Source organism: Chroicocephalus ridibundus, chromosome 5, assembly GCF_963924245.1.
Source record: "Chroicocephalus ridibundus chromosome 5, bChrRid1.1, whole genome shotgun sequence".
NCBI lineage: Eukaryota > Metazoa > Chordata > Aves > Charadriiformes > Laridae > Chroicocephalus > Chroicocephalus ridibundus.
In genome coordinates this window covers 45,197,289-45,478,680 of record NC_086288.1, presented here as the reverse complement: position 1 = coordinate 45,478,680, position 281,392 = coordinate 45,197,289, and the positions used below count along the sequence as shown (strand labels likewise).

General features: G+C 49.0%; 10 protein-coding genes across 31 annotated transcripts in view; 4 read left to right on the top strand and 6 right to left on the bottom strand.

The window, feature by feature from the left end:
- Window positions 1-53,676: 53,676 nt before the first annotated feature.
- Window positions 53,677-85,974, top strand: RNF24 (ring finger protein 24). Of its 5 annotated transcripts, none has more exons than XM_063336424.1 (7): window positions 53,711-53,784; window positions 61,352-61,434; window positions 71,934-72,083; window positions 78,658-78,700; window positions 79,695-79,736; window positions 82,725-82,804; window positions 84,206-85,974. In XM_063336424.1, the coding sequence occupies exons 3-7, from the start codon at window positions 71,941-71,943 to the stop codon at window positions 84,342-84,344; spliced, it is 447 nt and encodes a 148-aa protein (XP_063192494.1). In that variant the 5' UTR covers window positions 53,711-53,784; window positions 61,352-61,434; window positions 71,934-71,940; the 3' UTR covers window positions 84,345-85,974. The 5 variants fall into 5 exon arrangements, with proteins under 5 accessions (XP_063192493.1, XP_063192494.1, XP_063192490.1 ...); XM_063336419.1 differs by lacking the exon at window positions 53,711-53,784 and adding an exon at window positions 56,146-58,940; XM_063336423.1 differs by lacking the exon at window positions 61,352-61,434 and having other exon boundaries at window positions 53,677-53,784.
- Window positions 85,975-87,539: 1,565 nt separating this feature from the next.
- PANK2 (pantothenate kinase 2) lies at window positions 87,540-106,816 on the bottom strand. Of its 2 annotated transcripts, XM_063335348.1 has the most exons (7): window positions 106,504-106,816; window positions 96,481-96,833; window positions 95,137-95,390; window positions 93,934-94,110; window positions 93,560-93,683; window positions 91,571-91,696; window positions 87,540-91,111 (listed from the first exon to the last, which is right to left on the bottom strand). In XM_063335348.1, exons 1-7 carry the CDS (start codon window positions 106,739-106,741, stop codon window positions 91,061-91,063), a joined length of 1,323 nt encoding a protein of 440 aa, XP_063191418.1. In that variant the 5' UTR covers window positions 106,742-106,816; the 3' UTR covers window positions 87,540-91,060. The 2 variants fall into 2 exon arrangements, with proteins under 2 accessions (XP_063191418.1, XP_063191419.1); XM_063335349.1 differs by lacking the exon at window positions 106,504-106,816 and having other exon boundaries at window positions 96,624-96,759.
- Window positions 106,817-111,524: 4,708 nt separating this feature from the next.
- On the bottom strand, window positions 111,525-117,987 carry MAVS (mitochondrial antiviral signaling protein). Of its 7 annotated transcripts, none has more exons than XM_063336535.1 (7): window positions 117,846-117,987; window positions 117,107-117,236; window positions 116,810-116,984; window positions 116,185-116,417; window positions 115,177-115,765; window positions 114,263-114,417; window positions 111,525-113,752 (listed from the first exon to the last, which is right to left on the bottom strand). In XM_063336535.1, the coding sequence occupies exons 2-7, from the start codon at window positions 117,221-117,223 to the stop codon at window positions 113,066-113,068; spliced, it is 1,956 nt and encodes a 651-aa protein (XP_063192605.1). In that variant the 5' UTR covers window positions 117,224-117,236; window positions 117,846-117,987; the 3' UTR covers window positions 111,525-113,065. The 7 variants fall into 7 exon arrangements, with proteins under 7 accessions (XP_063192605.1, XP_063192608.1, XP_063192612.1 ...); XM_063336538.1 differs by having other exon boundaries at window positions 117,856-117,902; XM_063336542.1 differs by lacking the exon at window positions 117,846-117,987 and adding an exon at window positions 117,808-117,831.
- Window positions 117,988-118,190: 203 nt separating this feature from the next.
- PTPRA (protein tyrosine phosphatase receptor type A) lies at window positions 118,191-243,897 on the top strand. 2 transcript variants are annotated; one of them, XM_063336019.1, is made up of 25 exons: window positions 118,191-118,525; window positions 146,268-146,404; window positions 176,797-176,868; window positions 205,083-205,275; window positions 214,781-214,859; window positions 215,292-215,654; window positions 218,430-218,447; window positions 224,786-224,870; window positions 226,204-226,277; window positions 229,135-229,271; window positions 231,206-231,296; window positions 231,787-231,863; window positions 233,021-233,057; window positions 234,344-234,441; window positions 234,587-234,706; window positions 235,634-235,800; window positions 236,802-236,937; window positions 237,706-237,855; window positions 237,979-238,072; window positions 239,477-239,553; window positions 241,128-241,262; window positions 241,649-241,774; window positions 242,269-242,420; window positions 242,741-242,876; window positions 243,573-243,897. In XM_063336019.1, exons 4-25 carry the CDS (start codon window positions 205,273-205,275, stop codon window positions 243,645-243,647), a joined length of 2,430 nt encoding a protein of 809 aa, XP_063192089.1. In that variant the 5' UTR covers window positions 118,191-118,525; window positions 146,268-146,404; window positions 176,797-176,868; window positions 205,083-205,272; the 3' UTR covers window positions 243,648-243,897. The 2 variants fall into 2 exon arrangements, with proteins under 2 accessions (XP_063192089.1, XP_063192088.1); XM_063336018.1 differs by lacking the exon at window positions 205,083-205,275.
- Window positions 243,898-247,395: 3,498 nt separating this feature from the next.
- On the top strand, window positions 247,396-248,805 carry LOC134516584 (progonadoliberin-2). Its single transcript, XM_063336923.1, has 3 exons — window positions 247,396-247,533; window positions 248,434-248,517; window positions 248,634-248,805. The coding sequence occupies exons 1-3, from the start codon at window positions 247,396-247,398 to the stop codon at window positions 248,655-248,657; spliced, it is 246 nt and encodes an 81-aa protein (XP_063192993.1). The 3' UTR covers window positions 248,658-248,805.
- An 802-nt stretch (window positions 248,806-249,607) lies between these two features.
- Window positions 249,608-252,354, top strand: MRPS26 (mitochondrial ribosomal protein S26). Its single transcript, XM_063336921.1, has 4 exons — window positions 249,608-249,934; window positions 250,699-250,836; window positions 251,583-251,706; window positions 252,112-252,354. The coding sequence occupies exons 1-4, from the start codon at window positions 249,642-249,644 to the stop codon at window positions 252,241-252,243; spliced, it is 687 nt and encodes a 228-aa protein (XP_063192991.1). The 5' UTR covers window positions 249,608-249,641; the 3' UTR covers window positions 252,244-252,354.
- Window positions 252,355-252,704: 350 nt separating this feature from the next.
- LOC134516583 (neurophysin 1-like) lies at window positions 252,705-254,468 on the bottom strand. Its single transcript, XM_063336922.1, has 3 exons — window positions 254,336-254,468; window positions 253,943-254,150; window positions 252,705-253,431 (listed from the first exon to the last, which is right to left on the bottom strand). The coding sequence occupies exons 1-3, from the start codon at window positions 254,453-254,455 to the stop codon at window positions 253,382-253,384; spliced, it is 378 nt and encodes a 125-aa protein (XP_063192992.1). The 5' UTR covers window positions 254,456-254,468; the 3' UTR covers window positions 252,705-253,381.
- Window positions 254,469-256,492: 2,024 nt separating this feature from the next.
- On the bottom strand, window positions 256,493-258,836 carry LOC134516340 (vasotocin-neurophysin VT). Its single transcript, XM_063336427.1, has 3 exons — window positions 258,612-258,836; window positions 257,863-258,064; window positions 256,493-257,200 (listed from the first exon to the last, which is right to left on the bottom strand). The coding sequence occupies exons 1-3, from the start codon at window positions 258,798-258,800 to the stop codon at window positions 257,028-257,030; spliced, it is 564 nt and encodes a 187-aa protein (XP_063192497.1). The 5' UTR covers window positions 258,801-258,836; the 3' UTR covers window positions 256,493-257,027.
- A 5,825-nt stretch (window positions 258,837-264,661) lies between these two features.
- Window positions 264,662-281,392, bottom strand: part of UBOX5 (U-box domain containing 5) — a 19,493-nt gene continuing 2,762 nt past the window's right edge. Inside the window, exons 2-5 of the mRNA XM_063335625.1 lie at window positions 272,402-272,498; window positions 270,157-271,339; window positions 267,047-267,208; window positions 264,662-265,574 (exon numbers count right to left, since the gene is read on the bottom strand). Coding sequence (XP_063191695.1) covers window positions 265,363-265,574; window positions 267,047-267,208; window positions 270,157-271,339; window positions 272,402-272,455 — 1,611 coding nt within the window. The 5' untranslated portion in view covers window positions 272,456-272,498 and the 3' untranslated portion in view covers window positions 264,662-265,362. The remainder of the gene's footprint in view (window positions 265,575-267,046; window positions 267,209-270,156; window positions 271,340-272,401; window positions 272,499-281,392) is intronic.
- FASTKD5 (FAST kinase domains 5) overlaps window positions 271,299-281,392 on the bottom strand; it is a 12,924-nt gene continuing 2,830 nt past the window's right edge. Inside the window, exons 2-5 of one of the 10 annotated variants that reach the window (XR_010071187.1) lie at window positions 280,142-280,227; window positions 277,263-279,651; window positions 272,402-272,498; window positions 271,299-271,339 (exon numbers count right to left, since the gene is read on the bottom strand). Coding sequence is in view for 8 of the 10 variants with exons in the window: in XM_063335619.1 (XP_063191689.1) it covers window positions 277,139-279,613 (2,475 nt within the window). In the remaining 2 variants the exon portion in view is untranslated. Of the gene's footprint in view, window positions 271,340-272,401; window positions 272,499-272,772; window positions 272,877-276,227; window positions 276,366-276,417; window positions 276,692-276,751; window positions 279,652-280,101; window positions 280,228-281,392 lie in introns of those variants that run through there. The other 9 variants (XR_010071186.1, XM_063335623.1, XM_063335624.1 and 6 more) reach the window with 9 other exon arrangements.

Below are 281,392 nucleotides of genomic sequence, written 5' to 3'. Positions count from 1 at the left end.
GGCATGAACACCCAGGGGAGAGTCTGCCGGGGTGGAAGGCACAATGCAGCTACTAAAGGACAAGAGCTCGTGTCCTTCACTTCCTCAAATAATAACCAGATGAAACATCACAGTGCTGAGAACAACATTTCTGCCCCAAGGGTCTGTGAGGGCATCTTGAGCAGCCCATGAAACCATACTCGTAGTTGGTGTGCCCACTTAAAAGCTTCCCCCCATGATGCGTGTTGTTCCCCAGGGCACTGTGAAGGTTGCCTAGCAGGGTGCAATTTGAGAACTGCTGGGTTGGGACCAAAACAAGCTGTACCAAATCAACCAGGAAAAGAAGTGTAAAATGTTTTTAAACAAAATATCCTGCGGTGATGCTAAAAAACAAACATGTGCTGCTTCTGTGCAAGCAGGCAAAAGAGAACTGGAACCAAACCGGGAGGCAAAAAGGAAGTCAGCAACCCAACAGCTGACAAGTAACTCAGATTTCTTGCCTCACACAGGATCCAGTCCTGTTGCAAAACCCAGTTTAATCCTTCCCTCACCAGCAGTCTCATCGGCTGTGAGTCATTTCAGAGGGTAAGAAGAGACTCTGGACTCACTGAGCCCCACTCCAAGCTCATACTGGGGGACATAAGTGAGGAGGAGTGACTTATGGCAGTGCATGCACTGACAACTGAGTCCTCTCCAGCCGTCCTCAAGAGCAGCATTAAAGCTACGTTGGCCACTGGGAAGTGCACTTCAACACCAGGTGGATGTTGTAGGGGATGCCCGTCGACCATCTCACTTACTCTAATAGCTAACAAGTAATTGAAACACAACCACACACAAACACAAAGTAATTGAAACACAACCATCTCTGGGATTTCCTGAGATTGAAACCATTTGTCCTGCCAGCTTCATTTGTTGACCCCTAGTTCTTGAGCTGTATGAGACGGGGACTAGCTAGTCCTTGCTTGCACTCTCTGCACCACTCATGAGTTTCTACCGCTCTTGTGTCCTTCCACAGTCATCTCTTCAAAGCTGAGAAGTACATACCTGGCTGTTCCTCATGGGAATATCACTCCATGTCTCTGCTCACTGCCCTTCTCTGGACCTCTCCCAGCTCCAGATCCTCTGGGACAGTGGACGCTGTATCCACGGCACAGCACAGAGCTATTGTGATGTTTCCCCTGTGTTCTTAATTCCTACGTGAGAGTTCCTGGCACCTACCCATGCTGGACATGGTTTCACTCAAAGAGTTAACATATCTGAGCAGGAAAGGCATGGAGAAAGGGACTCAGCGGCAGGGAACATGTTTCTGATGAGGATGGGGATGGAGAGGCTTGAACTGTCCTCCCTCCTGCCCCTATATCCTGCATGGGAAGGAGTAAATGAGCATGCTTACATCTCCGTTGCAATGAAACAGGCATAAAGCAAGATCTCAAGAACATAAGTCAGGAGCTTGGAGTGCAGGGGAGGGCAGGGGGCTCTCACAGAGGTGCTCAGGGACACGTACGTGACCTGCCAGTGCTCCCCGTGTTGTGGTGAGCATCCAGTGTGAGCTTACAGCAGTGGGGACAAGTGGCTTGCTTATGCCAGAGGTACAGAAAAGCAAAAGAAGTTAATTGCTGTGTTATTCTTCCTCAAGAAAACCTCTGGACATCAGCTAGCTCTGCCCTTTCAGTGTTGTGCCTCTGGCTTTTGCAGACTGTCTCTCTGTCTCTCTCCCCAAGCCAGCGCCACATTCGTGGCGGCTCATGGGCCAGAGATGATAACACCACTGCTTCAGCCAGCAAGGAGGACAGGGGCGAGCACTGCCCACGGCAGGGGATCGCTCGGGACCGGCCAGTGTGGAGGGCAGCCCTGCACTTCTCTGTGATGCTATATTTGGGACAAGCACAACCACAGCCAGTCTGTGGCTCCGCCCTCGTTTGCCCAATGGGGGCATGGGCATGGGCTTGTCCCCAGGGTGACCGGAGCAGTTTCCATCCTCCATCGCCTTACCAGGTGTTTTCTGCTGATATTCCCTGCACAGATCCCTTTTGCATTTTCCTCCCCACAGGGCTGGGCTGATGAAGCTGACTGGGGATCACGTGTTGCTTAGCAACATTTACTATCCCTGACAACAGCCAAGTTTACTCTGGCTGCCAAAGGGAACCAGAATGAAACGAGCCTCCCCCACCTCCGGTACGGGGGGCTTTTAACTAAATTTGCATTTGCTGCTACCCTCTCTGCATGCAAACATTACAAGGGCACCCAGTGGTGCTTATATTTCCTCTCTGTCCCTGTCCAAAACCCTTTTGTGGGAGTGTGACTCTACCAGGGCAGGTCCCAAATCTCAATTCTGGTTCATCAAACCTAACAGAGATGTAACCAACACCAAGCTCACCCAGTGGGTGAAAACAGGCCTTGGGCCAGAGAGCAGCATCTCTTTTCTGGGGTGTTTCCATCTTACACATGGTTTTGGGATGTTTACAGGCACTGATTCCAGCAAGACGTCATAGATGAACCCATCCCATAGGGAGGACATTACCTGACATACCTTCTGTTGCCAGTTGCTGCACCATAGAGAGCCAAAATTACATTCAGGTATTGGCATCTCCTGGGATGACACAGGTTACCAAGGGGTTGCAGCTTGTGAATGAGCTGGAAGATCCTCTGCAAGGCAATGACAGTATGGATGTGTCACCTACACCGTGATAGGGAGGAAAGAGCCTCTTGCTGATATGTGAAGCTCTGTGAAATGCTTCCTCTCTTTAAGGGCTTGGAGTGGTCAACGTCCTTTTGAGTCAGCAAGAATGGGGTTCAGTTCACAGATGAAAAGCCCACTAGCATTAGGTGTCTACCTGGCATCTAGGGGCTGGACTTAACTACCTAAATGCAAGCATCCATTTCCACTGGGGACATCCTTGGGTATCCCACCCACCTCTGTGGAAACGCATGGGTCTCCTCCTGTGCATCCTGTGCCATACCTACCAACCCTTGCAGATGTCCTGGGCATGGTACAGCTTATCTCAAAAGGCCTGAAGCATGTACATTGAGGCAACTGAGTTTAGCCAGAAGTGTCCAAGGGCTTGTTACAGTTCACAGAGGTTTAATGCAGGGACCCTAGAGGCTATCCACCTCTACAGAAAGTACCTGTGTGTGGTCAGATGAATTACCCTCCAGACATTATTCCATGTACTGGCAAGAAATTTGATGTGGTTGCCAAAACACAGATGTGTAGTGTTATCTGGGACCTGCTGTGGTGTCTGGGACATCCTCTTGGGGATGTGGCACCGGCTTTACAATAATGGAAATGTGGCCACTGAACCAGAAGATGGAGGGATGTGCCAGGCAGGAGACCCTTGGTATCTAAAACAGCACTGGAAACCTGTATTTAGGCAATGGAATCATTGTCCAAGTGTATCTTCCCATTCCTGAGGTGCATCCATCCCGTAGCAAAAAAACCAACTGGACGATGAGAAGCCTGGGCTGTGCTAGCTCTGGGCCAAGAAGCGTGGGCAACCAGGATGCCAACTCAGCAGTTTTCTGAAAATGCCAGCTTTCCTTCCAAAATAACAAGCTTCACCCACGAAGGAAAGGAACGATGATAGCTCTGTTCTCCAGCAGCTGCAACAAACAAAAGCTGTGTCAGAGCCCATTTCAGCAAGGAGGCACAGAGTAGCAAATTGCCCAAGAAAATGCGAGGAATTTCCTGGCATAGCATGATCCATGCTCACAAGCTAGAAATTCGAATCCCTGCGTTGTTAGCTAAGATGGGATTTAAAAATCATATATAAGCAGGACTGGCACCAATTAGCCATCACAAGAAGCAGTGGTGCAAGGTGGTGGCAGCGCCTGGAAGAGGCAGCAGATCAAAAAGAAATGCATTCAGAAGGCAAGAGGGGCTTTCTGAGGGAATTTCCTTGGCATGAGCAGGGGCAATGGAGAAGGGAAAATACTGAAGTGGTGACTGTGGGCTATGAGGAGCTTGCTTTGTAGTAGATAACAGAGCAAAAGCCACAGTGCCAGGAGAAACACTGCTTTGGATGATGGCATTTCTACCTGTAGGCACACCTCTGAGTACATCACAGGCTTTCAGGAAGATAAAATGAGTGTTGTAAACTCCATTTTGTAACAGAAGGGAAAGCACGGAGACTTCAGGCACAAGCGAGAGGAGAGGCACGGATTGCAACCCAATGCTTTCTCTTTGACTTGGCCATGAGGACAAGCTGTTTCTCTTGCTGATGTTCTTTGGGCTAAAAATCAAAGTATTCAAGGAGAATTTCTGGAGGTGCATCCAGGACTTCCTGAAGGTGGCCACAAAACATAGAGAAGGGCCAAAATCTTCTCCTTCTAAGCAGAAAAGAAAATGCAGGCAATGCTTAAAATCCCTTTCCTTTGTCTCGTGTGGCTCCAGATGTCCCAGCGTACATCACCACTTGGCTTCATCCCTGCGGTGGACCCAGAGACAGCACAACCTCCACAGAGCAAGGAGGTGAGCTGAAAACCTCAAGGGGAAAACCCTTGGGGTTGCTGTGCCCTGCATCCAAGTGACGCTAGCTAACATCTACCTCCTAGCCCTAATGGTTTGCTGACCTGATTTTACTGCTGGTTGCAGCCTGGCACAGATAAGCAGCCTGGGATGGGTTTGCTGGATGCATTTAAGGAAGGGCTGATTGCACAGGGTCTCCTGGGTGCACTGAGCTCCCTGGCACTGAGCACCTCTCTGGACCAGTGTTTGGATCAGGGCATCAGCTGCATCACTGAGAGGGAAAGAACCTAATTTTAGGACTTCCTCCACTGGGTTAGTTTATGAAATATGCAGCACCCCAGTGAGGTGGCAATAAGGTTGAAAGGAAACAGAAGCACAGCTAAGCTGTGCACCCCAAAGAGAGGAACCCAGTTCCATGCCTCCCTCCAAAGCAGCCGTGCTCCCTGGCAGATGAAGACAGCACGTATAGCAGTGGGTAGTTTCCAAACCAACGGCTGGGCTCTGGATCCATTTGGCCAAGCCCTCAGCCCATGTCCGATGGCTCAGATGAAAGGTTCTGTGCTGGCCCTGCTCTTGCTGGAACTAAGCGAGGATGAACAGCTTGGCTTCAACTTGCAAACTGAGCCAAAGCCCTAATAGAAAGTACAGGAGGAAGCTGAGCAGACTCCAGGATGTCTTCTCATCCTCTTTCGCCATTTGCCGCAGCAAGAAAAGGGATGAGAGTGTTGGGACGTGCCCTGATTACCCTGCTCTGGAAAACACTTTGCTCTGCTGCTGTCGTTTCCTGCCCACCTACAACCATCGGCCTTAGTGTTTGTGCTGTTGGCACAGTCCGATGAACCCGGGAGCTAAGAAAACATTCAGAGGGATCGAATGAGTAGCAGCCCTGTGTTTGGGCTGAATAGCAAAAGGAGCTTGTGTGGGTTTCCCTTTCAGAGCCGGCTGAGAAAAGGTTTTGTTGCGACTCTGTGTCAGGCCAGAAGCACCGGGGAGTCTTGAATTCTGATCTCTGTGCTTGTTTGTGCCTATTTAATTTCATTATTTACTCTTTAGCTGCTATAAGGGCTGAAGCAGATCAGAGCTCTTGCAGAGAGGGCTCCTGCTGGTCCCAGCCAGGCAAGGTTGGGGTCTGTCATTTGGCTCAGACAGCCACGGAGCCCCCTCCAAGACCCAAACACCTTCCCACACAGGACATCATTGCTATGGGAATGGCCCTGTGATGTAGCTTCTGTCCTGACCCAGACCTCCGCTTGGCAGGGTGCTAAGAGGGTCCTCTTGCAGTCAAGGTTTTTTCCATCCCAAACACAGGGAGAGGAAGAGAGGCAGAGACAAGAGTGTGGATGGAGCTGCAGCCGCTGGAGATCTTCCCCTTGTCCAAGACCTCTGCCCTCAGAGCACCACGTCATACCACAGCTTTTGTGTCCTCTTCAATTCCCCCAAGCATCCCAGCAGCCGTGATGGGAAAGATATGCTCCCTCCCAGCTATCCCTGACCTTAATCTGGCACCTCATCATCTCATCCTTGGACCTGGCTTCAGTTTCCCACAGATCAGAGATCTCCAGGCTTGATGGTTGTAACTCACTCTGCCTTAGAAGGAAGACACAACACATTGCCTGTAAACACTCTGATGCCATCAAAATTCATCTCCTCGGGAGACCAGCACCATGGGAAGCCATGGCTGGAGTGGCTTGGTGCTGACTCTGGCAGACATCCCTTGGTGCCTTCTGAGTGCAGGTCAGTACCTCTACGGCCACCACTCAATGGCATGAGGCGCAGATGAAAGAGGGATTACCCTCAGCGATGTATGGTCTTTACAACCTTAAGGTATCAACCATAAGCTGAACAGCAAGGTAGCCATCCTGGCTTTGAGACTGTAGTAGTTACGGTTCCCATGGAGAGTGTGTGATTTTGGCTGAGCCACCTCTGTGCACATTCTTGGTATGCATGTTCCAGACAACGAATTCCTTCTCCCAGCCAGAAACCAACTGTGAGAGCACCTTGATTTCTGCTATTAAAGTATATCAGGTGCTTTGAAATATAGGTATTGACTTATTCCAGGTAAGCCGCAAAGCATGGAGTTCCAGGAAGGTTTTGGGTGATGCTGATGAGATGGCCTCGTCTTTACTTACTGAAGGAGGAGCAGCATAAATGAAGAAGAGGAGTGGAATGGAAGAGGATAAGGATAAATATTATTTAATGAGTATTAATATTTAATAGCCAGAACTTGTCCTTGTTAGTCTGTTAATTTAGATATGAAGCTCCTGGAAGGGCTTGGAGGGGTTTTAGTACCTCATATTCTCATAGGTGTCAATTAATTAGACAAGCCAGCCTGAGATGCAAGACACTCAAGATGAAGAAGGATAACCAAAACCAGTCGATATGAAAAAAAAATTATTTATTAATAATTCAGAACGAACACAGAAGTCCCAATTAAGGCCAAACCTCACAGAGAGAAATGTGGATGTGTTGGGTTTTTTTTACTGAATTTGGAGTTTAAGTTCAACTTTGGAGTTGCAGTCATGTGAATTATAACTGCTGGGTTATAATTCCTCGCTGCCTTATGCCTATATTCCACATGCTGCATCTAAGTGCTGTGTTTTATAGGCACAGAAGCGTTGATTCAGCCATGTAGGAACGAAGCCATCCGTCCGTCGGCTGCCGTCACTTTACACGCAGTGCATCAGATGTCTCTGGGGACATTATTCTTCCTGTCCTGGCCCTCACTCCACGGTCACCCGGGTTGACATCAGGATAACCCCATTAGTGTTTGGGGAGTGCCTCCTGCTCTGCACGTGTGTAACCGGGAGGGAGATGACCCCACCATGCTCCTGGCCCTGGACGTCCCCTCAGAGAGGGCTTGGTGTCTCGCAGCGCTGCGCTGACAATGTGCTCCCTGCAATGCCTCACGTCGGCTCGTCTTGCTGAGCCATGCACCCCCTAGAAAGACGTGACAGGAGATGTTCCTGCCTTGGCAGCAAGCAGCGGCCTTTTCTGCACGTAGACCTGTTAACACTTTGCATTTCATTGCCTACCAAGCCCCATTCAACGCAGCACTTCAGCCCACACCTTTAAGCCTGGGTGTCCCACCGGGTCATTTCTTTGCAGCATGAAAAGCCCCTTCCCTCGCTATCTCTTGCAGACCACTCAGGATATCTGCAGCTGGAGGCACTGGAATATTTCCCATTCATCAGGAGAGCTCTTCCCCCACTCTCAAGTTAAGATCTGGCATTATCCAAAGGGATGTCTCTGACTGGGCTTAGGCTCTCCCAGCTCTCTCTGGAGCTCGCATACCCCCTGGTGAAGCATAGAGGCTAAAGACAACATGAATGAAAGGATGGGGTCCACCAGGCTCATTGCGAGGAGCCCCGTTTCCCAGCCCCCTCCTCCCCTTGCAGTGCAGTGCACCTCTTCTTGGGATGCTGAGCATGCTTCTTTCCAGGGAAAGGGGAACTTGGCACCACCAGGGAATTCTTAGTGACCTGCTGGATGAACCCCAGAGTGGGGAGGCTTTCCCAGTGCCTCAGAGAGGGCCCTTTGCCATCTGCCCTATAGCCGCAGTTTGCAATGATTACCATTGTCAAATCCCGTTTGAACGCTGAGTGCTTCAAAAAGAGCCATTGCTACAGCAAAGGGAGGATGCTCCTGCCTCCCTCTCCCCTCCACGCAGCCCCCCAAAATCTCTGGCTCCCTATTCGCTGTTTTAAGAAACAAGGAAAAGGGGGAAGAGAAGCAAATCTCAACCCCAGGCTCATGCATTTTCACCCATAAGAAAGCAATTTTAAATGATTACAGAGCTTTCTATTCTGGTCTGCAATTGCGAGTTTATTAGTTAAGAGCACACCAGTAACTTTGAATTGTGACTGCATTAGGAGAAGCACTCAAGCCTCATCATCTTCTGAATAAGACACTTAAGGAAACATCCACAGCAGTTATAACCTTTGATGGATCTCTGCCTGTGGCATGACTTAATGTGCTCATGGTGGGAATAAGGAGAGGAGAGGGGGAAGGGGACGATAAAGCTTCCAGCACAGAAAGCCGCACCATCTTTACGGAGGAGGTTCATGAGATATCAATCTGCTTTCATTGCTTAAAGCCCAAAAAGGGAATCAGGTTTAAGCACACGAAAAGCCCTCTCTGAAAGTGCAGAAATTGTGAAGGAAGATGTGCAGGAAATACAGCATGGGCAGGAGCTGGCCAGAGATTTCCATAAGCCTTCACAGCAAAGCAAAATCCACCCCGGGAACCTCTTTGCCAAACCACACGTCTCCTCTCGTGGGAGATGGGGCAGCTGGGGTACGTCATGGGACAGGGCGTAACAGCCGCATCGGGGAATGTGACCAAGGGGATGCCCTTCACACAAGGCCTTGCTGCCTAAGTGGGAGCTAGAGCTACAGCAAACCATGAACATCTCCAGCAGGCACAGAGAAATCCTCCCAAGACCCCACTGGGATCCAGAGTAGTTATCCTCATTTCACAGCAACAGGGAATTATTACAAGAAAAGGCAAGGCAAGGACAGATTCAGACCCAAATCCTAAAGTACCTAAAGTCCCTTGACCGAATGGCTGTTCATTCAAAGGACATAACCTTAATAGACTATCAATGGTTGATGTATTAAAAATCTACTGAAATCACTCAGATTTACAGCAGAATCAGGGGACTGAATTTTTGGTTTTCCCTGAGCCACAAGCATCTTCCTAAATTGTGGAACAATCCTTCCACTCTGTAATTTAAAATAAATGATTAAAAAAAAAAAGAATAAAGATAAAATCAAAGCAAATTTCAATGACTTGAAATTAGGATTACTGCCAACATCTGCTTTCTGAATACGAGAGAGAGAATCTTGAAAAGATTTTGCTTGCAAAGGAGAGAGGCATCTTTAGCTTAAATGCTTTTTCAAATGAAGGGGGGAAAATAGCCAAATCTAGAGGAGCTTAGGCAACCCTTTTCTTCGGCAGAGACAAAACGCCACTTTCTGGGAAACTCAGCAAGTTTGGACCTGTGTTCCCAGAGGATGCCCTCACTGCAGGATCACACCCTTCCCAGGGGGATCCAAAATGTTACTTCACCCGTACCTGAGAAGCTAAATCCAGCAGAAATAAAATCACCTCCCGTGTCAGACATTCCTTTCCCTCTAACGGGCCCTGGTGAGATTTGGCTCTAATGCTGGTGGCATTAGGCTGCTCCAAGGTTGCCCTTCAGTGGGACCAATGCAGGATGGGGAGTACAGGCTGCGCTGACCGACCTCTTGTACGCATGGAGTACAGCCCATTTGCCCTTCAGGCAGCTCCAGGGTCGGACTCTGCAATCCTGCCGCCGCTTCCCGGATTTATTTGCAAGGACAGAAGGTAATTTTCCCAGTCACCACACAGAACCCGGCTCAGCGACAGCAGCAGTGTGCAATATTTCCAGTACAACTGCTGCTCAGCCCCTGAAGTGCTGCTCAGTGAAACAGGAACACCTTTTAAGCAATAATTTTCAACCATCCACTGGCCGACCAGCTCCCTCTGCTGCTGCTTCTTCCAACTTGACCTAAACTACATTTTCAGAGATGAGAAGCCACCAGAAGCAGCTGATGAATTTAGCACAGCAGTTGGCTGGCAGAGCACAGTCTTTGGGATTGAGGGGTCAGTTGCCTTCCTGCAAGATGCCTGGTGGATACCTTGAACATCTGCACATGTCCCAAGTCCTGTAGGAGACCCACAACAGCTGGAGGCCAGCAGGTGCTCAGGTACCTCCAGCATCCTATGGCTGCTGAACTGGACTGAGCCCCACTATCCTTGGGAACAGACTTCACCCTGACTTCAAGGTTCTTGGTTTATTTTCCATCCTTTGTTATGTTTTGGTTTGGGTTTTATTTTAGAAAAACAACCGGGCTTGTACCAAGACCACACAAATGCCTTCACTGCACATGGGGTGCAGGAAGATCACTTGGCATCTCCCTCACTGATGCTCCCTTGCTGTCTCTGTGTTCACATCCCTCAGTGGGACCATACCAAGGTCTGATGAGCAGAAATTCAGCGCAGGGGTTATCACAGCAACCTTTTCCTGGTTTATTTTGAAGATGTTACTCTAACCACTGCATACTGTGCCTTCATTCTCAACTGGAGTGTAAATCTCAATGGCTTCTCTTGAACCAAGGCATTTCATCAGCCTGGCATTTGCATCACTGGCCCTTGGAGATGTAGAGATGCCAGACACCTTCTGAGCTGGCAAAGATGGGGATCGGCCACAGAAAGGTGAGAAAAATTATCTGCTGGCTTGCTGAACAAAATCACCTGTGCCTGTTGCAATCATCTGCCATAGTGATGATAATCTGACAGTCACCACTTATCCCCAGGAGACCCGAGCCCCCCGACATACTCATCAGTGTGCATGACGTAGCAGGAGACAGTCCATCTTGGGCTGAAGAGCATAGAGGTGAAATAGCCTCAACCTCCAATTCATGCCTGGGGAAACCGAGGCACGCAGCAGCTGGGATAGGCCTGTGGTTTCATAGAAAGTTAGTGGCACACTGGAAATGTGTCCTCTATGTTCATCCATGAGGATGAAACTGCCACAGAGGAGTGGGAGGGTGACTGGGTTCAATATATGTTTAGAAGTGAGTGAAGTGATGCCAGGAGTTTCCAGCTGTGGCACATTCAGCCTGGAGGGAAGGCAGGGGTGTCATGCAAGCTGCTACTGTCAGCCCTTAATTCTTCTGCAGGGACTGACGGCAATGACACCGACCTTCTGGTAGTCCTGCCAATGGGGTAGACATGCAAGGAAGGTGTCCGTCCAGCGGGCACATGGAGGGACCACGAATTCGCTTCATCCCCAACCACCCAACAGGTGCCAGATGTGACCACATTCAGTTTCTCTACCAACCTTGGCCAGGTTGGACCAGATGATAACCTCGGGCTGTTTGAAGCGGTGACCCAGGGGTGAATCGCAGCAAGGTTTATCTCAGAAGGTTTATTTTGACAAAGGTGTCTGTCCTGAAAAGAAAATAGCCAGCATCCTGTTTTAGAGCTCTACCGTGCTGCTGCAGCTGAGCAGCTCCTGGTGGGAGCAAGACAGCAAAGCCCTGGCTAATGGGTGGTGGAGAAGGGTTGTACTCAACACGCCCTTGAATATATCACCCCAGGCCTCTGCATGGGCCCCAACGACTTGCTTCAGCATCTTCTCCTGCCTGCAATCTGTGACTGCTAAGGAATTGGAGTGGGTAGGACTTACCCCCCAGAAAAGGAGGCATGGTTGATCTGGAAGCACAGGAGCTACAAAGATTAGACACGCCGGCTCAGAGCATGTCCACAGTTCATTTGATGCAGGATCACCAGGATATGGCGCAAACCCTGGATCAGGCTACTTTCAGAGGGAGCAGGATGAAGCCAGGAGGCTGGGCCATGGGAGGAGGGTGCAGTGACAGAGGAATATAAACCCTCCTTAGGTCTGGGCTGCAGGGGTGGGAGAAGTATGTGTGCCCACAGCTGCAGAAATGGCTTTGGTCCACAAAGTGTCCTATCACTGCAGGATTCCAATGGAGCACCTCAGGAGGTGGCACCACCCACGGCCATCTCCAGGACCTGTTCACTCTGTCTCCTCCAGACCAAGTATTCCCAGCCTAGAGGCACAGGGTACATTTGGGGCTGTATTTGAAGACACTTCTGTTTGGGTGAGAGAAGAGTGGGAGGAGATGGGTAAAGAGACAATGCAGCAGAAGCCGTGCAACTGCCCTGAAGGAGTGAAACACCACGGGAGAGCAGCCCAGGGAAGAAGGAGGATGCACCCCCTTTGCAGAGCAACGTCGTCCTGCTTGCTTTTCCTCTTGGCAAGCCCAGAAAACAGCCTGTGATGACAGGGGGCCATATTCCTCTGCTGGCACCCCAGACGGAGGAACATTTGCTGTGCAGCTCACAGAGCAATGAGAGCCTCAGACCCCGGCTGTCCAGGCCTGCCAGACCTGGCCCCCATCCATTTAAAGACCAGAAGGAGGATTCACGTGACAAATGCAGGTGACTCCACTGGCTGCATGCTGCAGGCACTGCAAACATTTCATCCTGTATGGATAAGCTTCCAGCTCAACCGTGACCTGTTCCCACCAGGACACCAGAAGGGAGGCAATCTGCAGAAGGGCGAGGAGAAGGAGAGCCAGAAGAGTGGGGAACAAAGTGCAATGACCAGATGGATATTTCCAAGAGTTTGTCCTGCCAGGGACCATTTGCAGCCCCCGTCTCTTCCTCCTCTCTCCCTCTAGCTGCAGAAACACTCACATCCGTGACAGTGGTACAGAGACTTGCTTCAAACTCCAGGAGGAAACATTTTGCAGAGGACACCAAACGGGAAAGAAAGAATGCTTGGAGCGAGGGCAAAAACACTAGAGACCTGCCTACAAGATAGTTCATGGTGCTGGATGGGGCAGAAGACCCAGACGAGCGGAGAGTTTCAGGGTGATGAAAGAAAAGCAATGCCAGTTCTTCATTCATCCACAGCTGCAGCCAGGAAAATTCGTGCCAGGACTCAGATCACAGCATTTCCTTGCAAAGGGTGTGGTGCCTAATGTGAATTAAGATGAACTGTGCAAAAATTTAACCTAGCACAGGTCTATCAACCATCCCGACAAGTTGTGTTTGAGGGGACGCTGAAATAACACTGCCAGAAGCTGTGAGCACGAACCTTCCCAGGGTACACGGAGAGCTGCTAACGAGAATCCATCTCTGCCTTGGGTAACGAGAGCTGCTCTGCACAGCAACAACAGAGGCCACTTTTCAGGGGTGCAAGGAGGAGCCAATTTTAGGATGCTCCACTTTTTGCTCATAGCCAGAGGGCTGGACGCATCTAATCTTATTGGCAGTGTGTAACTACTGGCTTCTTGTCTTTACCTTTGCTTCCGCTGGAAAACACTGATGGAGCTTCATGATTGTGAAGCTCAAGTTCACACTCCAACACCAGAGCTTGGACTGTCACCACAAGAAGGGGAAGGCATGGGTGAGAAAACTCAAGCTCTGCATTTCACACCATTGACATTTCAGCAATCCTGCCTGGAACAGTAGCAACTAGTCAGGATTGCTTATCTGCTGGCTCTGCCTGCTCTTAAGTGGAGCAATTTGATGATGTCAGTCCAATAACCCTGGCAATAGCTTACGAGGAGTCATAAATCATTGAGAATAAGTTAATCACTTGAACTAATAGCTAAGACAAGGAATACATTGTTCTGAAATGAAGCAAAATTTGCCAGTGACAAAAAAATCCCACATATTCCTTCTCATTGCTTTCTGCTGTTGCTATTGACAGGAGAGCGATCCTAAAAGAGATTTGCTATGAAGTCACTGGTCCCTTCCTGATCAGGCAGGGGGAAGACTAAAGCAATTCCAAATTTAAGATTTTATGTCACCAGGTCATTCAGGAGGAAGACTTCGTAACAGAAGAAAACCAAAAATATTCATCCCCTTTACCACATCACTTGGCAGCCTTGTGTCAACTTTCACCTGAGGATGTGAAAATGTTGTAAATGCAGAAGGATGGTGAACCTCCCACTGCCCCTCTCCTGGAGGAGCATGGAGTTACTCCTTTTCTGAAGAAAAACAATAGGATGCTTCTTTTCCAAGTACATACTCATACAAAAAAAAAAAAATCATTGAATTAGATATGCCTGCCTTCTGCTTTGAATCTTGACTGGGCTGACAAAGAGCTTACTGCCTGGAAATGTTTTTCAGGGTATTTTTGGCAATCACCATTTTTCGCGATGGAAAGCTGAAGCAGGGGATTACTTTGCTATTGCACCAGCACATGTAAAATGCATGGCCAGCACCCCTGGTGTAAGTGTCCAAGAATCCCCTCCAAACTTTGGCCAGAATTTCCTCTGAGAAATTGTTTCTCAATGAACGAGTCATTCCTTCCCACCTCTCCATGTCACACTGGATTTGATGGACCTGCTCTGTTTCCCCTCTTCCTTCCCAAGCTAAGAATTCCTGGCCTGCCTAACCACTCCTCTTGCAGAAGTCCTGCCAGACTTTTGCCATTTTCATGGGGCCACAGGGATCTGAGATGCCTGCAAGAGACCTGTGTCCTTCTGCACCAGCAACCAGAGGACAGACAGGATATCTCAAGCCACAACAAACAGCACTTGGCACTTACACTTTGGCAGCTGAAATGAGCTGCGTGGCACAGGGATCATCAAGAGAAACCAGAGGGCAAAGAGAGGATGGGCAGGTGGTAAGAGCATTGGTGGGGCACCCAGTTGTCTTGTAGGTGGTGTGATTTTCACAGAGCACTGGATTATTTCCTTATGAATATGTTCTGAAATCTAGATTAATTCCTCACCCTCACCATTGTTCTCATCCTCTCCTGGAAATAATCATTCTTTCAAAGCAAAATAAAATCAAGGACCACCTAACTCAGCATGTCAGGGCAACTGTACCTCTCTAAAGCCAACAAGCTTGTGAATAGGCTAGCAGAAGTAAGGCAGACTGAGAGGGCCTTGTCACCCCCACCTGACTCCATACCTGTTTGGACAATGACCAAAAACCAGGTTGCAGAAAGCCAAAAAAAACCCCATCACCAGGAGGGGTGGGAGGACATTTCTCCTCACCCTGAGCTGTTTGTGAGGGTATTTTCCTTGTTTTTATTTTCACTGTGGAGCCCTAATTAACGATAGATGCATGGACCTCCCGGCCTAAACAAGCCTGAAGTCAGTACAGGAGAGGAACCAGCATTCCCCATTCCCAGCCCTCGACCGGAACCTCAACGGTCAAGGGGGCTACTCTAAAATAATAGGTTTCATCGTGTGAACCTTCCAGAGGAAGCAAGTTTTCTCCGGGAAAGAACAGAAAGTGTGCGTGGCAGGAGCAAGCGGCTCCTTGGGGGCTGCCTGAGCAGGAAGGAAGATGTTTTGATTTATTCTAGGTGTGAAACTTGGCCAGGGAAGCTTGCCAGGTGTTTGCATTGGCTCCCTTTTGTCACCAGGCTGTGCTTCCAGCAGGAACTTTGCTTCTCAAAGCTGACCTCTTAATATATATAATCAGGAGAAGAAGAGGGGATAGCCAGCAACAAGGTCTGGCTTTCCCAGGGGCAGGGTTGGTGGAACGGCTCAGGTCAGACTGAACTCAGCCTCCACCAGCATCTGGCAGGGATCACCAATGCACATGAGCTTCCCCCAGGGTCAGCCTTGCCACCATCTCTATCCCTTCCACCTTCTTGGTGCTGCAGAGAAAACCAAGAACCTAGCTTAACATCAGCACTTTGGGGAAATTTTCCCAGCGAAGTGGATCAAAGCAAGTACCTACAACCAGGGCGTGAGAAGCCAGATCTGTGGCAGCTCGAGGCATCGGGGCGGCCGGCCTTGGGTCAGCCACAATGCAACAACTTCCTGCAGACGGGGCCAATTCAGATCAAGCCTTTGTGCTTCTGGACAGCATGACATTGGGCCAGGGGACAGCCGACAGCCTTCCCAGTCTGCAGGAACTGGAAGGTCCCGAGATAGCCTGGCAGCAGCCTATAGCAAACAAAAGGAAGCGGTATTTCACACCACTCACAGAGATGATTCAACTCCTTGCCAACAAATCTACCCACGTTACAGCCACTGAAGGCAATGGGAAATCAAGCAGATAGATTGTGTTCTGGCCCCCATCTGGCTCAATACTCACTCTTCCCTGAATGCAAGGGGTTTCCTTCCCCTCCCAGGGTTTGAAGGCATAACTTTTGCTCTTTTAACTCTTCCCTTTCCCTTCCCCATATCTTTTTGCATGGGTATCACAGAGGTCGGTGACCCACTAGCATCACCTCCTCCCTCCACTTCTGTTGCTTTCTCCCCATGTCTTCTCATATCTGGGATAAAGGAAAGGGTGGAGAGAGTTGTTCCTCCTCTGCTTTCCTCTAGCCCCTCTAATCTTCTTGGCACCCCATTTCTTTCCTTTTGCCTCTTTCTCCCCTCCAGTTTTTTCCCCTTCCTAGTGGTCATATCTATTCTGCTGAAGGCAACCACGCTGGAGAGTGAGAATTGACCCCAGGTCTCAGCGGTGCAGAGCGGTTCACACCTTCATGGTTAGACAACACTTGTGCTCATCCCCACTGCATCTCCTGGGGCCGGTCCTCCTCGGCACCTCCTGTGGCTTTCCTGGGGCCACAGTCATTTCTTATGTTTCTGTCCCATTGGCAGTGCCTGGAGTAACATCCCCGTGGTGTCACAGCCCAGAAAGGTGTTTGCAGCACAGTAGCATGTTGCAAAGGGGCGTGCGTCAGTCTGTCTTTGTGGGGAATCTAAGCATGCGACCTGGGATTTGGAGGGTGAGAGGACCACAAAGGTTGCAAAGGGCCAAGTTTAGACCAATTTCATCCATATGACCCGAAATGGGTGAGAGGAGGGTGGTTTCTAGTGCAAACTATGCCCAGAATCATGCGCAGGTTCCTCTCAGACGGGACATTAACTTCAAAAGCAATGCAGACTTCTGTATGTCTCCCACTGCTTGTTCTCCTGTCACTCTAGCATCTCCTTCAACAGGGATTCCCTCCATGTTAAGGGCGAGGACCAAGGAGAACCCCCCCCTTTAGACCCAACCATATGTAATGGAGGTGTTCAAGCTTGCCTCCCTGCCTCCCTTGTCATATTAGGCACGGTCACCCCCTGCGTATCACTTCAACCTTCACGTCTCTTCGCAGATACAGGAGGCGACCCAGGTAGAGAGAACAAAGAGCTCTTGACTTTGCTCCAGATCAAGCACACCCCTTTCCTCGGGGTGAGACTGAGTGTGCTGAGTGTACACAAAACATCCTGTATTTCCCTGACACCTGTGCCTAGTGAGGCCCTCGGGAGGCAATTTAAGGACAGTCTTCAGCTATGAATGTTCTTGGTTTCGTCGCTCAAAGTCAGACCTTTATTGTCATGAAAAGGATATTGTCGTGAGCACTGTCACTTCCACTCATTGCTGGAAAATGGACCTTGCCATGAACTAGCTCTCACATTCCCTGAAGTATTAACCCATGTATTGCTTTTAGAACATTTATGAACAGTCCTGCCGCTACATCAGTACGTAATGGAGTGCTAGGAAGAGACACCTTCCTTAACAGAGACCCAGGCCACCAAATCCACCTGCTTGCAGCCTGACACCCCCTTCCACAGCATAAAAGAAATTGCATGAGCAACATAAGCTTGATGGCCAAGATCCACATGCAGATGAGCCAATGTAGCTGCAGAGGGGAAGAGCCTCAGCTATTCCTCCCTCTCTGCTTCTCCCCAGCTGTGTGGTCCTACCCCTTCCCAGCACCCGTTCAGGCTCTGACACAGCACCAAGCTCAAAGACAAGCCAGTTCTCATCCGTGTTGTTACGGTTCCCATCTCTCAGGGATGTGGGAGGATGTTGCAGAAGGACACGTGATGTTACAGCATGTTGCAGAAAGTGCTTCCCTTCACAGGAGCTCATGTGCTGAAGGATTCGGCCTCATTGTCACAGACCCCAGCACGACTCCCTCGTGTGCTAATGCAATGCCTGTTGAACACCAGGACTGACACTTCTTCCAGGAGGACACGACCCCAGGTTTCATCCTGTTGAACACACCTCTTGTGCAAGCAGGCTGCTTTGCATTTCTGAAGAGCTTTTCTTGTTTTTCTAATGCTAGAAAAAAAATATTTCTAATTTCTAACCTAATTCCCGGACCCCTCTGGATACATAGTGGCTCCGCATGCTTGAATGGGACCCACAGCCTGAGTCCAGTCACTGCTTGCTGCCTTATGTCAGGGGACTCTCAGCAGTGTGAGGCAAACCATACAGAAGAGCTACTGAAGAGCCCATCCCAAAGGGCTCGTTATCGGGACAGGCAGCAACGAAGCCTCAGCTCCACAGGAAAGCACCTGGCAGCCCTCTCCCTGGAGAGCGGGGAGATGAAAGCACCCAGGTGCACGAGCAGGCAGCTGCAAGGGGCCCCGGAGCCCATCCTTGTGCAGCGTGCTGTGTTCCCAGAGTGGGGCCAGGGTGGCGTGACCCTCTCTGAAAGCACCCAGGTAACTGCATACCTGCTTGGCTCATCAGTTGCATCATCTCTTGGATGTCCACTGGGCTCCTGTGAATCCTCACCACTCTGACCTGTAGAAGTGTGTATCTACACCAAGAAAGGGAAAGAGGCAGGAGGAGCTGTTTTTGGAAAGCCCTCAGCTGGCACCTCCCTTCAAATTGAGGAGCTTTCATTGCTATGATTTTGTGATATGACGTTCCCTTGCAGACCTCCTCATAGGGGTCCTGTTGGCAAAGGTTGCATCTGCCCCCATGTCACCTGCTGGAGCCAGAGCTGCTCCCTCACCACCAGGTACATCTCCAGGTCAAGAGCTGCCTGTCCACCCGGCTCCACATCCCACCTCATCCCCCAAGCCCCAGCTCCTGACCGAGTACTTGAGCACTGCTTCCGACGGGACCTGTCTGAGCACGCGTTGTACGTGGCTTGGGGTGACGTCTGGTGTTGTGTAGGAATTAACCTCAAACGCAGGCAAAAAGTTTGAAAGAAAAGAAAAAGAAAGATTAAATATCAAAGCTAAACCCACTAAAAACAGAACCCTGAAGGGACAAAATCCCCAGCCTCAAAGCAGTTTGCACATCTCAAGTTTCTGGTGGTTTTTTTGACCAGCCTTAGCTCAATCCTGCCCAGCTTCCCTCCCAGACACATTGCTTCCTCACTGTGAAAGCCTTGCTCCCACCCTGCTAATCCTTTACTTTCCTGCTTCACCTCCCAGATCTACTAAGTATCCTTTTCCCCTAGGACCACCTTCCCCAACAGCCCCCTCTAACTACATAGACCCATGGTGCATCTCCACCATCTTCCCTACTGTTGGTTCCAAATGGTCTGAACCCACCAAGGTCTCCCCTGTCTTAAAGACCTACTCCAGGTACAGTGGGGTCCTCCTTCAGCTGCCCAAAGCCCTAGGACAATCACTAGCTCATCCAAGCATCTCCAGGAATGCCAGCCCCAAAGGGCTTTCCAAAAATCATCACTCTTTATCCAGCACATGCACAAATCTAGATGAAAATGAGACGCCTTTGTGCATTTCTCCAGCTCACCACACATTGAGCGTCTTGTGGCTTTAGGGTAGAGCTTCGTCTAAGGTATCCAGGACCCTCCTTCCCTACACAGAGCTCCTCCACCCTAATGTGGGCTGGGTGAGCCTTTCTCTCCCCTCAGCCCCCGGCCTCTCCGTTTGCCTTCCTGCAACCTCCTTATCAGAGGTGGGAGTCATCTGGCAGATTAAGACATCTAAATGTGTGCATCTTGATACTGGACACTGGTAGGAGACAACAGAGGAGTCTCAAATGCCATCAAGTGACCATTTTCAGGCTACTGAAGCAAGCCTGGGTGCCAGCTTTTGGAGAAGTCTTTCCAGTCACACCCAGCATGTTCTCCACCTGATCTGCTGCTCCAGCCCAAGTCTTGCGCCAGCACTGGGTACGAGCCACATTTTCTGTTTGCCCAAACTGTCTGGATAACCACTTATCCAAGATCAACACTCGCTGTAAACAGCCTCTGCACCAGGTGCAGGAACATCTCCCCATCACACCCAGGTGACTTCCCTGTGTTGGCTTTGCAAAGGAAGCAAATGCCCCAGGTTTAAAATGGAGTTTGCAGACTGGTGGGGGTAGACAGTGAATCCCTAATACTGGGCAGATCTCAGGTGCTGTACGCAGATCGCTCAGATCATGCCAGGGCTCAGACAGTCGATGCAGAGACGTCCATGCAGAAACCATTCCCACCTCTGCTCCCTGTAGGCTTTACTATGGCATGATCCACGTTTCCCCTGCAAAGAGCAGTTCCCATCCCAAGCACGCCTGTTGAGGCAGATAGGGGCTGTTTATCCTATCAGATGGTTTTTTTAACTCATGGGCGCTACCTTACACAAACAGCCCGTGTCAGTCCCTTGCTACAATGCTGTCATGGGTACCTGTGAAAATGGCCACATCCCTTGGAAAAGGGAACAAAAAAATCATTTCAATAGGGAAAATAAGGGTTAGGGAAAGTGCACAGAAGAGCACCTGGGATCTCTCTCACTCAGGACACACAGGGGCAGATCCAGATGCAACACTCAGCACCAAAAACTACTGTGGCCTATAATGATTTTATAGTTCTTCTCCATCACGGCTAAGAAAAAACCCACAGCCAGGAGAGAAAAATTAAAAGTACCAAATGCCTTCACTTACCTAAAAAAGGAGCGGTTAGATAAAGATAGAAGATAAAAGATGTTGGTGTAGCATGCCTTGGCTTTCTACCCAACTTCTAGTGCAGGTGAGAAGCCCATCCAGGAGGGCAGCAGTTAAATCCAAGTCTGTATCTCTGAGAAAGGCGGTTTTTACAGTGCCTGCTCAGGCCAGAAGGATGTTCTGGAATTAAAGCCCCACATGCAGATGTGGGCACCATTCAGTGCGGTTTTGCTCCATACCCAATACATGAAACATGATCAAGGACGCACGGGAAAAGCCACCGCCAGCAAGAAGAGCCCTGCAGACTCCTCCAGCCTAGCAAGGAAATATGAAGTTCATACAAAGAGAATCAAAAAGGAAAAAAAAAAATCAATTGTATTTTAGGACCCCTAAAGTAAAAACCCCAGCAGAAGAATTTGTAAGTCACATTCCAAAATCCAACATTGCTTTTCATGGCCTGCAGGAGCAAAGAGCCAGTTTCTCTCCCAGGGGGAATGAGCAGGGCTCGCTGGAGGCAGCAGAGCTGCCGTGAGAAATACAGTGGCCCCTGACTTCCACCTGGTGACTATCTTTTTACAGTACAGGGAATTTCCAGAGATGAAAAGATCTCTACGCTTTGTTTGATAATTATCTTCTGCTAGCAACTTCCCTTCAGCTCCGTTTTTATTTTGACACGTTTATTGTGCTCTTTTGATCTCCACCTTCACAATGACACCGTGGATAATAATTTCCAGTAAAGGATTAAATATTTTGACGTCTCCACAAGTAGCATCTGCTGTCATTCCAGCTCAGAGGCAGCTGCAGCACCTCACAGCCCTTATGCTTCAGGGCAGAGAAAGCTGATCACCAGCTGAGATTAGGAAGACATTTCCTCCTGCAGCAAACAGCACAGGCAGCTATTGCAAGGAGAATTTGCATCCCGTCCTTTGCAGCTCCTGGACCTTGCAAATCCTCACTGCAGCGCTCTCCCTGCTCCTCACAGGCTGCACACGTCTGTGGCGGGTTTTGCCCTCTGAGGTCCAGCCTGCAAGACCAGCATGGATCTCCTTCACCCCAGGAGACTCGTTGTTTTAGAGCCAAAGTGTAAATGTTCAAGCTGAACCCACCCCCTCTGTCTGTTGGATGCTGGAGGGTGATGCAGGATGCTGCCCAGCATGCACTCGAGGGAAGGAGCCATATTATTTTCTGCTGCAAGGGTCGGAGAGGGTTGCAGCTGTCTTGGGAGGTGCAGGTTTGGCAAGGGAGGAGGAAGGAGAAGTTGGTGGATGGCCACAGCTTCCCATCACTCTGCAGGACTGAGAGCCAGGAGGGCTGCCCCAACCAGCCTCAGAGCTGAGGCTCCCAACCCATCAGGACTCACCCCTGGCGCAAGGCAGCCTGGCTCCCAACCACAGGGCCTTTGCAGAGGCACTGCAGGTGCCCAGTTTGCCGACATGCTTTAGCACAGCCACCTCCGCCTGTATTTGCAAGGAGCATCCTCGGTGTCCTCATCTTTGGAGACCATCAGCACAGCTGCTGCCTGCAAATCCACGGGACAGGGACAGAGGGACCCCAGCCATCCCCTGGCACAGTGCACTGGGGTGGACATCCATGTTGCCCCAAATCACACACCCCCCACCATCATCCAGACTCCACCATGCGTGTATCAGAGCTTTCTCAACCACAGAGACCAGCTCCCTGAACAACATCTCAGGCACTGCTTGACCATGACCTTGTGTTTGGGCAGGGTTGTTCCCATCCCTCCCCAAGCAATACTGCTGAGCTCCTTAGTGGAGGCCATGACATTCAGCGTGGTGACAAGAGACAGTCACATCCATGAGGCCATATCCAAGTCTCTCCTCATCGACCTGGGGCCGTAAGGGGTGAAAAACCAGTAGCTTCTGGAGCAGGGAGCTCAGCCCTGCCTCTCAACTGCCTTTGGCCATTTCTGGCAATATTGCTCATTATTTAATTTCTTCCCATCAATTCCTTCCCCAAACCTCTCCCCATCCCCCCCATCCCAAGGGTCTAATTCTCCAAGAAGTGGGAGCATCTCTTACTCTCCCCACCCAATTGTGCTGTATTCATGCTCACCCAACCCCAGTGAAATCCTTAAAGAAAAGCAAGGGCAAACTTAGGTAAGCAGTGAGAAAACCCACCCAAGGAGACCTGGACGACGTTTCCTGCATCACTTCTCCAACAGCTCCCCAAATCTCTGCATTAGGGAGTACACCGCGTCTCCCGCAGAACTCCCCGGTGTCAGGGACACTTTGCAAGCTGAGTGCCAGCAAGGATCATGATGGCATTTTTAAGAGGCAATGAAAAGCTGTCCTGAGGCAAAAGCATCCATGGAAAATACAAACCCAACTGAATGTGTGACCTTTCCCCAGGACTGCAGTCTTTGCTGTTTTCTCAGCAGTTCATGGCACTTTTTAATTGAAAAGTGTTCTGGATTAAATTGAGAAAAATCTTATTCAAGATATTGATGAGTGCTAGCTGTATATTTCTTAGAGAAGTTAAAAAATACTACTTTAAAACAACTTCCTGTGTACTTTCCCAGCAAAATACAAGACTCCAAAACAAAAACATCCCATGGTTTGAGAGGATCCAGCTTCTCCAGACCAGTAAAGACCAGTAAGTAGAGGAAGACAGAAATATCAGATACCTCTCCAGATTTTTCCTGGTAGGCAAATAGGAATGCAAATTGAAAAAAAAAATGGTTTACTTACAACCTGGCATTAATCTGTGGAACTTGCTGCTGAAGGTATTTCTGCAGCTTTTAAGGTACTAAATGGGATTATTTTAACTGATTTCCATGTGAAATACGTCCCTCAGAAATTAACTTCAGTCTTGTATGATCCAAAACATTTCTCGTGCTGGGTTAGAAACCTCCTTCAGGTTTATCTTTCAGCTTCATCACATTATTCACACCCAGAAAAATCTATATTTCTCCAAGCAATCTATTGCTTGGATGAAGCAGCTCTGGGACTGAGTCTGAACCATGTAATAGGAAATCAGAGTCTGTGGGTCTCCGAGGGGTTTGAGGAACAGCACCCTGAAACAAACCCTGAACTGAAACCATCATCCTGGGAAACCCCAGGAGGCCTGCCAGCTGTGCCAAGGCCAGCTGGAGACAGGAGCACGGCCCCGGTTCAGCTTTGGGTGGCAACTTGACAAGTCTCAGTGCTTCTGATGCCACCTGGCAGAATAAGGAGCCAGTCTTCTGGTCAGCCTCCTTTGGCTCCTCTCCCATTTTGGGACCTTGTGGGCCACACACCTGTTGGCTGGTCGTAGAGCAGACTAAGCAGCTGGATTTTACCACATGGGATGCTTGAGCAGAAGAGAGCCCTTAGTAGAATCTTGAGAAGATGCAAGATCTTAAGCATGACCAGATCAGAAGGGCTGGTAGACTCTCATCCATGAGGAGCAAGACACGATAGATCCATCTTTTCCACTGTATCCTCACCGTGCAACACAGCCAGCTCACACCAGTATCAGCCAGAGTTCTGCAGTCAGGAGCGGGGTCCACAAGGAAGGGGAGGAAAGGACAATGTGCCACCAAGCAAAGCCCCAGAGGGCTGCTGGCAGCATCACCCCTGCAGATACAGTGAACAAGATAATGGCAACACAGTGAAGGCCAGCAGCTGTGAGGTGAGAGGGGAAGAGAAAAGATGCTGAGGATGTGCTAATCTGGAGGACAGTCCTTCCCATTCCACTGGGACCAGCTTGAAGTTTCAACTGGAAGCAGTCTTGGCTGGCTGGAACAACATCATTCAGTTGCCTAGACATCTAGTGCCCTTTGGAGATGCTTTAGGCCTGCCTCCACACTCCACTGCTCAAGAAGGGAGGTCGGCTTTGTCCCAGACAACAACCTGTGGAAGTCTGGGATGCTCTCAGGCATCTCAAGCAGTAAGACACCTACCTTGGGCCACCCAAACCCAGCCTGTTGATACATCTACCCATAGGCATCTCAGTCCATGAGCCGAATCCCATACTTGGTTTCTGGTTCCTGCATATGCTCAGAGGTGCTAGCACAGAGCTGGTTGTGGCAGGTAGACAAGGACCAGGAGATGATGCAGGGTCTTACACTTCAGTCAAGGCTTGCTTGCATGCATGCATTCAAGAAACCTAAAAACCAAATCTCAACAAGAGATTTGCCTATAAACTAACAAGAAGCTGATAGACAAGCTATAGATCAGTACACACCTCAAAGAGTAACTGAAGGCCCTGGGTTGAGCTTAAATTGAGTTCCAGGGCCCATGGGTGGGGATGGAGGCCACAGGTGAGGCTGGTCATGGCCATTAAGGCATATTATCACCTTCAGAGCTCTGACATCAAGGATGTCTTTGATGGTAGAAGACTCTGTGCATAGGCAGCTGAATGGAGCCTTACTTCTGGGGGATTATAGCTATTCATGCAGCTGCATGTCACCTCAGAAATGCTCAAATATCTTGTTTTCGCATATTGTAAACACTCTCCTTCATTTCTCATGCCATCCTCATTTATATTAGGGGTGGTTCACTTCAGCATCGCTGCCTTCTAACTCCAGGGCTTGCATAGTGTCTGTTCAGTGAAGCATTCAAGACCCTCAAGCAAGTAGTGCCACGTTAGTCTGGAAGACAACTGCAGACCACAAGCCTGCGTCATCTCTCTATCACCCTTTGAAGTGTGGAAATCATCTAATAAGTGGGTAATGCAACTGGAAGTTAAGGACCTGAGAAATCCTGATATTTTAGGTTCAAAAGTGCCTGTTTTTACTGCTGCCCAGCAGGGAAACTATTCTACTCTGACGCCAACCGATGGCTTTGGGGATATTATCTCTTCTCAACATTAATACCTATGAGCAAACAAAGGCATGTGGCCGAAGGGGAAAGAGTCCCACCCAAGGAAGGAAGGCAGTCTTCTTTTTATGCATTTACACTACAAACTGATTCTAAATTCAGCTCTAGGAAAGGTCAGTTCTCATGCAAACATCAACGCGAAGCATCTGTGTCCACAGGAAGGTTCGTGGGTTGTGACATTACCACCAAGGGGCTGGTCAGTCCTTCAGAAGATCTTGGCTGTGTGAGACAGCAATGAAGACCTTACAGTGAGCAAAAATATCTTAATGATTCACAAAGCAAATGCCGTGGCAGTGTGAGCTGTCCCAGAACCCTTTGTGGCATTGAGATGAGTTGTGACTTCACGCTGCAAGGACACAAGCACTGGGAAGGGGCAGAACTAAGCCCCAGCTCCCCATCATCTAGCCCAAACCCTCTTTTGACCCATACGGTGGTAAACAAACATCTTAGGGAACCCATGAGGCTTTGAAACCCAGTGAAAGACTTTGCAAGGTAAAAAACAGCGTGTGACCTCTGGTTCTAGCTCACCTCTGGCCAGGCTGACTTCTGCCACCCTTCCTTGCTCTTCACTGATAAGATAAGGTAATTCCAGAATCAACATGACACAAGCACTAGGCTACTTCCTTACATGGAGCAATACTTTATTCCTCGTTCTTGCAAACCCACATCAAGTCATCCCCAGATGTGCAGACCTGGCCTGCAACCTACTGAGGCACATGGTGCCTCTGGTTTCCATGGACAATGGATGTGATATAGAGGGAAGAAAGAACCAGATCCTTTTTGGAGACGTTGGTGGAGAAGATAGTACTACAGGTCTTGTCTGCCAGCATGTGGGAAGGGTGGGAGCGATGCCCACGGACAGAAACAGCCCATCTGAGCCAGCCTGTAGGCATCTCCTGCCATCCTGCAGGCTGCACCCGTCTGACTGGCAGCAACACAAACGAACCCCCGCTTCCCCTCGGCTGTAGCTAACAGTAATCCAAACGGGGAATCCCTCTCCTTTCAGATCCCCTGCCTGCCGTTACAAGCCCTGGGCGAAGCTGGCTCATTACCGGTTGTGGAGCATCTGCCAGCAGCCAAAGCAAACAGAAACACCAGCACTGAGGACCCCAGCCATCAGGGTTACCTGGGGCAAGTGCAGGCTCTGCAGATCAGGCTGTAACTGTAAGCACTGGCTCACGCGGGACCTGCTGAAGAAGAGGGGGCAGGTGGAGCTGCAGGGCTCATACTTGAAGGGCTTTATTTGTGGTGTGTTCTTGGGGCTGACCTGGCGGTTCATCACCCTCCAGAACCCCAAATCTCTGCTTTGCCCCAGCCAGAGATCAGTAACACCGAAAAGGTAATGAGAAACTGTCTGCCCTAGAATCCTCCTCTTTTCTCCATGAGGATCCCCAGACCTTCTTTACACAGGCTCATTTTCCCTTTGACCTGGGATGCCCAGGCATCAGACACTGCAGGTGGGACATGAAAGTAGGTTGGTCGATGTGGTAGACATTGCCAGACCTCACAGACACTGGCCAAGGGGATGCATGTCCGCTCTTAGCCCACTCCAGACAGCCCTCACAACATGATATGTTAAACCACCTTCATCATCAACTTACAGGATGTCACTAGCCTTTTCTCTGAAGTGGCCAGGAAGCAGGAACATGTCTTCTTCATATCCCTCAGGTAAGAGGCAGCTATGGAGAGACATTGACTGCTGGGAGGGGGGTTCATCTTAAATGACCCTGTCAAAACTCAGCAGCACAGACATGGAGGTACCCTTGGGATGGGGATGCTGTGGAGATGATGCATGCAGGGCTCTTCAAGGTAGCTCCTGTAACCCATCAGCACCCATACAGCTTGCAGTGCCCTATAATGTGATCCACACCAGCCTGTGTGTGGAAAGCTCTTTGCCTTCTCCATATTGTGTCTCTGATTTCCCACCCTGAGAGAGGGCTATAGCCATTGGAAAGGAAGGCTCCATCCATCTGCCTTCCAGCTCACTGAACCCTGCCTCCCATGGGGTCCTGCTGGCACTGAGACAGCCTAAAAGCGGCAAATACTTGTTTTTCGCAAAGGCAAAAGGAGTGGATTCAAGTGCTGGTGATGTCTGGGCTCAGCCCTGCCCACATGCTGGGGAAAAACGAACTTAGCTCTTGGGTGCTCTAGGACCTAGCTGAAAGGAAGGGACTTTATTTGAAAGGAAACAAGCAAAAACAAAGTAAATGAGGGCCCTCCTGGACGCGTTCCTGTGTAACCTGCTCTAGGTGACCCTGCTCTGGCAGGGGGGTTGGACTAGATGATCTCCAGAGGTCCCTTCCAACCCTATGATTCTATGATTCTGTGATTCTATGAATGTTGAGTACCTTGCAGTATGAACTGCTCCTAGTCTGGCTAACGGCTGCATCTTGGCCAGCAGCAATGTCCTGGCTTTTCAGTAAGGGTCTCCATAACAGACAAACTCTGGACTCGATCTCCTGCTGACAGGAGACTCCATAGACTCCCCTGCTCTTCTTGCTCGAGTTGCAAGTCCAGGGTGAAAGCCACTATCTCAGATTAGGGTTACCACCCCACTGAGATCTACTTATTCGGCCCAGACTTCTGCACTTTATTCCGGTCATAAGCTTCCTTACACCTCCCTCCCCTTTTTCAGAGGTATCATTTGAGCTGAGATGGTTCACCCTCCTCTCCAGCTGCAGTCACCGGTGGTGTGGACCTTAGCATATCTTACCTGCATGTGGGAATGCTGCAAGATGATTGGCCAGCAAATGCATAAGGCCATCAGGAGAAAACTATCCAAAGTGGACTGCACACAGTAACAACTCTTTTCAGAAGGACACACTGATGATGGTGAGACAACAGATTTTACCTGAAGGAGCTCAGGTTGTGGTTGTAGCTGGTATTTCCACAGGAGATTTTCACCTCTGAGAGGGATGGAAGACCCACCAGGATACAAACTTCTGTTGGCAATGCAGGAGCAGGAAGATCAGGTTTGCCAACAGCTACGTGCAGCTGTGTCACTCACTGCAGTGCTTCGAAACCTGTCTGCACACCCTCCTTCAGAGACCTCCTGGTCAACCCAGCCTGAACGTCCAAAAATTTGGCTGCTTCTTCTTCCCCCCAGCTCCTGAGCCCAGCTCGAGTTTCTTGGCTGGCTGGCTGGGAGCCGACTGGTGACTGCTGGGTCCTGGATGCTTTTTTAGTGACAGTGGCTCCAGCTGGTCTGCCTGTGCTGGGGAGAACTGGTAGGGGAGGGAGTAGGAAAATAGCGTAGGAAAAAGATGTGACTGTGGCTCCGTTTTGTAATCCAAGGGCTCTCTGGTTTTGATCTAGCTTGGGAAAACCCTGAGGGATGTCTCTGCAAGGAAAATAAAGAGAGAGAGCACTGAGTTGTCAAGGTCAACTGGCTCCTTATGTTTCGAGAAAGGGCAGGACTTGTGGCAGGGCTGAGCCACAGACAAGGCTCTGCCCAAGCTGCAAGACAAAAGCAAGCCCGAGGCGGCCTCCCACGGACAGAAAGCACAACCCATGCTATTTCCATCGTGCTGTGGGTGAACTGAGGCAAGGACAGCCCCAGTGGACAGGCTGCATCAGTCACTCACCCTGCCTTCAACTCTGCCCTACAGCCTGGATGAGCAAGACCTTGGACACCATTAATGCACCAAGGTCTGGAGGATGCGGAGCTTGGCTGAAGTTTGGCCCAACAGCACATTTGCATGCCAGCAATGGGGAAGATCGCAGAGCATGGGCTTGAGCAAGACCCCTTTCCCTACCAGTGCAGGCGGGCTGCGAGTTTCATCAATTTAGTGCTGTGGTTCCCCTCGTGAAGATGTCACTGCCCAGGAAGAAATGTGCTTATGCCAGTGCAGCACATCCCTGCCCAGGCAAGACACATCATCATGCTTACAGCAATGTGGCACTCCCACAAGGAGAAGTCATGAAAGGAGAAGGTCTGAAGGCAGTAAATCTTTTGAAACCCAATCTCTGTACAGAAACTGGGGGACCTCAGAGCCCAGAAACTGGGGGACCTCAGAGACCAGAAACTGGGGGACCTCAGAGCCCAGCCAAGGTCCCAGCCTCCTCACTCCACATCCAGTTGAGATCCTGGCTCGCATGAGCCCCTTCCCCACCATACCATGCCTGCCATGCAAGTAAAGCCCTCCAGGGCTTAAACCCAACCAGCCTCCACTCAGTCTCATGTCAAGGGTTGTGACACTTCTTCCTGGCCCAAAAGGAGTTTTTAGGCCACCCAGGCATTTTCATTCCACTTGGTTTTGTGTCTTCCCCACCCTAATCTAGTCACAAGCCAAGGACATAACTGGGAAGCTGTGCGCACGTACCCACGCCTCTGCAACCCTTCCCAGCATGGGGCTCTGCCCACTGCCTCCAGGCTTCAGCCAGTCAGGAATATTTGGACTGTCTTCCTTCCCCAGAAAAATTACAGAATGTATAGATATGTATCTCGGCAGGACACATTGCCTTTACCAGCTCAGGGGAGTAGGGGAAGGTTTGATGTTCTGCAAACATCCTGTTTTGCATCCTCCTAAAATGCAACCTTCTTGAGGGGGAGGATGGGTTTTGGTTCAGTTTTGCTGTTTTATTTCAAATTTAATGATTCTTGTTGCATTTGCAGTAGTCATTGTACCAACAGATTGGGGTGTTTTACCTCCCTGGGAGAAGGATTCAAAGCTCCACCGTTTCCTTCCCAGATCAGGGGTATTTGTAGGGCCCCGTATTCCCACCATCTCTGCATCCCCATATAAATCCTTGGCAATGGGCACGTAGGTCTCCTCCTCTGTCCCACAAGCATCCTCATTCTCTCCAGCAACAGCAGAGGCTGGAGGCAGCTCATCACATGGCAGCAATGCTCTCCATAGGAAGCCCAGTACAGCCCAAAGCCACCTTCTTAGAAATCACATCCCAAGCTTATTATTTTTCCCTCAGCCAAGTTCCAAGTGTCTGTTCCCCCACCTCATGGGTTCAAATGGAGATGGGGAGGAAGGCAGTGTTAAAGAGATGAATCAGGAGACCTCTGCGACATCCCACCTGCAGCTTGGAAGGAGAACGAATGAGGGGGCTGAAATCAGACACTGGATCTTTCCATAACGAAATGGCCCAACACTGCCAAGAGGGTTTTTTCCACTGTACAGCTACTATAGGGTTGATGACAGGAAAGCTAATTATATCAACATCCTGTTTACCCGGCAGCATGGAACAAGAGCCCAGATATACTTGGGCTGTGAGGGCATACCCTGATCCGGTTGCACGAAAAAAGAATCTCAACCATGTGTCTGGATCATTTTCTTCTGCAGGTGAAGTGCTACCTGCTCCCACTGACCCAAACCTTTGTTGTTTCGCCCAAAGAAGACCCTGGAAAGCAAATCATGCAATGTCTGCCTTGTTCAGTTCCCACTGAAAACGGCTCACAGAGCTGTGAAATTGCTTACTCTGCTCCTGTTGGAGCACATGGGGTTTATTTAAATCCCTGTGGATTCCTGCTAAGCCCTGCAGCAAGCCCCAGCCCAAAGCCTGGGAGGGACCTTTCCCTGCGAACACCCTGACCAAGCAATACTTTGCAGAAGAAGCAGAACACCCAGCAAAAACCACCCAGCAAGTCGGGGCACCTTGCCTCAGTTTCCCTCTCTGTCAGAGCTATATCCAGTGGACCGGTGCCTTTTTCCCATCCCCTCCTTGCCCCACACCTTACATTTCTGACTGGCAGGCAGCTGGGTGTGCTGGCAGGGTCCTCTCCAGACTTGGTTTTGGTTTCAGCCTTTCCACCAGATTGCTTCACCGCAACTGCAGCCCCTCTGCTCATCTACTGCCATCCTACTCTTCTTCCACATTTCCCATCACTGTTATTCTGCTAAGCCTGAAACATGATGGGGCAGCTCAGGGAGAGCAGAGATGGAGGAAGGAAGAGGCCACCAGCAATGGGCCTTCTCCAGCTCCCTCCTGTCCCTGGTGCTCTGCCATCACACCCTGCACCTAAAGACCTTGAGCTTATGGGTTATGGTGAGCACTCACTGGCAGCAGGCTGAACGCCATTCTGTTGGCTTTTTCCCTGTCAATATCAGCATTTCAGAGCACCTCTTAAATGCAAAGCCAGAGAACTCAAATAATTTGTACAAACCTGGACAAACCACCCATGACCAGACAGTGTCCATTTATTCTGTCCCTTCTACTGGCTCAGAAAACATCAGGAGAAAGCATCTTCTCCTACCCTCTCCTGGCCAACAGAGCTGGTGGTGTGACGTGGTGTAGAGAAAGAGCTGAAAGCTGCAAATTCCTAGGCTAGGGCTAGAGCAGCCAGCAGGCAGGGGATTTGGCACATGGATGTGGTCCAAGGAAAATGCTCAGACCTGCCTCCAAATGTCATAAGCTGCCAGCACCTTTCTACCTGACTATCAGAAATGAATAGAATTGAATATTTCAGTTGGAAGGGACCTACAGCCGTAATCTAGTCGAACTGACATACCATACTGAAGATGCCAAGAGAGGAAAAGATGGATATCCGTGTCTGGATCAGAATTTACTCAAAGCTCCAGATGGCCCAGCAGAATTTGGGGTTGGGCACAGCTTGGTGAGAGCCCATATGGTGGGCAATGGTCTTTGTAGCTACCCTTTAATGCCTTCAGCCTTTCAGGTGATGTGCTCTGGACCCTAGCCATCTTGGTGTAGCAAAATGAAGTTGCTTGATGGAAATCCTGCCTTCCATGGTAAATCAAGCCAAGGTCCTGTCACCTCTTCGCTATTAGTGACCCTCCAGCATTTTTGGTGTGGGGTATGTCATACCGTGAGCCCCTGGTACCTTTCCAAAATACAATTACCTCCAGCCTCCTTCAGATGCTGCTACTATTTCCAAGGGTTGTGCAACAGCCGAAATATGGCACAGTGGTGTGGAGCACAGCTTTGTGGTCAGGTGTCACCTCTCAGATGGGCTGCCTTTCAGCAGCCAGGGTGCAATAATCACCTTTGCATTGACATCTAGATATTACAAAGCTTAATGACTCAGCTCTCACAAGGTGCTCTGAAAAGAGATGATGAAGAATGACAGAGAGGCAAAGAACAAGGAGAACCTGAAGGACCCTCACAATCATTCATTTCCAAAAAAACACAAGATCCACATCTCAGCCAAGTCTGAGTCAAGTCAAGTTAAGTCTGTTTTAAGGAGTTTGTTTCTCTTGTCAAAGGAAGACCCAGTCCTAATTAATATTAGGCTAAATGCCATGGCCAAGACTTCAGAAGATCACTCTTGTTCCCAAATCCTCTTCCTTCCTTCCTTCACGTCCGCTGCAAAACTGAAATAACCATGTTTTTTTCCCAGACCTTATTATAAATTAGCAGGTCTACCTCAGTGTATTTATTATCCCGCAACACAGAAATGTCATTGTAAAACACCATGGCCCACCATTTCAACCTCCCCTCAAGCCCTCTTTTGTCAAGGGGGACGTCGGTCCTTAGGCCCTGTGGCAAGTGTCACCTCATGGGGTACCAAAATAGGTGGAATCGAGAACATGAATTGTAGTCCCAGCAGGCTCTGGTGTCGGATGCAGCTGCACACTGGGGACCCCTGGGCCATGGAGAAGTTCAGGTCACCATCTGCAAGGGGCTGGCTGATTTGGCAGAGGACCAAAGGGACATGCACACCCTTCCAGAGCAGCATTTGGAGAACAAGAGCTAAGGTAGCTCTATGAGTCTGTGTCTACAACAGCGTCCTACGTGAACCACTGCACCCTAATGTAATGGTGTCTGGCTCAGACTGCCTTTTCCACTGAAAAGTGTGGATTTAAGTGGCCAGAACAACTCAGGAATTTGGCAAATTGCTCTGGCCAGATGAAAAAAAGAAAAAAAAAATACACAAAAATAGGGGGGGTGTTCAGAAAAGCCAACATCTGCCACAGCTTATTCACACCAGCAGTACTAAATCAAAACAGAGTTAAGTCTAGAAACAAAAGCAAAACAACTCTTTTGTTTTGGGGCAGATTTTCTTTTTCTATTTTTTTTCCAGTCTCTGTTTTCAGTGGAGGGGGTTCTTCTGTTTATTTACTTTGTTTGACTCAGCCCAAAATTCCCTTTGATTTTATAGTGTAAACTGAAGGCAAAACTCAGTTATTTGCACAGCTGCCTGCACACCCTGCAGCAGAGCATGAGCCCCTCGTGATGGAGGGCGTAGGGGCAGCCACTTAGGGTCAACCCAAAAGTGCCACACAAGAGGTTCTGTGACAGAGGAGCAGGAAGGGATGGCCACAGAACATCTCAGCCTTTCTGTTGTCCTCCAGTGTCCCCGTGTGACTCGCAGCGCCATGCAAAGACAGGAGCATGGTGAATTCATAAAATCATAGAATCATGGCATGGTTTGGGTTGGAAGGGACCTTTAAAGGTCATCTAGTCCAACAGTCCTGAAATAAGCAGTGTCATCTTTAACTAGATCAGGTTGCTCAGAGCCTCATCCAACCTGACCTTAAATGTTTCCAGCGATGGGGCATCTACCACCCTTCTGGACAACCTGTTCATGTGCTCTCCGCACCCTCTCCTATGTGCCACAAAAGCCACCAGAAACAGCTGTTCAGCTAAAAGAAAAGGCAAGGTTCACATCTGCAGAAATAATTATGGAGAAAATGTAATTAAGAGTTTTGTGAGCAGTGTAGCAGCATGATCCTTGTTCCCTCCAGCCAAGGTCTGGGAAAGCACGAACCCCATCTAGGCACTTTAGTAGAGAACTAGCATGGACAGCCCCAAACCTCACATCTGAGAGCGAAGAGGCTGGAACAAGTCCAGCTTTTCCTTTTCCAACTCTCCATACAAACGCAGTCCCATCCTGTGGGAGAGAGCGTGGTAAGGAAGAGCCACCGTCCTATGGCAAAACAATGCCAAAGTCACATTTAACCAAGACCCAGACTCTTTTGGAGCCCCATCTGCCACTTAGCTTAGGGTGAAGGAAGAGAAGGGGATGGAGGGTTTCTTGGTGACATCTCTGGTGGGCAGCCTCTGCCCTATTTCCCCAGAGGTAGTAGGGGGGTGGATTTTAAGGGTTCATGTTTTGGGGGTCAGTTCCAGCAAAGGAAGACCATGCCTCATTAATCTTTTAAAATGTACTGGCTGAGTCAACACATCTCTTGTGCAAGCTGGACAATCACATTGAGACTTTCTGTATGTACTGGAGGTGCCATCACATAGCTGAGCAGTCCCAGTGTGAGACGAAAAATGCTTTCACAGAATAGAAGAGGAGAAAAAATGAAGAACCAGATGCTTTAGTGAGGGTCACAGGCTTTGTATTTATCCTGGCACAGCATTACAGTCCCATCTTACCACTATAGGAGGTAGATTAGGACACCAGGGCTTGGTATCCAATGGATCACACCTAAAATTAGGATTAGGGTATCCAACCTGCCTCCAGCTGCTTTCCCAGCCCCAGTCTCTTAAAGGTCCTCTGCTAAATCTGCCAGGCCCGGGGGATGTCCCAGGTGCCCCAGGGCACTGCCCCAGAGAGCAATGTTACCTCTACTGTATTGAACCTCAGGGAGGAAGGGAGCACAGGGTGCATAAAACGTACATATTACAAAATTCTCTGGGACTGAAAAGGAATTTCAGGAAGATGTAAAGAGCGTCAGGGCAGCTGCATACAGCCCTTTCACCCTTTTCCCTGATCTGCAGGAAGGAGCAGCCTTGTTATGCCAGGAGGAGGTTGGAACAGGCACGTGGCTAACAGAGGCGAGTTTGCTGCCAGCTAAGGATCAGATCTGCTCAAGGACAGAACCCCATCCTTGGGACGTACTGCTGGTACGGTGAATGCGAGGACCTTCCCCTTCTCCAACTTTCAGGGCCCCCTTCGATGCATGAGGAACAAAACGGCCGCAGAAAACAGCTGGAAGCTTCTCTCCCCACCCAACAGGGTCAAAACATTTTTTACTCCTAATCTCATTCTTGCAAAATGCTGAACTATTTTAGCTGAAACTTTCCAAACACATTTCAGCCTGGAGGCAGCCAGCCAGCCTGGAGAAAAAGTAGAGTCTGGCACAGTTATCAGTAAATAAAGGCAAAGTTTTATAACAATAGGGAACAAGGAGCATCCTAATGATAGATACCAGCTCTCCCTTTAGACAGGAGGCACCTTACTGGCCACTGCATTAGACCTGCCCTGGGGCACCAAAGGGAATGAGTTATGGATGGATGGATGGATGGATGGATGGATGGATGGATGGATGGAGCGAGCAAAGTGGTAACAAAACAGAGAAGCCCATTCCCCATTCAGTACAAATGGCAGGGTACTCTTCACGTCCTCAGATAAAGAGAAGGTCCTCTCAGCCCCTTCTCCATGAGGATCAGACACACTTCAGGCTGCCCTTCACAGCTGCCTCATGGCCCATGTTACTGGTGTCATTGGTTGTCATCTCACTGGAAGAAAGGGTGGGAATGCAAACTAATCCATTTCAGAGCTTTCCAAAAATACCTGCAGGAGCCCTTGGCTGCCTCAAGACCGTGAGCAGCTCCTGGAGGACCAGTTTGCTCAGAGGTGATGCTTTCTCTGAGCTGCACATAGAATCACAGGGAAATCACACATGGCCTTTTAACACCAAGAAGGCCAACAGAATTCTGGGCTGCACAGGGAAGAGTGTGGCCAGCAGGTCACGGGAGGTCGTTCACCCCCTCTACTCTGCACTGGTGAGGCCACAACTGCAATACTGTGTCCAGTTCTGGGCTCCCCAGTTCAAGAGGGACAGGGAACTGCTGAAGCGAGTCCAGCAAAGGGCAACTAAGATGATTGAGGGATGGGAGCATCTCCCTTATGAGGAAAGGCTGAAAGAGCTGGGACTGTCTAGCCTGGAGAAGAGAAGGCTGAGGAGAGACCTTATTAATATTTACAAGTATCTAAAGGGTGGGTTTAAGGAGGATGGAGCCAGACTCTTTTCAGTGGTTCCCAGTAACAGGACGAGGGGTAACGGGCACAAGCTGGAACATAGGAAGTTCGGATCAAATATGAGAAAAAACTTCTTTACGGTGAGGGTGACAGAGCACTGGAACAGGCTGCCCAGGGAGGTTGTGGAGTCCCCTTCTCTGGAGACTTTCAAGACCTGCCTGGATGCAGTCCTGAGTAATGTGCTCTAGGCAATTCTGCTTTAGCAGGGGAGTTGGACTAGATGATCTCTAGAGGTCCCTTCCAACTCTGAAAAAAAATTCCGCAATTCTGTAACACTTGGACCATGGAAGATGGCATCTTTCAGCAGAAGACAAGTCTCTTCCTGAAATAAGAGGGATGCTTTGGGATCTAGCAAGGGGACAGTACTACCAAATTAATTCAACACTGCACAAAGTTCTGCATGGGCAGCTTGCTCCAAAGGCACAAAGCAGTCCTCTTTGCCCTGAGAAAAGCAGGCACAAGCTCCCAATATGTGTTAAGACCTACCAAAAGCCTCACCAGGATGCAGTCCCAAATTGCACAAACTGACCTCGGGTTTCCAGCCAGCTGAGGCATTGGAAACACGTGGAAACACCATTGCAGAGCTCTGGGCTTGCTCAAACTAGAGCTGGTGCTCCAGTGAGAAAGGCAGTTTGCGACTGTAATCCAGCGACAGACAGCTGGAGGGTAGCAGATTTCCACTGTAACCACAAAACATCAGAATTGCAGATACAGCAAAAGCTGTGAACAATCACACGTTCAGACCTCAGGGACATCGACTCAGGAATTCTTGGATTGTTAAAGTGTCTCGTTTGGGCATTTTTTTGAGTCCATCTTCTAGCTTTTGGACCATTAGGTCCTATCTTTTCAGCCTTCTCTGTGAAGCTGAAGGGACGAGACGTTTGTCCTGCATGAAGATGTGTTCACACACTATTCTTGTGAACACTCACACAACTCAGTGCCCTAAGAAAAAGCACCAGAGATCCCAGTCAACAGCCAATGTCGTCTGTATCCCTGCTGTATTGTTCTTAATTAATTTCTATCATAATTTCTCTGTTACTTGCTTTTATTGCTTTGGTTCCTAAGCTATCCTTTCACGGACCAAGATCACTTTGTGCAAGACACAATGCAACGAAAAACAGTTTCTGGTGCCGAGATAAGATTTCCACTACATTTTCAAGCTATATTTTAAGTTTGCACCAAATTTCAAGAATTGGGTGAGATTTCAAACCTTTGAACTCTTGTACAGGGGAGTAATAGAGAAGTAGGGTGAGCATCCCAGAAGGCACATCTGAAGTATATCCAGCAACACGCATCTCCCACCAAGGAGACAGAAGATGGAATGACAGCTCTGGGCACGATCATTGCCTGCAGGGAGGGATGGCCAATCCCCCATCCCTTCTTCCCCTGATTCCCATATCCCTCTCCATCAGGGCCCAAGCGGAGGGGAGGTCTGTCATAGCTGGGACAGCTGCATCCATCGCTGCAGGAAATCCTGCGGTGAGAAGGGACCATGTCTGTGAGAGGAAGGAAGGCAGGGGAAATGGCGCTGTCAAGATTCAAAGCAAATATCCCCTGTCAGCCACGTTGCAGGCCCTATGACGCTCATGTTCCCACCAGAGTTTAATGAGATTTGGCTCAGGGCCTAGCCCCATTTTGGGTCCTTTTTAAAAAAAAAAAAAATTATTTGCTTTAAATCTCCTTTCTATGGAACTCTCTTGTTACTTGCTCCCTCCACTCTCCCTCCCATCACTGCACTGAATTGCCCAGTCTCCTCTGCAGTGCATGGCTCCAACTACTGAACCCCAACAGCCACCGGCTCCACTCACCCCCAGATGTGACCCTCCAGAGATGTTTCCCACTGCCTGTTCCCTCAATGACAAAGCAGTGCCTCCAGCCTGGCACAAGGCATGGGAAGGGGGCAAGACCCAGTGCTCTGATGGATCTGGGAGACCTGGTAAAACCCTGGCTTTGACAAAAAAACAAAGAAGGACTTCAGGTTGCAGGTCACTGATCCATCACTCCTACTAACTTCAGGGTGTCCCCAGTTTGGCCATCATCTCTTTCTGCAGCAGGACAAGCATGTGGTCCTTCCAGAGCCAGACACTGGCTTGCAGCCCTCCAACTGGTTTCTTAGGCCACCTGGTGAATGGATGAGGTCTCCTTCCACCATCCCTGAAGCTCCAACATGCAGTCCTTCAAGCATGACGTACACAGCTACACAGGGATGCCGAAATCACCCCTTTTACCTCCCCATCTCCCCCTCCTCCATCTCCTACATAAACCACCTCCCTGTGCTTTGGACAGACGCTAACCTCACATGCAACTCAGACAGCATCATGGATGCTGTGACCCTCCAGTGACCCTGTCTCCTGGTCCACAGGACCTCCACCTTGGGACTTCCTCCTGTGTCCTATACCCCTCACTAAGCAATTCCTTGTCCCTGGAGCAGCTCCCAACACACTTTCTCCTGCTGGGAAAGGGGAAAGAAGGGTCTTTTCTGTCCTCCCCAACACTACACAACCTCCACACAGTTGTAGGTCCAAGTAGTAGGTTCAAGTCAAGAACACTTTTAAGATGGGGCTGAAGTAAAGGGGGAGAGGCACCAAGACCATAACCTACAAACGGCAAAAATTTCCCAAAGACAGGGATCTCACATTCATATCTAACACAGCTCCTCATTCCAGGTAGTCCACGGGAATTTATCTGGATGAACAGAGTTAGTAACTGGACCCCAAATCCACCCCTCCTTGGGGAGCCAGACCCAAGACATGTAGCCCATGGAGGAGCTTGCTGTTGGCTGCCGACATCAGTCTGGACCTGAGGACTTGTACATGGACCAGCCTGCAGCAAAGTCTGGGTTTGGCTCTCTCTCCAGAATCTGTGCAGATGATGATGGGGTAAATATACTGAAAAGCTCAGCAGGGCATCCCTGTTGTCTTCACCCTTAGCAGGTGATGCAACAGCTCTGTTTGTCCTATCAACAAGGACCAGGGCAAAGCCTCAGTCCCTGAGCATAGCATTGCCAGCAAAGCAGAATTTTAAATGCAAGTTTTCAAAGCCTAGTGGTAGTGGACACTGAGCCCTTTTTGGGCAAGAAAAGCTGCCCCCGACCTTCACTTTTGATGGAGGAAGGGGAAAGGGGAGCATCCCTGGAGGTCCTCCCAACCCCATGCTCCCACGTCACCAGAGAAGAGCCGCATGCCCTGCATGGTGCTTGCAGCTCCGGAGACATTTCCACTCCACCAGCACTGCTGTGCTTCTGGATATAGCCACTAGAGGATGGCAATGTCCTAGGCCACCTGCCACACGCTGGAAATCACTGAGATCCAGCTTTGGAAACCGGCTGTGTGGGGGATCGCTATAGTGCCAAGGCTGCCAAAAATACCTATCCCGCGTCACTCAATTCCAATTCACAAACTGAAAATCCTCCGCCCTCAGCTTCACATCCCAAGCAAAGGCAGCCCCTTTGGAGACTGGTAATTGAGATTTTACAGAGGATCAGCCCACATGTGCTCCCTGGTCCCCTCGGGACATGGGTGGGTGGGTGTTTTGCTGAGTTACCTTGTGCATTTGCAGGTGTTACTGTGTCACCCCCCCCCAGTTTTTGTGTCCACAGGACGGTCAGAGCTGTGGCGTCAGAGGGTCCCTGCCACCTCCATGGCTTTCTTGCACCCACTGTCAGATGGTTTGAGCACAGGAATGACCCTCTGGGCTCTCCATGGAGCTGTGATTTCCAGCAGAAAGGGAGGAGCCTGATGAGCCGAGGAGATATAGGCAGCCCAGCACCTTGACTCCAGCATCCCCCTGGCATGCTTTGTAGGGGACTTTCAAGGCAAACAAATATCTGGGAACCACAAATGCCAAAGTAAAAGCCTGATTATGCCAAAAATGTCCTGTCTGAGCCACAGCTTGAAGAAATATTCCCCCTCACGAGGAAGCATAAAAGCCAGGCTGAGCTGCAGAATGAGATGAGCTGTATCACTTTTGAACAAGGATTCACTGGGGAATAAAACATCGTCAGTTGTTTCAAAATAAGATCACGGTTATGTGTGTGATCAAGCTTGAGGCTGTGCGTGCCTTATTTATGGGTGTGCATTGGCCTGCTGCAGCCATGGAGCGGGTGATCCCGAACGATTCACTGGGAACCAACCTCTCCTCTCCCCTGGGGCTGAGTTCTGCCCAGTGTTGCAAGCGGTTTGCTCTGAGCAGAGTAGAAAATGTGCAGTTCCTGGTGGGTTTGAGCAAAGAAACCAGGATAGCCCTCCTAAGACATTGGGAAGAATTAATAATCTCAATATGCAAATAGATCTCAGTATGCAAATAGCTAAAATTTGCTCATGCCTGCCTTAAAGTGAAGCGGTGATGACCTCTTCCCCCAGCTGGAGGACAGCTGTGGTTTCCCCTTCCCTCCCACCAAGAAGACAGACCCGGCTACCCTGAACACGTCCCGGGCAGCCTGGTGAATCTGCTGGGCCAGCCACAGTACACCAAGATGTCTCTTGGACTGCAGAGCCCGAAATGGGACGTAGTCCCCAGATGTGCTCTTGCAGTGGTCCCAGATCATGCTCTGCAGGCACCAAGTCTGTCTCAGGATGTGGCATTTGCCTTTGCTGAACTTCAGGCGGGTCCTGTTGGCCCCTTTCTCCATCCTGCTGAATATGGCGTCACCCATGAAATGCAAAGACCCACCATTGGCTCTGGGAATCCCCGAGACAAACCTCAGGAGGCTGGGGAAAAAAAAAAAAGGAATACAGTTCTTCAAGTTCCCCAGGGCACCCCACACATCAGGGACACATTGCTTTGGCCATCTGCATCAGCCATTAGGTGCTTTCAAGGAAGGGAGGGGCACGGTGATACTTCGCCCTTCTCAGGTCGTATCCCAGCCCTGAGAAGGAGGACGTGGTGGCACAGCATCCCCCCCTCAGCATCCCCAAAACACTTTCCTGCTGTTAATTAAAGCCTCTGACATCAGTGTTTTGATATCAAGTGGTTGCATAACACCTGGGGGTGCCCAAGGCTCCACGTTGCGTTAAGGGCAGGGATGGAAATAGATCCTCCAAATTCCAGCTCCCCACTCCCCTCCTCCCTCCTCGTGGCCATGCCAGTGGCCTCCAGCCTGGCACGGGCACAGAAGGGATGGAGGGAGCTGCTGGCCCCTGGGAAGAGGTTGTCCTCCTCCAAAAAAAGCGGCAGGTAGTAGCAGAAGCAGTACGGATCAGCACTGCGGATCTCCCCACCCTGTGGTGCCTTCAGAGGTAGACCTCAGCTCCATGTCCCCTGCCACCCTCATACGGACCATCTAACCAAGCACCTGGACCTCATTTCACTGCAGTGGGGATTTTCACGTGGTGTCTCAGCTTTCTCCACCCCACAGAGTTATAAAAAGATACAGCAAGACCTGAGGTTCATCCAGCAAATTCCTTCCAGTGAGAAGAGTAGATTTTCACAAGGGGCGGCCTGAAGCTTCAGACCCAGAGCCAACTCCAGCTGAGTCAAAACTCCTTACCAGCTTGCCAGCTGGACGTGATGCACCCCATTTTTATGGGAAAGGTGTCCAGCCAAGAGGCGTATGAAGTCATACGTATGAGGTCAAGTGCTCCTCAGCTGTGCACAAAATGGGGCATCGGCTACGTGAATGGAGGCAGGTGTCTCCTCCATGGGACCGATCTTCTCCATCGATCATAAATAATCCCAGAGATGCTCAGTTTAAAAACTCCTGCTGCCCCACAGCAAAGCCCTTGGCTGGAAGGGCACTATGAGCTCTCCTGGCTCTCCCTGGGGCTGGTGGGACAGCTGGTGAAGAGCACCTTCTGGATCCCCCCAAGGAGGGTGGCTCTGCTGCAGCACCCAGGTTCACGATGGACTTTGGCCAAGTGCTGAGCAAGGTTACCCAACGTGACTGCCCCAACGCTGGCCTCAAACGTCTGAGGACATGTCCCAAATTTTCTGGGTCAACCCAGAGAGACAGGCCCCTCCCGAGGCCTTGGGACAATTTTGTGTTAAGCTGCAGGTCTCCTAGCTCTGCAGAGGTAATACTGCTCTCCAGTTAAAGCCAAAGCTCTCACCTTGAATTCTCCAATTTTTATGGAGCTGCAATATGTTTTCCAGGGCCTCCCACTCTCTCTTCTCCATGTGATGGTTTCCCACACTTTTCCCATGGGACCTGCTGATCTTTTCTCCCTCTGGTCCCAAGGACAGCGTGAAAGACCATCACTCAGTGACCTGAGAAGGGCAACATTACAAAGCCGGATGTGTCTGAGGAGAACAGATCACCCCAGTGGGCCATGCCTCAGTTTCCCCAGCTATCAAAAGAGGATTAGTTCATTTCCAGGATGTTGTGAGGCTCAGAAATAAACATTGCTGGGGCAGAACCAAACATCACGCAGGTACAGCTTATCTGGGCTGCTCCCAGCACTGCCCAGGAAGAGGAGATCTGGTGAAGCCTTTCCTCCCCAATTAGCCTGGTGACAGGCAGGGACATCACAGGGGTGCACACGTGGCATGCTGGGTTTCCCTACGCCCAGAAATTACTCCAATTGCTGAGCCCCAGTTCTTCCAGTCTCCCCATTTATCCCGAGGGTAAATGCAGAGAGGGTTTACAGGGAGAGCCCTGGTGCCACACCTGCCCTATGAGACCTGCCACTCCCAATGCCAAGGTGGGAGGAGAGGTGAAGGCCTTTCTTGGCGTGACTTCCACATTGCGAAGGTGCTTCTGGGCTGGGATTTCTCCCGACGGAGAGGTGTTTGCAGGATGATTTCGTAGCAGAGTGGAGAAAAACACCTTGAGCATCCCCCTCCCATCGCTCTATCGATGAAGCCCCAAGCCCACCCAAGAGCAAGGAAATTTCCCTCAAGGGTCTTCATCCACATTTTACACCTGGGGAAACTGAGGCACAGCTGGGCAGCTTGACCAGAGAGCTCCCAGAGGTTGTTTCTTTGCAAGCATTGGAGAATTTCAGGGTGCAGCCAGGATCTTGCATTTTTTCTTGCCTTCTTGTCCCAGACAGTGCAGAACAAGGGATGCCGACCTCCCCATCTACTCCCTCCTTGTGCAACCGCCTTAACTATGGCTTCATAAGATACCACCTCTCCCTCCTAGCCTACTTTGGTTTCTACTTTCTACCTGGGTCATTGCACACTGATTTACCGCTGCACGAGAAGCTTTAATCCCCGGCAAGGAGCTAACCTTCTCCTGTTACAGGGCTGGGATGGCTCAGGGGAGATCGCTTGGGATCGTTTCCCGTGGCACAGGGTAATGAGTCGTCTGGGCTTCTCTCCCTGGGCTCATGTTGCAAACCCAGCTCTGCTGCCTCCCACCGGCATCCCACACTCCATCCTGACAATTTCTGAGTCCCTGTGTGACACTGATGCCAACTTCCCAAAAAAGCATCTGTTCTCCACAGCTGCCCAGGGCCAGGGAGGCTTTGCAGGAGTATCATAGCTGTTGTCCACAGGTGGCACAGGAAGTCCCTTATCACCCTGCTTTGGTGACCGCAAACTCCCCTCAGGGCAAAAAGACAGACCCAGAAGCTCATCTCAGACAGTCAGTTGGGGTGACCATCTCATCATGCCAGCGTGACACCGTGTTTGCAGGCTGCTTTGGTGTCTAGGTCCAAGGAGGAGGTTCAGCAAGAGAAAAAACAGTTAGAAATGACCCATGAACAGGATTCACTGGCCCAGCAAGTCCTCATCTCCCTCTTTGCACACCAGGAGATGCTCAGGACAGGGACTGTATTTTCCTATAAACAGGGGCAAAATTTCCCATAACCACCAGGCAAACACCTCTGAGAAAGGCCAAGACCCACAACCCCCGCAAAAAAACCTTTGGAGGGGTGAGCATTGGAGGAAGGATTAGAGAAGAACCATTTCGGGAGGCCTCTGCTGATAATGCATTCAGCATTTCCTTCTCCTCACGCTCCCGACCAGGCTCGGCCGGCTCCACAGGAAGGCTTTGCCAGATCCCTGTGTTTACTGGCGTGTGATGCTATCAGGAGTCACGGCTCTGCCCGTACTTGCAGGAGGTAAATCTGCATTCGGTACAAAGGGTGGGGACTTTCCTCGCTCCCGACTGAAAGGCAACTTCAGAGGAGCAGCATCTGCCTCTCATCAGTGCACAACAAGAGCGGGCGTTTGATGGCCACTTCGCCAGATTTTTGCAGACATGGAAGAGGCAAGTTAATTGGCCCCTCCGGCATGGGGCCAGTGGTAGCCATGAGAATGGGGCTGGAGTTGACATTTCTTGCAGATGCTCCAGGGGGTTTATTTTCCTCTGTTTTTTTTTTTTTTAATTTAATTCAGGGTAGAAATGATGATTTGCTCTGCAAATTTGCTGCATTTGCTGCCTAAAGCTTGCTCCATGCAGGACCCGCTCTTCACGCGGGACAGAAGGGTCGCCTAAAAGCATACCAGGTCCCAAATGCAGTGTCCTTAGTTCCAAAAGCATTAAGCAATCACAGGAATTCTGGTCACCCCATCTGCGAGATGTTGCAGTGGCCCACACAGAGAGACCTTTGATGCTGTCCATCGCATGAGCTCCCCTCTGATTCCTCCCAAATGCTGCTGTCCCCATCTCCTGTTGACCTGTCACGGGACAGGGGACATCCTGCACCCCTGCCTGCCTGCATCCTGACTTATTTCCAATGCCACGAGCCAGGTAGCATCCCATCACCTCCACGCGCAAGTGGATCTCCTCTGATTTTCACCTGCTGTGAAATCATCCCCCATGCAAAGTTGTCCCTGGCTTTATTCAGGAGCCCCTCTCCCTGCGGCTGCTGCTGCAAGGCTTTTTCCCAGTTTAATTTCAAATCAATCCTACCTGATCAAGTGTGGTCCCAAATTGAAGCATCACCACAAGAATCTGAGGAAGGGACACTATTTAATAAAGATGCTGCTCTGGGCTCTCTGCTCACCTCTTCCTGCTTTGATTGCAAGATCCCTATTTCCACCAAAAAAAAAAAAAAATTCCAAAAAGCAAATTGCCCTCAAAACCCCTGGAGTGGTGATGAACTTTTGCCCATCGCTCCACCTTACAGCTAAATCAACATGTTGGAGGGAAGTGGCCGCTCCTGTTAAGGTGGGAATCACCTTCGCTTTCCAACAAAGCTGCTTGGAGGCACGTAACATCCCTGAAACTGCTGAGATTCAGGGAGCTGAAAGCAAGATGGAGCAGGCGGCAGATGACAGGAGCTGCGAACTCCAACACCCACACAGACTCACAACTGAGCGTGCCCCAAAGACGTGCCTGGGATGGATCCCGTCTGCAAACCCCAAACACTCCTGGATGGGATGCACCTCTTGCAAAATCCTGACTGAAGCCCTGGCAGAGCTTCGGGGTGAGACAGTGTGTGTGTGTGTGGAGGTGGGGGGGGACTGTCTGGGTCTGTGAAGGGCAGTTTGGACCCGTTCCTAGTTTGGAGCATTCCTGTCTCTTTATGGCTGATGTTCTCCAGATGTTTTGTATTGCAGCCTCATGTGGAAACCCACTGGCCCCACGGCTGAATGCTGCTCAGTCCTCCATGTTACACCCGGCAGAGAGGAGGGTGATTTTACATCGCTGTATGCATGGCATTTATTATATTTAAAGCATATTTAAAGCAACCCTGTGGCTGAACCACAGCTGCACAAAAGTGCCTACTCCAGTGCTTGCTTACTTTTGAACTCTTTTTCCCAAGGAAACACTGCACTTGTGATCACCCCCCCTCCACAAATCCATCAAATGCTGCTAAACAGAAAGATACGGATACAACCTCTGGCTCAGGAAGTCCCGAAGCAGCAAATTGCCGGAAACTGGGAGAATATAATGTGGAAAGCATTACCCTGGCTTGGCCCTCGCCTCGCATTCCTCCCGAGCAGCTCCCCTTGGTCCCAGCCAGCGGACTGATACTAGCAGAGACGGACTGTGGCTCTGAGCCAGGAGGAGCTCTTTTCCCACCTTGCCTGTGTGTCCCTTGCCTGTTTTGTCCTGTTTCAATGGATTTTGTTGAACGAGTGGAGGTTGCAACCAAAGACCCGGCCAGTTTCATTCTCTGCCTGTCTTCTGAGGGCAGAATGATGTGCTTGGTGCACTCCTAAGGGATAAGGGGGAATTTGGTTTCCCTCCTTCAGCTCTCGGCTCTGGTTTGGTCCCTGTAGGCAACAAGTGTGGCAGTTCTCAGCTTGGTCCCTGTTGGCAAACGCCCCATCCCCAAGAGGGATGTGGCGGGTCCCCAGCAGCATCGATGTAGCAGGGCACCACATTTTCCATGCATTAGTCACCGTGCAGCCCATGCACACGCTGTCTCGGACAAACCGGTTCAACCTCCATTTAGGGAACTTTCTCATTTACTATTTATAGATTCTTTTTTTTTTTCATTCCAAAGACATCCCTCCCCCCCATCCTTCCCAATCCTCATCCCTCCATGGTCTGTACATCACCAAGGGTGCGGAGCTGCCCTGGATGCCCAGTCCTGTAGAGATGTGATCGTGGAAGCTTTGTGGGCTTTGCTTTGCCCTTCCGTCCTTGTGTCGGTGCTGGATCCTGCACAGGACAAAGGCACTTGATGAGGGTCATTTTCCCGGAGGCAGGAGGGGAGGCTGCAGGCAGAGCCCTGTGGTGTTAGTGGGGTGAGGGAGGATCTGTCTGCCTGACGGGAATTCCCGAGCACTTCCTCATTTCTCAGGAAACCGCCTGCATCCACCAACAAATGGTCCCTGCTCCAGAAGGCGGCACTTGAAAAGTTCTTCTGACCTCAGTGGCAGGATAACACCCTTGGCAATCGGCTCTCCATCCTGACCGGGCTGAGCCCAGCTCCAGGCCATGCCAGACATCCCAAACTGCCAGGAACTGGGCACTCCTGGCAGGATCAGTCCCTGCCTGTAGCTCCTAGCCCTACAGCCATGACTCCCCCAGTTTAAGCTTACAGCACTGCCCAGAAATGTCCAGGTTGTTTATTTTTCACTGGCAATGTTTTTGGCATGGTCTGGGGCAGAGGAGGAGGACAAGGATGGATCCATGCAGACATAGGCTGTGCCATGCCACCTCCAAGCACCTGAAAACAGGCCCCGACCCCATTTATTTCCCAGCTTGCATGCGAGCAGTGACTACCCAAATTCCCCTTTCCTATTTGGACTGGCAGGATCCTGCACTGCAGCTGAGCCCCACAGCACGTCGACAGAGAGGAAGAGCCGCGGGGTTCAGGTTGCCACCCAGGAGCAATACCTGTTCCGCTCGTTAAGCTGGACGTGGTGCTCAGAGCGAGATTGCCCTGAGTGGGTGCAAGGACCGAGGAGGTGGGTCACAAGGAGGTGGGTCACCCTTGGGCAAGCCCTGCAAAAGCAGCGTTGTTCCTTGACTCACAAAGTCATTCATGAGTCAAAGCTCCCGGGTAATCGCGCCTTGCTACAAGGAAGAGGAAGAGTCTGCCCTGCCTCGCCCCGCTCCACATCAGTCTGGCAAGGGGCAAAATCAAAGTCCTTCTGACGCCGTGAAAGGGGTGGAGAAGAGCTCTGAGAAAGCAATCATGCACCCCAAGCGTGGAACAACACCTGTGCTACCGGCTGAACAACACTGCCACAGCAGGGATGGAGGGAGGGAGGTTCCCCACATCCCGCTTCGGAGGCAGAGATGGGATGGGCACACTCTGCAGACGTCCAGTGTTCACCAAGTGTCCTTTGCTGGCCATGCTCCCTCTCAGATCGGCCAGCAAGGCCACCCCATAGACATCAAGTGAAAGGAGGGAGAAGGGTAGACAAGGAGCAGAGAGATCAAACGGTCATGGTGGATGAAAAAGGAAAAAGGGGCAGAGTGAGGGAGATTGTTTCCAGCGAAGGAGCCGGAGGAGGACCCTTTGGCTGAGAAGGTGTCCAGGACCTGACAGTAATAAGCCATGGGTGCTGGGACCCATGGGGTCCCATGGGGATGGTCTACAAGCGCCAATCTCTTCCTCTGCCCCCCAGGTCTCCCATCCACAACACCTGTATGATTGGCTTGGACAGGTTGGTGAGGCTGAAAGGCCCCTTGAATGGGCAGACAAAATATGGAGATAGGTGGTCCGATTAGGCTGGTTTTATGTCCTCTTTAACACTGACACATGCTACGATGACCAAAGCCCGTTTCTGATGGCAGACTTTATCCCACACCACACCTTCTGCCACTGATGGGTGGGCTGAGATTTCAGCAGAGTGACCTCACCCAGTAACACAGCGCAGGAAAAAGCCTAAGGGTCAGTCTCAGTGATGAGAAGGGAAGGTGAAACAGGAGTCCTGCTGTAAGACCCACTAACACCTTCTTCTGCCCCATTTCATCGAGGCCTCAGCCAAGGATCGGTCTTTGAGAAGCCCTGTGAAATCTCTGCTGCAGCTGGGGAGGGTTTCAGGGGGCCACATGTCATCGGGCAGTGACAACATTATGGATCTACACCTCCCATCACCTCCTCTGTGCTGGAAATCAGAGGGTGTCTCTCCCCACAGCCACTTAATTAGTTTTCATCCCAAAAGGGAAAATTACACCCAAGCCTTGATGAGATAGGTGTTCCCCGGCCTACTGTACAAATTTGGGATTTTCTGCTCAAATGAGGCCCTTGGGCAGAGACAAGTTGGTTATCAGCATTTGCTTTCACAGGGCTTGAGAGCACGAAAAGTGGAGGTACCTCACTGGGTTCACCCAGCTGACTTCTCTATTGGGACCACACTGGGCCCATCTAGGCCCATGGAGCAGACCATAGCTTTTGGGATGCATGGGCAGATGTAGGTTTAACTCACCACAAGGAACCCAAAACTCTGCCACCACCCTCAAGCAAGGCTGAAATGCCATCGGAAAAGAGCTTGTCCCTGTCATGATCCACCCAAACAACCTCAGAGGAGCAGGAGATGCTGGCAGGCTGCAGGAGGTGGTGAATCAGGGAGGCTCCCTGGCTGCTGCCACCACTCCAGCCTCCACCCGCTTCACAGGGACACACAGGTCCCATCCCTGGGCTTGTCACCCTGTTTGTCTTAGGATGACAACAGATCTGCTGTGGCATTCATGGTCCAGCACCATCTGAACTCAAGACTGGGCTAGGAGGAGAGCTTTGCAGCTGGCTTGGTTCACATGCCATGAGAAAAGCTTCCCAAAGACAAGCTGCTCCTATAACACCCCCTTCCCCCCCTCCTTAACCCCCTCTGCTTCCTCCCCAAAATCAGAACAAAGACTTTGTGGTATGTCTGCAGGCTGGATCAGTGCAGAGGAGCATCATGTGCATCCTAACAGGAGCAGGAGATCCGTTGCCCAGGAGAAGGCAGCCTCTGCTCCGTCTGCTTTATGGATTTTGCCAGCAGGGGCTATGCTTGTGCGGCGCAGAAACAGCTTTGCAATGGGATGGAAGGAGGCGGTGGAGGTCCACCAGCCAGCCTGCAAGTCCTCCTACAACGGAGGATAGGTGATTATCCCAAAGCAAAAACATCCCAGAGAAGAATAAGAGGAGAAAGGAGACATCTTCCACCTTCCCAACAAGACAGACCCACCCTTCCTTATCACCTCATCTCTCTGCCATAAGGTCCAGGCATGCAGCCGTGCTGCATCTTAGCCACCTTCGCTCATCCAGTAGGAAAAACTGGATCTTCTCATACATAAAGTGGGATGTTATTAGCAGGTGTGCACAGAGCAGGGAGAAAGTGAACAGTGTGGTTTCCCCCGCAGTCAGGGTGGTGAATCAGAGCTCAGAGACGCGTCCCCGCTCCCCTAGATGAGCCAGTTTTGGGTGCCCCTGTCCCACAAGCCTCACACCACCAGCCTGCAAGGAGGACACGGCTCATCTGATCCTTCCCCTTCCACCACAGGGACCTTCTTCGCCATGTCCCCATGGAGGCAGCAGCATATCCCTGTCAAGGGGGACAGTACACCACAGGGAGCCGTTTGCTATAACCAGTGGCAGAACTTGGACACAGGGCTGTGTCTGGGAGCCCTGTGCCAGCACTGGGAGTCCCAATGGCCACCCCACCATGCTGGCCACCCTGCTTGGCAGGGAACTGATATCCAGAGGCGGAAGGTCCCTGGCTGTGGGGCTGGTTTGGGATTTTTTTCTGCTTTCCAGGGAACTTCTCCCTTTGGTGAAATGTCACAGCCTGGTTTCCCCTGCACTCCAAACTCCTTCGTGCCCCTGTTTGTCAGCTCCTCAGAGTGGACGTCAGCTCCTCTCAGATCCCAGCAGCTCATGACAAGCTGGAGGAGGAGGTGGCATTTAAGGAGCCATGAACCCAGCATGCCAGTCCTCAGCTCCCTCTGGTCCCTGATGGTCAGTCAGATGGAGCGGAAATCCTACTCTGCCGCATGCAAACCCCTGCCCCAGTGCAGCCCCCGATCCCTCAGTCCTTGTAGATGTCCCAGGAGCAGCCTGTGGGGACACCCTGCCCCATGCATCCTTGGACTACGGTGACAGTGAGCAGGGCCGTGCCATGGGGCTGCTCTGGATCCATGTAAAATCCTTGCTCATGCACCATCCAGCTGGCAGCATCCTCTGCCCAAACCCTGATGGCGAATTTGGGCTGGACGGTTTTTCCCTCTCCAGCCCCTCACGCGAAGCCCAGCGAGGCACTGGAATCAGTAGACATCCCTGCAGCTCCACACCAGCTCCACTGACCAACTCAAGAATAACAATTCATTAATAAGGGCCAAACTGTCTCTTCCCTGAACATGGGTCACAGAGAGGGCCATGCGATGCAGCACATCACCTGCCTTCATGCATTGCCACAGCCAGTCGTGATGAGTGGATTGAGAGCAGCCCTGCCGAGAAGGACTTGGGGGTACTGGTGGATGAAAAGCTGGACATGAGCTGACAATGTGTGCTCGCAGCCCAGAAAGCCAACCGTGTCCTGGGCTGCATCAAAAGAAGCAGGTTGAGAGCAGTGATTCTGCCTCTCTGCTCTGCGCTGGTGAGACCCCACCTGGACCACCGTGTCCAGCTTTGGGGCCCCTCAACATAAGAAGGACATGGACCTGTTGAACGAGTCCAGAGGAGGGCCACAAAAATGATCGGAGGGGTGAAGCACCTCTCCTTTGAGGACAGGCTGAGAGAGTTGGGGTTGTTCAGCCTGGACAAGGCTCCAGGGAGACCTTATAGCAGCCTTCCAGTACTTAAAGGGAGCCTACAGGAAAGATGGCGAGGGATTCTTCATTGGGGAGTGTAATGATAGGAAGAGAGGTAATGGTTTTAAATTGAAAAAATGTGGATTTAGATTAGATATTAGGAAGAAATTCTTTATTCTGAGGGTGGAGAGACACTGGAACAGGTTGCCCAGAGAAGTTGTGGATGCCCAATCCCTAAAGGTGTTCAAGACCAGGCTGGACGAGGCTTTGAGCAACCTGCTCTAGTGGGAGGTGTCCCTGCCCATGGCAGGGGGGTTGGAACTGGATGATCTTTAAGGTCCCTTCCAACCCAATCATTCTACGATTCTCTACGTGCCAAGGACAATGGCTGCATGCACAGCCAGCGCTGCTCCTCTCCACCAGCCGTGGCTCCGAGCTTTGCCCCAGGGTGCCGAAGGCTGGCCGGCGTGGGAGGAACAGTAGAACCTGATCTCTGAGAGCATTTGCTTCCCAAATTCATCCTGTCAGCTGCTGGCAGTAGGTCCCCGCAGGGCCCCGGCTCTTCAGTCTCTTCGTTGACACCAGGACTCCCAGCTAAAGGCAGCTCCAGCGTGTTCAGGCAAATCCCTCCCATGCAAAGTGGGGATTCCCACAGTGGGAATAAGGCTTCACTCAGTGAAAACACCCAGCAAACTGTCTCATCGCTCAGGCATCCCAAGGTCAGGGCCAGCGTTGTCTTCAAAGATGCTGCAAGTCTTCCCACGACAGCTCGTTAGGGCATCCCACACTGACGACGCTGCCTTCTGACGCTGGCTGGGGGGGACGAGGTCACAGCTGGGATTAGTTCACGCTCCCACAGCGCCTGGGGACCCTCGTGTCTCAGCCCTGGGCAGAGCCCGGAGCGAGGCGAGGCAGGAACGCGGCGTCGCTCCCTGCTGCAGGAGGAGTTTCCTACCACCACGTGCTGGCCAAGGCTACCCGATTTCACCGGGATGCGGCTGCTGCCACCCCACAGCCCGGTGCGTGGGGCTGAGAGATGGAAACACCACAGATGAACTGTATTTCACAGGTTTCTCATTACAGCCTGGCAGCTAATTACAGCTCTGCCTCCTCTCCCGGGCTTGCCCACCGCTGGATCTGGCTTTGCCGGGCTTCACCCGCCCGGCTGGGAAGGGAGAAGGAAGATAAGCCTTTCCTTGCACATTAATAACATCCTCCAGACGAGCCCGAGCGCCTCAGACCTTGCGAGGAGCCCTGATAAGGTTGAGGTGAGTCACCGATGTACCCGAGATCCGGCGCTCAGTACGTCGCTGCGTCTGGTGACGCGCGTGCGGCCAGGCAGCGCGCAGGCCGCCATCACGCCGGGAGTCACACGGCTCCTGCTGGGCTGGGACATGGAGGCCCTGCCTGTCCCTCTCCCCTCTCCCCTCTCCCCCTGCCCGCCCGGGTCGTCTTCAAAGGGTGAGGAAGGAAAACACATAGTCCTCGGGACGACGAGAGCTCATCCCAACGAGGTGATGCCGGCCGGCTGACATCCCTGCGCCGGGGGGTGACGCCATTTCTCTCCCAAGTGATGTCAAGTCCCTGGGGATGGGGACAGGGATGGGGACAGGGACAGGTCCTTCTCCCCTGGCGCAGCTGGCTGGGTGTAGATGCTGGCGATGACCAGAGCAGGCCAGCCCTTGCTCACACACCCCCTCCCCAGTGCCACCCCCTGTCCCCTCTGTGCCACCACGCTTGGCCCGGCTCGACGAAGGAGACTGAAGAGCTGGGGCCCTGCGGAGACCTACTGCCGCCCCACCCCCACTGCCACCACCCCCCACGTCACCTGCCTTGTCACCACCATCACCCTGACCCTGCTGCCATGTCCTGTCCCCATTTTCACCCACTGCCACCCCCATCCCTGTCCCCACTGACACCTGATGTCCCCAATGTCACCCCATGAGCATGTCCCATCACCTGCTGTCCCCACACCATCCCCTCGTCCCCAGTGCCACCTCCTGCCCCCACACATCTCCCCGTCCCCACAGTCACCTCCTGTCCCCACTACATCATCCCCTTGCCCTCAGTGCCACCCCATGTCCCCACTGTCACCGCAGCTCCCCACAGCCCCTCTCCCCAGGGCCATCTCACGTCCCCACTACACCTCCCCCGCCACCTCTCCAGCGGCCACAGTGTCACCCCCTGTCCCCGCAGCCCCCGTGCCCATGTCGCCCCCGTCCCGGCTCCCCCCAGCAATGACACCTCCACCCCCCCCCGGCCCCTCCACCCGCCGTGACGTCACGGCGCGGCCCCGCCCCCGGCGCAGGCGCAGTGCGGGGGGGGCCGCCGGGGGCGGAGCGCGGCGCCGGGCGGGGCGGGGCGGGGCGGGGCCGCCTCCATCCGGGTCCCTCCCCGCCGCCGGGCAGTGCGGGCGGCGCGCGCCTCGGCGGGACAGCGGCGGGTGAGTGCGGGGCGGCGGCGGCGGCGGGGCGGGAGCCCCCTGGGGGGCCGGAGGACCGGGCGCCCCCTCCCCGCACACCGCTCTGTGGGGCAGGGACCCCCCTCCGGCAGCCCTGTGGGGCAGGGCCTCTCCTTGTGCCTTGTTCTGTGGGGCAGGGCCCCTCCTTGTGCACCGCTCTGTGGGGCAGGGACCCTCCTTGTGCACCGCTGTGGGGCAGGGGCCTGTCCCTGTGCACCGCTCTCTGGGGCAGGGACACCCCCTCCTCAGCAGCCCTCGTGGGGGACGGGCTTCCCTCCCTCTCAGCTCCGTAGTCCCCTATGGGGCAAGGACCTCCATAGGGACACAGGGCCCTGCAGGGCAAGGCCTGTCCCTGCTGCTCCCCACACAAACCCGGGTAGGGCAAGCCCTATTCAGGGTGACCGGCATGTGCCTTCGGGGTGGCTGGCAGCGCTGTGGGGATGCCGTAAGGTCCCCACTTGTGGGGCAGAGTGGACAGCCCAGAGAAGGGGGCAGTGGAGGCTGGACCGTGGCCTGGGACCGCATCGCCCAGGACTGACAGAGGTGGGGGCTGGGGCAGTGCAAAGGAACAGGGGACATGTCCCCACCCCGTGCGGATCCCGCCTGGACCCCCCCTTTATGAGAGGGAGTTCCTGGGGGTCCCACCGCATGCTCGGCTCGGCATCCCTGGGTCACCCCATTCCCTGTAGCCGCTAGCTTGGAATCAGGCACGTTGCCTCACTTTCCTGGGGCCAAGACAGGATGCTACAGCTTTCTTCAGCTTAAAAAAAAACAAGCAAAACACCCAGAAATGGGAAAAGCTGCTTTTTTGGAGTTAAATGCGGTGGCTGTTCCTGCCGTACAGGCACGTACAGAGCCCTCCCAGCATCCGCCTCTTCGCCCGCTTTGGCAGGGGACGCGTGTGAGTCCCACAGGACTGAAAGCCGATGGGTAAAAATGCACCTCCTGTGGTTTTGGGGTTTTTTTGTTTAGTTTAGCCTGTCTTTGTTTTAGCCTGGGTTCGTGGAGGAGAGCATCTCCGTGGGTCCTGCTGCCCCATGCACCTACAAGCAGTGCTGGATCCTTCGGATGTGCCAGCGTGTGTGTCGGGGGTTATTTCCCCCCTCCCTTGTGCACCTTTGGCAGGAGGTTTGGATGACATCTTGCTCTGGCACGCTCCTCTCCTTTGATCTCGAGTTTCCTGCCATGTATAACGTGTTCGGCAACACGCGAACCCAGCTCCGCGGCTGCTGGGGAGGGCGATACGGGTGCCTCCTCTCCCCGGTTTTCCCCGGCTGACTCCTGCTGACAGCTCCTGGTTTTCCTTTGTCTCGGCTGCCACCAGGACGGGCTTTTGCAGCCAGAGGATGCTCTGAACAGAGCTAAGACAAGCACAAAAAACACCCCTGTTCCTTTGTTTCCAGACGCTTGTGGGCTCAGCTGATTTTATGCAGCGTTTCGTGCACCCAGGCAGATAAACCGACTGCTCACATCCGTTTTTTTTATTATTATTATTTTTCTGGGTTATTTTGTGTGATTTAGTTTGCAGGGAACATATTCCAGCTGCAGGCTGTGCTGGAGGAATGCGGCACCTTCCTAGAAACGGGGTGAATTAGCCAGAAGTGTAACTGGAGCATCTCATGGTTGAACTCTCGTGTCCTCCTCGCATCTCCTCTGGCGAGCAGGGCCATAAGCTCTCAGCGCCATACACTAAAATCCGGATTCACCATCCCTTCTCCTTGCTCATAGGATGAGAAGTTTGACCCCAGTTTGCATAACCCTCTGCCGACAGCAGCTTTGGGGCCAGTGAGCACAGAGGAAGGTGAACAAAACCCAGGTCCAGGCTCAGACCCAACTGCTTTGATGGCTGAAATAAGCCTTTTTTTATGCTTGACTTGCAAGAAAGCAAAATACAAGTTTTTGTATTATTACTATTTTTTAGGTTCCTGTTGTTGTTTCAGTTCCTATGGGTGTTCGGTTTGATAGCGAGACTGTAGCCTGAATTCATATTAACGCTTCTTTTTTATGACGGGTGTAAACAGAGCTACCTTGAGCGTGTCAAACAGCCCCTGAGTAAATCAGGTTATTTGCTCTATTACTTTATTCATACAGGTTAGATGCTCCAGCTGATGCATCTAGAGTGCTGTGCCATCTGGAGCAAAAATTAAATACAAATTTGGCCCTCAGCCTGGAAAAATAACAAGCTTTTGCCTCCAATAACTGGCGGCAGAAGAGTATAGCCCCTGACAGAAGAAATGCTTGGGGGCAACATGGAAGGAACCCAAAATGCACTAATTGAGGTATTTGAAACACACACAAAAAAAAAAAAAAAAAAAAAAAAAGAAATCCTTCCAGCCCTGCGTGCCAAAAGCAGTCAGGAGGGATGGTGTGATCCAGTTACAATGTCATGGGGCTGATGCCTGCAGGTTAAGGTCCTGGTCCTGAGTGGATGGTAGATCAGCTGGAGGTGAGTGTGCTGGTGCCCTCCTGGGTTTCCCAGTCTTGCTGTCAAAGGAAATCGCCTCCACAACCTTCCAAAGCTCCACTTGAGCACCTGCTCAGCTCAGGTTTGCTTACTTTATTCCAGCTCAGCCCAGTAAAAGTTTATGCCAAGGCTGAGCTGCTGGCTAGGACCTTCCTTCTCATCTGCAGCTGGGTTTGGACACTCTGGATCTGCTGGTTGGGTCACTGGTGTTATCATTTGGTCAAAGGCTGTCTCAGATTTGGGGAGAGAAGACGTGGAGGTGTGTTAGCTGCGGTGGGACCTCTTGCTTGTGCAGCCCAGGCTCTGGTCCACTCGCCTCCAAGCATGACTGGGGATACTTGTGATGGACCAGCTGTGAAGGACACCTAGGTCAACATGCTCTGCGTTTTAGTGGCATCTGTCTGACCTTCAAATAAGGAAGACTGTATGTGCCAAATGGGAAATAAGATGATGACTGCTGGTTGCTACTGCCGTTCTTGGCTGAAGGGTGGTCCTGATTATGTCCTGAAGGAGTGGCAGGTGATGGGGAGGAGGAGGTTGAGGATTATGCGTCGAGGAAGCAGCAGAGCTGCTCATGGGATGTCTCCAGACTGTGGGACTGAACCGAGCCTGGAGGTTTTACCCAGGAAGGACTAGTGTTTTCAGCTGGTCACCTGGACTAAATGATGTGTTGGATGATACAAGGACACCTGGCTTTGCTAGGAGGGCTTTCGTGCTTATGGACCACCTCTCCACATGTTCCCTCTTGTGTCATCCCTCCCAACAGTCTAGCTGTTGCCTCCACATTGGTTGTATGGCAGAAGACATGTTGTGAGTGATTATCTCGTAGACAGAAAACACCACCTGGATGTTGAAAAGGTGGGGAGAGGCACAGCTGTGAGCGTTCATCTCCTCCTGCTCCCACCACCGTGACCTGAAATGCTTCTGCCATGGGATGGCAGGGCTTGGCACAGCTGAGACAAGGTCCTGTCCCTGGGTCAGACTCCCACTGTCTCACCCAGATGCTCTGTAAACCCAGGCAATCATCCCTCAGGCCGGGGTAGGACATGCAGATGCTTCTGATGGTCTTCAGCCACCTTGGAACTGTTGGTGTCAACACCCAGAAGGTGTTTTTTTGGTTTTAAAGCTTCTTTGGGTGTCTCAGTCTCAGCTGTGGTTGGTGTCACAGAGCTGGGTTTCTGTTTATTTTTGTTTCCTGTGATCATTCATCATAAAGCTGAGTCTTGTTGACATAAGATAATGTCTGCCTTGCATGGACTTCCCTCTCCTGTCCCTTCATAACGACGTTGCCCTGAAGCTGCTCAGACTTTGCATCGGGAGCGGTCGCCCTGCCTGCATCCCTGCCTTGACTCATTGACTGCTTTAAAATGACATCAGCGATGATGTGATGTGGGGCTTATCTGCAAGACCCCAGTGGTGCCTCTTGCTTTATTGAGAAATGCAGGTCATCCCATCGAAAACATGCTTGAGGAGAGAATGCAAAACCCCTGTGATTTCATGATAGTGATGGGCAGAGGTAATTTGCTTCCTGACCTGAGGAACAGGAAAACCTCAGCATCTTCTCTGCAGGGCACAGTGGGTTGGAGCTGTACCCGGTTTCCCCCATCCCAGGATGCAGCAGTACCCGAGTGCTCGTTGGGGACTGAGCTGCATAGTTTCTGGATGCTTTTCCATTCCTGGAGGTATGACATGGGCCATCCGTGTTATTTTTCTACCTGTATGGCACATTTAATTTCCATAAGAAAAAAAAAAAAGAAACTTAAACAGTTCCAACCGTGTGCCAAGGGCTCCTGTGTCCTGTTAATGAGCTGATTACAGTGCCAGAGGGATGTCGACGGGAGGAAAGAGCAGCCGTCCAAAGCACCTCGAAAGAATGCCAGCAATAGCATCAGCAGTGAGGATGGAGCGGCTGTGAAGCCTCCAAGATAGGGATGAGCGGTGGCAGGGGAGGAGGAGACACGCTTGGGGAGGATGGACAACCCGGTGCCCGACCTCGCTGCTCTGAGAGAAGCAAAAAGCCTCAATGCCACTGCGTGGGTGGGCGGCAGGAGCCGGGTGCCAGAGCCCACGGACCAAATTAGTTGTGAGCAGCTGCCTTGGCGTAGCCAAAGGCTGCAAGGTCTCGGGTTGCTCCGACGCTGGAGCTAAAACTGGATCAGCCTTTGGAAAAAGCAGGGGAGATGGCGAGAAGCAGGAGGAGGAGCGAGGGCCGGGCTGCGGGAAGCCCAGGCAGGGAAGTCCTTTGACCAGTTGCTTTTTCTTCTCCAGCTCCAGGACTGTGAATGTGAGAAGCAAGCAGGAATAACTTCTCCTGGTTTATTTTTTTTATCCTGGTGGAGGGTTAATCTTGCCGCTAATGCAGCTTTTAACTTGCAAAGCGCCTTAGACGAAACCACGCCAGGAGTGTGTTTGCAAGAGAGAAACTGAAAGTGCTGAGCGGGGAGAGCAGCCGCCCTCCCAATTTCAGCCATCGGCCAGCTCGGGGCTGTTACAGCTCTTCCTGCCTGGAAATAGCAGGGGGTTTCCTGGCTTCTTGGCTGGGAGGAGTATTTAGGGGAAAATATAAGAGCTCTGGGGCCATGCAGATTTCCATCCTGGGAACCCACAGGCGTGGAAGCAGGAGGTTTCGGCTCTTCAGTCCGTCCATTTGAAGCCAGGAGGAGCAGCCTGGGAGGTAAGGTGATGGGTGAAGCCAAATTATGCATCAAAATTGGGTGGCAGGGAGCACAGTCTCCCCTCTGATGGCTTCCAACTAAAATAAATTCATCCAAGCGTTGTGCCTCTCCCCCCGACCGGGCTCTTCATGCTTGCAGCCTGCACAAAATTAAATTGCCGGCGTACCGTAAGGATCAAATTAAACTTGTCTTCATGCAGAGCTTTCTCGCGAGCAGGCAAATATTTCGCGGGGCTTTAAAGACTCTCATTTTTCTATTGTTCTGTATAAAAACCCGTCGCCAGGCTGGGCTTCCCCCAGAGCGATTTCCTGGTTCGTTGGTTATTAACGCAGCTGCGGGGTTGGTTTATTCTTTTCCTTTTTAGCTTCGAAGTGACGGATTAAGACCCAGCATCTCACTCTCTTGGCATCTGAAATAAAAGATGAGGCTTTTGGAGACTCTGTGAATGTGGTGGGCATCCAAAGCGGGACAGGATTGTGCAGTGTTGGGTGGTTTTGTGGCTGAGTAAATAGTGATAATCTCGCCTGAGAGCTGGCTGGAGCCCGTCCGCTGGCACTCGCGTAGGTTGGCTGGCTGTCAGCTGAGCCCTCCACCCCGCTCCCACTTTGCACGGAAAAAAACCCTCACGGTTGCACTGGGCGTTGCACTGAGCGTTGTTTGGGGGCGGCGCTTTAGGCTGCGGCTTTGCCTGGGGGATGCTGAGTTGTCATGTACTTCCATCCGCCCTCGGGGCTTCCCCCTTGCATCTCCCCCACCCGGCATCTCCTGCAGCGTCTCCCCACCAGCATCTCCTACAGCGTCTCACCCCCCACCTCACACCTCCTACAGCATCTCCCCCCTCCTCGCGTCTCCTGCAGCGTCTCCTCCCCCTCGCATCTGCGGTCGACACAGCAGGAGGAAGGGGTTGGGGGGTGACAGCGAAGGGCTGGGATGTGTTGCAGGCGGGTGAGAGGGATGGGGCTGGAGACAAGCCCAGTGTTGGGTGGTTTATTCCAGTCCGGAGGAACTTTGGATGCTAAAGCTGGGAACAGGCATACTGCAGAGAGTTAGGAGTTGGGCTTCATGGGGAAGCCAAGAGAATATTGTTCTGTGCCTAAGGAGAAAAAAACCCATGGTAGCCCATTAAAATGGGCTGGAGAAGAGGGGCTCTGCTGCTGTCCCATCAAACATCTCTGAAAGCAGTGGATTTAAGACAACTCCTGATGAGATCGAGTCCTGGTTTAAACTGAGGTTGAAACTATTAGACCTCTTTATGTTTCTTTTTTGAATGGAATTTAGAAGAGGAAAGAAGTAAGCACTAACAAAAGTTTGCTTTCTTTGTTAGAAAACTTTTGCTTTCTAAGAAGAGTGACTTTTCCTTGCTAAACGATCACTGGAATCCTTTTTGCCTGAAGCCTCCTTTAGGTTTTGATTTATTTCAATGGTTAACATTTCTCTTAAGAGACAGAACATAAAACTTAGGAGTGAACTGTGTTTGGTATCGAAAACCAGGTTGCACGTTGCCTGCTTCATCTTCTAAATCAAATAACATATTCTTGAATATTATAAATTATTCATCGCAAGTGTAGCAGCAGGTGCTGGACTGTTTACATGAGGATGTTGTGTTACATTTTTTCACCTTAATAGCACAGGTCCTTGTGGGAAAGCTGTGCAGACAAAGGTTGCTGCGAAGCTGGGCAAAACTTGTGTTCTGTGTGAATTACCCAATTTGCCACTTAGAAGTTTGCCCTCTTTTTTCTTACTGTTACAATAATGTTTTCCTTAGCCAGTGGAGAACAAGTCAGGGATTTGGGGATTTTTTTTTTTTATTTTTTTTTAGCTGGAGCATCATTCCTGTTAGAGTGGGACCCCAAAAATGGGTTGTGATGCCCCATTGGGATGCTTGGCTGGGATGGGATCCCACCTTTCAATTGCAGCCGGGTGAGACAGACAGGGTCTCCTCAGACACCGGCGTCGCTCCAGACAACCATCTGCAGCACTGGGATGGAAATTCCCTTTTTCCACCCCAAACTCAGCCCCAATGAGGATTTCTCGGCGAGGACTCACTGTGTGGCAGCCATCTCCATGGGCTGCTCTCGCTTTTGTTTACATCTGGTCAAAAACTTCTTAAATTTAGTGGCGAGGGAGTAATTCTAATCCTTTTCAATGAGATCAACGGATTAGTGTCTCAGATGCTTATAAAATTGCAAGGATTAGCTGAGCCTTTTTTTTTTTTTCCCTTCCCTCTTTCTGTGCCGCGTAACGTCATCACTGCGTTTTAAAAGAGGATCTCTGTGCTGTTACTAAGAACTGAACCAATTTATAGGAGCCTTTGCGAATCAAAGCATTTAAAAACAATATCTTTGTCCTCTCCCTCACTCACTCTGGCTTTTTGTGCAATATTAGGGTTTGTTTTTTTCTTTTTTTGCAGCATCCCTGGCACCAAACCACAGTAGCCGTTCAGCAGATACGTTGGGTTTGCGTGGCTTGGCTGCGTTTGCGGCACCCGTGCGGGTAAGTAGGGAGCTGACCCAAAAGCTTTCCTTGATAGAGACTTGCAAAATCACGTATTGAGTTGAGCAGATCCTGAAAGTGATGTTGTTTCACGAGGTTGCCCTTTATTGCAAAGGATTTGGTCTTTTGTTCCCAGAGGGGAACGGCGCTTCTGGATTGATGGGATACTCTTGTGCTGGCTGTCGGGAGCAATGGGAGTGGGATGAAACTCCATGCACCCCACATTCCTGCATCCTCTTAATTAAAACCTGTGCTTTCATTAGGATGTGATCACTAACCGGCTTGCAGGGAAAACTACACACGGAGCCAATGTGGAGGAGGATTTAGTTCAAACCTTGTTGCTCTGCCTCCTCTTGCAACATTGCCCCGCACCTTTCCCTGCAGGGTATTTTTTAAATGCCTTTTCTCCTGGGTCAATGGCTGTGTGGTCGCTTGACCTGCGTGAGTGAGGCAATCCCGAGCTGTTGAGTGGTAGGAGCTCCAAGCCAGGAATTTCTGGCCCCGACCCAATATACTTTTAGAGGCAAGCTTTTAAATATATACAAAGACAAGCTCATAATTTCCACTATACTAATGAGGCCATGGCGTTTTCATTGAGATGTGCCAATAGCCGCCGCGGTGGTATTTTAGCAGCCTTGTACTGTGAATCCAAATGTGATTTAACATGGCAGCCCCTGCGGAGCGGAGGAAAACTGGCTTCTCCTGCTGAATTTCAATGATGCTTCTTGGCGGTGCTACCCGAAAATCCCTGTCGTGGTGGGACCTTTCCTTGTGTTCCATCTCAACATGGGTTTTCCCCGCAAATGCTACCGTTTTGGTGAAGATGGGAAAGGATAGGAGTGGGTTGAAAGACGGATAATGATATTTGAGGAGGGGGAAAGTCTTGGTTTTAAAGACTGGTTTTAAAAGATTGTGCGGCTGCAATTTCATAACCAGACTTGCTGGTAGTATCTTTAACTCGTAGTAAAAACTGAACGCAAGGGCTCCCAGGCATCATGTGCTCTCTTGACCTTTAAAAAGACACTTGAGGCAGCCTAACTACTCGTTGCTAAGCCGACTCGTTAGTGCCACTCATATATTTTGCCTTCTAGTAGGTGATTCGGTGCCTGGGAATTTGTATAAATCTGACTTTCACACGTGTGAAAGTCACTTTGGTGTTTTTTAGCTTTGCTGCTCAAGGAGGTCCCAGTAGCCTTGAAACAGTCAGAAAATATTTAGAAGGTTGTGTTTAGTCAGTTGCATGAAAAATGCAAACTTTAAGATACTCTCTCAAAAGTTGTTTGGTTTTTTTAAACGAGTCCTGTATCAGCAGCACACACCTGTAACTTGGGGTTTTACTTATTTAGGGTTCAATTTATGAGAAACCCATGTAAAAAGTGATGTCCTTCGGCGAAGCGGGGGTCTGGGTAGGTAACGCTAAAAATTCATGCATGGCTATCCATCACCCCCTGGTTACAGACTCCGTATGCTGCAGGTAATCCTGAATTTTAAGGTCCTGTGACTTTCTCCATCCCACTAAGGTCAGGGAGGTTCTCCCCATGATGCCAGGGAGAACAGGAGAGAAGAACAGTATCCCATGGCATTGCCTTTGGTACTGAAACTCTCCACAGAGGAGGATATGTGTACGTTGGGTTAACGCATATTTATCTCCATCAAGCACCTTGCTTGGACATGCAAGTCTGGGAGTGGAAAAGTTCATTTTTCCATTACCAGCTAAATTTTGAGGTTTTTGTGATCCTTGCAGCTACCTTTGCTTGTGCCAGTCCTGTGGGAGTGAAGCAGTTTGGGTCCCGTATCCGAATGTCTCTGGGGAGGGTTTTTTTGCTGGACTCTAAAGCGTTGCAAAATCCCCCCGGACTCTGTTAGCAGAGCAGAAGGAACGATAAAAATAAATACTCCCCCCAAACCCAGTACTTTTGTTAAAAGCAGAGGAAGGGCGAGCCGACTGCGCAGCTCATTTTTCTGTAAGTATTAGGAAAAACAGCAAATGGCGGTGACGTGGCAGTAGCGTAAATTCCCAGCAGTCTGAGGTTTGGGTTTGTTTGGGTTTTCCTGAAGGCTTTTTAATGCTGTCAGCATCTCAAAATACAAACCTTGCAGAATCTGTGTGGGCTTTGGGGGACGGCTCCTCTCTAGGATTTGTTTCAGCGAGTTTTTTCCGGTATCCAGACACCAGCTTTTTTGCTCTTCTGCATCCAGCTACCTCTTCTCCTTAATTTTTACCACAAATATAAATGGTGCAATTAAAAGGGTCTGCGGAGAGCATTCCTGAGGACTGAAATCCAGGATCCAGGAGCAGACGGCAGCAGCATAAAGAGGAATTCTTCCCTTTCTGGCCTCATGCTGCTTTTCCACTGCGAGGCTTTACAGCCATCTGGATCCCCTTTCAGATTATGCCCCCCCTCAAAAAAATCCATAACCTAGCAACCTTATTTAGTGTAAATGAGAGCATTATGCCTTCCTGCATCCCAAATTGCCCTTGGCTCCTCTTACTGCCTTTGTAGGATGTCTGCTAGCAGCTGCAATTCCCATCGCCAGTGCAGGGTGCCTACCTCCAGGAGGATTTTGTAAGGATTATCGATCCCTGGATGTTGCACTGATTTTTTTTGATTATTTTTTTTCCCATTAGAGGAGCTTAGGAAACAGGGGAAAAAGGGTTTCAGGAGGTCATTTAGTCCATCTGCTTCTCAGTATAAAAGAGCAGAGAAGGCTGGTCGCTCTTCTGCTCCGCAGAAAGCAATTTGCATTTGTTCAGCCTGAAGATGACTTGATCAAAGCAAGATTTTCTTCCAGATGTGATATTTCGGGGGCCCCCATTGCTTCCCCCGGCTCTCGGTGTCATCACCCAGGAATTTGCAAGTTCCCCACAGTGTTTAGCATCACATTCTCTGGTCTGTCCTTTTAACGGCTTAGGCTGGGTTTAGGCTGAGCATTTCTCATGGGGTTTCCAATCCACTTTCTCCAAGGAACCCGTTAATTGGGGAAGACTCTGCAAATGAGGAAAAGCAACCACAAATGAAGGGCAAAAGATTATTTCCAAATTCAGCAATAGGGACAGGGGGGCTGCAATGTGCAGTATGAAGCTGCCTACCCTAAGGTGATGTCTGACTTCAGTCCCGGCTCTCAGTGCTTTGCTTGATCTAAAATACTCCTGTTTTTAGTAACATGTGTGTTACTAAATTTTTTAGCACCTGAGCTTCATGGTACAGGGTGATGCTGCTCCGTTGTGGGCCGTGGCGGCAGGCAGGGATGGAAGCAATGAAGGGGTGATGTGGTCCCAACACTGTGACCCTGTACAGGGTACGGTGGGACCGCTGCCTTCTGCTTTCACCACCATGAGTATAAATGGGGCTGGGGGCAGGAGAAGGCAGCAGTGGATCCGTTCCCACTACGCTTTCAGGAGGAAGAGTGAGCTCAGCGGGTCGTGACGTTGGATCTGGGCTGGGGCTGTGTGCCAGAAAAAGGGGAAAAAAAAATTAAAAATCCCTAGGGCCAAAGGGAGAAAATTCCTCAAGTGTTATTCCATTGCCGAGAAGCAAACTAAACTGTACTTGGACAGCTTGTGTGAGCTTTTCAAAGCGAGAAGCTGTCGACTCCGCTTCAGACCCTCCTGATAAGTGATTTCCATTTCTCATTTCTGTGATCTGATGGGAGCCCAAGCAGAGCTCTCCTGCAAACTCCCTTTCCGCCCTCCTGCAGACCAGATTAAAAAGCGCTATTGATTTTTTTTTTTTAATGTTTATTTTTGCCTTTTTTCCTGGAACTTGCAAAATCAGCCCTGAGCAAACCTCTGGTTTGCTTTCCCAACGATGCTGGGCAAAAGCACTTGACTTTAAACTCAGCGATGGGAGCTGCAGCTGACCTATTTTCTACACATTTTGCTGCCAATGGCAGCAAAAGCATTTTCACATTTAAAGGTGGTCTTCGGTATTAAGGTTGTGGGATCATTTATCTGTTAAACTGTCCAGAATCAAAAGCACTTGCTGAAAATCACAGTCTTACCAGTTGCGCTGCCGGGTATTTCTTTCGTTATTAAGGCTTTTCTATTTTTTTCCAATGGCCGATTGCTTCGTCACGTTGTCATGTTGCTCGATCCGTGTCCCCCCTGCCCAAAGGCAGTGGAGAGGGTTAAGGTTTTGTGCTTGGTGTTGGCCAGCTGGGGAACACAGCCAGGAAATTTCCTGATTCCAGTTCAAAAAAAGCATCGGATTTGCTCTCAGGGAGAAGGGATCAAAGGTTCAAAGCGGTTCTTGATTGGAGGTCAGTTTGGTTTCTTGGTTGTCCAGGCACACAACAAAAATCCACTTCTGTCCCCCAAACCTGCATGCAGCTGGAATGGGTAAAATAAGCAGGTTTTGTTCCGTTTGACACCCAAAACTTTCCTCTGTTCCCCAGCTGTGGTACAGCATCGCCCTGGGCGAGCTTTGCTGGGTCTTGGTACGACTCTGCCCCGTAGTGTAACAGATCGTGAGGGACCTTTCGGGATGCTGACGTCACCGGTCATGTGTGAAAACACCCCGGGCTCTCCGTTCACGGCATGCTCTGCTGCGCAGTTGTTAATCCTGCTAATCAATAACACTGACGAGGTGTGCGCCGTCGCTCCCGCTCCTCCTCTGCTCACTGCTGGCTTTTTGCAGTGAAGGAGGTAGGTCTGCTTGGGTGCTTGGAGCCACTGCTGGATGTGGCCAGGCTGTGGCCTGACACCATCCCCATAGTAGCATCGTAGCTTTAATAAAATCACAGCACGCCAAGATTATTTCCCCACCCGACTCTCAATCCTGTTGTCCCCTGGTTTTGGACAGCAAAGGGCATGGCTCTTGGCTGGAGCAGTGTTGAGATTTCCCCCAGCTCTATCCCAGGTGAACGTGATGCAGCCGCGTGGCACCTCAACGTCTCTCGGGCGACAGCAATGCTGGTTTTGGGGGCTGGCGCTACAGCTGCTTACGATTTTCCCACTGCTGCGCTGCGGATCCTCGCGCTGGACCAGCTCCAGAGCTGGAGCTGAAGGAAATTTCTTCCAGCTGCTTGAGGTCCAGGTCTCATTTTTCTTTTGGGGTTCACGAGGGTTTTGTTTTTTGCTTGCAAGTTAAAAGCAGGCGTCTCTCACTGCTGCTTCTTAAACACCTGGAAAAATCTTATTTTTTAAAAAAAATCCTATTAGGCATACCCGTTAAATAACCTTTACGTTGTGGATTTATTGCATGAGAGAACACCCCGCTTCGCAATACAACTTGGGGTATTTCAGAAAGGTCTTGTCAGCTGCTCACAGTTTAACTTTCAACTGAGTTAATAACCATTTTGGTTAAACCTGTATAAAACACGTTGCGGACTTGCGTAACGCCTTTGAAACTCAAGATGCAGTTCGCGCCCGCTTGAAATCTTTCCCATCGATAAAATATTTCAACTTGGAGTTTCGCCACGGCTTAGCTATTTCTTTTGCCTGAGATCCGTGGTTTCGGTTGGACAATGGGAACCTGAATGTGTCTGGATTTGTTGAGTTTTTAAAGCTCAATATTTCCTGGAGATGGGTTGGCTTCTCCAGCAGGGCAGTGGGATGCAGTGGGGGCTCAGACCACCAGCTCCTTCCAGCTCTCCCAGTTAATGGTTCAGGAGGTTCAGACCAGCCTGGGTTTGATTTGAATCCCTGTGGAGGAAGTTGTTTGTCTCGAAAACATAAGGTAAATCCCTCTGAAAATGGGGTTTTATTTACGACAGCAGAGGCGGAAACCACCCCTCCGCCCAGCACGTAGGCTATATTTAAGTGCAATGCATGGTGCTCACATGGCCCCTTTATGCGCTGGTGTTATAAATAAATTATAATAAAATAAATAAAAAAGAGAAAGTGGCTCCTTTTAGTAAGTAAAACCCAGAGAAGGAGGGCACAGTTCAAATCCACATGACATAGCAGCAGGAAAGATAAAATTTGCAGCTTTCAGCCTGTGAATGATGCTCATGGCGTCACCTGCAGTGGACCAGCAGCATCCCTGGTGACCGGGACTCTCCTGCCTCGCTCCCCGCCTCCCTGCCTCAGTTTCTCTGCCTGTAAGAAGATAATTGCCTCCTTTATTAATCCCTTTGAGATCTCCTGATGAAAGCTCTGGGTAAGAGGTTGGCCTGCTTATTAAGCACATTAAGTGCTTGCTATGATTATAATAGGGATTAATTTGGCTAGGTGGCTTATTTAGGTTTGCCTTTAACAGCCCAACTTGTAATCAAAGCACTGCGAAGCTGGCAAGTTAATGCTGACCTGTGACGCTTCACTTCCTGACTTCTCGATAGGCCGTGAACCGTAACTTGGCTTTTAATTAAAGCTCGCTTTTGTAGTCGTCGAAGAAGGGTGATGCACTCCGCCCCATGCGGCTAATTCATTGGAGAGTGTAACGAAGGAGGAGGTGCGGAGCTTGGGTTGTTCTGCTTTGTTTGGCTCTCTCTGCATCCCTGCATATGGCCCCATTGTGAGGACACCGTTGTTCCTTTTTACTTTTGCAAGCTGTTGCATGGTTAAATAAATAACCTCCAGTTCCTTCCATGCTGCAGCCTGGAAAGATCAGATTGTCTCTCCTTTGCTTTAGTCAAAGGTGATTTTGTTTGAAAAAAAAAAAATCTATATAGCTTGCAATATACTATGTTACATATGGTATATTGCAGTAAAATATATTGCAATATATATATTGCAAAGAAATATGCGTGCATATGTATATATATGTTAACTTTTTTTTTATGTGCACTGAAACGATCTTCCTCCAGCCAGCCCTTGAGACTCTCATTAGGACTTCCCTGGTTCAGGGCTTTTTCTTCTCACTCTTTCCATAGGTTTATCTTTCTTCATCAAACTTATTTCTTCTGTCCTGAGTGCTGCTGGCCGACAGGTATCCTTCCCGGCCCTTGATGTTTCCCCGTACTCTCTCTGCAATTTCGCGCTCTGTGAGGACATACAGACTTGATGGACCCAGTCGCAGTCAGAGACCTCGGCAGAAATGGGGCATCAGGCAGGCGCCTGCCCAAATTTCCCTCAGCTTCATCCCTGCCATCGTGGCAGTTCATTTTATAGATGAGGAGCGAGTCAGCATCTTCCTCCCCTCCCTGATAACCTTAAGCCGCAGAGGTGGTCGCATCCAGCCCTGGGGAAATCCTCCCCTCTGTAGGGTTTCTGTGGTACCAACCTCCTTTTCTCCAAGCAACTCGTGCCCTCCATCCCAAGGGGCTGCAGGGACCTGCCAGGGGGTGGTGGGTGCCCCAGGAGGGGCATCTGCCTGCGCTAAAATGCCTCAGCCAAGGAGAGAGCAACAGGGAGGCTTTTGTTAAGCACCAGAAAGTTTTCATTCTTCTTTATGGCTCCTTTTTTATTTCTTTTGGCTGCACTCTCACAAATCTGAAGCAGATTAAAATACAGTTCCTCCTCCCCCTGCACTCTCCTAAAAAAAACCCCAAACCCAAAGCTTGGCTGCTTAAAATCATCAGATTTCAGTGAAGTCTTTTAAAGTTAACAGTTTCCTGGATACTGTGCAGACTAACTTATTTTTCCCCCCTAACCTCTGTTTTTTGACATAACGTTTCTCAGCTGTTGCAGCAGGAGGGAGGGAGGACCAGGGTAGCTCCGATGTGGAGAAGGTTATTTCACACAGGGACTGGATGAATCTGGTGTGGAACTTGCTGGACTTGCACTGTAGGGGACCGAAGGGTTGTCCCCAGGAGGGTGAGCCCCCACGGTATGGCTGGCAGGTAGGTCATGGCTGCAACAGTGCCATCCTTTTGGGGCTAAATATTAGGGAAATGGTATCGTTGGAAGAAGAGAGTAGGATGCTGTGGGTGGGATGGAACTGACCATTTGTTTGCCGGGGGCTGTGGTGGTTTGTGGCTGGTTGTGGGAACTGGTGGAAGAGCTGCATGTCTCCAGCTGGACACAACTGTAAGGAGTTTTTCTGGCTCAATGAAATTTGCTGCCCTGAATGCAGCCTGGATCTTCCTTACCTGCTGTCTCTGCTTTTGTCTGCTGCGGCATCTCCTGGTGGGAGAGCTGAACCGAAGGCCCCAGCTCCGGTAAGAAGAGCGTCACAAGTTAAAGGAGTTGTAAAGGAAAGAAAAATAATAGCCCGGTACTGGTTGGTTTTGTTGCCTCTTCTCTAAGAGTCGTCTCTCCTTCCTTGCAAAAAATCACCCGAAGCTTTCACAGATAGAGGATGTTTGACTTTCTCTTGGGTGGTTGAGGAGCTGGAGCCAGCTAGCCTTGGCCAATGCTTTGGCCAACATCAGTGACTATCAATACAAGCCCGAGGGTGAGCGGGGACAACCAGAGCCTTATTCTTCAGCCGAAACATCCTTTTGTCACACGAGCGTGACCGAGGGGAGAGTCCCTGAACTGTCTAAAATCCCTTTGACCCAGCAAATGGCGCAGAGATGAAAACCAAACCCAACCCTACACAGCAACACTGAGCTGCGCATTAACTCTGCTGGAGCTGGGAACAAAGGTTTGGGGGCTGGTTTTGGCTTTTTTTAATTTATTTACAAAGCAAAACAGCTTGGCTGAGCGGAGCAAGCATTGGTGGAGGAGTGTGAGCTGCTGGGTGGTTGCTGTGCTATAAAATCACATCCCCACCAGTGCTCGCAGGGGGGTGTGCCGGCTCCCTGAGCTCTTGTAGCATTTCCACGTTGGCCGGGAAAGTTTCTGAACATGCGTGTTGGTCTCTGGAGGCTTTAATCAAATCCAGGCTTTACCAGAAATCGCCTCGAAACTTCCATCGAGCTGAGGAAACCAAAAGCAGACAGATTGAGGAGGCTCTCGGGCGGGCGTTTGGCACCAGCGGAGATGCTGCCTTTGGCGAGGGGCGCAAGAAGGGTGCGGGTGAGGGGCTAGTGCTGGTGAAGCAGCCGGGATGAGAGGTGAGTCTGCTCCCTGCATAGCAGCCGAGGACCGTGCAATGTATATACGAGCAATGCATATACGATGGAAGGATAGAGGAAAGCCCGGGGGAGTTGGCAAAAAAGGAGTCTCCAAGTCTCAAGGGGGAGAGGAGATGCAGGAGCGGGGATGCTGCTTGGAGGAGTGGGACATTCAGAGGATGCTTTGATTTTTGGAGCATGGGTCCCTGGCATATTTGGCTTCAGGTCATGTATTCTCACCCGGTGCAAAAACTGGGAGCCGTGCAATAAATGCGGCGTTGAAAACTCCCCGGTCCAGGGGAGGGTTTTGTTATCCCTCAGTAATTTTATTTGGGAAACGGTGTCCAGACTTCAGGTAATTTCCCTGCTTGTTGTGCAATTTAATTGCACGTCCAGCCCTCTCCCGTGGGCAGAAAAGAAAACAAGACATATTTTTTAACTTCCTTTTCTAAGCTGGGAGTGGGTGAACTTTATGCCTGGCCGGAGACGGTTGTGATCATTCAAGGGTGAATGGCTCGGAGAATGTTTACAATGGAAAGGAATAATAATAAGCAACAATAAATATGTGCTTCTCAGTTAAGGGTTTTGAGTATTAACGTGGCATTATGGCAGTGGGGGGTTTTTTACAGTGATACAGAGACATTCTGTTTTTCCGCCTGACTCCTGAAAAACACTCCATGAGGGTTATTGTAAAATATTAGTGTCCCATGTGATAAAACTAAAATCATGGGAGAGATCATATGCTAAAGCCGTTATCCCAGGCAGCTGCTTGTCATTTAATTGGGTCTCTCGGAGAGGAGGGAGGTTTTGGTCACATGTCCGAGACATGGTACGTCGACAGCCCAAATTGTCGCATCTTCCTCTTTGCTGCTGCGTGCGGTTGCTTCGGGGTTTTGCTGGGGGGAAGCAGCGTGGGGTTCTACCAAGAAATAAAGCTGAAACCTGCAAAAATCCTTTTAAACCACCCCACCTGAATCTCACGTGGCAAAACAAGTATCTTTTATGGCCCCTATAATTTCCAGTTTCACTGCCATATGGCATGCGAATGTCCTTGTCCTTTCCATCCTGCCTGGGACGTGCTGGGACCATGTTGAACCTGCACTGGTTCGTGTGCATGCTCGATGGTTTTGGAGGGAGGATTTCTACAGAATGAGGAATCATTCTTGGAAACCACAGGAGGGGAAGGGAAGAAAAACCTTCCTTGCTACAAGGCTTTCAGGCTGCTTTCAATATTTTGGCCTAATTAATGAGAGTTTAGGGGCACTGGCTGCAGCTGGGGCTGCTTGGATGCAAATCCCCACTGTCCATCTGATGCAGCATTTAACTTAAAGAATGATGTGTGTAAGGAAGAGGGGAAAATAGCTGGAAGAGAAGTTCACAGTGGGAGAAGAAAAATCCTACCTCTGGCAGTTACAGCCTTGCTTTGTTTTCAGGGTTAGTGAGCTGGGGGCTCTGTTTTAAGTAAGGATGCCTTCACCCTGGAGGACGAGGAGCAAGAAGGCAGCGCTGCTGCCTGCCCTCTCCTTCCCCGCCACCTGCCTTTGGAGAGACCATTGGAGAGACCATCCCATGCTGCCAAAGGAGCCTCACGTCCCTGTGTTTTCTCCCTGTCTCTGCAGCCTACCCATGAGCTCGGACTTCCAGCATTACAGTTTCAGGATGCCGAACATTGGGTTCCAGAACCTGCCTCTCAACATATACATCGTGGTTTTTGGCACAGCCATCTTTGTCTTCATCCTCAGTTTGCTCTTCTGTTGCTACTTGATCAGGTAAGGGAGTTTTCCCTGGCTGCTTTCAACAGGTGCCTTGGTTCAGACTGAGCCCAGCACTGATCCCTCCATCCCAAAACAAGGATGGCATCACTGTGTCTTGCCGAACTGATGTGGCCCATGGAAGAGGTTTAACTTTCCCTCATTGTCATGCTCAGCCCAGCTTTCATCCTTAATAGAGCCAATAAATCCAGAGCAACACTGTGAGTACCAAACACTGTCTGCCCAACACATCTTGGAGTTAACAGTCCCACAAGTCAACTACATTATCCACTTTAAAAATAGGAGATATATTTATGTGTATGCTCAAACAGGCATGAAAACATAGTTGGCTTCTCAAAAAGATTGGAAAGGGATGTTTTATGGTTCCTGCTTTCTGCTTAATGTTTCAACACGTTTTCTCTTTAATGAGTAACTTGCGTACTGTGTGCTTAAGAAATGTTTAATACCTGCTCCGTTCGTTATTGTACACAAATTGCTCATTCAACAGCGCAGTTTAGAGATTAATGATGCAGAGTTGATTTGTTAATCTGAACGATGGGGAGCGGGACAGGAGGGTTAAAGGTTGTTCTAGTTTGGGGCTTGTTTTAATTATTTTATGGGCCGTTGGGGAGAGAGGTGGGCTACTAATTGAGAGGAGGAACTCTTCCAGCTGGAGGAAAAGCGAGAGGCAGGTGTGAAAAAGCATGATGCTTGGGAATCAAGGCAGTGATGGGGGCAAGTTGTGCTGATAATCCAGGATGCGGGGCTGGCTGTGCCTTTCCCTGTGGCCAGGAGCAGAGGGCATTGTTCTGCCAGCAGTGGCCACTGAAATCCTGCGTACCCTGAGCTCTCCTGCCAAGTTGCAGAAGAGCTTTTCCATCCCCTTTCCCTCCCTTCTGGATTTTTGGATGGCCCCAGCTCCCTGATAGCTGTACCTCTATGGAATCCCCTCCTTTCGTGCCTGTAAGACACACACATGGTAATCTTGCACCACGGAGGCAGCGTCTGGCTGGCTCACAGCAGCCAGTCCCACTTGGCTTTCTATCCAGAGGGTGTTGAAAATGTTTTGTCCTGCTTTTGTAGACCAGGGAAGCAAAATTTCAGCATCACCTTCTAAATATTTGATAATTTACACCTATTTTCAACTCTGTATGAAGCAAAGCCTGTTAAATTTGCAGGTGAGCCCAAACCCAGGCTTACCCAGGGGTGATTTGGGCTGCCTGGGCATCAGATCTTCACTTTTGCCCATAATTATGCACAAGAAAAAGTTGTTTGAAGGTGCAACACATCTGCTCACCTCCACAGAAGTGGCAGAAACAGATCAAGTGGTCATTCCTGACCATGTGATTTGTATCTCAGTGCTTGATGTTAACAAGGTCTGTGCTGGGATATTGTGTATGCGTCCAGTGTTCCCATTTTAACTGAGAGGCCAGTGGGAGGGAATGCAAAAAAAGTAGACAAATGGTGTTCAGAAGGCTCAAGGACATGTTTTGCTCAGATTGAGCTTGAATCTATATGGCTGGCTTGCAAAATGAAGAGGTGTTTGGACTTTCAGAGTATTTTCCTGGGCACCGGGTCTTGCTGGGTGTGTTCTGCCCCAAAGAAGAAATAACAAGTAGTAATGTCTGGAAGATCAAGCCAGAAAATCTTTAAATTTAGAAGTTGGAGGCATGTTGTAAGAGAGAGGGTGAGTAACCGTTGAAACAAGCCAGCAAGGGAAGTGGCAAGTCCTTCGTCTCTTCATGTCTTTAAATCAAGACAGAGCGCCTTTCTGGATGAGACGTTTTGGCTCCCATTCCCGGGAGTAACAAAGTGATATTTAACGACCTATGATAGATGGGAGGTTGGATTAGATCATCTAATGATCCCTTTATAGCCCTAAACTCTGTAGAGACTCTATGAATTGCTCTTCACACCACCGCCCCCAGCTCTATTATTGGCAAAACAGAGCCAAACAAGAATCCTCCAGCCCCTGTTTTGGAGGGTTTCACTGTGCCACAGGTTTTAGCTGTGCCGATGTGCCCCAGGAGCATCCGCCTCCTTTGAAATTGCTGTGTGATCTCAGTTTGTGTGGGGTAGCAAAGGTTGAACTTTATCGTGGTTTGTAAAGCCTTGTAGATGGACAGTGGGATAAGGACCATGTGCCTGTAAGCAAGGAGCATCACAAATGATTGGGAAGGGTTTGCCATGTTTCTCCCCTTCCATGCCATTTAACGCCAAAGCATTGCTGGTCCCTGGCTGTATAGCAAGCAAATACCTGTAGCCCTGAGGCAGGAGGATTTGGTATACAAAGTAAGATATTGAATTTAAATTTAATTTTCCCACCTCCCGAACCAGCTGCTAAAAACTCCTGGATTACCCCATGCATTCCAGACCCCTTCTGCAATGAGATGCGTGGCTTTAATATGGAGTTGCATCTGGAGGCAGTATAAAAGAGAGGTGTTAATTTAACAAGCAGATGCAGCAGGGATCACACCATGTCGTCGCAGAGAAACTAACCCAGGGCAGAGGGTTGTGGGCAAGGACAGTCCCCTCAGGAGCTCCAGGGCTCCTCTTGCACCCACGGGGGTTATTTGCAGGTAACAGTGGCTGGTGACTTTCCCCAGGCCCTGCTTAGGTGCAGAGGCAACACAGCCCATCTTCTCCCTCTCCCTCCTCTCTCATGACTCACATAGCTCCAAATATTTGGCAAATAACAAGCAAAGCTCGTGACACGGTCCTCCGAGCCCTGGTTCTCATCACCTGCTCCAGATCAGAGCATTCCGTGCAGCCCTCCTCTGCATCCCCGGCTGGGGAGGCATCCGGAGCATGGAAGAGCCAATATCTGGTGTATTTACCCCTAATCGCAGAGCTGACAGCATTAAATAAAGGATGTGCCTGGGAGGGGGGCACGTGGGCTGCACTTTGCAACTGTGTCAATACAGAGTGTGCTGTATTCCTCTGCTCCAACGGGAGGAAGAAGTGATGTTTTTAATCGGATTGGCTCAAAAGGGAGTCCCATAGGAATTTTGAGACAAAAGCAAAGATCAACACCATCATCTGTGTGCAGTCCAGGCAAATCTTGAGCTCTTCTGCCTCTACAAACCACTCTGGTACAAAGCATGGGTCCCACCCTCACAACTGCTGCCTCTGCTTGGAAAAAGTGGGGGGAAAAAGAAAGGGAAGAAAAAGGAAATTAAATTTTGCAGGCAGCTGTTTGTGTCTGATCTCTGCTGAATTAATGAAAGTAATCACCTCATTTTGCCTTTTGTCCCCTAAAACCCAGTTCAGAAGGATGCTGAATGGAGTGACGCTGTACTTTCCGAGCATTTGAATGGCACGCGTGCTCGCCCTGGGTAGATGCTGCCACATCCTCTCTACCCGCGCTTTGCGGTGGGTTGTGTGGGGCTCATCTCTGCCCAGACTAGAGTAGCTACAGGAGGCACAGAGTACATAGTTCTTAAAAAGCCCTTTTTTATAGGGCTCTTTCCTTCTGCGTTCAAACCTGCCAGGATCAAACACAGTGATTGGGTTTGGAGACCCCAGGGAGCCCGGCTGGGCTGGGCAGAGCAATGCAGTGATGATGAGAAGAGCCAGCACTGGTGCCTTTCTACTCTTTCTCTTCCAAAGTAAGATAATAAGCAGATCTTGGAGGTAAACCTACAAAAAGTTGTTTCTTTTGCATTTTATTCCCCTAATCATTCACTTGCTACAGATGATTCACAGTCACCCAGAGAAACGGGGTGCTCCCTTTCCTTTGGGAGGTGTGAAAAGCTTGGGAAGAGATCGCAAAATCCATGAGAAGCATTTATTAAATTCAGAGATGGGTGACGGCGTGCGTGCACGTATGGTCTCCTGCCACACACTGGCTTTTAAGACGCTGTGTGGTCCCTTATCTAAATCAGCCATCTGCCAGAAATTCCTCCGGAGTCACAGCTCTTGACACGAGATGGATGAAGCCCTGTGTCTGACGGGGAATAATGCTTGCCAGGATCCGGGGTCTCGTTACGACAGCTGCGCTAAGTCCGACCAGGATCCATCTGGCCCAGGATCCTGGCTTTGAAAGGAAAGCGCAGAGGAGCAGACGGAGCTCGCACGCTTAGGGACCAGATGTGCTCGTGCCGTTCCCCATAACCTTCAGGGAGGTTTTGGGTTTTTTTTTTGGCAGTCTCGCCATATAGCTCAGCACCAACCCATGCTGTTGAGCATCCATGCTCCTCGAGCAGCACAGAGTTGCAGGGATCCGTGGCCAGGTGGTCACCTTTTCCCCATCGCTGGTCCAGATGCCACCACCGTGTCCGCAGATGCTTGGGCTTGTTCTGCGTGACACCTTCCCTCTGTTGGCTTTGGCTCATCAGAGCCAAAGCTTCAGCGGCTGCTTGGTGCTCCATGAGACAGATGCTTTTTCCCATGCTGGAAGAATTTCTCCCCTTGTATGCGGTCTCCAGCCACCCATCTTGCTTTGCCCCATCTGTGTTTCATAACCGGTTTCCCAGTCGCCGGGATCCCTGCAGATCAGGCCGGTTTCATCCTGTTTTCTCTATTGTTCATGCATCTTCTCCTCGTGTTTCTGCTTGGGGTTGTTGGCGGAGGGATGCGACCCCAGCCTTCTCCTTCCTGCGTGCTGCAATTTTATCCGTGATTCTGCAGGCAGGTTCCCTGCCAGGCAGCATCATTAGAGGAGGAGGGATGGCTCCCCGCTAAATTCAGGGCTCATGAGCTGACTTACTCCAGCTCCAAGCTCTCTCTGCAGCATTAAAGTGCATTTTTACCTGTTCCTCAACTTCTAAGGCCCACAACATTGTGTGTGTGTGGGGGGGGGGTGGTGTTTTTGAGTAAAAAGCACAGGGATATAGTTTTACATCCTGTTTTTATAACTTACCCACTTCAGTCTTGTGGGATCAGAAAGCCTGTGTGAGCTCAGGGTGAAACAGACGGGGTTTGAGACAGCCCCCAGAATATTTTTGGAGAAGTGAAATTACAGGCAAGGGGGTTTCCCATCTGAAATCACACTTGAGGCTGGCTGGGGAAAATATTCCTATGGCTGTTCAAGCCCTGCAGACGTACTCTGACATCTTGTTAAAGTCCTTGGCCAAGTCTTTAGCCTTGATGACTTCCCTCTTGAGTTTTCAGAGCATTTCACTAAACGCCATGTCTTGTAATGAGAAGCAATATTCATTATTTTTTTAAAAAACGGATTTATTGCAGGAGCATAATGAGCTTCTCTGGCCAGCTGGTGCCTGCAAGCGCTCTGCGGGGCTGTGGAAAATGGGCTGCTGCTTCTTCTGCTGCGGGAAGGTGTTTTATTAATAATAGTTTGAACTGAAAACTATGGAGAGATGTGATGTGCTTTTGTGTTTGCTGTTTCACCTGGTCCCCAGTAATGGGGACAAATGGTCTCACCTGTGCCTCCTGGAGAGGGGAGGCTGGAGAGGGAGGGGATGGGACTGGCCCTTTGCTTGTGGTCTCAAATTCCTGCTGCCACCAGCTGGGCTTCCCACTGCGGCAGGAGTTTTTGGAATAGCTCCATCCCCTCTATCTCCATCACTTGATTTCATCCAGGAATGGGCTACTGGGGAAAAAATCCAAAAAAACCCCAAAATTGTGCTGAGCACAGTGCTTCGAAAGGTAGGTTGGGGGAAGCAACTTATGCAGTTTATAATTCTGATTTTGCTCCACCATGGTGTTGGCTCTGGCCCTGGCTCCTTCCCTGGGGCAGGGGGTGCCCTGGGTCATCGTGTGGGCTTGTCACCCCGTGCTTTAACGTGTCACACCCCCATCTGCTCTCCTGATTAAAAAAAAAAACAACCCAAAATCCCAAGATAAAGGTTCATTTTTCTGTGGTTTTTGGCAGCTCGTTATCTCTCTGGTTATTAAATTGCCCCCTGTGATAGGAGGTGAGAGATGGAAGACATGCCATTGCTTCTCTTCCAAAGCTTTCTGCTCCAGTGTCATCTTCGGATAAATAGTCATCCTCTACTTGCTTAACCAGGTGGATGACCTCTTCTTGAATGCTTCTTTCTGAGAGTTTGGGAGGCAGAAGCAGCACAATTGATATTATAACTGAAGATAAAGCTGTATTTGAGGAACTCGGCGTTGCCTAAGCGATGGGGGCTTTGCTGTGAAACCTCTGAGCAGGGAGGTCTCCTTCCCCATCCCCACTTGAGCAGGAGCAGAGCTTTCCCTGGGTCTGAATACCCATCGCTTGGAAGAAGGTCCCACATCCAGTCTAAAAATTGTTGGCAGCAGAAGTGGTTGGAAACTGGGGGTATTTATGGCAGCTCCTGATTAACTCGACAGCTTTTGCTGGTCTTAACAGTGCAGGTGATGTCTGTGTGGAAAATTAGGGAGGTCAAAAGAAGAAAATGGAAGGAAGTCATGCGCTTCTGGATGGAGATGTTGCCTCCCCAGCTACAGGGAAAGCTGGCTGTTGCTTAAATGTGTTGTTCTGTGTGGCCATTCTTGTTTCTGAAATGAAAAACTTAAAAAAAAAAAAAAAAAAAAAAAAAAAAAAAAAATTAAATCTGGAAAGGAGGGAAATGAAATGTTTGGGGTATTACAGCAAGACTGGCATTTTGGCCTGTATTCACATTTCTCCCTGTTTCGATTGCAGGCTCAGGCATCAAGCACACAAAGAGCTTTACGCCTACAAACAGGTGAGGTGATACACAGTAAGTTGTCATCTTCATCAGAGTAGCCACTCCTGCAGGTTTCCGTAGTGGTGGTGTTCTCCTTGGGAGGTTTTTGGTCTTCAAAGAGAAGTTGTAATGCCTGGGCAAACCTCTATCCCTGCTGATTTAATTTTTTTTTTCTGACAGCTGGGCACCCCAGGAGCATCTCTCACCTGTTAGTCTGCAGGTCTCTGCATTTTCAGATGAGTTCACTGAACAGTGGGGACATCTCCACCCCTGGAGCACCTCAACTGGGCAGCCTCTCCAAACCCTCACCTTATTTTCTGCTAGTGAGCAGTAATGCCATTGCTTCCCCAGCAATCAAATGATGTTTTGTGGGGTCCAGATCTGCTCCCCGGGTTGGACCCGGCTGCTCCAAACCACCTGCAGCCATGGGGCTCTCATAGGGACCTCTCGTAGGGACCACCTCCATGTCACCTTGGCAAACCCTGCTGTTTTCTGCATGTGCCAGTGCCCGTGTTAAAATAAACATAGCCAAGAGGTCGGTGTCAGGTTGCTGCTTCAACATCCTGTTTTTTTCTGGGGCTTGTGTAACTTTTTTGCTTCTGATCTGTTGTTTGAGCAGGGAACTGGGTGGAGTTTGGCTGATACGATATGATAACAGGTGGTCGTCCTGGATTTATAGCTCTCTCCAGGTGTTTAGCCTGGACGCAGTGAAAACGAAGTGGCAGACATCCATGCAGGAGCTTGTTGCAGAGTGTGGGAGACCAGGAGGTTTAAATTCGGGAGGAGACCTTGTGGATTTGGTCATCCTGTTAGTGGTTATAACTGTATCAGCGCTGCCTTCCTCCTGTTCCTGCGCAGGGGTGAAGGCCTGATGCGTTCCCTGTCTGTGCTGGGTTTATTGGGGGTTTCTAGTTCTACTGGGCCTCTGAATGGGATCTCTCCTTAGGGAGATTTTTGCTGCAAGTGCTCATGGCAGAAGCTGCGTCCTCACCCCGGGCCCTCTGTCTTACAGGTTATACTCAAAGAAAAGGTGAAGGAGCTGAACCTACATGAGGTGAGTAGAACCCCGGTAGAGGCAAAGACTCCCTCACCTTCCTCTTCCTTGAGCTGGGGGGATGGGATGGGGGACAGGCAAAGGCTGGCACAGGTAGGAGGATGCAAAAACTCAAATTTAACTCCTTTAGGAGCAAAACACACAGCTGGATATGATGGCACTGCTGCCCGTTTGCTGCCGGCAGCGGGGTTTGCTCTGCAGCCTCTTACCCCATTACAGGGAATGTGGACTGGGCAGGTTAACAGCTGCGCCGGCAGCTCCGTCTCTCCCCGACACTGCTTTTCGCTTTCAGAAAGTCTAATTGCTCGTTAAAGCAGCCAGTAAAAGCACATCTGCAAAGGGGGTCTGGATTAAACCACCTCCCTCCTCCTTGTGGGTCCCCTTTAGCTTTTACTCCATCATTATTATTATTTATTATTATTAGCATTAGCATTATTTGCATTTATTATTTATTGTATTATTATTTACTGCATTATTGTTTTTATTTTTTACTGAATTATTATTATCACTGTGATAAAAAGCTGTGGATAAAAGGGGAAGCAGAGGCAGGCTGGGCTGTGTATGAAACAGTGTCCCTTGACGGTTACGTCACCTCCAGCCCCGCTCAGCCTTGCCACCATCAGAGCATGACGATATCCAGCACATCTCGCTGCCCGCGTTACTCCGGCAGAGTAAACTCTGCTGGGATTTAATTGAAATCAAAGATAAACACGCTCCCCAGGCTTCTGCCCCTCACACTCGTGCCTCTCCGAGAAGAGCTGGCTGGAAGAGGCGGGCAAGGGGTGTCTGCTTGGATGTGTTAAGAATTAAACCCCCTTTTTCCGGGCCCCAAAACACGGAGGTTTCCTCTTTGAATTCAGGAGGGCGGCAGAGCCCGCGGCAGCCAAAAAGCAAAACCCTGGCCAAATTTGCTTTTAAACTTTGTGGAGGGAGTTGTGCCAGCGCCTGCCCCGTCCCCACGTTGTGGGCGCAGAAGTGGGTCCTTGCTGGGTCCCTCTGCGTTAACGGGTTAAGAGACGGCTGAAACACGGCTCAGAGTAACGATGTTACTCTAATCCACCTCTGCCTACCTGCCCCTTCAGGTTCAAAACCCATTACTTGTTCTCTACAGGTTTCCAGGCTGTTTTGGGGCTGAGTGTCCCTATTTACAGACCATTTTTCATGCTGAAGTTGAGCAGGAATCTGCTTGAACCCTGCTTCAAACACAGGCTGGATTTATTTCCCCTCATGACAACAAAAATGCCCACCCGCATCCCGGACACGAGTCCACTCGTCTGTTAAATACCAGCTCCATTTGTTTATAAACTGCTTTTATTTTTTTTAATTCTCCGAGCTGAGCAACAAGAACCCATCCCACGTTTCATCCTCACCCTCTGCTCCCTGCAGCCTAAATCCCAAGGGCAGGAGAGCAGTGAAGGGATGGAGCAGTCCCTGCTTGAGGCTCCTATTTCTGATTCGCTCGCATGAAATTGACTTTTAGTGGGGGGTTTTGCCGGCACGCAGACTTAAAAGCACTTCCCGGGTTGAGAAGCTCGTTGCAGGAGGGATTTGGGATTGCGCCAGAGCCAGAAACAGCCGCAATAACCCTCTGTCCTCCTCTTCCTCCATCACCTCTGTTCCCAGCTCTCCGCAGCTCTCCCAGCCCAAACTCTTGGGAAGGACGAGGGGTCTGTGGGGAAGGGGATAGAACAGCTTGAGCTCTTCCCTGGGATTTGGGAATGCCTGGAAGGGTTTTCCTCCAGCTCCTTCTAAAGTATCCCTTTTTGGGCATTTGGATTGTGGTATTTACAGTAAGCGGTTCTGGAAAGCAGAGCACGGGGGGAATTTTGCAACATCACAGAGCGGCTGCCAGGGCTTGCCCGGAGCCTTCCAGAGGGGAAAGTCCCTGCCGAGCTCTTCAGCCCCATGTTTCTGGATTTGTTTTTCCCCTTTTTTCCATCACGCCACCTCTCCCAGGCTTTTCATGGGGCTCAAGATGTGTGTATTCCTCGGGGGCTGGCCTGAGCAACTACGCCAACATTTGCTTGTCCAATAAAAAAGTCTCCAATGAGCTTTGGGTGACTGGAAAGTATCGACGGGCGCCGCATTCCCGGGAAAGCCGGGAGCCTCCTGTGGTGCTTGCCAGCCGCCTGCCTTGTCCCGAGGGCTTTTGGCAGCAGGGCTGGCCCTTTTTTTGGACTGACAGAGACTCCTGGCCAAGGGAGGCAGGGGAGGGGAGCTGAGAAAACCAGCTGGGAACATCCAAAATCCCCAGGAATATCTAAAATGAGTCAGGAAAAACCGTCAGCATGGGGGAAGGAGATTTCGTCTGGGTATCTTGCCCTCCAGGAAAACAGCCGCCAACTATCCCATCCCCAGGGCAGAGATGCAATCTTTGCCTTTTCCTCTTTCCAGAATTATCCCTGTGGATGCAGCTCGGTCCCAGGGACCAAGCAGCAGCATGGACCCATCCCCCTGCACCTAAAGCCTCCTGGCACGTCAAAACACATCCCAGCCTTGTGGCTGCTGCTCCAGGAAAGTTCCAGGACCCCTCCACCAGGAAAGGGAGATCCGAGCCTTGGCCTGCGATCCCAAAGCCTGAGCAGCAAAATCTGGGAGGGCTTTAGGGGGGCAGTTTCACCCCTCTGTGATGCAGAAACCTCCCAAATGTTTCTTCTGCAGCACAGGGTCAAAAAAAAAAAAGCAGCTTCTTGGTCAAAACAGAGGGTTTATAGCAAAAGAGGAGTTTGCTTTCCCTTTGGTACGGGGAGGTATTTCTCTCCCCACTCCTAGTGTATTCTCGCTGGCTTCAGAAGCCAAATTGCCCTTTTTTTCCCCCAGCCAAAGGCAGGGGCGAGGCAGGCACTGGGGAGAAGATGGAAGGAAACTGGCTGAGGGCATCGCTTAGAGGGAGGCGGTTGGGGTTTGTGTCTTCGTTGGTTTGTGTTCTTTTTTTTTTTGCTTCCCAGCAGCTGACTGCCTTCTCTCGGTGCCTCTCCTGTCTTTCAGATCTGCGCTGTTTGCTTGGAGGAGTTCAAGCCCAAGGATGAGCTGGGGATCTGTCCCTGTAAACATGCCTTCCACAGAAAGTAAGTGCAGGGAACGGGAGACTGAAGCTAGGCTGCCCCGAATCCTGCCCGGTGAGCCCCGGGGAGGCTCTTGGCGTGAGGTCTGCTGGTGCCGCTGCTCCTCGCCCAGGGTTCCTTCCCACCCTAATTCCAGGAGAAGGAGGGGAGTTGCAGCAAAAGCCCCTTATCAAATGAATTTGAGCATTTGGGGCAGCAAAGGTCCACTCTTGAGCTGGCAAAACCACTTCCCTTTTTATACATACAGACTTTACCTATTCCAAAATGTGTATGTACATTTGTGTGTGTGTGTATATATATATATATATTTACACATATATATGCATAATTTAGATAATTTATAAAATATATATGCAGAACCACTGGAACAAGCGCCCCAGGGAAGTGGTCACAGCCCGAAGCCTGTTGATATTCAAGACGCATTTGGACATTGCTCTTGGATAAGGGATTTAACGTGTAGCTTGCCCTGTGCTGAGTCCGAAGTTGGCCTCCGTGATCCTCATGGGTCCTTTCCAACTCAGGACAGTCTAAGATTCTGTGAAAAATGTGTATGCATAAATATTAATTTTTTTTTTTTTACAATTTTTTTTTGTTATAAAAACACTGAATTTTGTAGGTATAAAAGATATACATTATATATGTATGATGTAGGTATACATTTTATATATTTATAAAATATAAAAAATACATTTATAAAATGTATATATTCCTGTATACCTTTTTGTGTATATATGTATTTTATATATTTTTGTGTAGGGACTCTTTATCAGGGATCTTTATAGGGTGAGGGATAACGGTTTTAAACTGAAAGAGGGGAGATTTAAGTGAGATGTTAGGAAGAAATTTTTTATTCTGAGGATGGTGAGACACCGGAACAGGTTGCCCAGAGAAGTTGTGGATGCCCAATCCCTGGAAGTGCCAGGCTGGATGGGCCTTTGAGCAGCCCGGTCTAGTGGGAGGTGTCCCTGCCCATGGCAGGGGGGTTGGAACTGATGATCTTTAAGGTCCCTTCCAACCCAAACCATTCTATGATTCTATGTGTATACATTTTTATATCTATTTTATAAGTACATATAAATTATATATATGTAATATATTATACATACACAAAAACCCATGTATATATACACACGCACCTCCAAAAATGTCCTAGTAAAATGTAAAGGCATCTAAATGGCAAATTAAAAATTCGGCAGCGTCAGCGCTCTAGGGAGGGTGACAACGGATCAGACCTGGTGTGTGGCCCCCAGGCCACAGCCTGTCACCCACCACGCAGGGGCAGGGCTGGCTGCCACCCTGAAGCTGTGCACAGGGCACTGAGTCGAGGGGGGGGGGGGGGGGGATGTGTGGCTTTTTTCTAGCACCCCTGTAATGACCCCCCCCTGTTTCTGTATCCCCCCCCAGGTGCCTCATCAAGTGGCTGGAGGTGCGGAAAGTGTGCCCGCTCTGCAACATGCCGGTGCTGCAGCTGGCACAGCTGCACAGCAAGCAGGACCCCGGCCCCCCCCAGGGCCCCCTCCCCGGCGCAGAGAACATCGTATAGCTCCACCGCCCCAGGGACTGCCCTGCCGCCGGGGGGACCCTACCGCTGGCCCGGGGGACTCGGGGACAACCAAAGCACTTCTGCACCAGCACGGAGGGACAGAGGAGGATGCAGGTGGCCGGGCGTGGAGCCCAGAGCACTTTATAAGGGGGCCACGTCCCTGCCGGCCGAACCAGAAGAGCCTCGCGCCCCAAAATCCTGCCTCCGTGGAACCATGCCGGGATGAAGGGTTGCACACTCGAGTCCGGGCTTGATTCCTCTCCTGGGGCGAGGAGGGGACGCGGGGTCCTCTGTGGGTGCCCTGCACGACATCCTTCTTCCAGCACATCCCTTCTCCAGCACCACGTCCACTGGGAAGCAGCATGGGGCACGACGGAGCAGTTATCGAGCAACCCAACGGTGCCCATCAGCCTCCTGCAAGGCCATGATGTCCCTTCCAAACGCCCTGGTACGCTTCCTGACCCTGATGCCCCCCGGGCCCCTCCGCCACCACCGAAAACGATGCCCAAAATGCGGGTGCTGGGGGTGGACCTGGAGCATCGCAGCTGGTCCCTGCCCCCTTCTCCTCTTTGCCATTATTTTCATGGGGTTACCTTTGCCTTTACAATCCCTACCTAGAAAACTGGGTCTCGGCACCCCAGGTGCAGTGATGCCAGGGTTTGTGCCATGGTTGGGTGCCTCCTCGGCCCCCGCTGCTCCTCCAAAAGGGCTAACCAGGGCAGGGAAGCCGACACCGCCCATGGGAGATGGCAGGGTGATAGTGGCATGGGGGCTCGTGGGCTTTGGTTACCCCACTCACCCTCCCCAGGGATGGCTGCCCCCCTCCTTGCCCCGATGGGCTACCTCAGCGGGGCCATGAGTCCCTCTGATGGGCACAATCCTGGCGTAAACCATCCATGGTGAGAGACGGTGGCTGCTGCCACCTCCTCGAAACCACAGCACAGGCTTGCTGGGGCCTGGGGGGGGGGGCTGGCAAAAATCCTGTCCTTTGCGTTCATCCCCTCACTTTCAGCCTGGCCCTGGGGGGTTGCTGGGCAAGGGACAGGTGAGCCGACAGCATTTTGCCTTGCCAAAACACCCCAAGCCCAACCATCATCGAGTGCAAAAGCTGCTGGGGGCGGAGGAGGGAGGCTCTGCACCCCCCTCGCCTCTCTGACAACCTCATGGGGCAAATTCAGGTACTGTCGCAAAGGCCCTGGTGTCCCCCTCCATCTTTTTGCAACTCTTCTTCCTGTTTTTTTTTTTTCCTTTTACGTGGGTGGGGGGGGTGTCAGTATTACACAGCGGCGGCTTTCCTGGCCCCCCCCGGGGGCACAGGATGGGGCGCAGGGCAGGGAAGGCTCCGGGTGTCATCCCCTCTCCTGTAAATACCTTGCGACTCCCGAGACTGTTTATGGAGCGTGGAGCCTCATAGACGTGTTTGTACACTACGAATTCTGCAGCAGAATATTTTTTAAAACATTCGCTGTTTTGTTTTGGGTTGTTGTTTTTTTTTTTGTAAGCTATATTTTTGTATATTTAATTGCTATTTTAAAATTCTAATAATGCGTCTTTTTTGCTAATCACACTATTCTTAAGGAAAAACGAGGAAAGAAAAAAAAAAACCAACGGTTTGCATGTGATTTGACTTGAAATGTAAATAAAAGCAGGTTTTGGAAGTGGGGGTGTGTTTGCGGGGGAGGAGGGGGGATGTTTGCACCTGGGAGACCCCGGCCATGGGAACAAGGGAGCATCCCTCATTGCTCAGCAAGGTGTCTGTCACCCCAGGGATGTCCCCACTGGGGCTGAGACTCGCTGTGCCGTGTGTGGCCCCAATCCTTTCTTGGGGGGAAGCCTGGGAAATGGTCTGGTTTGGGGCTGGGGGGGGGGGGGGTGTCCTATTGTCCATGTCTCCCTGCCCCAGAGGGGCGCTTGGCTCCTGGCCGGCGGCTCGGGGAAATTCCCCTGTCGGGGCACGCTCGCTGCCCAGCGCGCCCTGGAAATACCCAGCTGAGGGGGATTTTGCAGGTCCCAGGCACAGCTTGGGCTGCCCAGCTCCGGAAGAGGTTTCTCCTTCCACCAAACCACCTTCCCAGCCCAGACCCCAGCCCATGGGCAGGGGCTCCCACCCCGGGGGCAGCCAGCAAGGCCTAACTGGGCTATTGCCAATCTTCCACTGGCCATGGGAGTTAGAGGCGTTCAGCTCCCAGGCTCCATGCTATGGGATTTTCTGGGGTCCAGCTTGAAACCCCATCTCCTGCTCGCCTCCAGGCTCCACCAGACGGGCGGAAAAATCACCCTTTCATCCTCTCAAATCTCTGCTCTCCACCCCTGCCTGGCCACGCTTGGGCTGCTCAGCTGGGGCCGTCCCTACAGAAACCTGGTGTGGAGGAAGCAGAGCTCCCACCTTGCCTTGTCCTGCTGTCCCCTGTCCTGCTGTCTCACCGTCCCTGCCCAGTTGCAGAGGGCTGCTGCCCTCTAGTGCTGGCTGCACCCCCCAGAGCTGGGTGCTGGGGGCAGGTCCCACCTGGAGATGTTCTGCTTCACCTTCTCCAGAAGGAAACACAAGTGAAATTCTCGCTGCCCTCCTAGTCATCTTCTAGAAGCTCCAGACAGTCATGGTCATGAAGAGCTTGCTGGGTGAAGATTCCCGCTGGTGGGACACAGCTGCAGAGAGTCTGGCCAAGCCACAGTCTGGATCCAGCACCAAGATCAACAAAACACAATTGTTTTTGTTACTTCCACCCCCGGTTCCTGCTCTGGAGAGATCCTCGCTTTGACCTCCAGTCCAGCCTGTATCATCCATACCAACCTGTATCATCCATACATTAAAGGCCAAAGGGCCTCCGAAGTACCAATCATCATCTACCACCAAAGTCTTCCATGAAACCCTAAAACGCTGCAATTTGCCCTGGAATGATGTTAGAAACCCACCTGACTGGACTGACTGGTGCTGGGAGCCCACTGCTGCCAACAGAGCCTTGCGATACCCCTCAGGACGCCTCGGGGCCCTGAAGCCCAGCTGCAGAATGAAGCTCAGACCCAACTCCTGTCGAGCACAAATACCCCTTCCCTCGGAAGCACAGACCCCCGCTAGCATTTGGGTTTTGGTCACACCTGGTATATAACCCCGTTTTTAACCAGGTACCTTAAGAACTGCCCCCTGCATTGCCCAAGCAGCAACCGAGCATCCGGAAGGGATTCTCTCACCACAAGCAACAGCCAAATACTGATTTATTTTTTCCCCATCCATTAATGTGCTGTGCAATGCCATTTCCAGAGAGCAGAACACGCACAGGGAGTGAAAAGTAATTAAGGATTGCTGACAGTTATTGTTAATAAGCTTCTAAAATCAACTGAAAGGTGAAGGACTCATTTACACCCATTTCACTGGCATGTTCTTGATGCCTGTTCAGATCAACATTCATCCCTTGCTCTGTAGCTAGGAAGAGTGAGACAAGAAGCAAAGGTAAGAGTTTCAAGTATATAAAAATAACTGTAATACTTTATTACAAGAAGAAAAAAAAACACAAAAAACAAACAACAATTTACAAAAAAATACACACGACACATCAGGGACTTTGGTGTCGGCCATCAGACCACACAGCATCTACTCGAAATCCACAGAAAGAGGAGTGACGCGCACACACACACACACACAAGCGCGCAGAGCGAACACGGGGAATAGCGCGGGACGCTGCTCCCAGAGACTCCAGCCTCAGGGCAGGGACTTCTTGCAGAGCAAGGGCTGCTGCAGGGGCTTCTCAGCTCTCCACACCTTCCCTCTCCCTTAACAACATCATTTCAGGGTAGCTGCTTCTTCCCCTCAGTTTTCAGCTCCAAGGCTATTGCTATTTAAAAAAAAAAAAATCAGCCCCTCTTCTGCGCAGGAGGATGCGGAGGAGGTTTATACAAACCACATCAGTGTGCGGAGGGCATGTATCAAAGCCCCGGGACTAATTAAAGCTGCTAAGCCCGCACGGGCCCAGCGCCACCACTGAGGTATTACACCAAGGAGCGACGCAGGTCCTGGGCACAAGGAGATTTTAAAGAGCCAAAGTGCGTTTCTGTTTCTTTTCCATGGGTCGAACCACGGCCCGAGTTTCGACCGTGAGGGTGGGTGACCCGGCTGAAGGGGCAGTTACCCTTTATAGGTAAGGTAAAAAAGGTAAGTTACCTTTTATGTGGTAGAGATAAAGTTAATTCTAGAAAACCTGCAATCAGCAATTCAGAAGTGGAGTTGTTTAATACACCTACTTGGGGTATCTTTCACGCAATTTCACAAGAAATGAAGAATAAATGAGGTCTCAGATGCAATAGATCCCAAAGAGGTTGCCCAGGGAGGTGGTAGATGCCCCACATCCCTGGAAACATTCCAGGTCAGGTTGGACGGGGCTCTGAGCAACCTGGACTAGTGGAAGATGTCCCTGTCCCTGGCAGGGGGTTGGACTAGATGATCTTTGAAGGTTCTTTCCGACTCAAACCACGCTATGACTCTGTATTATCCTGCTTGACCCCCATAACACGTTACGTTGAAAGCAGAGCGGGATACGAACCCTGCACTATACTGCAGGAAAAGCACAAAAAATTTTCTTCCGCAGACGGCACGTAGCAAAGAGGACCTTTCACATGCACACTACTCTCTCCCTACCTCGCGTTTTTTTGTGGTTGCCAAATTACTGGCCGCATTCAGGAAGTTCCATGCCCACAATGAACTGAAGTTTAGAAAACGCCTTGTTTTACGCCGTGTCTGCTGTCTGGAACACTTACCCGGCAGAGCTGACCGGGCAGGCTTCAAGAGAAATATCACACAGGATCTGATCTAGCAAAGAGTAGGTCTTCCAAATTTGTAGTTTCTTCCTGTTTCTGGCCCAAAGGAGAGGCGGGTACCATGCAATGAACCCAGCGAGCTGCGGAGCACCTTGCGAGTACTCGGATTTCGGGCTGCAGCAACGGGTAGAGCCGGGCACGATTTTACTGCGCGTTCCTGCACCTAAACCGCAAGCCGCCAAACCGGCATGGGCCGTCCAGCGCTGCCAGCAGCTACCAAAACGAGCACGAAAATCAACTTATCCGAGAAGAACCCACGACTTTAAAAGAGGTGTTGGAGTCAGGATGACGGTCGCTCCGATGTCCTGAGATAAACCCCAACAAGTACGAACTGACGCCATCGGCACTCGGGTTCCACGGCAGACCGCGTTGCCCCGCTCCCAAAGGGACGGCTTCTACACGGAGCCGAGCTGCCCAGCTGGAAAGGCGGAGCACCGCATTGCGGAGCGCGCTTGGAAGCGGCGTCTCTGTTCAGCTGACATCATCACGGGAAGGTGCAGATGGCTCCTCAGAAAAGCAGCTTTTTCCACGCTCCCCGGCTGGAGCGCAGTTGTACCAAAATAACTTGATGCCGGCAGCGCGGCAAAGAGAACACAAACGCCCGTCTTGCTAAAGATCTTGTTCACTTCGAAACGCAAGATCCGAGCCTGGGAAGGACTTCTGCCAAGCGCAGGGCAAAGCGGAGATACCAGGAAGGAAGGTCAGAGCACAAACCCTATGCCTCCTGCTTCTCTTTTTTAAACTGCTGCCCACTACCGGCATCTCCGCTGTTTTGAGAGAGCATTTATTCAGTGTGCAATGCGCCATTTCTAAACCCCCAGCCTGAGATCTTTAGGGGTTCCAAACTGCAGCAAGCCCGTCTGCAGGCTGCACGCAAGACCCCACGCACAGAGAAAACAGAAGACTACAGCACGCATACGGGAAGGAGAGATTTCCCCCGGAAACTACTAGTTTAGCAATTAATAAACATAAAACGGAACATTGCAGAGAAGAACCCAAGTGTATGACTGAAAGTAAAAGAAATCTCTTTGGTATTGTTATACGCAGCCAAGTATTACAACAGAGAAAAGAAACCCCAAACAAAAACCCCACTATGTTCATCTTCAAATTTGCTTTTAGCAGATGTCAAGGTCAGGGGCTGACAGCCACTCCTGACGCTGTGCCAGCCCTATGGCGCACACCAGAAGGTTACTGTGGTCTGCATAGAAGCGTTACCGGCTGAAATCAGGAACAACCTGAGCAGATCTGGGCTACCCGAGACACAGGATTTGTGCCTTACCTTTCGTCTCTAATAAATCTGCGTACATAGATAAGAGACTGCGGTAACAGGAATAAAGCCTCACTGATAGCACAACGGTGTTCGAGAGGCCACTGCGCGGGTCAGAGGAGGCAGAACTGGTCCATACGATTTCCACACTCCGGGGCTGTGCTGATGCTCTCTCCCCTTTACAGACAATTAATGCCAACGCAATGCCCTTCTTTTTGCGGAACGTAAAACGCTGCAGCTGAACCCTATGAACTGTGAAGTGGGTGGACATTCCAGCACTCAAAGGAATCTCGAGGGAGGGAATAAGAGTGCAAGTCTTCTATTATGTCACCACCATTAAACATATGTAGAAGACTACATAAAAAGGGCTATTTGATGTCAGCAACTAATGCCCAACAGATGTTCCACATACAACCGCCACCTTCGGTCAGCGTGTTTGCATATATACTTCTGAACGAACCTGTGTTCTAACTGAAGACTGGTTTCAACTGTTTACAGACAGAAACGCAACAGTCCTTTTCTTGTCTCATCAGCTCACGCACAATTATTTTAACAGTCACGGAACAGATGCTTTGAAGCGAAAGGGTGACCCAGGAAGCACCCTGACTTCGTAGGTCCAACATACAGGATCTGCACGGAGTCAGGCTGAATCCAGGAGTTCCAGAAGAGCGCCGACTGCACCGAAATAACCCTGAAGAGCAAACAGACAGGAATATCTATTAAAAACTCAAACGTGGGCACGCACCTGGCACAAGAACAGTAACAGTACATGTGTGGTGTAATTTTAACAACTTATAAAGGACTGTGGAAAGAAATAACTATAGGCAGGTACATTACAAAACAGATGCTAACTATAACCGCTGTTTTGCAAAGCAGAGCTGCACAGAATCGTCTACACTGTCAATAGTCTTAATAGAAAGCTCACAAGCAAGACAAAATTGGTAGCAAACAATTCTAATATTAGCTACTGGAAGAATATTCATGTTTTTTCTGACCCAACACTGGGCATGGCAGTTACTGTGGCTGTAGTCACAAAGCATGGGGAACCTGCTGCAGAGCGTTTATCATCAACAGCTACAGACCCCACACAGCTGGTTCACAAAAGCTTTGAAATCTGGCATGAGAAAATAAATTTAAGAAGTCATTTCACCTCATGTTCCAAGAAAAGTGCTTTTAACTGTCCCTTTGACCAGTAGTCCAAAGCGTATGCCAGAAGCCTCATCGAGATTGTATTGATCCGAAGGAAATTGCCAACAAACACCACTCGATTAATGTTCTGCAAGTATTAAGGAAAAAAAAAAAAAGGAACATTAAGGCTGAATGCCATTTTCCGTTTGCAACGATGAAACCCCTACCTTGAAGTAAGAGGAAAAAGGTTACACTTATAGTGCCTTTTAAAAATGCCACACACAGCTTTTCAAATACACTTTCCAGTGAGACTTGATGAAAAACAACGAGCCGAAAGCAGAGGGAAACCACCAGTCGACGTTAAAGCAACCAGCTCCAGAGAAACTGCATCGCCCCGAATAGCTGTTCTGGCAGCTAAAGAGCGTCACTGCCTCGGTGAGTGGGGAAGGGTTAGAATGCACTCGCAGCTTTCTGAATTTAGAATTTTAAAACTGGACCCAAAAGAGCCGATCTGCAAGCAAGAGATGGCACTGAGTCGGCTTGGGGTCTGGCAGCAGCAAGAGACGGTTCGAAAGAGCGAGGCGAGATCAAAAAGGGTGCACTGAGATGGTCAGGAGCTGCACTGGGAAGGGCCAGAGGCTGCAACCAAACACATACACACAAAAAAGCCCAAGTAAATGCTGAAACTGTCAGGCAGGATCTGCAGAACATTATAAGCACCCACAATTCTACCAGAAAGCAGTAGCAGCCAGGTCATGTTAAGACACAGGCTCTTCCAGACTACCCAGAAGTCCAGAGGGGTAACTACAGCCTTTCTAGCTTAGGAGTTTGAATAGAATGGCTGATTTTTCGCTATGAGATTCTTATACTGGTGAGGAACACTGATCATCAAGTGCCATCTCCTCTCTCCCCCCCAACTCTGGCCTTTGACTCATCACTTAAAAAGCTGAATGTCTCTATACTGTTAATCTGAGGGAAAAAAAAAAGGAAAAAAGATTTAAAAACCCATAACCAACACAATTCTGAAAGAAAGGAAAAGACCAACCAAGTAGTGACACTTCGTATCTAAATCAGACTTCCAGCCAAACTTTTTCAATCCCAAAATAGTTCTCCTGAGCCAAGTGATGAACTCCGAACCTTTCTTGTTCTCCAACAAGAAAATAATTTTCACTTCCTCCTCTTAATGAGGAATCAGATCTGCTCCTTCACTCACGCCCTTCTACGGATTTCCTTCCATCCCCACATGCATTAACGCTTTCCCCTAACCACTCAGCATCCTCTCTGCATTCGGCTGTGTACTCTATAGAGTGAGCGCTCAGCAGATGTATGGTGGGCAGGACTCTTTATAATACATCTTGCTTAGTTTCAGCAGTAAACGAAGGTAAATAACGAGCATCTGCCAACAGCAACAGAAGTCAGGAGGACGCTTCACCCCGTTAGCTCATCCCATGGGACCAGGCTCCGTGTGGAGAGCATGTCTCTGCTCTTTCATAGCCCTGTACAATGCTGCTTGACATGAATGCAACAAGGCAGCACTGTAAAGAAGCTGAAAGCACAAAGATACAGGAATGGCCGTGGAAGTGGTGGGGCCTGACCAAGAAATGGGAGAGCAAACTCGTAAAAACAACACAGGAAAGGTATCCAGCCCCCACACCCCTCCACCCTGCCTTGCCTTCTCTCTCAGCGGTCCCAAGAGCTGTAGTTTATCACACACCTTCTGTTCCTCAAACCATCGCAGAGAAGCTGTTTTAACCCCTGACCAAGCAGGGGACCTAACGAGACCAACAGCCAACCCCTAATTCATTCAAGCACAACGATCTGGCTCAAACTACACAGACAAAATTTACTGAAGAAACCAAAACGAGCAGATTACATCTTACTGAACATCCAAAAAGACTAGCATGAACATGCATCTACAGAAGCATACGCAGGGAACAAGAGATTCTGCGTGACAGGAGCACACAGGCGATGCTTCAGACAGGAAGCAAAGAAACAAATTTCCCCTTAATACCTCATTAAGTGCACACATCCGTGCTATGGAGCCAATGTTATTAGTGATGGTTATTAACGTAGCCTTTGCGAGGTCCTCTTTGCTGACAGATTCCCGCTTCTCCTTGCTCATCATGTTTCCAAAGCTGCAAAGACAGTTTTTCAGGTTAAAAGTTCATTTGCATCAGAATTCCAGGAGAAATGGGAACCGCTAATTTAATCAAAGTGATTAATTGTCAAGTATTTCTTTCTAACTTCAAAAAAGTATTGCTACCAGTAATCTAGATCTGGTAAAACAGGACAGCAGGAGGAATGGCAGCTCTCCTAAGAGACATAAATCCAGTTTTTCATCCTTGCGGCATCTCCCGTGAAAATAAATATCAATCAAGTCATTACCTGGACGCTACAGCCCAGCCTGGCAATCCAAATCGCTCATAGTCTCCTCCGTAAATGTCCCGCACTAGTTTGTCCACTTTGGTACTGTCTCCACGGGAGGCCATCTCAAGGGCCTCTTCAAAGGTGGAGCAACCGGTAAGAAGGCAGCAGAGACCAAAAAAGGTTCCACCTCCAAGGCTGCAACATAAAGCAAAATGAAAGTCACCCGCCTTGCTTCTAAAGAGACAGAGAAAGAAAATGGCTTGTTCCAGGGAAAGCTGGGATTACTCAGCTATGCTCCGTTAGCTCAGGTTGCCCCATTCCTTCAGCTGCTTCTCTTTTCAGTGAGAGCAATCTTGGAAGAGCAGCAGTTTTCTTTAAATCTGTTACTTTCAAATAACCTACAGCCCGTAAGGAATCCCACGCCCTCACAGCCTTCTGCAGAGGGCATGTTTCTGAATGACAAATTGATTTTCTTATTTTACAATATCCACCTTCCTCCCAGCGCTCAGAGAAGTCAATCTTAAAATAAATATTAGTCCTTAGGGATAACTGGAGTATTAGGGCACAGCTACTCAAAACTTAGGGGGAAAAAAAAATACATCCCTGTTAACTTCACGGTACACACATGCCAATAATGATGTATAATAAGAGGAAATCTGTACTGTGGGGTTTTTTTATTATTATTGATAACTTTCAGGAAATTCAGGAAAGCTTAAAGCCACAGAGCTCTTTGGCTTTGCCTGGCAACAAGAGTCACATCTTCAGGAAGGGTAGCTGCAGCGGTCCAGCAACTGTCTGGGGAGTTACTGCCACGCCAGCATCCCTTCCACCAAAGTAAGGTAACTTTTGGAAGTCAGGATGCAAATCTCTACTGCTAGGATCAAAGCTAACAGTTGTTAATATGATCACGATGAGTATATTTGGGATAATCCCAAACTATGGGATCTTTCTGATAGCAAATAGAACAGTTTAGAAGCTGTTTTTTCAGTTGTCCTGCTGTAGGAACTAAAGAGACTGGTTGCAGTAAGCAAACCAAAACACGAAATTCAGATTTTCTCTTCCAGGAGGGATCTCTGTTGGCAGAGATGAGCGACTGCAGTAAAAGCAGACGTTCCGTCATTCACCTCAAGCTTGTCCCTGAAAATGTCATCGACAATGAAGAAACACATTCCAGATTCTAAAATAAAACTCAACGTGAATGTACCCCCTCACGGCACTCACCTGGTGCCCGTTACCCGTTTATAGTTTTCTTTCGAATATACAGCCAAAATGCTGACCCCTGAGCCAATGTTCACCAAAAGGAGAGGATACGGATTCTCCAAGTTGAATGGGAGCTTCTGACATCTTTCAGCATCCGTCGGGTTTTCAAAATAGTAGCACTCTGAATGTCCATTGAATCCAACTGAATCAATGTACAAAACTCCTTTAATAAGGCAATCGAGTTCATCTAGCTTACAAAGCTGGAGGTCACCCATCTGGCGGAAAAAAAAAAAAAAAAGAAAAAGAAGAATATTGAAGAAGCAGCTAGGGATCTGAAGTGTTTATGCTCAGGGCTAGAAAAATGCATGCACTGACAGCTAAATTCAGCTATCTCCACTACTCCCTGTGGTGGCTGAGAGAAGTACAGATCACAGGAGGGCTCCGTCTTGTCTTTCTCCACGCACGCGGACTGCTAACTACCCCGGCCCTAAAGTGGGCAGACATGGAAGAGGGGGGAAACAAACAACTGGATCCACAAATGGACGCCAAGAGAATCCCATCATCTTCCAAGGGCCCGATTTAGGCCCTGACTCTGAGGCACTGGCATGAAAAGACAAAGAAAAATGAGAAGGGACTTAACTGTTGGACAAAAATAAATAAATAATCAATTAAATAAATTGAAAAACCAAAACCCAGCCAAAAACACACCCAGAAAACAAAGGAAGTTATGAAACTGTTTTCCCCTCATGTCACTGCCTCAACCGCGCAAAAAGCCTCACTATTTGGTGCATTTTTTTCAAGCCCTGGTGAAACAAAGTTTTTATTACATATGTTTTTCACCTATGAACAAGAATCAAACTTAGAATGAAGCCACATGATGATGTCAAACTCCAGCTACCAACGCTCTTTCAGTTAATTCACCACCAAATTTGACTGCACCTCAATCAATCAGCTCACTCACGCGTGTGTTAGAAATGAAACCACATGCGCAAGGGAAAAACAAAACAAATATTAAGCACGTGAAAGACAGCAATGAGAAAAAACCCCACAAGACTGACATCAGCATAATCAGAGATTATTAATACAGAGAAAGTCTTGTAAGAGCACACGCCATGGAAGTCAGAGAATAATTTTGGAGTTACAAGAATGTTACATGCACTTTCAGGAAAGAAAGTCTCCTAATCTGGAGATGGGAACTTGACTCCACATGCTGTTTCCTGAACCAAGTTCAATTTGAGTTAGGTACACTCTTCCAAAGCTAAGATTTAGAGAAGTTTTAGAGTCTGCAGAGAAAGTTTGCTAGTTTTCAGCTTTAAGAAAATTTCACTACCAGATCCTAATTGTATAGAAGCCAAAAATGCATACTGTGAGAAAGTCCTGCTCAAATTTGTACGCTCCACCTCCCGTGGCACATAAGGTAGTATGGAGGCTTGAGAAGTGTTTTTCGCTTCCCATTTGAATAAAAGCAGGCATGTCATGAGTAGGAAAGCGTATAAAGTGCAGATTGCCTTTACGTCCACACAGGGTAAGGTCCTTTAGCTCAAGGTGCACATCCCGAATGCCTGTAGATCCATAGGCTACATTTGATGTCAGGTATTTGCGGATGCTTTTGAGGTTTTCCACTTCTTCCTCCTCTTCTTCAGCAGTGATGTCCTTTGGTTCAAAATAAACAAGTTTCACCAAGGTCCCTCCAATATCCAAGCCAAACCAAGGAAAGACTAAAGAGAGGAGAAAAAAAAAAACAAGGAAAAAAAAAAAAAAAGAGTATGATACTGTCATACCACCGGCAAAATACTTATGAACCGAATTAATACAGGCAATTCCCTAGGGACTCCAAGATGCAGGCCTGTTTGATCTTTTCATTTGGAAAGTGGAAAACACAAGAGAAAATGTTAGCAGTCTCATCTGTCTTTGACAAGTGTGGCTGAGACTCCTCTGTCCATGGACTTAACCCCTGTTTTGAGATACCTCGTGTTCAGGAGCTCCCCCAACATTTGATACGCAATCCTCAAAATACTTACACCACCACGCAGCACTGAAGACAGACACAGCGCAGGTCCGACAGCATCCATACACCCGCTAGATGCTGCTGCCATTTTAATCCCCCGCTATTTCTTTTATAAATTTCTGAGCCAGAGCCAGAGCCAAGGATAATACCACCGCTTTTACATCAAAAGGATGTACAAACGTTAACTAATTACAACACATAACTGAGGTAGACAAGTAATCTAAGATGCCCCAGGGAGACAAAAACAAATGTCTAATTGGATTATTTTATTAGTCAAATTCCCCCATGGTACAAAATATGCATTACTGTCAGGCCCAGCAACATTTACAGCTGTATTAGATAATGAGCTTCTTGGAAAAGATCAAGAGAAAACCCTGATCAGATGGAATCTGCGATTAGAGCTGAGAGCTGGAACAGATTAATATTACTATTAATGAGCTAAAGGATAGACTAGAGCTAACAAGATACATGGGCTCCAGAGCAAAGAGAAAAACGTAGCCACATGTTATGGCTTATGGCACTGGGATTAAACCCTTGTGTTTTCTCCAAAAGAAAAAAAAGAACGTTTAGAAAATAAACCTGAATGCAGCATAGATGTTACTAACGTTCCTCTGGAAAGAAGGATCTCAGGTTTTAGTAAAATTCTTACACATCAGAGACAGGAACGATAACATGCTACTGCTACTTTTGCAAAATATGTTTGCTTATCTGCAGACAGATAAGCATGCAACACGAAGAAGCCCTCCTTCCTACCGCCATTTGAAAGCGAGCGTCCCTCCGGTTAAACTCAGGGGAGCAGCAGCCACCTCCAGAAGGCAGAACCGCCCAAGCGAGAGCATGTTCCTTGTCCCTTCGTCCCAGAGGTGCCGGCGGAGGCCCCGCCACTCGAGCTGCAGGAGCACTAAGGAGTCAGAGAGCAACACCTAAATACCCAGAGGCAGCACTTAAGAAAGCTGAACAACAAAGAAAACAACCCAGGGGCGGGAGGGGAGCTCACTCCCAGACCAAACCATCTCTGAAAAGCCACAAACCCGACAGGCAAGCACGTGTTTGAAGACGATGTATCCTCTCCTCGGCAGGTTAAATTGGTTGCTGTACAGAGAAGAGGTAAAACAGGCCCTTTTAGAGCGTCACAGTTCCCCAGAAGCTGCTACAGCCATCAGCTACCCACGTTATTTTTAAATCACCGAGTTATTTTTATATATTTACATAGAGGCCACCCCAACCATCAGCAAAAGAAATCTTGAAAGAAGATGCAAGCTCTATTTTAGGAGGCACGTCCAGATCTCAATCATCCTCCATTTCTAATCCATTTACTTCAAACAAGAACGGACATAAAAATAACTGTTCATGAATGAGAGAGAGAGAAATCTGAATCACAGTCCAACAGAGAAAAGAAAGCAGGAGCAATTCAAGGACTTTTCTCATGACAATTTCTCATTCTGTACTCCAGAACTCAAAATTGCAAACTCTATCAGCATTTCAGGATGGAAAGTCTACCAAGTGCTTTACTTGGGAAAAAGTTTAGCCCATGTGTCTGACTTTCCCTCATGAAAACCTTACTATAGCTAAATTAAACAGTTAAGTTACTTCTCAAGAGAAGAATTCTGGCTGCCTGGGCCTCATCACGTAACATGAGGAAAACCATATCCCTGGGGACACCAGACCAGGGGGAGCATCCTCATAGGAAGGGGAGTCCAAGACCCCAGAGTATAAGTGAAAGGAAAAGGACAAACTTCAGGGGTTTTGTAAAAGAAAGGGCCTTGTTGTGGAGTGTGGCAACAGCACCTGAGCCGGCAAAGAGACGTGACAGAGACCACAACCACTCCAACAGGGAGACGGACGCCCTACTTGTGCACGGCGGGCATCTGGGCAGCAAACACCAAGTGTCTGCGTGCTTCACTCACCTGCACACGCCTGCTCATCCCAACGCCTTAAACTTAAAAATCCATACACAGGCCCACCTGATGTGATATTAAAGCCACATCTAATATGGCATATACACCCGTAAGTCAGCAGTCCCCATATTAATGGCAGAATAGGACGCCCTCAAAGTATTTTGTCTTTCTTTGAATCAAAGTCCTATTCTTATCAACTAACTACCGCAGAAAAATGCTTTGAACACAGATCGTGCCCTGCTATTGAGAGACACACAGGTGAAAACAGGGCACTGGCAGCCAAACCAGAGCCTTCTGCTGCTGCTCCCGTCCCTCCAGGCTAAACACCACTCTATTTTAATATCCAGTTCCTGTTCAGGATCACTAAAACCAGTTTCGCCACACGCACTGTGCTTTTCAATACTGTTTCAATTCTGTTGTAGAACTAGCAAGCTCTACAGAAGAAAAGGAACAGGAAGAGGCTTCTCCTGTTACTCAGCCAAGTCTTCTCCTGCCTGTTGTGGTCACTAACATCCTGGACTCCCTTTTCACAAACTTCCCGCTCTTAAAAGCGCTCAGCTGCTTTGCCATCTCTGCTCTGACGAAGGGACTGGTTCCACAAAGCTCCTGTCCTGGTGCTGGGAAACCTCCTTTCGATTTCTGGAATATATTTGCTCCTGTTAGGACATGTAATTTTGTTTTCTGAACTATGAAACCTGTGCTGTTTTTTTTTTTTTCTTTAAAGCATCCGCACCCTTGTATTTAGAGACAGCAATCCTCTCCCCAGCCTCACTTTGCCAGGCTACGCGAGGGTGAAAACAGAGAGAGAGCACAGGGTGGGGTCTTGGAGATGCCCTCATTGGGGTGCAGCAGAAAAGCATCCAAAAACTAAGGCACGGTGCCCTGCCAAAGCCACGTAACTGAAAACGCCATATGGGCTGCTTCACCACAAGATAATGGGCTTCCACTCCAGAGTAGACATTCAGCTGGCAGTATAAGCCTTTGTTCAGTAGAATAACACTAGTTCATTTTAAAGTTGGCCATGAAGTTCACACACCAAACTCCTACATTCAGGGACACAAACCTTCCAAATTTTACGGCATGAGAACCACCAACTCGGTCCATCAGTTTAGGAAGCTTTCCTAGTCATGAAAAAACACAGCAGCTCCTTAGAAACTTCATCCCAACTCATTCTTGATGTCCTCAAGACCTTCAGTTTTGTAATATCTACAAATTTACTTTTTATTCAGGTGTTGTCAGCTGCCACTGAACTAGCAGAACATCCAAGCGTGGGGTTAAACCACGCCAGTTATCCACTGTCTGGCACATCAGAACATGTGGCTAAGGGGGAAACAGGAGCGATGCCTGCGGAGCTTGGTGTAAACTGGTCAGGCTGGGGTCGGGGTTTACCAGTCTTCACTCAGCACTGGCCCTGCTAAATCCCAGCTGGCCCCAAGAAGAGCATCCAACCTCCCAGTCCGGGACACAGCCCCAGGCCAGAGCTGGCTTCACCCATCCGTGCAGCACCAGCTGCAGAAAGCCTCTGCGTGGAGCAGCTGGTGTTCGCAATCTGCCAACAGCTCGGCTATACCTTCAGTAACTCACCAGGGATAAATTCTAAAAGATAGCCTATTACAGTAATTAACTTGAACCAAACGATTCTTAATTATGGATCTCTCATTATATACATCCCAGCCACAGGTTAAGAATCCAAGGAAGAAGCGTGCTGGCTCAAAATTAAGTACTTCTCTAACATATCTTAAAGGATTCTCCGTGCAGTAAAACCCACACACAGCGCTTGATCTGGGGCATGGAAAAAACTTCCCCTATAAACCCATTTTTGTAGGAAAGGGGTGTGGCGCACACAAAAAAGAGGAGGAAATTATTTCAACGACATGGAGAAATGTTTTTTTTCTTACACTTGCAGGAAGTCAGCCAACACGAACATGCAGGGCTGCGACAGCCCTTCCATATCTGAGAACTAGAAAAATCCATGCCTTCAAAGGAAGGAAGGAGGAAGCTCTCCTGGATGAACGCCATCACCATCTGCTACTGAGATTTCTCTTAAAACACTGATTTTTTCCCAACATCTACAGTGCAGTTGAAAGCCATCCAAAGATCTCTCCCTTTTAAGCCTCTAAAGCATTTTTTTCCAAAAGAGTCGCTGCAGAAGACAGCAGACCTAGAGCAGGGTGAGAGCTGGTGGCATCCAGGAGCCTTTAGGCAGCCCAGAGGCTGATTTTTCCCCATCAGAAGGTTCTGCTGAAATAACCGGCGCAAGAAGATGCCAGCTTTAATGGCCAAGGCAAAAAATGCAAACACTGCCTCTCTTCACCACCTCCCTGCTGGGGAAGAGCCTCGCACTTCTGTCCTTTCCAAGTGCTCAACAGCCAGAGAACGACAGGGAGGACGAGAAACCCACAGGCAGATCATGGAAGAGCATCACAGTGTGAAGCTCTGGACTCTCCTCTCACCCAGCACTTGGGGCTGGGACAGACTTTTTAGTAGCGCCTGTGATAGGACAAGGGGTAATGGTTTTAAACTAAAAGAGGGCAGATTCAGACTAGATAGAAGGAAGAAGACATTTTTTACAATGATGGTGGTGAAACACTGGACCAGGTTGCCCAGAGAGGCTGTAGATACCTCATCCCTGGAAACATTCAAGGTCAGGTTGGACTGGACTTTGAGCAACCCGATCTAGTTGAAGACGTCCCTGCTCATTGCAGGGGGGTTGGACTAGATGACCTTTAAAGGTCCCTTCCAACTCAAACTGTTCTGTGATTCTGTGACCGTCCGGGAAGTGTTTACTTTCTCCCTGGGTATTTGGACATTCACAAGAAAGGCAGGAAATCCTCTTCTCAAAACCAGAACTGCTCTCCATTCAAAACCTTCTACAGCCTTTTTCCTTGAAGAAACTCTATATTTACTCTGTTAGCACAATGACAGCCAATAACCCCACTCTCAAACATTGTGTAAGACAAAAAATTATATCCAACAGTACTCAGTGTGAAAAGTAGCAGGGATACAAAGAAGGTGACTTACGGAACATGGCACCGCTCAGCAGATCAGGCACACAACCACGAGCCGTATTTTCACTTCCTCCCTAATGCAACACACTGCAACAGCAGTTATAAAGTATCTTAAAGCAATTTTTTTCCAAGAAAAAATTTCTTCATCTTTTGGCCTGACAAAATATTGTTTTCTCATAGCACAGACGCTTTTAAAAAGTAGCTCTATACGTACATTTTCACATCCACAATTTACAGACAGCTCTTTGCCTTGAAAATAAACCTTCTTCTAATGGGCTAATCTATGGATACGCCAACAACAAACAAAAGAGCAGCCTGCAAACAAAACTAAGGGCTATCAGCTAGCACTGAATAACCTCACACACAGAAAAGCTCAAGGATACTATGTGTTACCACAGCAAGAGCCCTGCCACCCTCCCTTCATCTTCAAATCCCTTTTAGAGTTAGACTGTAAGCTCTTTGGGGCAAGAAAAATACGACAACTTTATTTGTTATGTAAATTACTTTATAAAACTGGACACTATATAAATAATAAAAAAAACCAACCAAACCTCAACAGACTTCTTTCGAAAGCTACAGAAGTGTCAAGATGAAAGAGGCGATATAATTAAAGATCTCCACGGCGGATTTTCTTCATATGACAAGCAGCTCAAGTAGTATTTCAGACTGATCCTTAAGTTAGGAGCCAATTACACCAGAAGCTAAAAGAACTGCCTGCAGAGGAGCAACGAAGACTGAGGATTTAGTTGAGCATACGACAGCATCTCTACACTTACTCCACAATACTCAATGTTATATTTTAATAGTGTTATACCACGATGAAAAACTTGGAGATGGGGAAAAAAACATTCATCAGCATTTAACATAAAGCGACACTAAGTCTACATATCCTTCCATCTCTAAAAATAGGCTCTGCTAGGAATTCACATTTCATACACAATTCCAAAACATAAAAAGGTATTTTAAAAAAATCAAAGATTAAATTTTATACTGCAAAAGAGCTGCCAAAACAGTCTTTTATTTGTTCCTCTACTTGGATAATGTGTATATTAAGAATTTAAAGCCATGCATACATTATGTCTTTCCATAATTCTGGCAGAAGATACCGAAACTTAGGAAAAAAAAAAAAAATCAGTTGAAAGGACTACAGAAAGGATGAGGACGTGGTTTTGGTTGGGGGGGTCTTTTTTTTTTTTTTTAAACCACACATGCATACATTTTTAGAAACTATTTGCAGGATGTTCTTCTTGACATTTTAGGTATCGGTTTTATTTTGGAATTCATGAATAGCCTACAATACAAACACACTTTATGTAACTTACTTTCCCTCCCCTTTTGTCAAACAGTAAAACATTATGGGTGATGCCCAGCAAAAACATCGAAACAAGCCTTTTTTTTTTTTTTTTTTTTCAGAGAACTAACAAACAGGCTACAGAAAGGAGAAGCATACTTTGTTACCCAGGGAAATAACCTAAACTCATCTCTACCAAGGAAACCAGGTTTCCATGAAGGAGCAGAAAAGCAGTACAGCAGCACAGGAGAGCTAGGAGAGGCTGGGGGAAGGGGAAAAGGACGGAAGCCGATGAACTGAATCGCTGACCTATTTCTCTTATCATAAGGAATATTCATTACAACAAAATATTCCCCTGCTCATTACGATCTGATCATCATCGGTTTTACGCCTGGCACTTAAACCTACCCACAGCAAGCCATTTGGTATCCCACAATTACGTTACAGTAAATGTAAACGTGAATATCCTCTTTGCTCATCTGGGGAATTTCCAGTCCAGTTTTTAAGTGTAGATTTCAATAATGGTTCCGATAATTCATTACCAGAAAGGAATTCTTCTGTAGTCTCTAGAGCTGATAAAGCATTTTCTGCCTGTACTAATAATCCTGTCAAGCTCCTCTTCACCAACATAATAGACCAAAGCAGCTCGGAACTTCAACAAATCTCTCCTTCACAACATTTTCAAGGACACTCCTCACTCCCTTCCGAGAGCAACAGCGTCCTTGACTTCTTCTCCTTTTGCCTGTGGCACACTGAAAATCACGGCGTCTGCGACAAAGCCCTTCAGTTCCTATGAAGTGCACCAAGAAACATTTAATAGCCCGAGACGCACAAAAGCACACAGCTTGGACATCGATTGTACTGCTGGAGGTGGGGTTATTTCCGATATATCCAACCTGATCTGAGTCCCCTCGGTTTCAGATCTTCCCTGATCTCTGCAGTGAAACAGTCCTCGCCACACATTGCTGGTCCAGGCAGACGACTACGGAGGAAGAAAGATCACGAGCTTGAACCGCAGCCCACTGAAATCCTTTCATTCCTGGGGAAGCGGGGCTCATCTGCCAGGGCATCTGCCAGCACAGGCAGCAAGACAAGCCTCAAGGTCACCGAGCTTGTTTGCCACATACCAGCAGCAGACAAGTGGGAGCTAAAGTAGGACATTTTTGATCATACGCCCATTAAGCGGTTTGCTTTCATTTAGGCTTGCTTGAATCTTCCTTAATGTGGGATCGAGCATTTTAACTTCAAAACGTAATTTACTCTGACATCAGACGTTTTCCCTATTAAGGGATGTACTCGCTCAAGCATATTTTTCTTCCAATTAACACAAAAATCACTTAGGAAATACAGGCTACATCGTAATCCCGAATTGTACTCTGCTGACCTTCCAGACTCGACCCAAATCTTGTCGTGGAAGCTGCCAGAACACCTGTTTTCTTAGAAGTATCCCACACCAGTCTCTGCATTGAACTTTACCATAGCAAACCAGAACCTCAATGCCCAACTTTGAACTAAATTTTCCATAGAAGACACAGAAACTGCCCTCAAGCAAGGCAGGAGAGTATTATCACCTAATGGATAGCTCCATCTAAGTCCACCCTAATTTTCACGCCGGAGATCTCCTTCGTTTCCCTACAGCTAGCTGCAACCTACTAACTAGCGTGTCTCTAATTAACAACCCCACAGATCCCATTGGTATGTTTTGCTGTGATTTCCTCACGATGATAGCCACACAAGCAGACTTTCACATACAAAGCTGGTTTTGCCGCATCTAAATCACAAGGATGCTCACCACTGCTAGTGTCATTACACCCCCCTACTAAATTTCTCTTCCATCCTATTAATTCTTGAGTAAGCAGAAAAACCCTCAATTACCTCAGTTATTCAACATTAACTCGACAATCATTTCCTGGTGCAGGATCACTCCTGTAATCCAGCACGATCTGGCAACGGAAGGAGGGGAGAGGCGAAGGGAACAGGTTCGCACAGCCACGCTGACGCTACGTTAGCATTGCTGAGCTGCACTTGCCTCAAATTAGTAACACAAGCAGCATCCTGTCCAGCAAATGCCTCTGAAAGTCTTTTAAGATCTAATTCCTATTTTTCACACTAAGGGCAAAAGAGAAGCTTCCTTTTTTTCTAGCAACCAAAAAACCCAGAAAGAATACTATTTAAAACATTACATTACTATGGTAAATATAGCATCTCAGCACTGCCAGCCAACAAACCAAGTCTTGCTAGGAGATGCAGGACAATTGTGATTCCTGGACTCATTTGCTAATGTCCTTTAATAGCTGCGCAGGTAACGGGGAACCACATTGACGCTATTTCATTTTCCGGGGATGGCAATTTCCTTCCAACTGGAAGGGCTCCAGCGCGAGTAAAGAAACAGTCACTCGGTTCCACTTCAGACATGGCTGAAGGAAGTCACCAGCCACAGCCACCTGAGCGGCAGCTCCTGCTGCTGCCAAAATGAAGGCTGACATCCATTTTGCGCCTAACTCGCTCCACAGACCGCTCCCCATACGGCATTTAAAAACGTGGCTCAGGGGATGGTTTTTTGCCTTACAAAGCCTGGTTGGGTCTGTGCCCGGTCCCTGCCAAACCCGCAGGGCTCCCCCCTACCCAAATTTACACCCTTCTCTTTGCTCTCCATTGCTTTTCTCCCACCAGTTACCAGCCCAGACGTGCCGCCATCACCCCCTGGCTCTGGCTGCACGCCCAGGACCCTCCATCTGTCCTTCTGCCTCCTTTTCCTCACCCCATGTCCCTGCCAGTGACCTCCCCTCTCCCTCAGCCCAAGGTCCCCAGCCTCTGCCTCCTGCCCCACCAGGCGCCTCCTCGCCCCACCACGTCCCCGCCGGCCTCTCCCAGAACTGGCCACGCAGGACAATGCGCCACCCCCACGGTGGTGTCCCCAGACTGGGCACCCTGGGCCCCTTCCCCCGCCCCACCCCGCCCGCCTGGCCCCGCCCCCTGCCGGCCCCACCCATCCAAGCCCCGCCCCACTCCGGCTCATTAGCATAATTCCACCTCCCCGACCGCGCCCCTTCCCCACTGACACCCTCTAAACCCCTCCCTCGGCCCCGCCCCCTCGGCCCCGCCCCTCCAAGCCCCGCCCCCGCCGCGGACACCCCCCACCACCCCCCCGTTCGTTCACCCCCCGCTCCCCGCCGCACTCACGCGGGCGGTTCTTGCGGACCGAGTCCCGCCGCTGGCGGCTGACGGAGCCGCCCCGTTCGCGGGGCTGCGGCCCCGCCGTGCTGTCAACGCCCGCCGTGGCGCCGCTGCTGCGCCGCCGCGGGGGTCCGGCCCCCTCTGCCCCCGGCCTCCGCCGAGGCTTCTCCTTCTTCTCCTCCTGCTCCTCCGCGCCGCCGCCGTTGCGCAGCGGCTCCATCCCCGCAGCGCGGCCCGGCCCCATGGGCCGCCCGCCCCGCCGCGCCGCGCCGCGCTCCCCGCAGCCGCCGCCACCGCCGCAGCCACCGCCTCGCAGCGCGCTTGCGCCAAACGGCCCCCCGCGCGCCGCGCGCGCCCCCGGCCCCGGCGGCCCCCCCCCTCCACCCCCCAATCCGCGCCCTCCGCCGCACGGAAAGACAAGCGGCTCCGCCAATGGGAGAGAGGGATTGGAGGGCAAGCGGGGCGCCAGGCCCTCCCCCCGCGCTCGGGCGCGGAGAGTGACAAGCACGGCTACCCAATCCGAATGCATGATCGCTGCACGGACGGGGATTCAGGCGCCCGCGGGGGCGGGCCGACATGCGGCAGCGTTGGCCTATAGTTTTCCTTTGGGAAGAGAATGACGCGACAGCTATCCAATGATGTGATGCGGCTGCCCGGTCGGGGCGGGAGAAGGCTGGCTGATTGACAGGCCGGGTAACTATGGCAACGCAGGAGGGGGCCGTAGGGAAGACCGCAGTAGGCCCAGTTGGGCTGGGCCGCGCGGGGGGGCTTATTTGCATACGATTTGCATATACAAATAGCGGGGCCTTCTTCATCCCCTCACGGAGCGACGGCTCCGCAGCCCCCCACCACGTCGGGCCTGCACCACAGGGCCTCCGCCACCCCAAGGGGTGGCAGAACCATTTAGGCCATGTAGGCCTGGGGCCTAGACCCCGTTCCCCACCTAAAACTCTCCAACTCCTCCTTCGTTAGTCATCTCTGGGGAGCTCCAGACTGTCACTGCTGATGCTGCCCGTGAGGACGCTCCGTCCCATAGCCATGCTGGAAAGACTCGTCTTGGGAGGCTGCCTCTCTGGGCTGCAATGAGGACACTAACATGAAGTAAAACAGCATCAGATGTTTCTGAGCTCAACACATCCTGGACTAGTAGGGCTCCGGCCTTGTTGGGGAGAGCTAAGGTTTCCCTCCTGCAGAGGAACAGACAGACAGACAGCAGAAAGAAGTCCCGTTCCCCTTCACAAGGCCTCAGAGATCAGACTGGATCCAAACCCCCTCTTCCAGTGAGGGCAGATGGAAACACTCGAGTTCTCCAAAGATCTTGCAAGCGCAGTAGAAAGGACGGTCACAACAAAATGGGAACCAAGACAGGAGACTGAGAAGGAGAGACAAAGAAACAAGGGTCAAGGATTTGGGATACATCTGACCCAATCCAACCCAATCCAGCTCCCCTACAAATCACAACGTAATTTAAGTTGTGATGTAAATTAAGTGCTGATGTACCCTGTTCTTTAAACTCTCTCCCTATGTTTATCAATGCTATGCTAACAACTACAGCAGAAGCCATCCAGGCAGCAGAAAAACTGAGATGACCATAAACAGGGTGCAAGCAGCAAGCAACAGCATGACATTCAAGAGGAAAACAGACTCCCAGGCTCTATTATGCCATAACAGCTCCTGTTGTAACACAATGGAGGTTCCTAGGTGGAATGTTAATTGATGTCTAACATACCTAGAGCACAGTCAAGCGTGGAACTGCAACCCAGTGACCCATGGTGCTCTTCACCTGCATGGCATTAATCTCAGCTCACCGCAATCCTCAGGCATTAATTCGATACCAAAGGGATAAGCCACTGACATTCAAAAAAGGTGTAATAATTTCAGTAAGAATTTGCTGAATTATGGTTGTTGTGGTGAAAACAGGACAAAGAGATGGGTCAAATTTCATCTGTATAATTTTAATATCCTGTTGGGCAAGTGCAGGAAGCATATAAATGATGTTGGTACCAATATAAGATAAGCATAACCTCACTGAATAAAAATAACCCTTCTTCATAAAAGTGTTGGCCTCATTTTGTTAAAAACAACTCACTGAGCTTTGCTGCCTGAAGTTCAGAGCACTGTCAATACTGAGCCCTGAGTGTGTTTCATATACCTGGGTTGTACATCAAGAGTTCTCGCTGGGAAAGCAGAAAGCGAGGAGAGCTAGCAGGCTGTCTCAGCTGTGAACGCACAGCAGAGCCCTTGGGAGCCTCTTCTGTAAGAGGCAGCGTGGAGAGGGCACATAACACTACTGAAAAGGGCTATTTCCATCATGCTGCTTCCTACCTGTCCCCAAAAGGCACGCACCACAGGCTGGCTCACCCCTAGGGCTCCCTCACCAGTGAGGGGTGAGCTGGAGCCAGGCACAGCGGTGGTTTTGGTGATGTTGGTATCTCTTTTGTGCACAGCGGGCGGAGCCCAAAGCTGTTCAGCAGATGAGGAGCGGCACCTGGAGAACAACCACCGCTGCACACCAGAGCTGAACCTATGGCCTTATTTCTCCCACAGAGTCTTACAGCTTGCAACAGCATGCGGCTCAGACCTCTACTTAAAAGCCTTTGGTGCAATTCTCCTCCCAGAACTTGTCTAGTTCCCCTTTGGCAACCACAACATCCTGAGGAGACCTTCTCGCTGCCTCGAGAACCACACTTCCTGTCTTCATCCTGAACCTGCCATCTGGGCTTCCTATGACCTGCTGTGGCGGGCATCCTCTAGACCAGGAACTGTGCTGGACGGAAAACTGTCCCCAGATCCTTTCCAGCTCTTCCTGATATGGACTGATGGCGTCAGCCTTGCTGTGTCACTGCCAGTAGTGCCCTTCAAAGTATTTCCTCTGGCAATGGTTTCATAAACTTCCTGCCCCTCAAGACCCCAGCACAGATCCAGACGTTGGTACAAGCAACAGAGAGGGCTTTACCTGCCCCTTCCACCAGAGAGAGGAGTGCAGATTCAGTGGTTCTTAGCACTGTCTGAACCTACCCCCAAACTCTGAGAGGTCACCTCTAGTCTCTGGGATACTGGAACAGGAGGTGTCACCTCAACATGCCCAATACGCAACCCCAAAGATCAAAGGAAGGGTCTTACTGGAACTGGCTGCCCAGAGGCGGACTGAGGAAGATGCATGGAAGCCCAGCAGATGCTCCTCAATACGCAGGCAAGGGCTCTTCAGGACATCCAAACACATCTCCACAGCAAGGGAAACGGTCCAGCTCCCACAGACAGAGTTGCTTAAATTGTATATGGCAAAAGTTATACCAACAGCCTTCTCTAATTAAAAGCACCTGTCTTCTTAAATGGGAAAACCAAGGTGCATGAACTTGAGCAACCCCCCAAAAAAAGCTGAGGAGGGCTGTTCGGATCCTTCTTTGCAGCCCCCACTCCCTGAGCAGGTACGTTAGGTGAATTAATTCTCCAGCCAACTTCTACATGAAAACTTTCCTTCCTCCACAGAGGTTTCAAAAGCTGAGATACGTCCCCCTCATCTTACAAACACACACAGCAACATCACAAGTTGAGCGTGAAGTGGCAAATCATTTTATTACACAGTTAGTAAAGGCTTTTTTTTTTTCTTTTTTTAAAAGATTTGCAGGGACACAGTTCCCTCCTGCAGGTTCACCTGCTGATCCCGCTTTAAAAGTGCTACATTGCGACTGTGAAAATACTGGCACTTCACAGCAGAAAACTGAAGGTGTGCTTTCTTCGAGTCTGAAGTGGTGATAAATGAGCTGTTTCACAAAAGTGATTTGACGTGAAAAGGCAAAGCATACAAGCCATTGCTAAAAAGTAGTAGGAAAATACGTGAAGAATTTTGCAGGCGAGTAAAGCATCAGAGAAGAGGGCCTTGGTACAGATGCTGCTGGTTTGGGATCTCACAGACTTCCTCCGAATCACGCAGAAAGCATGTGAAGGCACACACCCCCTCCCCTTTTAATGAATTTTGGGATGGATACTGCAGTGTGGTTATGTAGGTTCACGTACGCTGCTTTAAGATACATATTCTGCTTTATTTCAGTACAATACTCACGAGCCTTTTAACAAGGTGAAAGGATTTGGGGAGATTTCTTTACTCACTGCAAATAAAGAGCAATTCTTAGTGCTGAAAACTGCAGCTTTCACAGGGAGGTGACAGGTCTCTTCCAAGCCCTCACTGACAAAATTACAAAAGCTGAGGAAAAAATACCAGCTTACTGGGGACCACTGAAGGGGAATCCCAGGTCCTTCTTCCTGCTTGCAGGGAGGTTTTGGACAAGTCACCACATTGCCTTCAAATGGGGAAGACAGCCCCCATGTTCCCTCTCCCAGCAGAGGAGGTCAAGGGTATTTAAAAGCACTGTCCCTTCCTCTGAGGGATAATGCACTGGGCGCTGAGCAAGCGATGAACATCTCAAGTTCACCTGGAGAGCAGCCCCATCAGATCAAAGTCAACACCTCACTATTGCTTATATTTATTGTCCTTATCATTTAAGGGAGGCACTTCTTGCATTTTTGGGCAAAGGGGAAGTGGTAGGAGGGAGGAACAGCTGTTTGCCCCATTACAGGGTTGACAGACCCTTCCCACTGCAGGCTGAGCTCCAGGTATGATGGCTGCACTTTGCGGCCAGGTGTCAGGGAGCTCATCTCCCTCCTGCCCCCCTGCCAGCAAGAAGGTTGTATTTCAGGAATTTCCGTTAGCCAAATGGAAGGTATCCAGAAGGAATAAGTTACTGGACACAGTAAAGCAGGGAAGATGCAACAGCCTGGATTAGGAGTGCAGCCTGGCCGTCAGCACCAGGCCAATGCAACAGTTTAATGCCCACGGCATCCTTGCGGGCTTGCCGGATTCAAACCGTGGCAGCCCGTGGCACGAGCCTTCTGCTCTGCAAATCCACCACCAGATCGACAGACATTTTGCTCAGTCCTGCCTCCTGTCACAGCTCCCCTGTTGCCCACACAGCAGGTCACGAGAGGGTAGGACAACCCGAACATCTGCACTGGCATCTTTAGAGCTTAAAAAAAAAAAAAAAAAAAGATAAATCCTCTAGCTACAATAACCCTCTAACTATGAAAAAAAGTAGTTCTGTTACTTTTGTGCCCCTGTGCTTTTGGGAGGGAGTACATGAGAGATGGCAAACAACCTGCAGGTGCAGCAACACAAGCGGGCATCACTAAACTCTGCCTGGAGTTAGAAATGTGTGCCAGCAGCAACTGAGCAGGGTCGCTTCTGCCCCCAAAAGCTGCCCTGGGCAAGGGGAAGTTGGGATATTTATTTGGGTCTGAGGATTTTATTTTAGAAATTTTGCAAGCCCAATCCCCTTGCACTCCAAGCTGATCTCTGGGGATAGCAGGAAAATTATGGGCTGTAATTTTAAATGGGACCTTCAAGATAACCCAGAGCATCTCAGCCACCAGTTATGGCCTCCCTGCAGTGCACAGGGTTGATCCTATTTGTGTCGTAGGCTAGACCCAAGCTTCCTATTTTCCTATCCCACAGTACCAGGTGTTGGGAAAGGCAAGAACTATATCCACCCTCCTAGCCAGGCTCAAAAAATACAGCCAAAAGAGCAAAGACGCCCAACAATCCTGTGTGGAACCAAGTCTGCTTAATGCTGGCATTGCATGAAATGTTCTTCTTAAAGCATAAACCCTTTCCCTGCTTGGAGCAGGGTGACATGATGCTGATCCTCGAGAAAGCTGGTTAGATGTGGCTCTTTCCTGACCCTCAGCTTTATGCCCAGGATGTCAGTGCTGCATGAATCAATCCCAGAGCCCATCTGCGATCCTCAGGACCAGGGGATGATGCTCCAAAGCAAGCACCGAAGCAGGACAACAGCTCCTGGGAAAGGAGCTAGCTTATACGGAGTCTGGCCTGGTGTTTTCTCATCATGGGGCCATCTCTCGTCACGAATGAGCAGAAGGCAGAGTGACTTGCTGCACCGGGGTCCTGCCCATGCACCCAGCACCGAGGGAAAGGAGCAGCAGAGATGAGCCAAGGTCCCAGCAGCACAGCTGGAGACACCAAGTAAGGCAAATATAAGGCACCTGGTGAAGGCTGCTGCACGCACCCTTGGACACATTTTCAAGCCGAGATGAACAGAGCGAACAAGATCAGCTCCACTTTTACAGAACATCTGTAAAACCTCTCCTTGCTGCACTGCCTGGAGGGACCCGGGGCAGGGTCACCCTTGGGACAACCAGGACATGTTTCCCTAGGACCAAACAAGGAAGACATGGAGAATCGCCATAAGAACTTTCTTTTTTGACTCAAGGGATCACTCCCTGAGCGAGAGCCTCTCTATAGGTGTAAAAGGAGAAGGCTACAGGCAAGAAGATGCTTGGGAAACGGGGTGGGGGGAACAGACCTAAACCCAACAGCATCATGCAACCAAGGCCCCTTCCAGCAAAACTTCCAGAAAGAGATTTAGCAACACCTCTACCACCCCCCTGCTGCTGCTCCTCTTCAGGCTTCAAATGCATTGGCCAAATTCCTACTACAAAGAGGAATCGCACAGGCTGAGTGACAGTCATGGCATCCCATCCACTCACTCCAGCGCTATTTCTGCAATCGAGCGTACACCAGAAATGCCACAGCTGAAATCACAGCGATACCCACAGCTGTAACGGTGTATGGCAGGGACGGTCCATTGCTGTCCCCTGGGGGGACTCTGGCCTGAGATGAGCTGGTCGCAGTGCTACGGCCTCCGTTTGAGACATGAGCCGGACAGTTTCCAAGGGGACCGGCTCCATCTTGGAGGTCGCTGCCTGCCCCAAGCTGGATGCTGGGGTCATGATCCACGTGGACCTCCTGAGTGCCCAGGGAGGTGCTGTCCAAGCTCAGAGGTGGACAGGAGTCTCTGCTTGCTCCAGCTGCCTCCTCTCCCCTGGGGTCTTCATGAGCTGCTGGAGCCGGGCATCCCAAGGGGACTCTGGAGAGTGTTTCTCCTGAGCTCGAGCTATCTGTGCTTATCATGATCGGGTCACTGCTGAAGGTGAGGCTATCAGATGCTCCAGAATAGGGGCCGCTGGGCCCACAAGAGCTCGGGCATCTGCCAGTCGCCCCTGGTCTCCCCCCATCCATGGAGAGGAGGACACCCGGCTTGCTGAGCTCCACATCCCTCTCCATGTTGTTGCAAGGTGCCCAGATGCTCGTGGCAGAGCTCACCTGGGGTGCCATCCTCCCAGACGTGCCTTCAAAGCTTCCTGCAACAGTCTGGAGAGGGTCCACCGAGGCCAGGAGGACCTTTGGGAAACAAGGAGAGGGGCTGGATGCCACAGGGAACACCTATCTGGCCTGGTCTCAGGCACCCGTGTCATGCAACAAGCCCACTTCGTCACTCAACCACTGCATCTCCAGCCACTAACAGGAACGTTGGGTCACAGGTAACTACGAGGAGTAGGGAGTTGTTGGGGCTCTGGGGAGCCTTTGGGATTTGGGGAGATACGGGGGATTTGGGAAGGAATGGGAGAAAAGCAGTGACGAGAAGGGGGGAAAGAGGCACCTGGAAGCCAGGAGACTGACTGACAAGTCAAGGAGGGGAAATAAGGAGTCAAAGTCTGACAAATCTCGGCTCCCTTGTCCCATGCTGCAAACTATAGCGTCCGGATAGGGACATGAACACAGTGGAGAAAAAAAGCCCTGAATAAACTCGCCACCAGCTCAAAATCTTACACTGCAGCAGAAAATCTCCTGCCAGGGGGAGCTCGCAAGGACCTGAATGAAATGCAAGTGGTAACAGGAAAGGTCACCTACTTTCTCCTTTGTCAGCATGGAGGGGGTGCTGCTGGCTGTATCCTCCACGGGCTGGTTTCTCTCTTGTACAGGAGGCTTCAGGGAGGTGTCGCAGGATGGGGAAACATCTCTGGGTGCAGGGGTAGCAACTGGGGTGGTTGTTTCCATCCAAGTATCTGTTGGGGACAAAACAAAATGTATTACATTAATCTGGAGACCTAGAAGGTGAGTTTTGCTCTTCTTCAAGGACACTGCAACAGCATACTCCCAGAGCTGAGAAGGCTGCACAGGGAGCAGGACCCAGCATCGCTGAATGCCACCCGTGTGGCCCTGGCTCTGCTGCGTCACCAAAGCTCTCCTCATAGGTACAGGTAAACCAGACAGCACCAGGAAGCCAGCACCCCCAATCTGTTCCTCCCTTTGAGAGTGAGGTGGCCCCAGGCTACTAAAATGGGGGTGCAGAGACATTCAATCGGGGTGTTCTACATTAGAAATGAAGCAAGTGCCTCTGCCAAGCCCTGGTCAGGATGTTGTGCCAAAATACAGCGAGCAACAGCAACTAGAGGGAAAACCAGGGGAACACAAGCAGCAAGGTTGGATTTCTGCACAACCCAAGCTCTCTCCCTTCCTGGAGGAGGTCACTGCGGCCCAGGAGATGGAAAAGGAGGGCACAGAGAGCTGTTCTCTGCACCTCCATGAGTGCTCATGAGCCCCAAAGGCAGACAAAACCTTGGGCTGTCCTCTACCAAGAGCCACAGCTACCACTGTTCTTTGGGAGGGTCTGCATGGCCTCCCAGCGGGGCCCTACCCCACACCTGCACCTTCTCTGCCACTCTCCATCCTCCCTGTCAAGCAGGATGAGCAACAAGCAGCACCTTCAACCCTGCTCCCCATCAGCACAGTGGCTACATAGAACTGCTGGGAAGGAAACCCACCTTCATCTCCTCTATGCTCTTGCAGCATCATGACCTGCTTCTGCTCCGCATCAAACTGCTGCTGTATGAGGAGGGGGCTGCGCACATCCACGAAGCTGCCCAGGGTCTCGCTATGCTCAGAGCTGGGCACAGCTGGTTTTTTTGACAGTGAGTTTGGGGGCTGCTGCCCTGTGCTGCGAGCGGTCTCTTCCAGCCTTGGGGGTGACACAGTGGAGATGTAGACATCCTCTTCGGGCTCATTCCTGGGCTGCTCAGGGCTGCAAGCAACACCTGTGTCCCTTGGCAGAAGAGACCTTCCCAGACCCAAGCGTGGTGCACCACGTTGCAGGTGGTTGGCATTCCCAAAACACCCGTTGTCCACACACACTGGGTGCTGCTGGCGGCTCAGCCAGTCCTGGCCCCACTCAGGGGTGACAGCCGATGGCACAGCCACGCTGGCTGCTACAGGGGTCCCTGCTGACACCTGTGTGGCCTTAGTGGGGTGTGGGAGATGCCCCTCTCCACTGTGCCCATCACTCACTCCATCATGGACTATGCTCCCAGGTGGAGGTGGTCGGGGACTTTCTTGTTCCAGGAGGTTTTTAGGGAGCTGGAAGGAAACGAGCTGTGTTAAATTTCTGTGCCACGATGAAGGAATCAGGGACCACCAAGGCCCCAAACTCTGACCCAGTGACCCACATAAGCCTGGTGATGAAGGGGGTCTCTCCTTGACACCCATGACAGGGCTCACAGGAGGTCTGCATGGGGTCAGGGGCGGTGGAGGGGAGCCTGGACTAACAGAGTGGACCCTGCACTCCCACCCATAGAGGGGAAGCAGGAGAGGGGAGCACTTATATAGGCTATAACTTACCAGATGCAGCAAGCATGCAGCAGAGATCAGCAGCGAGAGGCTGCCTGCGCTGTCCCTGAATGAGCCTGGCCCTACCACGGGCTCCCCACACCCTACTGCACCAACACTCTGGTCTAAAAGCGACCTTTGTGTCCCTGTCTGACGCGTGCCCTGCTTACCGATTCCTGCACCGGGGCCCTGGCATCCAGGTCTGTGCTCGCAGTGGTGGCATCACTGGGCAGGAGAGGTGGACGGCTGCTGGCAGGCAGGTCTTGGCGTGGCTGCTCAGCCAGCACGGCTCCTGGAGCAGGTTTCGGTCCTGGGGACAGCGTCTGGGCACCGATGGAGGAGATGGCAGGATGGCCAACATTGGCTGCTGGAGGGAGGGAGGAAGCAGCAGGAGCCGGGGGACCTGGAGGAGCCAAGGCTGTTTGTGAGTGGGGATGTCAAGGGAAAAGCCAAAACGAGGCAGAGGATGAGCACGGGGCCAAGGCAACCCCTCATGTGCTCTGTTCCCACATCAGCCAAGCCTGCAGCACCCCTTAATTCACCTTTCCGTTTCCCCTCAGGCAAGAAACCCAGCCCACTGCCAACCCAAGCACCTTCAAACAGGGACCCTGCCATCCTCAGGCATGTCACCACAGAGAGGGACATCCTTGGGGACGGTCACAGACACCCCCAGGCCCCTAGGAAGCCAGGGCAGGGAGAGAGGCCAGCTGCTTGGTGCACATCAGGAGACGTGGCTCAGGTCCTCATCTCCACCAGACCCCCGGGGCAGCAGCCAGGGATGACCAGGCTACTTACAGGCTTGCCAGGATTCATATATGTGCTGCAGCTCATCAGCCAGGTGCCCTGCATTGTTCTGGCGCAGCGCGTCGATGAGATCCAGCACCCAGCCCTGCCGGCATTTCAGGTGCTGGTAAAACTTATAGACGGTCGCCTGGCTCCCCCGCATTTCCTCCCGGGCGTGAAGCTCATCCTAAATGAAACACACAGCGGATCTAAGGGAGGGTCTGGCTTAGAGCTAAAGCAGTTATATATTTTGCCTGCACTATACATTGGGGAAGGAGCCTGTCAGGACTCAGAAAAGCAGGGAATTACCCTGTCAGCATCGGTCAGGCAGCTCAGGGAATCGGCCAGCGACGCCACACGGATGTGCCTAAAATTCTTGAGGTTTTTCAAAATGTAGTCGTACACTTTGTCTTCGGCAAAACCCATCCTGGCTCAGCACCTGCCGTGAGACACAGAAAGACAACGTGAGCAGAGGGCTGCTGGCCACGCTCGGCTTCTCGACAGGCCCCTGGATTGGGCTTTTCCATAGGAACCTGGAGGAATCGGCACAGGGGGAAATCGTAGGCGGAAAACACACAAGGAAAAATCACTCGGGTTAAAGTTCGACTCGCGACTCTGCCCTCACAAACCCAGCCCCTCCAGCGGCTCCCCAGCCACTACTCATTCGGGTGGATCCCAGCCCGGCCGCGCCAGGCGAACCGGGCCTAGGCCGGGATCCTGCTCCAGGCCGCGGGCGAGGCGGCCTCCCCCCGCGGGGCGAGGACGGCGGAGGAGAAGCAATAACGCGCCTTCCCGCGGGGAAATGGCGGCCGGGGAAGGGCCGGCCGCGGCGGGACGCTGCGCGCTCTCTCCACCCTGCCCCGCAGCTCGGCCTTTCCGCTCCCGGGAGGCGGGTGGGGTGGGGTGGAATAAGTTTATTTGCTTGAAAATAAACTTAAAAATCACACACACACACACACACACACACACACACACACACACACACGTCCCCGCTCGGCTCCGCCACCAACCGGCCGCACTCCATCCCCCCGCGGCAGGACCCCCCTACCTGCGCCCACCTCGGCCTCACGCCCCAGGGAGCTCGCTGAGCACGCCCCACCCCTCCGCTGATTGGCCGCCGCGCACGCCCGTCGCGTTGATGGACAGGCGGCGCGAGGAGCGGGGCGGGGGGAGTGCCCGCTTTCTCCTCCCCGGGGCTGGACCCCATGGCGGCGGGACGGGAAAGGGGGGGCGGAGGGTCCCCCTTTCCCGTTCCGCCCGCGGGACGGGGCCGCCTTCCCGGCACCGGCAGATGGCAGCACCGTAACGGCAACCTCTCCCCCCCGGGCACCTGGCGGAGGGATCCTGCTGTGTCCGCACGGCCCCGCCCCTCGCCCCGCCCCCCTGGCCCCGCCCCGGCCCTGTCAGCGCAGCGCGCCCTGCATGGAGCCGCACCATGGCGGCAACGGCGGCAGGAGCGGGCGGGCGGCTGCCGGGGCGCCGCTGAGGGCCGGCAGCCCCGCGGCGGGGCGCTGAGGGGCGGCGGCGGCGCCTTCCCCCCCCTCCCCTTCCCCTTCCCCTCCTTTTTTTCCCTCCCCCCCTCCGCCCCCGACCCCCGCGCCCTCCCCCGGCGCGGCGTCCATGGTCGCGGCCGGCCGCCGCGGCGTCGCACCGGAGACGTTGGGCGGCGGCGAGAGCCAGCGAGGGAGAAGGAGCGGGCCCGGCCCGGCGCCGCCCGCCGCCCTGCAGGTGAGCGACCGCCCGACGGGGGGGGACGGGCCCGGGGTTGTTATGGTGACGCGGGGGTCGCCGGGCGGGGCCTCTCCGGGCGGCACCCACGCGTGTCCGCGGCCTCTGCGTGGGGCTCGGCTGGGCCTGGCCTGGAGTCCCACCTCGCCCTCCCCACCCCCAACCCCCGCCGTGGGTTTTATTTTTTAATAGTAAAAACTAAAAGTGAATCGTGGGTTGGGGTGCGTGAACTTCCGCACGTGGGTCTGCAGCCCCCTCCTGCCCTGCTGCCGTGGGGGCGGACAAGGGGGTCCGAACTGGGAATGGGACCCCCCTCCGACACCCTGCAGACAGGGCATGCCGCTGGGCCACAGTCTGACCCTGCGATCGCCAGCCGCCTCCTCCCCACCACGGCTCGCCTCGCCCTGCCGCATGATGGCCAGGCTCCGTGGACACCATCACGCAGGACGCCGGGGGTCCGGCACTGGGCCCCCCATGAGTGAGCCGCCCACCAGCCGTCCTGGGCCTGACCCACGGCCTCCTCCACAGCTCTTGGCCTGTGCTGGGGACATAACGCTTCTTTTTGGGAGTGGTATGCCAGCCAGCCCTGTAGGCTGCTGGCCTGGCTCCTGCCCTATGCCATCCCTCAGGGAGATGCTCCAAGCTGGAGTGTTGGAGGGGACAACTCTCCTCGCCACCAGGTCCGAGGGCTGTGTCCCCTCCTTGCTGGTGTCTCCTGGCACATCCCAAATGGGAATGTACGGGCTGCCACGCTCCGGGCTCTCTCATGCTCGAGTAGATGCATCCTCCCTCCTCGGCCAGCACTTGCTTATTTCTGATCTTGGATGTCATCAAGGGTGGAAAATGTGACAGGAAGGAAGGGAGGCTTTTTTTCCTCTTGCTAAATATGGACTGACATTAAAACCCAAATACTGTCGTGAAAGGAATCCCAGCCCCTGTTTGTTGGAGGAGGGAAAAACGATGTTTTCTGGCTTTTCGGCTGTGAGGTTCCAGCTGGGAAGTTTCGCAAGGAGCGGCGGGGTCCTTGCTGAGAGCCTCAGGAATTTACTTGCTTGTTCGCAGGACACTCTCTGTGGTGTATTACGCTAAAAAAATTAGTCATCCCTTCTCTGCCTGTCTGTGGCTGGGGGGAGCTTGCTGCGATCGTGCAGGATGCTTTGAAATCGCTTAGGGATTTCTCCTCTCCTGTACAAGGACTTCTAGAAATGAACGGAGTGCGGGCAAATAAATCCGCAGCCACTGCAGGAGTTTTTCATCCTTCTTTATTTTAATTCCTGTTGCTGCGGCTGCCAGTGGCAGGGAAGGAGATGCACAGGGTGGCCGCAGCTGATGCAGGGAACTGCCAGGTTTGCATGGAGGATTTATGTCTCTCTGTGTCAAGAATCAGATGCAAACTCATGCCGTTATTCCCACGGTGAGGCTGGGAAACTAGCTCAATGATGAGGAATGGAACCCTGGGGATGGTCACTGTGCTACCAGTTCCCCCAATAACTTCTGCTGTGACCAAGGTGAAGACCCAGGATGTTTTGAGGGGGCATGGACTGCAGCTTCGCTGGGACCTGGCGGTGCTGGGCGAGAGAGGTTTGTTGTCTGTTCTGGGCAGAAAATGAGCCCTGCCATGTTCCTCCTCCACACGTTCCTCTCCGTCCCTTTTGGAGAGCTTTTTGGGGTGTATCTGTGTGAAGCTCTGGGGCATTTGCCTGATCTTTATAAAAACAGTTTGTTAAAGCAGTGGGGGGATACTGGGAGGTGCTGAAAATAGATGTTTCCCGTTTCCAGCGGCATTGCTATCCTGGCATTGGTGCGGCTGTATTGTTTTCAAGCTAATAGGATACATAGCTCTGCTTTTCTGAAATGTCACTCTCAAATAACTGATGCTTTGTGCGGATCCATGATATTGGTCCAAGTCCAACATCAACATCCTTGTGGAAGAGTAGTTTGAATTCCCTCTCTCCCCGTCTCCTCCCGCCGGTGACCTACATCTGTTCTCCTCAAAACCTCTATGTTCGCAGCAGGATGGCAGATCCCAATCCAGTGGGAAGGGAGCAGATTGTGTCCTCAGCCGTGCTCGGCCTGCAGGTCTGCCGTAACTGCTTTGGGTAAGGCAGTGCTGAGCCACAGCTGCACGGTCATGGTCTGCGTGATGCCTCAGAACACTGGGGAGCGTGGGGTGGGTTATTTTGGGTAGAACAGAGCGCCCGTGTGCTTGCATAGGGTCAGGAGCAGTGCAGCAGATGCACAAGCTGCTGACTGGCACTTTATTCTTGGTGTTATATAGGAAGGAGGTCAGACCTTATGTCTGCTTTCTGGTCTCATTCACAAATTGCGTTTTCCTCTTGAAATAAAACAAATCCCCGGGCTTTCCTGTTGCGGTGGAAATCATTTGAATGTGACCAGGTCCGTAAGCATCTCTGAAGCCCACGGACCGGAAGAAACACTAGAGCAAAGAGGTAGGAAATGTCCGCATTTATAGCAGTGGGCTGATTCAACTCCCTGCTCTTAACTCTTTCCCTCCTGCTTTTGGTGAGATCCAGCTGTTTTTCTTCCAGGCTTGGAAGCTGAGGAGAGTGTCGCCTGCTCTTTAGATGGATTGCAAAATACTGCTGGGTTTTGTACATCATGTTTATGTGGTTTGGGGTGGAAAAGGATTGGGCTGTTGGGGGTATGCGGTTATCCGAATCAGATAACCGGAATGTCGGCAGTCACATTAGGAAGGATTAATATTTAATATATGGGGTATGAACCATTGTCCTTAATCACTATCTGAAGGGCTTAGGAAGAGATTTACCAATAAGCAAGTGATTCCTGAACTGTCCAGAATGATTTCTTGCATCTTCATTGGGAGCAGCTGGTCCTGGATATTGATAGAGGCTGGCCTGATCCTGTTCTTCCTGCTGTCTTCCTAGTGTTTGTAAGTGGCTTTCCTCATGAGTGCTTTCTTCTCATTGAAGTCACAAAAAATTTTGGAAACCGTTTTTCTCTGATACAACTCACATGGCTTTCCTGTAAGCTGTAGTACCTGTTAGTGCTTGAAACTTAGGTGTGTAGCCAAAGCTCGTGGGAAATGTGTCTTGGGCTACATGGGCACTGTCACATTCACCTGCCCAGCCACGAGTCCGGAGCTGGCTCATTCCTGCTTTTCTCTGGCTAATGTCTTCAGGAGACCTTGAATTTCATGTGTGCTTCTAGCGTGGTCCTGGAAACCCTTGTGATGGCTGTGCTGCTTTCCATGTCTGCCCCACGTTGACCCATGTGGAGTTTTTTGCAGCGTAAGGTGTTTTGTAGTACAGCAAGGTACGGTCCGCCCGTTGGGGTTGGGTGCCACTGTGTTTGCGCGAGAAGGAGGTGATGGTGGGGGAAACTTCAGGGCACAGAAATGATCAATCTCCACTGCCGCGTGTCCAGTGGGACTAAATCTAGCCTCCAGGCACTGTGCACCAACAGCACAGGCACTCATGGGGCACTTGCTTGTTCCAAACCTTGATGTCCACCCCACCCATGGTCCTCAAGCTCACCGCCTTGTACACTCGCTGCTCGCACGTGCGCTGTACAACTGCAGTTGATGGAGGCCTGCGTGTCCTGCAGGTCGGTGTTGAGCTGGTTTGGGGTTCGGAAGCAGACGTGGGAGGTGGAGGTCTCACTGTGACTCTGGTAGGACTACCAGGGTTTGACTAAATTTGAGGGTTGTCTCTTTGTCTTGGGAAACCCTGCATTAGGGTGCATGCCTGTGTCCCCCTTCCCTCCCTGCCCTGAGTCAAAACTCGCGTAACTGAAAGCATCATCCGTGGCCATCAAACACGCTTTTGCTGTGGATATACTTATGGTACTGCTGTGTTTATGGTGTCTGCAGTTTTGATGGTGGAAGTCAAAACAACGGAGTGTGGGTTGGGTTTTGGCATGTTGGTCATGTAGGAAATCCTGATGGCTACTGTAACAGGTGTGGGGGTTAGTAATCTTTTAAAAAAATGGAGTGGAGACTGCTTTTTTCCCCAAACACCTGTGGGAGAGCACCTCTTTTATTCGATGTGCAAAGAGATTGCTTGCTTAGGCAGCAGTGAGTCCTCTTTATTCCAGAATAATTTGTTGTCCTAATTCATTCCTGTTGAAGCAACTCTGTTTTGCATGGAATAATTAGTACTAATTTGGTCCTGGGATGGAGAACAAGAGTTCTCCGACTTCAGAAGAGTAGACAAGATGCTCTTATGCTAACCTCTGCCTCTCCTGCGTGAGTCAGGTTGTGCCATGCCATCCCTCCTCTAAAGCAAAATTAAAACCTGTATGTGAGGCGAAACATCCCATGTTGGTAGGAGGGAGCAGGAGATGTAGGTGTCACCAATTTTAAGTCTTCTGCTGTTGCAGGGAGCTGAGGACATCTGTGGTGAGGGGGAACAGACCACCACCTCCTTCCTTCTTGGCTAACACTGAGGAACACCGAGGAACAAATAAACAAAAATGTTCCCACTGCGCTGATGTAAAAAGCTTCTTCTGAGCAGGTCCGGTGTGTTGGTGTATTCCTGGCGCCCTGGCCAAGTACTTGAGACCTTTTTATTGCGATAATGAGGGCTTCCACATCCTGCCCCACAGTCTAACTTAAGCCACAGCTATTTTCTGTTACTTCCGGGAAGACATCCCTGTTCTCCCTTCCTTTGCGTAGTGAAGGGAAGCCAGCCAAATTCCTTCCCTCCCCCAGATGCCTGCGTGTTTGAAGAAGGGGAGGTGCAGGCATCCTTCCTGGCTTCCCCAGCGTTTACCTGGGAAGCATGAGATGAATTACGGTGCGAAGATACTGCAGCCAGGATCTCCCCTACCTGTCTTGCAGCCACCTTCCTTGGCGCTGGTAGGTTCATCATTTCTGCTGGCGGGGGTGGTGAGCACCGAGGCTGTGTCCTCATTTTACAGAGTGCTGCATGAACGTCTCTTCTGGCTGAGCCCTGGAGGCAGTGGAAATGGGGGATGTCTAGCCTGGAAATCCCAGCTGGCAGGAGACATGCTGCGAGTGAGACAGGCTTCCCAGTGTCTGGACACCTGACTGCCAGAAACCTTGGCTGATGGATGGTACCTGCCTGCAGGGTTAGATGGGGGATTTTAAGACCTGCATTCATAACTTGGGGGTCCGGAATGCTGTTTGTCGCTCCAAGATAGATTGATAAAAGCATGTAACAGGCTTATTGCAGAGGTGCTGCGGCAGCATACCAATCTTAAAAACAGAGTTCAGCATGTTCGAGCTTGTATGTTTTGTGTATCCAACTTAAGTAATAGGTGACAGGAAACCTTGATTCAGGTATGAGCAGTGAATCAATCAACACTGGATTGCTCTGTGGTTGAGTCGCCCCCCCCGCCCCTTGGGATGACTGTCTTCCCATATCATGCCTGATGTTTCGAAATAACCTCTCCAAGTTATGATTGTTCTGATGATCTAAAACCCAGGGGTTTAGCTCACTTTGGTCTCCACCCTGTTGGCGGTGACTTTGCTCCAGGGCTGCAGAGAGCAGCAGACATTTTTGGTTTAACTGCTGAAGGTAGGATGTCTCTCTGTATCTCTGCTCAGATGCTCTCCTCCAAGGAGGCGGGGATCCTCTGACCAGAAGGCAACTTGTCAATGGTTTCCCCAAAACTGGTACCCAACTATCCTCGCTTGTCTTCTGTGCATCCAGTGTGTTGTCTTTTGTGTCTGTTATTTATAGCGTATGGTCTGGTGCGCTCACAGAGGCTCATCTTTAACTTTGGTTGACCAGGTGGTAGGAAGAGCAGTGATCAGAAGTGGTGTGAAAATGGGATGGACTAGGCAGCTTTTGGGGCTTCTCTGGAGGGTCGCTGCTCCGGGGAGTACTGATAATAGCTACAACTAAGTTGTTTAGCCATAGTGGTGAACCTTACGGTACTTGCACACCAAGAAGCAGATCCCCCTGTAATCCCTGGGATTGTGTGAGTCTATCCTTTGCTTGTGACCCTGCGTTTTCAGAGTTGGTGTTTCCATGCATACTCTGGGGATTTCAAACACTTCAGTCACAAACTGCAGCTGGCTGAGGGCTGATATTACTAATCTGTGTTAGTAAATTACGTCATAGTACATGTCAGAGAGCGTTCTGCAGCCAGGAAATCTGTTCCTGGCCTCAATGTGCGTTGCAACCAGCTTGCACCCAGTTGGGCATCTCTTACTGCACTCTTTGAAATGGAAGTTTTGCCTTTGTGAGCTTTCAGTGAGCACTGAAGTGATAACTGGTGATGCGATCTCAAGAGAGGTCTTGACAAATGTGGGGAAGGTTTTCTGTTTACTCATCTTTATTTAAAAAAAAAAAAATGAAAGGAAGAACCTGCATTCACCTAGATGCCAGTCCACTTAATGTAGGAAGATACTGGCCATAGCTGTGCTTACTCCATCCACAAAAGACACTGTTATGCACCACACAGATCCAGTCCCTCACCGGGGACATGAGGAGAAATGGAGATGGAGGAAGAAGCGGCCCGCCTAGACGGTGAAATAGGTTAGTGGAAGAAAAGCCAGGAAGGCAACTTGCATCTGGCTGCTGGTGGCAAGGTGACCTGAGAGACTCAGCTAAACCCAGGGGGCAGAAGGGACAGACAATACACTCATGATACTGTTAGAAGCTGCTAAAAGGCAGAAACCCAAGTAAGTAAATCTGGCTGAGTAAGAGGAGAAATATGAAGAACAGGATTGGCTTTTTTTTAAAAAACAAAACAAAACATTTTAGTGGTTTATAAAGATTCCAGCAGCGCTCTGGGAAAGGGCAGCCTCTTGTTCCAGGCACCATGCGCACAGCACAGGGATATCCTGGCTCTCAACCTAAAGGTTTTGAGGTACCATAAATTTTTCTCATGATAGCGTGTGGCAGGACAGCATGCAAAACTTCCCTGCTGCTTTAAAATTTGAATAATGTTTTTATCATGCCAGTAGATAATCATCTCACTTTTGTTCCAGAAGTGAAGCTCTTATGGATATGTTTGAGAAGCCTGAAAATAAATATATTCGCACGTGTTTGCCAGTGTTGCTTATCACGTGGTATACCTCAGAGCCTCTGCATTTCACTTTCTTGCGAACTGGCCACTCTGGAGTACAAAGGCTCCAAAGTGTAACTTTAGGCCCACTCTCAGCTCTGCAGGTACATATTTAGTTAGTCTCCAAGTGGAAGTATAGGCTTAGTCTTCCCTCGTCCCTCTGCATTGCTAGATCAGAAGGGCAGTGCTTTAGTCAGTCTGTGGCAGCCCAAATGCTGCAGCTCCATGTCTGTCTCCTAGAAGGCACTAAGGCCATCCATGCTATGCTGGAATGATGAATTAGAGATGAACAGAGATGAGTTAGAAATGAATAATAAATTGGAAAGCATGGATAATCCTCAAGATTTTCTCCTGAGGAGACTTTAAATCTATTTGGCTACAGACAGAGTGATGTTTTTAATCCCAGTCGCTGTGTAGAATTTGCATTCTCATTCTGGTGGCAGGGTGGGAACGCCAGGCAGGATCTTTGGTCGACTCAATGTCAGCAGCTTGTTTTTTATATACTCGGCTAGCTGGAAGACCATGGCTGGGATTAGAGAGGTTAAATTAGTTTATAAGGATATCTAGGACTATATGGAAAAGACATGAGAAGACCGTTTTCATGGCTAGCATGCTTTTACTTTGCAGTTTTGTGAAAAAATTTTTACTACTTTTTGGTTCTGCTTCACTCAGACGTTCAAAATCTTTCTACTGGGCAGTGGTCTCCAGCAGCTTAATTTGTTGAGCCCTCATTTTTGCCATCATTTTAACCCTTTGAGAAATTTAGTGTATGCAGGTTGCTGCATAATGGGTGGATTTGCATTTCAGTCCTCTGCTGGGATCTGAAAGTCTGCACGGGTTGGCGAGCTCATCTAAAGCAGGCTACAGACATTTCCCGTGGGGCTATGAGAGAATCTCTTACATAGCACTGCCTTTAAGAAAAAATATTCAGCCAACTCATCTATCATCTTTTCTATACCTGGCTTGACTTGCAGTGGTTGTGTACGAGTTATTTTGGTTTTTTTACTCCAGTAGGTACTTGGAGGTAAAATCTGTGACCCAAACATTAATCTGCGTGGCAGCAATGCCTGGTCTGGGGCTGTACTTCAGCTCTCACTGTGCTGAGCAGGTGGGTCTGGCCTCCTGGAATCCAACATCCAAACGAATAAAATGCACAAAAGAGGTATTGTTACAAAGGGAAACTGAGGCATGGGCTAGTTGGCATTCAAAGGCAGCTTTGGAAGGGTTAAGATGAATCTCTGCTCTCTGGGGAAGTGAGTAATCTAAATGCTGCATGATCATCCTTTCTCATATCTTAAAACATGATTGAAGTAGGAGTGGGATGGGCAGCTTGTAGCCTTGTCTGTCCATGCAACCCAGTCTCCAAGAGCATCTCCTCCTGCTTGCATCCTCTGGTGTGTAATTCTCCCATACCCTCCTCAGCTGAGGCCCCAGAGAGGCTGACAAACCGGTGGCTCCATGAGTGTTTTCCACCCTAGTCCATCGACATCACTACAGTGTCTCTATCCCTCTTGGTTGCTATTGAGAGGGTCCTTGGCGGAGGTCATGTCCCTCGGTCAGGGCTGCAGGGAACTCTTAGGGATGCAGATTTAAAAGCGGTGCCGCAGGTGCATGTTCACAAAGGTAGCGGATCTCTTGGTTTGCCCAAGAAAGGTTGTGTAGACATCTGTGTATCCGAGATTGCTTCTTGTGTCCATGCCTTGTCCTCTACGTGACAGAGGATTTACTCTTTGCCTTCCTTGAAATTCGTTAAACTGAGTTTAGTGCCTGTGCAGAGGTAGTTGTCTTTTTTCCAGGATACAGCATGTTCTGTGGGGAATGTTTGAGTTTATGTAACTTCCTATATGTTGCTCTCTTCGTGTAGAAACTTGAAGATAAATTGTGAAATACAGGGAGATGCTTTAAAAGGATATACTCTCAGCTGGATCTCAGCCTGTTTGTGGCAAGAAAAGAGGAACCCAGGCAGACCTCTGTCCTTATTTTCTCTCTCACACAGCTGAGTGAGCAACGTGGGATGGAGCATCTGATGCTGCCCTGTTGCCCAATGCTGTGGTGCTCCTCCAGGAAGTGGGCATGGTGAGCTGTCAGCAGGCTTAAGATCAGGCACGTGCTGTTAGGAAGAGTGGCCGTTTCTCCATGGAGGTGCTGCAGCCCCAGCATCGTTCCCTGCAAGCCGGCTCCCCTTTCCAAAGCCACTGCATCTCTGTCCAGCAGAGAGATTGGCATTTTTGGTGGAGCCTTAAGTCAGTGTTACTTGAACCAGTTGGCTGGACCTAATCTTGCTGGGTTCTGCTTCGTCTCCATTCCCCTGTAGATCGAGGGGGTTTGAGGGTGCTCAGTGTCTCACGGAAGAGGGTCCTTTGGCTCCTGTGGGACACAAGCGTGGCAGCTGGTAGGAGACTGATGGATCTCATTTGCTGTAAGCTTGAAAGAAGCCGTTCACCCATCTGCCCAGCTTATTTCTGCTCATTATTTTTGAAAATGGTTTAGTTGCAAGTGGAAGAGCAATTGTAGGCATGATTGCTGCCAGAGTTTGCAGCCTGCCTCTACTGAATAACTACACAGCGCGTAATGAGAGTATCTGAAAACATCCATTTCCATTCCCTCTTCAACCCCCTGGGAGCAAAGGGAAGAAGCTCAGCCCCCAGACAACTCCCCCTTTTGAACTTCAAGGTTGAGAAACTGAATTTTTACTCTGAAAACTGCTTATTTGACTGGTGGACAGAGAATGAGGAAGTCTGTGCACACATGGATGGGAGAGGTGGAAATTCCTGGGGGAAAATGTGCTTCAGAGATGAGCCACACAGGTCTGATGATAGCTAGGTGGAAACTTCAGCCAAGGCTCTTGGGCAGCGAAGCAGTCTCAGCAGTGACGGGAAAGCTGAGCTTCACAGCATCTAAGCCCAGGAATTGACCTATTCAATGTGGTTTTTTGAAGTTACTGCAAGATCATAACTGTTTTTAGGAAGCCAAGGACTTTGCAGTTGCTCAATACTTGCTCAGCTGCTTTCATATGGATTATTTGGAATGATTTTATTTTTGCAGAGTGGATTTAGAGTTGCCAACATGGGATCTTTGGAGATTAGTATGTTTAGCTGCCGTAGAAAAATGTGGTGTGGCGAACAGCAGTGCAAGCCTCTCATAGCTGCTGTGACGAGTGGAGGCCTGGCCATTCTCGCTGGCTGCCCCTGTCCCAGCGAGGTGCTGCTGTCCATCAGGCTGGTTTGGTGATCATGGCATCATTAGAGGTGACCAATCCCTGAACGTGCTTGCAAGCTTTGGACTAAAAGACCAAACCTGTAGTCTAATTTGTTTAAGCTGACATTGCTTCCTGAAACAAGTTCCTGCCTGTTGCTGCCCATGATCCCAGGGTGCCTGGCTGTGGAGGGGGGAGATCTTACCCATGGACAGTTTTGCTCAGTTTGGGAGAGAATCTTTAAAATCATGTTTTGCAGTGTCTAAGGATTCCTCCTCTAATGGGACTCACGCTGTAGCTTCTTGCGGAGCCGTTAGCCCAGGGAGGGTGTTGCGCTGCGAGTATGATTTGATTTTGGGCCATTTAGTGCCCCATTGGTTGAGAAATGTGACACAGATTTGAGGGAATTAAGGTTTGTGGAGCCCCGTCTGCTGAAATGCCATCCACTTTCATCATAGAAGGTGGCCAGCTGAAATTGCCTCTTTATTTTGGTATTGGATTTTTCTCCCTCTGATGCTTCGTTAAGATGATGTAGTTACAGAAACGTGAGTAATTAACTAATGAAGGACATGGGTGGTAGCACAGTAGCCAGCTTGCATGGGTACGTGGACATTTTTCCCCAGTTCACAGTCCAGCCTGGAAAGGTCATCTCAGGATACCTCTGCCACGCTCATTGTGGCTGTGACTGGTCCCATCCTACAGCCAACACTTTCCGTGTCACTTCAGCTGTTTCCAGCCCCCCAGACGGTTGTGGCAGTGTGTGGTGTGTGGTGTCCTGCCTCTGATGCCGGAGTGCAGGCAGGCTCCCAGCCCTGCCAGAAACCTTGCCGGCAGCAGATCCCAAGTCCAAGGGAAAGAATAAGGCTGCTGCTTCCACCTTCTGTTTTTTGTTCCCTCTTTGCTTATTACAATAATTGTTACAGAACTTTTAAAGCATTGCTTGAGTTTTGTCTTCACTAACAGGACTGGCCTGTTGGTGCAGTGCATTTGCAGGAGGATTATTTTGGGGTTTAGGTGACAAATTGGAGCTCAGCTCCTTTGGGATGCTTTGACTTGACTCTTGATGAGGTTAGCCTCCTGAGTGAGTGCCCGGCATCCAGAGCTCAGTCCTTCATGTCCCTCCCACAGTTCGAGACTGGGTTATGGCAGCAAAAAAGGTTTTTTAAAAAAAAAAAAAAAAAAAAAAAGCCTCTTTTCAATTCTGATCTCCCTGCAGCCTGAGACATTCCTGCCTCTCTATCTCCCTGTGCCAGCATCTCCGGCGATGAGAATGTGCGATGTGGCAAAGGCTCCAGTACAGCGGAGATGGGCTTCAGGCTGCGGCAGTGTAAGAGGGTTTTTCTCCTGTCCTTTGGTCAAAAGGACTGTCAGCAATTTGCCCCTGGGGTCCAGGTCATGCTGACAGCATGCCAGGCCCAGTGGCTTTCCAACATGAGAAGCAGGCTATGGGACTGTTTTATGTGAGGCGAAAGACGTGTTTCCCCCAAGATCTTATTAGAGCGGTGCTGTTGGCAGGCCCTTCCCAACAGCCAGGTTCCCCAACAGCCCTGCTCCCCACCCTGGCCCTTAGGAAGACGGATGCCAGAGGGTTGAGAGTGGGAGCAGATGCTGAGCTGTGCTCATGGGTTTGCTTTCACCTGTGATTCTTCATAATGCGTTTCTGTGTGGCTTGATGAGGAATTGGAGAATTATGATTTTTAAAGATGGAAGTGCCAAACTTGGCTACAGGGCTGAAGCAGATGCACCATGAGCAGCAGGGACATAGACTTTCCTTCCACTGCCCTCCAAAGGTATTGCAGCCTCTGGTCCAGAGGACTCATTTCAGCCACTGAGTTCATTCAGTTTGGTGGGGTTTTTGGAGACTTTTGGAGAGCTAATCTTGCATCAAGCCTTGGGAGGTCATGTGGCCTGTAACAGCTACTGTGGCACAAACCCATCATTTGGACTTGGGCTACCAACTTCTGCCTTTGGGCCATCTCCCAGATAACAGTGGCTTTTGTCGAAGATATGAAGGTATTTTGTGTCCCTCTTGAATGAGGGTCTTCCAGTGACCCTGTTCTAGTTCTTCAATGTTCTCCATCCAGTTCTCAAACATCTCTGAGTACCCCAGTTTATCTGTGGTCATTTGATGTCAAACTGTAGTGTTGGGTGTTACGTTAGAATCAATTTTTCTCATTGCTGATGGTTTTACTTTATATATTTTTGGAAGCTAGAACCTAATTTTATTTTGAAGCAGTCAAAACATTGAATAAAACTCTCCAAAGCTTTCAAAGCATTTGAACTACATTCTCCCTTCAGACATTCTCAAAGTCACTTCCATCCTGGATCTGACTCTGAGTACTGGCTCTGAGCTGTGCCTGGGTTGCAGAGGCACTTGGATCTACCTCTGGAGAGGAGTGAGAGGCCTGGGGTACATTGGGAAGCGATAGCATGGGGGAGAGGAAATGAATACGTATGTGGTGCTTAAATCTGTTCTTGCTAATAAGAGTGATTTAGATTTGTTTCTGAGTGCAAGTTTGGTCCATCCTGTTCTGGAGCTAAATTCATGGCTAGCTTTTTCGGTTGTCTCCTACTTCCCTCTTGTACCCCAGCTGCCAAACCCTGGCTTCTCCACCATGCCCTGGCATACAGCATCACAATGACTTGAATTCCAGGACTGCAGATATATGTGCCAGCAGGAAACACCAAGCTTGTACAGCTATAAATTTTGGAAGCACCAAAAAATGATGACTTCAGAAAAACCTTCTTGTTTCTGCTGAATTCGCTCTTTGCTCAGAGCCCAGCAATGTTGAACAGGCACCTCGGAAGCTTGGCTTATTTCAGTCTTTGTGCAGCATTTGGGTTTGTGCAGAATAACTCCCAGGCTTTGTTGCAGTCCTTGCATGCTCACTCCTCTAATCGGCCCAGGCTGGAGCAGTGCGACGTGCGTGTGGTTGCAGTGCTGTGGAAGCAGAGCCCAGCGCAGGTGGTGGCAGGAGGTCCACCTCACCCTCTGCCCTCACAGCAGGCAGGTGAGGGCTGCCAAGACCAGTGGTGCTGGGTCACGCTGAAATCTTGCTGCAGATCCATCCTGCAGTACAGAAGTGAGACACCAAGAAGCAGTTTTCACCTGTTTTCATATCCCCACTGTGAGTGGTTCTTGGATCCTGCCCCTCCATCGCCACGGCCAAGAGCCGAAATATGATCTTGGAATAAGGTGCTTGCAGGCAGAAAGTCTGGAAGTACCCGCACTGCCCTTTTTCCCCCTGTCTTCCTTTGTTTTTACGAACCTGTTCCATAAATTGTCTCTGTTGACAAAATCACACTTATGTCAAGCACTTGCCCGCTTAATTCTTCCACTTGTAGTTTTTCTTTCCTCTGGGCAGGGTTGTTTCTTAGCAGCTTTAAGCGCAAAGATGCCTATTTGTTAAGTCTTTCCTGGCTTCAAGCAGAGGAATTGAGACTCTTTAATATTCCTCTCTTCTGTGAGCTCTCTTCCGTGAACTTTCCTTCACTTGCCATCCTACTCCCATTTATTGATGCCTGCCTTGCTCACAGATTTCGTGCCCAGAGAGGGCCTGGGGTGTTCCTGTTGTGTCACACCAGACTGCCTGCTGCCTGCAGGGAAAAGGGTAAAGATGTGAAATAAAAGGAGGAGTTGGTGCTTCCACGCCTTTTGAGAAGTGATGGTTTTTGAAATACTCTCAGCCTGAAGTCTCTTGCGTGGAGAATAGATATGATGTGTCTAATGAAGCTGACTGTTTCCCACTTGAGTTGCCCACTGCCTGATCCAAAAGAGATTTGTTCCTTCTGAAGTGGGGCTTGTTCAGCTCACTTTAGTTAATAGGCAGCTGAAAAAGCAATACTTTTGCTTTTTTCCTAGCAGAAAACATCCTGCAGAGGATTTATTATTAATAATAAGCGGCTAAACCATGTCATCTTTGATAGCCAGGCATGTGCTATTAGCTGAACTCAGTGGTTTAGTCCTGTCCTATAACCTCCCTTTAACCTTGGTGCCAGCTGTGCCTATTTCACTGTTAATATTTGCACTTAATATTCCCACTTACTGCTTAATAACTGGGGATCAAGCCCTGTCTCGTCAAAATTAGGTGTTCTCTGGCACTCAGGCGCAGCAACATTGGCTCATTAGCTAGTACTTGGTTGAGCAGGGAGGGCTGTCACCACAGTGCCGAAAGGGAATTAAGGTGTGAAGAGCTGATTGTTGTTATGTGGCAGAGGTGAGCTGATGTAAGGTGTAGGTGGTGGTGTTTTGGGGAGTTTATGTTTCTGTTCCCTCTTTTCTGCACGTGTTGGACCACATCTGATGATCGGGTAAGGCAGCTCAGCTTGCTTACCTTGGCATAAAACTGCTCTCCCCAGCACAGCACCCTGTCCCGGCTGACGTTTTGGCAGCTTAGCAATGCCAGTTGGCCCGCTGTGGCTGACGCAGAGCCTGGCACAGGCGGCTGTGGGAACGTCTGGGGTGGGGAGGTGGAGGAGAAGGGAGCTCTCACCTTCTGGTCACAGTGGCCTGTGTGATCACCCAGCTCTGAGAACCCCACGTAACCCACCACAGAACTTCTCCCAGCTCTGGCTGGTGTCCTGACCGCCTTACTCTTGCCTCTTGGTAGGCTGAAATGAAAATGTGGAAAACAGATGTGACCTGACGATACTATCTTGTTTAACTATCTATATCCAGATGTTTCCAGCTTGTAGTGCTAATTTCCACTTACAGTCATCCAAGAGCTAAATCCAAGATGCTTGCTGCCTTCGTGTCTGGGAAGAGGAGTCAAACTAACCTTAGCGTTAGTCCTGTGATCCATTACTTTGCTCAATGCTACATCTCTTGCATCCAGCTAGGGCAAGACTGTCCATGCCCAAACTGTCATAAGCATCTAGAAATCTCCTTCCTGTAGCGAAGGTTTTTCTTCGTTAGTTGGATAAAAGTATTGAAAAGCAAGAGGAAGGAGAGGAGAGTAGTCTATTTTTGAGAGTAGTCTGTATTTCAGGATAAGTACTTTGTAAGGGCTTTTCATCATGTCCTTTTTTGAAGACAGTATGAATAGCTTTCTCGAAGGGAAGGGATGTTCTTCCCTCGAGACTGCACATGCTTTTCTTAAATTTCATTGGCACGTGACCACTGAGCACTGAAGGACTCATATGAGTTTTTCTAACTCCGTTTGAAAGGCAAGCTGTTCTTTCAGAATCTGTATGACAAGAGATGCTGTAATCATGCTGCAGCGGTAATTGCATTTGTAATGTGAAAGACAGAACAGAGTCTAAAATTCTCATCCTTGACTGGCTCTGTCGGGACTCAAGGTAGTTAAAGAAAAAAAAAATGAACCCAAAACCAACAAACCCAACCATTGCTTTTGACATTTGAAATTGGTCTGGGCAAAACATTAGGAAACAACATACTCCAGGGGACAAGATGATCTAATACATCTGACTTTAAAGAAACATGCTCCTGTGGAAACTTGTTTCTGTGCCTATTCCAAAGTACTGGCTGCTGCCCTGATCTCTCCTGCCCCCCCATACCATCTCAGCGTAGTCAGCAAGTTCCAGTTAAACTTCTCTTCTGCCTTTTATTTTGGGCATGTACCTGAGTTAGCTCCATTCCTAAGTAACCAGCTCTGTCAGAAGAAAGGCTTCCAGGATGCTACTGGAAACTTATTGTCTGTTTCTGGAGGAAAAATGCATTCTTTTAAGTATGTTGTCCAAGATCTTGACTGTTCTAGGGCAGCTGAGGCTTCGTGCATTGGTTGACCTTCTTGGGATGAAGTTCTAGCCACCCACGTGCACCGTTTGCATTTAGCTTTAAGAAGGAGGTTTGGAGAACCAACCTGTGCCATAGGATTTCGCTATCACCCCTTTGTTGTTCCTTTGACGTTGCAGTTGTGATATATGACGATCTTTCATGTAGCAACAGCGATTTACAAGCAGAAGACCTCTGCTGTTTAATGCTGTTCAATTTTGAGGGGTGTGGAAAGGGGAGCTGGGCCAGAGAGAGCTGCAGCAGTCAGATGTCCCCAGCGCTGTGAGAAGTCTTGGCTGGAGCTCAGCAGCTTGGGCTAGGGATGCTTCTGCGGTGGCAGATCCTCGCTGGTCCTTCTGCCCTGACTGCAGATCAGACCCTTATGAAAATAGCTCTTTGGTACAAACACAGTGAAAGGGGCTTGGCATCCCAGGTGGATATGGGCTTGTTTGCATCTGAGTTACTCCAGGTTTTCCTTTAGTGTAAAGGTTTGGCATTCCGTGTTTGGCTGGCTTGAACAGTAGGCTGATGCCCTTCATGCGTGTAATCATCGGTGTGGCATGGCCTTTCCCAATAGGAGGTTGCTTATGAAGTTCCATTCCTCTTTCCTTGTGCTACATAAAGAATATAATAGACTATCTCTTCTGATTCTTGCTGGTTTGTTCAGGAGCAGGTGCCAGCACTCACCATGTATGGACCTCTTACGAAGCAAGTATTTCCAGTGTACTAAACTACGGAGAAAGAGGAAAAAGCACTCTGTGAGGTTGCCTCAGTTTGAGAGGGGCAAGTTTTCTGCTCCTTGTGCTCTCTGTTGTCTGTCCCAGCTAAGTCTCAAAACTTCTCACAGGCTTAGTATCTTAGGAGCAATCCTTTTAAAGAGAAAAGGGATACAGCCATTTTCCCCACCCTCCTCTATCCCTGGGGGAGCAGGAATGGTACTTTCTTTATCTAAAGACCTGCTACTTTTCTGAACTCCTGCATTTTGCATGGCACACTGGATGAAATTCTTACATTTTGCTGGCTGCACCTCCTACTGACCTCTTCCCTCTTTCATTTTAAGTTGCAGAGATTGTTTTGTCGGGGTGCCACAGGCACTTAATATGCTTCTCCATCTCCCACATCCTGTTGGCTCTGCCTCTGACCTTCTGCAGAGCGAAGGAGATGCTCTCCTCGCTTTTGTTACTCACTTTTTCCTTTTGATGAAGCTTTTCAGGCCAGGGTGCATGTTTGCAGGACCGTCTGGATGTTTCGTGTTGTTGGAACTCGTGCGGTATGTGTCTTCTCTGCTTATTGTCTCCAAAAAGAGGGCCAGAAACATGCAGAGATCAAGACCCTGTCTGAACCTGAACTTATGTATCATAAGTCTAACTGATGACCTTAGGTAGCTATACATAGTCACTCAAAAAAAAAATCTTTATAAATCAGCATTTACACTATAGAACTTCATGCAAGTTGATTGCAAAATCACTTAAAGTGCAACAGAACAAAAAATGTTAACTGTTACGAGGTTAAAGCTTTAAAGGTAGATAAGTACCTATCTAGAGGCCATGGAGGACTGGCGACTAGGAAGTTATGGCAAAATCATACCAGAGTCTTGTTTAGTCCTTGGGATACGGCCTCGGTGTCTCAGGACCATCCTTTGCACTCCTATTTTTTGTTGTTCATCTCTTCTTCCTAATAGAAGGACACAAGGACATGCAATAATGCCACAGAAGAGCATATGTGCCCGGGTGCTGAAGGCATGTCTTTGGCATGTCAGCACATGGGAGTATCTGTATGGAAACTGACACTTGTGGAGATGAGAACCATCCCAACTGAAGTCAAAGCAGATGGGACGCGCAGACTGAACCAGCCCGTCTAGTTTATGCTTTATTAATTAGATGTGTTATCGGAGTCATCTGTATTTTCTTTCCTTTTCTCTTTCCGAACCAGTTCTTCTGCTTCTTCGCCCGCAGAGGTACTAATGAGGAGCGCAGTTTGAATCTTTAAGACTTGCGTGGCAGTGCTTGTCTGCCATGGTTTATACTAATGCTGTAAAAACTTTGGGGTAAGAACTTAGTGGAGCTTTATGAGCTGTGGGTATCATAATTTTTGGAGTTGATGGTACTGCCCTGGTAGCACATCCTGCCCCTGCATGATATCGGTGTTTGTAAACACTTCCACCCCATGTGTTGAGCTATGCTGCTACTTGCTGTAGAATGCTTAAAAACTTACATGGATCGAAAAGGTCACTGGATAAACTCATGGAAGGAAAGTGCAAAGATCCTTGGGCAGAAGCAGTCTATGCTGGAGATGGGGAAGTGTTCTGGGGAGAAAATGGCACGTGCTGGTGTTCATCTGACCTTGCTTCCTACAGTTGGTGCTGATTGCTGTTGGAGGTGTTGAATTACAGGCCTCTTAGATGTTATCTGTCTTGCTTATTTGGACAGTCTCAGACTGTAACTATGCGTGCTAATTTTTTAGAGTTTCCTGAGTACTTTGGAGCTTAAAGCACTCATCTGGGAGCTGGAAATTGAAGTTTCCCCATATTTCCTTTGGATTTCTAGCCACCAGTGGGTTAATATCTGCATCCTCAATGGCAGGGCCCTTATCTGTATATGGAGGGTGAAGTGGATTGTAAAACCCTTCAACTGTGGTGTGCCCGTGTCTCATGTGGGAGATGGCAAAACCTCCTAAAGCCAACCTGTACCTGAGTATCTGCCTTTGGGACAGGTGGAGCTGTTTTACAGCTGCCATTTGGCAAGATAAAGGGGATAAAGCTGCCGTTTGGTGAGATAAAGTCTGTGGATTTGCTTTATGTCTAACACTCTTCCAGAAATTACTTGTTCACTGAATGAGCTGCAGGATCAGCCCTGCACAAATCGGGGGGAAATGGCTGTTAAGGATCGGTTTGTCAGCTGACTTGGATATTGCACAGATCCCTTCCCTTTACAGCAGGACAAGATGATGACCGTGCACATACACGCAGCATATGTTATCCTGGAAGTCCCTTTCCCAGGCGTGGCATGCCTTTGTGCATGCACAGCATCTACCATGTTAATAAGATGCTGGTGTCTTATATCAGCTAGTTAATTGGGTCCCTCGGTGCAGGGATGTTTCCTGCTGCTGCATCCTCTTTCTAAAGCTATACATCTACCTTGGGTACTTCACTACTGATGAAGATATGTGATGCTGAGCTATCTGCCATGCCCGAAGCCAGCGGAGGTTAAATCGCAGATAAACCTTTGGGATTGCTTTCAGGCTTGGGGGGATGCACATGCTGAGAGTGCTACTGGAGTAATTTTAATTGTGGTGTGTTTATCACGCTTACTGTAAACACAGCAGGAGATTGCTGCTTCTTTGGAGCCTGAAAGCTGCGCATCACCCTGCAACTGTGTATTGGTCCTAGAAAGCTATGGGGCACAGGGATGCCCTGGTTGAGATCTCAGCTGTGTTGTTTCCAGATAAGGATGAAATCTCTCTGGGTCCTGTGCTTCCTCCTCAACTTGTGCCAAACTTAAGTTATTTTGTAACACAATTTTGTAGGCTGATTCCTCCTCCTGAAAGCAAGCAGCCCTGTTGCTAGGGGAGGAGGGGGGGAAACCTCAAGAATAGTAGTCTTCATCGCTCCAACACTGTAGATAACATTGAGTCACTGCTGAAAGCCTCAAAGCAAAGCAGATGTTCAGTTTCTAGTGACTAAGTATTAAAGGTACCAGATGAGCAAAGTTTTAGCTAAAGTATTTAATTTGTGGTTGGTAACTGAGACAAAGCATGAGCAAACAAGGTGTAATGCAAAAATGGGCTTCTTTTCTGTCTTAGAATCGCCTGCATATTTTCCTGAAAACTATTTTCCATTTTTTTCCCTCTTTTTAAATAGGTCTTTCCGGCTTGACTCATTTTCACTGTAATTGTAACCTTTAGTTCTGGGTGGGAAGGCAATTATTTTGCAAGACATGAGACCAGTGGTAGGGTGAGTGGGCTTTTATTGCTGCCTCTGTCATCTCACTGTTTGATAAGTTGCTTCTCAAGGAGTGTCTTGTGTCTGTGAAGTTGGGGATAATTATACTTACTCTCAAAAATTAGGAAACCGGACTTAATGGTGCATCTGCTTAGCCTTACTTTTGAATTCATGAATGAATATAAAAATTTGAATCTGAATGTGACTCTCATACAGCTGTTAGCCTTTGAGTAAGAGATAATTTTTGAAGACTTATGATCTTAAAAAAAAAAATATTAAAATAAGATCAGAACTGTGATCCCAGAAACCTGGTCTCTGCAGGCAGCCAACACTGAAAGCTCCTTGAGATGCTTCTGGTTTAAGTATCAGGTTCCCATTCCTTTGATCATTGGCGAGAAACCTGCAGCACTGTCTGGCTGTTTGAAGCACAAGTGCTGTGTCCCTCCTTGCCACTCAGAACTGAGCATCCATGCAGATTTATTGTTGGAACACAAAAGGGAAGGATTTGTGTCCTGGTCCCTCTTCTCATCAGTGTGTGCAGTGTGAGTGCTTGTCAGTTCCTCAAGTTCAACGAATATCGTAATATCCAAAGAGTATCTGACGTAAAACACACAAAAATTCCTGAGAAAGAGGACCATGGCCAGAACTTCCCTCCTAGCTAAGTCCATTAATCACTATGCAATATACTTTTTGGTGTAGCGATTTACATGTTTGGCTACTTAGCATTGTACAACATCAGGGAAGGACAGAAAAGACCATGGACTGACTAGGCTGCTCCGCCTGGTATGTGAGAAGTGGATTTGGACTACTGAGCCCAAGTGTGAGCTTAAGCCAGGGCTCCATCACACTGGTCTTGCAGGATTTAGCTGTTCTTATTGGCAAGTTCTAGGTGGTTTCTATTAAGAAAAAGGACTTTCGGATCTCTTCTGAGGGTGCTTCCCTTTGTAGGCTTTCTCAGGAGCCTGTATGCTGAACACTTAAATCTTCCATCCCACTTAAGGGAAGAGGGGCAGATACCAAACCTTGTTGGCACCTTATTTCACTTAATTCTTGCATTTAATTGTTCTTGATTGGGCTTTTAAGAGAGTCTCTGCCAAAATCAAGAAGCTAAAAATTAAAATAATTATTGTGGTGATGGAAGCAATCAAAGAGGCCATCGGGTTCCTGGTATATGCGCAATGGAGAAAAGGAGCAGGCTGGGTTTGATTTGATCTCCTGAGACATGCTGGGCTCCAAGAGTTAATTTTGCCCCTGGATTCTCTCTCCATGATTAATCCATTTGTGCTGGAAGTAAATGGCAATTTCTTGCAGTAAGGATAGGCTTCACTACTGGAGAAAATGATGTATATTTATCATCCATACAGCTCAAGCTGTCTGCGCCTCTTTTACTTGTTCATCTAAACTAAACTCTTTGGTGATGAGCTTGCCTGTATGATATCAGATTTCATAGTGACCTACAAGAATTTTTCTTTCTTGCATGTGCTGTTTCCCCGCAATTTCTACCACTGCAATAATCAAGCAGTATCCCTCAAGAAGACTGAATAGATAAATGTGAGATTCTCCACCTTTTTTGACCCAAAACTGTAAGTGCAGGTAGGAGATGGAGCAGCTCATCCTGGAAACCATTCCCAGGCACTTGATGGGTGAGAAAATATAATATATAATATATAATCATCAGGAGTGGTCAGCATGGGTTTACCAAGGGGAAGTCCTGTTTGACCAACTTGAGAAATTTCTAAAATAAAGTGACTGCCTAGTAGATGAGGGGAGAGCAGTTGATATTGTCTGCCTGGACTTCAGCGAGGCTTTAGACCATGTCATCCATAAGATCCTTGTAGAGAAGCTTTTGATGTACAGACTGGATGAGCAGACAGTGAGGTGGATTGAAAACTGGCTGAATGATTGGGCCCACAGGGTGGTGACCAGTGGCATGAAGTCTACTAGGAGGCCAGTAACAAGCAGTGTACCCCAGGGGTCAATACCGGGTCCTGTCCTGTTTATCAGCTTCATTAATGATCTGGATGATAGGGCAGAGTGCACCCTCAGCAAGCTTGCTGGTGACACCAAACTGGTGTTTGACTGAGAAGAGTGGCTGATACTCCAGTGGGTCATGCTGCCATCCAGAGGGGCCTCACCAGGCTGGAGAACTGGGCCAACAGGAACCTGACAATGTTCAACAAGGAGAACTGCAAAGTCCTGCCCCTACGGGCAGGGGAAGGAACAACCCCAGGCACCAGTATGTGCTGAGGCTGCCCAGCTGGAAAGCAACTTGGCAGGAAAGGACCTGGGGGTCCTGGTGGACACCAAGTTGACCATGAGCCAGCAATGTGCCCTTGAGGCAAAGGTGGCCAGTGGTGTCCTGGGCGGCGTTAGACAAAGCATAGCCAGCAGGTGTGTGGGGGGTGATCCTTCTGCTCTGTGCAGCACTGGTGAGGCCACACTGGAGCACTGTGTCCGGTGCTGGGCTCCCTGGTGGAAGAGAGGTGTGGACAGACTGGAGAGAGTCTAGCAACAGGCCACGAAGATGATGAAGGGTTTGGAGCATCTCTGCTATGAGGAAAGGCTGAGAGAGCTGTGACTGTTCAGCCTGGAGAAGAGAAGGCTCAGGAGGGTCTTACCAATCTCTGTAAATACCTGAAGGGATGGTGGAAAGAGGACGGAGGTAGGCTCTTTCCAGACAGGACAAGGGGCAATGGGCACAAACTGAGACAGGAGAGGGTCCCCCTGAATGTCAGGAAACACCTTTTCACTGTGAGTGTGACTGAGCACTGGGACAGGTTGCCTAGGGAGGTTGTGAAGTCTCCATCCTTGGAGATCTTCAAGATCTGGCTGCACATGGTCTTGGGTCTTGGGCAACCAGCTCTGGGTGCCCCTAGTTGAGCAGTGGGAGTGGACCAGATGACGTCCAGAGATCCCTTCCAACCTCAACCATGCTGTGATTCTGAGACAGGGAGGTTGACGTCCTCATGAGATACAGGGATGGGCTGAGCCCTCTGTAGGGGTATGACTATGTGTATAAATGCACCTAGATTTTGAATCCTATAGCACTATATGATCACATCTTCTTTGTTGTATAGAGCGCTGTATGTAATGTAAAATGGCTTAATAATTCTTCTCTTGCTGTTTTGGATTAATTCGTATCTTTATGCTGTGTGTTTTCTTTTGCTTGCTTCCTCCTTTCACCTTCCCAGATGTCTCCTCAGAGCAAACTTCCGTGACTCTTATTGTTCTGCTTGTTTTCGTTCCCCTTCTTGGGTAAATGTATTCTTTTTTTTTCTAAGTGTGGTTTCCTAGAACTCTCTTTCTTTTTTGATACATTTTGAAGTATTAGCTGCAAAAGAAAGGCGAGGGAATCCTAACTCAGGTGCCTTTCTTCCTTTATCTATTTTTCTTTTTTAAAGTGACTGTAGCCACAAATAAATAATGCTAATTTTTGCTACCATCTGTGAACGCAGGACCAAGCTGTTTCAGAGTGGCATTTTTAGTGCTTGCTTTATCTGTTAAAGGAAGAAGAAAAAAAGCTCTTTGCATTAGCAGCAATAACCTATCTCCCACAAATTGTAGTCTGTGCTCCCATCCACCACTAAAACCCAAAGCAAACAAAGATTCGTGCAAAGACAGGAAGTGTTTTGGGTGTAATTGCCGGTAGATCTTTGCTTTCACAATTTTTGGTTTCACCCAAAAAGGCAGCCGAGCAGTGCTGCGGTTCACTTGGGTGGATTTATTATGAGTTCTCGCTGTGCTCTAATTTGACGTTTTTGGCAGCTCTGTGAGTTTTAAAACATCCTCTGTAAGAGTCTCCTGGCCACACTAAATGAAAATGTCCCATGGAGGGGAGGGAAGGGGCTGGTGTGCGGCAGCACGGGTGAGCTACGCCCTGATGACAGCCCTGCCTCCAGGCTCCTTTTTTTTGGCCTTAAGCCTCCGTTTTCATAATCCTGCTCTGAACCCTCCCCTTCTGCATGGATCGGAGTTAGAGAACCCTCCAGTTTGACCAGATCAAACTGGGAAGCGGGTCTCTCCCATCACCTGAGCGAAGAGCAGTTGGCCTCAGCTATATCAGAAGCCCTCACCAGTATCAGGACCTGGTTTGGGGACTACTTTGCAGGGTGAAAAAAAAAAATCAAATCTTGAATATAGTCCAGAAAAACATGGAAGAGGTCTGGCTCCTGGAGCCACGTGTTGAATTTCTAGGTGGTGCCACAATGCAACCCACATTGTGGGTGAGGTCTCCCTGTGAAGCCCTCATGGCTTTTTCTGGTGTGTTTATCTCTTGTTCATGTGAGTTTACCAAACCATAATTGGACTGTGATTTAGCATCAGGTCTTTAGGGAAGTTTGCCACAGCTATGTGTAACAGCATAATAAAAACGTAACTGCTTAGCTTTAATGTGTCAAAATGACTCATTTAAAATACCATACTGGAGATATGAGGGACTAGAAGATAAGTAAAATTTGCATTGGGAGGGAATACTGATTAATGGACCCACAGCTATAATTGGGGGGGAATATATCTTCCATTTCAGATGTGAAGAAGTGGCTTATCTGCCTGAAAACATTGTTTTTCTCCACTGTGCACCGAATCAGTTGGTCTGGCAGAAGTCAGCACTTGCCTGGATAGATGCATGTGAAGAATTCAGCTACTTAGCAATGCAATCCTATGCATTGTGCAACTTGAGCAATATATAAATTGCTTGAGTATTGATCCTGTTTCCATAATTCTTTCAAAGTAAAGCTTTGTCTCAAAAGCTTCAGTATTTCTGGTCTCATGATCTCCTATAGCACTTCACGAAGCGCATAGGTATTTTTCCCCTGTACCCCAGTCTGTAAGTAAATGACACTGCTCTCAGCTTCTCCAAATATTCTTTGCTTGCTATGTGTAATAATCCTGTTACAAATAACTGCTTTATTGAATCCTAGAGGCAGATGCCATCTGCATTTCTATATTATATGGAAGTTGAGGTCTAGCAGCTTAATGCATAGGCCTGCCCTTTTAAGAGGAAGAAATTGAGATTGAAGCTGGGAAAACATCTGTGTGTCTATAGCTAACACCCCCCTGCCCTTTCCCTATAACTAAACCCCCTTGTTTGAATATAGAGCAGCCACGTACATCTCCTCCTGTCCCGCAGGAGGCCAGGAAAGTGGCAGACAGACACGCAAAGGATTATTATATTTGATCAGGCTTTGAAATGGGCTGTAAATAAAGCCCTTGGTGTTTACTGGGCCATTAAACATTTATTAGCCTCTGTCCCAGTGTGTTGCTAGCACTGTAAATAACAGCTGTGATTAAAACGGAGAGCCGGGTCAGCAGTTGCCTTTTGCACTGATGTTTGTAAATGAAGAAACAGGTTGTGTAATTTTAAAAGCCTGGTTGGGGGAAGCATCTGCCCAGGTGCCTTGGAGAGAAGGGGCAGCCGAGCTGGCAGACTGGAGCTCCTCTTTATCACAAGGAAATGCTGAAATCTTAGGAAGTGGGAGAATTTTAACAACAATGAAAAAAGATTAGGGCCTGCCTAAAAAAAATTTATCTCTGCCTTTCCTAACAAAAATGCTTAATGTCCGTGGATCAGAATGGCTTTTGCATGTGAATTTAATGAGGTTGAAGGAGGGTTCATGCCTCTCCCCGCCACTGCCCCAAATAACCCCCCAGCTCAGCCATGCATGCCAGGCTCGCCAGGTCCGTGTGTTTCACTTGTCGGCACTTCCATTATCAGACTTTTATTTCCCTTTCACTCCCTCCCCAAGCTTTAACAGCGAGAGGAGAAGCATCGCCGCAGGGCTGAGACTGGGCTTGTGGGGTCTTAGCTGTGGCACCTGGTCGGGTGATAGGGTTTTTGAAAGGAGGAGTATGAAGGGATTACTCTGTATTGCTGGGAGTATCACAGCCTGGTGATTCATACTGCGGGCAATCCCTCTGAAGTCAATGAGATTCTAAAGCGTGTAAATCAGCATGGAATTTGTCATTTTCCTAGAAAAGTGGGGGATATTTGTTTTACTTGCATATGAATTACTTCTAATAAGACTCTCTAGAGATGACTGATCCTTCTAATCACACTGTTGCAGTCCCGAAGTTACTCTTGGTATCCTCTCGTTTTAAATAATTTTTAAAAAAAAACACTTGCGTGGGAAATACCTGTGGTTGCTGCCAGGCTGTGAAGCGTTGCTGGGAATGACTCAGGTGGGAGCGTGTCCTTGTGCGCTTGGGACCTGCAGTGTGAATGGAGAAAGGAGACAGTCTTGTTTTGACACTCTCTCATTCTGAGTCTCCGCAGTATTCCTGTTCCGTCATTTAGATGTTGTCAGGCTGAGGGATAATTAGAGGGAGCCTGTTTTGCTACAAAGCTGGATTAGGAGTCCACGTTGCTGTGAGCAAGCCTGGGTTACTTGTTGGGGAATGCAAAGAGATGGAGTGGGCGTCTGGAGAGCGTTGCTGCACCACGAGGGAGAAAACGCTCTACTGCTTCTTCTCCGTGTCTCAGAATATATCTCCTTTCTACAACAACTTAAAATAATGAAATTGATTTGCCCCTTTTATCACATATAAATATGAAAGCTGTGACTGCAATGCTTTGAGTTGGAGCAGGGATATCAGTTCTTTCAGCAGTGCTCTGCAGCCTGGCAGTCTCCATCAGCTACACCGAGATGCTCATGGGCAAACCTGGAAGCTGCTGTCAGAACTCCCAGGCATCGGTTCAGCTGCCAGCTTTGCTGCTTGGGTGCGAGTGGGTGGTTTGGGTGCTGTGCACAGTGCCTTACTCCCTATATGAGAGGGCTTTAATGCTCTAATAAAACACTTCAATAAAGAACATCAGTTTTTCACTTGCTTCAGGTGAGAGAATCATTAACTTTGGCCAAGATGTTCTACCAGCATAGGTGATTTTAGCTATTTGAGACTTGCCTTACCTTGTAAAAATGCATCTTGCCTGTTTATGCGTTGTGTGGCATGTGGAAAGTGTGGCGAGTTTTGATTGAAAATGAAATCTAAAACTGGGAGAAGTCCTACAGAAATTAACTTAGAAATTGAGTATATTTAACTGAATAATTGAGAAAATAACTGTGTCCCATTGAGGTGGTTGCCAAGGCAATAACTTGCTCATCTCTCCCCCAACTTGATGAGATAGTTATTGTTTTCCTCTCCTCCTTACTAACATACCTACAACTCCAGAAGAGCCGCCTATCCGCTCCCACAGATGGTCTAACTGATACATGCCTAATTCTACCTTGGAGTCATTTTCATGAGCAGAGCGTAGCTTTGAAGGCACCTTCCCCTGTGTCAGGCCTCCAGAAGGGTCTGTGCAATTGAAAGGTTCGTCCCCTTTTTCTGTTGATGCTGGCTGGCGCAAGTGCTCTGCTCCTGCCCACAAACTTCGCCTTCTCTAGAAAAGGGAAAAGAGGGTTGTTTAAGGCAGCAGTCTAGATTTGAATGTAGAATCTGACACAACTGGAGGACTTTCCAGCTTTAGACCAAGTAATATATGTTGCTCATCCTCTCTGCAAAACACAACAGTTTAAGAATAACTTTTTTTGTTTGTTATGCTCCTGGTGTATTAGCAGACTGCATAGCCTTGGGTTACTCCCTAAGTCCCTGAGCTATGGGCTTCAGTCTTCTTGACTGTCTCCATGCCTTCTGCAGGTGTACCTGCAGCTGTGCTTGTAATACTTTGATAAACTTATATTATGTGGAGATTACGTTAGTGGCTGGGACAATCTCAGTTATATGGGACAGTCCCACTCATCCACAACAAAACCCAAGCAGTTGCGGCAGTAAAAAGGCCGTTTGCTTAATATGGCTGATCCGTGTGAAACGACTCGCTCGTCTTGGCACAAGCCATTAACTGGGTGTTTCTCTCTTACAGGGCGCATCGAGAATAACATTCAGCCTTAATAAGGATTGATTGTGTACTACTCATCATCGTCCCGGTTTGATATTAATTGGAAGAGCTTTGACTGTCGTGTTGGGGAGGTGAAAGGTTGAACGACCGTCCCTTTTAAGGTATAGTAGAAACATTAATGAGACGTTTTGGGTATGAAGCTAGTACTACGGTAGCCTACAGAGAATAGCAACCTTCGGAGGTGCTGAGGGTACAGCTTTCTGATGGATTCATATCTCTCAGTTTTACAACATCTACCTGGTGAAACCTGTGCTCCATCCTTCCCCTGTTTGATCTTCATGAGCGTTGTCTTCTTAGACTGGGGGACTGCCTTTGTTTTGATGCAAACTTTCATGAATCCGGTATTTTTTTGTTGTTTACTTGAAAGAATCTTTCATTTTTGAAGCTTTTAGTTTGTGCTGCAAGGCATGAGGAGTTTGGGTATGAATATTTGCACTATTTTTGAAGAGGGCTTTTCTTAAGGTGTTTTTTTTTTCTTGATTATACAAACCAGTATTAGGCTGAAATACACTGACGTCTGCTATTGCCGTGGCACAGATGGGTGCATAATTCTGGCATGAGTGATGGGGAGAGGAAGGAGGGAGAGAGAAAAAATCCAGGGGTCCTTTTTGAGGAAAGGAAGGTCATGAAACAAGAAAGAAGGTTATGGAATAAGAAGGAACGTTATTCAGGACGTTAGTGAATTAAAAAACAACATCCAGCAGGGGGTTTGTGGGCAGTTGTTCTGGTCAAAGTTCCTCCCATGGTCTGACTTGATGAAAAGTTTGAGGAATGCTTTAAAAAAAAAATAATCTTACTGTTAGATTTCTTGTTTGTTATTTCAAAGGACTTTCCAACCAAAATGGATTTGATGCTAGGATAGTGTTGCTAGAGTAGCAAATTGAGATGTGTGTGTGAAACCTGGTGATTTTTATAAATGAGGTCTTTTTTTAAAGCATTTCTTGTTGCTGTGGCTTTCAAAAATTCACCCTGTCTGGAGATGAAATTGGTGTATGTGGTTTGATAAATCCTTAATGCTTGCACATAGGGTCCTGCTGACACTGCGTGCTTCACAAATTTGGCCAATTTATGGTTTCGTATAAAAATTCTTTGAACTCTTTGCAAACTTGGTGTGATACTTCTGTGCCAAACTGAAGCCAGTCATAACTTTTACGGATGACTAAATGCTTCCTTTTGAGTTTGTGTGTTACTTAGCAATGAGTTGCAGATCTCTTAGTGTATCTGTATGTACGTGTATGTACTTAATTGAATTTCATGTTGTGTTTTGCTAGTGTATTTTTTAGTCTGCTTGGTCACTTTTGATTTGGAGAAAACTTCTATTGAGGTCAATAGCTAATTTACTCAGAAGTGGGCAGTTGTCCTAGAAGAAGGGCTTTGTCTTTAGTGCAAGCTTTCTCCATAGCCGATCCCAGAAAAGGATTAAGTTTGATGAGAGTAAAGTCAGAGATTCAGAAGAAATTTGCCTGTGATGCACAGCATAAACGTTAACACCCTAAACTCTTTTTAATATTCAGTTTTTGCTTGTATAAGAAAAGCCTTTTTAGAGAAGCAAGAGACTGATGAATATGTACAAATATCTGCCAAAATAACACAGGTCCTACTGTAATTCAGTGAATATGTAGGACAAACATGGTACCTGCACTCAGTCAGTATCTTTCTCAAAAAACTCTGTGGTCTGGATGTGCCTATCAAGGCTTCTTAAGTTGTCTGGAGGTGGAAGTGGGCAATTCAATGGCCAGCTGGAATCCTAAAGCCGTTCAGATCAGCAGGATGCACCTGAACTCACGTGAAGAGGAGCGGCTGTGGGCTGGTGTTTCGCTGTGGCCAGTGCTGTCTGATTTGACTAGCCAGTGTAAATGGTCTCAACAAAATCGGTTGCATGAGAGTGAGTTGTCTTGCACGATGAAGCCAGATGTGGACGTGACTCTGTTGGCTAGAGTGAAACAGTCCACCAGCACTTTCCTTCCACAGCAAAATCTTTTTGGAATAAGACAGCAAGGTCCACACACAGCTAAGGTCACGGTGGGACTTGTTCTGCCATTTCAGGTAGTGTGGGCTGCTAGGCAGGATGCAAAGCTGGATGCTGGGGTACCGGAGGTGTCCGTCATACTGTGAGCCTCGTGGTTTTTGTGGGCTGCTGGAAAGTCATTTTGGGCTGAGTGGTTTTTCTCTCTAAAACTGGGGTTATAAAATAGCTGATGTCAGCTGGAAGGGTTTGAGCACCCTTTTATGCTTTTATGGGTGGCTTTTTAAGGTGTTTCATTATACATCCACTTAGTGATTCATGTCACAGGTCCAAAGCATTCAGATTTGGATTATGTGGGAGAAAACTAATACATGAATTCTGTACAAAGCTGTCCACTCAGATGTATTGCTAGATTTCTGGGCTTTGTTTTCCCTGGTCATGTTCACTTGTCAGAAGTTACTGTCCTCTTTTTGTCATCCATTTCAGCAGTGTCGCACATTTAGTCTATCTCAGACTTAGCACGGGGTATAATGCTGGCAGACCAGGGTGTTTGCATTTGCAGAACGCAGTTAAGAAGACTTCAAAGTTTAGATCTGAAGCCTCGATTATATCCTAAAAGGTTCTGCATGTGTAATTGGAAACCTTGGGATCCCAGACTTCGTAGTGCTCCCAGGTCTGGTGGCTCCTTTGAGTAGAGGTCGCAGTGGTCTCAAATCAAAACTGGCTAAACTGAAAACATTGTGTTACTGGAGGAGGGGAAGGAGGGTGGGAGCTAGAAACAGACCCGCTAGCAAACACTTGCCACCTCTCCCAAAAAGCATAAATGAGAATCCTGCCTTTGCTAGCCAGGGATGATTGCACTGGCTTATTACTGCCTGATCTTCCAGGGTTTTGCTGTCTGTCCCAGCTTACCCTACTGGATAGGATGGTTTCACCAAGCCACGGTTGGGTTAGCCCAAGTTTTTCCACCGTAATTATATTTATGATCCCAACAGGTTTACGAGAAGGGTAGATTGGAAGCATCCCAAGTGATGTGCAAAACTTGCAATGAGAACAAGGGCGGGCTCATCTCCCTGAGCCTTGGGCCACCAAGCTTGTTTTAGGCTTGCCTAAACAGTTGTCTTTAGAGGAATTGAGGGCACTCTTTGAAAACGCTGTGCTGTTTCAGTGCTACACTAGCAGTAAAGGATGTGGCATGGGGTCAGCTTTGTAGGAAATTCAGCTTTCAAAATCTGCAGAGAAGCTGCCGCCAGCGCCAACCCATCAGCGGGTCAGAAGCTGCATTTTTAGGATTATTGCCAAGAGACGTTTCTTGGAAACTCTTCCGCATGCAGTGCGAACAGCAGGACAGGAGGTCTTGATTTGAACTCTAGATGATAAAACCACAGAGGTTTTGGCAGGGCTGCGTGTTTGGATGCTTGTTCTTGGCCTTTCTCATTTGAGTGTATAGGTGAACCCCTGCCTGGGCTGGCTCAGAAACTTCCATCTGACTTTGTAGCAAGCTGAATTTTCTACTGCATAGGAAAGTTTTTTGGGAGTGAAACAACTCTCTATTTTTTTGGATGGAATTCTCCAACCCGCTGGCTACACCCATTCTATTTTTCTGAATCAAAGTAGTGCTGAACCTACCCTGCAGGGTCATTAATATTTCTTAAAGCTGATGTTCTTCTTCCGTGTTTGTCCTCCCTGACGTGTAGTCTTCCTGCTCGCGTTACCTCTTGGCTCATAAGAGGGAATGGTAGTGTAGGTCACCTGCCTGCCTGTGAGTCACCAAGACTCTCGATTGACTAAAACCTGTTTGTTTTTTTTCTGGTAAATCTCATTTTGGACAGAAGGGGAGAGGGGGGAAGGAGGGAATAGATCTGTAATCTCTGACTAGATCCAGCACCAATTTTTTCAGTAGGAATCCCTAAGCACTGCTGCAGTGGAAGTAACACTGATCATTATTATTTACCTTTAAATTCCCCCCAAATGCTTTCAGTTCCCAGTAGAGGTTTGGAGGCTCACAATGTACGACAAGACATGGAGAGAAGAAAGGGAACTCATTTGCTGCTGTTCTTGGAAGGTGAGTTACATACTCACGTCTTGGGGTGTATGAGCATGCAGACAGCAGCAATGTGTGGAGATTTGGTTTCTGCTGCCCCAGCTGCTGTGGTGGAACTTCAGAAAAATAAATGGAAAATGGACAGAGCTGTGGATGTAGCCTGGAGCGGCAATTAGTCTTTAGCCTGGGTCAAACTTTCCTTGGTCTCTTTTCTGTATAGATTCCCCATCGCTTTCTCTGTATCCTGTCCTGCTTTTCAGGAAACTTTGAAATTTCTGTAGAGAAAGGAGGAAAAATCTCTTCCTTACTGCAGGCATCTTTTTTGGAAATCCCTGTGAGAGCAGTTTGTCAGAAAACGTTGGAGGAATTGGAGAGCTGAGCCTAGCAAAGCCAAGCTGCGCTTGAATGCCCCCTTGGTTTGAGCTCATTCGCATCAGCAAGGTGCAGTGGGAGCAGAAATCTTTTTATTGGCGACTGTACAGAATAAGAACGAGAATTTCCCAAAGACTAAGCTTCCTCACAAAGTTTTGGTCTCTGAGGAGGCCCTGAGAAAAGCAGATACACTGTGAAGTTGGTAACTCCAGACGAGTATGTGCATGCACCGGTGTGCATACCCACATGTATGTACACAGAACGCTTTTCCAAATAGCCTAGAACCTGAGAAAATGGAGATAAAATCAAAAGACAATTGAAGTTAATTATGTTTTGAAGGCAGTTGGAGATTGGTTGAAATCTTGTGGGGTTTCTGAGCCCTCCCAGTGCAATTTCAGGCTGAGTGTGGGGAGGAAAGTTTTGTTGCTGTGGTTGTTAGTGCCTCAGTTGTCATTGTCACCTACTGCTGGTGTCAGGTGATGATGGCTTTTGGGTTATGGATGACACAGATGTCACCACCGAAACACAGTTATCTTCTCACTGCAAATTGTTCTTTTTGTCACTTGGCTGTGTGCTATATGTATCCTTTCATGGTGGAGGAAGCTTACCCTTGCACTTTAAACTGCACAGCACAAATTTGGATTCAATATAAGTTTTGGCTTTAGATTAAAAAACAACAAAAAACCATTTTGACATGTGACTGAACTTCGTTGCTCTTCTTCCACCCACGTACTTTCCCCTTTCTTTTCATCCTCACCGCAAACTGGCCTGCATTTTGTGTTTTGGGCAATGGTGAAGTTGCTAGCCTGACTTTGAACTTAAGGGGAAAAAAAAGCCAAATTCCAAGAAGTCTTGGGTATTTCTTTCCTTTGTAGAGGAGTTGGGATGTGACTGAACTCTTACAAATGCCAAATATTGAACATCAAACTCAGGAGTTTACAGGTGAGCTGGTATGGAGTAGCTGAATTAGAAATCCACTGTGATGGTTAAATGTCTCGTTTTCGATAATGTAATCTTGAGAAACAACAGGAAAAGCCTTGCTTTAACCCTAGAAGAACCAAAATCTTTAGAGATCAAGGAGTGGGAGATCACAAAATACATGTGTGAAAAAACTGTATGGGACAGTTTTTCGTGACATGCCCTTCTGCACCTGTGTGAATTTAAGCCAAGAAGTGCTCCGCCAACTTCAGAATTTTGTCTGACCTAACCTTTGGGTCTACAAACACGTAATGAAGTGCCATCAAATGCATTATGTGAAATTGCACTGCACATTTTTTCGTATGTTCATATGAGTATTTGTTCAGAATTAGACTTCACCAGGAGAAGCACGTGATTCTATTCAAAAGATAACACATACTTGTTTTTATTCCCTTAAGATGGAAGATCTTTCTTCAAAGAATCATGAATAAAACAAGGCAGTGCCTCATAGCGGGTATTAAGGAAAAAAAAATAAATAAAAAAATTCTTTGGAATGGTCTTTCCCTCTGGCATCTTTATTTGGGTTCTGCAATCAGTAATTCAAAGGAGGTTTTGTGGAAAGGAGAGGCAAGATGCAGGAGTTGATATGACTTCCCCAAGGGTGAGAACTTCTAGAGCTGGTACCCGAACATTAATCTCTCTAATCCCAGCTCAGCATTTCGCTGAGAGATCATTATTCTGTTTGATTAATCTGCACAATGCCTCTAAAGCCATAATGCTACATATGCATTGAAGAGTCCTACTGCAAGTCCTTGTTTGGTTATCTGGGAGTCATTTGCTATCCCTGACACCTTTTTGCTTGAACTTTGCCTATGAGGAAGTATTCCCTAGTCCTTGGTTGGTCTTACTCTGATCTGATCATCAGTGCTGATGTATTGCTAGTGTTTCTTGGGGAACGTTGTTTTCAGTAGGGACAAAGAGTTCTTAGTGCAAAAATTAGCTAAAATGCTCATGTTTGGTAGGTACGGATGCAATTGTGGTGATGACAATGTCATTCATGGTTTTCATATAATGATGAGTAAAGTGCTGTGTTCTTAAGCTTTGTTTCCTAAAGATGGGAGAGCAGTAACAGAACACAGCCTGCATTTATCAGCCCCTCTATCCCAAATAGCCTTTTGAACCCTTGAGCAATTTCAGCCACATTTGAGAAACTTCAAAGTCCTCAAATCTTGCAAGTTCTGTGAAAACTGAGTAGCAGAGAGGATGAGTGGAGAGATCATAAGACTTCACAGGCTTGATGGTGAGTCCGCAGCGTAAATTTGCTTCTTGCTTGCCACTAGGTAATCTATATTTGATTTGTAGCATGATGCCAACTCCCCAGTTGAGGTCATGGTATTACCAAAGCCTCACGTGTGATACTGGGCAGTCGTTCTGCCCCTCTGCCACGTTAACCCCTATTGTACATACGGATGACTTCATCTCTGTTCACTTGGAGGAACGCGCTGCCTCTTTTACAGGCATTAGCAGATTTACCGGCAGCACCTCACAAATCTAAAACGCTGTGTAAATGCCATCAGCGCCCCATGCCTGGAGACCCGCGAGTATCTAATGCATCACGTTGCAAACTGTGAAATTGGAAGATTCAGTCCCACTTTAATGTTTCAACACTGTAAGCTGCAGAACTAATGTAGCTCGGCATACTAATGAGGGAGGTATTTAATGTTAAGTGTCGAGCTGTTAGAGAATGGCTGGTGTTCAGCTTCACCCTTGAAACCTTTCTGTGAGGCTGGTCTTCCTCTTGGGTTGAGCCTTGCAGGATCCTCGGCAAACAACTGCCATCGCAGCTAGAGCACAACTGTCAGCGGAAGGAGAAAAAGCCCAACTTGATGACTTTCAGGGAAATAGCTCAGAAAATTAAATCCTCTATATATTTACAAAAGACCTTAAGTAGGGAAGGAGGAGGGATTGATGGGGAACTGGTTGTTCTTCTAGGGGAGAAAGTGAAGATGAAACCGAGAAGAGACCTAAGCCAGTAGGTTGCCGTGGGGATAAAAGTGAGATGATAACAGCTTATGGTATCTCTTGGGGGCATCAAAATGTTTGTATTTTCATTTTGGAGAACCCTTTCTCCAGCACTGTCTTTTTGGGTCACTGTCATCTGTTATTTTCAGTTGGAAAATATGAGTGAAAGTATCACTTTTAACCTTCTCTACACTTGGTAGAAAAGCATTTAGAGCTAAAAGCTGGTTTTGGTGTTACCTGGAAACACTGAATGGAGGAGGCTTCATTGAAATGAGAGACGACATTATAAGTACAGGACTACAAAAAAACCAGTGAGTTTGTACATCATTAGGGGCTCACTGGAAGGGAAGCATCATTTACACTCCTCAAATTTGCAGTCTGGGCAGTTTAAACTCTTTGTCTAGAAAGGGGTGGGGGAATACTTGTGAGAATTTTGCTTGCAAGGATGCTTCCACCAGGAGCAGAAGATGCTGTGGAAAGAGCGCCTGTCCAAGAGGGTGTGGTGGTTTCTGTGAATTTGAGTAATTTCACACCAGCCTCTGGAGGCTGTCCAGGCAAACCTCTGAATTATGTCTGATGTAATAGCCGAATCACTTAAAACTGAAATGGTCTCCTGAATATCTGTCCTCTTGGCTTGGGTGGAGGGCCTCCAAGAGCGAAGATGGTTTTAGTTTAGGTGCCCTTAGCTGTGAAATGTGTATCAGAAATCCCAAACACGCAAATTCTGCTCTAGTTGCTTGAGATCTCCACATCTAGCTTTTATATCCCTGGGATGATCTTGATTTGTTTCCACTGAGAACATGAAATTCCTGCTGAACTGCATGGTGCAGAACTTGGAGCAGTGCGTTGACACAGTGTTGATTGGGAACCCGATGAGTTTTAAGAGCCTGATGGGAAATTATAGCAAACAAGGGCTGTTGGCAACCAACTTCCAAATCTGAATCCTCCATGAGCACAATACACTACAATTATAGCAGCTTTCCCGGGTCAGGAAACAAATGCTGTGACTGCTGTATTCCTGTGTGTGATATTTATGACACACAATGTTATCTTTGTAATTGTTACGTATGCTTTTATGTAGTGCAATTAGGGTGGGGCTGAGGTTAATGGTAATGTTAATCGTTTTCATGTTCTTAATTTAGACTCTGAATGCTGTCGTTCAGTAGGGAGTGAGTAACAAAAATTATTCATGCTATTGTACTGCTGTCACATCTGTGGTGAAGGGAGATGGCTACAGCACAGCCTAAATCAGCCGAGATCACTCAAGTCTTGGATTTACCTGCTGAAAAGCTCATTCACTTAAGCTTTGGTGTTTTCTCCTGCTTATTACACGTTGGAAAGTCCTGACAGTCTTAATGGACGGACTTGCACTGAAACCAAATCCTGAACTTGGGGGGGTGTCTGTCTGGATGGACTTCCACCCAGCCGAACTTCAGTTGAGGCAGACAAACTGTTTACGATATACTTATTCAGAGAAACTCACCTCTGACATAATGACTTTAATTCACCCTGAATTTCTCTTTTCTGAAATGTATTCTGGAAATGCAGTGGAAATTAGTGCAGAGTCCATGCATATGTGGTTATAGGGCTTTTTTCTTCCTCGCTAACTTCCATGAGTTGGGATGTGTCTGGCTACAGGCTTTATAGAAAACACCAAGCTCAAAATATCAAAAAATAACAAAAACTAAAAAAGCCCAAACCCCCTTAACTTGTTTTGTTTAGTGATCACTCCTAAAATACTTCTGCTCATCAAAGTCAGGGAAATAGGCACCCCGTGCATTCTGACTATTGGCTGAGGGGTACAGCTTAATGAAAAATGAAAACAAAATAAATATAGGAGATTGGCTTTTTTTCTTTAATTCTGCAGTGTCTGGTGAGAGTAGCAGAAGATGAGGAGAATTACTGCTGTCTCCAGGATCAAGTCTTGCTGCTGCTGGTGGATCTCATGGGACCATTCCGCAGCAGCCTTAAGTTAGGTTGCTGGGGTCCTCAGCTTCCTAATGGGTTGAAATGCATCTTTTTTGCACCAATTTAAAGTTAAAAAGATATTAAGTGCCAGTTTCTTTTTCTCGAACTGAAATGCCACAGCCATCTTTGGGCAGTTGCAGAAGAAACACAGGCAACCGTTTTGTCAAGGATCACACTTCTTTTTTTCTTTTTTCTTTTTTTTTATGATGTGCTCAGTTCACAAATAAAAAGCTTATTTGCTAGAGAACGTTTGCTTTTGCTGCAACCAGACTGAAGAGGCTGTACTCAGGAAGCACCAGAGGGCTGGCTTAATTTTATAAGAAAAAAAACCCAACCAACTTCTGAGAGTGCTCTTCGTGTTGTACTTCCTCAGTTCAGGACTCCAAGTCTTTCACAAAACTGAGAAGCATCCCATGGGGCCGCAGCCATCCTGGGGTGGTGGATTGAATGACATAAGTATCTTTTTTTGGTCTGACTTGTGACTGTAGCTTTAATTTATTGCCTCCTCTGTAAACCACAGATATGTTTGTTATTTGCAATTACATGGTCAAAAAAAAAAAACGAAGAGGAGCTTTATTTGGATTTTTAAGTCATTCTTTCTCTTTGCCTTGGCCTTTGTTGCAATGAAATCCTTTTGTGAGGCTTGTGGAGAGAGCTGGTTGAAATAGCTTCTAAACAGGACACGTGATGGGCAGCAGTGGTACAATCCCAAGGAAAGATAAGAACAAAGGTTTTATGGCTTCATTGAGATTCACTGGTGAATGCAACCTTCACCCAACTCAATTTTGTACTTTGGCTATTTTAAAATTGTAGCTTTTTTTTTTTTTTTACTCTAGAAGCTCTTCTGTCTTAAATTTAAACTACCTACTGGAGTTGAGTTTCTCTTTCAAAAAAAAATCCCCATGATGGGCACGTACCATGGTCTGATGATGATGGTCACCATATGCACATACCTTGATTCAGCAGCAAGCTTGCTTGTTTGTCATTTAACACAACTTTAAAATGTTTACACTGAAATTTTCTTGCATGTATTACAGTTTTTCTGTTTTGCTTTACTGAATCAGATAGACTAAATTTTCCTTTTCACAGTGGAGAGAAACTTGCAGTCCAAAGTCAGTCATTAGTGATAAAATACTTTCAACAAATCTAACAAGCGGTCTTCTGTGTTGGTTTCTAGTCTGTCAATCTCTTACAAAAGCAGAAAGCTCTGTATTACCTGGATGGTTCCCCGAAGTGCATGAAGCTTGTATGATAGGTTTTTCAATGTCCAAAGAAGATGCAGTTTTTGTTTACACAAAAAGCTTTGCTCTCGTAAAATTCTGTTCTGAAAATGGTAGTTACTGACCTCAGCTTTCCAGCAGTGCTGATTTCAGGAGTGTCTGATGTCTGGATTTCAGACTGTGGTGGAGAAGGTGTCTCATCCACGGTGTGGTGGAGTCATAGGCTCAGTGCATGTAGCAATTGGGCAAGAAAAAAAAGTGAAAAAATTAGATTTTTCATTAATATTTTACTAAATTAAAAAAATGTAGCCCCATGATTACTTTCCTATAATTACCCTCTGCCTGCGTGAAAATAACATATGCCAACATGAACCCCAGTGGCAATGGGGAAGGACTGAGTGGGAGAAAATGAAGTTATCTCTTGATCAGTGTTTCATTAGCTTGATAATAATATTTTTATTAGGAGAAGTATTTCACGGTGCCCCCAAAGAGGCACAGGCTTCCTTGTGTTTTCTGTTTCTGTCATCTAGAGTTATTTGGGGAAGGCTGAATAGTGGATGGCTTAAAAATACAAAACCATTAAGATTTCACAAGGAATGGATCATCTTTTAAAAACTCCGTCATCTGCTTTAAATACATTTAATTTCCCCAGCCTGAGTGCTTGGAAGGAAGCTGGGAGCTCTTCACTGTTAAGTGATACTGGTTTGCTCTGGCCACCTTTCACTCGGGAAAGGACAACTCCTGAGCAGGGTCAAACGTATCAAAAGGCCCTCTAGTTAAAGGATTACCAACACAGGAGGTCTGGGTGGTCTTGTGGCTGCAGCCACAGCTGCTGTTGCTGTTTCTGTGTGTCCTGGGCATGGAGATGATCTCATGGTTTGGGTCGGAATGGACCTTCAAAGATCGTCTAGTCCAACCCCCCTGCCATAGGCAGGGTCATCTTCAACTAGATCAGGTTGCTTAAAGCACCGTCCAACCTCACCTTGAACACTTCCAAGGATGGGACATCCACAGCTTCTCTAAGGCAATCTGTTCTGGTGTCTCACTACCCTCATGGTAAAACATTTGTTCCTTATATCTAATCTAAACCTACCCTCTTTCACTTTAAAGCCATTACCTCTTGTCCTGTCACTACAGGCCCTAGTAAAAAATATTTCTCCATCTTTCTTGTAAGCCCCATTTAAATATTGACAGGCTGCAATAAGGTCTCCCTGGAGCCTTCTCTTCTCCAGGCTCAACAACCCCAGCTCTCTTAGCCTGTCCTCATAGGGAGAGGTGCTCCATCCCTCTGATGATCTTCATTACCCTCCTCTGGACCTGCTGCAACAGGTCCCTGTCCTGTTGGGGGCTCCAGAGCTGGACGCAGTGCTCTAGGTGGGCATCTCACCAGAGCACAGTAGAGGGTCAGAATCACCTCCCTTGATCTGCTGACCACGCTTCTTGTTAGGTATCCCAGCCATCCCTGTGTGCCCTCTGCCCCATCTTCACTCCCATTGGGAGCACCTGTCCAGTTCTGCTCAGAGCTGTGCATGGGGGAAAGTAGAGGAAAGCAGGTTTTCCCCCCTTTTTTCTCCCTGGGATGTGGGTTTGATGGAAGCACTCAGAGGCAGCCTATGCAGGGCTCTGCAGACCATCGCAATGAGGGCAGACCCTCTGCCCCACTGCTTCAACATGTGCCTTCAGGGTTGCCTCTCGCGTGTGCTCTTGTGTCACTTTAAGAGCAGCAGCACCCAGGCTCTCAGACAGCACGGGGCCCCATGGAAATAATCTGATTTTTTTGGGTGGGTAGACTATTTCAACATCAAGACACAACCCTACGATTCTTGGCTTTGGGGTGCGACCTGAATTAATGGACTCAGCCCAGGCTGCCTTCCACCACACTGCTGTAAAGGAGGAATAAACTGAGTACATGAAAGGAGACGCGCAGAGTGCAGTAGGTGAGAGCTGCGGGGTGCAGGGTGAAAGTCCCTCTCCCTGCTACTACTGTTGAAAATTGAGAATGAAAGGCAGTATCTTAAAAAAAGAAAGTTCTGAAGGTGATGCTTGCATGTAGCTCTTTTTGTTCTATGTGGTAATAGTGTTATCTCGAAGCTGTCTGTACCCCTGATGCCCTTAGGTGTTCTCAAGCTCTGAAGTCTGAAAGCTTTTGTGCAGTGTTTAGCAAAGGACTGCTTCAGGACTGCAACACACGGGTCTTTTGGCAGCGTGGGGTTTGCAGTTGTTACGCAGTTAATCATTAGGCTACAGCTAAAGGAAAACAGAAACCCTTTGCTCGTTAAATGGGTGGAAAAGGAGTCAAGTTTTGCATGTTTTGCATAAATCAGGGCATTTATGCAGCAGTGTGATTTTTGTCGCGGGAAAAATCCACGGGGACCTCAAAGATAACGGGAACAGCAGCACCAAGCAGCAGAGGGTTGTTTGGTGGTTTTTTTTGGATGTTAGAGAAAATCATGTGGGCAGAAGTAGTAGGAGAGCCTATGCACCTATATCAAGAAAGCTTCTAATAGGTTTCACCAAATATTTTCCCAGTGAATTGAGATCGTGGGGGAGATAAGATGATACAGCTCACAAAATGCCTGGAGGTTCCCTTGAGAAGGGTGGTAAACTGGATTTCTGGGCTTTGAGGGAGCAGCCGTGGGGGAGTTATCAGGAAGACAAAGCAATAAATCCAGGATTACTGCTCGGATGTTTGCTGATGGTAAACAGATCCGTGAGATGCACAACAGCAGCTGGAAAAGCTGTAAGTGCTGATGCTGGATACAATGCAGTATCCATGAATTGGTTAAGAAAAACCCCAAACCCTCAGCGCTTAAACTAGTTCTGCAGGCAGAAGAGGTGGAGATGCCAAAATTGGGAGGAGCTTTGATACCCAGCGATGAAAAGCTGTTTCCTGACTCGGAGGCTGGAAGGATGGATTCTGTAGGTTAGAGTAACATGGGGACACTGGCTTTCCTATTGCTGTGTTCCCTTTTCACTGGGCGATATTTGTTATTTCACTTGGGTTATAACTTCCTCGTCGGCGCATGGGGGTGTGGGAGGGCGAAGGAAATGACACTTGCTTTCTTTGCAGGACGTTTCGAAGATTTGCAGATTAAAGGCTGGCTGTAAGAGCTAGGTGTTACCAGAGACGGTAGAAATAATGCGCTTCAGAGAAAATTCTTGCAGGTACATCAGCTGAAACCTGAAACCTGGCATTCGGGGTGCGGCAGAGGAAGATTGCAACCCAGCCAGTTTTGCTTTGTAACATAACACACCATGGAAAAGGGCCTGTTGCTTTTTTTAACGTGGGGATTTTCTTGTTTTGGTTTGGTTTGTTTTTTTGTTTTGTTTTTTTTTTTTAACCTTGTCTAGGCTCAGTGGTTTTCGGCACTCCCAAGCTCTTGCTCCTGCCTGGTGGGAGTTAAAGGTAGCCGTGCTTTGTTTGCATGGTTGCCTCCAGAGCCCTGTTTCCCTTCACGCAGTCACAATCAGGCAGGAAACGGGTTTCTTGTCCGCTGAGCCAGCCTGGTTTTCTCGACAGCGAAAGCTCCCTCCTTGCTTTCTCCCTGGGTCCTGCTGGGAAGGTCTTCAGCTCTGCTCACCCCCACACTTGTCTGTGGAATTCTTCCAGAGTGATACCGAGCCAAAGCTTTGGTCACTTAGCCTCACCTGGTTCTGCTTGATGCTCCTCGTAGTTTTTCTACCTTACCCAAAAAAAAATCAAGCACCCTTCCCTGCTTCTTTTCATATCATTGTACAAAATGTGGCCGTCACACCCACCGGCTTCCTTTTAGGTTTTGCCCGGCGCTGGGCTCTGGGCGCCTTGAATAAAGCATTTTATGCTGGGACGTGGCAGCGGCAGGCTTTCCTACTGGCATGACCAGACTCTCAATGTGACATTCAGAGCTGTAAAATACTCCCTGACAATAGCTGGTGTTGTTCAAAGAGCAGCATAAATAATCGAGGGTTGGTTTTTTTTTTTTTTTTTTTTTTCCAAGAAGAATAACATCTCCCCGGGCTGGCTGGGGAGGCGGAAGGCTGTTTGCATGCATAGTGCTGTGGGAGAAGTGTTGTAGTGGGGAGAGGGGTCTCAGGAAAGGTGTGACATCGCAAGGGGGGACTTCAGGTTGTTATCTGGAAGGTTTTCAACATTGTGGCTCTGGGATGTCTCTTAAAGGAAGTGTTGGGACCTCTGCTCTCTTGTATACCCATTCTTACACAAAATAAAATAATTCCACCCTCCAGATTTTTGTGTGTTTGTAGCATGACAGGCTGACTTTGTGGCACAAGCTTTAACTGCTGATGGGATGCCTGGGAAAACAGGCTCATAGGGTGGTTCAGGTGGTTAGATGAGGCCTCAGGAGGTCTCCAGTCCAACCTCTTGCTCCAGGCAGGGTCAGCTGTGAGGCTGGACCAGGCTGCTCAGGGCTTTATCCAGCTGGGTCTTGAAAACCTCCAAGGATGGAGATTGCACAACCTCTCCAGGCAACCCGTTGCCCTGCTTGGTTGACCTCATGGTGGAAAAGCTTTTCCCTACATTTTGAACATCTCTTGTTTCATCTTCTGCCCGTTGTCTCGTGCCCTCCTACCATGCTGTCCTGTGAAAAGCCTGGCTCTCTCTTCTGCCTGACCTCCTTGGAAATGCCAGAAAGCTGTTAAGCCCCTTTTTTCACCTGCTGCTGGTTGCTGAGTGTGCCCAGAGAGAAAAAGGGACAAATAAATCTGTATTTGTGGGGCTGCCACATACCTTAAGTTTTTCCTTGTCTTCCCATGTGCACCTGGGTCTGTCTCACCTCCATAGTATTCATAGATCAAAAGAGGGGGGGAAAGCTTTTCTGTCTTCATGTGTTCATTGGCTTTCTCAACTTAGAATCATCCAAATTAAACTTAAAAGTAAAGATAAAATTTTCTTGAAGAAGCTACCAAAAATCTGGATCAGCAAGTCAGTGAAATTTGGTCCCAGGTCATTAGCCCACATGTCTGGTGACTTTTCTCTTATGTATTCCTAAGATTTTTTTCCTTCCAGTCTTGACGTTTGTTGATTGCAGTGCACCTAATGGGTGATGTGGTGCCAACATCATTTTGGGAATTAGGCAGCTTTTCAGTGCTGTCACCTGACTATGGGGCAGAGCAACTGCTGATTTCATCCTTTTCTCTTCAACATGATTTTTCTGATCTTTCTTGTAATTCTTTCAAAAAATCAAGAATGTCAGCACTAGAGCAGCTTTTTTCTTTATAATTTCTCCAATACTGTGGAAATAAAGAATTGAAATAAATGTATTTTGTACAATGAATATGCACAGGAAAAAGCTTTTGTGTATCCTTTAGACTGAAGCTGACCCCAACCTCATCTATTAAAATTACATCTTTGTAAAAACTGATTTAAATGTGCTTATTAAAAAAAACTCCAACTGTTCTAAAACTAAGCTTAAACTGGAAAAAAAAATAAATACAGTAGTGGTGGCCGTGCACAGACTCTGCTCAGCACGTGACGTGGGTATGAATGAGCCCCGGCGGTTTTGTCTCCAGGCTGGATTAGGCACAGTTGCTACTGGTTACTGCGCAGCCTGGCTCGGCAAGGCTCTGCCGTCGGGGCCGTTGCCTTTCCTCTCCGAAAGCACCGCCGAGGCTTTGGATCCAACAGGGTGGTGAGGATGTGCCCTCAGCAGGGGGTGTCAGGGTATGTCTGAGGTCTTCCCAGCCCACACCTATACAGCGTCCTTTAATGTCATTTACTCGGTTTTTGGATGCTTAATAGTCCTTTGACCTCCAACAGCATCCAGAGGAAGCTTTTGCTTCTGGGATTTGCTCTGAGTTGAAATGTTCTTACCTTTATTTTTTTTTTAAAAAAGCCTCTTTACAGGACTGAAACCCCACGAAGTCTGCTTTTTAGCAAAGATGCAGTTTGGTTTTTAGCCCTGCCTCTTGCACAGGCAGCTGTCAGTCCCAGTGCAAGTGATGGTGGATTTTTTTTTGAGAAGTAAAACAAAAGCGGCTCATGGTTGGTGTGTGCTGCTTTCTGCTGTCGGGAGTGAAGTGGCAGCCTTGTTCTCAGCCCATTCCTGTCCTTGTCTTCCTGTGAGTCCATTGAACTGGCTCCTGTCCATCAACGATGCTTTTAAAACAAATGCGTGGGATAAAGCTGCAAAATCGCTCCCGTGTCAGCTCTGGAGTGATGGCTGCGCAGCTTGATTTGTTGATGTACAGACATACCCATGTGCAATCATTTTTGCTTGTCCGAGGTGTGGCAGAAATCATAACAGGGATAGTTCAGTCAGAGATATCGGAGGGCAGGACAGCTTCAAGCGCCCCATGTCTCGGTGCTCTAATCTGCAGCAGAGCTCAGGTTATTTTCCTTATGAAAATAATCAAAATCTGAGACCTCCTGGATCCCATACATGCTGGTCTGATAAAAGCAGCTTTAAATTGCAGCCTTGCTTAGTGGAGGTGGGACACAGTAGTGTATAGTCCCCTCCAGAAGTAATAATTGGGAGCTCCCGTATACAGTGCATTTAAATGTTAATCTGGTTGCATGGCTAAAGCACATGGTGGTGTCTGCACAGAGGACGCCTTTTGCTGTGGGGAGATCTCCCCTCCTGGTGCTGACCTGCCTGTTACAGGCTAAGCAAAATGCATTCAGGTTTTATTTCACCCTGGCAGCGTATTTTGAAGTATGGCTGACAAAAGCAGTGGACTTGAAAGCGGTGGTCCACACCTGGGCTGCATGGACACAAAAGGTGTGGACAGCTTCCCATCTCTAAGTTTGTCCCTGAAACAAGGCTGACCTTGCAGCCCAAAAGTACCGCCTGGAAAAGGAGAACAACATGGTTCCAATAAATGAGTCCCAGGTTTGGTTGTATGGATCACAAAAGCTACTTGCTTGCAATGTTTTTCTCAGATATTTGCTCATACTTCTTTATCATTGAGTGTTGTGCTTGAGTGAAACCACCAGCCGCCTTGCTTCAGTAGATGTTACTGCTGTGGGTAGCTCTCAATGCAGCATTGCCACCATGAACCAGGCTTGTAATCTTCTCTATTGCCGGTGAAATTCTCAGTCCTTCCAAAGTGATCACCTCCGGTTTATACCTGTATACCTGGAATTATTCCTCAAGCCGTGTTGTGCAATAAGGGAGCGTGATTCCACATGTGTTCTATAAAAGCAGAAGAGGATTTTGGGTGCTGTGTTGGAAAATCAAAGCCCTATTTGGGGGAACTTGCGGTCTGACTATCCAGTTGGACAAGCTCAGCTTTCCCTGCAATTTAAATATACTCTACCAGAATTTTAATCATGCCATTTTAACTCTTTAGGAGCGTGCAGGGTTTCTGAGCCACCATCGCTCTCCTGTTTAAATCATACAGTCTCAGAGGAAAAGAGCAGCTTTGAATGTGTGTGTGCATCGCCTTCTTATTCCTCTAGAAAGCTTTTACAGCTGCCATGTGTCACTTGGGATAATACAGAATATTTCTGCACAGTGCAAAGATGTCTTTTCCTCACCATCGGCCTTCTTGGAGCTTCCTAATCCTGCCTGTAAGTACGCATCTCCCTCTGAGCAGTTTTTTACCTTTACTCAGCTCCGAAGTTCCTTTGCATCTTTAAGGTTGGCTGTATGATATCTGTAACATCTTGGCACTTGAATGATGTTTTCTTGTTCTCAGTTTTTGCTGGCACTTAGTGCTTGAAAATATGGCAGTTTCCTAACTAAATTCAACCAGAATAAACAGTGTATATAGAGAGAACTTCTAGCTTGTGTATTTCAACAACATTGGAGGAACAGCTGTTCAGCTCAGGGAAAAGGCCCTGAAAATCATTATGTCATTTATGAGAAGCAAAATAAAAGAAATAATCTGCTAATGCGTCAGGTATCGGAGATAGAGATGGGTTTTTCTCAATTTTGTTTTGTTATGGTATTGTGGGAACGCAAGTGCACTTAGTCCCAGCTGGAGCTGCTGCAAAACCTGTGCTCTGAAATGCTGGAAGCTTTGCTGTTGATTACATGTATGCAGATGCAAACCCTGGGTGTACCTCGCTCGCAGATTGTTGTTCTGCCATCAATGAAAGTTTCTGCAGGAAAACCTTCATTTGACTAAACAAGATTTAGGATGGTAAGGAAAACAGGGATAGATTAGGGTAAAACAATTTGGTTTTGTTAATGCTGCAGGCTAGTAGTGGAAATAGAAAAAGAAAATTAATCTCCTTTTTCCCAGGAGTCTGTCTTACCTGGAGCATGTACCTTCCCTAAGAGGTGGTAGATGGATTTCTTTGTTTTTCCTTAGGCTTGTGAAAAGTCTGGGGTTTGGGAAAGAACAGCTACGTATCTTGAGAGTTAGATTTAGATATCTCATTGTAGCCTGTCTTATTAATGCCTGTTGTAGCTGATGCTTCTGGTAGGCTGGACCTATCAACACACAAAGTCTTCTGACTCTGTCCTGGACCCTGCGGCAGCTGGGTTAAGTTTCACTGCTCAAGGGTCTCCATCAGATGTGATGGTGAGACTATGCCTGGGCTACACTCATGCTTAGAGCCAAAGCTAAGCTTCTGCTCTTGCTCCAGTGCCTCCTACTGAGAAGCTTCCTACTTGGAAGATTGTCTCAAGCACTGAGTGCCTGACCATCATATGATCCGCAGAAACGTGTTTCACTTCCTTAGTGCCTATTGCAGTATGAGGCATGATCTATGGGGGAAAAAAACCACATTTAGCCCTGCCAGAGAAACCTCTTCCATGCAAATCAGCTGCTTAATCTGTCACCCTCGTGCTTCCCACACACCCTCCCTCCACAGGTTTGTCCAGTAGATGGGGCGGGAGCCTCTTTGTGGGGTAGGAGTTCCTACGCTTCTAACCAAGGCACCTAATTTTCCACAGGGCATCCCAGCCTGGTGGGTGCGATGCTGAGAGCTGCACTGGCTGCCTAAAGCTGTATCTGGTCCAGCACTTGATGTAGCTCCTGCCAATCATCCTACTTATAACTTACAGACTTTCAAATTTGGCTGCACCAGGGTTTCAGAGTTTGCAATGCTTAAGCCAAGCATTATGCTTATAGTGGGTGTCTGAGTACTTGGCACCTTTGCTGCTATTTTTTTCTTTTAAAGCTTGGGTAATGAATTGTGTCGAACAAATAGTGTAAAGTAGGAATGTGATAATCTGTGTGGAGAGTTAATCCTGGTTGGAGGCTTGCTTTTGCTTGGGTGAAGGACCTGAGCAAATTTGAACTAAAAACCTGTGGGTTTAAATAAAAAACCAAGCACAACCATTTAAAGGAGCATTTCGTATTTTTAAACAAAAAATACCATGGTCGGAGAGGACTTCCGGAGAACCATATGGCTTACTTTACTGCTGAAGCAGGGTCTCCACTAATGAAACAAAGCAGAAACCCCTGAAGAAAACCAAGCCCTCTTGCGTTCTGTCATCTGAAGACTGCAGGAGATCACCATGATGGATTAAAGAAAAGTCCTACAGCTGCACGTGACATCTGGCACCACAGCTCAGTCAAAGATTTTTCCATCCATGAGGAGGTCTCATCCATGACTTTTGGCTCCGCTTTCCATCTTCAATGTGTCCAAAGGTTACAAAATTCCCATGGTAGGACTCCTCATGTGATGTCGCAGGGATCTTACTATCAGCATGATGAGTCTCACAGGTTATGTCCTGCCATCCACTGTATCCCTCCAACAGAAACATCAAAAACTGGCAGAAAAAAAATCGGGTCCTGGGTCTTTGACTGTTAGGGGGAATTTGGGCGGTACAGACCAGGAGGTGACTCCTACAGGGTTGTGTCTCCAGAATTTTGCCCTATAGCCCTTCTGTAATATAATAGCACCTTACCAATTCTTAATGCTTTTAAACATGTTAAGGATTTTGTCCTGTAATTCTCCTGATCCTTAGGTCCGCTGAGTCACCATGGACTTCAGTGGTGTTTGGGGGTGTGTGTGTCAAAACTGTGAATTTTATCCAGCCTAAAACGTACAACAGAGGCAACATTATTCTTTAGTGCAAAGTGCTAAGTGATCCACAAGAAATAAAAGCCTGCTTTTGCAGCGTGCAAAGAGTCGGTCCCTTGCCTTTTTGGAGTTAGTGCTAGGGCAGCCCCTATTATAGGTGTGTGTCGTTTCAAGCCATTTATAAATAAATAGAAGCAAAAAAAATGTTGATAGTTCCTTGTTCTATATAAAACTGAGTGGATTTATTTGCAAACTTTATTTTGACAGTGAATCTAAAATCAGAGCCTCATAGTCAAGCCTGGAGGTGAAACTATTCCATGAACTCACTGAAGTGGTGCAGTGACAGTGACAGAAGTGAAAACCCTTTTTCCTTTGGTCTCTGCTGCTGTGGCTTAATTTCCGCCCCCCTCCAAGTTTAGCTATTGCTTTCATTAAAAGCCTTATTCTGCGCTATCATCTCTGCCAGAGGTTTGTTTGACATTCAAACGGAGCAGGACTGGGTCAGGGTGCCGCAGAGGTGTGTAATAGGGTGTCCTGATAACTGACAACAGATCTCACAATGCAGACCGCTGGCTCTCAAAGATGGGCCAGGGCTGTTGCATTAACCCTGCCCAACCAGAAAGGTGTTGGGGAATCCAAGCATTAATGACAGCCATAAAGGAGCCATTGCTTTTTGAGCAGCATGACTTGCTGTAGCTCTGAACTTGCAACCCGAAGGACAAAAGCACAATATCCCATCGCGACTACAATATTGTTGTATTTATAACCAAAGCTCAGAAATCCATCTGTGCAGAGGAATGAAGAACATCCTATCGCTGTCAAATGCTATAACCATTTTTAGAAATCTGGCTGGAGCTGGTTTCTTGGGTTGCTTCTTGAAGGGTCGCTCGGTGTCTCTGCTCCAGCTCTGCCACCTGTGTGCTCAGAAATCTCAGCCGAAACTGCTGCTTGACTCCATCACGCAAGCTGCATCACGTGGATCTGCCTTAAAAACAGCTCCTGATCACCTTTGAGCAGCTAAAGCTCTGCCCGGTGACTGGGCAGTCTTTGGGCTCGCCTTTGGTGAAATGATAGGGAGGAAAACCCAATGCATGGATCACGAAAATTAAACCTCTCTTGGCAGGAACGAGGAGGTTTCCATCGTGGTGAGTTGCATTCGTGAGCAGAGCAGGTGGTGGCAACTGAGCGTGCAGCTGCATTTGTGGTACTGGGCTGGCATGTGGGTAAGGAGCAGCCCATGTATCCTCTTCATCAGACACAGAAATTCCTGAATTCAAAAGCAGACAAGCCAACAGCCTGATGGGGATGTGGGATATTTTTTCTAGAACATTTGGTGAATCTAGGGATGAGAAGCATGAATGCCAGTTTGCTGTGTTCATTCACTCCTAAAGCGTATAGGATCCTGTAAATAAGTTGTATGTCCCGACAGCCCTGTTTGAGTAGCTCAGATTAGCACACCCTCCTGAAAACAAAGTCAGCCCCAAGCCACCAGCAGAAATTGGCCTCGTCAGCAGCGTGCGTGGTGCTCCTGTGCCATCTGCCCTATGGCAGCTCGTGTCCCCATTGCGCTGCAAAACATCCCATGCCTTATTACCACTTCCGAGCTGCTCCTAGCAAACCCGGGCTGTGCAGAGGACGACTGAGTTGTGCAAATGGGGTTGGTTTTTTTCCCTCCTTCGTAAGTATGTTTATTCATTACGGAAGTCAAAAGAGGAAGAGGAATAAAAAGGGTGCAAATGTTTTGCTAGTTTAGAAAGGAGACCTCAGCAACCGGGCTGCACGTTGCCCTGTGTACGACACGTTCAGTAGCTTTAGAGAGTCCCTGGCACGGAGCTCAGGGACACTGATGTGCCTGCCCAACATGCGTTCAGGTAGGGTCACAGCTTGCTTACATATCTACTTATATCCGTATCAGCCCATATGCCAATATTTGACTATCAAATCATCACTGATGAACGCCTCTCGCATACAGTTGTGCATTTCCTCTCTTCCCCATACGTGGCTCTTGGGGTCAGTGACCACCTCTGCATGTCGGGGTGTCTTTTTTTTCTCCCATCACTTCAATTTGTAGAGGATGCCTCTTTTCAAACAACTTTGCCCTATCTCCTTGTATCTTCCAGTATTCTTAAGAAACAGTGAGACCTAAATTTTGCAAGCACCAAAAGAAGATTGTGCTGGGTGCTCCTGGCCGTACTGCTGCTCCAGAACTCAGGCATCAGCCCTGCAGCCCATCCGTGGGAGCGGAGCCAGAAGGTACCTCGGAAAATGCAAGGGAATGATTTCTACATGTGCACGCAGATACGGCGAGGAAAGGAAAGCAGCAAGATTTGCCAAGGGAAACGGTCTTGTTACGCATGGCATGTTTTCTTTATGCATTTGTTTCCCCCTTTCCTGTGTTCAGGATGCGTTAATTGGGGTTTGAAGATTTGAACCCGTCTGGTTTATCTCTGGGTGTGTCAGTGCTGCAGGCTCTTATCAGGTGTGTCGCGGTGAGCGAAACCATTCAAACAAAACCCTTTCACGTAAGTTTGGGCGCGATATGCTGGGTTCGTGTGTTTAGCCAGGGTTTCGTGTCTGCACTGGGATGGAATTAGTCCACAATTAATGCTGCTACAGGAAAACTGATTATTTTTTTTGTCTTTAATAAATTATTTTGGGGGATGGAAATCCTAGGGTCATTTAGTCCAGATGAGTGGAGGTTAGAAACGTTATGATATATGAGGATCTATGGAAGCACCGGCACCAAAAATTAAGGCTACTGCGTATTAGAATCATGGAATCATTTAGGTTGGAAAAGACCTTTAAGATCATTGAGTCCAACCGTAGAATTAGTTGCGTGCGTTAGAAGTGTAGGAAAGCTTTACTTTCTGAAAACTACCGGCTTGTTCAGTTGTCAGGGAAGAAACCAGATGCTTTCTTTGCTGTTGATTGCTCGTTTAGCTTTGACATGCTTTTTGCTGGGATGAAAGGAGAAACATCAACAGGCAAAACTGCAAGAACTGGCGGCATTTGTTGCTGTCATGCCTGTACGGTGGTACTGCCAGTACAGTAAATAGGCAGGTAGAGTAAATAGGCTGGATTTTTTAAATTCTTTTTTACAAGAAAGAGATAACGATTGGATGCTGTCCCATTTTCAGGCTAGGAATTGTTTGCCAGACTTGAATTACAGGAATTGCCATAGTGAGGCAGATCAGCGCCTTGTGCCATTAACGCGGAGCTGGCAGGGGCCAGGGCAGCTTCGCACGCCGGGTCTCCGCATTGTGCTACCATTAGAAACAATTAAATAAACTGTTTGTGATGGAAACAAAACCAAACTGGTCTTATGCTTTAAGGGGATATAAAACAGTGAAGAATAACTTTATTGAACTTGTTCTTTAAATCTTGCTGTATTCCCTTCTTAGCAGAAACTGTTCAAACTGATGGTGCAGCCAGCTCATGTTTTGTATTTTCTTTTTTTGAACTGATTTGTTATGAAGAGTCTTTGGACGAAACCTTTTCCTGTTGCTTTGGCTTAGTTGCAATCCAAAACTGATCTGCTAGTGACAGACTTAAACTAATTGTCACCAAAGGGTGGAGAGAAGATTTTTCAAAGTTGCTGCTGTGACAAGGTGTTCGGTGTTGAGAGGGGCTTGGCAATTACTGGGTGCTAAAGCGCTGATGCTGGCCCATGCCAGTATGCACATTACTTCTTAGGAAGGAAGAGATGAGTTTGTTTTCACTTCTAAACTACTCGGGGAGGATTCTGCTTAAAGATGGGGGTGAAAGAAAGCCGCCACCCCGCCACTTGTGCTCGAGGGAAGCTGCAGAAGAGCAGAAGGAAGCTGGCTGCAGGTTTTTTGCTTTGTGCCTTGCTAATTCCTTTGGCCCTGCAGCTGGGACAGCTCAATTTTGCTCCCTGGTCTTGCTGCTTATGGAGCACCCCCCGATTCCCCTGTGCCCCTGCCCTTTTAGTATTTTTATCCTTTCACCTTTTGTTTTCCCTTTCTTGCAATAACTCAATTTTAGCCCTGCACCCTTTGCCTTGGGTTGAGTTTGGGGTGCTCACTGTGCCTGCTTGTAAACAGGATTTGTGGCTTTGATTGTCGATTCCTCCAGATACCTCCACAGGCTTTTGTAATATTTTCAGCCCAGGAGGTCTGCAAGGCATGGCTTGTCCCTGGGCTGCAGCCGGGCAGCTTCTGGGTGCTGCTGTAAAAACCATCTCTTGATATTTATAAGGTTGAAGCAGCAAAGAAGTGCAAAAGTGCAGGAACGCTGACATTGAAGGCATTAAAAACCTTTCACTTGGGCATCTGTTTCTGGGTGGATTTGGTATTTAAGCACAGTTATTCTCTGAAAATTGATTATTTTTACTTCATTCTGTACAGAGCGTATTGTATTTGCTCTCACCCGTGGCACAGTGAGTATTACCATATAGTTTCCTCAAAGTTGATTTTTTTTAATGCTTTTAGTGGTAGGTTAGCACTTGGTGCTTTTCTGCTGTATGTTTTTTAGACAGGAAAAGTGCCAGCATGTCTGTCAGAGGAAAAATCTTAGTTGGATCCTGGAGAATAAACCCTCTGAAGGGAAAGAGCTCAAGTCCCGCAGGTAGGGTTTTTCATCTTAGTGATCCCCTTTGGCAGCTAAATTAGAGACCAGTTGTGGTAGGAAAATTGAATGACTTCAGGAGCATCCCCTGGTGCGCATAAGGAGGAGGGAGTTGCGGTGCAACACCAGACCCACCCCCAGCCCACGGAGCTGGAGCTGAGCATCACTGGCAGCTCCGCAATGCTGTCCCCTGCACAGGGACAACAACCACGGCCCTGCAGGTGTTCAGGGCTCAGGCTACAGGATACCTGTAGGATATCTAAAAAAATCCATGTTTTGGTAGGAGACCCTGAAGGTCTACCTTGATAATTACCTACACTAGGTAGATCTGCTCGTGTATGGCTATTTAGCTGAATCTCAAAAAGGAGAAGCTGTCATTTTGCAGTTTATTTGTTCCTCCATTATCCTTGTTCACTCAATTGGTAAGATTTAGGTGTTTTTTTTCTTTTAGGGCAGGGTTCGTGAGGGATACTCTGATACATTCCAGATCCCAGCGAGCATCCCAACCTCTGTTGCAATTCAGGTGGGGCCTGGAAGGGGTAAAGTGCAGCGGCTCTGGTTTTTGTGAGGATGACTTGTTTCTTTGTGTTAGGTTTGATATAGCAAAGTGCAGAGATTTGAGTCTCCTGCTCTTTATTTGTCTTGCGTGCACCTTGATGTTTGTACTTTGGTCGTTTATTTTTTATAGCAGCTTCTCTCTGCCCCCATCTGTAAATCAGCCTGTTCCATGCATCGCAAGGGAGGTTAGGATGCGATGTTTAGGAAGTAGAGTTATTTTCTGAGGGTGGCATTACAGCTTACAGAAGAAACCAGCCTTTCAGACGAAGCAAATCCCAACAGGTCTCCTTGCCCCTCCTGCATTATTTAGGCTTGCTTTGGGTCATCGTGCGGCCGTCGCTGCCACAGCAGGATGCCAGCGGAGCACCAGCCTTTTCAGATGCAGCAGCTCACTCACAGCGCTGTCCCAGAGGATTGTGGCAGATTGCAAACACACTCTGCACAATCATACCATCCCAATTAGCATAATGATGCTGCCTAATTTATGCACAAATTGCCCTAATTTATGTGTGTCGATACATATGATTAAACCAAGCATGGGCAGAATAGGGTTCAGTCTCAACCCAACCAGGGAAGCCTAAAGCTGCATCCACCCCAAAATGTGTGAAAGGTCCAAAATTTCTTCTCCATATTACTAAAATACGGAGCTTTGTGTTGTTTTGTTCCCGCAGCTCTGGCAGCACGAAGGGGTGTGGGGCAGAACTAAACTCGTGGCAGGAGGTAAAAGAATAAAAGATTCCTGTGCTGAGATTTGCATGGATTAAAGGCAGCTTTAATTTGCCTTGATACATTTGGCTTTCAGGTGGATTACACAGGCGGTGGGATTTGGGGCTGTCTAGCCAACTAATACCTGCCTTACTTTTATTCTAATTATTTTAATAGAGATGGAGGAGTCCTATAACTGTAGGCCATCTTTGCCAACTCCAGATCTTGAACATTTTTGTGCGTAATGTTTTATACCATTAACGTTTCAATTAACAAACCTGCTGTTGTTGTCTGAAGTCCCGCCTAGTGTGGCCGTTCCCACATAACTTTCTCAGCAGGATTCTTCCAAAAGAGACCTCTTACGTCGTGAGCTTGTATTCCTCGTTTTTATAAAAGCAATGGTGTTACGCCATATCATTGTTCCATAGCGAGCAGAATGATCCCGCACAGAAATGTGCAGCTTGAGTGAACTCATTTTGGGTGCCTGCTGGTCCGCCGTGTCCACCGAAGTAGTATTAATTCCCATGACTTTAAGTATACCTGTTTGCTACAGAGGATGGCACAACCTGGCTGCAGAGGTTTAGCAGCTTTAACATAGTGGATGAAACAGGGTACCAGGCTGTGAATTGGGTTTAAGCTCTCCTACCAGCATGGTCACTGACCTTCTGCTTGAGCTATTCTGGGAAAGAAGAAACACCAAGGAATGGCACCTTTCTCATGGTCCCGGACGGCTTTTTGCAGGTACTGTTTGCAGATGTAATTGCGTTTTCAGGGAGGGAACATCCTACAGTTCTTTATAGCTCATGATAGGGCTCTGACCACAGCTGAGGTGTCAGGACACCACTGTATTAGTAGAAGCTGTTCATCCCCAAGTACGTAACTCACCATCCTTAGCATTTTCCTGTTTGTTGATGGGAAGCCAGCAAGAGAGCAGCAGTTTTGAGACTCTCAAGTGCTGTGAGATAAGCTTCCTCTGTTATTTCTTCAGCATGGTTGAACTCTCTCCTGTCATTAACTTGCACTTTGCCAGTCAATGGTCCAGCCCTTGGACCAGTTCATCTCCAGGTGATGAAGCCTGCAGGTGAGCTTGCAAGCACACAGCTCTTAATCTTCCATTTCTCAGTTTAAATAAAAACACAAACAAAACCAATTCACCTGACTTCTTACCAATAAAACTGTGAATCTAAAATACGAGAGCACAAGGTAGACCTTCTCCTTCACCTTGCTTGCAAGGTTTGCGAAGGAGTCTAATCTTTCAGCACAGCACCATACAGGAAGACATTTGGCTGCTGAATCCAAGGGTCTCTTTCATAACTGAAGCTCTTTCTGAAGCAGCTTTATGTTACAGCATTGCCCAGAAACACCTGGATCAGGTCAGTGTTGGGTTTCCCAATGCTGCTGGACTTGGAAAACTAAATTTTGGCTGTAGAGAATGGAAGCTCCTTCCTGTAGCTAGTGTGCCTTCCTTACTCACGATGTGCTATAACTTCTTTCATCCAAACATATACAACTAACGTATACAAATAATAATTACAAATAGTGATCATACTGTTCCTGAGGCTGGTAGGTTGCAGCCACAGCTTACCGCAGTCAGCTGACTGCACCAGATCCTCAGGATACCATGTTTTTGGAGGATTATCTGGCAAGCAGATTACATTGCTGGCACGTTGGGGCACAGTGGGGTTGGGGGACGGCAGACGAGAGGAAAGGCTTCTGTGTGGACAGGGCTGAAACAGCCAAATGTGGGACACGCCACCTCCTTTCAGTTCTGTCGTACGTTTGCACTTGGCAGTCGTGTTTCCTCTACGCGCAGGCCGTATGACTAATTTCTAAGAACAGATGTGGATGTAAGATATTCTTGTAAGCATTTATAACGTAAGATGTTTCTGCTCTTACATACTCGAGCGACTTGAGTGCATGCCTGCACCACACTCCTTACCTGTCAAAAGGAATGAGGTTTATGACTCACTGCAAGTCATGCATCATGAATTATTCTCTTCTGGTACTGATCTGTTTTTACAGCCATCTGAAGGCGCAGCCTGCTCTAAAGCCCATTCAAACATGTTGTTTTGACTTTTATAAGCTCTTTTGTTTTCATTCTGCCTTTACATTTGCTTTTTTTCGTTACCTTCCAGTGTCTATTTTTCCTTCAGCAAGATGTCGGCCTCATCCTGGAAGGAGCCATGAGCGTACACTGCATGTCTCTTGCTCCAGGCTTTGTAAAAACTCATCTTCGTTGCCGATTCCCTTTTAGCTCTCAGATGATGCTAATAACGGCAGCAGAGTCTTTTGTTCCATCAAGGCTTTCTAAAGCTGGAGGTGAATGCAAGGTCTTCCAACTTTTCTTGCACTTCTCAGTACTGTCCAAGGCTGCACTTTGAATCTGGCAGCTTTGTGAATGAAGGAATAAATTGACCATGAAAATATTGACAGCACAGTGGCTTACGCCAACTTCCTGATTTGGTCCTGTAAATTTACCCCTTTGTTTAAATGCATATAGCTAACTGAAGGACAGAAGGACCTCATCCCCATTGCATAGGGAGGAGAGGACAGGCTGAAGGCTGGACTGTGTTTCTGCAGCCCCTAGACCCTTCTGCCCCAGGACAGCAGCGTTTCTGGGAGGTGTTGGGAAACGCTGGATCATAAGGACAAAAATGCAAGTGGTATGGGGGGACCAGCAAGTTTGGCACCTCGGGAGTTGGATTGCTCACTTTGAGCCAGAGACAAGAGAAAGCAGACGCCTCAGCCGTTCTGGGGTTGCCTTAAAAAAGGAATATTAGGAATGTAACGCAGCTCTCCTCCTCCCTGCCAGATCTAATGTCTTTTAATCTGCTCTCTCTCAACCTCTCTTAAAATGGAAGTTGCTGGTTGCTGGTGGTCTGCTCGGGTTAAGCAGCGATGCTGGCAGACTTCAGAGCCGACATGATCTCCAGGTCTCATTGCTTTGAAGCTCCTGGTTCTATCATACTCAACTAAATCAGATTTTTTCTTCTCTGTGAAGGTAGAAATCAGCCTTGTGCGCCCATCTGATTGAAGTGCTGAGACTTGTCTAATTGAACAAGTGCTCGAGTCAACACTTGAGTAGGATGAAAAGCAGCGAGGAGATCACCCAGGGATTGTGTCTGAGCTACGCAGCTACTTGGCACCGACAGAGCAGATGGCTGGGTCACATCCTGCCCAAGGCTGGGGAGAAAAGATGTCTATAGGAAAAAAATATTAATTTGGTTAAATATATTCAACTCTAAAACTAGAACTGCCTCAGGTCTCTAATTTCATAATTTATAGCATCAGCCCAGAAGATGGGATTAATGAAAGGAGGGGTTGGTTCTGCAAACTCCTGCAAGGAGCCCGCTGCTGCCTCAAAGGTGATGTAGGTAAAAAATATTTTGGGAGGGAGAACAGAGATGCAGAGTGGGAGTGACTTGGCTTGTCATGTAAAAGTGGGAATAAACTGGGAATAATCCTGACTTCATGAGTGAACCGTGAGCCCCTGCAGTGCAGCTCTGATGATGAGCTGAGGAACCCACATCCGAGAGCTGGTGGAGAGGGAGGCTGGTTTGTGCAGAGGTGTGAAAACATCACAAACATCACTGCAGGTCACCTGAACCGCAGGGACAAGCTTCAGCCTGTTCCCTGTAGGATTGCACTTGATCCTGCAGCCAAAGTCTGTGTCCAGAGATGTTTGGGCTTGGAGAAGTCCGCTGGTGGCTGTCTCACTGACAGGCCATCAAAAGTCCTGGTGACTTCAGTGTGGCTTTCTGACCTCTTTCCTTGGGGTGGGAATGAATGAACATACACAGAACCGCTTTTTCAAATGCCCCACCCGCAAGGCAAATGTGATGCCTTCGCTATGATAAAAATTATCTGCTGCTTCTAGCTGTGGACCCTCCTAAACCTTGCTTTACCGCAAACAGCAGTGCATGTAGCAAGTGAAGCTGTGAATGTCAGAGTCTCCTTCTCATTTGTAACTGCTGCTGCTGACCTGCTGCTGCCCAAAAAGTGCCCACAAGCACTTTTAACCTTGGAAACTCCCATGGTTTTGCCTTCTGTATTTAAAAGTTATTTTCATTTTTTCAAGTGTGTCTCTAGCGTGAGCAATAATGAAAAGCTTCATGAACTGGAATCACCTTGCTGGTGGCAGTAGAAATACTGTTTTCCAAAGATGTTGATGAATTTTAACTCTGGTTTTAAAAGCTTTTTTATTTGTTTGTTTGCAGGGGACACCACTGGAAGAGCCTTTATGGGGTCCTAATGACATGCAGGTGGACGATTTACTTATGATAATTAAGGTAGGAAGAAGCGTTGTTAATTTTGGCATCTTGGCATTTGTCCTCTCCTTGAAATAAAATCAGGCTCACCGGTGGCCGGCCCGTCATTGCTCTATTTTAGAGTTCAGTACACAATGATGGCACTATGGAGCAGCACACGGCCAAGGCATTAACTTGTTGTGTTAAAGTGTCCCTTTAAACACAGGGGGAAGGGAAATCTTATTTAAGAACTACCTGGGAATGTAACTAAGTGGAAAAAATCCGACTTCCTCCCCTAAAGGATAATAAAGTTTCTGTTGGTGAGAGTTGGAAGGGGCATGACTCTTACTTGAGAGCACTCAGCACAGGGATTTTTTTGTTCTGCTGAAATATAGTGGTTGAGTAGGAATTCAGGTTCTAACTTGCCATCTCAAAAAAAACCCCTAAAAATATACTTTATTAGTTTATTTTCGTCATCTTGAGCTTCTGTGGAAAGCTGGTCTATCTCCAAATGTGGCAAGAGAGTACTCAGTTCTTGATTAATGAAATGGAGGAAAATCCCTGATGTTAAATGCACTAAACTATTGGACAGACTTAGAAAAGAAAATACAAATGCATACAGAGTTAAATGTATTTGTAAGTAGTTTTGATGATACTTTAATATCTGGATTCATGTTTTGCTGGGTCATTTCTGCCACGGTTGTTGTGGCTCAGAAGCATCATCAGGGTGGTGCAATGGTTGCTGCTGGTCTCTGCCTCATGTTGTAGTCGGAAAGAGGGTCTGCCCCATAGTCACCATAAAGACTCTTAAATGTGAGTCGACGTTTCCCCTTACTGTCAAAAAAACCCAGGAGGGCAGAAGTAGACAGCAAGTGATTTGTGATGCAAAAGCCATCTTGACTTTATGCAGGCAAGAGAACCCTACGCCTTTCCAGGCTTTGCTGTACACATTCTCATAACATTTCAACTTACGAGCCTGAAAAGGTGGTAGAGCTGTCCCAGAGTTCCCACCACTATAACAAACCTCTGCAATGTGCAAATACCCTAAATATAGCAAAAGTGGATGCTCTTCTTCGGAGTCCAGTGAGATTTTGGTGAGGCCAATGTCACGGACACGATTTTGTTCTTGCATTTATTCGGACTGTAGACGTGTAAGAAAGCATCGTGGGTGAACGTGGGGTGTGTTATGTCTATCGTATTTTAACACAAGCTTTCCTTTATATTGCACTTGGGGCTTACACTTCTTATTAGCACGGGTGCAATTAGTGGTTTGGTAGGTGTTTGGTGTCGGCGGATAGTTTACTGGCTGAGTTGTTGGAGGGAGAGGGGGAGATTCAAGCTCTAACAAGAGCAAATTCTTTTAGTACAGGTTTACAGTTCTCAAATGTATTTGTACTTTCTGTTTGGCTTGTGATAAGATGCACTACTGTGGAATTTGCTTGGAGCAGGGATTTGCATGAATTATTGTTTCTTACAAAATGAACATCTGTGCAAGCCTTCTCCCTGTGCTCCACGGTACCAGAGCACCCATTAGAAGAAGGATGTGTGTGCCTGGATGCAGTGGTGAGCAAAAGCCAAGTGCTTGGGGGAAGGAAAGATGGAGCAGTAGAAAGAAAGCTGCTGAAATCAAGGGGAAAACCCCTTCTGGGCTGTGCGACAGCGTCTGGATGTGTGTGTTTATTTTATGTGCTAACTTCTTTCCTTCCCGTCCCAGCACAATTTTTTAAAAAGCAACATCCTCCCGCTAGGAAAAACTTGGAACTCTTGCAGAGTTCAGTTTTGTATTTAGGAAGTATAATGCCATCAATCACAGGAGCTGCTGATTGAAATGGTGTGGACCAAAAATACACCGTAGATGGGAGTAAACAATCATTATGGAAGGTCTCTTGATTCTGCACTTAAAGCATTTCACTTGGAGGGTTTCACGTTCTCGTAGAGAGATCTTTCTGTAAGTCGCTAATTAAGCAAATTAGCTACAGTGTCATCAGTCTGTCTACAAAAAGCAAGAAGCTGGCATTTTGAAGAAACTTTCAAGCTGCAGACTCAAATTATCCCATATTTAAAATTATCATGTCTCATAGGAATGGAAAAAGTGATGAAAGAATCACTTGAAGTTTGGGTAACTTAAAACCAGGATTCGCGTAGAAAGGCAGGTTTTTTGTTTACTCAAAATTCTACGTGAATGCTAAGCCTGTCATCCTCACTTAAAATACTACTAAACTTCATGGCATTAAATAATTTGCCTGTAATCCTTTATTTTCATTTTGTAGGCAGTAGAAAAGGCTAAGGTAAACATGTCAGGGTGTTCATCTAAAATACTTTGTGTAATGTACTTATTTTCTCAAAAGTTCGTTTTGGTAGGGGAAAACGCGGAGGAGAATTTCTTCGTTTACTGAATTAAATCCCCATGACACACAGCATCAGGTATAGGTGTGAGCAATGAGATGGGTGCGGCATTAGTGGTCCCACCATTCGTGTGAATGGTCCTGGGTTGGGAAGAGCGCTGGTGTGTGTTGAAAACAATGGGAGCGAGGTGCATAATGAGATGGAGATATAGCATTGTGTTGTGACATCTGTATTTGAGTATGCAAAACATTGCCAGATATGCTGATTAATAATAGCTAGCTGATGCAGACACCGTTTGGGCTGTGTGTGTGTCCTGGCACCAGTGGGTTTTTTGAGGGTGTTACAGTTGTGCATATGGTTGGAGGTAAGTACAGGCTTACAGTGAGCTACTCAAGAGGGCAGAAAACCATCCGGGCGAGGAGGTTACAGTCATATCAATACTGGTGCAGTGCTAAGCTGAGTGCTGTGTTTTGTTGAGAGAGTGAGAACTAAAACCACATATCTTATTTCAATAAAGTCCATCCAAAGCCATTCGCTACCTTAGGACCATCCATATCCTTCCACGTGCCTTTTCCATCTGCATTGCCAACATATTTTTGGGGAGGTGGGAGCCCAGCCCTTCGGATTTGCAGAAGGTCTTGACATGTGTGGTTTTCTTTTCACCAGTTCCAGCAGTGCCGATTGCCAAGCTGATGTTTTTGGTGCTGCCCACAATAACTGAAAGATCTTTCCTGTTCTATAAGAGTCGGTAATTGTGGTTGGCTCGTTCCTCTGCTGTGTGTTCCCGTATTGACTTGAAATTTAATTTTTCATTGGAGTGCTGCGGCTGCGTGGCTGCATCCCCTCCAGCCGTTCCTTCCAGCGTGAAGGCTCCGGCTGCTGCAGCACTCAGACCCTGCACCCTCTCTCAGGAGCAGGTCTTAAGGATTGCTCTTCAAAAAAGTGCATTCGCATTGAGTACATGCAGTTGTGAGCCAACTGCAAGAGAAGTGAAGAGGAGGTGAGAGGTCAGGACCTGTCCCAGTGCTGCACTGGTTCACCCTGGTGGCTTTTGCATTGGGTGGTGACCAAGCCAAGAAGTGATCTTATAGTTTTGGTCAAAGCCACCAACAGCTGTAGTCCTTCTCAAACCTTTAAAGGTTGCTGTCAAATTTTGGCATTTGTTGATGTGCAGCCTGACCCTTGGAGGGCTTTTTGGAACTCAGAAGTTGCCCTTAGACCAGAAACCACAAATTACTGGTGCTCCTAATTCCCATAGGCACTTCTCCCCATGTCTTTCCTATGAAGCTTCAGACTTCTACATGCAATTTGACGTCACCGATGTGAGCTGACCTGGCCTGCTGCATGCAAAAAATACCCTGGGATTTGTATGAACTGTTTCACAAACCGTCAGTGCTAAGCACAAACCTCCAGCGTCTGTCTGTTGAAGCTGAGTGCAGGCTGGGAACATAAAGGAGACAACTGCGTACAGAAACCACACCAGGCAGCATGTTGGGACCTGCACCCCGTACCTGCAGCTGCTGTGTATAAATAAACACATCCACCCTCCATCTTATTTCTGACAACTACCTCCCTGAATAGTAATTATTATTTTTTTTTGGTAGCTTGTTCTGCAAGCAGGTTTCCTCTTGCAGGTGTTTAGGAAGACCTCATTTTCATATTAATTCAGTGCTACTATCAGTGCGCAGGCATCGATTGCTCTTGCATCCTTCTGAGGTGTGTGATTTTTCTTGAAATTCAGTCCTGAAAAACTGATGCCAGCAACTGATGTACCTGTCACCTGAGTCAGATGGGAAACTGCGCCAAATTGGTGGTTGCCTCAAAAATACGTTGCCAGCACTTGTTCTGCAGGGTGTAGCAACCACAACTTCAGCTTTCAGGAGGGTTGCAGCTGTGGTCTGTTGCCTGGGTTCAGGTTTTTAGTGGTGTTTCGTTGCTAAGTTTTGAAGGCTTCCTTAATATCATGTCTCCACTTAGATCAAGCAGTGCTAATTACAGCTAAACAGTTACTGCTAATACTGGTGGACCTGAATCTATAGGAACAATTTTTTTCATGTTGATGTCTTCAGACACATCTCTGCTTTGATTATATTTAGTCCCATAAAAGGATAGAGTTGATCGACTTCTCCTTCAAAAGAGTAGATCCTTCACATCAGGCAGATAACATATTAGGCAATTTGACTGACTATTTTTACAGCTCAAAATGGATCTTTTTCTGAGCAAGTAATGCTTACTAGCTCCAGCCAAACCTGCCTTCCTCTGATTGATCAATGTTGTGTAACAAGATGTGAAGGCACATTACTCACCACTGGAGAGTTGATCTGCTGGTCAGAACAATCATAGATGACAAGTCGACAAAGTGAAGATGTAGAAGGGGTGACGTTCAGGCTCCTTCGTCATTTCTGGGAGCCGGGAGGTACCTTCAAAGGATGGAGAATATTGTCTTAATCGTCTCTGGGCTATTTAATTGGGAATTGCTGATAAGTACCAATGTTGCTCGATATTTACGTGGCATTATTTTCCAATAATAGGAAAAAAAAGTTGTTCTGTGAAGGGAATTATTAGAATAGGAAATGTGAACGTATAGCAGTAAATGCCTTTGGTGAGACAATGTGGAGTTGCCTTTGTTTTCAATTGGTGGTGCGCATTCCTGATTTTTCAGGGAGTCCTTCATGCTAATGTTAGCTTTTCATGCCCACATCCTCACTGTTTTGTGAGAGTGTGTTAACAGAGAAGATCCCTGCTATCTGATGGTGGAAAGCAAACAGAGAAGAGCAGATGAAAAGCCTTCAGCAACCCCAACTTTGGGTGGCTGTGGCCTCCCTGTAGCACAGGAGGCTTCCATTAGCAGCTGTGCAGAGGTATTCGAATCTGTGGGTAGACCTGATGGCAGAAATGCCTGGTTAAATAAGACATTATTTAACAAGAAGAAGAAATTTAATCAGACATGCTTTGGGTTTGTTGGTAAAGACACAACTACAACTGCTTTAGTGACAATTTTTTCACGGTACCAAGTATAGAGGACACTGAAGCTGGAGGGGCCAGGGAAGAACATCTGGTCCCAGCCGATGAAACCAAAAGCCATGAAATTATGGAATTGCATCCAATAGGTTTCTTGCCCCAAGACCTTACCATGTTCTGTATACCACATCCGGGTTTCAGGAATACATTCAGTCAGCCGGGTGCAGGTCAGCGATGGGATTAGACAGGTCAGTGGTTACTAACACCATTAACTTCTCATATCTCCTTTCCCAGAACTCAGATCTCATGATGTTATTTAAGCATTTTGTCATCCAAATCCTTGAAGTTCCCTGCTGAAAGCTAAAACAAATATATCAGTCCTGTCAGGTCTTTCCAAGAGCAAAGCGTGGAAATCCCCTGTCCTCAGGCTGGCACCATCACTGCTATTTTCCTCTCTCCTTTGACCAGTGGCTTTTCCTTTAATATTGCTGTCTAAATCTTCTGTGGCTTAAAAAGAAGAAAAAAAAATTACATATGCTACAGGAATTTGGCAAGCAACGCGTGGACCTCTTGCAGTTCCAGTCAGTGGTTAGACGGATTTGTCATACTTATATTATACACATGTATGATCTTGCGGTGAGGAACCACTGGTACTTGGTCAGGGACCTGTTCCCTTTTCACACGGAGTCATTCTGAGGGCAAGCAGATATTTGGGCGGGGGGGGGTGGGTGTGTATGTGGATGTAAAAGGGGGGATAAGGCACACTGGAGTAATTAATTATTCTCTGGGAGAGCAGAGTACTAACAAGTGCTGCGATGCTTTACCCATGATGGTCCAAGGTAGACATGTTTTGTGGGGAGCAGTATCTGGTAGGACGTAAACTACTGCAGTTGGGGAGAGACAGACAAGCTTTTGATGCGTAAATCCTCCCGTTCTGAGACAAAATGCCTTATCAGTCTTAGAAGTTCAGCCAGTTGCTCTGAGCGTCATCCAGATATAATACCACTTTGAGCGAGAGAGAGGACAGTTGGTACCTGTGGAGCTGAGGGATGTGCTTACTGGAGAAGGAGGTAAATTATTTCCTGGGGAACACGGAAGGGTTATCTGGGGACCAAGAAGGAGGACAGTTATACACCATTGCTCAAGACAGTGAATTTAATTCCTAAACTTGCTTTTTGAATGTGTTTTATAGATACCTATCAAGGTTGATGTGTTTTGCAAGACATACGCCTTTTCTTGCCTGTCCCTTTCTCTGTTACCCAGGTGCTTTTGCCCAGCGTATGAGTTGGCCCTGGTGTAGTGCAGGAGGAGGGTGGTGTACTGGGTGAAGTGTACAGGATTTGGGGTAATGAATACTGTAATCCATGGGGTTTTGCTACTGCAGAAAGCATTTGTGGGGAGAGGGGCTGCGTGTGAGCAAACTTTGCAGCTTGGCCAGGTTCTGCCTCCATTTGATGTGGTACATGTGCCTTGAGCAATTCAGCAAGGTCGAGGAGCTCTTTGAAGAGCTGGAGGGAGGGGAAAAGTTCTTTAAAGTAAAATGCTTCAAATATAGATGGAGATTATACTACAATAAATCTGCGTTTTACTTCTGCATGGCTCTTTCCCCATTGCAAGGTGTCTTGCTGGTACAGCGTGCTGGCTTGACTGCATCTCACTTAGCTGATGTTCTTGGCAATCTCAGGTCTTACCTTGGGCTGAGCTTTGAGGAAGCATAAGGTCAAACTGCTGTAGTTCTAGAGGAAGTTTGCAGGTTATAAGTTCAACTAGACCTGGTCCTTTAAAAAAAATTAAAAAGAAAAAAAATAACCATGTGAACTGCTTCCAGTCTCACACAGGGAGTTGGAGAAGTCAACAAGGTTGTGTGAACAAGACCACACCACTAAGGAAACCAGATACCCTAGTGCCTTAGTTTTTTCAGAGGACCTTGTATTTGAGACAAACTAGTTCTGAGAATTAAATGGTGCTGTCCCCACCGAATGAGTGGATATTGTGGCATCTAAACTGACATCTGAGCTTCTGAGCAGGAAGGTCTCTGCAGCTGCAGTCCATTTGTGTTTAGTTATTGCGTGTTACTGTGTGCAGTGTTCTCCTTGCAGAGAAAAGTTAAGGGGACGTGAGAGCTCTGCAGGAGGAGAGGGAAACGTCTCTGCAACCATAGAATCATAGAACAGTTCAGGTTGGAAGGAACCTTTAAAGGTCACCAAGCAGGGACAGCTTCAACTAGATCAGGTTGCTCAGAGCCCCATCCAGCCTGACGTTGAATGTTTCCAGGGATGGGGCATCTACCACCTCTCTGGGCAACCTGGTCCAGTGTTTCACCACCTTCACTGTAAAAAATTTCTTCCTTCTATCCAGTCTGAATCTACCTTCTTTTAGTTTAAAATCATTACCCCTTGTCCTATCACTACAGGCCCTTTTTAAGTCTGTCCCGTGGCTCTAGAGATTAGGCAGCAGGAAAAATCATTTGAGTAACTGCTGAGGCTGTGTTGAGTTGTTCAAGAGAGCGGTTGGTCAGGATCCACATTGCGTTGGTGCATCTTAATCTGTGCAAGAACACTCAGAGAGGTGTGCTCAGTGATGCGCAGGAGAAAGAAGTGATGGGCATTGAGCAGGCACTTGCCAGGATGCCCAGCATCTCACTTCTTCACCCCAAAGGTGAACCCTTATGTTATAGACATGGTAAGGCACAAGGTGGGACATAATGACCCAAAACAGTGTGAGCTTGAAGGATCTTGAGGGAAAGAGTTAAATATGAGCAAAAAGCAAATTGACTGGAAGGGCTGGAGCTCTGCCCTTCAGTGCTTCCTCAAACAAGGACGTGCAAGTCAGGAACCCCATGAATGTCTCCTGCACCCGGGGGTCCTCGTGGAGGGCTGTGTCAGAAGTGGTGGCATTGCCTGGTTGTTTTCTTCCAAGTCTGCATCTTCAAATGAATGTGCAGCTTGAGCCGCTCAGAGAGGACAGGTATTCTGCTTGCACGCTCTCCTCCCGTTGCTAGACCAGGTGTCCTCTTAAAGACAGCAGTTACAGTCAAAAAACCATTCTGAAACTCCAGTCGCAATGGATCACCACCTTCAGCTGCAGGGGCACTGACCGTGCACATCAGGCCACCTCGCTGGCTTGTCATTGCTTTTTAAAATACTGCTATTGAAGAAAGGCAGAGCCCTGGTGCTGCAGCTCCCTGCAGGTGCTGGGGTGCACGAAGACCTCAACACTTGTGCTGCTAGTGCTCGTACCAGAGCTCAGAGGCTCAGGTCTGCTGTCTGAGAGCTCAGACACACGTTATGCATAATGAAGATTTGTTTCCTCAAACGACCAGTCACAGGAAACGAATTTTCTGCTCTTCAGCTGCCAGCCCAGCTGGTAGGGCTGCAGCGAGGCAGTCCAGCTCCCACTGTGCCTGGCTTGGCTTGGGTGCTAACAGATAATCCACAGCGACAAAAGCAAACTGGGAAGCCCCGTATAGCACTGATTTGGAGCCAGTTTCTCGATGGAAGATCAGCTTTGCTGGGGAATGCTGCCTCCTCCTCTTGGTGGCTCCTTCCCCAGTTAGGCTGTTTTGCTTTGGAGACGAATCTGTTAACTTCTTTTCCTGAGCACCAGCCAGAGGCTCGATCGAAACCTATTTAATAGCTATTTCTTTATTTTTATTTCCTTTTGAGTAGGGTCTGAAATGTATCATTTGGGAAGATGTTTTAGTGAGATTTTGGATGGCAACCGACTTTCTCCTCTGTATTAACTGCTTTAAAACATCTACTCCCTGGTTCAATTTTATTTGTCCTTTAATAAAAAAAGATAGTATCTACTAGACACTAGTTTTTTCATCCCTCAGGCAGGTGTTTAAGAGTTTTCATTGTTTTTAAAGTGGCTGTTCCTGTGGTTTTTGAATGGCTGCAAGCTTGCTGAAGAAGATGATTAATCTTTATCAAGTGCTTAATTGAAAATTCTGTTAAAGTGATGTCATGCAGATCATCACTGGGACACTCAGAATCACCTCTGGTCCACATACTGTGCTTTGAGCATCCCTGTTTTGTAAATATAATGAAAGCAGCCCTGTATTTTGAGCAGTAGCAGGAGGAGTAGCTCATTTTCAGTAGTTCACGGTCTTGCTTGTAATGAAATGACTTTATTTTCTCATACGGCAATCATGATAATTTTAATAAACTTTTCTCAGTCACAGAAGGGAAGAGATGTCGTGAACTGATTTGCTGCTTCTCTTCACCGTGAGCCAGGCTTTTCCTCTTAAAAGGAAAAGTACTATTTAAAACCTTCCCTCTGCCTTTCAGCATCTCCGATTGAGTTATTTCATCATACACTTATTTTTATTAACAGATTGCAAAAGAAAACCAAGCACTTTTCCTTAGGCATTGGTACTTTCTTCACTCTGAGCTCATCCTAAGTGCAAAATATCTTCTGTGCAAGCTAAACAGAAAGCAAAAGTAACCAAGGCAAAAGCCTTTCTATGGGGTAGGAAAACAAGCTGACTTCTGGAAAATGGAAATGTGGCAGTAGTGCTGCCTTGGAATGAGAGCAGTGGGGATGGCTCCATCTGGCTTCAATAGACATCTACAAAACCTGACGTCAACGTGAATTCCCCTTTGCCATGACTTCTGCTTTTAATTAAAAAGTCAGAGCTGTTAAAAAGCACTCACTAAAGAGTTTGGGTAGATTTATGCCTAAATGTTGGTGATTATGATTTCTTTAAGTCATATTCTTTAATTGAGATTTTGCATATGCTTTAAACTTCTCAATCTTAAACTAACACACATTTTTAAAAATTAGATGTTCCCTTCCATCAAAGTGTTGTCCCAGCCCTTTTTCTTGTTGAGAGCCAAATAGATCTTTTAGATGCTCCTGGTGGATAACAGACTATTAACACTAATTGTGTGTGTGAGGGTGACGGGGAGCCATGCTTACCGGCCACAAGAAACAAGGTCACCAGCTGTGTCTCTCTTCAGGATACCAGGGACGTGCACGGCACAGGATAGAGGGTGGTAACTGGGAAGTGCAAGGCTCACAGCAAGACAGCTTTCAGACCCTTTCAGCTGCTGATCTGCCGTGCTCTTTATTCTTGGGAGCAAAAGTATGGAAGAATTTTATGTTATGCAATTTCTTTAACATATATTTGGAAAGTTTCATACAAGTTTTAATTTTTTTTCTAATCATGCGTTAACATCTGTATTTGGTAAAATGTGCTACTTTTTAAGCATTTATATCGGTGACATTTATTTTGCAACTAAACCAGTTTTGATGTGAATTTGTCCAACTTCTGGTTTTGGGAAGGAGCAAAGTTATTTTTTCTCAGCAGTCTACATGGCATTTAATCTGACTGGAGCATGTGGCCGCTGTTATACAGAAAACAACACTCTGTCTTTGACAAATTCTTCCTTGCATGACTTCAGCTGTTAAAGCTGGTTGAAGAGGTTGGCTTGAATCTCCGGTCCAAGGACTCCCATGCTGTAAGCTAAAAGTTGTTTGTGTTTAAAGATGCTGCTTCTATTTTGGTAGGAAAGTATGCATCATCAAGAAGTGTTTCTTCCCACTAGCTGCACACTCATCCCAGAGTACATACAGTTTCCAGAGGGACATCTTATGAAATAACCCCCTGAGGGCACAAAGCAGCCACCCCTGATTACAGAATCATAGAACAGTTCGGGTTGGAAGGGACCTTTAAAGGTCATGTAGTTCAACCCCCTGCCATGGGCAGGGACATCTTCAAGAAGATCAGGTTGCTCAGAGCCCCGTCCAACCTGGCCTTGAATGTTTCCAGGGATGGGGCATCTACCACCTCTCTGGGCAACCTGGGCCAGTGTTTCACCACCGTCATTGTAAAAAATTCTTCCTTATATCTAGTCTGAGTCTGCTCTCTTTTAGTTTAAAATCATTACCCCTTGTCCTATCACAACAGGCCCTGCTAAAAAGCCTGTCATCATCTTTCTTATAAGCCCCCTTTTAGTATTGAAAGGCTGCAATAAGGTCTCCCTAAGCCTTCTCTTCTCCAAGATGAACAACCTCAACTCTCTCAGACTGTCTTCATAGCAGAGGTGTTCTGTCCCTCTGATTGTTTTTGTAGTACTCCAGGTGGGGTCTCACCAGTGTGGAGTAGAGGTGCAAAATCACCTCCCTCAACCTGCCGATAGTGGGCCCAAGCTGGATGCTCCCCAAAAGCAATGAGCAAGGTATTGTGCAGAGGTTGGGTACCATTGAGAGGTTAGTGACTGATCAGATGGTGTTTGAAGAATATTGTTGGCTAAATGAAGTATGTCATGTTACTGGATAGTAATTTTCATCTTGTAGGTTGAAACATTGGATGCTGTATCTCATCAGTCAGAAAACACCAGGGATATCTTTGTGTGATTTAAATAGACTGGGATGCAATGAGGACACAGATTAGCAGGGGCAGCATGCCGGTGGTTAATTAACCTATTAGAAATGTGAGGATGTGCAAGGGATGTGTGGATGCAGCTGGTGTGACTAGGAAAGTATCAAACAGACAGCCATTGCCCCTGCATCCAGGGATGTGCTCTTCAACCAAAGAATGGAAGTTAGCAATGCGGTGAAGAGTGAAGCAATTTCTCCCCTAAAAATCGATGTAATAGGAGAGGGGATGTATGCAGGGACTGAAGAAACACCCGTACAGTTATGTTTCCATCACTATCATCACCTTCCTCACATGAATCATGATTCGAGGGGAGAAGGACAGAAAACTGGGTGAGTGGTTGGATGAACCATTCTGAAAGCCACCATCTCCACCAGCTGACAGTCTTGGTGATCCTGCTCCTCTTATCTCGGCATCGTACACGCTGTCCTTACGAGTATTTCTAGAGGGATTTACAAAGACGCTGAAGTGAGGTAAGCACTCAGAAGTATTTGGATGTCCCAGTAAGTATTTATCTGCAACTAAGGTCTTGTGAAAACATTGCGAAACGTGAGCCATCATCGAGTCCTGCTTCCCCTTCTGTCAAACTGGCAAATACCAGGCTTTGATTGTCTCTTCTCCCTGTGGATTAGAGACATCTCTTTTTTTCTTTGCACAGAGGACCCACCAAAGCGTCTGTGATTGTGCTTGGGCTATTGCAGCCCTGAACAAGCAGCAGCAAGGCCCGTGTCTGCAATTTCCAGGGTTCCCAATGCCTTTTGTGAGAAGGTACCAGCTGTAGTACTTCAAAGAAAGGTGTCAGAAATGCAAAAATGAGCAATTAAGGATTAATCTGCTTGTGGGGATGGGTATCTGCCTCCCCCTTCCTGATTGCGCTGTAAATTAGTGGTTGACTTGAGCACTGTAGTGTAGCTATTTATACCTTGAAGGTTTGAATTATTGCTGTGTAGATTATATCATCCCTTTGTTTAATCCTTTTTCCTTTCTTCTGTCATGCTTTTGACCTCAGTGATTTTCAAAGCAGTCAGATTCGCTTCCTATGGTTTTCTTGTGATGGTATTTGTATCCAGGAAAGGGGAGGAGAATTTAGATGGCTTTTTCTGTACCATTTTATTTTCTCTAATGCTCTCCCTTACTCATTTCCTCATTTAACAGCCGAGTCCTTTTTTTTAACCTTTTCAGAGGTTTTTATATTACAACCTTCATAGCCGTTCTAGGGCTTTTTATTTTCTAGGGCTTCAAAACAGCATGCACAGTGCTAGGGGACAACCTGGATGAAATTGCACCTTATGGGCTTGAATGCTGCACGAAAAGCTTCAGAAAGGAGGTCTGCTGCCGTGCACCTGCCTTGCTTGTTGGACCTATGCCTCTCCTTCATTCCCCCCCACCAAGGAACAAGCGATGCGAGGGAGGGTATTGTTGCTATTGGATTTATTGGCTGTGATTTTGCAAATAAATGCTTTATAATCACTTCCTTGCTGCACCTCGCAGCCAAGAAAGGGAGACGTGCAGCGAAGGAAGGACAGGCTGCCTGCTTGTGCTCCGGCTTTCCCTTCGGATTTGCATTTCCTATTTCCAAGACTGCTTTCTTTTAGACCTCTAATAAGTGTTAAAGCATTTAGAATACATATTTATTCGTATAGCTCTCTGTAAGTTGCATTTTAAACAAAACCCCCAAAGTTGGCCCCAGGCCAGCGACTGCAGTGGTTCCTGGCTCTTTGCTGGTTGCTGCAATTTGACTGTTCTTGTGCTTCCCATCCAGGAGAAGACATCAGAAAAATAAAGGGGACAGGAGATGCAGACATGCTGAAGTTAGATGAATATTTTTAAGTATTAGACCCTGCTGTCCAAAGGTAGGAAATAAACTTTGCTGGTAATGCAAGCAGGTAGTCCCTCTGCAGTGTGAGCTTCCCTCCCATGCCTTTTGATGGGGAATTCCGTCCTGAAGCAGCCCTCCCACCAAAAACTCTCCCTTTGGCTTTCAGACCCTTGTATAGCAGGACTTTTTATTTGGCAAAGCGCTAAAAGGATTTATGCACATGGTTACATGTTTTAAACAGGAAGGAGTTCAAATAGCCAGCCAGCAATACTCCTGAACATGAGCGTAGACCTTTGAAACTTGAAGTTGAGCTGAGCTGGACACCAGCTGTAATGATAATGGAGGCAGCAGGAACACTCGTGTGGTGGGAACAGCCTTTAATTACTTGTAATATGACCAAGCTGAATGCATAACCTCTAAAAGAGGGGCTGTTGCCTGTTAACATCCAAATGTTAGCACATCAAACCTAAGAGGGGAGTTCCAGCCATTTGCCATAATCTTTCCCTGTAACTTCTTTTTTTATACGCTTTCCAGACTTACCTGGAAATGAAGAGCTTGCATTTAAGTTCAAGTTAATAATGAAGAGAAACCTTAAAAGCGTAGGCTGGGAAGGTATTGAGTCTTAATTGTCATTTATTTTCCTTTTTGTGGTAGTTGGGCAACTGAGAGGCAGGACCCTGAAGTAGCAGGAGGGCTCTTAGATCCAATAGGTAATTATTTTGTTGAAGTTTGAGAATTTCCATTATGATTTAGCCCAGAATAACCATCTTTTTGAATAACCTAGAATAGTTAGGACTAACAGCTGGCCATCAAATAGGTGGATCTGGGTGTGAAATTCTGTATTGAAAATTGTTGGGGAAAGGCACTGGCAGATTGGAGTTAGCTTTTCCAATCAAGGCTTTCTTTAGGATGTTTTCAGTCAAAGCCATTGCATTTGTGAGGCTCTTTACCAGTATATTCTGTAACCACCAGCCTGATGGATATTTGGGGGTTCTTTGTCTCTTGCAGCTGTTCCAATTTTTGTGACATTTTTTTTTTTTTTTTGAGCAGCATTTCAGACCTTGGTCCTGCTTTTTCCAAGCTGCTGCCTGCAGTCTAGCCAGAAGTCAGCCTGTCTCTTCCTCGGTGCCTATTCAGTGTATTTATGTGAAGCGGAAGTTATTGCCCACTGCAGAAAAGCCAGTCATTGGATAAACCCAGATCCTGCGTCTGAAATGGAGTTAGGAATATTCATCAGGCAAAGCCGGTATCGTAGCCAGCATTTTCATATGCCTGGGGAATGTGGCAAGCAATTAGACTGGTCTGATGGGATGGGTCCCTCTCCTCTCTCCCCTTATCCCACCCTTTCTCCTTTTTTTCTCTGCTTTCCTTCCCTCTTCCCCAAAAAAGGAGGGGGGAAAGGAAAGCAAAGTAGCTTGTATGGATAGAGGGGAGGTGTAATTATGAGCAGTGGGACCAATTTAAAAATGGAAGATTTCAGAGGGACTCAGACTTTCTTTGACATGTTGGGCTTTTTCATAGAGGATAAAAGGAAAATAAACTAATTTATTCCTAAATTGTAATTCCTTTTTGGTAGTAATCGGTTTAATTAGTGTAGTTCATAAATGCACATATGCAGGGGAGAGAAGGGGACTGCAAATTGAAATGAAGAAATTTTCAAAAGGAAAGTCTTGATAGGAAAGGCTTCCTGGCAGTGAGATGTTTTAGGCTGCAGGGAGAAATAGTATCCCAAGAGAAGAGGTGGAAACTCCATCGCCTTGGACTTTTATAAGTGAGACTGGATGGAGTAATTTATGAAGTTTCTTGTAGGGAACAGTCTTTTGCTGCGTGGTGGGTAGGACAAGATGATCTAATAGATCTCTTCCCTGTCCAGTTCATATGGTTTTCATTTCCTTCTGTTGAGAGGTGGGGAAGGGAGGTGGACTGGTGAGGAGTCTGGTGATATTAAGGCATTGGTCATTTGTTACAGGGTTAATGTTTTTCTGGGCTGTGATTCTTCTACTCCAAAATATTTAAAATTAAAAAGGACTTTTCAGGCCTTGCTCTGATTATTTCTAGATGTAGAAGGGTGTAACCATCTTAGCGATTATTGCTCTTCAGCTTTCCTGAAACCACAGTTGAGGCATCTCCCCAAACTGTCTTGTGTCAGTAGGGTGTCAGCTCCAGAGCTGAATAACTGAATACTGGTTCACTGAGATTTGAATGGCTTTTTCTCTGCTTTCACCCACAAGAAATCCCGTATCCTGTTTGCACCACCGTACAGAGCTCTGAGAATGGGTCAGAAGGTAGCTGGCCATGAACGTTTTGTTTCCTCTCTCTTCTGACCTTGGTCATCATGGAGGCTGGTGTTGAGAAAACCTTTTGAAGCATGTTTTGAAGCGTGTTGACCTGCTCTTAAGGCTAAATTCTGTGGCTAATGGCTCTTGATACATTGTGGCTGAATTGTGGCTTGAAGGTCACAAGCGGTCTGCCACCAGCCTTATTTATCTACCAAGGTGGTTGCTGTTTCTATTTATGGGAAGAAAAGCAAGGATATATGACTGTGTACGGATTTCTGAGGAGGCATGGAGAGATCTGAGAACAATTTCTTACCTAGGAAGGGTGGCTTTGCACTCAAGCTAGAGATTTTGTGATGGAGGAAAAGGTTGTAGGACCTGGGAGGAGGGAAAAGACAGAAGAGTGGGCTGAGCACAGCATTTAGGAAGAGGGTGGATTAAAGTTTGGTTTAGTGCTAAATGCAAAGGTTGGAGCAGAGAAGATGAGGACTGTAAAGCATCGGATAGAGGGGCAGCTTAAGTAGCTTGGGTGTGTGGTGCAGTCGAGCAGTAGGATGCTGGGTTTGGGCATTTAACTTAAGCCCAGTAGGGCACCTCCTTGGAAGAGGAGATGGCTTTTCAGGAGGAAATTCACAACTAATTCCCTTTGCCATAATATTAGGAAATGGAAATTGGACAAAAACCATAAACGTACCTATATTGAATGAGTGTGAAATCAGAAGCAGCTTTCCAAATCAGTAGGTATATATAATAGCCAACGCAGGCATTACAGATACAATTGAGTTGCTAAGGCAGGGCTTTCCAATAGTGCCTTGTATAGCCCCGTATCGTCTAATTATTCCGCTTCAGTGTAAGTTAACAATGAAGAGAAGATAAAAGCTTGGCAACCCGTTTGCTTAGAGGGGTCAATTTATCCCAGTTCTTTGTAGGGCAGTGTAATTTTAGGCTTTTACACAGCAGATAACACTGTCCCCCCTGCAGGAACACACACTGCAGCGCTTCTGTAAATAGGTCAGAAGAGTACGGTGTATCATACTGCGTGGAGAGCGATGCCAGAATCCTACCTTGCTTAACGTGAATTATTTTTTCTCAAAGAAAATAAGATGGTTTTGTCCTTATTCACCCAGTTTGTAATAAAAACTGGGTCAGTTGGACAAATGCTCATGCCAGCAGCATGTTTCAGTGTGCTGCATTTGGGATGGGAGGGTTCACCGAGCCTGGGATTAACGCTTTCTTCAGCAGCAGCAAGGAGTGATGTCTTTTTTCCCCCCAAGAGGAACTTCTTATGAAATAATATATGGCAAGTGTTTCACCTTTTTAACATTATTCTGATATACTGGGATCACTTGGCATGGTTTATAAACCGATTCCAGGGCTGTTTATCGGTTCCAGCACTTCTGGTTGACCTTGGATCTCATCTTTGGAAGCAGCTTAATCCCCATGATATCTGAAAAGAAGAATCTCGGTTTTCTTTGATAAGTTCTGTATTTTCTGATACTGCAATAAATTACAGCTGTTGGGCATGGTCAAGGGCTTGGCTACAGTGGCAAAGGACACAGCAATAATGGGGTGAAGTTCCTCATTCCTCCTCTCCCCACCAGCAGGCTACTAATTACTCAAGGAGGAAATAGGAGGACTCTGGAAGACAGAGCGTTGACAATCAGATGCCAAGGTAAATATAGCCTGGGCCCTGCCTTTAACCGACTCAGGGCCATCATGATTACATGAAGAGTCCTGCTTGAAAACAGCTGGGGTGATACGGCCTGAGGTTAACAGGCAGCTTTGAACGTCCACGAGCAAAGCGATGCAAAACCCTGGGAGCATTCTTCTCTCCCTCCATATACGAGCAAGCAGCAGGCTGAGACCTGTCCTCCCAGAGCTGCTAAAGAGCACTTAGGATCAGAGCACTACAAAGGATCCATAAAAAAGAAAATAAAAATCCACTTCTATCTGCATTAACGTGGATTTTGCTCCAAAAACCACATGGGAGAGATGGACGTGTGGGGAGGGTGAGAAGTTGCATTGGAAACCTTTAGTTCTTCTTCCACCCAAACCACAGACGTTGCTGGTGGGCATGGGATAGCCAAATGCCGGAGATGCTTTTCATTTTGCAGTCTTGCTGGGGAAGAGGAAGGAAAAAAGGCCACTTCTGTTAGTCCGTTTTGCAGGAATGCTGGGACTCGGCTCAGCAGGGACTTAGCTCCTCGTTGTGGTTGCTTCACTTCCCAAGTAGAGCTTCTTTCATCTAGCACAACCAAAGGACTTCTGGGGTAAAACTTTAAATCAAATTTTCCTCTTCCAGTAAAACATGCAGGTCATTTGAGGATGACCCAGTGCAATGACACTAAGTAGAAGCAGAAGAAGGAGCTCACTCTTTTATTTTGTCACCCAGTTCTTTCATTAATCCAAACATAGGCCTTTTTTTTTCTCTCCTTCCTCTGCTTCTTGGCATCTTCTGCACTGGCACTCAGGTTAAATGGCCAGAGGCTCCAGCACAAAGGAGCGACCCCTCAATTTGCTCAGCCTCCATACCCATTAACGTGTCTCCTTGCTGCCACCTCTCCAGTTACTGCCCTTTCTCATCAGACGCTCGCCACTCCCTCCCAGGAGCCTCCTTTGATCCTTGCCCTGGTTTCCTTTATAAAATGGGTGGAAAGAGGTTGAATGGCAACTCCCTTGGGCTGGTAAAGGGAAGGTGGGTACGCAGCAAGACACACAAAAAAAGTGGAAACAATAGCTGGCTCCCTGAATCCAAAGCTTCTGTGCAGCAAGGAAGGATGCAGATGATGGTAAAGACCAAAGGCTGGGACTCAGGATGCCTCACTGTCCTTGGCTGCCCAGCTTTTCACCTGCTTCCCAGCTGGCTCCCTGGCTCCCCTGTCATGGCGAGCAAGCAGCAGTTCCTCATACCGTAGGTGTGGTTTGGGGAGTACTTTGCTCCAGGGACCCACTCGGTGTGACCAAGAGGTGCCAGATTTCCCTTCTCCTCACCCTCTGAGTCCTCTGGTTGCTGCAGGGCTTGTGCAGTTAAGTGGCCCCATATGCTCCTGTACTTGTGTGACTCATCTTTTTACCTGCCAAGCTGTTGAACCCCCAATTTTGGTGTGCTGCATCACAGCTTGCAATATCTCAGGTCTTTTGAAATGGAAAAGAAGCAAAAAATGCCACAGACGAGGGCATGAGGACCTTGTGGGACTCAGACACAAGCCAGGCACAGTGCTGGGCAGCGGGGAAAGAGCCTGCTCCAGGTGGGCTGATGCAGTGGGGTTGCTTCAAGGGGATGGGGATCACTCCTTGGTGGATGCCTTTGTTGGGTGGATTTAGCTGGCAGAACCTCTTGACAAGTTGGTTAATGTTTTTGTAGCTGAGTGCGTCCTTGGCTGGCAGTAAAGGTCCAGGTGGGTTTGAGTGCTTTTGGCACCGTGTCTGATGTGGTTTAAGGATGACGGTTGATCCCAGGGATGGCTGCACAGGTACTTATCCCAGAAAGCTGCAAGGGGTTGGGACCATCCACCTGGTCCTCAAACCTGGGATACCAAGTTGGGTACTTCCCTGCAGCAGTGAGGCAGGAGGGGGAAACGCCAACTGCACGCTGTGTTTCTGGCAGCTCCTTTCTGACTTAATAGGAAAACACTGACCACAGAAAATGTATAATTTTTCTTTCTCTGCATTTTCTTGAAATCTGTTGAACCACTTTGCCTGTAGAGGGAGAAGAGGAGGGGTGATATGGGGGATGGGGAGGAAGAAATAATGGTGTCTCTGTTCAATGAAACTCCCCTAACAGACAGTTTGTGTTGGTTTTTCCCCCCTCCAAACACGTAGATCTGATCTGAAAATCCAGGGCTTAAAAGCACAGATGTTTAGTCTGACACACAAACATGGCATCTTTCCAGCAAGTGAAACAGCTTTGCCACTGGTGAGTTCAGAGGAGCTAAACTGGGATGAGAGGAGTTAAAGCTGCTTAGCAATAGCTACATCCTTGAACCGGGTCATCTGTAACTTTCCTTCTCTTCCCTTCAGGTGAAGGGGTCTTTCCCTTTGTACCAACGCACCCTTCAGAGATGTTAATGCTTCTGTCCCTCAAAGCGTCCTCTGCAGCAGGGGGAGAGGCAGTGGTGGGAATGTAAACCGGATGATGGCGGTGGCACCATGTCAGATCTTGGGAGATGGTTTTTGTGGGTCTTATCTCTGTGCCCAAGTAGGTCAGGGGGAAATGGTAGTGGATTAATTCTGTCTATATGTAAATCTCATAGTCAGAGACATGTTAGGGTGCGAGTCGGGATGGCTAGCCATTTATTTCTAACTCATTAATTTTAATTCCAGTCCACACCAGCAAGGATTACAAATAGCCCCACTGCTGCTGTTCCTTGCTTGACTCTTAATAAGTATCTCAGCATCTGCCATTTATAACTGGTTCCTCCAGCTGGTTTAAGAGCATCCCACACCTGAAATGCCCTTCTACTGCTAAGAAAGGCCACCTGGAAAGAGGAGGGGCTGCCCTACTTTTGCCTGTGCTCTCCCTTTCCAGAGTGTGTCTTTTCAAATGGTGCAAAATCTGCTTTAGACGTCGAGCTGTGCCCATTGTCTTCAGCACCAGCGTTGGAGCTGTGAGGTGGTCAAAATTGCACTCACAGGCATGCTGGCAGCCTCTTCAAAGTGATGGTTGAGATACAGGGGTTTTCCTTCAGCAAAGCAACCAGCAAGCACTTTAGCGCTAAACCCTTTCTTGTGCTGTTCACAGGAGAATTAATTAATTAAGAATGAAGATGCCACCACATTTTCCAAAGCCTCCAAGTCTGCCTTTCCTGTAGCTCATGCTCTACAGCAGAGTTCGAGATGGAGAGGAGTCAGCATCCGACCTTATAACCATACAAGCATCCATTTATCAGAGCACCAGGGATATAAAGAGGATATAAAGAGATCCCATTAACATATGGAGAACTTGTTTTTTAAAGCCAGCTAAATCACACCCAAACCCCATAGGATGCCTGTAAAGCTGTGGGGGGAGAGGAGTAGAGGCTGGTTGGATACACCATGCAAGCACTCAGGCATGAGGTTCACGTTTATGTTGAGGCACTTCTGGAAATGACACCTAGATTACTGAAATTATTTGGAGACAGTGTTTTTGAGAATGGTGTCCTAACATGAAGGTATTATTACAGTAAAAATGACCAAAAATAATGCTGTAATCAACTGACCACTTGTAACATCCCGCTTACTTTGTGTACGTATTAGATATTGCTCCTTTTCCGTCCGTAGGACTCTGTTTTCGACCCTTGTGCAACTCCCAAAATGACATTTCCTATTCTTCTCCCTCCTGTTTGGTGCATCCTTGCATTTGGTTGTGGCAACATTGTTGGGGGGATGAGGGGGTCTTCAACAAGGCCAAGTGCAAGGTCCTGCACCTGGGTTGGGGCAATCCCCAGTATCAGTACAGACCAGGGGATGAAGGGATTCAGAGCAGTCCTGCAGAGAAGGACTTGGGGATGCTGGTGGACGAAAAATGAGCCGGCAATGTGCGCTTACAGCCCAGAAAGCCAATCATACCCTGGGCTGCATCCAAAGAAATGGGGTCAGCAGATCAAGGGAGGTGATTCTGACCCTCTACTCCGCTCTGGTGAGACCCCACCTGTAGTACTGCGTCCAGCTCTGAGGGCCCCAACATAAGAAGGACATGGACCTGTTGGAGCGGGTCCAGAGGAGGGACACAAAAATGATCAGAGGGCTGGAGCACCTCTCCTATGAAGACAGGCTGAGAGAGTTGGGGTTGTTCAGCCTGGAGAAGAGAATGCTCCGGGGAGACCTTACTGTGGTCTTTCAATACTTTAAGGGGGCTTATAAGAAAGACAGGAAAGGCTTCTTAGCAGGACTTGTAGTGACAGGACAAGGGTTTTAAACTGAAAGCTTGGACATAAGGAAGGAATTTTTTGAGATGAGAGTGCTGAGGCACTGGGCCAGGTTGCTCAGCGAAGTTATGGATGCCCCATCATTGAAAGTGTTCAAGGCCATGTTGGATGGGGCTTTGAGCAACCTGATCTAGTTGAAGATGTCCCTGCCCATGGCAGAGGGATCGGAGTAGATGATCTTTGAACCGTGCCACGGTGCTATGAAAACAAGATGAGTTTGTTAGGCTGGGCCACCGCACCACCAAATACAGTTTTGGTCGTCAGCAGCGCACTTTGTCTTGTATTTGTGCAGTGACAAGCTGCTACAGAAAGCGCTCTCTGTTGTTGTGTGCAAGTTCCTGTACCATTTAATGCCTGGTTAGAGGGGTCTCTTATTTAACGGCGATACTGAGGAGCCTTCTGTGTATTATGCTCATAGCCAGGGCGTGATGGAAATGGGTGTTTTTGTAGGAAAGCTGCTTTTCAAAGCCTTTTGAAAAAGCTGGGACAGCAAAGACTTTCAAAGATGGGGATGTCTCGGTTGCTATCCACTGCATTGCTATAGAAATTAAAATATGTACCCTGAGAGGAGTGCTCCATCATTCCGGATAGGTTTGAAATGAATTTAGTTTAGCATAATTTTTGTGGCTGTTTGGCCTAGGTGCCTAATACAGGGGAATTTGAGCTCTATTTTAGCCTTTTAATGTTTATTTGAATATCACTAAAATATAAGTGACACATAGTGATATTTAGTGCCTTCTCGGGGAGACCTTGTTTATTGGCAAAAAAACAGAATGGGCCATAAAAACTGAATTCCGGCATTACCGTGGCTCTGTTTTCTCTCTCATATGCATCCAGGCTGCCGTCATCAAGGACACTTGAAATTCCCTCTTTGTATTTTTTTTTTTGCATGCAAAATGGCCAAGGTACATTGCTTAACTGCTGCTTATGTGCTTGCAAAAATACTTATGGTCCCAGTGCAAATAAAATCTCCAAACGTTTCAGAGAAGTCATTCCTCCAGGCAGCTGCCGCTGGTGCAGAGCTCTGTTGTGCCCAATTGCAGCAGCCCTTCCAGGCTTTTGAGCAGTTTTGGGGCTGGGAATTTGCTGCCAAAGGAGGGCTAAATTATTTGGAGGGGGCTTTGTACTTTGACTGCAGTTTGCCACAATAGGCGTTTTACTGACATATTGCAGGAGGGAATCATTACTCTGATGATTTGTTGGTTTTCTTGAAATTGCCTTTGCAAGCTTGTCCTCTTTTCTAGCACCAAGCTGCGGTCAGGATGATGCTTGGAGATGATGGGATGCGTCTGCCTTCTCTTTGGGGAGGGACCTCAGGCTTCTCCTGGAGCTCCATCTAGAGGGGAGGAAGATGGGCTGGTCGTGGAGGCTGGTGGCCTCTTTGGATCACCATGGCTCTGCTGTCACCTTACCTAACCTTCTACCTTGTGGCACCTTGCCAGGGCTGTCAGCTGTGGCTTTCCTGGCCCTGTGGTCACTCTTGACCCTGGAGCTACTTTGCTGCTGGAAACCCTTGCTGCAAAGCCAGCAGCTGTCTTTAGCAGGGAGGACACCACAGCCAAACCCAGTTCCTTTCCTTTCCACCACTGGGGAAGGGAATTTCTCTACCGAACCCCAAAAGCAGGTGCCACTCCCTTGGCTAAGCATGTAGAAACCACACAGTGCTCTGCGGTTGCTTTTGGTGTCGGTTTCACAAGAGAAATGGTTGCGGTTTGGGCTGGGGCTTTCCTTGAAAGGATGTTCCAGCTGGACATTCCCAACAGCTGCGCTGTGGCTGTGCGGGCAAGGTGGCCAGCACCTCCGAGACCCAAGCAGAGCTTGCTCCTCCAACTTCAGCTTTCCTCTTGCCGTGCTGACAACCGCGCTGTCCAGCCCGGCAACACAGACATTTCCAGCAGCCATCTGCTGAGCTTGTGAACACCTTAGCCATCAGTGGTGCAGTAACCTTGAGGTTTCACCACGGAGGTCTTCAGTCATGGTTCACCTCCTGCCCTTGCTGGAGTAAGACGTGAAGCACAGGACTGCAGAGTTTGGAGCAACACACGAGCTTAGGTAGAGCATCACCTGCTGCAAACAGCAGCATGCTCCAGCCCTTGGCTTTGGTTTAAAGTCCACTATGTGATATTCATATTTTAAATGCCTTCCATTTAAAACACAACGGGGCTGAGCATCAGGTTATTTTCCCCTATCCGAGTCCTAATTCTCCCCTGTTTTTTTACAAAGGGTGACACCGGGATTCCCAGCTACCCGGCTGTGCCCAGAAAAAAGGCTGATTTAAACCTTAGCAACAGGGTATTTTTGTTTAGATTGTATTTATTCTCCTGTGAGAGTCATTGTTCTCCCCGTTTTGCCTTGACCGTTTCGAAGGCTGATGATAAAAGCCCTTGCTGACAATAATATGGTTGAGTTCAGCCTTTTGTTGGGGAGATTAAAATAGAGAATGAATTGTGAATAACGTGGGAGGGCTAAAGTTTAGTTGTCCCAGGCTGATGTTTAATCACTTTAAGGGTAAGAAACTGCATTTTAATTATTTTCAGAACTACCGAGCATTAGGTTTTGTGTTGATATCTCTGGGAGCTGCAGGGGCTTATACCCACCCTGTTGTTTAAGACTAGGATCATTTCAGTTTGCAGGAAATAGGTTTATAGCAATGATCTTAGGCTTATGATAGGTTTATAGCTATATATATATATATAATATAATAGGTTTATGATATTAGTTTTATAATAGGTTTATATCTTTATGTATAAAAATATAGAATCATAGAATCATAGAATTGTTGAGGTTGGAAGGGACCTTTAAGATCATCAAGTCCAACCTTTAGCCTACCCTGACAAGAGCCACTTCTAAACCATGTCCCTAAGTGCCCCATCTACCCTTTTTTTAAACACCTCCAGGGATGGCGAATCCACCACCTCCCTGGGCAGCCTATTCCAATGTTTAATAACCCTTTCAGTGAAAAAATGTTTCCTAATATCTAATCTAAACCTCCCCTGACGTAACTTGAACCCGTTTCCCCTTGTCCTATCACTTGTCACCAGGGAGAAGAGGTCAGCCCCCATATCTCTACAACCTCCTTTCAGGTAGTTGTAGAGGGTGATAAGGTCTCCCCTCAGCCTCCTCTTCTCCAGGCTAAACAACCCCAGCTCCCTCAGTTGTTCTTCATAAGGTTTGTCCTCCAGACCCCTCACCAGCTTTGTAGCCCTTCTCTGGACACGCTCCAACACCTCAATGTCCCTCTTGTAGCGAGGGGCCCAAAACTGAACGCAGTACTCGAGGTGGGGCCTCACCAGTGCCGAGTACAGGGGGATGATCACTTCCCTAGTCCGGCTCACCACACTGTTCCTGGTACAGGCTAGGATGCTGTTGGCCGCCTTGGCCACCTGGGCACACTGCTGGCTCATATTCAGCCGGCTGTCAACCAACACTCCCAAGTCCTTTTCTGTCGAGCTGCTTTCGAGCCACTCTGCCCCAATCCTGTAGCGCTGCATGGGGTTGTTGTGACCCAAGTGCAGGACCCGGCACTTGGCCTTGTTGAACCTCATACCATTGGCCTCAGCCCATCGGTCCAGCCTGTCCAGATATATATGCTAGGTTTATAGAATAGCAATGATAGAAGATGCCTGGTTTCTTGGTGTGGCTCTAAGACCTGTGCCTACAGCATCGCTTCGTCTTGAACAAGGTCATCCCTCTTGGGCATGGAAGATGGAAAGGAAAATAGATGAAAAAAAGGCAGATGGAAAGTGGAAATAGAACCACCAGAGGCAGAGTTTGGTCCTTTTTCAGGAGCTGACGAGAAGAAATGTTTGGGAGACTGATCTGCTCAAAATGCCAGCAGCGTGAATGATAACGGGGATCGCCCTGGAACTCTGCTGGCCCCAAAATCCTTTCTTTGCTGAGGGTATTTTGGCTGCTCTCTGGGCGCAGGCTCCTTTCTGCCAGGTTATTTATGTTTCCAGTGAACTTCCCACTCACATCAGCATCTTGAAAAACCTCACATCCCTTCTCATAGACGGCCTTTCTCCCCAGCTGCTCTTACCTGCAGTCCCCATAATTGGCAATAATTTCCCTAATTGCTCACAAAAGCAGATGTTCTCTCTGTGGTCACATCAAACCGGCTTATACTGTACTATATACATGAGCATAGAGCATTAAAGGACTAATTCCTGTAAATAAGCCTATTAAAAGGTTAGAAATAATGCCACCAACTAAACCATCAATGGCAGCTGGATCCCACTGGTTTTATTAATTTGTTATATGTAACGTCGCAATCCCCATCTGCTCGGGACTGGGATGCCCTTGGGCTTTGCCAGTTGATCTTCTGTTGTGGATGGTGAATGTCTTAGCATACAAGATCATCCCTTTGCATTGTTTCCAGCTAATAAATCACATTTATAGGTAATTAACACTACACCTAACATATCCCTAGTATTACTGGTGAATGGGAGAAGAGACCAGTTCATGCAATTGCGAGTGGGGGAACTGTGCTTTCAAGGCTTTAGGTGATGCTACTAAAGAAAAAAATTAATTTTACTTATTCTCCTGCCTCAAAGCGGGAAAAAAAAGTGGTTCCCCGATTCCTCTCCAAGTGCACTTTGCTTTTCACCCTTCATAGGGAAAGGGTTACAGACAGCAGTGCAGCACCGATCCCAGGGCAGCCTAGGGAAGAACCCTTACCCAAGTTGTCAGCTTAATTGCCAGCATTAATCCCCTGCACTACTTGAACGAGGAGCTGATAAGGTGTAATTAGGCTGTGGGAGTGTAATTGCTAGGAGCTCCATCCAGTGGTTGGGGTAGCATTGCCTTCTGGAAGGCCCCTCGATGCTCTTGAGCTGTCCTTTGCTGGTGGGTGCCATTGGCGCTTGCTGTGGATGTGAAGTCCCCATTGCCTGTGCTACAGGGAGAGCACAACCCTGAAGCATTCAGAGGCTTTTTATATAGAGAGAGTGGTTTTTTCCTCCAGTTACTTCTGCTAATTTAAGAAGTAAGGGCTGGAATACTTTCTATAAATTGGGGTGGCCAGAAAGTGGTTGTTCCTTTTTTATTTTCTGGTGGGTCACGTGTGATCTACCATTGCTCCAGCTTTTAATACCTCCAGCAACTGCCTCAGAGCTCACAGTGTTGCATTTTGATCCAAATTTCACCTGCAACATGGATGAAACCTTCATCAGCCATTTGCATTTAAGCTGTAGCTTGTTTTCATGATGGCCTTTGGCTGGGCAAAAGATACTTGTAAAAACAGCAGTCTTGCCATCAGCCAGGTGGTAGCTGAAGTCCCTAGGTCACCCCCAACTGATTATACTGTTTACCACTTTGGACATTTACATTTTACTTACCTAAAGCTCCCTTGCTGCTTTCAGGTGAGAGCTCTTCTCTCCCTCTTTCTTGGACCAAAAGTTTTAGCTCAAGCTTCTGACATCCCATATACTGACACAGAGGAGAATAAAGTTATAGCCCAAAAGCTCTGCTGCATGTCTGGGTTTAGGACATCACAGGTCTTGCACTGGAAGATTTTGGCACTGCTCAACTCCTGCCCTCCCTAGGACTAACCTGAGGACATGCCTGAGCTCAGGGTATGGCTTTTGCCAGCAGTTTGTTTTTCAGCCTCTGCATCCCCTTTGGAGGTGGTGGCTCCTGGTCCTCGTCAGCGGTGCTGGCTGAAGTCAAGCAGCTGGGCTGTGCATCATGCGGTGGCCCTGGATTATGGAGAAATGCAGAGTCTGCCGTTACAGTAAAGAATATTATTAGCTATTAACACAGTTTTGGCCTCTGACCCTGCTTTTTTATTACCATTTCATCCTCTTGGTGCATTCGCCATCCAGTGAGAATGGAAAAATTAAGGCATTTTGATGAGCTGAGTTTTTAAAGCAGCATCACTCTGGGTTTGCGGCTCCAGAAATACCTGTCAGGCCATTTTCCTTTTGCCTGGAAATGCGTGTTGGTGTCTTATTTGAAGGTTTTGCTGAGAAACACTTGTGTCCGGCAGTGCAACTGCTCCCAGTCACGTTTTTCAGCTTGAAGCATTCAGCAGAAGACATGCCTCAAAATGCTTTTGGCACTCGAATGAAAGTCAGAGAGGAAAACGTTTGCAGCTCTGGTTCCCCTTGATTGCAAACCTTGTTTAAAGACCCTTGCAGCCACTGGTAAAATTATGCTTTTGGTTCTTTTCTCTGGCAAGCTGCAACAGGAACACAGTTAATGTGAGATGCAGGGGATGCATCCCTGGCCCCGCTCTGGCTATCGCCATTTGTACATCATCCTCGACCCTTTTTTCCGGTCTAATACATGCAAATATATGTAAAGAGAAAAGACTGTTCCACCGAGTCTTGCACATTTGTTTAAAAAGAGGGAAAACAGTCTGAATTTACAGGGAATTTGCAAGCTGAATTTTAAGACCCATATATAAAAAGACCCAAAAAGCAGCTGGCAGCGGCCACTGATGCTGACCGAGGCATTGCTTTCTGGCGTCTTTATTTTCCCTGTGCTCGCAATCATAATGTCATTAATATGGAGCTTTTTGAGAACTGGAGTATATCCTAATTAGCAGCCTCTGATTTTTTTTCTAGTTTCATAATCAGTGATCTTGGCTACACCAGAAGTGTTACTGTGGCAACAGGGCTGAACTGAGCAGCGGTGCAGAATTACCGCAGGTAAATTGGTGATTTTACGGATCCACAGCACTTTCTTAGCCCAAGGGCTGCTCCGTGGGACGGGCTGGCTGCTCCCTGCACCCTACAGGTGTCCCGGGCGGATTTCATGGTAAGCACAACCAGCGATTAAGCTGCATGACCGAACGCATGCGTTTTAATTGGAGCTTAGCCTCTGTAATGAGATTTTAAGGCTGTCATGCGAATGATCCCCTCCGACACCTTTGTTTTAAGTTGGATGCTCTGACCGTTTGCCACCCGTCTGCTCCGGCTCCCCAGCTCAGTCTGGATTTGGAGCTGGGAGTTCATCTTGATCCTGCAGAAAGGGCTGAGCCCAAAAGCTGGGCTTTATTTTTTGTGGGTTTTTTTTTTTTTTTTTAAACCTTGTTTCTCCTCCCCACGAACCGTTTGCTCGCTCTCCGAAAGGCATCTTGCTAGATAGGGATGTTATTATGCTAAATAATGGCCATGCTTCATCCTGACTCCTCGATCAAATGCAACCGCTCTTTTTCATAGCTGGTATGTGAACTGCACTCGTATTTTCTTTGTACATGTTATAAACGATGCCTGGGACAAAAGAAGGGGACACTCTAAAATCGAATACTTAAAGAAACATATTCCTGTATGACTTGACTTTAAAAAAAATAATACTTGTTTATTAGTTATTTTGAATAATGAGATGAACCGGCGTCACTTGAGCCTTTTGGGCAGCCAGTCCCTGCTTCCCAGCACCACATTGCAACTGCGATACCCATCCTGTGGGGGAAAGCATGCCAGGAGACCATATTTTTTGGTCTCATACTAGCCAGGGGTTTTTACAAGCTCTGGAGTAGTTGCTTCAGCAGATCCATTTTAATTACCCCAGAAGGAGGTCTCACCTCCCTCTCTCCTTTGCAACACAGCTTCTGCCACCCCACCGACCCTCACCAACCTGGCCTGCAGCAAACCCTGCGTCCCCAGCTCAGAGTCAGTCCTTCATGTTCATCCTCCCTGACCTGACAGCTCCCTTGGCCTTTGGCTCACTGCTCCCCTTTTTCTTAGGACTTCACCTTCTCTCAGCTTTGTGCCTGTCCCACCTTGATGCTCCTTGATGCCGTGTCCTTTAGGAAACCCTGTAGAGCTGGTTGTTCTCCATTGCTACAGGTCCAAGAAGCTCTTCATACCCTTTCGTCTCCCTCCACAATTTATTCCCCAACCCGTGCTGGTTTGTTCTTCAAGAGGTGCAAGAGCAACCAGCATGCACTCCCCCAATCAGACAGCTGCAGCGCTGGCAGAAAAGAGTGGCTGAGGGCAAATTAAACCCGTACTAATCATGAGGGTTATTCAGAAAAGTATTATTAGGAAAATAATTGGGTGTATTTGTAGCTCTTCTCCTCCAAGGGACTCGAGGCGGCTTCCAGACGGTGACTCTGCTCGCTGTACTAGCAGTGCAGCTAGGAGCACCCGAACGTGCAGCACAGTGGGCAAGGACTGGAGATCATCAAGCACCTTGCTCTTAGCTGTGCCACCAATCTGCCCCTGGCATAGCCAGGGATGGAGCCTACGTCTCCTGGCTTATTACTTCTGTATTTTTAGCATGAGACCATTGAGTCTCTCAGCTCTGTGTTAGTATTTGCCTGCTTTGAAACACACAGAGAGAGATTTCTTTCCTAAAAGCAAGGCAATACAGAAAACTAAGGTTCTGGTATGCCAGAGTTACAGAGGACAGATACCCACAGTCAACATTTCTGCATCTCTGCATAGGAGCCTGAACTATTTAATGTCTGGATTATTTAAGCATCCACATTCATTGATGTTTTTCTCTGTGTTTTTGCTTAAAACCTCATCGGTTTAGTTTTCCTGTCTCCTAACTGGGACAGTAATTCCCAAGTCTCAGGACTCTTCTAGGAGGCTCGCTTGTCAGTCTGGAGACGCTCTAAGCTCCTTTAGAGGAGGCTGTTATAATGGGCTTGTTTCCTCTGAGCAGCTTTTTGACTCTTTGTTAGTGGCTGCTAGAAGGTGTCTCATACATGGCAAAGGGCTGTCCTGGTGTGCAGTAACTGGTGCTTGTTCACTGAACAACAGCAGAGAGCTGGAGTGACACTGGTGGGATCCGAGGATACATCCTGAACAGTGCAGGGGTCTCCTTCTCAGTGCTGGATGTTGTCTTAATCCACTATGACCTTAAATCCTAGCAGGGTTGCCTTCTGAAAAGTTTGCAAGACAGTAAGTTACAGAATCACAGAGTGACTGAGGTTGGAAGGGATCTCTGGAGGTCATCTGGTCCAACCCCCGTGCATAACCAGGGCCACCCAGAGCCAGTTGCCCACAGCCATTATCCAGACAGAATTTGGAGTTCTACAGGGATGGAGGCTTCACAACCTCCCTGGGCAACCTGTCCCAGTGCTCAGTCACACTCACAGTGAAAAAGTGTTTCCTGATGTTCAGGGAGACCCTCTTCTGTCTCAGTTTGTGCCCATTGCCCCTTGTCCTGTCTGGAAAGAGCCTGCCTCCATCCTCTTCCACCCTCCCTTTAGGTAGGCAATGATGAGATCTCCCTAAGCCTTCTCTTCTCCAGGCTGAACAGTCACAGCTCTCTCAGCCTTTCCTCATAGCAGAGATGCTCCAATCCCTTCATCATCTTCGCGGCCTGTTGCTAGACTCTCTCCAGTCTGTCCATGTCTCTCTTCCACCAGGGAGCCCAGCACCGGACACAGTGCTCCAGTGTGGCCTCACCAGTGCTGCACAGAGCAGAAGGATCACCCCCCACACACCTGCTGGCTATGCTTTGTCTAACGCAGCCCAGGACACCACTGGCCACCTTTGCCTCAAGGGCACATTGCTGGCTCATGGTCAACTTGGTGTCCACCAGGAACCCCAGGTCCTTTCCTGCCAAGTTGCTTTCCAGCTGGGCGGCCTCAGCACATACTGGTGCCTGGGGTTGTTCCTTCCCCCTCCCCCCGTAGGGGCAGGACTTTGTAGTTCTCCTTGTTGAACATTGTGAGGTTCCTGTTGGCCCATTTCTCCAGCCTGGTGAGGTCCCCCTGGATGGTGCAAGACCATCTGGCATCTCAGCAAATCCTCCCAGCTTGGTGTCATCAGTAAGCTTGTTGAGGGTGCACTCAGCCCCATCATCTAGATCATTGAATGAAGATGTTAAACAGTACTGGACCCAGTAAGTTGTTCTTAACTGTGGTCTCAAAGGTCCTTGCAAATATTTCTGAATGAATTAAACCTGTCATTCACTTGGGGAGTAAAACAGACAATTTGGGAGACTTTTTATGGTCAGTCAGGTTGAAGCACAGGGATTTCCAGTTTTCGACGACAGAGGTAGGAAGGGAGTGTGGGGAAACTTTCCCAAGGTCTGGTTGGTGAACACCTGATCCTCTCTACATCCACCCATGATGGTTTCAGGCACATTACTGCACCCAGAGCATGCTTTGAGAGCCTTATGATTGGCATGGGATAGACTAACATCTTGTTAAAGATGATCTCCATGAGAAAGACTGATCCTGGTTCAGGCCAGCACTTTTTAAAATCATCCTAATAGTGTTAGTTATTTCTGGACACCCAGAATTCCAGGTGGGAGTAGGATCAGGTTCCTAGAATGTCGCTCTTTGAAAGATGTTCCTCTGTTGGACTCTGTCTGTTCCTCTGTTGGACCGAAGGTCATGAAAATGGTCAGAGGGCTGGAACCCCTCTGCTATGAGGGAAGGCTTTGGGGCTGTTCAGCCTGGAGAAGCGAAGGCTCTAGGGAGACATTATTATGGCCTTTCAATATAGAAAGAGGGCTTATAAGAAAGATGGAGAGAGACTTTTTACCAGGGCCTGTAGTGACAGAACAAAGGGTAGTGGATTTAGACCGAAAGAGGGTAGGTTGAGGTTGGAGGTAAGGAAGAAAAGGTTTATGGTGAGGGTGGTGAGACACTGGACCATGTTTCCCAGAGAAGTTGTGGATGCTCCATCATTGAAAGTGTTCAAGGTCAGGTTGGATGGGGCTTTGAGCAACCCAATCTGCTGAAAGATGTCGCTGCCCATGGCAGGGGGGTTGGACTAGACGATCTTTGAAGGTCCCTTCCAACCCAAACCATGCCATGAGTAAATATCAAGGTGCTATAAAGTGGTGGTTTGTTGAAGGTTGGGCAGGTGGAGAAAGCAAAACCCCAAGCTCTTACCGCAGGTTTGTCCTCCTCCTCGTGCGCCATTTGTTACAGCGGCTGTCACTCGTGTGGAAGCCGCCTGTTTATTTAAAAGAAAAAAAAAAAGAAAACGAAGTGGATTTTCAGAAAGGGTGAATGGTTGCTGTGATTCATCTTTTCTGTTGAAGAGTGGAAAAGCAGAGGGTGGGGCGGGGGAATAATGTTCAGTGACACATCAAAGGCCTTGTTTCAGCTTCAGAGACACATGCAAGGAATTAGTCACTGCGTCTTGGTGCAACAAAACCTTTTTACCTCCCTCAACTCAAAAGCTCCTCTCTCTGCAATGGCCAGCTCGCCGCAGCTCTGGAGACAGCCCTGCATTAGCCATCCCAATACAATTTGGAGCCAATTGCATTGATGTTAAAGAAGGGAAGAAATCAATGCACAATGTAAGGAGCCCCCCTGCAAGACACTTGGCACCTGGGTGATTTCCCATAAGGGACCGGGCTTTGCTTCTCGTTGCAGAGCTCCCAGAAGCGGGGCTCGCCCTGAGCATTATTTTTACATCTTTTGCATTTCATCCAACGCAAGAGGTTTGGAGCTACAGGAAAGGGGAACCTGGTGCCAGAGAAATCGTTCTGACATCAGATGAGCCCATGGGCAGCTCTCCTCTGCCACAGATCACAGCTCCAGTAAGAGGCCAGAAAACCACAAACGGGATTTAAAAGGAGCAGGGAGGGGGAGAGAGAATGGCAGGTTTGTTTTGCAGGGCAGCTGAGCCATGCTGATGGCTTGCTGCCACCAAAAAGAAAAAAAAAAAAAGACCTTTTTCCCCTTTCTTTATGCTCATGCTTGCTCTCGTCCTACTGTGAGCTGCTTCAAAGAGCTAACCGGTGCAAATGCTAACCTTGCTCCTAGTTTTGCCCTCTTCCCTGCCAAAAAAAAAAAGAAGAAAACTGAACTTTGTTTTTAATTTTTCACTGCAGTTGGGGCCAGCACAAGGCAGTCGGGTGGTCTTGGTTGAGCCACTACATTTTAGCATCTCACTGATCGCAGCAGTGGTTTCTAGGGTCCCAGAAAGCCGGATGGAATTCAAGTTGTGTCTCCTCCTTGCACATAGAAAAAGATTGCCTCATTTTCCAGGAATTAGCAATATGTCAGAGGTGGGGGTAAATCCTGCCTTTGATTGTGGACGGCTGTATCCGGGTAGGATCTGGGCAGTTTCTGCAGCACTAAATACTAATTCTTTGCTTTCTGCAAGCACAGGGAGGTGGTCTTGCAGCCAAACCCCCCTACAGAAGCAGCACACACAAGGACCATTTTTAGGCCTCTTATTACTTTATAAAGAGATTATTTCCTTTCCTCCCGCCCCCCAGCATCAGTCATCTTGACAAGATGAACTTATTTTAAAACACAGGTCCTGCAGCCTAAAACCCAGCCTTTCCTATAGGAAGCTCCTGAGCAGTGTTCGGGAGAGTGTAATGCATGTACACTGTCTCTCTCTATATATAAAAAAATATTGCTGGAAACACCGGTAGCAATTATTCAGGTTTCTAACCCTGATTTTTCAAAAGGAAGGTTTAAAATGAAGATGCGATGCTGAGCATCCCAACCCACGGGGGCCGAAGCTGGCTCCTTTCTCCTCAGCAGAGCCGGCGCCGTGACGTCAGGGTGTTTTTCTGCAGAGCTCGCAGGATGTTACAGCCAGCCAAGAGCTGTGTTTATGTTGATAACATTACAAGTATTTCCTCTCCGTTTCCGAAACCAGCAGGGAGGGAGCCGAGGGGGAAGGGAGACTCGGGTTTCTCCAGCTTTGGGGTAGGACTCTGGAGGCCTTTTATGTTAAGAAGCGGGTAACAGCGTACCGCTGGCATTTATTTTTACTGCGTTTGGGAATAGGGAGTGTTTAATAGCAGGGGCTGGGAGCCGGGAGCTGGGCTGGCACAGCTCTCCCCTTGCGCAGGGCTCTTTCGCTTGCTCTCTGCTCTGGATCCGGTTTTAAGGTGATAAAGCAGCGCTGGCAGCTGATTGCTGGTCACAGGAGCGGCTCCCAGGATTTTTGTGCAATGATCTGCACAGCAAGCCGTGATGCTCTTGGGGCTGCCCGGTGTCCTATTTCTTTTGACATTCACAGTAATAAAGCCATAAAAACTCAGGATCCACACGGACTGCCTGCATCCAGCTTTCTTCACAAAAACGGGGTAAGGCTTGGGGAAATTTGGTATTCTCTCCCCTTGCCAACCCTTTCCTCCTAATGCGATCCACTCAAGGATCAATGAACTTATTAAATGTAATATCAAGGGGGTTTTAAAGGCAGGCAGCTGCCTGCCCACTGATGTAATCCCAGGGCATCGGAGCTGCGCTGCTGGCTCAGCAAAGGAGGGACCTGCATCATTCCACTGTCCCGAAGGGGTTTTGCAGCCGGTACCCATGGCTGGTCCAGGAGTTGCCTTCGGTTCTCATCCATATGGCAATCACAGTCATGGAAATAAAACCAAGTTCTTTTATTGTATGTGGGTTACTTCCCTGTAACGGAGGGCAGAAAAAAGAGAGGATTCGCAGCTTTTACTTCATTTCACCTACCCTCCATGTCCTGCTTTTGATACCAAGGGAAAATATGTTGAGGATGGGGCAGAAGAGCTTCGGATGCCAATGGGACATTCGGCTGTTGGCTTTAGGGAGAGGGAGAGGTCATTATGGGCTAACCCATCAGTCTTTCTTTCCTTAACTTGCTCAAAAGGACTCCAGGGACCACAGATGGGAGAGGAACCGAGTCCTCTGAGGTCCAGTCTCAGCTCTACCACCCCTTTGCTGAGTGACCATGAACAAATTTTCATTGCCCTGGTATATGAGGTGTGCTGCAAGAGCTGGAGCAGCCATCTCAAAACGATCCTTGAAGCCATTGAGAAAGGCTTGGAAGAGATTAAGATCTATATGGTTTTCCAATGATTGGTTAATTATGAGCCATACAGTGAGGAGCAAGATCTCAGTGTGAGGAGCCAGTAGGATGCCACATGGTGGAAGCGTCCCCGTTAGCGACTGGTTTGTCTGTTCTCGGAGCAAACTGCTGCTGCAGAGCTAGCGCTGGTATAGCTGTGGGAATCCCAAATGAATAGGATCCCAAATGAGCAGAATCCCAAATGAACAGGATCCCAAATAAACAGGAATCCCAAGTGAGTGGGAACTCCTGTTTTGAGAAACATGGCAGGGGCTTCTTTCCTGGAGCCACTTCCACCTGTGAGACTGGCATTTCTGCACAAATATTCATCAAAACACAACAAACAGTGACTTTTTTTCCTAGCAGTGTTTGCAGAAGGTCTTTCCCTTTACCTTGTTATTGTTTTCTTGTTGCGGTAGCAGTGGGTTGCTGATGAGGGAAGCGGTTGCAATGGCGAGACTGGTGCCTTCACATCAGCCCTTGCAAGGTTTCAGGAGCATCTCAGTGCTGCCATTACATTCATTTGGAGATTCACCACGGGCTTAGGGTCCTTCTGCCTTTGCGCACGGGTCTGATTGCAATGAGAGCCTGTTTTCTATGGGTTTCTGCAGTGGGATGCTCGAAGGATCTGTGTCCTGCAGAGAGTTGCTTTCATTCTTGACATCAGTGCATCTTCGAGTGCTTCCCAGTTGCAATTAAACATGGGGAGGACACAAACTCCCTGGGGACAACACACTGCGGGGGTGGAAAACCTCTTTGGCTTAGGACCATCTCAGTTCCAGAGTGTGATTACTTGTTGAGTGGCCTTAACAAGCACCAGGAGTGGAGCGTGCCATCGAAACCCTACCGGTTGTGGGTTTTCCAGACATCCCATCCTGGAGCAGAGCCTCGGGGAGACATTGCAGGACGAGGCCCGCTCTCACCAGCGATGGGAGTGCCAAACCAGTTCAAATTCATCCAGGCAGATATTTTAATCGGTAATGAAATCCACTGGAAAGTTGGCTGCTCGCACCAGTGGGACCCCTTGGAGAAAGCCCCGTTCCGCTTGCAGCAGCAGGGCTGGCCATGGAGAGAGCCGGAGGAAAGCTCTTATCTCTGGAGCTTGGTTTCCTTCTGGTTCAGGGTTTGTCTGACCTTTTGGTCACTGAGTAAGTTTGATTTTTGCCAGGTTTTCTTCTGAGGGGAGGAAGAATATGTAAGTGGGTGGTGCTGGTGGGAGGATACTCCCGGGTGGGGAGGATCTTGTATTTCTGATATCGTTTCCAGCACATTGATGACTTCAGTGTTGTCCTTTTGCCCAGAGTTTGGGATGGGTCTAGATTGAAGCAGATTTAAATAAATAGAATGAGAACAAACAACACAAGACGTATTTAAGAGGGGGAGGCTTAGACCGCGTATCAGGAATAAAACGCTTTCTTGGCAGCTTGTTGAGTTGACTTGGCAGTGAGATCTCGCAGCCTTCTCCCAGGAGATGCTCAAGATGCAACTGGAGGCATGACAAAAGCCTGAAGGACAGAAGAGAGTCATACGGCAGCTGCTGGTTGATGGCACGTAGCAGAGCCATCTCCGAGCCCTCTCTGGGCTCATAGCAGATGAGAGATGCTGGCCCGACCTTGGGAGGCCCCAGGCTCTGAGGCTTGGCAGCTTTGGGCTCTCTTCTGGCCAGGACGATGACGTCTCGCAGCTCACTGTCGTTTGCCTCAGCCTCTGGACCCATATCTGTTCGGGAGGAGATAACTATACCCATTTCTCAGGAGCTTTTTGAGGTCTACAGAGGAAAGAAATCACCATAAAAAAACTTGTATTTAAAAGGGCTGAGGGAGAAAGCCTGGGGGAAGCAACTCTACTGATGTCATCATCCTGTAATTTTGCAGGACGTTTCCTGGGAAGAAATTTACAGTACAATGAATGTGCAGCCTGCACTTGCAGATGATCTTGGATTATTATTTATGGGTATTTGTTTTGTCCCCACATGCAGGCAATCTGATGGGGTTTGAATGGAGCTGAGCCTGTCCTTGTGCGGGTATTCTGCCCAGCCAGTAACAGGCAGGGGCTTCAGTGAGCCGGCAGGGATCTGCTGGGCACTGCCCGCAGGAGGAGCTAACCTCTCCTTCTTCCTTGCCTCTGGTTCCTGGGCATTTTGCATCAAGGCTCCTTGACGTCATCACATGTATTGAATTTCAGTTTGCTTGAAGTATGCTCATTTGCAGGCTGTTATATGAACACATTATTAATTTTCTTTAAGACCAGGTACTTACCTTTGCTGCTCAGCTTCATAGCTCGTTCCTCTCATGCTCTCCCACAGTTCACCCATTCCCTGCTTCATCTCTGGTGACCTTTGCGCATCCACCAGACTAGGATCTCTCCACGTGCCCTCGCATTGGGAATGTATGAACACATCAATAAATCCTTCCCATCCACATGTCTGCAGAGACTCCAGCTACACATTCGCTCCTCCCTCCAGCTCTGCACATGCAAAATGCACAGCAGCGTCCCCAGTTTTAATTACTTTGGGATGATGTATGACAATTTAAATAACTTTTCTTTGCTCTCTTCCCCAGGTCAACATGGATTTGTGGTTCTTTCTCCTTTTGCTCGGAAGTGGCCTATTAAGTGTAGGTGCTAACAACAGTACGACAGGTAAGCTACACACATTGTCTCCTCTCTTTTGTCCCTAAACCATCTTTAGGATCAGAGGAGTAAGTGCTCACGTGCTCTGTGACTTACCCCTTCTGCCCTCCACTTAACTACAATATTAAGTGTCAAAAAGAGGGTGACAGGCTGCAGGTGCTCATAAATGGGACATGCAGGTTTCACTTCTAGCAAATATTGATCCTTTCTTACAGGGGCTCTAACCTTTGTACCTCCTTGATGTCATAATATATATTCAAGTTACCTGCTTTTATAGCGTGTGCATCACTGTGCTGTGCAAAGCATTTCTTGTCCTGGATTCGGGGTTTTTTGCCTGTTTTGTCCTTGGAGTTACAGTTGTGCGAATCTGCAGCATCTAAACCCTCCAGTGTTGCAGAAAGGTATCTCATGGAGGTTCCCTTGTGCTTTGTCCTCTCGCAGAGTCACCCATGACAGTGCCCACCTCCCCCAGGAGTCCCACCAAAGGTCCTACAGCACGTCCTGAAGATGGGACTACGACGAGCGCAAACAGCCTCACTATTAGCACTCCAGTGCCTGTTTCTACCATGGCGTCAAAGCCACCTACAACCACAGCCACCAGGATCTCCCCCAACACCACCACTGTCAGCCTCAACATCTCCACCCTGGGGACAACCGTGCCCATGCCTCCAGCCACCTCCTTGCTACCCAGCGTGACGCCGTCTGCTCCACGCACCACTCTCCCTAGCACAGAAGCCGAGACGACAGAGAGGAATTTCAGTGCGACAATGACAACACAAGAGACCTCTTCCGCTGCCCACAACGGTAGGCATCTCCTTCACCTCTTCTTCTCCAGGCCACCCTGCCTCCAGGTTGGTTTCTTTTCTCTTCTTTTGTTTTGCTGAACAAAAGAGAATGAGAAGACACTTTGGGGCAAATTTCACAGTGATACAAAATAATATAACTCACTGAAGTGACCAGATCAGAAGAGATTTATCCTACCGAACGTTCGGGCTTCTTGCCAAGATGCTGGGGCACCAGAAACCCTAGGATCTTGTTCCACTTTTGTCACAGATGAATTTCATCACTTTTTGTGGTTTCCGGAGTGAAATGGGGCTAGTGCTGCACAGCTCCCAGCTGCTGGCTGAGAAGTTGATCCTTAACGGGTCTGTGTAGGAAACAGCAATAAATCACTCCATATTGCCACTCAGCTGCAGAGCTTCGGTTATCCAGAGTGTTTCTGCATTTATTTGTATTTTGGTAGCCACCGTGAGCTCAAGCCACGGGTTTTGGCACTGTACAAGCATACACACAACAATGCAGTCCCTGTCCCAAGTGATTTAAGGCTTAGACTAGAGGTAGCCAGTCAGGGGTGAGATCTAGCTCTTGGGGAAAGCTTGTAAGTTGGCTTATTATCCAAAATTAGCCAAGCTGGGGATGAAGGATGATGTGGTAGGATGGTGCGCTGGCCCAATTGGTACGGTAATTTCTGTGCTCCACCCAATGGTTGCTAAACTGCTTGCAGACACAAGCCACACATGACAAACTGTCTGAAGATGCTCTCTCCACTGCGATGAGCACCAGGAACAACATGGTGAGACCTTATTGAGCAGAATATTCCACGCATTGGGTTTCTCAGTCTTGCATTTGCTGGCACATCCAGTGATTGGGTGGATGCCCCATCCCTGGAAGTGTTCAAGGTCAGGTTGGAGGGGGCTTTGAGCAACCTGGTCTAGTGAAAGATGGCCCTGCAGGGGTGTTGGACTAGATGATTTTTGAAGGTCCCTTCCGACTGAAACCATTTTGTGATTTTATGCTTACATTATCTGTTTTTTCCCCATTCCCTGGGCTACTTTAATCTTTGAAAGGTCTGGATGAGCAAGAATTGTCTCTGTTGACATCTTGCTGTCATTCCCCTCTTGGTACATCATCAGAGTGGCCCCTAAGAACGTAAAGTTTGGCTGCTCAATGTTGGTTAAAAGCAAAAATCAGGCAAAAAGAGGCTGATGTGACCAGAAATTTTAGCTGATCTGTGATTCTTCAGCCACTGTTTGCCCAAAGCAAAGACCCAGCTTTGATACTACATGCCTCTCAAGCTGCAACAGTCACATAGCAGTGCCTGCTAAAGGTTATAGTGAAAGCCTTGGCAGTGCAGGATTTAGTGGGAAAACAGAATGGGTAACTTGGCGGTGGGTAGAAAAGACTGAAAGAAGATAATATTGGACTTCATGCAGGGACAAGTCAAGTGTACATTCCTTAAGAATAAATTTTTCAAGGGCTATTGGGTGTTGGGTATCTAAACCCCTCTTCACATCAGTGAGGTGTGTGTGTCCTCTTCCTCTGGGCATCTTTGGAAACCGCAGCCCATGAAGCTGCAGTGAAGTTGTCTTTGCTACCAACATAGGAAAGGATGTGGCTGAAGGAAGTTTGCAAACCAACTTTCTTAGTGTCCTGCCGTTCGTGAGCTCATACAGCTTCTTTTCAAACACAAATCCTCAAGGCCTCTTCACAGAGTGAAGGAGCCCAGAGTAACCCTAGGTACATGCACGATGCAAGTTTAGAATAAATCAAATGGGAGTGATGGAGGCAAAAGCCTTAAGTACTGCTAAGATTTGCATTTTGTAATACAATGTCTGATAACAGAAGACTGAATATATCGTTTTTGTGTCTTTGCTACCTTTTTTATGACTTGGGTTACTGGTTTTGGTGAACTGCCTTGGTGTACACTATGACACGTTGGCCATTACACCAATCAAGGCCAGATGTGGCTTCTCATTTGATGTCAGTCCCAAGAACAAATGACCAAACCTGATTCTTTCTTTATTTCAAGGAATTTGTCAAGGACTAAAATTAGTTATAGGGCTGTCCTTGCCATTAATCTTAATGGGAAATTTGGATATCAGTCGTGGAAGATTTAAGTGGTGCTCAAGAGAGGGACAGGGGCAGAAGGCGACACATAAATTATATGTTGTACAGGCAATTCCTGCTTCTCCAAACCTACCAAGATTGTCATCAACCCCATGCTGCAGCTTCTAAAACAGGGGCATGGGGTGCCTGTGCCAGCAGCGTTACAGCAGGAGAGCTGGTCTGTGCTCTCCTCAGCATCCACTTGTTCTGGTTTCCTCCAGATGAGGCATCCAAAACAGCAGGTAGAGGCTTTCCTTGGATACTCCCCATCCCCGAGCCCAGTTGCTCTTAATTGAACTCTTGGCTCAGCCAGTCTTTTAAAATTATACACAAGTGTTATCTCTTAGTATTTAAGTGCTAATGAATTACACCAGTAACTTGCTGGTTATAGGGTTAAACAGACTGTGTTATTGATTAAGAGCAGTAAGTTGTGTTTATCAATGTTATAGCTTAGATTCAGCTCCTAGCTCTGCTGATAAAAAATTGGGGTTTGTTTCCTTTTTCCTTGTTACTAAGTGAAGGCTGAAATTTGTTTTAACATCCTGGCTTTGTAGCTGGTGTTTTAAATGAAAGATTTACAAGAAGATGATGAGAGTTACTAAATTTATTACTGTCTTGGTCTTTGATCCTTCCTGACTTATTAAAATGTATATTTCTTTGTTGCTAAGAGACTTTTGTTTTCTTTTTCTGCAGGTAACTCTGACAGAAGAGGTAAGAATTATATATTTCATTGCTCTTTATTCAAGCCCTCAGTAAAACATTTCCAAAAGTATTCTGCTATTAGATAGCTGTCCTTACAACACACTTCTAAAATTGCTTTTACAGAGCCTATCAAGCTCTTTAGAAGAGCTGGTGACACACTGATATCTAATTTGTGGTGGGCTTCTCTTTTTAGAAATAAGCAATCCTGTACCAATTTGTACATGTCCTGTTAGATACAAAGAGTTCCTGCTAAGTGCTCTGAAAATGTTAGCATTACAGCGCCAAGAGCTGGGTGACCAAAGTCTAAGAAACCATTCAGGAAACTTCCTTCTTTTTTTGCTCATGAATTGTCTTTATTGACTGTGACTTACCCTATTTGATCCGTACCCATTCTGCAAATGATGTGAATAATTATTATTCTCCTTAATTCCATTGGCAAGCAGTAGCACAAATCCATTTCTTGTAATATAATAGCACTTAGGAGCATTTTCCCATCTCTTAGTTCTGAGAACTGGCATCACTACCGGAATATTTGCAATTACTCATTGCTTTAGCAGTATAGGAGCGGGTAGAGTGGAGGTACAGCCAGTCTGGTTGCTACCTATAGAAACACACTTCCTCTGTGTGTTTTCATCATTCCTCTGATGGGTGTTTCAGCTTTGTAAACTCCATGGCAATCTGCTTTCCACTGCTTGGTGTGACAAACCCACACTGTCCTGCTATAGAGGAAAAGACAGATGCTCTGTGATAGTTACTGTCAGTACACATTTGCGCAGAGGAAATAAAAGGGACGCAAGTCCAAGGGAAATAATTTAAAGCAGTGGTTAAGGTGTTGCAGAAATATTCTGCATAATTCCCTTGAATCTGGCATGGCTTAGCTGTTGTTTTGTGCGATCTCTGCCTTTGTCCATCCCTGCTCCTGAGAGCACAGAAACAAAAAATGGGGAAAAAATCTGACTTCCTAATGATATTCATATTAATATTGCAAATATTAATATTACTGTTAATATTAATCAAGTAATTAATATTTTCCAAGTGCTGTGACTTGGAAGATTATTCTGGGGGGATAGAATCATAGAATCACTTAGGTTGGAAAAGACCCTTGGAATCATCAAGTCCAACCATCAACCCCATTCTACAAAGTTCTCCCCTACACCACATTCCCTAACACCACATCTAAACAACTCTTAATATTTGGAATGATATTGCAAAATTAAAAGCTTTCCTAACAAAATGTTGGTTGAGGGTTATTTTGAAGATGAGGAGTAGAAAACTATTTTTTATCCAAATTAGTGAAAATCTTCTGCCTCTTATTGCTAGCACTTGTACTACCACATGAAACCACCCACCGTGGTGTATCTCAACCACCAAGTACACTTTCACAACTGATTATTTACAACTTTTGTGGGAAACAAGTATCCTTTTATTTCCACCCCTCTCCCAAATCGGCATGGGCAGAAGAGATCTCTGCAAGCTTTGGGGTTGTTGGGTAATGGAGCTGCCCATGCTGGAGTGTCGGTGCTGAGCAGGGCAGCATGGAAGGATGTTCTCAGGTGGCTCTGCTTGCCCTGGTCTTCTTATTTGGCATCAGAAGCGGATTTTTCCTGGAGTCCAACTGATGGAAATTAGTGGTTTGCCTTTCCCAGCAGCACCCAACTCTCACAGCACCTGCAAGTCATTCCCCATGGCCTTTTAGTGACTGTGGCCTTTTAGGGCATCCATAAAATCTTTTTGTGCTACAGTTCCTAACAAGACGGTTTAATCCTTTGCAAGCCTGTAAGGGAGAGGGTAACTCAGGCATCTTTGTCAGGCTTGCTAAAAAGTCTTGCCTGCTTTCCCAAGGGGGAAGAGAGAGTAAACCTGCACAAATATTTATGACTTTACCTGTTCAAGGGGTGATTCTATGCTCCAGGCTCAAGCTCCACATCTGAGACAGCTGTGGGGATATATCAGCAAGACAGTTCCCTTCCCAGTGGGGCAGTGTGGATGAGAAATGCCTTGCCTTCTCCTGCTCTATGCCTAGAGTTGGTACAATGGATAAAGCAGTCATTTCAGCAAGCAGAAAACCTTGGCTGGAGGTTGGCTTTCTTTGGCTGAAGAGATGCTAATGCCTCCTGGTGTGCTGCCTCCTGAAGGGATCACCCGATGGTTGCACTATAGAATCACAGAATGGTTTGCGTTGGAAGGGACCTTCAAAGATCATCTAGTCCAACACCCCTGCCATGGGCAGGGACAGCTTCAACTAGACCAGGTTGCTCAAAGCCCCGTCCAACCTGACCTTAAATGTTTCTAGGGATGGGGCATCTACCACCTCTCTGGGCAACCTGGTCCAGTGTTTCATCACGCTCATTGTAAAAAAATTTCTTCCTTATGTCCAGTCTGAATCTACCCCTTTTCAGTTTAAAACCATTACCCCTTATCCTATTGTAACAGGCCCTGCTAAAAAGCCTGTCATTGTCTTTCTCTTTCTTATAACCCCACTTTTAGTATTGAAAGGCTGCAGTACGGTCTCCCCGGAGCCTTCTCTTCTCCAGGCTGAACAAACCCAACCTCTCAGCATGTCCTTGTAGGAGAAGTGCTCCATCCCTCTGATTGTTTTTGTGGCCCTCCTCTGGACCCACTCCAACAGGTCCATGTCTTTCCTGCGCTGGGGACACCAGAGCTGGAGGCAGTACTCCAGGTGGGGTCTCACGAGCATGGAGTAGAGGAGCAGAAAATCACCTCTCTCGACCTGCTGGCCATGCTTCTTTTGATGCAGCCCAGGGTATGATTGGCTTTCTGGGCTGTGAGTGCATGTTGCTGGCTCATGTCCAGTTTTTCATCCACCAGGATCCCAAGTCCTTCTTGGCTGGGCTGCTGTCAATCCCCTTATCCCCTGTTCTGTACTGATAGTGGGGATTCCCCTGACCCAGGTGCAGGACCTTGCACTTGGCCTTGTTGAACTTCATGAGGTTCACATGAGTGCAGAAGGGGCCACGTCTACCTTCCAGAAAGGCATCCAGGCATAGTTTGAAGAAAGAAGGCAACAAACCCTCTCCTGGTTTCCTATGGACAGGTTGAAATAATGTGTCCGTATCCCACTGGGTTGGACAGAAAGCAGCAGAGAGACCTGAAGCTCAGGAGGCTCCTCTGGCTTTGAAGCATTGATCTGCTCATTGCGTGCTTCTCCCAAAGCTCCTCACTGCCATAGTAGCACCTTGTAGGAGATAACGGCCGAGGACCCTCTGCCGAGCAGCATACAATGACAGTCTGGCCTTGTCCCAAGCAAAGCGTGTGCATGTGTGCAATGCAGTCCTGAAGGAGTAATTTAAGTGTTTTGTGAATACACTCACTGGTTTATCCTGAGCTGCGATGTCTGGTGTGGCTTCTTCCACCTCCCAAATGTGACCAGGAAGGAAATATTACAGGAAAACAAATAGAAGTTGCATCACAGATCTGCTTCTGCAAGCTCGTTGTGATGTTTGCAGGGAATGTAGCTGGCCTTGTGATTTAACCTCTGCTTGAGATCTAAGAGATAGCATTTAAGCTCTTTCTTCTGCTCTGCTCCCCCTCTGCAACTACTTTGCGGGATTTACTTTTCTAGGAGCTCCACATCTCATGTGCTGGACAGTTTATTTAAGAAGTATTGACCCTACGGCTTTGCTTCCATTTCTTTTACCCCCATTTTTTTTTTTGCTTATGATCCTGTAGTTTCTTGTCTGCTTGATTTGACTCAAGTTTTGTGGGCAGACATTGACAGCAATGAGCAAGGAGGGCTGCTCAGTCCTGTCCCTCTCTGCTGGGTGGCTGCACCCGGGTCTGCGTGATGTATAGGGGACAGCCTATAGACCAGTATATAGCATCTCTACCTACAGTTAGAGACATGATCTTGAGCATCAGAAGATGGTTAGCTTGTTCGTCGGGGGTGCTAGGACAAGACATAAGCATCCCGATGCCTTGCATGCTCTGGACCGATGTGGGTGCTTCAGCACTGCAGGTCTGTGGAAGAAGGTTGAGTCCTTGTCTGGTCTCCAAGCGAATTGCAAGCATGAAACCCCCGAGGCCGAGGCTCAAGCGGGACGGAAGCTGCAGGAGGGTTGGCACCACTCACCAGGCTGGCTGGGGAAGGAGGGACCGGCTGGGGACCCTCCAGCTTGTTTCCTGCCTGGGCTTTACTGGGTGGGCCGGGCAGCACGCCGGCAGTTAGCGGCCGCGGTGGAAAAGCTCTAACTCATCCAGCCAGATGTGTCGAAAGAACGGCTGCAAAAAAAGAAAAGAAAACAACCCCCCAGGCTCCCTACATCCTGCTGCCAGAGGCACCCCTGCCGAAACCCCTGCCCGTAAATCACGTTTCCTGCCAACCGGCGCTGCTGCAGTGGCCCCTGCCTGGCTCAGCACCAGTTAGGCTGAGCTTAGCTCTAGCCAAGGCAGGAGAAATGGTTCAACAATGCATAGTCGGGGCATAGCACTGCAGGCTTTGTCACCTTCCCCTCTTCCGGCCAGGATGGCCATGATGGTTGCAGTCAGAGGTCCCAAGGAGAAGCACAGTAGAGGAGATGCAAGGGCCGGCTGTGGTTGGGCTAAGATGCTCCGTGGTTGCTTTGCCTTCCTGGTCTTGCTTTTGGAAAGCCTCACGGTGGGTAATACTAAAGGCTCAAGCAGCTACCAAGTGTGCAGGAGGCAGAAATGTCTCCCAGTAAATTCCTTGGCTGCTTGGCTGGGGGAGATGCCGACACATGAGGACAGTAGATGGAAATATCAAAGACATGCAAGATTGGGAGGATTTCATGTTTTTATTTGCCATACCAGCTCATTGACTTCAAATCATTACACAAAAACCATATCTTTTGGTCGGAAGAGCATTTGTAGACCTTTGTAGGCAAATGCAGAAATATAACCAGAGTGCCCCGTGGTAACTCAGTAGTCAGAGACAGACAAAATAAATCCCATGTAAGAAAATCTGCTGGCTGAAATTGCTGAGACATGTAAAGCAGGAATCTGCCCTGGCAGGGAAATGGATACACAGAAGGTGGAAAGGGGGGTCATGCCCTGCAGTCTCAGGGGACCAAGGCCTGTAGACACAGTGCGGTGGCCCATGCAGATTGAGCAAACTGATGGAAAATGAAAATAGCCCCAGCTGGCGTCGCTGGCATCCACATTTATCTGAAAAATTGCCCTTCAGGGCCATTTTCCTATCTGGTTAGCATTGCTTGGCTTCCAACCCCATCTGGGTAATTTGCCTGTGCCGACCACTGTTTCACTGACCTCCAGGCCAAGTTACAAATAGCTTATTTAAAAAAAAAAAAGCTGTTGTGGGTCCCAGAGGATGGGAATGTTTCAGATATGGCTAATCTAAGTGTGTTTGTAGGGGAATTGTGCGATGCCTGCCCTTGAGAAGCATCTGCAAGGGAGTGGATAACAAAGTGAACCAAATTAGCTCATACTTGGTGGCCTTGTGGTGCAGAACGTGCACAATGGGTTGTCTAACAGCACCTCCTCTCTAAATTCAGTATTTCTAGGGAGGAAAGAATGGGGGTTGGACTAGCTGATCTTTGGAGGTCCTTTCCAACCCAAACTAATCTATGATTCTATGAAATAAGTCCCAGCAGGAGCCACCTCTCTGTGATGAGCCTGGTGGACAATAAGTAGCTCAGTAGCCCTGAGCTACTTTCTTCAGCAAACCTCAGCCTGAAGGTGTTCAGAGCCCAAGTGCAGCACAAAGCATTGCCCTCTTGTCCTATTTGACAAGGAAAGGAAGGAAAATCATGACAGTTTTACAAATATAGTATCTGTGGGATCTTACAAAGGCCAGCGTTTTCACCTATTTTAATATAAGGTTACTTATCATGTTATACCAAACTCATGGACCTGTTAGAAACTTCTCGTATGGATTCTTTCGTCTCAGGAGGAAGACTTTGTAGATCCCCAGGTGACAGAGCAAACTTCTACTGGTGGCTGATGAGCCACCATGGGCATGTTCAATTGTGCAGAAGGAACCCCTAAAATAGCCCACTCACAACTTTCTCAATCGCTGTTTTCATCTTCAAGGTCACAATTTCACAGTGAACAACCCTTAGAGAAGATAGAGGTGCTTTGAATAGTGGTTACAGGTTTTAATCTGTCCTCAGAGTATCTGAGATATGTGGTGCTCGCTCAGCTCATGTATCTGTCTTCACTGTCAGGCTGGAGAAACGTAACCTTACTCTATTATTATTGTTATTATTAATAATAATAATAATGATATCGTTAATGTTATTAATATTAATTATATTATTTTGCAAGCAGAAATTGTAGAGCTCTGCCCTATTAAATGATGGCGCTGGTTGTCTTTCAATGTTGATAACCACATCTTTCTTTTTCTATTGCAGATGAGACTCCAATTATAGCTGTGATGGTGGCCCTGTCTTCCCTTCTAGTCATAGTATTTATTATTATTGTGCTGTATATGTTAAGGTAAGAGATGCGTTAATGCTGACTTTCCTTGTTTGACAGAAATTAATTACTGAATGAACAGGAATAAGCCTTTTGTGCTGTTTCCTAAGCTAAAGGCTGACACAGACGGTGTTTTAAAAAGAAACCTGTAAGGATAATGAAAATTATGTTTGCAGTTATCTAGTAAATGATACTTATTCCTTTCTCTATAAAGCTGATCTTCGTGTGGGGTAATGCCTGTTCTGCTACTGAAAATGTCATATTTAGTGGGATAGATTAAATTAAATTCCTGTCAGGGCAGTTAAAAAGCAAGTAAGGTTTACTTGCAAGGCTGAGGGTGTTGGCCTGAGTAATCCAGGGAAGCTGAACTCAGTTCTTGAGGCAGAAAGTCCTTTGTGTGAATAACCAGGGGCGTTATTCCTGGATTCCCATCTTGATATCGAACATGATCCAGCATCTAGAGCCAAGCTCAGCCTTGAGTACCAAACCTGCATGTCGTGCCCGTGCATCTTGTGCTACAAGATGGCATACAACTGGATCTTGTTAGAAGAGTTAGGTGATTCTATAGCTGGAACTATAACATAACAGAGCCTTTTTAGGTCCATCTTTAAAAAATCCAAGCATCTGGGCTCCTCAAATGTACCATTCCCGGCTCCTGAGTGAATATCGGCTCAGCTAGAAAAGAGTGTTTATTCACCTGCAGTAAACATTTTAATTTACTCAACAATTTGGTGAATAAATAAGTAAGAAAAAAAAAAAGAAAAAGTGCTCTCCTTAGCAGTGGAAAAATTCACTCGTCTCCTGGCTCCAGGCCTGCCCTCGCAGCGGTGAACCTGATGGAGAGTTTTGCCTCAGGAGTTCAGCAGCAACAGAGTATGAGTCCTCCCCACCTGGCTTCCAGCCCTTAAAAAAAGGGTTTCTGTTCACCGCTGCCTGCCCGGTGATTCAGCAAAACCCTTAACTTCAGGCAAATGGAGCATAAGCATCTGCTTCAAGTTAAAAGCACATGGAGAAGGGCTTTGCTGCAGAAGGATGGATCAACCTGGGGTTTATGTGCTTTGCTGAATCAACGTGTGGAGCGGGAACTCCTTGGGGTGTCCTTCGTAAAAGCAGCCTTAAAGCTTCTCCTCCTGGCTTTCAACTTGCTCTGGTCTCCCGCAGCCCTTCCAGACGTGGTGAGTTAAAAGTCACACTCATAGGCAGGAGTTTAGAGGGCCTCTTGGACCCACCGGCTAGTTCATCAAACCATAAGAAAGTGAGGAAAGCCCTTTGTGGCTGCATCTCTCATCCAGAAGGCAACCTGGGCTTCTTGGTGGGTGTCTACTGACGTTCTCTACTCCCTTGTCTTCGGTAGGTTCAAGAAATACAAGCAAGCTGGGAGTCACTCCAACTCCTTTCGTTTGTCCAACGGACGGACAGATGATGCAGGTGAGACCCGCGTCGGTGCGACACATGGAGCAAAAATGCATCTTACAGAAGGAATAAGCTTTGTTCAGATCAGAACGGGTCAATGCAAATGTTCTTCAGAATAACAATGGAATATTTTAGTTTTTTATTTTTTCCCCCACTTGGAATCAGCCAAAGTGAAATAACAATCAATTCTCCAAAAATTGGAAAAATGTCATAAAACCATTGAAGTGGCAAAAGCAGGTTTGGTTTATGCCCTCCAGGGTGTCTTGCTGGGAAGCGCAGAGCTACCCAGCTTGGTCTGCTAACCATTCTGCCTTTCCCATTCCTTCCAACATGGCAATGAGACACGTGCAACCTGTTGGGCATGTAGCCGACGTCTTACCCAGTGTCATCTTTTACTGGCCAGCTTGAATGGAAGTGGGAACAAGCTTGCTGAATGCTGGTTTGCAGAGGTGGTTTGCTGGAAATGTATAAGAAGGAAAATGAAGATTGCGTTCTTTTTAAGTGTGGTCTTGGAAGGGCATGTGAAGGCGGTCCTGAGTGTATATTTACATTATTCCTGGTGGGAATAATATAAATATTATACACCAGAATAAATATAAACACACCATAATATAAATGTTATACATCAGAATACAGACCTCTGTAAAAGTCCAGCAAAGCCCGTGGATGCAGCACTGTCACAGTCTGAGCCCAGTGCAATGACAGTACCCGAGGACTCAATGGGCCGGATGCCACGGCTTTGTTCTCCCACCTCATATTTTTGTAGAAAGTATTTTTTCATCTACATTTTTATTTGTTTCTTGTTCTGAACTTTCTCTGTTTTCCATGATTTTGGCAAACCTTTATAGAATGAAAATTTATTTCCCAACTTTCATTGCAGTGACAAAATGTTTGCCCTCAAGCAGTTACTATTAAAATGTGCAATCACTTCTTACACCAAACTACTCACATTCCTCTTGAATTTTCACAATATCTCTGACTCAAATAAGAACCTTTTTTGACAAAACACATCTTTGGGGAATAATTAAATATCCTTCTACCCTTTCAAATTAGGATGTTGGCTAATTAAAACTCTCATGCAAATCTTCATGCTAACTGTAGGCACTGAACTAACGTTTCTGAGAAAAAGCAGGGAATACATTGTTTTTTCTTTATAAAAACCTTTTGGGACCTCTTAAAGATGGATAAATGCGATTTTGAAGTCTTGTGCAAGCCTGCTGTAATGTGTAAACTCTTCTGTCCCTGAGCTTGTCTTGTTTTCTGGCTTTGAGCCAGAGCTGCCCGTTGAGGGTCTGAAGTTGGGCATCTCTGTCCATATGTAGGCACCAAAGTAGGAGTTGAATAGGAACCACCACCTCTTAGACTCAGTTCAGATCCTTTTTCTGAGCTCCCTGCACATAAACCAAACACCTTCGGAGCAAGCACTAACTTAAAATCAGCACCTTTTTTTTTTACCTTGGCAGCTAAGACCTTCCCTACGCGAGTTTTACATTGCTGTAAGTGAAGGTGTGAACTTCATAAACTGTCAGTTGTGTTGGTATAACCCTTGCGTGGCTGTTCTTGGCTTCGCTGAGTAACCACAAGCAGCAGCTACCTTTGCTGGTTCCACCTGGGAGTTATGTCATGGTGATGGTGCCAAACTTTCCATGTGAGTGAGGGTGAAGTTCAAATTCAAAGTGAGGTGGTCTTCATCCCCCAATATTGATGACTTAGAATCATAGAATCATTTAGGTTGGAAAAGACCCTTAAGATCATCGAGTCCAACCATTAACCTAGCACTGCCAAGTCCACCACTAAACCATGCCCCTAAGCGCCACGTCTACACATCTTTTAAATACTTCCAGGGATGGCAGCTCAACCACTTCACTGGGCAGCCTGTTCCAGTGCTTGATAACCCTTTTGGTGAAGAAATTTTTCGTAATATCCAATCTAAACCTCCCCTGTCACAACTTGATGCCGTTTCCTCTCATTTTCATCCTATCGCCTATTACTTGGGAGAAGAGACTGATACCCACCTCTCTACAACCTCCTTTCAGATAGTTGTAGAGAGCGATAAGGTCTCCCCTCAGCCACCTTTTCTCCAGGCTAAACAACCCCAGCTCCCTCAGCAACTCCTTATAAGATTTGTTCTCTAGACCCTTCACCAGCTTTGTTTCTCTTCTTTGGACACACTCCAGCTCCTCAATGTCTTTCTCATAGTGAGGGGCCCAAAACTGAACACAGTACTCAAGATGCAGCCTCACCAGAGCTGAGTGCAGGGGGACAATCACTTCTCTAGTCCTGCTGGCCATGCTATTTCTGATACAAGCCAGGATGCCACTGGCCTTCTTGGCCACCTGTGCACACTACCGGCTCATACTCAGCCAGCTGTCGACCAACAGCCCCAGGTCCTTTTCTGCTGGGCAGCTTTCCAGCCACTCTTCCCCAAGCCTCTAGCATTGCATGGGTTTGTTAGACTTGATCCTCATTGTCCAGTCCTGTCTCGATGACAGTGTAATGCTCAACCACAGGGGGCCGAAAGAGTTTCATGTTATCACAGCATCGCCAAATTTTTGTGCAGTCTCCACAGGAAGAGCAGAAGGCCAGGCAGTGTTCAAGGCCAGGTTGGATGGGGCTTTGAGCAACCTGATCTAGTGGAAGATGTCCCTTCCCATGGCAGGGGGTTTGGAACTAGATGATCTTTTCAGGTTCCTTCCAACCCAAACCATTCTATGATTCTATCTATGAAAATATGGGATAGTGAGGATGCGAGGTGGCCCTAAAAGTGGACAGCCCAGGCTGTGTGAGGTCCCTGTGCCCAGCTGGGCATGGATGAGTGCTGAGCACAAGGAGTGGCTGGGTGGGCACTTCTAATGCATGGGTGTCGTTGCAGAGCCACAGAGCATGCCACTGCTCGCCCGCTCCCCCAGCACTAACCGTAAATACCCACCTCTGCCTGTTGATAAGCTGGAAGAGGAGATCAACCGCCGGATGGCAGATGACAACAAGCTCTTTCGGGAGGAGTTCAATGTGAGTCCCTTTGCTTCTTGCCCTTAAATCCCACAGGCTGCTCCCGGTGTTAGGCTTACAACGCACAGTGGGGAAAAATCTGGTCTCACTTCATAGAGCAGGGACAAAACAGCTGGTACATCAGAGAGGAACTGCAGTGTGCAGTGGTACCCGGCTTAGGGACAGCACATCAACCCAGGGAGTAAATGAGTCAATAATATAACAGTGCCGGTGCTGGATGCCGTGCTTCAGAAGAGCTTGTCTGGGAGCTTCATAGTAGGAATGATGGCCTGCCCAGTCCTCAGGGGTTTCTCAAAGGGATGCAAGGTGGGAGGACTGATTCTGGTCCTAAATCTACTGTGATGGTAGGCAAGCCACTACCCTTCACATTTACTACAGAGAGCAGAGGTTTGCTATCAAGCAGCGCTACAGGGTTATGTTTTTCTGGGTTCAGGAGGTTTTCTGGGTGCCGTCCAGAGTTCTCTGCCTGCTGCTTTCTTCCCAGGCACTGCCTCCCTCTTCCCGATCTTCACGGCTACAAGGGAAGCAGTGCCAAAATGAGTGGCATGTCAAGGTGTGATGTGTTGTTGTCTTAAATCCACAAACAGCCAAAACGAGCTCTGACGGAGAAATAGAAATGACCCCATCTATTTCAATGAGCTGTTAACCCTGAAACAGAATGATGGCAGTTTATACGACAATGGTTGCCCTTCAGCAGCAAGTAATAATTCCAGTATTGTGCTTATCCCACAATGCCAGAGCATCTCTTCTGAGATGGCTACAGCCTCTTCCTGACATTGCTGAGCTCTGCACATGCTTGTGACAATAAACCTGTTTCACCTTGGCAATACAAAAATAGGCAGAGCAGTAATGAGGTAGGGGACAAAGTTAAATAACTGTCTGGAGTATCACAGCATGTGACGTAAGAGCTGCTGAACTACCTGGACTCCCCATCAGCCTAATTAACAAAAGGAAACCCACTGTTGATATGGTTGTCTGCACTGCAAAGATGTCTGCAAATACATTAAGCCTATGTCCAAGGCACAATATGGCAATATGAGGATGATGAAAAGAAAAATAAAAAGCCACTCAGCTTTCTCCAGCTGTTGCACAACTTGATACCCTTCCTGGCTGTGCTTCGATGAAACTGAATAGGTGAAATGAATGCCCAGGGTGGGGAATTTTTCGGGTTATAAATACTCAATTGCCCTGAAGGCTTCCGTTCCCAAAGCATGCCTGTCCTGTCAGCTGGAGGAAGGGATGGCAAATACTTCCAATATGTTCTCATCCTCTTCGCTATTCAAAGAGGATGTGGAATAATGGTGCTGGGGAAGCACCTCCTCTGCTCGAGCATGAAACCCAGCTGCTGTGACCAGGACAGTATCGTCTGTGACCCCAGCACGTCCCAACCCAAAGGTCCCTGGTGCTGCTGGATGAAGAACAACTCCCTGCATGGGTGATCCTTCTTATCACTGGGTGTGCTTGGGCGATGGGGGCTTTAATCGGGTCACCATTAGCATCACTGTTAACAGAGGAATTCACAGCAGCAGCCTCCATGAGCAGAAATGAGCTCGTTGATCGCTGGGCTGGTGGGTTTGGTGTCGGAGGCTTTGCTGCCACCTCGTGTTCATGGGTCCTGAGTTTCCAGATAACATGTTTCAGAAGGGATTTTCTCTCTCTGGTCCAACCCAGGCTATTTAAATGGTCACATTGAGCTCGGTGGGGACAAGAAGCTGGTGCTGGGGTGAAGGTGAGGGGTGTGGGTGGTGGGGACATGTCCAAAGGGGCAAGTGGACAAGGGACTGCTGCTCACCTACCTCCTGGAGGCCAGCAAAGGGTGACCACCCCTAGATGGGATGCTCAAATGTAATGTGCACCAGTGTGCTGGTTGCATTGTACTTACTGCCATGCCATGAGTAAGGACATAATGAAAAACTCCTTTTCTGGCATTGTAGGCTCTTCCAGCGTGTCCCATACAGGCCACGTGTGAAGCTGCTTCCAAGGAGGAGAACAAGGAGAAGAACAGATATGTGAACATTTTGCCCTGTACGTATCAGAGCATGTTGGGCGGGGGGTGCATGGCCAGTGCTGCTGCTGGGGCCTCCTGTTCCTGTTTTTGGGAAGGGCAAGGACATGCTTGGGCTCATTTCACCTCCCAGATGGGTGGCTGCATCCGCTTTAGCTTTAGATACCTACTAGGAGGAGCTCCCTGATGTTGTCAGCATTCAGGACGCCATGGAAAATTAAATGGATGGGAAATGCCAAAACGGCCAGCTCCTGTTGGGTAGCGTGGGGCGGCAGCCTGCCTCAGGGGCTTCCTCAAACGTGTGCACTCCGCAGAAGAAAAACTTCCTTGGGTGAGGTCTAGCACCTCTCCAGGCTGAAGCAAAAAACATTTGGGGGCATAAAGGTGTTTGTGTGTGCAGGGGAGCCAGCGAGCCTGGAGTCCGCACCAACACCCAGCTTTCTCACTACACCAGATATCAGCTACTCGGGAGGGAGTTGTTTTTAATACAAAGTCTTAATTTTCTTCCAGATGATCATTCCAGGGTTCACCTGACTCCTGTTGAAGGAGTTCCTGACTCCGACTACATCAATGCCTCCTTCATTAATGTGAGTTTCGTGATTTGAAGAGGAAATACCCACCGGCTGTGCCCTGGCCAGCGGTACCTGGTCCCACCAGGGGTGTGGGACCTTTATGGCTTGTGGCCTGTGCCTGGAAGAGGATGGTTGGGAGACTACCTCCTACATTAACATCTCCCCAGCTCCTCTGGAGCAATGAATTACATGAGGTTTTGATCTCGTAACTTTTGTGTGGCTGCGGTAGAGCTCACTTTGCTTCGCTCCATGCCTTGAGCCTGGACGAGCATGGTTGGAGCAAGAGGCTGAGAGCTGGAACTCAAATTCTAGCTGTAGCTCTGCCCTTGTACAGCTACTTCACCATAGTCTCATCTTTTCCCGACTTCTAAAATAATGAGAAGCACTTGCACTCCTTGGGTTGCTGCAAAGCCAAGTTGTCTGGTTTGGAAGGGCTTTGGGAACAATTCCTGCAGGAATTGGGGATTTTTGATTAATGGGTGATGAATGGTGAGGTTGGTTAATCATCGGTACTTCCAAGTTTGTGGTGCTGGATGTGGGAAGGGGATGAAAAAGAAAGCAAGGAACCCAGATAAAGCAGAAGCAACATTGCTGTGCTCTGCTCCTAGGAGAAGATGGGTCCTACATGATTATCACCATATAGCTCAAATAAATTGGAAGGTTAATATGAAGAAGTAGACTTTGAGAGAGATGGAGGCACGTGAAGAAAAGCAAGACCCAAAGGAGCTTTTTACTTTCTTGAGCAATAAATAAATATCCATTAGGAAATACACAAAATCAATTCCCATGAGTTCAACAGCCCAACCTCCCAAAGATTAATACTGATTTTCACATGATGCTCTGGATGCAGGGTCTGATTGCAGCAAAAGGGCTGTCGGATACCACTTCTTTAGCGCTCTGTGCGAACAAGTGGGGTTGTTCCCACATTACTTGAGCATGCAAAGTGTTGCTCTGGGGCAGGGACCCTTTGCACAGGGATTTTCCATTATTTCTGCCCTGCTGTTGGTGCTGTTTCTCCCCTCAGAGGCTGCAGCCCCTTCTCTGCACAGGGGGAGTGAGCAACAGAGCAGGTGATGTCTCTGTTTAATAATGGTGGAGATGCATTTCATGACTCTTGATTTAGAAAAATACCCATCTTTCATTTGTCTTCCTTTTTCTCCTTTTCTTTATAGGGGTACCAAGAGAAAAACAAATTCATTGCTGCACAAGGTAAATGCTCAATTATTCCTGTAACGCAGTATGGTGGCAGTTGGGCTGGGGCCCATCTGCTTTTCAATGCTATGCTACTCTAACCACAGCACAGTGCCTTGCAGATGTGCCCTGGTCAAAAGGAGGCTTGGCTGGTCCACAGTTTGTTCCCAAAATGGTTTTCCCAGTCAAAGATGAGTGCTGGATGCACTGTGGGAGGAAGAAAAGCCCTACCTGTGCAATACCAATTGCTGGAGGGTGTCAAAGCCTTTCTTCCCTGAGCCTTGTCCTTCCACCCTGGCCCACAGCTGCAGGTGGTTGTGATCTCTGGAAATATTGCCAGTGAGCTGCTTATTTAAATTTCCCAAATCTGTTATTACAGAGAGCACCACACTGATCTGGTTTCATGTCTGCTCCTTTTTAAACCTCAGCAGGCAAGAACGTGGGCTTGTGCCCTTGGAGAGAAATTTCTCTGTGGTCTTTAGATGAGACGCAGGACTATAATCTCTTGAGAGCAACAAGCATCACAAGTCTTCCCAAGCTCAGCTGCCCCCAGCCAGAGCATCACCAGCTTGCATGTGCCACGTGTAGCCCTCCAGCTCTCTTGCTTTCCTTGTACCGGTCCAAACAAATCCCTAAAACCAAGTTGCCCACTCACAGGGATGTTCATGTCAGCACAAGGGGGTTATCTGACCACGGGAGGTGGTTTGCATTTCCTCTCTTGAGTTGCAAGTGGGTTAGGACATCACTTGCCAGTTTACCTGGCTCTTGCTGGAGAAGGAAGGCTGGATCAGGTCCATCAGCTATACCACGCTGCAGTAAAGCTTTGTCTCTACTATTCTCTTGGCTTACCCTTAGCCTCAGCCTTGGCAGGGGAGGTCTAGGTTGAGTCAGCTCCTTGTCCGGCAGGCAGCAGGTAACTATTCTTGTGCTATATTGAAACGGGATCCCGTGGTAAAAACACAAGGTTTGGGGACAGGACTTCTGCGAGCTACTTGCGATGGCCACAATATCCCTGTCTGACCTTGGGCAAGTCATTTCCGTGCCGCATTTCCGATTTCCCCTTCTTGGGCTAAAAATGGAATTCCTCATCATAAAACGTATCCAAAAAGCCCCAGCTCTTGCGTGACAGGATTGTTTCTTGGGTTAGCTGACATTCCCAGACACCAAAACACCTCCTGTGCTGACATCTATTGGCAAAAAATGTGTTGCATCATCCACAACGTGTGACTTCACATGCTGGGTTTCAGTCTCAGTGCTTGAGGGATTGATCCCAAAGACCACATTTCTTTTTACCTTCCCCTTAGGACCAAAGGAAGAAACCGTGAATGATTTTTGGAGGATGATTTGGGAGCAAAACACAGCAACAATTGTCATGGTGACCAACCTGAAAGAGAGGAAAGAGGTAAGAGCCAGAAGGCTTCGTGGGCTGGTATCTAACCCAACTTTATCTGAATCCGGCACATCTCATGCCCTTGGGCATGTCTTGGAGCTGGTCTCAGGTTTGTGAGGGACCAGAGCTCACCTGCACCCATTTTCTCTCCCTGCAGTGTAAGTGTGCTCAGTACTGGCCAGATCAGGGCTGCTGGACATACGGGAACATCCGAGTGTCTGTGGAGGACGTGACCGTCCTGGTGGATTACACTGTGCGAAAGTTCTGCATCCAGCAGGTGCCGTGGCTCGCATCTCCCAAACTATCCCTCCCCTCTCTGCGCTGGGCATCCAATAGGCGCTGGTGTGCTCCTCAACTCCACCAAGATGTCATGAGTGCAGAGTGTGGATGAAATGACCCCCAGCATCCATTTTTGACCAGAGCTATTAAGAATTTACTCACCTTAAACACGTGGGAGCCCGTTCCCAGCGGGTACCAGCATGGCTGTACCAAGAGCAGGGAAGCTGATGGAAGCCAGGGCTGAAATTCTGTCCACTTGCTGTTAGCAGTATCAGTTCCTGCTCTCGCCCATAGATACTTAATGCCTGCAAATAATCAGATTTATCCCATGAGCTGAGACAAAATCCAGTGCCGTATGCATTGGTTTTCATTGCTTTCCCATCTGTCGCTACATTTTCTTGTCCTCCAGAGGAGGCTCTAGATGCTTTAGTCGCTCTGTCTGTTTTCCTGCTGCTCTCGGAAGCAGGCAAAGAAGAGCTGGCAATTGAAAACCTGTCTGGACCCTGAGCAGGGTTCTTCTGAGCCTTTGCTCCAACAGCCTGGATGTGGGTGGTTTCCTCTCCTGTCTTTAATTAAGGATGCTGAAGGCAGAGGTGTGGGAAAGGACAGAGTGGCAGCTTCTGTTTGAGCCCACTGCAGATGACATACGGCAGCTTCTGCCAGGTCAGAGACACAGCTGAGGCCGGGCTGGCATCTCTCACCCCTAGGATGCAGGATATGATGTTAGGCAATTAAAATGTCATGCCTTTAGAGACTAATTTGGCCCCGGAGCCTGGGCCCATGCCCTTTCGGTTTGTAGATGCTACTGCTTTTTAAGCCATCCAGCTCAGTCCTGGGTCTGTAGCTCCCTCTCTGCCCTTGCTTTTGGGGAAAGAAAGGAAATATGAGTATTTATCATTAACCTGAATACACATTTCCCCTTCAGGTCGGTGATGTCACGAATAAGAAGCCTCAGCGCCTGGTAACTCAGTTCCACTTCACCAGCTGGCCCGACTTTGGGGTCCCCTTCACCCCCATCGGGATGCTGAAGTTCCTGAAGAAGGTGAAGACGTGTAATCCCCAATACGCAGGAGCAATAGTAGTGCACTGCAGGTAAGTCCAGGCCATGGCTGATTTCTGCCTCTCCTGAGTGGCTTGGAAAGTATCTCATGTTTAATATGTGTTGTGAGATAATTTATTATGACATAATAGAAGGTGAGGTTTTTTCAGTCAGGCCTCTTTTATTATTTTTATCTAACTTTCCCATATTAAATGGGAATGTTCCACAAGGGAACATTCAAAAAAATGCATGTGAATTGAAGGAATTTCTTGGAATCAGCGATGTGATCGTGTTGAGTGGTCTTCATTTGGGTTAGCTGGATGCCAAGTGAGCCAAGCAAAGCACCACTGCTCAGCATTGGTGACATTTCCCTGGGCACGAGAAGGCAACACCCCTTGTTGCAAGAAGGCAGTACTCAGCGTGCCTGGGAGCAAGGACTGTTGTGTTTGACCACACATGGAGTTGTTTCAGGCACAGCAGCAAGCCTGGGGAAGCCACGGAGACATTCCACGTTTCAGTAAGGGAAAGCCCCATGGTTAAAGGCAGAGATGATCACATTTGCAGCTTCCCAAGTCCATTTCTCCAGCTTTCTTCTCAGGGGGCAGCTGGCAAAAGAGTTTTGTCTTTCCATAGCGTCTGCTTGGCCTTATCCTTTTTATTCTCCTCAATGGTTAAGTTAACCAGCACAGAAACCAGGCTTCCGTGTGGGCTCACCTTCACCTGATGGAGGTTGATTGGAAGGAGCAGTGGGCAGCTGGTAGAAACACGCAGCCTGTAGGACTCTGGAAGCCATAGCTGGTTCAGTTATTGCTTTGGCTCACCCTGCTCTGTGCCTTCATGGATTCCCATCACAGCAGTTGCTGGAAATGCTGTGTGCATCTCTCTGCAAAAGCCAGGCGACACTGAACACCAGGCTGGGGATCTCTCTCATCTCCAAAACAGATTTTGCTATTTATTCACTGCAGGGAAGCATCTGGCTTGCTCCTGGGCACTCTACAAGGGACCCCGATGCCAACACGACTGCACTGACCACTTGTCCCCTCTGTTTTTTCAGCGCCGGGGTAGGACGCACGGGCACTTTTATCGTCATCGATGCCATGCTGGACATGATGCACGCAGAGAGGAAGGTGGACGTTTATGGCTTCGTGAGCCGGATCCGGGCTCAGCGCTGCCAGATGGTACAGACAGATGTAAGTGTGCTGCTGTGGTCTCGGCTTTGCTTACTGGAGTTAGATTTCGGTACCCAGCCTGCTGCGAAGTCTACATGCGGGTAGAGCATCATCGCTCATTTTGAAGGATGCTGCCTCAAGTGAGCCTTTCACTGGGTCCTGCTCTTCTTAATCCCCTTCATAGAATCATATAATCATTTGGGTTGGAAAAGACCTTTAAGATCATTGAGTCCAACCATTAACCTAGCACTGCCAAGTCCACCACTAAACCATGTCCTAAGCTCCACATTCACATGTCTTTTAAATACCTCCAGGGATGGTGACTCAACCACTTCCCTGGGCAGCCCGTTCCAGTGCTTGATAACCCTTTCAGTGAAGAATTTTTTCCTAATATCCAGTCTAAAGCTCCCCTGGCATGACTTGAGGCTGTTTCCTCTCGTCCTGTCGCTTGTTAGTTGGGAGAAGAGATTGACACCCATCTCACTACAACCTCCTTTCAGGTAGTTGTAGAGAGTGATAAGGTCTCCCCTCAGCCTCCTTTTCTCCAGACTTGGAGAAAGTTTTGTGTCATGTCAGCTTTGTGTCACATAGCAAATAAGGTCCCAGTCCCCATATATCAACAGAAAGGTTGTTAGCCACTTTTCTGGGGTCTTGAAGGGGTGCCATGTGCCCAGCCAGCGTGGGTGGGGAGTAGGGTGGTGGGTTTGCTGCCAGCATGTGCGCAGGCACCGAGATGCGCTTGCTGAGCATGGAGCAGAGGCTGATGGCTTCTCCCTGCAACCATTGCAGATGCAGTATGTGTTCATATACCAAGCACTTCTGGAGCACTATCTCTACGGTGACACGGAGCTGGAGGTGACCTCATTAGAAATCCACCTTCAGAAGATCTACAACAAAGTGCCAGGAACCAGCAGCAATGGGCTGGAAGAGGAGTTCAAGGTAAGTGTGATTCTTGTCCTGGTGGATCCGCTGGGATGGTGCTGAGCTGTGGGGACCACCATGTGCTTGCCTTGCCTGGAGCAGCTCTGAACGCTACCTCTGCTTTCGTTCCTTCCTCTGCAGAAGCTCACTTCAATCAAAATTCAGAATGACAAGATGAGAACGGGCAACTTACCGGCAAATATGAAGAAGAACAGGGTGCTTCAGATAATTCCATGTAAGACTTGTTTGTTTCTTGGGGAAAGCATGCCCAGTGGGTGAGGGAACCATTTGGGTGATTGTGGAGACAGGAGTCAGGCTGGAGAAATGGGCCAACAGGAACCTGACAATGTTCAACAAGGAGAACTGCAAAGTCCTGCCCCTGGGGTGGGGGAAGGAACAACCCCAGGCACCAGTATGTGCTGAGGCCGCCCAGCTGGAAAGCAACTTGGCAGGAAAGGACCTGGGGGTCCTGGGGGACACCAAGTTGACCATGAGCCAGCAATGTGCCCTTGAGGCAAAGGTGGCCAGTGGTGTCCTGGGCTGCGTTAGACAAAGCATAGCCAGCAGGTGTGTGGGGGGTGATCCTTCTGCTCTGTGCAGCACTGGTGAGGCCACATTGGAGCACTGTGTCCGGTGCTGGGCTCCCTGGTGGAAGAGAGGTGTGGACAGACTGGAGAGAATCCAGCAAAGGGCCACGAAGATGATGAAGGGTTTGGAGCATCTCTGCTATGAGGAAAGGCTGAGAGAGCTGTGACTGTTCAGCCTGGAGAAGAGAAGGCTCAGGAGGGTCTTACCAATCTCTGTAAATACCTGAAGGGATGGTGGAAAGAGGACGGAGGTAGGCTCTTTCCAGACAGGACAAGGGGCAATGGGCACAAGCTGAGACAGAAGAGGGTCTCCCTGAATGTCAGGAAACACCTTTTGTCTGCGAAAGTGACTGAGCACTGGGACAGGGAGGTTGTGGAGTCTCCATCCTTGGAGATCCTCAGAAGCTATCTGGACACAGTCCTGGGTAACCAGCTCTAGGTCGTCCTGCTGGACTAGGGAGGTTGGACCAGCTGATCTCCAGAGGTCCCTTCCAACCTCAACCACTCTGTGATTCTGTGAGCACTCAGGAGCTGTCAAGACAGAGCCATTTGTGCACACAGTAGTAGACTCACAGACTGGCTAGGTTTGGAAGGGACCTCTGGAGGTCATCTGGTCCAACCCTCTGCTCAAGCAGGGGTAGCATGAAGGGATGGGGCAGAGTCAAGGGCAGGTGTTTTTTCATGGCCAAATATAACATTGGCCTTGGCGCTTTCTTGCTTTCATTCTGCCTTTTCACTGCCATGACTTTCTTCTCAGCAGGTTTATGCTGCCGAGGCTTTCAGTCTCGAGGGAGAAGGGAGTCCCTGTGTTGAGCAGGGCCTGCTGCTGGGGTCCTCAGCATCCCCTTCTCCTTCCCCAAACCAGGGCATGGCAGAAGGCAGAACTGTCTCCTGTCCCAGTCGGGTGCTGTAAACACAGGGCTCCCCTTCCCATATCTCTGTCCTCTCACCTAGGGCTTGGTGACTTCCCAGCTAAAGACCATGCATGGTTATCACAGAGTCATGCTTTGAAGGTGTTCCCCAAAACTCAGATCATTCCGCTTCTGTTTCAGATGAGTTCAACAGAGTAATCATTCCAGTGAAGAGAGGTGAAGAGAACACAGACTATGTAAACGCTTCCTTCATTGATGTGAGTCTTCTTTAATCTTCTTTCCTTCTTCACACAGTGGAAACTCTTTACCTCATGCTGCTTCCTATGGAAAGGATTTTTCTCAAAACATTTCTTCTCTGGGTTTTGTGAGGCTCTTTCCACTTGACTTTGCTCTGTGTCACCAGGTGATGCTAGTTTCTTTCTCCAAAAACCCCTCTGTATATACAGTTTCCTTGTGACCCACGGATAATGGGAGAGGAGAGCTGGAGCTTGAGCAGACCCCCCAGATCCTAGTCTCACTTCTGCAACTCCAAGCTCTGATGATGGCTTTGGAGAAACAGATGCATATAGCCGTGGAAATGATTGCTATACAGCACTGTTCATTTGGTCAGAAAACATCCACTAGATTAGGTAATGGAGCAATACACAGATCCCAAAACCCTTGAGAAAAAACAGGTCAATCCCATTATACCTGTCTGGGTGACGGGAGGAGGCAAGGCAGAGAGGTTAAGTGCTTTCCTCCCTTCAACGAGGAGGTAAGTAATTGCACATCTTTTTCTTGTGAGTAATACTGTTGACTTCAGGGGACATCTCATATGAGTATTTATCTTCATGCAGTGATGCCAGCGCTGGCTAAGTAACAAAGCCCTGCTCTTTTCTCGCCCAATTTCTATTTTCATCTCCTAATGGTCGGGGGTTTTTTTCCCCCCAAAGGATGATTACTCCCATGGGTTTAACCAGTAAAACCAGCATATTCCTAGTTATAACATCCCAAATTAATTGCTCCCTGAAATCTCCTTTCCTGGGTCTCTGCGGGTTGCTCTGGCTGCGTGAGCATCTGACACAACGCAGCCGGGAGCAGCTGCCTTGTTCTGTCTGCATCGAGATCAGAAAGCTTAAATGTCACGTAAGCAATTTTTGTTGAGGATTCAATTTCCTGCCTCTGCTGAACTTTGCTTAAATGACAAGCTCCAAATGACGAAGCATCTTTAGTCACAGTTTGCAGCAAGGGCACAGGGGAACATCGGAGGGGTTTTGGAAACAGAAGCACTTTGTGGTTGTGGAAGAGCCAGAGTCATCCAGACTTACTACTGGGTTTCATAGATCGTAGAATGGTTTGGGTTGGAAGGGAACTTAAAGATCATCTAGTTCCATCTAGTTTTGCTTACTTCTTCCAAAAATCCCCAGTAAAAATCATACCTGAAGTACTTGGAGCTTGGGCAAGGCTCTGCAATGCTCAGACTTTGCAACGTCACTTAGGAGTGCTGGAAACCCAAATCTTTCTTCACCAAATGGATAAGGCCATGTGCGTGTAGGGAATACAATCCCCCTCCAGCTGCATTTCTTTAAAAACAAAGGTCTTACCACGGTGAAGCGCTGGTTGATGGCACTTCAGCTGCTGAGCGGTGGTGTGGCCCGTGCACGAGGACGTAGTGAGAGCCGGTTTCTCTGCCCAGGCTGTGGGTATTCACATGCACAGTCACAATGGTCCCAAAATTTAACTGAGCTTGCTAACCTGACCATGTCCAAGAGCGTTCCTCCCGCTGCTAACCCTCGGCGCCTCAGCAACCGGGCACCGCCGATTCACTGCTAACCCTGTTTTCAAATTGCAGGGTTATCGCCAGAAGGACTCCTATATTGCCAGCCAAGGACCGCTGCAGCACACAATAGAGGACTTCTGGAGGATGATCTGGGAGTGGAAATCCTGCTCCATAGTGATGCTAACAGAACTGGAGGAGAGAGGCCAGGTAAGTGCGCGGGGATAGCTGCATTTGAGCACCAGCGAAATAAATCAGTGTGACCCCTTAAAATGTCCCGACGGCCCCTGCACTGCCAGCGTCACCCACATTGGGTACTGTTTCACCCCTTCTCTGGCAGGAAATGTATTTCATCCTCTACTTCTAATGCAAAGAATGCAATTGTGTGTAGACCAAGGGTGGGGAGATGTTCAATAAACCAACTCTGGACCCTCAGTTCTCAAAGCACCTTTGGGTGCAGCAGGAAGTTCCTCTCCAAAGTGAGCTCATGGGATCCCACCTGGCTTTGGGCAGCTGCGAGCCCCAGGAGAAGACTTCTTCCATTCAAGCCCATGGGGAAAAATACAGGGTTTTTATCCTGTGCCCTCCTTTCTTAGGAGAAGTGTGCCCAGTACTGGCCATCTGATGGCTCTGTGTCCTATGGAGACATCACTGTGGAGCTGAAGAAAGAGGAGGAGTGCGAGAGCTATACGGTGCGGGACCTGCTGGTAACGAACACCAGGGTAAGAGTCTGGCCTTCTCCCCGCGGAGAGCTCTGGGCACTCTTGGGTTGGCTGTCATTAACCCTTGCTGATGTTTGTGGCACTTTGCAATTCCTCTTGCAAGTGCTGGACCTTCCTTCTGGCATCTTCAGCTCCATTGTCTCCCTGTCACCCCAAAGTAGCATCCATCCCCTGCAAACCCACCTACTTCCCTATGCTTACCTCCCACCTGTGGGGATTCCTGTCCTGCTGATCTCTTCTCATCCAGCCCCTCTGCCCTGCTGCCCCCCCAGCAGCCCTCATCCTCCTTCTACTACATCCTTGTGCCCACCACGCAGCTTCCCTCCTGCTCCCTGTTCCCCACATCCTGCCCTGCTCCATGCCACAGGAATGCCTCCTCTCCACATGCAGACAGCTTTCCTAAGCAGGTGGTTTTCCCAAAGCCTTGAGCTGGTGGGTTTCTTGATACAGGTCTCCCACCAGCTTACTGACCTTGAGCTGTGCTCTTCCACCAGGAAAACAAGAGCCGACAGATTCGGCAGTTTCATTTCCATGGCTGGCCAGAAGTTGGGATCCCTGGGGATGGGAAGGGAATGATCAACATCATCGCGGCTGTGCAGAAGCAGCAGCAGCAGTCTGGCAACCACCCGATCACTGTGCACTGCAGGTAAAGCTCAGGTGGAGCAGCGGTTGGCCACCCCTCCAAGGGGACCTGCTCTGCAAGAAGTTTTGGAGATGGTCAAATGTCCATCAGAAGACTTGGGCTGAGCAGGAGCAGTTGGGGCAGATGTGGTACAGGGTTTTCCTGCTCAGCTAAGCAACAAGGCTTCAGTCTTGTAGAGCATGTCCTCACTAAACTAGGAGAGGATGGGGCAGGACCATCAGCTCCTACAGTTCTCTGGTGGTTCCCCTATGGATTGTCCCCTGAGCAAAGCCAACATGGTCAGGACAGGCGGTTTCCTTTACCTTCTGGTTTCTCTTTGCCAGTGCTGGAGCAGGAAGAACAGGCACCTTCTGCGCGCTGAGCACTGTCCTGGAAAGGGTGAAGGCAGAAGGGATTCTTGACGTCTTTCAGACAGTGAAGAGTTTAAGACTACAGAGGCCGCATATGGTGCAGACACTGGTAAGCACAGCTGAACACACCCCGTGCTCCTCCTGCCACCCCAGACCTCAGCGACAACGAGCTGGGGACTCAATGTTGAGCAAAAACTTCCTCAGTTGAAGGTTTTCTCTCTCCATGAAAGAGTAAGGGATGGAGATGGGTCAGAAAGTATTGCCCCTTCCTCCTGTTAGGACATCTGGAAGAGTGGAGCTTGGCTGGCTGATGGCACCTTTTGAGCACTGACACAAGCCGTAGGAGCCTCCCTGGAGACGTCCTCAGCCACAGCCTACATATTTATGGGCTCCAAGAGCCTGGAAACCTGTCCTCGAGCGGCTGTGACACGGGCTTGGGCAGGCAGCAGGGCAGGGAGGGGAGGAGAAGGCAGGACTAGATGAGGTCTTGCAAGAGGGGTTTGCAAGGATGCTCAGGGATTCAAATAAAAGCATTTTTGGGATCAAAATCGGACCTCAGAGAGGAAGGGGAAAGCAAGTTTCTTTTGCTGGTGGCACCCCAGGAAGGAGGGTGGGCAGCCCATTTTTGGGGGGCACAAAGGAGGTGGGACATGCTGACGGGTGGGAGTCCTGTTCCTGCCCTCAGTCTGGGCTGAGGACACCTGACTATGCTTGGTCCCAGCTTGCCACAGACCACGAAACATCAAATTATGTCTCAAGTGTGAATTTTCTTGCTCTAATGTTGTGCTCTTCCTGAATCCCGCAGGAACAGTACGAATTCTGCTACAAGGTGGTGCAGGAATATATCGACGCCTTCTCAGACTACGCCAACTTCAAGTGAAGAAAAAAAAACTCCACGCCCTGAAACAAATGACAGAAGAGTTGCCTTCTTTAATATTTTGTAATATTCTGTTTGTTAATATACCCCCCCAAAAAATATGTGTATATATCTTAACTGTTTTAGAGGTTGGTACCATAAGCTTCATATTAGCTGGAGATTTTATATGTAGCAAAGTGTTAGTGCAGATACTGTTGGCTCCTTTTTTTCCAATGTTTTATTGGGGAATTAAATAGCGTGATGTTTGGATTAATATTGTCATACCATCTCTCTTCTGGAGAGTTGATACAGGCTGTTATTTTGTTTGTAAATCTTTTTTTTTTTTTTTCTTGAGGGAGTAAAGCCTTTTTAAAAAAAAAAAAAAAAGAAGAAGAAAAAGATATCCTGGATCTCATCTGAAAAAAAAACCAAAAACAACAAAACCACAACCCCGCAAGCACAAGCTTTTCCGAACCTGCAGGGAAATGGTTTCACATTTTTCTGTGGGTCAGCTCTTTCAAAAAAAAAAAGGAGAAGAAAAAACCAAAAAGCTTATTCTGTGTGTGTGTATATATATATAAATATCCTAATTTTTGTATAAAAAACATAAAAGGTTCCTCCTTCAGGGTCAGGCCACCAGGTGCTGCTGGTTTGGAAACCATAATGAGCAGCGACCGTTGGGATTTCAACCCCAGGAAAAAAAAAAGAAAAAAAAAAAACAACCCAACAACAGAAAAACAAAAGGGTTTTTGCTCCCTGAAGGAAACGTCCATGTATTTGGTGCCAGATTTTAGACCTGCCACAGGCGTTATCATGATGGACGCTTGTGATGGCCCTGCCATCCCCACTGGTCCCTTCCAGGAGGGAGCGGTACCCGCGGGCTCCCAGCAGCAAGGGATGCTGCTGCATGGGGTCTGGGGGCTCTGGCTGGAGAAGAAAGCGGCTCCACGCTGTCCGAGCTCCGTGTTCTCACCCATTGTGTCTCTTCCCAAGTGCCATCCACACCCTTCCCTCTTCTTGCTCTGTAACAGCAGTGAAAGAGAAATTCTGGAGCCATCTCAAAACTGTATTTGGTGGTGCGGTGGCCCAGCCTAACAAACTCATCTTGTTTTCATAGCACCATGGCACAGGTCAAAGATCATCTAGTTCCAACCCCTCTGCCATGGGCAGGGACACCTCCCACTAAATCAGGTTTATCAAAGCCCCATTCAACCTGACCTTGAACACTTCCAATGATGGGTCATCCGCAGCTTCTCTGGGGAACCTCTTCCACTGTTTTACCACCCTTGTCATAAAGAATTTCTTCCTTATGTCCAATCTCAACCTACCCTCTTGCAGTTTAAGACCTCAAGATGCTCTCCAGATGGTCACTGCTAAAGCATTCACAGGTTTTTAAAGCTGAAGGAGACCCTTCTCCAGCCTGGAGAGTGCCCTTGCTGCCTTCCAGACAAGCTTAGGGAATATTCCTCTTTTTTTTTTTTTTTTTTTTTTTTTTTTTTTCCCCTATGGAGGCTCCATCATGGAGATGAATTTGGGTTGTCAGAGAAAGAGGATTTTTATTGTTCCCTTCCCAGAAGAAGAAAAATCTAAGGAAACCCTAATGCTGGTGATGGGACAGGGCACAAGAAGAGTCCTAAGGGCCAAGAAAAGTCCTGAAGACCCAAGGGTGCAGCACTTCTACATTAAAAAAGAAAGGTTAATATGGTTGATTTTAATAGGTTTTTTGTTACAAAGAGGTGTCTGATGAAATGCCTTCCTTGTTCCTCCTGCGGTGAGGGGGACTATGCCCTGGTTAACCGGGGGAGCTCCATCCTCTGCTGCAGGCACTGGGAGAACTAGGGTCGGAGTGGAGGTTTCACCCCAAGGATGTGTCTGGGCACCCAGGGCGGTGATCAGGAGCATGAGGGGGGTGGCAAGGCAAAGGGACGGTGACATCCTTGCCCAGCCAAGGGAAGACTCAGGGGATATGGGGTGGAACTCTAGGAAACCACGGGAAAAGCCACCCCATGCATCAAGGTATCCGAGTTTTCCAGCATAGCTTTTCCATCCCAGGGGGATTTCCTGGGGTGGGAGTGGCTCGGTGGGTGCACACAGGCAAAGGGACACCACCCCCCAGCAACCCAAAACACGCCCCAAAAATTACCTCACTGCTGTTGTCGTCCCCATTCCATCACCTGCCACCCCATCATGAACCCCAGCATCATCACTTCATTAGTAGACTTTGACTCCTGAATTTGGGGGGCTTTTGGACAAAGCTGGAAGTCATGCTCGGAAATAAACGTGCTGATCCCAAAAGAAACGGGGACCCTCCTGGGATGGGGGAGGGGCGCACTTGCCCACTACCGATGCTCTCCCTGGGGACACCGAGCACCCCAAGTGGCTCTGTCCCTCTGCCCGCTGGGCGCTGGCTGCTTCCCAGTGACAATAATGAGGTTTTTCCCCTTTTCCTTCCTTCCTGGGATCGCTGTGGGGACGAAGGAATTTTAAGATCTTGGGGAGCTGCCCTGACCTTTCGCCATCGCATCTGCTGTGGCCCAGTCCTTCTGCCGCATCCCACCGCAAATAGCAGGGATGCGAGCAGTTGCTGGAGATAATCTGGGGACGGATCCTGCCAAAATCCCTTTCCCAGGCTCCATCACATCCCCTGAGCCAGAGGCTTTGGGCTGCCTGGCCGTTGCCAGCACCTGGCCCTGACGTGGGGGTGATGAAGCTGAAATTGGGGGAGAACGGGTGAAATTGGGGACGGTGCTGGGTGGGGAAACTGAGGCACCAAGGGTTTGCTCCCCCCCACCCCCTTCACCAGGAGCGTCCCCGGGGGCTGCAAAGCGGCTCCTGGATGTGTTGGTCACAGGGCTGGGGACCATCTGAGCCAGAGCAGGGTCAGCGGGGCAGACCCCCCCAAAAAAAGAGGTGTCAGGGTGTTGTCCTGCAGTGCCAAGGGGATTTGTGGGGGGAAGGAGGCGGCAGGCGCTGACACGAGGAGGCCGACGCCATCGGCGAGGTCACGGTCCCCCGTGGGAGCAGCAGCGGGGCCGACGTCACTGTCGCCCAGCCCTACAAATAGCGGTGCCCAGCCTGGCCGGCCACAGCACCAGGCAGCCACCGCCACCACCGACGTCCACCCAGCCAGGTGAGGCTGCCCCAGCGGCGGGGGGTGGGTGGGTGGGTGCTGGCGGCACATGTGGACCCTGGGGTGGTGGTCCTGCTCGCCCCGAATCAGACTCTAACAGCACCCCAAGGTGTGCGTCCTTGCTGGACCCGAACCCCAGCAGCACCCCGGGGTGCTCATCCCCTCCAGCATCTCCATCCTCAAACCCACCCCAAAGAGCACCCATGGGTCCTCATCCCCTCCAACATCCAAGCCCCAAACCCACCCCATGCAGCACCCCAGGGTGCTCATCCCCTCCAGCATCTCCATCCCAAACCCACCCCAAAAAGCACCCATGGGTGCTCATCCCCTCCAGCATCTCCATCCTCAAACCCACCCCAAAGAGCACCCATGGGTCCTCATCCCCTCCAACATCCAAGCCCCAAACCCACCTCATGCAGCACCCCAGGGTGCTCATCCCCTCCAGCATCTCCATCCCCAAAACCACCCCAAATGGGACCCTGTGGCGCCCATCTTCATTGCACCCAAGCCACCCCAGGCAGCAGCCATGGGTGCCCATCCCTCCAGCACCTCCAGCCAGCCCCCAGCAGCCCCCCCCGGGGCACCCACTGGGGTGGGTGCCGGTGGGACAGAGACCCCTCTGCCCCCGCAGCCCCCCCGGCCATGGCACCCCGCGTGTCCCTGCTGCTGCTGGCGCTGCTGCTGCTGGCCGCCGCCGTGCCCCGCTGCCCCGGCCAGCACTGGTCCCATGGCTGGTACCCGGGGGGCAAGCGGGACCTCGCCCCGCCCCCGGCCCTGCAGGTAGGGACCCGCGCCCCCCCGGTGATGACACCCCCCACCCCCGGGGTGTTACCCCCCCTGGGGTTCCCCCACCCCCAGGGTGATGCCCTTCTGCCCCAGGGTTTGTACCCCCCCTGGGGTCACACACGCCCCGGATTCTTGTACCCGCCCCCCCCCCAGGGTAAAAGCCTCCTGCTCCCGGGGTTATTTCCCCCCCGCCCCGGCATTATCCCCCTCCCCGGTTTATCCCCCTCCCTGGATTATCCCCTCGTCCCCCAGGTTATCCCTCCTCGTGGTTATCTCCCCCACCGAGTTACCCCCCTCCCACCCCCACCGATATTATACTCTCCCCCCCGCCCCGCATTATCCCCTCCCGGTGGTCATCTCCCCCCGACGAATTACCGCCCCCGGATTTATATCCCTTCCGATTTCCGCCCCCCCCGCCCCCCCCCGGGTTACCCTTTCCCAGATTATCCTCCCCGATTTATCCCCCGCCCCCAGTTTATCGGCCCCCCACCCCACCCCGGTACTGCTCTTCTCCACCGAGATCACCCCCCTCGAAGTTACACGCCCCCACAGATCGTCACCCCCCTGCGCTCATCTCCCTCACGATTTACTCCCCCTCCTCGGATTATCCCCCCCCCCCCAGATTATACACACACCGGTTATGCTTCCCCAAATTATCCTCCCTCGATTAGCCCTCCCCTTGGAATATCCCCCCCCCGACATCATCTCCCCCCCAAAATTACCCCCCCGGATGTATTCCCCCCTCCGGGTTACCCTCTCCAAATTATCCTCCCTGGATTATCTCCTCCCGGATTAACCCCCTCCGCCCCGAGTTTATATCCCCCCCAGCCTCCCCGTCCCCGGGGGTTGTCCCCCGCCGGTCCCGTCCCCCCCACGGCGGCCGCTCTCCCGCAGGTCCCGTCCCGGCTCTGGCGCTGCAGCCCGCCCCCGTGCCCCCCCCGGCAGCCGCCGGCCCCGCGGCGGGAGGAGCCGCTGCTGGTGAGCGGGGACGAGGGGGGGAACACGGGTGGGGGGACCACCGCGGGGGTGGGGGCCGGTACCGGCCCCGGCCTCCACCGGCCCCGGCCCCACCGACCCCGCTGCCGCTCCCGCAGGGGGCTGCGCTGCGCCGCCGCTGAGCGGCACCCACCGACCCCAGGCGGGAGCGGGACCCACCGAGCCCACCCGTGACACACCGAGCCCCCCCACGACCCACTGGCGGGTCCCCGCGGGCAATAAAGGGGCTCGGGGGGGACCTTGTCCTGAGTGGTGGCGGCTGCCGGGGGCGTCCCGCCTGGAGGGTGTCCCGCGTGGGGGTGTGCTGGGGGGGGGGGCGGAGATGCAAGTGTGTGTGGGGGGCTGTGTGCCGCGGGGAGCTGTGTCTCGTGGGGGGGATGGGGGAGTCCGATGGGGGGGATGTGTCTCCTAGGGGGCTAAGTCCCGTGGGGGATGCCGTGTCCCGTGGGGGCGGGGGATGTCCCCTGCAGGGTGCCGTGTCCCGTGTGTGGGGGGGTGCCGTGTCCCGCAAGGCTGTGTCCCGTGCGGGGGGGTGGTGTCCCGTGGGAGGCTGTGCCTCGGGTGGGGAGGGGCTTGTGCCACGGGGGGCTGTGTTTTATGGGGGGCTCTGTCCCGAGAACGGGCCGGGGGGAGCGGGGGGAGCGTGTTTCCCGTGGGGGGCTTGTGTCTCGTTGGGCTTTGTCCTGTGGGGCCGTTTCCAGGGGGTGCCGTGTCCCACGGGTGTCTGTGTCCCGTGGGTGGCTGTATCCTGCGGGGGGTGCCGTGTCCCCCGCGGAGCTGCCGTGTCCCGGTGGGGTGTCTCTGTCCCGTGGGGCGCCGTGTCCTATGGGCGTCCGTGTCCCGTGGCGTGTCTGTGTCCCCGGGGGGCGGGTGCCGTGTCCCGTGGGTGGTGCCGTGTCTCGCGGGTGTCTGTGTCCCACAGGGTGGCTGCTGTATCCCGTGGGGCGCTGTGTCCCGTGGGGCGCCGTGTATCACGGGGGGGGTGCCATGTCCCGGGGAGTGCCGTGTCCCGCACTACATTTCCCGTCAGCCCCCGCTGCGCGCTCCCTTCCTCACGGTGCCTCGCGGGCGGTTCCGGTACGTCACGTCCGGTCCGGCGGGCCGCCATGCTGCCGGCGCTGAGGCGCTGCCGCCTGGGGCCGGCCCTGGCGGCCGCGCTGGGCCCTGCCGCCCGCCCGGGACCCGGCTCCGGCCCCGGCCCCGGCCCCGGCCCCGGTAGCGGCCCCTTCCCCGCCTGGGGGCCGCGGCTGGTCCCGGCGCGGGGCCGTAAGACGCGGCACGACCCTCCCGCCAAATCCAAGGCGTCGCGGGTGAAGGTGCCGCCGCCCGTCGACCCTGAGGAACTGCTGGTGGTCACCGAGCGGTACCGGCAGCACCGGCTGGTCCTCGGCGCCCTCCGGTACCCGCCCGGGGGATGGAGGGGAGGGCAGAGGCTGTGGAGGGGGGAGTCGGGAGGCCGGGCCTTGGGGCCGTAGGGCTGCTGTGAGCCAGGGGCCTGGGTATAGGGCTGTGGGGCTGCTGTGGGGTAGAGGAGAGTTGGAGGGCTGTCTGTGGCTTTGGGTATGGGACTGCTGTGGGGCAGGGGGCTGGGTATAGGTCTGTGGGACTGCGGTGGGGCAGGGGGCTGGGTATAGGTCTGTGGGGCTGCTGTGGGGCAGGGGAGGGTTCGGGAGCTGGCTGTGGCTCTGGTTATAGGGCAGGAGGCTGGGTATAGGGCTGTGGAGCTGCTGTGGGGTAGGGGAGGGTTGGGGGGCTGTCTTTGGCTCTGGGTATGAGACTGCTGTGGGGCAGGGGGCAGGCTGTGGGGCAGGAGAGGTCTGGCTTGTGGCCATTTGGGGCTGCTGTGGTGCAGAGGTGGGTTGCGGGGCTGGCTGTGCATTTGTGGTGCTGCTGTGGGATGGCTTGCTGTGGTGCAGGTGGCTGGTTATGGGGCTGTGGGGCAGGGGAGGGCTGAGGGGTCTGGGGCTGCTTTGGAGCAGGGACAGCTAGACTCCAGTTACTGTGGGGTACAGCAGAGCCAGGGTGGTGGGGCTGGGATAGCTGTGGGGCAGGGGAAAGTCGGGACGGTGGGGCTGGCTCTGCTATGGGGTAGGCTTGGGAGAACCCCCCCATGGCACCCAGGCCCTGGTAAGCAAGCAGCTCAGTGGCCTCCCCTCCCGGCAGGGCCGAGTTCAGGGCCGAGGTGCTGCAGAAGAAGCGGGAGGCACTGCTGTCTGGGGAGGACTCGGCGGAGCTGATGGAGGAGCACCGGCGCCTGATGGCCTGGAATGAGGCGGAGAATGCCCGGCAGCGGGCACGCAGGTCAGCCTGGCCCCATGTGAAGCTAGGGGCCCACTTCCCTTCCTGGCTTTGACTTTTGCTCGTACAGAACTAAATTCAGCACCTGGGTCGGTCAGAGTCATGTTCTATTTTTCACAAAGACACTTGACCTAAATTTTGACCTTTTAAAAATAAATCTGCATACAGAGCAGTCGTGTTTCCAGGGCCTCTTGCTGCTGAGGGGTACGTTACCGAGCTCTGGACAGCCTCCTGCTCTCCTGCAGAGGTGCGTGTCATTCTCCACATTCCCTCCTGCACTGCTCCCAGGGAGCCATCCTCTGGTCAGGCACAGGAACTGTGTTGATGCTTCCAAGAAAATCAGCATCTGCTGAATCTCAAAATCTGGAGAAGGTTAATGGGAAAAGCCCATCTGCCCCGTCCCTGCTGCTGTCCCTTGGCCCGTCACAAAGCACTCAAGCTTCCCCATCCAGTTACTGCTAGAAGAATCACGTGCTCTGACTTAGAGCTCCTGAACGGAGCCAGACCCTGCTAGGTCTCAGATCAGCGTCACGCATGTCCATGCCAGTCACTTCGAAAGCTTTTGCGTTAACGTTTTGCATTGATTTTTCTCTCACAGAAGGAGGGGAATTCTCCTCCCTCCCTGCACTGGGGACAGCACAAGCTCTCTTTGCATCCTGAGGGATTATTGTGTCTCAGAAAAGTGCCACTCCACAGGGCGTGAGGATTCACCAAAACTTTGTTGGTTTGTTTTCCTTTCCATATGGCAGAGAGGAAAGAATTAGGAAAGAAGAGGAAGAACGGAAGAGGCAGAAGTTACAGGCTGCAGAGAACAGGGCCCGGATAATGGAGGCTTTCCTGAAGGAAAAGGAGAAGGAGGTTCTCCAGCTGCAGGTGAGAGCAGCTGGTGCCTGCTGGGGAGAATGCTGCCAGCGGTCCCTGTGAAGGGTTTGACAGCAGCCCGTGGGAGCAATGTGGAAGCTGTAGGCTTATTTTCTGGAGATTTTTTGTTGGTAGCTGGGAACGGAAGTGTTGGCACCTTCCAGGAGGAGTGTTGACAGTGTGTGAATGGGAAGGAGGTTGAGTGAGAGCTCTGAAAACAGGGTGGAATAATCCTGAGCGGGAGAATAAAGGTTTCCTCCTTCTGGACTCGGCTCCTGCTGAGATCCTGGCAATGCTGGTGACATCTCAGGATCTGTCGGAGATCCACGAGCTCTGCAGGCACCAGCAGCTTGTGTGCTGCCCGTAGTGACTCGTCCGCTAATGTGCGTTAAGAGCCAGTACTTGTCCTTCATACAGGAGGAAGCCAAAACGTTCATCACCCCCGAGAACCTGGACGCGCGGATTGAGGAGTGCCTGGACAACCCTCGCAACTACAACTTTGCCATCGACAAGGATGGACGGATCGTCAAACGGACGGTGTTGTCTTAGCGGCCCCGGCCCAGGACAGGGGGTGCTAACCTGGCCTCTGTACAGAGGCTCCACTTACGAGCCCGTTTCTTCCTTTTAATGTATAAATCGACCACAGAATTGTTGACAAAAGCCTGCGGGTCTGGCTGTGGTTCTTCTGAAGGGTTAACGCCTGCAAGGGGGAGGGGGAGGGAGAAACTTGGGCTTTCGACAAGCAGCAGAGGCACCAGTAGTCTGTCTTAGCCCTGCGAGGCAGCACAGAAGCTGCCTGAGAAGCTGCTGGTGTTCGTATTCCTGTCACTGACTCTCTGCGAATCCACCTCCCACGTGTTTGGATCCCTCCTGCTTTCACACAAAGCATGTAGGGGGGAAGAGCGGGAACGGTCCCGAGGCGGGTCCTGGCTCTGAGCCTCCCCATTGTAGCCCCGGCACGGTTTGTATGTCGACCCGTTTAGATGCTTTTGAAAGAAAACAAAGTTGGAATCGCTTCGTAGGAAACACTGACCTCTCACTCTTTGCTGATAGGGGAAAGAATTAATTGTCTTTCTGGTTTCTGCTGTGGTGTAAGGACCTGCTGATCCTTTAAACCCTCCTTTGCACTCTGTTGGTGTGGCTAAATGAGAAATCTGTGCAGAGGATGGCTAAATGATACTGACTTCTATGTGTGTCCCCCCGCCCCCCCACCTTCAGCCTTATGGTACTCATCGCCTGGGGCTTACGTTGTAGATAATACTGTAATTACTCTGGGTCCTCTTTGGCGGTTCTGGCTTAGTGTGGTCGTTTTTGGGCTGCCTGACACCAGCCTGGAGTTTGCTGTGCTTCAGCCAGAGCCCAGGCAGGCTTGACCGCAGGTCCCTCTGCCCTCCCTCACTCAGATAAAACACCAGCTGCAGGAATCAGCCCTAAATCCTTGCTTTTTATCTACGCTTTCCTAAAAATGGCTTTTTCTCTCCAGACAGCCCTCCCAAGTGTACCTAAACCAGGCAAGAACATGAAAAACAGAGACTTTTTTTTTTTTTTCTGTACAAGTTTTATTTCTAATTAAGATCATTCACTGAAATCTGAGTCACAGACCTTGGCTCATCTGTTCTTGGCTTGATTCGGGGCTGGTACGGCTTGATAGATAAGGAATCCTGCAGGTTCTTCTCTCCGGGGTGGTCTATGCAATCAACATTTCTTGGTCGCAGGATGAATCAAGCACGCAGCCCTCTGCGCGGGGAGAGAAAGGGGAGAGCACTGTGTAAACCCAGCCCTCAGAGACCCCCCCCTGGTGCTGATTTCTAATAACCTCGAGCAAGATCATGTTCACTTCGTGCCCTGTAGCTCCCCAGGATTTGTAGCAGGATCTCTGGTAGCATCTAACTTAGGGAGCAGGCAGGGATTTTTGGAAAACCATAACGAAAGCAGGAGGGGGCATGGGCTGCTGTGCACCGGAGGGCTCCTGCTGCTTGCGCAGCCTCCTGAGTGTGGTTGCTGTCTGCTTTCCCCCTTCCCCGAAACCTCATGGTCTGTTATCACCTTCCCTGGCGTCGGGATCAAGTCTGTGCTGAGTGGGGTGGCCCTGGCTGTTGGGGAGATGGATGGACAGATGGACAGGACAAAGGCGATCCTTTGGGTGACATCCCCTCTCCCACTTATTATCTCTGGTGCGTGAGCGCCCCCCCCCACCCCCGTCATGATGAGGGTCCCAGAAGGGAGGTGGACCCGGCTCTGCCCTCACCGCTGCTGCAGCAGATTCCGGGGGTGGCACAGCTGCCTCCGCTGCCGCCGCAGGGCTTGTGTCCCGACTCGCAGGGCGTTGGCAAGAAGTTTTCCTCCTGGCACCGCAGGGTTTCGGAGGTGCCGATGTAACAACCCAGCTCTTCTCCGCAGCAGATGTTGGGACCGAAGCAGCGGCCGCCCTTGTTCCTGGGACCACAGGGCATGCACTGGTCGGGGAAAGGGGAGAAGAAAGGTGGAGGGAGAGTTAAAAGCATCTGGGGTCAGGCTGAGCATTTCCCTGGTCTTTTCCTCCCTCCTGCCGGCATCTCCGCAGGAGCCCTCGGGAGGCTTGGGGAAGGTAGGGAGAAGGAAAGGAGGGGGTTAGGAGGTCTCCCAGCCCGCCAGGACTTACCTTCCTGATCTCCATGTCCAGGACGGCACGTTTGCCCCCAATGGGGCAGTTCTGGATGTAGCAAGCAGAGGAGAGAGCCAGGAGCCCCAGGAGGCAGAGGGCGAGCGCCTTGCAGGGCATGGCTGTGGGGTCGGGAAGCTTTTTGGCTTCTCGTCCCAACGAGCGGTGGTGTATATATAGTGCCGACTCCTACTTACAGATGCTGGCACCGGCGTCACCCGTTTCCCTTAAAAACCACAAGGCATTGCTTTCCACACCGGAGGGCTCTGCTAATAGCCGGAGGTCGAGGACGTGAGGTCAAGGCCAAGGTGTTGGTTTTCTCCTTGGTGATGACTCCGACCGCGGTGGGGGAAACGTGCGGAGGCTGCGGATGCTGTTTGGGGCTTGGGTCCCTTCCCTGCCAACCCCTTAGGGCTGCTGAGCTTGTCACTCTGTGTCCTGTTCGGGACCCCTATGGCATGGGTTGGGTAGGGATGAAGGAAGGCATCTCCGTAGCCTGGTGGGATGCATTCACCCGAGTGGGGCGAGAGGGACATTGTTCTTCCCTTGGCTTCAAATCCCTTCTGGTGGGGGGGAAACCAAACCCGTATCTTCCTCTGGGATCATGTGTGGGATCTGGGGTGGGAAATGTGGTGGTGGTCCTTTCTGCCTGTCCCTGCCTGGCCCTTGGGGGATGCTCAATGCTGGGCTTGTCCCGCTCTGGGATGGTGGTGACACCAAGCCTGTCCCTGCCTGCTGTCATCTAACAGCACCGAGGCAGCCTGAAAACACCAAACCTCATCGGCAAAGGCCCGAAAACCCAAATTTCCCCATTGTTTCTGCCCTGGAGCTGCACATGGGGCTTGAAAGTGATGGCCTGGACCACGTCATCAGCAGGTGAAGGATCCGCAAGAGAAACAGCAGGGAGGATGGGGCCGAAGGCTGATGCAATCACACAGAGTCCTGCTAACCCTAACCCCTCGCCTTCGTTACTGCAATTAAGAGCATCCCGCCTTGAATAAATTCCTCTGCTGCGGACAAATCTTACATCTATCAAGACCATTAACTTGGTCCCTCCCTGCGCCTGCTTAATTGGGAATTAGGCAGCCTGGAGCCTGGGAGCCATGACCTCCTCTCATCCCCTCTGGCTTGCTTTGAAATCTGCCACTTAGTGTGGCCATGGTGGCCGGTGGCGGGGGCAGCCAGGTCCTTGTCACCTGCCTGGGGTCAGGCAGCTGATGAATCCTGCTCCCTGGGGACAAGCTGGGCACTGGGGTCCATGTTAACGGGTTGGAAATGGGGCTCAGCAGCTGCGTGTAGCATCCCAGAGGCTCAGCCCCGGCTGCCGTCCCGCTGCAGCGTGGGGTGGAGGGGAAAATCACTGTCCTGGAGCCCCTGCAGCTGGTTTGGGGGTGTCCGGACCCCCGTGGGCAGGGTTGGGATGCGACTTGGGTGGAGAAGTGTGGGGAAAAAAAATCCCGATTATCAGCTCCTGGTGCTTTTGGAGACCTTGACGCCCCGATGCCAAGGCTTCCGTCAGCCTGGAGCATCATCCCGGCTTAGCGATGCACCCCCCTTGCTGCAGGAGATGTTGGGGTTCACATCCAGGGACAGGCTGACTGCCAGGGCTGGGCTTCAACAGCCCAATTTCTTTATCCCACAGTTTAGGGTCACCCATCTGTGCTTTCCCAATGATTTTGGGGTGATTTCAGGTCCCCCACCTCCCCGGGGCTGGGATAAGATGCTCGTCGCATGGACTGGGCGCTGGGTTAATCCTGCACCCCCTTGAGGTGCGGGGAGCTGACGTGGGCAGGATGGGGCCCACCGGCGCAGAGGAGCTCCACCTCCCAGGAGGTGCCACCTCCCTCGGGGACATTATAAAGGATGAGCTGTCCCCCGCGCTGTGGCCAGATCCCAGCCCCGAGAGAGCCCGGAGCAGGGACCCTGCCAGGGTAAGACACCTGGGAGGGGGTAGGAGGGTTGGGGTAACGGTATCCCAAATTTGGGGGGTGTGCGTGTGGAATAAACAGGGGGCTGATCCTGCTCATCGGTGTCTGGTGGGGATGGTGGGGAAAGATAAGACCAGCTGGGAGGTTGTATGAAGCTGGGAACCCAAAGCTTTCCAGTCTTGTGGTTTTTTTGGGGGTGGTTTTCCTTACTTTTAATCATTTTTAGTAGATGTGGCTTGAAGCGCCAGCCGTGCCAGTTCCTGAATGTAACGGGGCCCCGAATCTGCCTCGAAGAGGGCTCTTGGCTAAGAGGTAACGTGACGGTGGCACCTCCCGGGGTGTGGTGCTCCAAACTGCAGGGGCTGGGGGGGCTGGGAGGCTCAGCGCCCATGGGTGCTGCTGGGGCTCCCGGGGTGGGACCCCATGGCCGGATCCCAAAGGCCAGCTCTGCCTGGGCTTCTTTCCCTTAGTGCTGCCAGCACGGGGCCAAATCCTGCACCCAGCCCAGCAGAACCACTGCGGGTTGGAGCCAAACCGCACAGGGATTCTGGGGGGAGGTGTGGGGATGAAGATCCAACAACCTCCAAACCCCCTCACCCCACCATCTCCGAGCCCCGGACGGGTTCCCTGGAGCCCCCCATAACCCGTCCCCAGCACCCCGGACGAAGCCACCACAGTGCACGAGGACTTTTATTGGGTCTCGTATTTACAAGGCTGGGGTTGGGGGGGTCGGTGGCGGTGCGGGGGACACCCGGCGCCCCGACTCAGAGGAGGGGATGCTTGCCCTGCTGCTGCTGCTGCTGCCGGTTTGCCAAGTGCATCAGCTTGAGGAGCAGATCTCCAGCCGAGCCGTCCAGCACCGTCAGGTTCTTCTCTGCCGCCTCCTGAGCCCCGTCGCTGCCCTCGTCCAGGCAGCTGGTGTCCATCGCACAGGTTTCTTCAAGAGGAAGCAAAACGTCGTGATGGTACGGGTTATTTAGGACCACAAGTGTTTTATCTTCAGGTGGGGAAGGGGTTGGTGGCATCTAGGGGTTCCTGCACAGCTCCAACTTTGTCCCTCCTGTTTACCAGGGAGTGGGGCTGGCTGGGATTTTTCTGGCACATCGGGGAGGCTGCGTGTGCCTGGCTGGGAAATATCTCATGGCGGTGGCTCGGGAAGGAGCTCTGAGCCCAGTCCTTACCATAGAATCATGGAATGGTTTGGGTTGGAAAGGACCTTTAAAGGTCATCTAGTCCAACCCCCTGCAATGAACAGGGACAACTTCAACTAGATCAAAGCGCCACCCAACCTGACCTGGAATGTTTCCAGGGATGGGGCATCTACCACCTCGCTGGGCAACCTACTCCCATGTTTCACCATCCCCATCGTAAAAAATTTCTCCCTTTTATCTAGGCTGAATCTGACTATCCCAAAATTATCCCAAAATGGGGACAACACTGCTGCTGCTCTCTGCCTCAGTTTCCCCTTTGGAAGGTGAGGTCTAACTGCAGGATTGACCCATGCCATTGCCATTGCCAGCCACTACCGTGGTCCCAAGACACCCCAAACTCTCCTCTCTGGACCCCCATCCCTCTGACCCCCATCACCGCCCCTATTACCGGTGGTGCAGCAGATGCCGGGTGCGGCGCAGCGGCCGCTGGAGCCGCAGGGCTGCCCGCCGGCCTGGCAGGGCGAAGGCAGGTAGTCTTCCTCGGCGCAGCGCCGCGTCTCGGCCGTGCCCAGGTAACAGCCCATCTCGGTGCCGCAGCAGATGCCGGGGCCGAAGCAGTTGCCTCTGTTCCCGGGGCCGCAGGGCATGCACTGGGGGAAGGAGCTGCTTGAGTCTCCCCGGACCCCCCAGAAAAGGAGGGGTACACCCTGCTTGCACCTCCTTGTATTCAAAAGCAGCCCCCCTCCTGCTCCGTCAGCCCTCGGGGTGCCGTGCTGGCATGGGGTGACCCATCTTGTCCCTGCCACCAGCAGCGCGGCCTCGTGCTGCAGCGATGGCCCCGCTCTGGGTGCTCCCTGCTGCCCCCCGTGTCCTCCCCATCTCTGCTCCATGGGGGTGCCCTGTCCCCGCATGGGGCTGCTCAGCTGTGGCCCAGCCCAGTCCCCTCTTTGAGGTAACAACAGCATTTCGGGGCGGGGGGGGTGTGGTGGTCACCCATTCCTCTGCCACTGCCCCACCATGTGCCCTTGGGCATGTCCCCCAGCCTCCCCCAAAAACAGCGTGCTCCGTGCTGCTCAGGGGAGCGTAGCACGGCCAAGGGTGCCCACGGGTGACGGGGAGCCTCTGCACCCCACGGAGCTGCGTCGTACCCCCCAGAGCCCCATCCCGTCCCCCCCAAGCCCCCATCCCACCCTGTACCTGTCGGAGGGCTGTGTCGGCCAGGGCCCGCTTGCCGCCCCGGGGACAGTTCTGGATGTAGCAGGCGGAAGACAAGGCGAGGAGGCAGAGGAAGGAGAGGGGCAGCGAAGGCTCTGCCATGGCGGAGGGTGCTCGCAGCTGTGCCACGCGTGCTAGGGGAAGCCGGCCGCCCTGCCGCTCGCTCTGCATCTGGCCCCGTGCTGCGCCAGCCGCTATTTATGCTGCTGTCACCCCTTCCCAGAGGGGAGGAGGAGGAGGAGGAGGAGGAGGAAGAAGAAGGCTGGGTTGTTTTTTTTGTTGTGAGGTTTTTTTTTTCCTGTCTTTTTTTTTTTTTTTTTTTTTTTTTCTCCCCCAAATCGCATCCAAGCAAATCTGTAATTCGAGGTGATTCAGTGTAGGAGAACAAGCGGCAGCTCTCAGGGCTGGTGAATTCCGCCCCACACACTGAGCCGTGGCTGCTCGGAGGGGCACAGGCCAACCCAGGGATGGCCGGGTCCTGGGGAGGGGTGATGGATGGGGGGGAGCGTGGGTTTGGGGAGGAATGTGGGTTTGGGAAGAGATGCTCATTCATAAGATGAGGTTTCAGAGAAGGCTGGTTTGGAGGATGCTGCTTTGGGGAGGGATGCAGGTTTGTGAGGGATGCTGGTCTGGGGAGGGGAGCTGGTTTGGGAGGGATTGTTGGTTTAGAAGACACTGGTCTGGGTGGGATGCCAGTTTGGGGAGGGAATGCTCATTCAGAAGACGCTGGTTCAGAGAGGGTTGTTTGTTTGGAAAGGCACTGGTCCGGGAGGGATCCTGGTCTGGAGGCAGCTGGTTTGGGGAGAGGTGCTGCTTTGGGAGGGGTACGGGGTTTGTGAGGGATGCTGGTTTCAGCGTGACGCTGGTCTGTGCGAGTGACGCTGGTTTGTGGAGGGAAGCTCATTCAGAAGATGCTGGTTTGGGGAGGGACGCTGCTTCGGAGGATGCTGGTTTGGGGAGGGATGCCAGCTTGGGAGGGGTGCTGGTTTGAATGGTGCTGGTGTGGGAGGGATGCTGGGATGCTGGAGGGGGCGCAATGGGGTCAGGGCTGGGGAAGGGCACTGGGGTGCACAAAGACGCACCTAAAGCAAGGGGCTCAGCTGCAGCGCTGGACCACTCAGCAGCGGGGTGTGGAGCAGGACCCTGCCACTACCCTGGCCCAAAGGCATCTGTCGTCGCCACCCACCGCTCACCCGCCTCTTCCACCTCTTTTTCTCCAAGAAACAAGAAGGCAGAGAAACCACCGGCAGAGGGAGAGATGAAAAGAAAAAAAACACGTATCTTTGGAGTTGGCATTGACCCTCCTGTTGGCATGCAGTGTGTCCCACCTTCTCTGAGACCCAGCACGCTCATGTCACTGTTGGGAACGCCGGTACGGGGCAAACGGCAGCAAAAAGCCCTCCCCGCACCATCCAGCCATGAATATTCCTGCCAGCCCCAGATGCCCTTTCCAGGAATGCCGAGGCAATGTGAAATTAATATGTAGAGGGCAATCAGGTGCTTAACGAGCATCTGGAGCCCACCCCTCCCCAGAATGCTGGGGCTGGCTCAGGGCATCTGGGGGGGGCTCGTTTGGGGGTGCTGGAAGGGATGGGGGTGGGCAATGGGGGGGGTGTGTGCCACTAGCTGTGGTCGAGCCTCTGGGCTGATTTTCTACCCTTCAGCCCGTCCTGCACTCATCTTCATCAAAGACGGGGAATCGAGGCAGAGAACCATAAAAATGAGCCCGGGGTTTACATGGGGTGGCCGGAGCGTGGCTTTTCCCCACCCTCATTAGCATCCTTCATTTTCTCACCTTCATTAGCATCCCTTTTCTGCCAGACCAGCGACCCACCCTGGCTCAGCCCTGGTTGGAGCGGGAGGGATGGTGGTACCCTGGGTGGTGAAGGGGCTGCTGCTCTGCTGAAGCATCCCTTGGGGGAGCCGTGGTCCCGCTGAAATCCACCCTGGCAAAATCAAAATCCTTTTAAAAGCAAAGTGAGCGCTGTGCTGGGCTTCAGAGGCACCACGCAGGGATGCTGGAGGGGGGGATGAAACCAAGAGCATCGCTTCGCCGCCCAGAGGAAACTGAGGCACACAGGGGTAAGGGGCAGCATCTATTTGGAGGTGTTGCTTGCCGTGCTGGGGGTCCCAGCCCGCCCCCGCCTCCTGCCTGTGATTTTGGAAGGATGCATCAACCTGGTGGGGTGGTGGTCCTGGGTTTTGGGGGACTCCTGGCCTTTTTGATGGGTAAAATGAGGGTGATTCCCCCCCTCCAAGAGAGGCGAAGGTAACTGCAGCGCCTAACTCAGGTCTCCCTGGGAGAGTTCCCAAATTTGCCCACCACCAGAGACGCTGAATCACCCACGTGGGGCAGCGGTGGGCAGCTTTAATGACCAATATTAGCACCGGCCACATTTCCCCATCCAAACCCGTCCCTTCACAGCGGGAGCCGAAACCCACTTGCGTTGTTGGACCGAGGAGGATGCAAAAGCCCTCGGCTGGGAAAACTTTTCTTTAAAAGAAACCTAAATGTCAGCGCTAAATTGGGTGTTACATGCTCATGCTTCGTCTCTTCATTACTGTATCGTAAAATTACATTAGCCGGGAATGATCTGCATTCAAATGACTCTGTGTCTGGAATGATAACGCGGGAATATGAGATTAAAATGTAATTATGCTCTTTAAAGTCAAAGAAGGTTAATAAAATGTTTTTCCAAGTTGCAGAGGCTCCGCAGCCGCAACGCAGAATCACTTACAGGAATCAAGGGGAGGATGAGGTGGGAAGGAGGAGATGGGGAGGCAAAAAAATGTGTAGAAAACCCAAAAGGGGGTTTGGGGGATGAAAATATTGGGGTCACCTGGGGTGAGTCATGGGGGAAGTGATCGCAGGATGATGGGGTTTCATGGGACTGGGCAGATCCAGCTGGGAGCATCTTTGCTGGGCATCCAGTAATGCCCACTGGTACCCGGCCGCGGCCCTGGGGTGATGCTGGGCCCCCAACCCGCATCCAGCTCCTGCTTGATGCTTTGGGGCTACCCAAATCCATGCCCCAGATCCCCCAAAATCAGCCACGAGGGGCGCTTCTCCGCATCCCTGGCACCAGATTTGCTCTGCCACGTCCCTGCTCTTCCCCAGGCTCTTCCCGGGGCCCCAGAGGAGCCCCCTTCGTCAGCGCTGATCTCCTAACGACATGCGAGGCAGGCAATGTGGGCGCCGCAGCATTAATCAGCGGCGTTAGCTGCCTGCTATCTATAACCCAGCTCGCCTCGGCTTGCGAAGGAAAGCCCCAAAGGCCTGACACGGGGTGGGGAGTGGGCAGCATCCTCGAATCCACCCCCCAGCCCTCCTGCTCAGCCGAAATACGGCCCCAGCTCTCCCTAGACACCAGCAAAGGGGCTGGGGGCTGCCGGAGAGGCTCAGCCGCGGAGCTCCGCTGCTTGTGCCCTGATTTTTACATCAGGGAATAACCTGGATGGTGGGAAACGGGGTGTCCAGCAGCAACCCACAACGTCTCCGCGCTCTTTCGCACATAAAACACCCTCTGGCTACACCCACAGCTTTAAAGCATCGTTGCTGCACAGAAATTAAGATTTTTCCAATCCTTGAGTGATCACACCCTTGCACATGGTCAGGGCAAACCACAAGACTATTCCCCCCATCCTTCATTAACGGCGGGAGCTTTGTCACCTTTGAAACCTCCACAGTGTTTCCTAAGAGCCTCCAGGGGCAGGAGAGAGGATGGAGGTGGTGGTGCTCTGCCGCAGCCCATGCGTCCCTGCTGCCCAACACAGAGGTCAGAGCAATAAAGTTTAATCGGAATAAATAAGAGGACACCAGGTACCGCGTGGAAAACTGGATTTTCACCAGATTGTGCATTTTTCTGCCTTTGCCTGTGGCTGGAGGGGGATGCAGCTCGCAGCAGAGAGGAGAAACTTCATTTAAACACGTTGCTCCTGCAGTGGCGATAGCGAGCAGGTCAGGCTGGCAAAGGAGCACTCCCATCTCCTGTCTGGGTGAACTAATGTTCCTCAAATGGGCCTGTCTTCATGGCATTTAGTGGTGACTGCTTCTCCCCCGGCCTGTCACAAGCCTTTCAGCCGGTCGCCGTGAACTTGTGGATGATGAGGGTTAATGGCTGGAGGCTGATGGGGGTGGTGGTGGGGGATCCTGCACCTTCTGTCTGAGCACAGCACCTTCTTTTTTTGTGTCATGGCTAAAGATGCTTCTCTGCTTCCATGACAAGATGGACAACAGCTTTGATGCTCATTTAAAGAAGGCAGAGCAGCTGACGTCAAGATTTGCCTGGGTGCTGCCTTTATCACTCGCCTGTCCAGATCCAGCCCGCTGGGATGCAGACGTTGCGTCGGGAGGTCACTGACCAACAAGGGCTGGATTTGTCCTCCTAAAAGCGCTTGAAGGAGAGCGTTAGAGGAAATTGCTCAGGCCTTCAATCAAAGGCTGTTCCCCACCTCCTGAAGAGAAGACAGGCTCGGTGCCGGGAAATAAATTTGCCCGTGGCATCTGCCCATTCTGCGTGGGAGCTCAAGGGGAATTGCTGTGTGTCCTGGCCGAAGACCCCACGGGAAGTCCTGGCTACGTGTCACCCACCACCAAGCCCATCTCCTTGGGGTGCAGAGAAGGTCTCTGCTGCCCACTGTGGTTTCAGAGCCCCGCTCGTTTCGAGGGGAGCGATCAGGAGGACTCGTGTCTGGGGGAACATGATCCCTCCCAAAGCCATGAGAGGTGGGCGCAGAGAGAAATTCATCCCTTCTCCCTCCCTGAGTCAGCAAGATGGGTTGCAGGGGTCGAAACTTGCTGCCAAAGGGTCCTACAGGGTTAACAAGAAGGAGAAACAGGGTGGATGATGGGTCTGAGAAACCTCATATAACACGGAGAGGAACTCTCCTCCGAGCAGGTGTTGGACCAGATGCCCCCTGCCATCCCTTCCAACCTCTGCTCCGACAGGCTCAGTGCTCGCTCCCTGTCCCTCCCCAGAGAACAAAAGGAACCTCGAGAGAGAACTTGCCTTCAACCCCAGCGAGACGGCTCCCAGCCCCAGTTGCTGCCCACCCGCGGGATATCACTAGAAGCTTTTGGGCAGGAGAGATGCTTGTCTGAGCCGGTGGCTTTGGGTTTTGCTGGAGGCAGCCAGGCTTGGTTAGTGCCGGGGAAGAAGGAGATGGCTGTGGGGATGGGGAGCTCCTGTGGCAGCGATGGCTCCCCGGAGATATGGGGCGGAGGAGGTGCGAGAGCTGAATCACGCCAGGATGGTTCACCGCAAACGTGACACCACCACAGAATTAAGAGGATTTTTTTTGCTGCCTCTGCGTTGTGGGACTTTTAGGAATGTTTTTGCCTGTTTTCTAACAGTTCATTATTTAAGGATGGGGGACTTCCTATTTTTGCTACAAATGGAGATGGATTATAAGCTCCCACTGATGCAGACAAAGAGCAGGATCAGTTCAGTGCTGATACAAAGCTGGGTTTCAGCTGCTTGATGAGCGGGCTATTTCCCGAGACCACAAACATTACGGGTTGCTCAGCAAGCAGGTGCCTTTTAAGAGAGAATAAAGGTATTACATGCAAAGGTGAGTTGAGTCAGCTGGAGGCTCATTATCCCAGAAAACTGGCGCAGAACATCAGTGAGGAACGTCTGCTCTGAGGAGAGAAATTACCAATTAAGTGACAACAGCAGGGGGTTACACAGGTGACAAAACCCTCTGCTGTCACCTTACCCTCAACACATCCAGGATACGCTGGAGACAGAACGTATCTGAATCATTTTCCTTCTGGCTTTTTTCTGAACAGCTCTTTGAAGACCAGACCTCCTCGGGTTTAGGTATCTGAGTCTCAACCCTGTGACGGTCCAGGCAGCCGCTGTGACAACTCCCCTAAAACCCACGGGTCTGCAGGTCCTTTGTGTCGACCGACTTAGCTTTTTCCAGCCCATTTATTCAGCGCTCTGCAAAGAGATTCACTCCACGAAATCATTAAGACACACAATGAGACCAATTACGAGTCAGAAAGAGAACCTGACTTTAAACATAATTTTATTAAGGCTTAAATGTCTATCAGCCAGACGGGAGCTGGTCCAGTCACACGACATAAACCGAGAGTGACGTTTGGTGTAACGCGATGGCTTTTCTACAAGGGTTCGTACGAGCAGGATGAGATCGCTGCTGGTTACTCACGCATCAACCACGACCTCTCTTCGTGACTGGCTGGACTCCAGGATGAACGAGGTGCTCCTGCAGCGCAGGGGGGGCACCGCAGGGAGGAGGGGGGTGAGGCGGGGAAGGGGAGAAGTCAGGTAGCTTGCATGTTGTCAATCACAAGGACTTCGCCTGGTCCACGACCGAATGGCTGCTCGTCAAATATGTAAATGGTTTTAACTCACAGGGAAGCTAAACTCACAGTCCAAAAGGCACCTATGCTAAACCACTGAGCCACGGGGATGGTGGTAAGAGGGCGGGTGCGACAGGTGGAAATCAGTTCTGTATAAATACATATTCCTCGTTAAAGAAGCTATGGCTTTTATTATCCTCAGATCGCTTTGCTCTGGCGCGATGCTCTAACCCCCCACCCCCCACTACTCTGTAAGCACAAGAAGACCAAGTCCTCTCCGCCATGACGGGTGCTCATCTGGCAAGCTCTCCAAAGGCCTTTGTCCTCCTACGGATCGATACGGACACAGGGAACAGCAGCGGCTCCTTGTTCTCATCCTCCCGGCAGGCTCCGGCAGCCGAGGGCTCAGAAGTGAACCCTCCTGACGTCGTGTGTGGCAGCCGACCTTTTGCAGCTCCCGCACAGTATCGATGATAGAGACTTCTGCTTCTCGGCCAAGCACGGGCGACACATGAGGTGGCCGCAGGAAAGCTGGTAAACAGGCTCCGTTTTGAAATAAGAGGAGAAGGTTTTGCCGCAGGAAGCGCATCCTTGCGTCTGGCTGCTCCTGCCCTGCTCTGCAAAGGTGAGAGGAGAAGGGGCTTGGTCAGGGGGGGCGGGTGACAAGTCCACACTGTGCTGCCCTTTATGTGCCCAATCCTGCCTACGAGCCAAGAGTCCCACTTTCTGCGGGTGTACGGCACAGCTGTAGGCACTCACGGCTCAGGACTGCGGCCCTTTTTCTCTATCACTACCCCAAGGAACGGGAATGCTCTGGCTTCTGGGGCAGGTTGTGCGCAGAAGGGGTTGGATCACGTCAGCATTTGCACCATCAGGCGTTTAATTGAGGACAGATGACTACAAAGGGCTTTTCACTTTTACTGAGACTAAATCAGCCTCCCTTCTGCTTTTCCGATGAATTAAATCACCGATTCCCAAGTGGAACGCTTTAGGTATCACTTTGCATTCCTGTCACACACCACCTATCCAGGGCTACTCAGTCAACTCTTAAACAGCAGCAATTTTAAAGGGGACTGGAAAAAGCTTAATAGCTTAATGTCACTGCGGAACACCAAAAGCTATTCAGAGAGAGAGAGACAGCCACTGCGAGCTGCACAGCCCCGGCCTGTTCTCAGAGTCACTTGGTCCCCCTGAGCCCCCTCCTCTGCCACGAGCAGGCAGATCCTCGTTCAGGGGAAGAAAAGGAGTGAGCCAGGAGTTAGGGCATCGGCCTGTGGAGGGACATAGGAAGCTTCAATGCTTCCCCGCATCCCGAAGAAATAATTTTGGGAGTGCATGCACAGATGGATTAGCATGTCTAGCTAGTAGATGGGATGAAAACTGCAAGGACTCAACATCCTGGCCTATATATATTCAAACCTGATGGGATTCTGGGCACGTACTTGCTGCAATGTTGCTACCGTCACCTGTTCCTGTTAAGGCTCAGCACGCTACATGGCATTTGCTAGATTTACACCTCTCCAGCCGCATCTCCGCACCAGACTCATTCCCCACCCACATGGCAACTGCCCAGCTTGCTCTGTGCAGTGAACGGGCAATGTTGAAGCCCCTCAGCCCAAACCGCAGAGCTCTGGGAGCGGCCCAAGCTTCGATGTGGGGCGAGCTCTCAGTCCGAGCTAACCTGGTGCAGGCTGGGCTGAGCAACGTGTCTCTGCACAAAACGTATCCAGGACCGTCCTCGGGCAACGCAGACAAGACACAGCCAACAGCACAGGGAAATCATAGGACTCATGCTGAAGTCTGCTCTGACTGTGGACACGGACCACATACATACCTCACTTTCTGGGGGCCAACAAGGTCTAATCTGCCTCACTGGGAGAATAAACCACTAAAACTGCTGAGGTGCAAAAGCAGAAGTCAGGGATTGTTAAGTGAAGCTTGCTAGGAGACAGTATAATATTTTTATATTGAATATACAATATTTTGGGGTTTGAAGAGGCATAGAAAGATACTGGGCAGCAGCATAACCCTCCCAGTTCTCCTCTCCTCTCTCGCTCCCAAAGGGGAACCAGAGGCACCTGCTGCTTACCGAGGACGGTGCCCAGGCTCCACGAACTGCTGCAGCCTCCCTCGCTCTGTGCCTGCTGCTGGCTCTTCATCAGCTTGGCCGTAAACGAGGGCATGGAGCTGAGCGCCGAGTTCAAGGCAGTGTCCAAACTCTCCGACAGTTTTTGTTCGTGAGAGACCAGATCTGCAAAGAAAAGCACAAGTTTGGGAAGCGGATGCTGGGAAAAAGCAAGCTGTCAACGCACAACAGAAATGCTGCTTTGCCTCTGAAACTTTGGGACAACACTTAGGATTTTAGGACCTCTGCCACTTGTTTTGTCGAGAGGTTTCTTTCCCCCACCGAGGCGCCAGGATGGGGACGAAGTGCCTCATCTCCTTTGAGTCCTAAAGATGAAAAGCCCTACGGATCGGACATTCATGTCATGCCCCGGTGCCAATGAACATTCAGGTACTGGCTGATACCCACAGGTCCACAAAACGCCAAAGGATCCAGAAACCCATCTCTCTCAGAAACCTCAGGCAGCTCTCTCAGCCTGCACCACCGAGGGTCCCAGCCCAGTGCTCCCAGGCTCGCTTTGTGCAGCTAACTGGGAACACTTAAGCCACTAACAAAATCTGGGCACTCTCTTTTTTCTCTCTGTCCCAGCTCTAAGTCAAGGGATAAAGCCAAAGGCACAGGGATGGATCTGTCCTGTGCAATACCAAAGGTGTTAATTAAGACTATGCATTAAGAGAATGATGTCTGCATCACTAATTCTGTTAAATCCATCTCCCAAAGGAAGATCTTTGAATTAGTGCCGCACATTTGCTACAGCAATCAAGGCTGATGAAATACTGAAGCATGAGCTTCCTGGGATGAGCACTGGGATGAGCTCCCTTGGGAGCTCCAGGACCCCACAGGACAGTCCCTGCTCATGTGGGGCTGGGGCACACCCCCAGCCGGAGCCGCTACACGTCTCTGCAGTAAAAATAACAAGTGATTCCTTCTAAAACACGGAATGATCGCTAGGCTGAGATCTCAGAGAAGAAATGTGTCGTCTGACTTCTTCCTACTCTTTCCAGTATCACCAAATACCAATTATTTTCAAGCAAATCCTTAAAGAATTTGTTTAAAATCAAATGACCACCTAAGTTTTTTCCTCGAAACAATTTTGGGCAATTTTGGGAGAAAGCTGATGGGAGAGACAGGTACCAGCAGGCGCAAATAGCATTCAGAAGCTGTGGGCCACATTTTGACTTGTTACAGACCACTAGTTTAGCGAACACAAGAAAACTCGACTTACCTGCCTAGAGACAGCCCTTACGTGACCAGAAGACACGCGTGCACCGGGTATTTATACCGTCCTACTCAGACCAGACTGCTTGCAACAGACGGCCTCAGACACTGCTGTTCTTGTCAAGCTCATCTAAAGATGAGACTGCTGGAGATGTCTCTCTCCCCCCTCCCAGCTTACGTTTACCTTCCTCTTCCAGCAGCATTATTACCTAAAGCAGTAGTGCAGTTTAATAGTAGGAAATATAAATGTTGCTGTATGAAGTACAGTTACATTCACGTAACAGTTGCCCTGGCAGCAACTCCAATATGTTTCAGGAATTCCTGTGCCAACAAGGGAGAAAGCAAACATGGCAAAATAGTTGTGGATTTGGGCAAAAGATCTAACATGGAGTCAAGAGGAGCGATTGCCCGTGAGCCAAGCTCTTCACCACGGACTGGAAGCTGAAGGTACTAATCATTAGAGAATAAACCACAAGAGGGAACAGATTTTGGGGAGAGAGGTGTGAATCTCCTTGGTATTTAAGCCACAGATCACCTTTGCTTTCTAAGGACTGTCGCCTCCTCACTGGTCCAGCCCACCCCAGCACTTGAATGCTGCTGGGTGGGAGCTGCCAGACCTACAAGGAGTATCCTACACTCCTGCTCCAGGCGCTCAAAGGATCCAAAGGTCTGTCAGCACTGCTGCAACGCTGCCTTGGCTGCTTGGTGAGAAGCTGTTGGTGTGGCTGGGGACCAAGATGGGTGACAGGACTCAGCTTTTCAGGGAATTTATCTCAGGGCTGCAGGTCTGGACTGTTTTTCTGCCTCCTGGAGCTTATGCCCAGTGACGCTGTGACCAGATCGCTGAGAAAAGCAAGGACAAAAGGAAAACAGTGGCCATTTCCTTCCTCTGTAGACACAAGTCACATCCCTTGTCTGATGTCTCTACCTGGTTTTCTGCTTTAACTAACTGCAAACCCTGTGGCAAGTCTCTCACAGCCTGTGCTGCCTTCTCCTTCCTGCTCTGAAGGCAGCGCTGGCTGCAATTCCCTTCCTGCCGTTTGTTCCACTCCCTTGCGCTGCTGCACCAAGATTCGTGTAGACGGGAGGCTGTGCAGCAACACGCTGCCCAAGCTCAGCCTCTGCCACTGCAAGAGAAGCCCTGTGAGAAGACAAGCAGCCAGCGTGTCCCAGAGACACAATCTGTGCAATGACACTGAGCGTGCAGGGAACTAGCTGCCCCAAGAGCCCAGGCTGGCAGTGCCTGGGTAGGGAAATCCAGGAGCAGGATTAGTGTCCCATTCCCACTTTCCTCCCCACCTCACTCCTTGTGATAAGATCCATACCAGCCAGGACTCCCCATGCCATCACCACCGCACCACCAGACATTTCTTTTTCCTGCTGTTGCTTATTTTCTTGCTGATGCAAGAACATATTGGATGGCCGGGATAATAAATCACCCATGATAAAGAAACTTCAAACCAGCACACAGTGAGAAAAACATTGTCTCCACATGGACAGTGGCTTAAAAACAAAGAGGAGAAAAGAAATACAAACTAAAAGGGAAACACAGCGACCTGAGCAAACAAGAGGGCTGTGAAACAGACTGCATGGGTAACACAATGGGAACAACGAGCCTAGAGTTGAGAAAAACTGAAAGAGAATGGGAGCAAACACCACCCAGGATGGCAGGCTGTGCTGAGGAGAAGGGATACGAATGAGATGATGACCTGACTTCCACGACATCTATCTACAGCAAAATACAATGGCCTTAAAGCTTTCTAGAGGTGGGATGGGAATCTCTACTGGAGCCTCCTGGCTTGAAAACCTGGCCCCAGATGCTCAAGAAACACAAGTGACTTAGGGCGCCACGATACCTGTTGAACAGTCCATTTGGATCAAATGCGAGTCATTGTCAGTTTTCATTTTTTTAGCACTGTTCTCTGAGGTAGACGTGACAAGTAAGTTTGTAGAAGAAAAATAGGGTGGCTGCACAGAGCTCTGATCCATACAGTCCATCTTCCTTTTCAGAGAAGACATTGTTATGGAAGAAGGTACAAGCACTTCCGAGGCATGAGCCCTCCCGAGCAGGTTGGTGCCAGGGATGCTGTGCTGTAAGAGGAAGTGGTCTATCCTGGCCTTGAGGGTAGGGTGAGGTAGGGGCTGCGAGTGCTGGCTGAAGGCCACCCCAGTGAAAGGATCGCTGGGTACCCTGCCCCAAGACGCCTCACTCCGGTTGCATTTTTCCAGGGTAGTCTGGTCGATCACCTTCCCGGAGGGCAGGAGCATGGGGAAGGTCATGATCTCCAGAGTGATGGGGTCCAGAAATTCTTCAGGGATGTCTTGGACGATGTCCACCAGCTTGTGGAGGGTCTGCTGCTCGCTGTCATTGGCGCTGAAGGGCACGCAGTCGCTCTCCATCGGTGTCCAGAGCTCTGGCTTGAGGCTGCCGACGTCCTGGGAGAAGAACTGGGAGGCCACCTGAAAGACACCCTCGATCACCTCCTGGGGGCACGATTTGGCAGGCTGTCCCCACACCTCCAGCCTCTTAATGCAAGGCAGGCCACCTCCGGCCACGTGGGTGATGCAGATTTTTAAGTGCGACACGTTGCTCAGTGAGGCAGGCCCTTTGTTCCAGAGGTCTTGAGAGGCAGAGCCAGGGTAGGAGAAGACATTTTCCATCTGATGGAAGGGAGGCCTTGGCTTGAAGCCTCTGTGGCCAAACGTCACTTTGCTTTGATTTTTCAAGACAGCTTTGCCCACCAGTGTGAAAGTGTCTTTGTCTGACACAGGCTGACCGGCCAGACCTGAGAATTGACCCTCAGGGCTCTGCCAAGAGGTTTTATTGCATGAGGTAGAGGTGTAAACTTCAAGCCCGGAGAAGGTTTGGTATCCCCCAGATGAGATGTCGATATTAATCCTGCAGATCTCAATGTTGAAAGGAAAAGAGATCGTGACATGGACTGGAGGTTTGATAAAGTATTCACTGCGGAAACCACGATTTCTCCTGGCAAGGTCTTCAGAGATCAGATTCTCCACTTCGTAACCATCAGCAGAAATCTGTGTTTCAAGAGAAAAATGGATTTAAATTGAAGCAGTTAAAGAATTGCTTTGAATTAATACGGAGTTAGTTTCTAGGAGATTCTGATGATGCTAAGTGAAAATGTAACTACTTGTAGAGTAGAGTAACTTCAGCAAACGTTGTCAAGAGCTGCGTATTCTACTGGACAAAGGGAAAGCTGTAATATTGAAGGGAAAAAGGTATCTCAAGTCAAAGGTATCTCAAGTGAAAGCATGCAAACCTGTAAGCATGTAACATTGTCTTGTTTTGAGATCCTACAAAATTAGGGCTTTTTCCCTCCAACACTTAGTGTGTGCCACATCAGAGCCGTGACATGAGGTTATACAGTGTTCTAACGCTACCTAGCAGAGATTGAAATAAGCACAGACAGGACAAACGAAATTTTGAACAGTAACTTCTGCGAAATCTCTTAATACTGATTTTTCAAAGTACTAAGCCTTCAGCTCCGCTTTATCTTTATGTGAGCTGCAGATCACAAACACCCAGACATGGGTTCTCTCAGTGTTTGCACATCACCGACTCTCTCAAGACCAAAGCACAAAAGGGGAAGGGGATCCGGGAGCCCAGATTCTCAAGAGCAGTTCACAAAACCTCCTTGGTGGGAATGACAGGAGACTGGTGAGCTTGGAAGGGAAAGCTGTGAGCAAACCCACCCAAATCACAACCCTCCCACATCTCTGGAACACGATTTTAATTGACAAAAATGCTCTTGGCTTTGCAGACTAACAAGCCTACACTTTACCTGCATCTGTCCTCGGTGCTTCTGCTGCCGGTGGACATACACAGTGTCCCATGTTAAAATCCCACCCTGAACCAGCCAGACCACACAAAATGACGGGAGTTTGCTGTGAGTTGCCCCTGCTTTGTTTTCTCAGGGAAGTCTGGCATAGCCAGCCAAAAATCAGTCTTCCAGGAACACTGATAATTACCACAGATGAGCAGCAAACAAGCCCTCCCCAGCCCCAACCAGTCCAGCGTGCCACTTCCACCTAACCTCTCCAGCTCCCTAACCCCCACCCCCCAGCCCATCATTATTTTACCTTGTTGCAGTGAATTCTGGGCTTGAACTGTGGGAGACAGACGTTTATTACCATCTTGGCAGTTGGAGACAGCTCACTTTCTGAGCATCAGATTCAGCTTGTAAAAAAAAAAAAAAAAAAAAAGAGGCAAAATAAAGACAGTGAACACCCACAAACAGTGAAAGGATCTCATGTTTTGGAGCCTGCATGAATTACAAGCTCAGTAGTTCCTAAAATGTAACTCAGATCTGAGTCTAGGAGGTGAAGCCAATATAAACCAAAATGACTGTCATGGAGAGATGGGACTGAGAGAAAAAAATGTGTTATATTAATTAGTGAATCCCTGGACAAACATCAAAGAGAAAATGGCTATTTTAACTAAAAAGTCTTACCTATGGGTAGACTAGCAATTAGACCTGAAAGCTTATCAAAGATGTAGGAGGTTTTGTAGAGTATCACATGAGGATGTCAAAGCTCTCAGCAGCTTCCATTGGACCTGGAGGACAGGGGATGGTCTGTGATCCGACCAGGACATTCAGCATCGCAGACCCTCACCGCTGCGAGGCGGAAAGAGCCAGTGTCATACAATCATAGGCTTGGAAGGGACCTCTGGAGATCATCTACCACAAGCCCCCTGCCAGAGCAGGGTCACCTAGAGCAGGTTGCACAGGAATGCATCCAGGTGGGTTTTGAATGTCTCCAGAGATGGAGACTCCACCACCTCTCTGGGCAGCCTGTTCCAGCGCTCTGCCACCCTCAGGGTAAAGAAGTTCCTCCTCATGTTTAGGTCCATTCCCACCGTGTGTCCTTGAGCTGCCTGTTTAGTCTCTGTGCCTGGTTGCCCCCACACGCCAGGTCTATCTGCTGCCTTCAGCAGTCTGAGGCAGGACCTGCCTGTGCTCTTGGACAACATCCAACACGCCAAGCTCGGATGGGGCGTCTCAAGACAGGGCTAACACCAGTCAGCACTAGCACATCGCTGCTGCAAAGAGAAATGTTTCTTGAGAGCTTCAGATGTAAGCTAAGATTAAACACAAATATTAATAATCGGTATTTTATAGCTCCGAGGGAGCAGAGGGCATTTAGTAGCTCTAAGGAAATTATCTGTGTTCTGAACACCGACCCAGCTGATTCTTCCAACAACGTTCATTAAAGAAACTCAAGTGAACGCACCTTCTTTTCCATTGAAAAAAATGTGACTCGAATTGGTTATATCAGTTCCCTTTTAAGAATGAAATTATCTGCGAGGTAAGAGTTTTAACCTTACATTAACCTTAGTTTTAACGTGTCATTGCCTTGGGCAACCTTGCAAATCAGGAACCCACTGCTGTCTTCAAGAACAAGCAGCCCTTTAATGATTTTGCAGCTGAAGTTGTTAGTTCAGCCAAAATGAAATTGGCCTTCTGGGGGCACGTCAGTCCGGCTGCTGAAATGCAGAGTGTTAACAAGCTTGTTTTGCCTGCCTGCTAAGCGTGTGGGTGCAGCCTGGTCTGCGTGCGATCGAGTGCAACAGCCTGAAACCAGAAATGCCGTATCCGCGGTACAAATCCCACATACAAAAATCAACACAACAGAAGCCAAGCCTGCTGAGAGCAGAGCAGAGCTTGAAGGTTACAACACCAATGCTTGACCGAAGCAGGCGTGAACCTAAGGAAAGCTGTAGCAGGCCAGACGAGCACCCCTTCTAGCCCGGTATTTGGTCTGACAGCCATCAGGAGCAATTCCTGCTCCTCAGCAGGGAACACGGGAACAGGACAAGCACAAACCAACGCTCCCTCAGCGCTACTTTCTTGGCTTTCTGAGCCTGAGAGGCTTCGAGTACAGGGCTGCCAGTGAGGAACTCTTCAAACAGGCTTTTGAACTGGTCTGACTTTTGGCACCCGCATCTTGTGGGAGTAAGCTTGTCAGTTTAACTACAGGCTGTGTGACAAAAACTACTCTTTTTGGTTCATTTTGAACGTGTTGCCTGGTAAATTAGCTTGGCCCTCAGCGCTGGTATTACGAAAAATGGCAAATCGACTCTTTCTGCTCCTTTTCTTGGAATGACTCAATATTTGCCCTCTGATCTATTTCTCCTCACGTCTCTTTCCTGGTCTGAAGACTTCTCCGTTCCCATCTGACCAGACTGGTGCATTCGCATTCAGCAAGTCTCGGTGAGACCTTCTCCGAATGACAGTGAGCAAGGAGAGGCTCCTTCACCTCAGCATCCCTGCAAACTCATCCCTTTAACTCACTTCTCATGAGCCGCTGCCTACTGAGATCCTGCCTACAGTGCATGCCAAATTCTCCCGTGGACCTTGTGGTCGTGCAGCGTCCTCTTTTCGTAGTGCTGTCTCGTGCTAGGCAAATCATGGATACAAGGAAGCCATTCCTCAGGACAGACTCATGTCTCCTTCCAAGCCTAAGGCTGTTATGGAGGTTGAGTCTTTTCTACCATGCTTTTAATAATCTGTGGCAATTACCTCTGGTTAATTACAAATAATTTATTCTCTCACTAAACTTGCTGTCTTTCAATTCAACAAGTTGCTCCTTGTTCTGTAGCACAAGGAGTTATGCATGTATATATTGGTATATTTTATTGGATTTCCTCCTAGCTGTTTGTGACCCTGACAGACTTAAACAGCTCAGGCTAATTTTTCAAGGTTCAACGTCTCAGTAAGAAAATGCATTATTCTCCATGACCCAGTCACCGCTCCCTCTTCTTCTGAACAGCTCTGCTACGCTCTTGCTACACTCAGTTGGTCACTAAATTGCTTTTACCCATGGCTGTGGTTTTTTTTTTTTTTTTACTCTTTCCACGAAAACGCAACTCAGAAGACAGACAGCGGGGATAAAGGGACAGATTAAATGAGAAACCAGAATGAGATTGGGACTAAGCTTCTTCTCTGTAAAAAAGGAAAGCGAGAACTGGCTGGACACACTGTGATAGGAACGTTAAGGCTCTGGCTGAGGTCAGAGAAGCAGGCTGGGGACAAGAATCAGAAGGGACAGGCAAAAGCAGGTGAGAGGAACAGATCAGAGGAGGAGCCAGGATCAGATGGGGACAGTGAGACCAAGACCCTGCTAGCAAAGAGCCTGGGCTGAAGCAGACTGTAAAAATCTCTGGAAAATTAATGGGATGGGGCAGCAGATGTGGCTTCATAAGGCTACTGCTGCCATTACACACCAAATGTGTGGAGGTCTCCTGTGCTAGCAAGAACTCACATGGTCGTGGCACAAAGGAGGTTCTGAATTTATGAACACTTTAAAAATACAATACCCATAAAACTGCATTACTAAAGTCATTACTCGTCAAAACAAATGACTCAAAGATCACAAAGGATGCATGCCATCAGGATGTTACACAACTGTCCACCTATCTGGAGTGCGTACCTTCCTTAAGGTGAACAAAGATCTTTCTACTGAGGCACTGAAACACAGACCTGAAGGACTGTATTCTGTACTTTTTTATGCCAGCAAGATCATCTGCGGTCTTGGACGTGTCACTTAAAACCAGGCTTTCTGGAGGTAGTCACTAAGTGCCTTCCTGGTGTCCTACATATAACTAGGGAGCTGCTGCAATAAGGAACGTGCATAGTGGACACTGAACTAAGGTGCTCCATAGGCTGAGTATTTGAGGGAGAGGAAAAAAACAGCCCAAACATTTTAAACCAGGCAGCCAAAATGAGCTAATATACAGTATCTGTCTTGGGACAGCAACCTGCTTACTGGCACCTCTCCTCCCTATCCTTCACCTCCATACGCCTTGAAATGCCACACTGCAAAATAGCCAGAACAGCTTGTCTGCCTTTGCAAGTGGGAATGGGAGTTTCACCTGCTGCTCCATGTGAAATAATCCCTGCAGCTCTGGTCAGATGCAGGGCCTGCCCTGTGCACCTCAGGAAACGTCCCTCCTCTGGCAGAGAATCACCACCTGCAAGCTCAGGAAGAAGCCAGCAACTCTGTCCTCAGAATGGCGTGCAGAAATCAGACACCAGGCCGCATCCTGAGCAAGAAAATAATGTGGTAAGCCATGTGACAGAGGATGAAAGCAACAGCCTCCAGAGCAGATGCTCCACACAGCTAGAATTTGCACTCTAGTTTGCACAGGACTCATCACCTGGGCAGGAGAATCACCTAGAGGCGGATTTGTCGTCCCCATTCGGTGGCAGACATTATCAACAGGGTCAACAGGATGCAAATCCTCTCTGCCAGGCATTGCTGAGAGCGGAGCACGGAATTCACATCTCAGGGTCAGAGCGCCCCGACCCTCAGCTCCAGATTCCATCTCATCACTCAGCTTTCACCACCTGTCCTGCTCATGCACAGCTCCTAAAGGAGAAACTCAGACTGTGTGCCCACCAGCCACAGCTCGATGGTGATGGAAACAGTAAGGAAACACCTATGTGTATTCCTGGCACCCAGGTCAGTTTCATGACTAAAAAACATTCCAATTCTCTCCCAAATATCACTGTTCTGCTCTCAGAGTCACTACATACATCCACTTTCATCTAGGGCGGAGAAGAAAGTAATCACGGAGAAAAATGAATAGGACAGTTTTTATTTGTCATGGAAGCATTTGAGGATCTACGTACAAAAGGAGAGCGCGGGATATATGACTGTCAGCAGAGCAGAATTGACTAACATAGCAAAGCAGACCGAGCACACAGAGGACCTGCCAAAAACTTAACCAACACTTAGACATCGTTTTAACTGGTAATCAGAAAGAGAGATGCATCTGGGAGGCCGTGTCAGCCTCCGAGCAAGCACCACACCAGACTAGCCAGCCCTGCTAAGCAGAGCTGGGTCGAATACTTTGTAATGGAGGTAGCTCAGTTTCTCCAAACGTGTGCGTTTGAGCAGAGGAAACCACTCCCAGAAGGGAAGCTCAACCACCACATACCCTAGCTGCCGCAGCTGCCGCCGTTTCAAACAGTGCAGCCCCAAGAGCCGCTTGGAGCAGTAGCAGTAGTGGTTTCGGTTGGACACCTGAATAGCCAGTTTCACCCCCTGAGGCTGCCGATTCAGTGTAAGAGACGGGAGGGCTTCAAGACAGCGCCCCAATTTAGGCTCAAGTTGCAATCTGGCATCTGCAATAAGAGGTGCACCTGAAAATGCAGCACGATCCCCGGTGCGTGGTGTTCGTGCTTCTTCCCCTCTTTCCTGACCGGGAGTCCTGTCTGCATTTTCCACTTCCACAGGAGACTGGTTATTAGATCTGCCTTTTATAAGCTGAGTCATTAAGTCATCTGTTAGACTAACACCGATGTCTTTTAGTTTCCTATCTGGAATAGGGTCTTTTAAGTTGAAAGGGATGGGATGCCCATCCATGGCTAAATGAACCTCCAGATCACTTGATCTCGTGTGAGGCAGGATCATGTGGTTCTTCACATACTCAGGGCCACCTAACATGCTCTGAAGAAGAGACGCGGCTTCCACAATTTCGGGCCTGACATAGATTTCTTGCTCTGCAAAATTCAAAACCATCTTGGTAACCTCTTCATAAAGCTGAGGTGGAAGGCGGTTGCCTTGGTAGCTTGGGCACTCAATTTCAACGCTTTTACTCAGGGTGAACAGGTCCTTTTTGAGCTCATATTTACTACTTCTCGTTTTCTGGACAAACTCATCCCTCAAAGCATAGTCTATCAGCTCCTCTGGGAAGCGTTTGACAAATGCCAGGCCAAGCAAACCAGTAAGGAGATGCTCCGGAAACTTCCTAAATTCATGGAGTTTTCTATGCATCTGCTCTATCAGGCTGGAGTAAAACTCCTCCTCGTTCGGAGGTTCATAGTCCAGGCATCCAAACGACCACAAGAACTTGGCAGCATCTTTGCTTCGGCAGTAAGTCACCTTAGAAGGCAAAGACATGGCTACAGCAGCCATAATGCCTTCATCAAAGTAGTGTAGGGATGAACAGGTAAGAGTGATGTGCATGATGCCTTGGATGTTTACTGTTGGAATCCGAGCGGGAATAACCTTCCCAAGTTTCTTCATGACAGGTAAGTGGTCCATGCGAGTATAGCGGAGCATTTTAAGCACGTTCACCAAAGCATAAGTGCTCATGTCTTCCATCTGCAGGGAGACTCTGTCTGCAATTTTTCTCATGATGTGGTCAGAGATACCACTGAGGGACTTGAAGAGCCCTAAGCAGACAGCACCCACTTCCTCCAAGGTGAAGGAGTCCAAGTACTTCAAAATCATGCTCTCCATTTTCAGCTTCAAGTCCACAGGTGACCTCCGGCCTTCACCTATGATATAAACAAGCTGAACAAACTGGGGCAAAGTGAGGTCTTTCCAGTGCATGTTGGCATAGCTGAACAAAATGCTCAGGTAGGAAGGCACACTACGCTCCAGACAGCGCCAGCAATCAGCCACCAGCAGCAGCTGGTCCAGGTTCATGTCCCACACCCGCCGGCAGAATTCGTTCTCGCACGCGTTCAGCAGAGGGTGGGTGGGTGGAACAACCAAATGAACACAAGCCTTTAAAATATCGATGAGATCTGAAGTACTGAACAACCTGATGTTTTTCACAGCACAGTGACACAGTGTATTAAACCTGAGTTCGGACACTAACACTGCGTGTTGTTCCACTGGCAAACGACTCAGTCTGCAAAAATAATCTGTGATAGTTCCTGGGCTCTGGCTGCCTTTGCATACGGCCACACTGTGTAAAATCGATTCACTTTCTTCTAAAGGAAGGGTCTCTATCGGCTCAAACTTGTCATAGCTGAGAGATCTGTATTCAGGCCTCCCCTTCTGAAACACACGAGGGTCCTCCTTTGAGTTATGCATCTCTGTTTTTCCCTTTTCTGCTTCCTCCTTGGTTTGTGCCACAGAGAGCAGTGCTGAGACGGTCTGCTCGAGGACTGGTTTGGACTTGGGCTTTGGCAGGGCATCTCTGACGGGTGGCAAAGCTTGAGAAGAGGCGGTACCAAACGTATGCTGAACCTGTGCGGTGCCAGGGCTGGTGAAAGTGTCACCGAGAGCCTGGCCACTGTTCCTAGCAGTGTGCTGCTGGGAGTCAGCTCTGCTTTTGGCATAGGCAGATGGATTATACGATACTCTGTAATCCAGTGGACTCAGCAACTGGATTGTAGCTGCAGATTCGGTTCTGGTGTTGGCTGTTTCTGGGTTCTCCTCCTTTTTTTGCTTACTTTTGTTGCTTCCGCTCTCGGCCTTGCACTTGGCTGTAGTCGAAAATGTAGTCACCCTGCTCAGTCTTGGAAATCTTCGGCATATTAGCACTGTAGCCATGGATCACAATTTACTGGGGTCAGAATTGCTTCCAGGTACTGAAAAAAGGGCAGACGAAGAATGAGTGGCTTCCACCTAACAAGAAGCACTTTTTAATCTATCCTTTAAGCTACCAAAAGTGAGGTGATGCCAGTGTTTCCCCTAGCCTGGGCGGCTGTTTTTCTGCAAAGCTGTAAGGCAGCTGCCATCGAAAATCACTTCATGCAAAAAGCAATCCAAGACAAGCACCCAGGTGACCTGATATACCCGAAGTCGGGGTACGCGGCAGTCAGGTATTACCTGCTACTCAGCAGCTACAAGCAACCTGGCAGAGACTGGGGGAGTTAAGGAGAAAGTAATCTCCTTTTCTTTTTTAAGAGACCCAAACTGCTTTCTTTCATTCTAAACAATGAAAACAGATTTTTGCAGTAGAGCTGCAGCTTCAACAGACTTTATGTATTCAAACAGAGCATTCTGCTACTTCAGTCACCATAGTCTGAAATACCAACCACCACCCGAGAAGCTGTCAAAATACGCAGGGTGCCGCACCGCTCATTGCACCTGGAGACAGGATGTGGAGGCTGTGAGCAAAGTCTCTGCAAAATCAGTCCGCAGAGGGAAAGCTGGCCCATAACCTGCAGATGAAGATTAGTTGAAAGGAGAAATTTGGTACCAGAACAAAGTCGGGAAAGAGTATGGCAGAAGTAACACAAATTATTATGAGATGCTACATTCTGAGTTGAGAATCAGAGGGAATAGAGCTTTACGCTTACGCTTCAGACTTGGGAGCGTTTCCCATAGTTTTAGGGTACAGAAGGCTTAAAAATGCCAGGTTCCTTCCTAACTCCTGCCTAAACCAGCTACAGCACAGAGCGTGAGGATGAGAAATCTGTCAGGAGTTAAGCTCTGTGCTGCCAGCCTGCACAAGCTGCCAAACGAGCCTGTTTACGATGATTCAGATGCTGATTTAAAAAAAGCACCAGGTCAGCGCTCTGTGTAACACACCCTTATCCCACCACTGTGTGGCCAACCCCAAAGATGCATTAGACCAGGCATTTTCAACTTCTTTAAAGTCCCTTGTGCTCTCATTACCACAGGGCACTGAGCAATCAGGAAAGCTGAAGTCTGGCAGAGACACTGCAACAGCGATTCGCGTTAGCTTCTGTGTTCCCCACATGGGGGAAATAAATCCTTTATTGGCATCCCTCTGAGCTCTGCTTATACATGTGGCTTCCCGATTAGGGCTAGATCAAGATGTCGAATCAGAGCAGGCAAACTCAGCTTTGCAGCAGTAAAATGGATACCTTGGGGGAAGAAGAGGTGGGGAGAATGGTCTGGGATTGGTCTATCTGAGTAGAGGAGGGCTGCAGTGGGATGGGGCATCACAACCAGCTCTGGCTAAACATAAGCTAGATATTTTTTATTGAGTACAAGAATCCTCACATCTCCCATTGCCCATTAGATGATCTATTCCTGCATCACAACGGCAAAGCGTCAGCTCCTCCCAGGGAAGGGTGAGATGGAACAGGAGGGTTGTGTGTGTGAACAAGGGGAGACAGGAGGATGGGGAGAGTCGAAGTGATGGTCTTTGCTCCCTCTTGGTACAGATGCGGAGTGCTGCCTGCCAGGGGATGATTCCCTCTTGTGTGCCCTGAACAGCAGCAAAAGCAGCAACAGGAGCAGGCAGGCAGGCAAGAAAGACATCTCTAATCTGGCACAGGCACAAGCAGCCTGCTGCTCTCTGCAGGCCATTCTCTAATCAGGTAGCTTTATCTCTGCCTTGTTGGGGCTCGGCTTCTG

Bases quoted from the DNA above. Each gene is read 5' to 3' on its own strand.
- PANK2 (XM_063335348.1), bottom strand. From the start codon at position 106,741: ATGGGGCCGGGCCGCGCTGCGGGGATGGAGCCGCTGCGCAACGGCGGC. The intron at 93,684-93,933 runs GTAATGACTTGA...CTGTCTTTGCAG, and splicing joins GGCTGGGCTGTAGCGTCCAG to CTTTGGAAACATGATGAGCA. The intron at 91,112-91,570 runs GTGAAATGACTT...TTTGCTCTTCAG, and splicing joins CACTTTTCTTGGAACATGAG to GGTTATTTCGGTGCAGTCGG.
- RNF24 (XM_063336423.1), top strand. From the start codon at position 71,941: ATGAGCTCGGACTTCCAGCATTACAGTTTCAGGATGCCGAACATTGGG. The intron at 72,084-78,657 runs GTAAGGGAGTTT...TTTCGATTGCAG, and splicing joins TTCTGTTGCTACTTGATCAG to GCTCAGGCATCAAGCACACA. The intron at 82,805-84,205 runs GTAAGTGCAGGG...ATCCCCCCCCAG, and splicing joins AAACATGCCTTCCACAGAAA to GTGCCTCATCAAGTGGCTGG.
- MRPS26 (XM_063336921.1), top strand. From the start codon at position 249,642: ATGCTGCCGGCGCTGAGGCGCTGCCGCCTGGGGCCGGCCCTGGCGGCC. The intron at 249,935-250,698 runs GTACCCGCCCGG...CCCTCCCGGCAG, and splicing joins CTGGTCCTCGGCGCCCTCCG to GGCCGAGTTCAGGGCCGAGG. The intron at 251,707-252,111 runs GTGAGAGCAGCT...TCCTTCATACAG, and splicing joins AGGAGGTTCTCCAGCTGCAG to GAGGAAGCCAAAACGTTCAT.
- MAVS (XM_063336535.1), bottom strand. From the start codon at position 117,223: ATGGGTTTTGCCGAAGACAAAGTGTACGACTACATTTTGAAAAACCTC. The intron at 116,418-116,809 runs GTAAGTAGCCTG...TGGCTCCTCCAG, and splicing joins ATATGAATCCTGGCAAGCCT to GTCCCCCGGCTCCTGCTGCT. The intron at 115,766-116,184 runs GTAAGCAGGGCA...GTTTCCTTCCAG, and splicing joins GGGCCCCGGTGCAGGAATCG to CTCCCTAAAAACCTCCTGGA.
- LOC134516340 (XM_063336427.1), bottom strand. From the start codon at position 258,800: ATGCAGAGCGAGCGGCAGGGCGGCCGGCTTCCCCTAGCACGCGTGGCA. The intron at 258,065-258,611 runs GTACAGGGTGGG...TCCTTCCCCCAG, and splicing joins CCGACACAGCCCTCCGACAG to TGCATGCCCTGCGGCCCCGG. The intron at 257,201-257,862 runs GTAATAGGGGCG...TTCCTCTTGAAG, and splicing joins CGGCATCTGCTGCACCACCG to AAACCTGTGCGATGGACACC.
- LOC134516583 (XM_063336922.1), bottom strand. From the start codon at position 254,455: ATGCCCTGCAAGGCGCTCGCCCTCTGCCTCCTGGGGCTCCTGGCTCTC. The intron at 254,151-254,335 runs GTAAGTCCTGGC...TTCCCCGACCAG, and splicing joins TGGACATGGAGATCAGGAAG to TGCATGCCCTGTGGTCCCAG. The intron at 253,432-253,942 runs GTGAGGGCAGAG...CTCCCCGCGCAG, and splicing joins CGGAATCTGCTGCAGCAGCG to AGGGCTGCGTGCTTGATTCA.
- PTPRA (XM_063336018.1), top strand. From the start codon at position 176,836: ATGCAGGTGGACGATTTACTTATGATAATTAAG. The intron at 236,938-237,705 runs GTAAGTGTGCTG...CAACCATTGCAG, and splicing joins GCCAGATGGTACAGACAGAT to ATGCAGTATGTGTTCATATA. The intron at 239,554-241,127 runs GTGAGTCTTCTT...TTCAAATTGCAG, and splicing joins TAAACGCTTCCTTCATTGAT to GGTTATCGCCAGAAGGACTC.
- LOC134516584 (XM_063336923.1), top strand. From the start codon at position 247,396: ATGGCACCCCGCGTGTCCCTGCTGCTGCTGGCGCTGCTGCTGCTGGCC. The intron at 247,534-248,433 runs GTAGGGACCCGC...GCTCTCCCGCAG, and splicing joins CCCCGCCCCCGGCCCTGCAG to GTCCCGTCCCGGCTCTGGCG. The intron at 248,518-248,633 runs GTGAGCGGGGAC...CCGCTCCCGCAG, and splicing joins GGCGGGAGGAGCCGCTGCTG to GGGGCTGCGCTGCGCCGCCG.